Source organism: Plectropomus leopardus, chromosome 9 (assembly GCF_026936395.1).
Source record: "Plectropomus leopardus strain MGB_pleo_1.0 chromosome 9, ASM2693639v1, whole genome shotgun sequence".
Lineage (NCBI taxonomy): Eukaryota > Metazoa > Chordata > Actinopteri > Perciformes > Serranidae > Plectropomus > Plectropomus leopardus.
In genome coordinates this window covers 7,745,370-8,009,043 of record NC_142184.1, presented here as the reverse complement: position 1 = coordinate 8,009,043, position 263,674 = coordinate 7,745,370, and the positions used below count along the sequence as shown (strand labels likewise).

General features: G+C 38.8%; 15 protein-coding genes across 20 annotated transcripts; 6 read left to right on the top strand and 9 right to left on the bottom strand.

The window, feature by feature from the left end:
* Positions 1 to 5,417: 5,417 nt before the first annotated feature.
* Positions 5,418 to 12,514, bottom strand: nr4a1 (nuclear receptor subfamily 4, group A, member 1). Its single transcript, XM_042492033.2, has 7 exons — positions 12,358 to 12,514; positions 9,879 to 10,656; positions 9,646 to 9,775; positions 8,821 to 8,984; positions 8,515 to 8,717; positions 8,074 to 8,252; positions 5,418 to 6,606 (listed from the first exon to the last, which is right to left on the bottom strand). The coding sequence occupies exons 2-7, from the start codon at positions 10,644 to 10,646 to the stop codon at positions 6,350 to 6,352; spliced, it is 1,701 nt and encodes a 566-aa protein (XP_042347967.1). The 5' UTR covers positions 10,647 to 10,656; positions 12,358 to 12,514; the 3' UTR covers positions 5,418 to 6,349.
* A 23,690-nt stretch (positions 12,515 to 36,204) lies between these two features.
* tamalin (trafficking regulator and scaffold protein tamalin) lies at positions 36,205 to 51,987 on the bottom strand. The gene is made up of 8 exons (XM_042491509.2): positions 51,621 to 51,987; positions 47,606 to 47,658; positions 46,575 to 46,629; positions 44,402 to 44,504; positions 42,156 to 42,249; positions 38,952 to 39,018; positions 37,401 to 37,467; positions 36,205 to 37,112 (listed from the first exon to the last, which is right to left on the bottom strand). The coding sequence occupies exons 1-8, from the start codon at positions 51,816 to 51,818 to the stop codon at positions 36,628 to 36,630; spliced, it is 1,122 nt and encodes a 373-aa protein (XP_042347443.1). The 5' UTR covers positions 51,819 to 51,987; the 3' UTR covers positions 36,205 to 36,627.
* Positions 51,988 to 53,350: 1,363 nt separating this feature from the next.
* dgkaa (diacylglycerol kinase, alpha a) lies at positions 53,351 to 78,488 on the bottom strand. Its single transcript, XM_042491709.2, has 24 exons — positions 78,333 to 78,488; positions 70,064 to 70,163; positions 69,640 to 69,716; positions 66,757 to 66,886; positions 66,490 to 66,564; positions 66,354 to 66,403; positions 66,125 to 66,199; positions 65,736 to 65,852; positions 64,484 to 64,601; positions 64,206 to 64,294; positions 63,995 to 64,114; positions 62,222 to 62,320; positions 61,904 to 61,990; positions 61,718 to 61,791; positions 61,562 to 61,636; positions 60,423 to 60,508; positions 60,220 to 60,309; positions 59,882 to 60,042; positions 59,721 to 59,785; positions 59,236 to 59,326; positions 58,932 to 59,118; positions 56,525 to 56,642; positions 56,280 to 56,340; positions 53,351 to 54,320 (listed from the first exon to the last, which is right to left on the bottom strand). The coding sequence occupies exons 2-24, from the start codon at positions 70,137 to 70,139 to the stop codon at positions 54,246 to 54,248; spliced, it is 2,196 nt and encodes a 731-aa protein (XP_042347643.1). The 5' UTR covers positions 70,140 to 70,163; positions 78,333 to 78,488; the 3' UTR covers positions 53,351 to 54,245.
* A 2,335-nt stretch (positions 78,489 to 80,823) lies between these two features.
* Positions 80,824 to 87,315, bottom strand: rnf41 (ring finger protein 41). Of its 2 annotated transcripts, none has more exons than XM_042491744.2 (7): positions 87,159 to 87,315; positions 85,456 to 85,567; positions 84,092 to 84,207; positions 83,722 to 83,993; positions 83,290 to 83,425; positions 82,493 to 82,596; positions 80,824 to 82,382 (listed from the first exon to the last, which is right to left on the bottom strand). In XM_042491744.2, the coding sequence occupies exons 3-7, from the start codon at positions 84,179 to 84,181 to the stop codon at positions 82,028 to 82,030; spliced, it is 957 nt and encodes a 318-aa protein (XP_042347678.1). In that variant the 5' UTR covers positions 84,182 to 84,207; positions 85,456 to 85,567; positions 87,159 to 87,315; the 3' UTR covers positions 80,824 to 82,027. The 2 variants fall into 2 exon arrangements, with proteins under 2 accessions (XP_042347678.1, XP_087937985.1); XM_088081859.1 differs by having other exon boundaries at positions 85,456 to 85,536; positions 87,159 to 87,285.
* Positions 87,316 to 89,269: 1,954 nt separating this feature from the next.
* Positions 89,270 to 117,122, bottom strand: ankrd52a (ankyrin repeat domain 52a). Its single transcript, XM_042491088.2, has 28 exons — positions 116,910 to 117,122; positions 116,266 to 116,349; positions 116,087 to 116,165; positions 115,819 to 115,889; positions 115,400 to 115,600; positions 115,232 to 115,319; positions 113,722 to 113,864; positions 112,741 to 112,953; positions 110,804 to 110,882; positions 110,587 to 110,701; positions 108,515 to 108,597; positions 108,282 to 108,399; positions 108,102 to 108,170; positions 107,848 to 107,988; positions 106,067 to 106,129; positions 105,837 to 105,948; positions 105,409 to 105,480; positions 105,125 to 105,326; positions 104,909 to 104,996; positions 104,654 to 104,771; positions 103,758 to 103,977; positions 103,572 to 103,659; positions 103,392 to 103,475; positions 101,981 to 102,126; positions 101,745 to 101,827; positions 100,951 to 101,033; positions 100,590 to 100,681; positions 89,270 to 100,142 (listed from the first exon to the last, which is right to left on the bottom strand). Exons 1-28 carry the CDS (start codon positions 116,934 to 116,936, stop codon positions 99,871 to 99,873), a joined length of 3,234 nt encoding a protein of 1,077 aa, XP_042347022.2. The 5' UTR covers positions 116,937 to 117,122; the 3' UTR covers positions 89,270 to 99,870.
* Positions 117,123 to 120,119: 2,997 nt separating this feature from the next.
* coq10a (coenzyme Q10A) lies at positions 120,120 to 127,897 on the top strand. The gene is made up of 5 exons (XM_042491091.2): positions 120,120 to 120,702; positions 123,195 to 123,344; positions 123,426 to 123,618; positions 124,603 to 124,704; positions 125,158 to 127,897. The coding sequence occupies exons 1-5, from the start codon at positions 120,563 to 120,565 to the stop codon at positions 125,323 to 125,325; spliced, it is 753 nt and encodes a 250-aa protein (XP_042347025.2). The 5' UTR covers positions 120,120 to 120,562; the 3' UTR covers positions 125,326 to 127,897.
* A 1,321-nt stretch (positions 127,898 to 129,218) lies between these two features.
* On the bottom strand, positions 129,219 to 145,318 carry cs (citrate synthase). The gene is made up of 11 exons (XM_042491090.2): positions 145,153 to 145,318; positions 140,528 to 140,578; positions 140,141 to 140,248; positions 138,622 to 138,687; positions 136,604 to 136,735; positions 135,091 to 135,279; positions 134,763 to 134,962; positions 134,082 to 134,211; positions 132,940 to 133,041; positions 132,351 to 132,560; positions 129,219 to 131,241 (listed from the first exon to the last, which is right to left on the bottom strand). Exons 1-11 carry the CDS (start codon positions 145,201 to 145,203, stop codon positions 131,071 to 131,073), a joined length of 1,410 nt encoding a protein of 469 aa, XP_042347024.1. The 5' UTR covers positions 145,204 to 145,318; the 3' UTR covers positions 129,219 to 131,070.
* A 1,766-nt stretch (positions 145,319 to 147,084) lies between these two features.
* Positions 147,085 to 182,570, bottom strand: LOC121947204 (inactive dipeptidyl peptidase 10). The gene is made up of 26 exons (XM_042492141.2): positions 182,462 to 182,570; positions 181,004 to 181,317; positions 173,480 to 173,594; positions 171,720 to 171,815; positions 171,427 to 171,521; positions 168,395 to 168,466; positions 163,360 to 163,412; positions 162,667 to 162,748; positions 162,059 to 162,179; positions 161,776 to 161,930; positions 161,185 to 161,282; positions 160,900 to 161,023; positions 160,480 to 160,521; positions 159,969 to 160,073; positions 158,373 to 158,464; positions 156,884 to 156,931; positions 154,302 to 154,420; positions 154,149 to 154,196; positions 153,689 to 153,787; positions 150,839 to 150,905; positions 150,524 to 150,718; positions 150,379 to 150,433; positions 149,954 to 150,053; positions 149,794 to 149,852; positions 149,569 to 149,641; positions 147,085 to 149,483 (listed from the first exon to the last, which is right to left on the bottom strand). Exons 2-26 carry the CDS (start codon positions 181,040 to 181,042, stop codon positions 149,266 to 149,268), a joined length of 2,370 nt encoding a protein of 789 aa, XP_042348075.1. The 5' UTR covers positions 181,043 to 181,317; positions 182,462 to 182,570; the 3' UTR covers positions 147,085 to 149,265.
* Positions 182,571 to 182,899: 329 nt separating this feature from the next.
* racgap1 (Rac GTPase activating protein 1) lies at positions 182,900 to 196,331 on the top strand. The gene is made up of 17 exons (XM_088081858.1): positions 182,900 to 183,048; positions 183,664 to 183,785; positions 183,901 to 184,103; positions 184,614 to 184,759; positions 185,197 to 185,266; positions 185,365 to 185,418; positions 185,524 to 185,601; positions 185,833 to 185,950; positions 186,829 to 186,971; positions 187,700 to 187,864; positions 187,988 to 188,083; positions 190,416 to 190,614; positions 191,040 to 191,145; positions 191,554 to 191,686; positions 194,877 to 195,003; positions 195,095 to 195,194; positions 195,465 to 196,331. The coding sequence occupies exons 2-17, from the start codon at positions 183,701 to 183,703 to the stop codon at positions 195,538 to 195,540; spliced, it is 1,899 nt and encodes a 632-aa protein (XP_087937984.1). The 5' UTR covers positions 182,900 to 183,048; positions 183,664 to 183,700; the 3' UTR covers positions 195,541 to 196,331.
* Positions 196,332 to 200,255: 3,924 nt separating this feature from the next.
* On the bottom strand, positions 200,256 to 205,143 carry LOC121947578 (uncharacterized). Its single transcript, XM_042492687.2, has 5 exons — positions 204,937 to 205,143; positions 203,150 to 203,255; positions 202,817 to 202,923; positions 202,430 to 202,602; positions 200,256 to 201,734 (listed from the first exon to the last, which is right to left on the bottom strand). The coding sequence occupies exons 1-5, from the start codon at positions 205,094 to 205,096 to the stop codon at positions 201,456 to 201,458; spliced, it is 825 nt and encodes a 274-aa protein (XP_042348621.1). The 5' UTR covers positions 205,097 to 205,143; the 3' UTR covers positions 200,256 to 201,455.
* On the top strand, positions 203,262 to 211,525 carry bin2a (bridging integrator 2a). Of its 2 annotated transcripts, none has more exons than XM_042492686.2 (13): positions 203,262 to 203,457; positions 206,673 to 206,785; positions 206,873 to 206,953; positions 207,610 to 207,664; positions 207,752 to 207,846; positions 208,019 to 208,114; positions 208,259 to 208,366; positions 208,454 to 208,539; positions 208,617 to 208,692; positions 208,783 to 208,865; positions 209,983 to 210,565; positions 210,666 to 210,735; positions 210,868 to 211,525. In XM_042492686.2, exons 2-12 carry the CDS (start codon positions 206,702 to 206,704, stop codon positions 210,717 to 210,719), a joined length of 1,401 nt encoding a protein of 466 aa, XP_042348620.2. In that variant the 5' UTR covers positions 203,262 to 203,457; positions 206,673 to 206,701; the 3' UTR covers positions 210,720 to 210,735; positions 210,868 to 211,525. The 2 variants fall into 2 exon arrangements, with proteins under 2 accessions (XP_042348620.2, XP_087937982.1); XM_088081856.1 differs by having other exon boundaries at positions 203,262 to 203,506.
* Positions 211,526 to 214,576: 3,051 nt separating this feature from the next.
* On the top strand, positions 214,577 to 219,815 carry smagp (small cell adhesion glycoprotein). The gene is made up of 6 exons (XM_088081855.1): positions 214,577 to 214,817; positions 215,158 to 215,186; positions 217,130 to 217,189; positions 217,317 to 217,376; positions 217,580 to 217,627; positions 219,006 to 219,815. Exons 2-6 carry the CDS (start codon positions 215,180 to 215,182, stop codon positions 219,176 to 219,178), a joined length of 348 nt encoding a protein of 115 aa, XP_087937981.1. The 5' UTR covers positions 214,577 to 214,817; positions 215,158 to 215,179; the 3' UTR covers positions 219,179 to 219,815.
* A 2,818-nt stretch (positions 219,816 to 222,633) lies between these two features.
* Positions 222,634 to 229,607, bottom strand: dazap2 (DAZ associated protein 2). Its single transcript, XM_042491943.2, has 4 exons — positions 229,449 to 229,607; positions 227,670 to 227,788; positions 226,215 to 226,463; positions 222,634 to 225,307 (listed from the first exon to the last, which is right to left on the bottom strand). The coding sequence occupies exons 1-4, from the start codon at positions 229,459 to 229,461 to the stop codon at positions 225,179 to 225,181; spliced, it is 510 nt and encodes a 169-aa protein (XP_042347877.1). The 5' UTR covers positions 229,462 to 229,607; the 3' UTR covers positions 222,634 to 225,178.
* A 2,546-nt stretch (positions 229,608 to 232,153) lies between these two features.
* pou6f1 (POU class 6 homeobox 1) lies at positions 232,154 to 246,414 on the top strand. Of its 3 annotated transcripts, none has more exons than XM_088081854.1 (11): positions 232,154 to 232,525; positions 234,235 to 234,327; positions 236,142 to 236,331; positions 236,481 to 236,617; positions 237,332 to 237,557; positions 238,708 to 238,952; positions 239,052 to 239,180; positions 239,886 to 240,143; positions 241,907 to 242,042; positions 242,126 to 242,294; positions 243,571 to 246,414. In XM_088081854.1, exons 2-11 carry the CDS (start codon positions 234,274 to 234,276, stop codon positions 243,914 to 243,916), a joined length of 1,890 nt encoding a protein of 629 aa, XP_087937980.1. In that variant the 5' UTR covers positions 232,154 to 232,525; positions 234,235 to 234,273; the 3' UTR covers positions 243,917 to 246,414. The 3 variants fall into 3 exon arrangements, with proteins under 3 accessions (XP_087937980.1, XP_042348122.1, XP_087937979.1); XM_042492188.2 differs by lacking the exon at positions 232,154 to 232,525 and adding an exon at positions 234,819 to 234,898 and having other exon boundaries at positions 234,273 to 234,327; XM_088081853.1 differs by lacking the exons at positions 232,154 to 232,525; positions 234,235 to 234,327 and adding an exon at positions 234,345 to 234,898.
* Positions 246,415 to 247,378: 964 nt separating this feature from the next.
* Positions 247,379 to 262,517, top strand: tfcp2 (transcription factor CP2). Of its 2 annotated transcripts, none has more exons than XM_088081852.1 (16): positions 247,379 to 247,705; positions 248,073 to 248,259; positions 250,807 to 250,958; positions 251,767 to 251,843; positions 252,353 to 252,458; positions 252,720 to 252,826; positions 253,153 to 253,305; positions 253,421 to 253,531; positions 256,328 to 256,416; positions 256,601 to 256,649; positions 257,664 to 257,757; positions 259,832 to 259,922; positions 260,039 to 260,145; positions 260,766 to 260,908; positions 261,063 to 261,114; positions 261,219 to 262,517. In XM_088081852.1, the coding sequence occupies exons 2-16, from the start codon at positions 248,138 to 248,140 to the stop codon at positions 261,254 to 261,256; spliced, it is 1,491 nt and encodes a 496-aa protein (XP_087937978.1). In that variant the 5' UTR covers positions 247,379 to 247,705; positions 248,073 to 248,137; the 3' UTR covers positions 261,257 to 262,517. The 2 variants fall into 2 exon arrangements, with proteins under 2 accessions (XP_087937978.1, XP_042347927.1); XM_042491993.2 differs by having other exon boundaries at positions 247,380 to 247,727.
* Positions 262,518 to 263,674: the final 1,157 nt, after the last annotated feature.

Sequence of the window (263,674 nt, the reverse complement as noted above, 5' to 3'; positions counted from 1 at the left end):
GAGTTTCACAGTTGGTGCATGACTTTGATCAAGACTGAAACTTCGAGGCTGAATCCTGCTGACTTTGATGTTCACCTGACTTTTTCTTTGTGTTAAGATTAAGTTCATATTTGTGATTACGGCGCAGATGTCTTTATAAGTATTAGATGGATGGAACAAAATGTGTTTCAGCCATGCAAACCTCCATCAGAATTAATTTAAATCTGGGTATTCCTTCACTTTTCGTCTGACTCCATTATCAGGTCAAAACGGACTTTGGTTTATAACCAAAGGCTACCTGCAATACCGACGACATTCACATCAGCTTCAAGTCGGTGGCTTGCCGTCTTCAGTCATTTCAATGAGGGAAGGTTTCCAGCACAGTGGTAGGAGTATGAAGCAGTTGCCGCCAACATGCATGCGCAAAGATTTTTCTCTGCAGCGCAGATTTCACCATGTTGAACTTTTGGCGGTTGCTGCCTGGGTTTGGCCGATCAAATAGTGTGCATGGAGTTACAGTGCTAGCAATATATAAGGACAACCAGACGAAAAACTGGGCCTGGGATAACAATTCCATCAAACCTCAGATGACTGGTAAACTGTCAAAATATGTAGGAATCATCTGTAATGAATGTGATTTCCACTCCTCTATATGCCATACTACAGTACACAGTACATCTACATATTACATTTTACATATCCCTCTGCTCTTTACGTTCCGGGATGCTGCTACCATGATGTCAACAGATGCACATGTTGGGATGACGCTGCACGTGTTTATGTTCACACAGCACAAGCACATGGCAGCCAACACCGGGCGGTCAACAAACACACATGCTGGGCACTGATGGTTAGAATTAGGGGAAAGAGGCACATGGTAAAATACAAATTCAAACAGTAAGCGAACACCAGACTCCTGCAAGAAAGTCTGGTAAATTGTGTGCCAAACACTGCCAGCTGGGTGTTTTTTTGTCTGAACAGCAAGAGCTGAAAAATGCTCAACTTTAGGTAAAAACACTGCGCTCAATAATGTCATTTCAGCCATCCAGTCACAGCGAAGGAGGGACAGACAACATACCACATCTGAGCAACTGAACAAGAGTGCTGAACAACAACAAGACTGTTAAACTGTTAATATAAAGAATATGTCATATACATGTTTACTTCCGGGGAATATTCTGCATCATAGCAAGCAGACGCAGCGAAAGCTTCTCAGATGAAATAACGCTGTGCCTCCAAAGTGCTCTCAAACGCTCCCAGCCAGGCATTTCTTAACACGTGCCTGGCATTTTTGGCTAAAAAAAAAACTAAAAACACTTTGGCGGACAGAGGGCCTCAATTTAGTTTTTAGTTTGCAACCTCACCACTAGATGCCACTAAATCCACAAACTGGACCTTTAACCTGAAATTATATTTCAATATGAAATGCATTTCTGGCTGCTTGCCTGGATAATTTACTCTCTTTAAGATTACGGTTAATTTGTTTTTATAGCATTTCTATTCTCATTGAGATGTGACCCTCAAAAGACCCGTCACGCTCTCCAAACAAGTCTGAGGCACGCAGTGTAACCGAAGCCTCTGCGTTGATCTTCTTTTATAAATGTGACATTCTCATATTCTCACAGACACTAGAGTCCTGCACAACGTTCAGCGGGCAGTTTGGTCTCTGGAGCTGCCCTCTAATCCTGTAACTCTGTCTGAAGCTTGTGATCCTCTATTATCACTGGCATTTCATGCCGCACTCAGACAAGCTGCATTCAAGTTGCTCTCACTTTCCTGTGTTTCCACTGAGGCACTATCATAAAAGAGCTGCCCCGCCCACCTTCTCCTTAACAGTGTACCATCACCCACATACACTCTGTAATCAGAGTGATTCTGGGTTCATCCAGCTGCTCTTGTTGCACAAGTTCTACATTTGCAGCGCTATAAAGTCCTCCAACTTGTATATTGAATTACGTAACAACACCAAACAAATGTCAGAATCTGTAACTCAAGAGACGGTGACACTAGCTGGTTGCTGCTTCAGTTAATTTAGCTGTAAGTTACCTCTAAATCCGAGAGCAAAGTCTATTCTCAATGTTTGATATGACATCACAACAACCGCAATAAATCTACAGGAATTCATCTCAGTGACACTGAAGCACACTGATGGACCCACATGTGATGAAATGCAGGCCTACAGCACAGTGTACATTACAGTGTGACTACAGCTGAAGATGGATGCGCACTGAGCGACTCTTGATGGTCCGATGTGCCGGTGGACAGAATGACATGTATGAAGTTAAACACCAGCGAACTATAAACACAATGTTCTGAATGCATATCATCCATACTGGAGCCCTTTCATAATAACACACTGTGAAATCAGAGTTGGGCCAACAACATATTAGGTGTTAGACATACAAACAGACAGAAATATAAGCTATTTATAAACAGTGTGGGCGGCCAGATGGGGCCACTGAAAATCTTGGGGTTGCACACGAAAAACCAAAAGCCATAACTGAATTTGAGGAATTCCCTTATGTTGTTTTAGTATAAAGGCTAGATGAAAACTATGTCAATCTGGAGACTTAAGGAAGCACATACTGATATACTTATTTTTAATTTTACAGATAATGTTACTAATTATCTGATGTGCACAGACTACTGTTAAAATTTTGAGTTCCATAACAACTCTGTTTGGATGTCTTATGTATGTAATTTAAAGGCGTACAATGATTGTACGGAACAACATACTGTATTTACCAGGAACACGCCATCTCAAGCTCAAAGGAGACTTGTGGGTTCAGATTTCTCAGCCCGTTCTGATTTCGAACTTGTAAAATACTGCAGCTTTAACTGTGCTTTTGACGTAAGACCACTGTGATTGCACAGTGCTGCTGGACTGTGTCTGGTAAGAAGAATACAGTCAGTTATTATTTAACACTGGACAGCTGGACAACATCTGCCGCATCACTTGTGATCTGAACATGCCGCTGCCTCTAAAAGACAGTTATATCGGCCTTAAAAATGTTTTCACCAGGGGGGACAGTGGAGCGATTGCAATTGTTTTTAAGGCTTTGCAAGTTTTAACAAATGGCTTTGTTCTGTTTGGGTTTGTTTTTCAGAGCCCCAAATTTGTTCTCATTAATGCCTTCTCACTGATAAGTCAAATGTGTCAAAATGTACGTGACCCTTATGGGAACTTTCTTACTGAGCTGTATTCTGGTTCCAGTCCTCTCTGAGTTGTCTACATTTTTGTATTTTTCAGTGATTAAGTCTGGTGTTGTACTTCACCAACAATTTTGATCTCCTGATTAAGAAACTTATTGACGTATCAGAGCCCAGCAACTGGCATCAAGAAGGTCATGTCTAGATGGTAAATCCATGTTACGAAATAATTTTAACCCAAACTATGATCTTTTCTTAATGCTTACCAAGTGCTTTTTGTTCCTCAACCTTACCAGACCGTAACCACATTGCTGCCACATCACAAAACAACAAGGAAGCAGTTTGTGAGAGTTTCACAAATCTAGATCTGGCCACCACCTGTTCAGACTGTGGACGTCATCCTCCTCCATAGATAGCTAATGACATCCATGATGAAAAAATAGCAAAAGAAAAATGCTAGCAACCATGTTCTAGGATATCAACTGTAAATAACATCAATAGGACGAGCAGTTCACTCATTATTGATGGGTAAGAGTAAACCAAAACTAAAAAAATCTCCTGAAAACACACTGTAACATGTCAGGCTGCCAAGGCGTGAAATACTGCCACTTTGTCACGCCCCTCGTCATGTGATATGAGTGCCAAAGGCAGTCTTTAGCGTGTTTATGAGGTGTACAGGGCTTTTAAGTAACTCTAATGTAAACCCATCCACAGCAATGCTGAGAGCTACTGACATGGTGTGAAGAGCGAGTAAGTCCACGTAAAGCAGAAGGTGGATGCGTCAAACTCAACAAGACTTTTATCCAGAAGACAAAGTTCATGTTCCGTGTGAAACCAAAACTCAATGTTGTTTAATGTAACGTTACACAATTAACGTACAGTCATTGCACACTAACGTCAGTCAAATGATGTATTTACATCACATTACTGTGTACCGTAACAAATGCACATACTTCACCCAAAACATGATCTTTTTTTTTCTAAACCTAACCAAGTAGTTTTGTTGCTGAAACATAACCCTGATCGTTTCCAGTGGCTATCCCTGATTCTGGAGGGCCTTAGGCAAAGACGCCCATAGGGCCGTACACACCCCCCTATACAACTGCATTAAGTCTCTTCAGTCAAAAATGCATTTGGTGAATTTTGCTTGATCAAATTTCATAATCTCACTATTTAGCATCCAGCTAAAGGGGCCCCACTTAGTTTTAGGGGCAGCAGTGGTGCTATGTATAGTGCCTTAAAGGAAGGTTTAAGGAGGTTTAAAGTTGTCATTGCAAAATGTGTCCATATGGCCATCAAGGCCCCTTTTCCTGTTCCTCCAATTATGGCCAAGACATGCACTGACTGGGACATTTTACGGTTAAAATATAGACTTGTAATGGAGACACTGTTTTATGTGACCTCAAATACATCTTTAACATTTCTGTGCTGCACTGCAATATCTTGGTACTTACAGGCCACCATATACGGCGACACTTAAATATTGGCAATAACTTAATGTACTGGCCTGGCTTCTTTATCAGTCTGGCTCTATGGTCCAGACTAAAATATCTCAACAACCATTAGATGTACTATTTTGAAATTTTCTACACACACTCATGGTCTTCAGAGGGTGAAGCTTTATCAATTTGGTGATCCACCTTCCTTTCCTTCCTTTAGCACCACCTTGAGGCTGATCATTTTGTGTTTGACTGAAATGTGATGATTTCCTAAAACCTTGGTGATCTTCTAACTTTCTATTAATGATCCTGTGCCTCTGTATTCCTGCTGACTTTCACAGAAAACCGCAGAGACCCACGTTAACAGGTGCACCTGAGTAATCTATTACTTATCATCTATAAATAGTCTTTTATTGCCCTGACTTTGTCGCAACATTTTCTTCAAGCAGTACAAGGTGTGCAATCATAATGAGGCACAAACACACACACATGCATGTGAGAGTGTGACACTACACAATGATGAAGTAGTCTGAGTCACTTGAGACCGGACTGGGAATTCCACTGGTTTCTAAAAAGAGCCTAGCACATAACTGGGAGGGAGGTGGACGGGAGAACATTTTGCTGGAGTCTGTTTTGATTCGCTGCCAAAAGAAAAAGTTACACTTGACTCAGGCTTAAAGGCTGCTGGACACACAACATATACACACAATGGAAGACTAGACAAAAAATTTTGGTAATTCAGTGTTTGTAATGTGTAAAATCCAAGCACAATAGAGACTCTTTTTTGTCGCATGTTTCAACATGCTTCTCTAGATATTTTAAACAAAAATGACAAAAATGGCTGAAAAGTGAAGTTGTAAATTTTATTTCATGTTCAGCTGCAGTAAAATATAACTTCTTAGTATGTAAAAATAACCCAAAACAACATTACATTTTCCCCAAACTGCAGTTCACGTGGCAACAACACCAGCAGGTTTGAAACAGATTCAAAATAATCTACATACAGGACCAGTGTATAAGACTGTACTGGATGATACACAGTATATTAGCTGCTCAGTTTAATGTCTATTCATGATACATGAATGATACCACTGAATGATTCTGTAGGTTTAACCTACTTTCTGATCACCAAATACAAATGGTGGCATTAGATACAAAGCAAACTGGAGCTCTGAGGGACTTGTGCTTTGCGTATTGATATGTGTGGACATTAAATGTGTATTTGAGTGGTTCTGTGAAATAATTTGTATGTTTAAGGACATCCTGGAGCACCTCAAGTATTTAAACTAAACAGAAGCATAATGCCGATTTTTAACACTTGAGCTAAACATATCACAATAATGCTATGTCTGATGTTTGTGTGCAATTCATAAACAAAAGATTGTTACAAAAAAAGCAAAATTATTGTGCTCATTGCATCCTTGAAATGATGGCGCAGGTATTATTTGTGCAATCGTCTTCCCTTCATCAGAAGTGTTTCCTTTCATGGTACCGTGTTGTATGTAAACAGTCAGCTTTTGGTCCATGAGCTGGCCCATCTGCAGAGTACACAATGTCTTGTAAAAACAAACTATGAAGAGCAATTTGTGACGGCTCCACATACACGCTGCTTTGGCAAGTTTTATAACTCATTCACTTTATAATTCAGAAGTAGCACTTTTCCTCTGGAGCTGCATAATCCCTTCAGATTCTTCTTTGCTTTTTGCAATTTCACTTGTCTGTTTTCTTTGGCTCTCGCATGAACTCCAGATTTTACACATCACAGATCTTCTGTCTCAAACTCAAAATGGAAGTGTATCCATGAAAATTTTCTCCACAATTGGTGGCGGAGGAACAAGATCCTCTAATTTAAGATAAAAGATGCGCTGGAGGCCTTGAGTGCACAGAGTCCTGAGCTCAGGCAGCTTCCCGAGAAGTCTGGACAGATAATTGGGCTGCAGCGAGCCGGAGCCGCAGCCAGAGATGTGATCTTTAAGGCAGGTAATGAGCTGGTTCTGCAGGTCCTCCACACGTTTGGGCTCCTTGAGACCATGTCGGTCTGCAACAGAGATTAAGATGTATGTCAGTCATGAGTAATGCTTAATATTTTGATTTTATATAGCACACAAATAACAAACATTGTTAAAAGAGGCTGCAAACTTTGGAACCATTAGGGGACATTTAATGGTTTTATGTTTTGATCCAATAAATTCCTCTTCACTCATTTGATTTTAATCACCTTTAAAAAGTACACAACTCCAAGTTGAATTGGGAAAATCTTTCTACAAAACATTAACTATATTAAAGATCCGGTGTGTAGGATTTAGGAGAATATATTGTAAGACACTGAATATAATAAGTATTTTTTCTTTGGTATATAATCACCGAAAAGTAAGAGCTGTTTATATCTACATATGGAGCGTGTTTCTACTGTTCTACTGTTTCTACAGTAACCCAGAATGGACAAACCAAACATTGGCTCTAGAGAGGGCCACTCGCATTTGCAACCAGCATCATTGCACATGTCAACTATTGAGGTGACTGGTGTTGTCAGTCGTGTTAATGCAGCTACGCTGGAACAATTCCTTGGCTTTAAATGTAAATCTGCTCCACGGTTATGTTTAGTTTGCTGTCATATACATGTTCTCTGGGCTATACTGTACGTGAGGTCGTTTTACATTCTGTCAAACACCTGTCGTGTCAGTCTTGTGTTGTGTAACAGCTTTGTATTGTTCACACCAATCAAACCTCCTCCTGCTAACTGTCCTCCTCGCTGAATAAAAATAACTCTACCGGGCGTAGAGCGGGTTGAAGCCCATCTCATCATCTAAAGGTAGATGAGTTAAATTGTGCTAAAGAGATACTTGACACACAAAATAACAATTTGCATAGAAATAAGCAACAACAGCAAAACAACATAAAGACATACTTTTATAAAGACTCACACAACTTTTGCAGTTTCATTCAAGTTTCATTTAGCCAGCTGTATAATCAGTATTTCCCAAACACACGCTTTTTCTCTAAAACTGAACTGACAGTAAAAGAAAAGGGTTTTTTGCAAAAATGATGGGTAAATTATAAAACAAAGCCTCTTTTTTTCCTGCCTGCTGTGTTTCTGCTGTGTTTCAATTCATTTGTGTCTCTTCACGGTCATTTTTGAGTCTCTTCCTTGTCAGTATGCATAAATTTGAGTGATATTTTGCAGGTGAAGACCAGGGGGCTCCTGATATTTTGGGCCCCTTGGCTGATCATTAATCCATTCATGATGAGAGTGCATGTGTTTGGAAATAACTGAACATATGACTGGATAAATAAGACTTAGATTATACTGCACAAGTTGCATGAGAGTTTGTAAACTGAGGTTTTGATATAGTTTTGCTGTTGTTAAACGAGGTCTCCTTTTCCATGGAGGTACGCGAGAAAAAGTTTCCTTCAAAAAATTCAGGTAACACAGCATAACTATTTGATGTACAAGCCGTCACTTTGGAGGTGGTGTATTTCTGTAAAGGATGACTAAAGCTCTTACCAGTGATTATGACTAGGGCTGTGAGACAGGAGAAGGAGGAAATGTCCAACTTCATGCGATGAAGGCTTTGAGAAAACTCCAGGATTGAGTCAATCCAGTCGCCAAAGCCTCGGACACACTGCATTTTGTGCAGCACGGCCCCGTTGCAGAAGATGAGCTTGTCCATTTCCGGATTGGAACTTTAAAGAAAAAAAAAACAACATAGTTTGTTGATTTTATCCACGCTGGGTGCATATATACTGTGTAGCCAACGTCATTACTTTTTTTTAATTTTTTTTTTTTTTAAGATTTTTTTTGGGGGGGGGGTGACATGCAGCAAAGGGCCTATGTTGGAATCAAACCTGCAGCTGCTGCAGCGAGGACACAGCCTCTGTACATGGGGCGCCCACTCTACCAACTGAGTTACTGGGTGCCCAAACATCATGAAATTTTTGCACTCACCGATATGCAAGACGCAAGATGAAGAGTTCGACAAACGCAGATTCCAGCAGCAGCTCCTGGTCCTCTGAGCAGAACTCAGAGAAACCTGGGATGCTTTGTGCCCACTTCCGGATCACCTCCATGGCGGATGTTAGTAAGTCGTAAAACTGTTTGATGTCATTAGCGTCCTCTTTCTGGTTCAGATTGACATCTGTCTCATCGTACTGAAATTGCAAAGAAGAAGAATTTCAAAACAGATGCCAACACTAAGTGGGTAATCATACATTCCCAAAAGACAAAAAAGAGGGATTATTTTTGTTTTTTTACCTTTGAATAATCCAATTTCCCAACGCCGGGGTTTGAGTCAATGTGGGCCCTCACAAGTGAAGCGATCATGCTCACAGGAGACACAGTGGTCGTGACCTCCTGGGCCACTTTAGGCTTCGAAGGCAGGCGACCTCTTCGTCCTTTCAGGCTGTCCGTTCTCACAACTTGAAAAAGAATTTTAATCTACTGTTACTTTCAGTTCAGCTTCACTGCCTGATCAGAGTTCGGAAAAGTGATGAAATTTGCAAACAGAAATTTCCAGACCTGACAACGTTTTGTAAAATTAAATATGTATAAGTGTTTATGTCTAAATAAAGTTTTGTCATGAAAAGTCAATTCATGGAAATACGTTTCATAAACCTATATGTTAACATGTCCAAAGACTGTTGGAAATGTGAAAATCCAACAATTTCTGTCATTACAGTTTCTGTTTGTGAACTGGATTGCATGTTTTAAAGAACAAAAAATTGCTAAATTATTTCCTCTAAAAAAATGGCTGAAATGTTTTCTTTAAATATTGCCCAAAATGCCCCAAAAAAGGAAAAAAAGACGTTTTCTTTACAAACACCACCCAAAAAATTCAAAATGGCCAAAATATTTTCTTTAAAAAAGAAGTTTTGTCAAGAAAAAAAAAGCCACAGTGGCCATGTTTTCTTCAAATACTGGTAGTAAACTAAATATAAAATAGTCCCTCCCCAGTGCTTTTTTTTACATGCCTCCCTCTTTTTGCCTCAAAGGGAAAGAAAAGTTTCTGAAAGGTCATTGAAGTTTATTGGTAAAAGCATGTATGAACCCTGTCTAATTCTGGGTTTGTGCTGAACTCACCTTCTCTCACCATCCCCACAACTAAACACTTCTGGAAACGGCAGAACTGGCATCGATTCCGCCTCCTCTTGTCCACAGGACAGTCTTTGTTGGCAAGGCAGACATACTTGGAATTTTTTTGTACTGTACGCTGTGAAATAAAAGAAAGAATTACAAATACTGGCACAAAACAATTAGTCAGATGGCATGTTTCTCTGTTTAATTGGCTGCACAGACAAGTCAGATCCTATTACCTTGAAAAACCCTTTGCATCCCTCACAGGTGCGAACCCCGTAGTGTTGACAGGAGGCGTTGTCCCCACACACGGCGCAACAGCCCTCATTTCCACTGGGACTTTTTAACTTAGGTGATAAGCTCCCATCCACCTGCTCAGCACCATCGAGGATTCTGGCTTGCTCCATCAAGGTCAGTGCAGATGGGTGGGGGTGGGTCAGAGTGAAAGGATCCTGCTCTCGTACTTGTTGACCCAAATGAGACATATCCTCCATAGAGCCAAAAGTGAAGAAAGAGGGCTCTTGTGGCATTGAGGTGTCCTCTGCCACCCAGTATCCTGGACTGGGTGAGTACGGCCCGAAGGCTGAGTCCCAGTTGGACGCATGCTGACTCTTGAACCGGGGGGTTGAAGGGGATGAGGCTGATGCGGGGCTACCAAAATAATCTGACCCACCGGGAGACACAGCCTCGTCCGGGTAACTCAGCGTGAACGCTCCAGGGTAGCAGCCGTACACCTGGAGGTCGTCCAGCTTGAAGGGAGTCTCCTGGCCTGACGATGGCGTGACGTGGGCGGGGGCGGCAGTGAACTGGCACGAATATGCGTCAAAGTCGCCCACGTGAGTGTCCACCAGGGAACTGATGCTTGGCAGGGATGGAGCAGAGAGGTGGTCCTGTGGGCTGCTCATATCCACTGCCAGCCTGGAGATAAAGTCTGTGCTCTGAAGCTCTGCGCTGCCAAGGCTGTTCTCGTAGGGCTGAGATCCATGCTGTGGGTGGATGCAAGTCATGGCTGCAAGACTGAAAAAGACGTAATCAAAGATGTTAGAACTAAACAAACTTGATTTTAATATCTTTAACTAGCTCTGGCAAGTTATTGTGGCTGGGCCCTTTTTTGTCTCTCTCCGTACACAGTGTACTGTAGTCATATGCTGGAATATTACACATTTTAAAAATTAAATTAAAGATCCAGTGTGTAAGATTTAGGAAAATAAATTGGCAAAAATTGAATATTATAATATGCAAGTATTAGTTTTCTGTAGTGTATTATCACCTGGAAATAAGGAACATTAGGATGAGCTTCTTATAAACATAAAGAGCGGGTCCTCGTCTACAGAGATCACCATGTTGCATCGCCACTGATTTTTTTTTTATGTGAAACAGCTTTATTTAGTATTTTTGCTAGTTTAAATTGAAAGGTCTGTTTGTTTTGGAGAGGAGGAGACCTCTGCAGAAGAGGTCCAGATGTTTAGGTCCTCCTAAACATCTGGAACTTAAGTTGTCAGGAGAAGAAGGTGAGCACACATCAGCAGGTGCTGGGCTAGTGGCCCATCTGTGACAAGCTGAATGGTGTCGCAAAAACATTTACTTTTAATGTGAAGCTGCTTTATTTAGGGGGTTTATATGTTTAAATCACCTGTTGCAGCTCCCCATAGAACGTTTTTTTTTGGGGGGCAATGTGTAAATTCTTCACATTGCTCCTTTACATTTTTATTTTTACCTAAATTACCATAAACCAATTACAACACAGTGAACCAGAGATTTCCCCTTAGGGAATCAGCACACTGCTGCATCTGCCCCTTGAGCACAGAACTGCACACAAATGAATTAGCATCCTACACTTAATTAAAAAAAAAACAACTATAAAGTGATCTGCTGCTCAGCCACAGTGATAAATCTCTGTGGCATATATTACTATGTTGTTAATTCTGTCAGCTGCACATTCCTAGAAAGTAAAGTAAGTTGGGATTGACTTTCAAACAGGGCTTAATGCCAAGAAATGAGAGATATGTTACATGTATAAAGGCTACACTTACAACTTGAACTCTATTTCGGTACAGATGCAACTTATTTTGCATATCCATATCATACCATTCAACCTGTATATAACTTAATACATACCTATCTACACCTTACTGTTTATTCCATACTCCACATGGATTCTTAATATTAGTTTATCATGAATACTACTTTGCACTTAACTGTTTTTTTTTTTTGGTTTTTTTTTTTTTGCACCTCTGGTTGAATGTTACACTGCATTTTGTACTAGAGCTCTGTGCAATCGCACTAAAGTTTGATCTAATTAGAATCAGGTTTATTGCCTAGGGGGTTTGCCTTGGTGCTTTCATGCATTAGAATGAACACAGTAAGTGAAAATAATAATAACAAAGTAATCTCGAGCAAAATAAAATAAATAAATAAATCAAATACTTCCAAACATATGCCATACGTCTGCTTTACAGATAAAAAATGCACAGTTGTATGCAAGAATGTGCAAAATGTCCACCTAATCCAAAATGTTAATGCAAGTTTGCACATTTTTCTTGCATATCCCCCGAATATTGACACATACAGGAGCTGTTGAAACAACACCTGTAACTTCGCTTGCTCCCTGATCAATAAATGAGGAAGGTGCGGCAGTAAAATGATGCGTTTCCGCATTTAAATGAAACTTATTTGAAAGAAATTAAATTATATTAAAAAAACACGAATATTTCTTACCTGTTGTGCCCGTCTACACGTGTTTTTAACTGTCTGTACTCCACAAACGACCATCAGTCATCCTCAGTGTCTCCCAGATGAGGAGCGAGTCCCTCCGCGTTCAGGTCTCCGCAACACTTTTATAGGATCCGCGTTGTTGTACCCATGACGTCAGAGAAAGGTTCCATACAAGGCCGGGCAGTGGGCGGGGAGATTTCCAGCCCCCGGCCAATCACAGCGCGCGTTTGAGAGAATAGACGTTCGATGACGCACTCCGGGATTCCGTTGACGCGCGTTGCGAAGAACCGCAGCATTGTTCTCCCAACACACACACACACACACACACACACACACACACACACACACACACACACACACAGCTAAATAAAACTCAATAAAGCTGAATATAACTGAATATTTTGAGCAATAAGAAGCCCATATATCGACAGTTTGCACAAGAGTCTCTTTGTGGAATAATACAGTGGCTTTTGCTTGCAAACTGGGAGATGATTTTGATATCTATTAACAGGAAGTCACACCATCTTACACTTTTTTTTCTATATATAGGTGGAAAAACTATTTTAATGCCTGTTGTCTTATGGTAAAAGTGAAGATAAATGAGTCGTCAAAACGTCGTAAAACGTCACTTCAAAAACAAGTCTTATCTGATGTGTGATGATAGTATTACCTGTACCTGCTTCAGAGGCAGAGCTGGGTAAAGTGCTTAACTATCCCAAAGCTAGTTGTCAGAAAATATGCAAAAACCGTAATATCTTCTAAAAACGATCCCTTTCTAAACCTAAGCAAACCAGCTTGATTTCTTTGAACCCAAAAATGACCCAAATATTAGCAAAATGTTAGTCAAAAGTACAAGACAATGACATGAAAATTAGCAATAAGTAAATGAAAATAAATCATAAAGAAAGTTTTGAAATTTGAAAACTCAACAGCAATGTCTCTTTCCAGAACTCATGACCTGGTTACTCAAGATAATACACAGGCCTTGCTGTGAGCAGTATTTTTTTCTTTGGAAGTATCATATAAACCACCACCAAATATAGAAGGAAGTGTGCATTCACTGATGGACAGGAGGCTGGTGCTCGTGATGGCGTAAGATGTGAACATCAATTGTGTTCTGCTTGGCTAAGCTGTAAACATGGATTTTGGTATTGGTATTGTGGTATCAGGAGAGACAAAGAGAAAGAGACATAGATTTTGAGTTTTTCAGATGTGTGTTTTTGGCCCTTTAAGTACCATCAAGTTCCATAATATTAGCAAGAGAGCAGACATCTCTACGGCCGATACCTCAAACACTCGGCAACTCACACTAAAACAATCAAGACTGATAAATAGCAAATAACTGATTTGAAGGTGAGCTGTCCTTTTTAGATTGTTCCTGCCATGAAGGCTTGCCTTAAAAGGTCCCTTTGTCAAAATGCAATTGGTTCTTTTCAGCATTTTCCTAAATTAATTCATGTGTAATCAAATGATCGCACAACAGGTATTCTAGCATAGAAAAGCACTGTACTCATTGTGCAGAGAGTGGGAGCAAGAGCAAGGGGATTAAAAGGAGCCCAACTGGGTTATTTAATCCAGCCATGTGCAGAGGTGAAAATGCAATACCACCTGTACGACATAATGCAATCCACTTACTGTATGCCTCATAATAATGAGCTTTCTAAAGCATAACATTAGATTATTTGAGACAGTCAGACCTACTAATACATGGTCGTTTTAAGAGTAATATTTTGTGGTGTATTGTTGCAGCAATGCTCCTTTTCGGACATGTTCCTAAAGCAGTAGAAAGAAACCCACGTTTATTTGCACACATACTCTTTGTAGCTCCCAGACCCCCACTTCTTTTCATTTTGAACCCAGAGGAACTTAATGATCAATGCTCCATCAATGCCATTCATAATAGAAAGAGCTTTTCACACTCTGCTGAAACAGAGAGGCCGCACAACACACACACACACACACACACACACACACACACACACACACACACACACACACAAACACACATGTCAAGTAGAAATTGTGATGAAAAAAATGCTGAATATTTCAATAAAGAGAGCAACACTGTGATCCTCGCTCTTTGCTGTCTGTTCAAGGTCATTCTTGCGAGAAGATGAAGAGTTAGTTATGTGGCTGCCATCAGCGCACAGACAAAATTCTTGGATGGTACACATTTTTGGCTCTTGAGCCCGAGTTGCAGACTGCAGTGGAAAATAATCACCCTCCCATTGAAGTTCTCTGTGAATGACTGGCTATCTGTGATGTCATGCCAGCACTGACTGGGCCTCCCTGCTGCATAGAAACTGATTTCACCGCTTATCTGATGTGGGTTACCGGACACAGGGCACATTCTGTGACATCAACATCCTCTGGGCGCAGATTCATATGAAAAAGAACAACTTCCATCTATTTTTCCGGAAGTACAAAATTGTCAAAACCAATACAGTTATTGTTCAATTGTTATTTAGATTTTACTGTGTTTCTGTGTGTTGTTTTTTTTAGCTGATGTGCAATAAATGTGTCCTTTATGTGCAACTGTTCTCACACACATGCACACACACTGTACTTGTTATGTATTAACACGTGCATGGCACCACCGACCACCTGTTGCTCCTCCAGAGAGCTATTTTTGAGTTGAGAAGATGTTTGTCATTGTGGAGAAATCCTTTAGTACAAACTTATTGTGCCCTGAAAACAGGTCCGTGTTTGTTTCTGGTGAGATTTCACCAATCAAATATCTCATTAAAGCAACCAGGAGGACTGTGGGGAGTCCACGAGGAAGATGAGCGTTGTTATGATCATCAGATAGACTGACTTAAGCTCCAAATCCAACAGCCGGAAAAAAATTACAGCTGTTGGAGTCAGTTGTCTGTTGGCTCCCTGGTAGTTTGCATACAGATGTAAATGAGACGGAGATGATGCTATCAGTTGTGCTTTGCATTTTTCCAAACTTTAGAGGATTCCACTGCTTGGGCACGGTTATCAATTTTGGATCTTCATTCACTTGTTATATAGTTAAGGTTAGTTCTTTCATTGTTAAGCCTTTGTACACAGCAGGTTATTGTATGAACACACCTCAGGGATGTGTCGTATCTGCTATATGTGTGAGTGTCATCAAATAAACTCAGAGCATTTTTCACTAAATATGTAGACATATCCGATATAAGGCAATCTGCTAGTGCACTAGCTTGAAACAGAGAGATTTGTGAAATGGTGTGATGAAAATGATCTTTACTATTAAAAATACAAACAAAAACTTGCAGATATCCTAAGAGGTCCATTACTCTGCTTTCTTCTCACACGTACCCCGGCTTTACACTGACTGAAAACACAGTGTGTCAATGTGACATTAGTAACGCAACACCTGCCTCTTTAAGCCAGACATATACTTGCTTTAAACTACATGTTCACATGCACATGATGGTAACCTTGCATATCCTGTGACCATTTTGAGCACTGGTTGTGCATGTCCTCAGAAATGAACTCTTAGGGCCCGCTTTAATATTACACACACTCGTATCGCTCTCCACACAAAATGTGCTTTTCAAAATTAAGCTTTAAATATATTATACATTAATAATATTCTTTACTTTCACTGAGTTATTCTCAAGCAACATCTATCAAATATTCACTAATTTTCAGAAATATAACCCTTTAAATGCCATGGTTTTTTTTATAATACCACTATGTTTTTAGACAACCCCCCCCCCCCTTAAATTATTTTCAATATACCACATGCTAAGTAGATTTTTTTTGATTACCACAGCCTAGGATATGTCAGTGATAAGCAGCAACATCGATTTTTAAATCTTCTTTTGTGTAGTGTCAAAGAGTCACACTCATACCGCTCTGCACTGAGTGTTTTCATAGAATGCGCAACAAAAATAATGTATGGCAACAAATAAGTCAGCAGGTTTCCCTGCGAGGTGTTTAGCCAATTCGGTGAATGATTTGCATAAGACATTTGATTTGCTATCCATGTACTGTATTTGTTACACAGCTAGAATGCTACAATGCTTTGTTAAACATGCCATAAAACTTCTAACTTTGATAAAATACATAAAAAGAGCAGTATTATGTTCATCAGTCTATTAGCTAATTCGTTTTTGTGCTAATTTCCTGTGGCACAGTACACACAACCTGCTGTAAAAGCCCATCGATCTGGCGATGGGACCTAAACAAATCAGGTTCCCAGTACAGATTGGGTTGTGACATGCCTGACATACTATCTATGATGGCGTTGCTGTCACTATTTCTGGCCTCAGAATCAATAATGTGGTAATTTTCTACATCAGTGGTTCCCAACTGGTGGGTTCTGGTCCAAAAGTGGGTGACTGGTGAATGTGTCAAGATTGTCACAAAAATACTTTATTTTGAAGTGCAGACCTACAGACTTTGTTATGAGCCTCAGTTATCACGACAACCTTTTAATTTCCAGAACAATAATTTATTGAAATTAAATAATTACCCTGTTCTATAATATTTGACCTGCTAACATGCTGTGCCTTTACAGCGTCACTTGTCTTGAAGCAATAATATGCACTTTATTGGTTGCTGTTTTATTTAAGTCAGCAAATTATTATTACATTATTACATTATTACATTATTTATTCACCAAGTTTCACTAAGTAATTGCATTTTACTCTTGCATTATGTTTTATTTAATTGTGTTCCAAGTCCAGATGTTGTTTACATTTTGTGAAATTAAACTGAATATGGTAATTTATCTTACATGTAGACCTTGAGCTAATGACTGAGGAGAAATCTGGACCCTGAGGCCGAACAAGTTGGGAACCATTTTTCTACGTTACTGCATCTCTGATCGGTTTCACGCAGCTCATCTGCATCCAAGCTATCAACTTCTCCCAGCGGGTAGAACATCGGGAATTCCAGTGGGAGGTGATGGGGTTCAAACATGCCTTTGTGCCCACTGGCGTCTTCATGCTACACAGTCATACGGTTTATAGGGTGTGTAGGGTGTGGATTGTTAGGAGCTTTGCAACATGATATGAAGTCATGTTTGGGTGCAAGTGTGAATCTGTATGTACTTCCTTGTGTGTTTTATTTAGACCTGCACTTGATGTAATATTTAGTTGTTCTTATACGCTGAGCGTTCTGAAATATAGAGACACCTGTATGATGTAATGCAGTGCAACAGCTCTGTAATAAAAAAAGTTCATTTTAAGTGTACTGGACTTGATTCTGTGATGTATTTTGAAGCTGTACTCTGTGGTTGTGCTGGTGTATTGGACAACATTAGATTTAGGGCTATTTCTAATAATTTGCCGACTTAAATTACATGATGGTGCCTTGTTATTGGGATATGTAAACAATATGACAAACTACAGCCTTAAACATTACCAGAAAGCTGAACATATTCAACAACAGTTTAAGAATGAAAAAGTTAAAAGTGTCACAAAGGTGGCATTAACAGGACTGTTTTTTCCAAAATGACCTTAAGATCACCAATTTTCTATTCATTAAGTGTAAATTAACAAGCAGCATGGACTGATGTCAATGAGACAGCCACGTATAAAGTCAAAAAACCTGCTTTGTGAGACTGCCTGAGCACAGGGATTAACTGAATGCTAGCATGCTCAAAATGACACACATGCTGATGCTAATACGCTTTTTCCAAAAAAATAAGCGTGTGCATGCAAGTTTTTAAACACGAAAGAACCTGCTAAAAAATAGGCTCCTTTCGCATTGCCAGTACACCAGAGCCCTGTGCAAGGCTCTGCAGTAGATGAGTATGCCTTTCTGGTTTTGTTTCTTGTGTCACATGTCGACATCACAGATATCATCACACTTAATTATCTTACTGATTCAGTCTTTCTTTTAAACTCAGTGCCTAGTAAATTTGGAACGATGTGCTTAGACAGCAACAGACTGTATTATGTGGCGACCAACCATTGCATCCCAGCAAAGGGGCTAAAATTAGTTCGTCCAACCAGCTGCCGTATATACATCACTGCCGATCAGAGCTGATCTGGAGCCAATAAATACCAGTGACTTCTACAGAGTAATTTGTTCCTGGAACGCATGCCAATAGTAACCTTTCCCATCAAATACAAAAGCCAGATGTTTTCAGTGGGTAGTAGGTTAGATGTTTGTCACAATCGTAGCTAATACGGACTAAACACAAAGTAAGTTACGAAGGTAACTTCAGAGGTCACCAAAGGCATATGTCTGTATCAAAACTGATGGCAATCCACTGAACTGTTGTGAAAATATTTCACTTAGAACCACAAATATCCACCTCATCACGGCGCTAGAGGACACGTCACCAAAGTCATTAGAATACATCATCTGGGCACCATGAATATCTGTACTGAACTTCAGAGCAACTCATCCAACAGTTATTTAGGCATTTCACTAAAACCCAAAAACCCGAACCCTCCGGTGGCACTAGATGAAAGGTCGGGGTATCACCAGACAACGAATGCCTCGATAAAAAAATTTCATGCAAATCCATCAAATATATTTGGTCTAGAGACCAATTTGATGGGCTGATTCGCGTCTTCACGCCAAAATGGAGACAATTAACTTTATTATATTTGTGACTGTGGATTATTGTAGTAAAGTATCATTAACAGTCTGGTATGATCTGTTTTAAATACAAGAATAACAAAACATTTTTGTTAATGCCTCTTTCACAGGAAGCTTTTGACTGTTAAGTAAAAATACAATAAAACTAAATTCTGGCCATCTGCATTCTCATAATAATTTTGTTGTATTTTTACTACACCATAAAATTTAAAAAAATCCATCCATTGTGTTTCTTTTGTACAACAGACATGAAATTTAAGAAAATGTTTTAAGGAAATGTCTGAGATAATCCATATGCCTCCTTAAAAACCACAATATGGAAAATATTGCAAAAGATTTCAAATTAGAGACCGTGTAATTCACACATTTGGAGAAGCCGCAGCACCCATGACGAAAAACATGACTAGGCCTCCCTGTGACTCTTCCTCTTTTTTTTGACCAAACACGTGAGACAGTTTTCTGTTGCTCTCACATTCCTCCGTGTGGCTTAAGTCACCACTGTCCTTATCAGGTTCCACTTTCCAGTCTCAAGTGAAAAGATCAGACATTGCACACAGTAAAGATCTCTTATATTTATCATCACATAAAATATGACCTCCTCCACGTCTCCTCTCTAAGGCCTTCACTGTCCTTTTGTTTGACTCATTGTTGTGTTTAACATCAGAGCTACTGTTTTAATTAGCTGTGACAGACTAATGCAAGATAATTTATTATCAGACACTTAAATACAGCAGCGAGTGACATGTTATCCTTTATGTCTGTTGTCACTCCTAAGTTCTCAACTTCTGCTGAGGTTTGCACAACCAGGAGGATGTTTCATGTGCTCTTTGTGCTCCATCTGGTGGTGCAACACAGGACCATGACACTTAAGCATAAGGGGGGTTAATATAGTTTGGTTTTGGTCTTGACTTCATACTTGTTTATTTAACAAACAAAAAAACTAGACTAGGAATAAATTAAAGAATGCTAAACCAGAGAGCGTGTTTGATACTGCTGTTTGCGATGGAGGAAGAAAAATTCCTCATGCAAAACACACACCTTCACACACCTCAAGCCAAATTTCAGCCTTCTTGGGCAGAAACTGTGGCTGCCATAGGGTCAAGAAATTTTTGTGAACTAATCAACAAACTAACTGACCAACTGACAGAGCGACCTATAGAGAGGCGAAGTCCCTCCCCTTCTCGTAGACCACCATGAGCTACGTATCTTCTTGCAGCAGTTCTTACGCTTAACGGGTCAAAACACAGGAACAAAAAACAAAAAAGCAGGAAAGGCAGAGCTCAGGTTCACTGACAGCGTGGCAGGGAATGACTGTAAACGGGCTGGTCAAACAGGGCTGAAGCGGGAGAGCAGAAACAGGTGAGCATGTGGATGAGAGAGTTTGGTAAATGGGACAGGTGAGAGAGTCTGAGGACATCTAGTGGATAAATGGAAGCAGTGCAGTGGGACTGGGGACGTGGGAAAGTCTCAGAGGAGAGGCAGAATGGAAGAAACAGCACAGAGGCCGACTGTGACATCGCTTAGGAGTAGAACCAGAAAGTCAAGTAGAGTACTTATAACTCACTTAAGCAAAGTCATAAACTGTTTTCCATCAATGACTACAAAAAGTGGTTCCTGTTTATACGCCTGGAAGATTTGTACTGAACTACAAAACAAAATTATTCACATTAACATGCTTGTAAAGACTTCTTTGCCTCGAACACAGCTCTTGCAGAATAGAATAGAATAGAATAGAATTACAATAGTTAAGAGCCACTAAAATGTTTCTCTGTCTGTTTGACAGCATGCTCATTAACACGCTCAGCCTGTGTTGACTTTCAGGTTTGGTTTGAAATTCAGCAGTTGACATGTCACTGGTGTCAATGCTGCTGGCCACGGGTCTCCTCTCACAGTTCACAGATTAATATTTGTTTAAGCTAAAAAAGTTTGAGCCTGATTAGTTTTATGTCTGTATGTTAGAGACAAAAACGTCTTAACATTGAAGCTTTACTTTAATTTATTCCCTTATGACATTTATGGAAAGACATTAACAATTCTAGTTCCAGGGGAACGTTGATGTTTAATGGTTTTATAATGTTTTTATTCGTTTATGTCTTTAAATGAAAGGGATAAAATGTCAATATTAGTTGTAGATACAAGACAAGGAGAAAGATACCTGACTAATAATGACCCTTTTTTAATAAATATATTTAAATATGTCGCAGTATAGTCCTGGTTATGCATTCTGGCTCACTGTCACACTGGGACCTAGTAAGCCATTGTTAGTGTTATTAGTGACACCTGTGCTTTTCTTAACATTACAAGCCAACAATTCTCTTGAATAAAAAGCTTAAATTTTGCTTGTATCCAACAAAGCCTGTAAACATAACCCCCCAAAGAAAACAGTGGTTTTGTATTGTTTGCAGGCCTACATTTGAAAAGGGGGGCACTAACTGGCAAAGATGGACCAGTTACATAGATCAAGATGCTTAACAGTAACCTAATTATTTAGATACGGAAAATCGAGATATGGTACTTTACTTTTGGTTCTATTTTAATGTATATTCATTATTATACACCTGCCTTTTTAATGACATGATCAGCGCCGCCACTGTGCAGAGAAACCAATGGTTGTGAACTAATTTACCACTGGAGGGCAGCATCCTGACATGACTGAATGACTGCATCTCTGTAAATGTCCTGTTTACTGGATTTACAAAAAAATGCTGCTCTGTCTTGTTGTTGTTGTTGTTGCTGTTGTTGTTGTTATATATAGAAACATTGTGATTTTTTCTCGTTTAATTTTGACTGCATGATTAACAGCTGAGGAACGTCACGTCAGTAATTTTAGAAATATGTTTAGCAGTACTAGTTTTAATAAGGTAGTCAGTTAAGCTAATTGCACTGGTAAGAAGACATACAAAATTAAGTTATTTTAAAAAGGATGATCTTACACAAATGAAAAATACAATGACGACAACTAAAATGATGATGCATCAAGGAAAGGGAAAAACAATAAAATAACATGCAGTTCACATATGATGTAGGCTTATAATAAATAAAATAAACTGCCACAACAATAAACACCAGAAAATGTATGTTGCTGCTAACAGGCCTAAAATACAAGTAGAAAGCGATGACTACAATATACAAAATCAAATTAACTTTAAGCCTGAATTTAAATTTTATGTAAGAAGATGATTATGTTAAAATGTGGTATTTATTCCATAATTTAGATCTGTGGGGCTAAGAAATTTGTTTAATATCTTTTGGTATGTAAATAATAACACATCTTATGTTTTACATGTGGATATGTTATTTAAATATATTAAATGTTACAGACAGCCAACACAAACTACAGATGCTGATGTGCGAGTATCAGAACACTAAAATTAAAATAAAACTTTACAAGCTCATGATAAACTCAGCACGCTGGCTGTCAGAGTTGAACAATAACTTTCCATCCAGATTACATTAAGTGAAAGTGACGCAAGTCCCGGCTGTGCTGTCATCAGAGACATTTCATCACAGCACAGTCCGAATAATGAGCTCTGTCTTCATGCTTGTCTTTGTCACTAGAGAGGACAAAATCTTTTCTGTCGTCCAATTGTAGGTCACAAGAATGTCCCCCCTTTGAGTCTTCCCACTCTCACATTCCTCCCTCATCTGCTGCCCACATACACACTGGTCCACTGGGCCACACACTGGTGTCCAAGACTGTTTCCCTGTCGATATGTGTCTCCCTCTCTTTAAACCTGACCGATTTGTTTTTTATGAATTGATACTAACAGCACGCAACACTTAATATGTTTTAATGATTTTATTTTTACTAAACAATTACAAAATTTTATTAAAAATATTTATGTATTTTTTTTAGCTTTTTAAATCTATTTTTTAAAACATATTTGTTATATTATTTAGTCCCACTTTTACTCTTTTTAAAAAAATATTTATTTTACACATTATATATAATATACTATATTTTAAATTACCTATTTTTTGTGAAATATTTATTTTACATATAATGTATTATATACTTTATTTTATGTTATTTAAACTGTCATTACTACAACTTTGATCAATGTACCCAGACAATGGTAAACAATAGGAGCTTTACAACTGACCTTTCATCTGCCCCTCCTGAGCATGTGGACCAAAGCACGTATTATTTATTTTCTTTATTTAACTACAAAATATGGTTTCCATAAGAAAACGAGGTTTGTGTTTTTTAACTCACCTGGTCCTCGTGCCCTGCCTAAACCTAACGACCAGGGGGGACACTACGCAGAAACAACATTTGATGGGGGACACATTTGGACACTGGCTCTTAGTCGCTGGGACACAACCACTGACAGTCTCGTGGCCCCATATACTGTTTTAGTTCAGGACTGTTGACAATTGTTCACATAATAAAACAGTGGTGAAAATGTTTGTTACTCACGTGCGTCCATATGAAGCAGTCAGCAGCCGGTTAGCACAAACAAATGCCAAAAAGTTAGCTTCAGTCTGTCGCTCGGGAAACTCTAAAGCTCACAATACACTTTAAATAAACACTTTATATCTTGTTTGTTCAATTAAAAAAAAACCCGAAGAGTTAAAACGATAACTCGCGTTTTTCGGGGGGTTGTGCGCGGTGATGTATCGGACTATTTATTGGCCGGATTTTAGGTAACCTAACTTCCGCTCTGTCTTGTCTGGTTGCCTGGCAACTCCTCCGAGCCAAGAAATAGTGCCAACTAGTGCACGAGAATAAAAGGCTCTGGTCCCAACCACAGACTGTCTATAAATATTGGCTATATCTTAATATATCATAAATATATATCCCTATACATAAATATATGTCTTTATGTATAGTTTATGGTCCCAACACTTATGTTAACTCTTTTAATATGGTGAATTGTAATTTTTACATCACTGTTTTTGTAGTTTACTGATTAATAAAACATAATTTTTTGATTTGTAGAATTTAAAGTTGCATCTTGGCCAAGGGTCGCCAGACTCTGGGTTGATAATTATCACGTTGGCTGATTATAGGGGCCAGTGTTTGCTATTTTGCTGATTATCTGTATTAGCGTTTTATTTTGATGATTGCTCATAAAATTGACTGATTACAAAGTGCAGCATGGGAGGAACTTTTACTTTGTAAAGCCTCAGGAAGCTATTCCTATTTAAAAGTTTGTCCACTGATAGGCAGATTAAGAAAGTTTAGAGGTGCAGGTAGACAGATTTTGTTACTTGTTCAGGCTAGTGTTAACTGCTTCCCTGCTCCAGTCTTCGTGCTAAGCTGACCAGCTCTTGACTGTAGCCCATGGGTCTTCAACAGGGGGTCCGTGACCCCTAGGGGTCCTCAGAGTTACTGCAGGGGGCCATCAAATTATTGTTTTGAAAAAAAAATTCCTCCAAAAATTAAAATATCTGAAAATACACATTAAAGTGTATCCAACATATTATTAGTAAAAAATAATAATAACAGCTTAAGATACTGTATAAAGCCACATTTCCACCTAAAACATTTGGTATTGTACCTTTGGAACCAAAAGTAAGCCCTACAGGGATGTGTCTTGATCGTAGATCTGTGTAGCGTTTCCACCGCAGATAGTACTCTTAAATGTACACAGGGTTGTTGTCACATCCAGCATTCGTCGTATTTCGTGCTCATTGGCGATGCAGAGGGAAGTCAATGGGATTTTTAAAAATAGTGGTGAACAATATTCCGGCATGTTTTTTTGTTTGTTTTCTTTTTTATCCAAGTGAGGAGTAGAATATATGCATTTAAAAAAACAGTCAAATTAGTCATTTATTTCTTTCTTTCAATTCTGACAGTGTATCTCATCCAATACAGACAAAAACAGATGTTCAGAGTTGCAATATTTGTATTTAAGGTGCGTTGATGGATTCATGTCATCAACTTTTGCATTAGTGGTAGTAGTCCAAATAATGTCGTCGAAATAAACTGGTTTTTAATGACATATTGGATAATTTTTCCTCTTTTGGTCTTAAACTGTTATATAAATGAAACCATCTGCGAGGTTTAGAGGGGGAATGTCTTTTTGGCTTAACTAATGGACATCTGAAACCAAGTAAATGCTATAGATATGTCCAAATAGGCCATATACTGCTTGCTTGAATGGAATCACAAGTCAAATAGTTTGGAAATTACTGGTTTCTTTACCAATAATCTATATTGTGTTTGCGTTTTGGATTATTTATGTTAAATCTGAGAAGTAGTTATAGTAGTAAAATAAATGTAGTGGAATAAAAACGAGCAATATTTTCCTACAAAAGTGACATAAAGTTGAAATACAGTACAGTACTGTTACTATGATTTCTAGAGAAGACAGCGAGTTCACAGGAAGCACTAATGCTTTCATTCAGATTTTCGTGTCTCCTGGTTTTCAGGAAATGTCGTTGTGGTTGCGGTCATCTCTGCTGTCTCCGAGCAGAGGTGTGGACAAGGGTTGGGAATGTTTTCGGAAGAAAACAGTCAGGAAGTATTACATGCGGCCCAAAAACACTTGGTCCAGCCAAAATGCTGGAGACAGCACTGAACACCTCCAGGAACTCCCTATCTCCTCACAGGCCTGCACGGACGCCCCCGTGGGCCACTGGTGCTTTTGTTTTGATTCCTCTCCAGGTCTGGGACAGTCGCCATCTGTGACTCACACATATTGGCTCTTGGCTGACTTTGGCCTCTTTTCATCCGAAACTTTTTTTTTCTTCTATGAGTTTCCTCTTGTTTTTCCAGATACAGTCCATGGATGAAATAGCGGCGTTATTGTCTCAAAGTTTCCTGGACCTGTACAAGGTCAGGAGCCGGTTGTTTGAGAGTAAGCAGGGGGACTTTATGAAAGAGTTTGTGCGTGCTCTGGGGTTGATTGCACTGATGCAAGTGAAATCCCTAAACAATACAAAACCTGGCTTGTCAGTATTAGACAGGGATTGAAGAAACTTGTAGAGAGTGGAAGAAAAATGTCAGCTGTTACAACCACAGCTGCCATTCAGCTGGAAACAGATAATAGCTTTGCCCCAATGTGCTTATGTTTGGTCTCTTTTCAAATCACAGAGAATTCCCCCGTCTCATCAGCATGCAGAGTACAGTCACTGTCTATTTCTGTGCTGAATTCAGCTCCACAAGCTGCTTTCACATCACACCAAAGAGACCAAATGATGAAACAGGGAGTCATAAAAATTATAAGTCTGAGTGTTAAAGATTAACCCTTTGAAATCTTAGCAAATTGGCTTGATTTCTCTCAAAAACATGGGACGAAGGCAATGAGTAACAAAAAAGGAAATGACTTGAAATGATCAAGAAATGAGTAAACAATTTTAAAAAAAGGCAAAGAAAAAAAAGAAAAAAAAGAGGATATGGCCTATAGAAAAAGCTTAAAATGTATAACTCTGTAACATTACTTTTAAGATAATAATTATGAATATAGTCTTTCCCTCACTTTTAAAAATAATTCTCTAAATATACTAATTTCTTGCCATTTGTGGAACATTTATTACCAAGTTGCATAATGCCTTTCTCCAAGGTCTTTAAAATAAATCACACCAATTTGTTCAGAGTTCAAAGGTATAAATGCTTGTGAAAGGCATCTAAAAGCAGCACAAGACAGTGATGTCGCTCCAAGTTTCAAAAGGTTAACCGCTTGAAATGTGGCTCAACATCAACATTAACATCATCATCATCATCATCATCATCGAAAACATGAGGAAAAAGGAATGAGCAACTTGGCAAGAAATGTCCTGCCACTAAAAATTAGTAAAAGGTTACAATAAAATGACCTGAAAAATAATATAAAATTGGTAAAATTTAAAGAATTCCAGGGGAAAATGTCCAGAAAACTATATACTTAATAATTATTTTACATTTATGTTAGAAAAAAAATTAATGTATATTTTATTTTATTATTTTTTAATTTTCGGGGGGTCTTTTTTTCTTGTTTTTTCTTATTTTCAGGTAATACTCTCATTGCTTTAAAAAAAAAAAAAAAAAGCTAATTTCCGGCTTATTTTTGGACCATGTTTTGTTAAGGTGATAATTCAACAAAGAAGTCAAACTGACAAAGAAGTCAAACACAAGGGTTAAACACAAGATATTTTTTAGTAACACCGACATGACCTTAGCTCTAAAAAGAAGCATGCTGTGAGATGTATTTTGATAATCATGTGATCTAAAACCAAAAAAGGAGAACAAGCAGCCGACGAACCACGTAGTGACTAGACAGACGCACAAACTTCCTCCTCTCCCATTACGTTTCATAAAAGAAGTGTTGATCAGTTAGGGTGGTTTTAGCAAATGATATCACAACTTGTCTCTTTCGAAGTCGTCATTCGCGTGTCGCCAGCCCCCTCAAAACGTTTTCATTTCAATATGAAATGTGTGTGCGGCTCTTCGTCACCGCAGATGAGTCAGTTCCACCTTCTTGGACTGAGAGTGAAGGACTTTGAGGTGGAGTGCGTGTGGGCAAAAAGTGAGAATATTTTCTACTGCATCAAATATAAAAGCAACTGTATGTACACTCTTACAAATAAATGTTCCAAAAGGGTTCATCCTGACGTGCCGAGAACTAAAACCATGATTAGTAGGAGAGAGGTCTATGAGTAATGTAGTCAATAACTGTTTTAGACCTCCCCCGGATCATTAAAGGATTCTCGATAGAACCCCTTGGGTGGGCTCGAGATGACACCCTTGAAATGTGAAAGCAATCTCTAAAGAACCGACAGAACCCTCTGGGTGGGTTTTAGATGAAACTATTGGAATATAAAAAGGTTCTCGGTAGGAACTCCTCTTGTTGTACCCTTAGAAGGTGAAAAGGTTCTGGATAGAAAACCCAGAGAGGGTTCTGGGTACACTATAGAAGGGTTGTCTGTAGAACCTCTCATAGGGGGTTCTGGTTGGAACCTTTCACAGATGCTTCTTGGTATCACCTTTTATGTTGGTTATGAAGATCCCTCTAAAGGGGTTCCAGTTGGAACTGGAAAAAAAAGGTTCTACAAGGAACCAACGAGTTCTCCTGTGGCAGTGATACTCAACTTACGGCCCATGGGCCAAACCTGGCCCCTATAGGGTGACGGGTGGCCCCGCAACCATTTTCTAATTCACAGTAAAAATACAATGATTCTCACTGGGAATTATTTTTGTACTGTTAGAGTTAATAAGGTGCTAGAGTGCATAAAAAGCACCAAAATAGAGCTTGTTTACCAAAAAAGTGCCAGTGGAGGATCCCCTGCATCCACCAAAAGAGGTCCTGGCAAAGCCCCTAATGTCATAAAATCCCAGAAATCTCCTAAAATTGGAGAAACATGTATGGGGCTGCTGCAACTGGCCCCTGGCCTCCAATATTTTGCAAAAGTGGCCTCCAAGCAAAGCAAGTTCAGTATCTGTCACCAGTGGAAACAAGCTGAAGAACCCAATCTGGTTCTAGTTAGCACCTTTTTTTTTTATAAGAGTGTAAATGATGTACCAACATACTATATTACTAAGATCTATTATTGAGCTTTATGGATACTCAAAAAATTTTCAGACCACACTGTTTCAGGTGGTTTTCATAATGGACAATGAGCTGTTTGTGACGTTTCTAATAGTGATCGTCAACAAAAAGTATAATGTCATCTTCCTACGAACGATAGTTTCTGTTTTCTGGGAACACGGTACAGTATCTCTGGGCTCCATCCTCTCTACTTTCCTGGAGCTGGCTCTCGAAAAAACCCCGGTGAGTCAACATCCTCTCTACTCTTGACTTGGACAAACACCACAGCTCACAGCATTCCTGCAGCCCAGACGCTCTGCAGCTCTCAGCCGGGCATGCTGCTTTCATTTGCTCCGACGTGGTGGGAGATGAGGACAATATGCTGTTGTCGGCTGTACTCTTCAGTCAGTGTGGATGTGGTGGTTGTGTTTGTTCAGCATCCCCTGGAAAGAAAAAAAAAGACGTTCAGAACAGGGTGATCCCCACCACTTCCTGTCTTTGGAGACAGGAAGAGGTTATTGTCGCCGTTTTCTGTCTTTCAGCCCACGTGTGCATGTCTTCAGGTCCACACGTTGCTCTGACGTTACACACATCTATAGATTCAGGCTTTATTTAAGTGAAAAACGTGATGTCCGTCAAAAATAATTAGCTGTTAAAACTTCTGGGTAACAGATTTCAAACTGAAGCCACACTGTGTTTGAAGATATAACCCCATGACACTTCCTGCCATTGTTTCTGAGGACTTTCTCCGGCACACTCACAGCTGTCAGAGGTTTTATATAACAGCATTTCACAACTTAATCCTTACACGCAGAGAAAGGTTGAAAACAACTTAGCTGCTCTGTTTTCTGTGTTTGTTTGTTTGTTTGTTTGTTCTTTGGGCAATAGTTTTGTGACAGAATTAATTCATATTAAAGCTATTCCTCAAAATCTTTCTTTCTTTCCTTTAATTAAGAAAATATTTTTGTGGTCTATTTATGACCTCAACTTTCTATAAATGGGTTAAAAATGACCAAAGTGCATTCTGTGTTTATTTTATTAGAAGAACAATGCAAGGCATAAAAATCACAGACCACCCAAGCATTCCTCTGTTTATTTCCTGTTTTCTCCCCTAAACCTCCCACCCCCCGTAAACAGAAATAAAGGCAATAACGTAAATCACCCCGATGGCAACAATCATGATTCAAGTGCATTTCTAAGCATAACTTAGAGAGATAGACTATTTGCTAATTTAATAATTTAGGCTGAAATGAGAATTAATGATTAATTAATGAATTAGCAGTTATAAAGAAATAAACTCTTTTTTTGTTATTCTGGTGTGGAATTTAAGAAAAAATCTTTTTTTAAAAAGCCTATAGCATGGATATATCATTTACAAAAACAACTGATTCAAATAGCCTACATGTGGTATTCTGAAATCTAAACACTATAACCTAAAAGTTGAACAAAGTATTTCTAAAATTTCCAGTGATGTTTTCTGTGTGTGGATGAGTGGTTGGGGCAGAGTGGAAGCAACTGAACACTGGCAGGTGGTTCCTTATCTGACTTTTTGTTCTCAAACATCGTAAAACCATCATGAAAAAGAGGAACCCGTTCAATAACTGAGCGCTTAATCTGAGGCCTATCGTACACCATCTGTCCACCCACTGTGTACAAGTTTCACATCCTGAAGAAAACCATCTCAAATACCCCAAATCAAAGAAAAATAACCTGCAAATGATTATGCTTAATCCAAATTTAACCTTCCAGATTTGTTCCAGATTTGATGCATTACTGATGCTTTTGTAAGCAGGACAAAAAAGACAAAGATGCAGCGCTAAAGCCAAACACGGTCACATGTGTATTGTATTAAGACTAAGTCCAACACTACCTACTGATATACAAATGATTCATTCATTCATTCATTCAACCCTGAATTTACACTGAGATCGGCCGCATGCAGCTGGTGTGTTTTCTGTGTTAGAAATAAAGCGAAATTGTCATGACTGTCTGACAGGTAAATAAAATCATGTTCAGTGACACAGACATTCACACCTGTCACATACTCTTTAAAACCTGAGAAAATTATTGGTTTTTTTTTAATTGGGAGGAGGTATTGAGCATCTTGACAAGAAATTACTCAAAAATTTGTTGAAAAAAATAAATAAATAAAAATAAAAATAAATAAATAAAAAGAACTGAAAATGAGCACAAAAAATAAGAATAAAATAATGTCATGATTTTATGTAAATTGTTATTATATTTTCTGATTTTTTAAAGAAGTTTTTAAAACACTCTCTCTCTCTTTAAAACACAAACAACAGATTTTCAGGTAATTTTCTTGGTATCTTTTTCCAGTTTGCCAGGCACCTTGCTTTTTGCCTTTTTTCCCCAAATATCTTCAAAAGAAACCAGTCTCTTTTTTTCAGGTTTCAGAGGCTTACAAAAGGCAACAGTAGGCAGTACAAGAAAACTGATGACGGGTTCACAGGAAATACGTATACAAGTGTGTGCATTTGCATCTATGTGTGTGTGTGTGTGTGTGTGTGTGTGGTTGGAAAGTCATTTAAGGTCTCAGAGATCCCCACATGAAGAGATATGATGAATAGAAAGTTCTGCTACAGTAACTGAACACATTATATACAGTCAGTGTTGTCATTGCAAACAGTTTCACCTTCGTCAACTAAGATGTAAGACAGAAATCTAGCAGATCCTGCAGTGACTTTCCTTTTCCTCAAAACAATTAAAAACAGCTGTGCTTTATAATGAAAGATTTATTCAGTAAAACCCAATTTTAAGTGTCTTTCCCACATAATCCTTTACAAAAAAGCCATTTAGCACTGAACTGTCTTTAGGTTTGGCAGATTAAAACAAATGAATACAGCAAAGGCTGACATATCCCGACTTTTAATGCATATCCTACAATTGATGCTGCAACAAAATGTATAGCATCTATTATAAGACCTCCCATGTCGAGTAAACGCCCATGTCTTTCAAACTGCACCAGCAAGTTTGCAACTATTTGTTAAAAATGTGAAGCAGAGTAGGAATTTCTGGAACAAAGAACAACTTTACTGTATTAGACCTTCATCCAGTCACCATACAACAGAAGTAAGGTCATACAATGCTTAAGCCGTTTTTTCCCCAGGTTATTTACTTTAAAATCAAAGTTACAAATTTAGGGTTAGGGTTAGGGTTTTTACTTTCATTCTTGCTAGTTTCCAGGCAATTTCTTGTAACTTTTACTTATTTATGGGATCATTTCTTGTAAAGCTGCTTATAACCTTCTTCACATATTTTTGAAAGAAATTAGGTTTATTCAGGTTTCAACGTGCTAATTTTTTATTAGACCTAAAAAAAACAAAAAAAAGGCTTCTATTTTATATAACTGATGTAACTCTGCCTCTAGTTTCCAGTACAGGAGTCCAGCGTACTGCAGTTAATTTTCACGGCAGCCTTGTCCAACCTTTGTTGAATGAGCTTCTCTCAGAAATATTTGTATTTATCCTAACCTTTTCCATGGAAGACATTTTACCATGCCACAGGAGGAAAAGCACAGGTGTATTTGCATGCTCGTTTCTCTCGCTGAGAGACTTCAGCAGCAGAGAGCCCTCGTTAGTGTTATCAGTAACACCTGTGCTTTTCCTGCTATGACTAGTCAAAATGTTTGCTGTGAAAAGACCTATTGTGGTAGATTTAACAGCTGGCCTCCATGTTCCTCAAATACCCTGTGATACAAAGACATTTCATTTCCAAACAATAAAGTCCAACTGATCCAATAACTGGTTTTGTTTTGCAAATTAGTGTATGTAAATCCCTGAAAACTTATATTTCTCCATAATGTTGCATGACTGGATAAGAAACAGTTGAAGTGAAAGTTAGCAAGAAAAACATCCTTATAAATACACTCAAACACTCAGCTTATCTGCCTCATCAGGACTGTGTGGGCGTTTTGTTTGATCAGATTTCACCGATAGCGTCTGGCAATGTGCAAACAAACCACACAGCTGCTGTCAGATATATTCATTCAAATGCTGCTAAACTGTGACCTGTGCATGGAAATATATGTATATATATAAAACACCTTTTATTTCCCATTAAAGACATCCCAATTCACACAAGCAAGAAGACCACAGGAGAAAAATCACAAATGCAGAAAAAATTCATGGAAAATATCAAAATCTGGCTCATATTAAGAAAATAATTGAGAAAATGTGTTTTCAGAGCCTATTTGTAAGCTGTTATTTTATGTCCCGATGAGTCTTACTATATGCTAAAGTGTGTTTTTGGATCTTGCAGCTACTGGAAAATTTTTTATGGACTGTAGCTGAGGGGTTAATAAAACACACATCTGTCCAGTTATTAAATAAGAGGCTCTGACTGTTTGACTGAGCTGTCTATTTACAAGCTGCTGGGTGGAAATTATGAGTAATAGCTTCAGGAAATAAGCTGTTGTAGCCACAAAGACACAATATAACCTTTAAGGTATCAGCTTACTGCTGCTGCCGCAAAACCTAATAAAGAATCTTTATCTGAGATGCAAACTGTGTAGAGCTTTTCTCTATTTGCATTTATTAAAAAGATGCTGTAGCTGTTGAGGGTGACAGCAAATGTCGATTCATCCAATTCATACTGAACAGTTTTGTTTCCTCTAGTTGGTGCTGACGTTTATGGACTCTTTTAGAGGTGAAAGATAGTAACTTTTGACGCTGAACTCTTCATGAATCCACACCTGTCGTCTCCCAAAGCAGATGTCCAGTCTGGTCTTTCTTATTTTACTGCATGTCATCTTTCCTCTCTCTTTGTTAACCTTTTCAAACCTGTGCAAACTGGCTTGATTTCTTACAAAAACATAGCAGTGTGACAAGAAGCAACTTAATCATCATTTTAACAGAACATAATTTTAAATGTTTAAAAGATATATTTTTTGGATACTTAACCTATTTTTTGGATTATTTTCTGATAATCCTCCCTTCTTTTTTAATACTATTTTTTGGTAAAATTTCTTTAAATTTGTGGGACATTTCTTGCCAAGATTTTTTTGTCTTTGTTTCTTTTGTTTTTTCAAAAGAAACCAAACCAATTTGCTTCTAAGCAGCGTCTGAATGTAGCACTAGAAAACTGATGACAGTTCAGGTTTCAGAGGGTTAAGCGACAGACAAACATGGAAATAATCGCAGGCATATGATGCCTGATGTCTTTTTTTAACCGTCTTAATCTCTTATCTTTATGGTGGATTTCCGGGACATTTGTCACCCACATCCTGTGCCTTGACAGCGAGCTCAAGCTCCTATCAGACACAACAAAATGTCATCCACGCTTCATGGCACAAAACTTTCTGAGTGATATTTCTGCTTCAGGAAGGATTGCGTGAGAATAACATTTGTGGGTTTTGTCTGGTGTCTTTTATGTGCACTTGTGTGTTTAAAAAAACGCTGCAAGTGTTGAGCACAAACCGCTTCCTTATTTCTAACCAACCAAAGAACATCTGCACTGATCCATTCATTTGACCAGAGGCTCTAACGGCCCATCACAAACTGTGACGCACGCCATGCTTGAGAAAGAGCACGCTGGTCTGAGCAGTTTCACCACACAGTCTCAACCATGTCCTGCAGGCTCTTCTGCTTCCTCTTCTCTGAGCTGCTCGCTTCACATCACTGACAGGCTGTAACAGGAACGGACTGGGAGGTACAGTTTCTTGGCAACTGTGTCTCAAGACTGTAAGTTCAGTGATCAAAACTTCACATTAACCCTTTGAAACCAGTGAAAAGTGATGAGCAACATTACTTTTCTTGTGCTGCTTTCAGACGCCTTTCACTAGTAATTCAATCTCTGTGAGTAAATTGGTGTGTTTCGTTAAAAAAACAGGCATGGAGAAAAAAGGCAATGAGCAACTTGATAATAAATGTTCCTGAATTGATAGAAAATGTGTAGATTTAGAAAAGGATTTTAAAAAAGCTAGAGAGAAAGGAAAAATCTAGGGGAAATCTATACTTAAATGTATCATAAAACATATGTAAAATTCTGATTAATTCTCTGACAAATTATGATACATTTCTCAAGCACTTTTCTTCGGTCATTTCCATGTTTGTTTGTTTGTTTGTTTTTATCCTTTTTTTTCTCTTATTTTCAGAACATTTTCTTGCACTTTTGACTAATTTCTTGCAAATTTTTGGGTCATTTCTGCTTTCGTTGCTCTCTGCCTTCTTCCCATGTTTTTGAAATAAAATCAGTTCAAAATAAAGGGACACCGCAGACTGGCACCAGGTGTTTCAGCAGAAAAATGTGAGAAAAAGAGTCACAAATGCAGTTTTGATGCAGCACTGATAGACATAAAGAGAGAGGGTGTGACATGCAGCAAAGGACCGGGGCTGGAATCAAACTTGCGGCGGCTGCAGCGAGGACACAGCTTCTGTACATGGGGCGCCCACTCCATCCACTGAGCCACCAGGCACCCTCCATTTAGCTTTTTTTAAAATAAATTTTATACATCTACTAATTTCTTGCCATCTGTGGAGCATTTCTTACCAAGTTGCTCACTGCTTATTTTCCCATGTTTTCCAATGAAATTGCATCAATTTCTTCAGGTTTCAAAGGTTTAAATACTTAATAACTTTATCATCTCTGGATTTTTTTGCATTGTGCCGTATATTACTCATGTGATGCTTGTCAATTTGAACGATCATTTTAAGGTATGCACCGATTTATCAGCAGAACATCTGTATCGGCCGATATTCGCCTCGTTGACTGTCATCTGCCAATCAGAAAATAAGATGTATTTCTGTTGTCTATTGTCTGCTGTCTAAGATGCAGAGTCAGACCTTCCATCTGCAGTTTGCACTCAAACTGCTGCTGTAAAAAAATCTCCACTTAGTGTTTGAGTCAACACTGGTGTTTTAGCAGTAGGGCGACATCCCAACAGTTGCAACAGTATTATTTACTAGCCGCCCCCCTGTACTAACGGCCCAGTGGGTTAATTGCAGAGCGCCCTCCTTGTTTGGGCCCTCTGTCTCTGGTAAATGGCCCTTTCACACATTGTTTTTAGTGCACTCTCATCTTGAATAATTATCCCCTCGTTATGCATTCAGCCCGTTCGCTCTAAACCCGTGTTTGGAGCACCGGAAAGCTTGCATAACAATCCCTTCTGTCACCCCCCTCCTCCTGCTTCTCCCTAATGTGCCCACAACAGTCAGAGGGCTCGGCTCCAACACATGGCTGCATACCATCGCTCACCATCATCAACACTCCTGACGCATCTGTGAATGAGCGGCGGAGGACAAAAGGGATCAGCTCTGGAGAGAGTGACCACCATGACCTCATGGGTCAGCTGGGAGCCAGGAATGAAAAGACTCCAAACGACCCCCGCCCAACACACACACACACACACACACTCAGAGTGAGCAGTTGGTCAACTGAAGCTGCCATGGGAATATGGGAGCGTGGAAGAGTAGGAATCAGCATTCGTCTTCAAGAGCTGAAAGAAAGCGGTTGTGTTTGGAATTTTGGGTCATGCCTTTCTCCGCACATTCCTCGCTCTCCTCCCAACAATAAACTGTGTCATAGCCGACACAACAGCCTCCATTCTGGATACCTTGTACCAAAAAAAGGTCTCAAACCATCCGAAGCTAGACGCTAACCTCCAGAACCTGAGATAACACTCTGAGAGAGTTGTAGAAGAATGAAGATCTGCTATATTTAAAAACATCACATGGAGCGGGACACATCTCCAACGGGGAAATTACAAACAGACTGTGTGTGCACTCGAGGTCGGAGCGCTAACTTCAGTTTGGCAGCCACGATTCCCACAAACAGTTGTGGCTTGTGGAGCTTTTTTTTGCAAGTTCTGCACAAAATAAATAAGCGTATAATCTGAAAATGACACATATTTTATTTTTAGGAACCGTGACTTAGGCGGAAAACAAATAAAACAGGATCATTTTGAATCATCTAAAGTAGGTATCAAACTCTTACAAAATGTCGTGGAATCACAAACGGGTTATTTATTCAGCTGTCAAAATAAAAGTGGGTGCATGCAGTAAAAACTCAAAAATCCTTCATTCTGTACATAAAGCAAACATGTCAAAATAAATAAATAACTTAAAGGAAACAACAAGTATGTACAGCTGTGAAACACTGCGGCCTCCAGAACGCAGTCACGTTTCCTGGTCAAATGTGGCGACTGCAGAGCCATCACACTTTGGTCTCTTCACTCTTTGGGGACTTTTTTACTCTTTGGCAGTCTAGTTCAACAGTCAGTGGTGCTTTAAGTCTCAAGTCTGTGAAGTTTCAGTGCTCACAGTTTGCTCTCTTCCTCCTCCAGCGGTCGGTTCAAGCCCGGGATGAATTTTAAGAGACGCCTGCGGAAGCTTTTCGGTTTGGGCTTCCTCTGCAGCGAGTTGAATCCTCCCTGCTTCTCCCCCGAGGCGGACGATGTCGATGAAGATCCCCTCATGTAGCTGCGTGTGCTGGCGCTGCGGGTCAGCTGCGTCTTGGCCGACGTGAAGAGCTCGCTGGCCGGTCGGAGACGTTGCTGCTTCTTCTTCGGCTGCTCTTTGCTTTTCTCTGCGTTGTCCGAGTCCACGCTGCCGTCCACCTGGTACATGCAGGTCTGGTAGAGAGGGTCGTCCTCGGTGGCCGTGCTGAGGAAGCTGGCACTGCTGCTGGTGCTGCCGGTGCAGCGGAGGGCTCTCTGAGCAGCGGGACTGGGAGTGCCGAGGCTGCCGTACACACCGGCTGACTCCAGGGACTCGTACACTGCAGCATCACTCAGCACAATGCCTACAGGGAAGAAGAGAAAGGTTAGGATGGTGGACTACCAGATATTTAGTAGATTGTCTACTTGGTTGTTTGGTTAGTAACCAAACATACTACAGAGATGGCAAAAAGTTAGACCGGAGATTTGTGACACTCACTTTGAAAACAAAGAAAACAATGACAAAAAAATTAAACTGGATGACTGCAAGATTTTAAATGTATAAACTTTGATATGTTTTAAATGTACGAGCATGTAAATTAACACTGGCACTGAGTGACTTGAAATAAAGTGATCAAACACATTAAACGTACCATGAACAAGCCTCTGCTCCTGCACCATCAGCGACCGATACTCATCCCATTTCTCATGAAGAGTTTGCTACAAAAAGAAGACATGAGATTTGTTAAATGTGTGTAAATCTGTGCCAGAAAACCACAACAAACAGGCTGTAAAACAACTCATGAAAAAGGACTTTTCCCTCTGAAGCAATTTAAAAAAAATGATGCTACAACAATGCCAAATTTTCTGTGTCCACACTGCAGTTGCAATGACCAAAGTTTCTATTTACGTCAAGCCCACAGTATGTGCAAGCCATTGACAAATAACAGGAGTTGCAGGCTCCAGCTAACAGGAAGATGACGTAGCGGAGGGCTTTTCTGTACACCACCAACTGACATGCAACCTGATATGAACATGATTGTATCAGTTGTTGTCGTGGTGATTAAAGTAGTACTTTTTAGTCAGTCTTTTTCTGTCTAATCCAACATAAATGAGTCAACAGCTTATGTCGTATTTAGTGAGAATCAAAAAACAAACAGGACACTGGCACTCACAGCTTAATTGACTTATTTAACCCTTTGAAACCTGGAGCAACATCATTTTATTTGAGCTGCTTTTAGACGGCTTTGACAGTGAGCAAATCGGTGCAATTTCATACACATGTGACAAAAAGCAACTTGGAAGAAATGTTCCTCAAATTGCAAGAAATTACTAGATTTATTTCTAGAAAAAATGTAAAAAGCTTGGGAAAGATTGCATTTATAACTTATCATAATTACATATTTAAAATTATATTACAGAATTATTATAATTTCTATGCAATTTTCCAGGTCATTTCCCTTTTAAAAAAACAGATTTAATTATTTTATCATGATTTTTGAAAATTAATTTTTAGGTAATTTTCTTTTCTTTTTTTTTTTTTTACAAATTTCTAGCTAATTTTGGGATATTTTTTCCTTTGTTGCTCACTGACTTGCTCAGGTTTCAAAGGGTTGATATGGGCAAAATAAACAAAAACAGACTCATTTTCATCTATGAAGCCAACATCCGTTTCTTTCCGTTTTATCAAAATAAGTTTTATCTGTGACTGCTGGTGTTTGTTTTTACATCCTCCCCAAAACCGTGCATCTCTAGATATTGTTTAAGTTTCTTGGAGTTGTGCGCAGTGCTATTTTTCATCATGTTTTAATGAGAAATCAACCAACATTGCACACACAGACACACGCTGTGCTGAGAGCAGGTTAATCTTTAAAACGCTGGATTAGAATATCAGAAAGCGCCTGTGCTGCAGCGCTCACACGCTGGTGGATTAGAGCGGGACAGCTGCTGTAATCTTTGGGGGGAAAGCTGGCAGCTTTTTAACAGCCACCAGTTTGAGAATGTCTGCAGCCATCAGTGAACTGCTGATGCAACAGGTGGTGCTGCCGGGGAGACAGGTGTGGAGGGAGGGGAGGGGTGGTGTCTATATCCAGCATGTAACATAATGTGTGTGTGTGTGTGTGTGTGTGTATGTGTGAGGGTAGTGGACACACAGAAACAGGCTGAGTCACCGCTGACAAACAGTAAAAAAATGAGAAGCTCACCTTCAGATACTGCAGCCGGGCCTCCAGCTCTGCTTTTCGGATGGAGTCACTGTAAACCGTCTCCAGCCTATAAGCGTAAAAGCAGAAGGGAGCAGAGTTAATAAGCGTAACAGGAAGCACACATAAAAACTACAAGGGCAGAAAACAGCGATAAAAAAAGTTTGACCATATGAAAGGCTCTTTTCATCAGGCGTCGGTGGGAACGAGTCTGGAGTCACACGGTTTACAGGAGCGGGGGAAGGATAAGAACATATACAATTTCCACTCAAGACACTTCATCCTTTGAATTACTCGAGTGGGCGAACTGCTTATGGCGCTCATTTTCACTTTAACAGTTTATACAGACTTGTAAGTATAATTTCATGATGTCAGTCTATAAAATCTGTGCCTACTCTGCCCCTCTGATGCGGTTCACCTCACTTTTTTCAGCAGCAGCTCTCCAAGCTTTCAGACAGGGGCCTCGCTAATTGTTCTTTTAATCTTTTACAAGTAGAGGAGGTTCAGATTAAACCTCCCTCAACACTCAACTCTACTGATACTGAATCCTAACAGCGATGTTTGAGATACTAAAGCTATTATTGACTAATCTTACATAATAATCTTGATTATTTATAAAAATTTTAAGCTGCCCGAAACCGGCGATCTGAAATTAACTACATGCACACAAATATTCCACTATTATTCCAAATATCGTCGGGTGCAAACCCCCATCTCCAAAATTGCTTTTTTTTCAGGAATTAGAAGAAAACACAGTGTTTTTAAAAGGGTCCAATGAAGATAGGAGGTTTAGTCACAAGCTTTTTTAAAAATACATTTTATTGGCTGAGAAATGGTGAAAGAATAAGAAAAAAAGAATAGCAAAATGTGAAGAAACAATGTTTGCGCCCGACTACAATGATATGAAAATATTCTTTGATATGGGTCATGTACACAGCATTATTCTCATTGTCTGATTTTACTATTCCCAGTTAGCGGTCCAGCATTGCCTGTCCATTTCATTGGCGGCATTTATCTTTATTTTTGGGGTTTCTTTTTCTTTGCATTTCTTGAAATCGCCTGATTTAATTTGCCTAAATCCTGCATTGTTTTAAATCTAGGTGCAACCATGTAAAACGCTTTATAAATAAAGTTTATTACAAAGTTAATTTTTCCTTTGGATATTCCAAACCAAGCCTTTTTTCCAAATGAAGCATTTCCCAATAAAGACATGTGGGATATACTGGTATTTTTTGGGGTTTTGGGAGCATTATTTGAATGTAGACACCGCAGTTTGTGACACAGTTTTCTGGTTTACGGTCCGTGCGTTGTCATGGATACATTGTACACAAACTGAGGTGGAGATGCATCCTCAAAAGAAAAGACCACAGTTCTGGTCAAAAAGGAAAAACACAACTTTCCTTATGAAAGACATGATATCAACAGGTTTTTGGATACGCAGAAATATTGCTACACCGAACTTTTTGAGAAAGCGATCAAAGGAATGAGAGAGAGACGATTGTTCATATGGTTAAACAAGTCAATCACCGTTGGGAAACATAAAAAAAAAAAATCATATTTTGAGGCAATGAAGCAAAATGACAAGCCAGCTGTTGCAATTATCCATATTTTGACGTGATAAACTACATGTTAGGGCACATTAAATGTAAAGTATAAATGGCTGTTTGTAAATGGGATTATAAGTGGAATATAGATTTTCATAAGGGATGTAAACAGCTTAGTAGGAATATTGTCTTTTTGCAGAATATGACAAAAAGACAGAATATTTTGTGCATGTAAACATAGTCACACACACCCACTTCACATAGGACCTTAATCAGGGTTTGAACTTCTCTCTTTGGCTCTTTATCTCCACTCTTTACTGTTTCTGTGGTTCTTTCATGAGTGCAACTCTGCTGATGTCCTCCAGGAGAGATGGTGTGAGAATGTGCACCATTATTCCCATATTTTAAACGCTCTCTCTCTCTCTGTTCACCAGCTTTTCAATCCGCCTGTGGCCGTTACTATAAATACTTTTGCCATCCTTCTTTCCAAGCATAAGCCGGCTCTCGGACTATGAAATGTCAATTTTTCACAGCCTGGGGCAACATCTTCCAATTGTTACTTTTGTCCAAACAACAGCCCAAACACAACATATGCAAAATTAAGAAACATTTCAGAAGCTGGAACTAAAATGCTTATTTTTTTGGTAAGTTAATAACTGGTTCTCAAACGTTTTCTCTCACTCTGCCCTTTGGAAGTTGAACTAATTTATGCTCCCATCCATGTAAACTGGATTAAATTTTTATCGACCATTAATAAAGCTTGTAACGCAGACTTGAATTTATTGAAGTCACAATATCTACAACTACGGAAGCCTAGAACAGCCGTGTTTGCATTTTTTTAAACACAATTATCAAGATCACGAGTTAATTATTTTGTAATTTGGAGAAACCAAATTAACTCATTATCACAAGAAAACGATCCTTGTGACCTCATGATAACAGCATTACATAACGAAACATACAGCGACATTATGTTTGGTTGCTCTCAGGCTGACAGCTGTACTCAAACAATATAAAACATTAAATGAAAACTAAATTTAAAACATGAAAGCACGATAAAAGTGACGAAAAACCACAAATAATTAGATGAATCAGTGAAAAACATGAAGCATGGAGCATAAATAATAATAATAATGATATGATGATATAATGTTAATAAGAAATGAAGGATGAAATATCCATACATAAATGGGAGCAGCAGGTTTAAAGCGCATGTGTTTAAATATTTTAAAAAGTAAAAATGTAAAGCATGGCTGTTCTCTGCTCCTGTGTAGTACATTACATAGTTTTTAGATACAGTAAACACCGGGCTTTCCAGTTTGAATTTGATATGTTGTCACAATAAGCAACACCTGTTTTTAATTTCCTTCCCTTTAAGACAAGCTCTTGTTGTAATTAACATTCGGTTTTCCTCTGAAAACATATTTCTAACATACGTTTTGCTCTGACAGCCTGCTGAGCTTTAGTTTGGTTTTCATTTCCACATGAATCAGATTCTTCAGAATTTCAATAAATAATCAGCTTCCAATTTTCTGTCACATCATCTAATTGTTTCTGCACCAGAATCAGTTGATTATGTTTATTAAATAATAAAAACCAGAGAAGCATTACTGACAACAGAAATGTTTCCAGGGCTCGTGTTGTTTTCTGAGCGTCTGTGTACCTGAGTGAGTTGCCGCAGGCTCTGATGAGCTGAACGATCTCCTTGTGCCGAAATCCCTCCACGGTGGCCTCGTTCACACTTGCGATGGTGTCCCCTGCACACACACACACATACACAAACAACATGTGTGTCAACCAGCAGCCATCAGCTCGGGATGCTCTTCAATCTGCTGTGGCTTCAGTTACAACAAGCTGCATCCAACCCTGAGCCTCAATTAAACCTCGACACATGTGCAACACAAATGTGGACGGCGATGCGTGTGCAGTCGTGGCTCCTTAATTAACTGCAGAAAAAAAGTTTATTTAAAACATGATAAAGTGTGTGTGGTTATCTGCGTGCGTCGGTTCCACTTCAGTGTTATTAGATGTGGTGTGAACTCTCGTGCGTGACAGCAGCCTTTGTGAGGGTTCAGAACAAAGCCTATTTTCCTCTTTTCAAAAACCACCGCCTAATCTGCTTCATGCGATGAAGTCACCGTGTTCGCAGTGAGACGTGGGGAACAATAGGGCGAGCATGTGAGGAATGTAGGAAGTGAAACTGTGTGAGTGACATACGCAGGTCAGATGAACGAAGGAGGCGGAGAATCACCTTCCTTCATTTTTGACACACTGATGGAGACCTGAACGCTGAGAGCGGCCGGTTTGAAAACCAGAAACAATTTATACAAGTAACTGCTGCAGTGCTCTTTAGCACGACATCAAGCACTTCTTATCATCATCATCTAGGGTTGCAATTAATTATCATTTTTAGTGTCAGTTAAAGCTGAAGTAGGCAGTTTAATTTTGGCGTCTTTGGGCCGAAACCTGTTATAAACATTAGGTGCTCTGAGAGAACACGGCACCTCTTCTTTGCTCTGTTCTCAGGCTTCAATAATCTAGACCATGATGGGAGATTTTGGCCAATCACAGGTCACCTCAGAGAGAGGTGATTCCTGTTGGCTGTTCTATAAATGCAGACGCATGTGGACGTCTCCTCAGTGAAAGCGTAATTCACAGGCAGAGAAAGTTACTGCCAACACTGCAAAGCAGCCAAAAAAAAGGAAGATGGACTTATCTGGAAGAGAGTCTAAAAGATAATCTGACATTAAACAAAAAACGTGTCAATATCAACAAAGCTTTTCAGGAGGCGGGTTTCTGCTACAGATTTGCGCAAAACTAAAGTAATAATTTTGAAATGTCGATCATACACAATTGCGAGATGACTGCGTTTCCATTGAGTGATGTTATGCGACGTTTCCTCTTATGATAACATTACCAGAAGCCTGGATGATGGATGTTCAAAACATCAGCAGATTTATTTATATTGCAGCCACCGCACTAGCCGTCATTATTTCCAATCGAAGGCAACGTAGGCGTGTTATAGGAGCGATAATGGAAAGGCGAGCCACTTATACTTTGGAGCAGCCACATGTGAGGGATTTCTGGGAGGTGATAGTCCACGATTTCACAGAGGAATTGTGGATTCATAACTTCCAGATGATCCGCTCAACTTTTAAAGAGTTATGCAATACAATAACGCCTCTTGTAGCGCCTGCTGCATCGTGAGGGAGCCAGTTTCTACCAACAAGTGCATAACCATAACATCATGTGACCTATAAGAGTGAAAAAAGTGTTTCCACTGCAGTTTTGCGCCTGACAGCAGTGATATATTAGCTTCTCTGTCACAGCGAAAGAATGAAACCAGAAAATATTCACATTTAACAAGCTGAAATGTTTTTTTCTTAAAACATTACTCAAATTAATGGTTGACTAATTGAAAAATCATTGCACCTCTATTCTCATCTCACTTTGATCAAATATTTTCCTTTATATATTTCCTCTTTTAAAATCCCTGTCATGCACTGTTTCTATCTTTGAGGATTTTTTTTTAAAGGACCCAAAAGGAAACAAGACCTGTTTGCCAAATAAAAATAACACTTCCCTTCAAACTGGCATTGGAGAGGTTGTCTTTGCTCGACACTCTCTGGCACGTTGGTGAGAGGAGATGGCAAATACACGATGGCTGAAACAGCCGTTCACTAAGTTGTTTGCTGACTGGAAAATGAGAAGGCAAACAGTCACATTTGTACTTCCCTAAACAGACGAGTGCTTTTGCTGAGGTACAGTACACGAGTGTCAGCTGGCAAAAAGAGGACAAGCTGAACCTAAGAAAAAAAAACAAAACTCCTGACACACTCACTTCCCCTCAGGTCTATTACGAGTGTTTTCCAGGTTATTTTAGGCTTCAATACAAAAACACACACTCACCAACTTTAAGTCCTGCTTGCTGGGCCGGGCTGTCATCGTGCACTTTGCACACAAACGTGCACATCTCCACAGAGTTTTGGTCTTGATGGTGCAGGCCATAAGTCTGAAAGAGAAAGAACAATGACTCTGAAAAAACTGTAAATACTTCCTCCATCCTTATGTATAGGAATTGTTATACACAATGTGATGGATGTCGGCAGTTTTTAAATAATGTGCCCATACACGACAAAACACAACACAACAATGATAAAGCACTATATGGCGAGCTGAGGGAGTCGTGACAGACGGTGGAGGAACAAAGATCATATCAGTGAACGTGCAGAGTTGTGGCGCCAACATGCAAAGTCAGAGGCTTGTCTCTGTCTGATTGAACAGAAACTGCTGGTAGGGTTTTTAACATTAAAGGACAAAGATGCATTTTTTTAAAAAAAAGTACTAAAATGCCCATATGTGCATTCTGAGTGAAGCTCCATTGTAAGGACACACCAAGAAGACAGCCAAACACTGGCCAGTGGTGTTTTAAAGGTCCATTGTGTTGGATTTAGAGGTACATATTGGCAGAGATGCAATATAAGAGAATAAATATATTTTCTTTAGTGTATAATCACCTGAAAAAAATGTCATGACAAAACCTGGCATTTAAAGGCTTAAATTAATGAATATTTGATATTTTTGATTAGGAATGATTGGGGATAAAGCAGGTGCCCCATATATGAAGGCAGAGTCTTTGCTGCAGAGGCCGTGGGTTCGATTCCAGCTTGCGGCCCTTTGCTGCATGTCATCCCCTCCCTCCCTCCCCCCTTCATGCTAGCAATCTCCTGTCCTATCTAATAAAGGCAAAAATGCCAAAAAAATAATCTTTAAAATTAAAAAAGAAAGAAAAAAGGAATGATGTCGATTAAAAGCTTGATTTTGAAAAGCGTATTTTGTGCGCAGAGCGATACTAGTGTGTGTAATATTCAAGTGGGCCCTCAGGGTTAATAAAACCGGAGTATTGTTGTCAGCAAACAAGATATCACCTCCTTATTATGCATCTAATATTTTGTTGTCTTGGTAACTGTTGTTTTGTTACTTCCACATGCATTTGCATGCTCTTCCTAGTTTCAGTAACCAAAGTCTCTCTGCAGAAGGTCAGAAACTCTCCAGGCAACACTCAGACTTCCCCTTGTCACACGAGCGTCTGTCAGTCAGTCGACATGCGGTTGAAACCTTTGAGGGCCTTTCCCTCAACAAACACGTCCACAGACTCACACAACCATCAGAGTGTCATAAAATAAGTTATCAAGCTTTCCATCTGCTGCAGTCAAGTGTTCCCATTAAAACATGGATCTGACTTGGACGAGTGTCTCTTATGGAAAATTTTCAATGATTCAAACGCGCCTGGCTCGCTTCCTCCTCAGCAGAGTGAAAGATAAACACGTAACCACGCAAATGTCGTTCAAACGCAAATATCACATTTGCATTCTGGATCCTCAACTTCACATCCGCGTTGAGCTAACAGGCAGAGAGGGCAGAAAACCAGCAGGAAAACAAACTCATCCCTCTCCGCTGAGCTCCAAACTGACCCTCATGATCTCACTTCCTTCTGGTCACAGGCGGGCAGGAAGGGCGGGAACTTACAGCGAAACTGTAAATAGAACAAACTGTCTTTTCCTCCACTTACAGAAACTTGATCGCACAGATCAACATTTAAACATTTCAGAAAACTATTTAAAGAATGAGCTATGCAGCACAGAGCCGACATTGTGAGGCTGCAGCGCTGCAGGGCGACGCAGAGAGAGATCCGGGAGATATCGAGGTCAAATGTGTGAAGCGTCTGTCTGCTGAGAGGGTGAGAGCGAGGCAGGTATTACATGGCAAGCGTGTGAGCAAAACCACACGGCTTAAAATAAAAAAAAAAATGCTGGGAAAAAAAAGCAACATCTCCTCTTCTCTCTCGAGTCATGAGACCAACACTCAACTAGTTATTCGACTGATGCGTGACCTTTCACCCCCGCTGGAGCAGGCAAATGCTCGGATTAAGAGATTTACAGGATAAGAAGTGCACGCTTCAGTCACTCAAGTTTCATCATCTGTTGACAGAGATGCGGACGATCTGGGAAATCCTGTTAAATGGCACTCGAGAGGTTAAGAGATCTCCCCCTCTCTGATGTATCGCTGTTAATCCTCTTACCTGGATCTCAAAACCAAACGTCTCCTCTTCCTTCTTCTCCAGGACCACCACTTTCCTGAAAAAGAAGAATGAGATGTTGTCATTTTTTATTTCTTATTTTATTATTTTATTTATATTCTTACTTTCTTATTTTGCAAGAGATTGTCATGATACATTAACAGTCGCAGAGATATTATGATTTCACGGTTTCCATATTATCAGCTACAATGACTCTTGAAGGGATGAAAACAGACGGTATGTTTGTTTTTTAAAGGAAGTACGTGTAAAAAGTCTGGCAGGCAGTCGGGGAAATACGAATTTGAGATTGTCTGGTTGCTTTATAAATGATAATGTACACGGGATGATAACCATAAATCGAGGTATATTGCTGCAACCCTAATCACATCGACATTTTTATCATTACAGTCCCTCCGAGTCTTCTTGTAAAATGAATGTGAGCTGTGTAATTAAGTAACTTCTATCATCTATAGAAGTTACTGCCTATCATCTAACTTCTAACATCTATTTTGACAATCAATCAGTTCCTCTTTAAATCGAATAAATGTTAGATTTTTCAGTCTGTACATCATTTTTTAGTCTCATAGCAATGATGATATTCAAAGATTTATTTATCTAACAGCATTTTTACACATAAAATTCAGGAGGTCAACAAGATGTTTATGTCCAGCTCTGGATTCCTCCTTTCAGTGTGTGTCCTTATCTAAATCACATAACGTGACATCTCCGCTGGCTGCACAGGACTCCCTCTGTGTCCAGCAGCATCTGGACATTAAACGTACAGTAGATGGGTCTGTTGGACTGACAGACGTCAACACAGCGTCTCACAGAGGGACAGTGCAACACATGAAAATTCATGACAAGCCTCAAAGAATCATCATGCATAACAATGAGTGCCAGGATGACTGTCTGAATGAGGGGCTTTCACCATGAGGCTCGTCATCATTGTAGGAGGAAGACGAGAAGATGAAAGTAAAGACAGAAGAGGAGTAAAACAAAAAAAGTCCACAGTGGACGTCAGTGAGTGATTGTACCTTTGTGGTTCTGGTGTCAGAGTTAAGGGTTTCCACTTCTGGAGGCCGCCACCCTGCCAGGAGAAAACGAAACAAGTCACGAAGCGTGTCAGACACCTGGTTAACGTAAGACTGCTCATTATGAGGGTTTTCCCCTCAGTTTCCAGTATAAACCTTCTGTACACATCAACCGGTCCATCGAGTCCTGAAGCTGCACGCGTGCTCCGTGCTGCTTGTTTGTGTTTTTAAGCTGCTGAGCCATCACGCCGGTATGAAAACATCAGCGGTGAAACCAGAAATGCGTGTCTGGCTGCTCCTTGTTTACTTCACGCAGTCACAACATCACAAGAAAACCTAAATTTAGCTTTTATTTCGCACCAACTCTGCTGCCTTCAGGCACCCAAACTGTTGATCTAAGCGAACATTTAGATCATTCAGAGCACTTTGTGCAAATTCCAGCCCATTAAAGAAACAAATAAGACGCACAGGGCTGGGATAACTGCTACAATAAGTGCTTTGAGTGAAAACTGAAGTCAACAGCAGGTCAGGACTCGGCCCTACCTGACTGTGTAAATAAGGAAGCTATCTGTCCAGCAGGCTCCCCTAAATCACTTACAATCAATCCTCGTCTGTTCCAACTCAATCATTTTCAAATGCTGCTCCTGTGAAAGGCCGCTTTGTGCTACAGTCTCTCTGGGTAGTAAAATGTTGCTTTCTTTATGTCCCAACACTTACAGAATTGTCCCGCTGCCGTCTCAATGAGTGCATTTATTCCCAAAAACCCTCAGAGAGCGACGGGGGAGGCTGGAGCAGGATCTCCGAGCCTCAGGAGGGCACAATGCGCTGTTGTAGCCCGACACTGCAGCCAATGTACACTTGTATGGATGCAGGTTTTGGGATAACTGTGTCTTTCTTTACTGTACACTGTTACATACGTCTGTTTCAGATTGGGATGCCAGAAACCCCAAAAGGAAGTAAGAGCTGAGTCAAGCTTTATGAGAAACACAATAACCAGGAGAATGAGCCGATTGACCCAGGAGCAAACTTCAGCCTCAATTATGCACACCGGCTGAACTGGTGTCACTCTGGATTAAGGGTCCACAGATTATCAGCCTGGGGCCGATATTTGACATTTTGTCAAATATGTGTAGCACGTTTTATTTTAATGATCACTGATAAAATTAATTAATTTAAAAAATGCAAAAAAAAAAAGGGGCAGCATTGGAGGATCTTTTACTTTGTCAATCCTCAGGGAGCTATTTTTATGAATTTATTTTTAATTTAACGGTCGGAAATTTGTTACAGTTTTCTTGCTGTGTTCAGACACTTTGCACAAGTGTTTAAAACCTTTGAAACCTGGACCGCTGCTTTGATTTCTTTCAAAAAAGGCAATAAGCATCGTGGCAGGAAATGTCCTGCAAATTGCAAGAAATTACTGAAAGGTGACAGAAAAATTACCTGAAAATTATCTTAAAAATAGTGTGTCAGAAAATTATTAGAAAGTCTAGAAAGTATCAGCCCTGGAAAACCAATATCAGTCGACCTCTACGCTGGATCATTAGTGAAAGAGGACGTCAGTCTTGGGCTTCCTCAATGATGGTTTCACTAATCCAGGCGAACATGCTGTTATCAGCATGAAAATGTTTGATTTGTTTATCTTAGATGATGTTATCTACACAGTGCTCTTATTCTGAAATAAGTGCACACCAAAGATACTCAACTTGCTTTGCTCAGGGGCCACTTTTGCATAATAACAGGAGGCTAGGGGCCAGTTAACAAACAAACATCAATAATATTCATCAGATAAAATGAATAAACGCAGCAAATCTAGTTGGAGCGGCCTCTCACAGGTCACGTGTACACAGGGCCGTTACTGCGATTTGAGGGCGTTCGGGGCCCAGCCTGCGCCTCTGTCAGGGGGACCGGGGGGGATCCTCCCCTCAGACGTTATTTCCATTATAAACAAGCTCTAGTTCAATACTTTTTATATCTCTGGCACTCAGGCCAAAACATTTGATTTGTTTATCTCAGATGGTGTTATCTTCGGGGCATTTTTATTTTGAAAGGAGGCGTGGCTCAGGCGTGGATACTTAGGTTGTTTTACCCCGGGGCAACTTTAGCAAAACAACAAGAGGCCAGCAACCAGTTAATAAGCAAATATCAACAATATTAATCAGATAATTAATTAAACAAGGCAAATCCAGGATTTAGACACAATACTTAAGTCACAATAGCATTTCGATTTTACTTTTTTTGTGATATGCCGAGTATTACAATAACATTTTTCCATTTATTAACTTTTTTTTCGACTGCAAATTATGTCCTGAGAGGAAAAACCTTTTAAACATCTGTTTTGTCCTCATTTTGTAGCCAATTGTATTTAATAGACTAAAAAAACAGCTGATTGTATTATTCTAGTAGGCTACAAATGTTTACTTTATATTTGTAGTATTTATAATTTATCTGATAAAAAACTCAATACTGGTCATCAGTGTATCATTTCGATATTGACAGGCAAAAATATTGGGATACTATCCCTCCCCCACACTCATTTCAATCCAATTTACAGTCTGCACTCATGATGTAAGTACATTTCAATAATTTCCCATCTTATGACCAAACTTAAATGGCTTTAAATGAGAAATTTTGGTCTTTCCACAGCTAAATAACTTTTTTTTTGTCTTTTTCCTCATTCCTGTTTAATTATGTTATATATTTTAGCATGACACAGCACCACTTTAACAATTACAATAAAAGCTGCTAAATTAGCTACATGTAAATCATCTTTAAGTTCATGATCATGTCAACACTTTGAATCATTTCCCCAAAGGAAAGCATTTGAATATAAAAAATAGTTTGTCTTGGGTTCATGCTCCAGCAAACTTTGACAAAACTTGAACTTTTGCAGGTTTTCACTTTAAGGACTTGCTGCTCATTATAAATCTTCACTTTAATTTGCCCACAGATGAAGCTCGGGGCCCTGGTGTACCTGACACACCATAAATCAGACTCAGTGTTTGGGTGGTCCTCACTTGCCCCCTGGATGGGCTACTGTTGACCTCTAGTGAAGATACCCTCTGGAGATACAAACTGTAAACCAGCAAATGTTTTCACATCAAGAATCACCAGACAGACTGAACACAGCGCACCAGAGTGGACTGCATCACATACAAGTAAAGATTTTCTTACTTTTAGATAAAGAAACACAAAGTTAATGAGTTGTCTAGACATACAAGTTCCCTCCTCCTGCTGGAAGGTGAAATTATCATTAAAATCAACAAAAACTGCTCATATAGCTGAGCAGGTCCCTGTATATCATGTAGAGTCCACTTTCCAGAACCAGAATCATGACTGTAAATCAGTAAATTAACACTTTTAAACCTGGCTCTTCATCACTGTTCTTGAGCTGCGTTCACACGCCTTACAAATTATTAAATCTGTGTATAATGATCAACTTGGCAAGAAATGTCCCACATATTTCAAAAATAATTTTTAAATTTAGAAAATTATTCTGTTTTTTATAAGCTAAGGTAAAATGTCAAGACAACTATATTTAGAATTATCACAATTATTTTGAAATAATAATTATTTTTGGGCACTTTTAAAAAAAAATTTCCTTGATTGTTGATTTTTCAAGTGTTATTATTTATTTTCTTATTTTATTTTATTTATTTTTTTTAACTTCCCTGTGTTGTGTTGTTTGTTTGGTATTTTTTTATTTGTATTTTTTTGCTTATTTCTGGGTCATTTCTTCCTAAGCTGCTCATTACCTTCTGTCCATGTTTTGGAGGGAATTTAGGTTTTAAAAGGTTAAATTATTTTTGCCTCTTTAGTGGAAAACCTTGATAATAAACACGCTCAAGAGTCTTGTATTAAAATCACATCTTAAAAGTTTCTACACAATGAACAAGTTTAAGTGTGAAGTTAATACCAAATACTCACTAATAAATATGTCTAACGTTAGACTGTATGACCCAATGAATGAGGACACAAGAGAGAAACATGGTAACAGTGAGACATTAAATGCACTCCTCACCTTTTTGAAGTTCCTGGGCAGCGTCCCTCCAGAATAAGCCAAAGTCTTGTAGTTGTAAACCTCCGAGGAGTGACTGGGTAACTCCACAGTCCTGCAGCTGTCCGACTTTGACGAGGGGAAATAAATGTCGTTGTCTTGAGATGCGGGTCCAGTCTCCGGCCCGCTGGAGTTCACCTTCTTCAGCCTCCTGAACGTCATGGTGAGGGGGGGTAAAAGTTGTTGAAAATACAGATAACGAAGTGTCCTGTTGTCCTCTGAGAGACAAACCGGCGGGGAGAGATGCTGACCGAGTTGTGAGTCTCAACGTGGAGCCAACTGCAGTTTGACTTGAGTGTCTTCTTGTGAATAGGCTGGAGGCGGGGACTTTTGTTGTGAGGGACACGAATGAGTGCCAATAGAGATGTTGACGTGCATCCTTTGTGCTGCATTCAGGGGCGCCTCGGACATTCCTGTTGCACAAGTGCAGAGCTGCAAATGTTCCTTTTTTGAGGTCGTAAGTGCAGCAAAAAGTACTGGTTTTATTTCAGAAATTAGCAGTATAATCCAGAGGAGAAAAGGTTATCATTGCAGAATGATTAGTCTTCACTAAGTGGCAAAAAATCAGAACTTATTTTAAATATTACTGTTAGTTTATAAAACAATGAATGATCTACAGCTAAATATTTAAAGATTAGTGTTAATTGTCTTTTACTGTATTTTTTACATTTATTTTTTTACACACTTACATACTCAGCATATTTACATACTTTAAATATTTACTATATACAGTGCTAATTGTTTACTTTTGGTATATTTCTATTTTATATTTGAATAACTTTAGTAATTTATTGTGCCATAAACTACTGAATCTACAAACAATTTTGGACCAACAAAGCAAAGGAATTATATTTTATTATTATTTCACCATTGCTGCTCTATTACAGAGCCGCTTTGACTCCTGCCCCCCTTACTGACCGCTGTGAGGACATGCCCAGACAATACATTCATCAGGCAGAATTTTTTAAAATACACTTGTATATATTAGGCATCGATTATTCAAAACTATTTGTTAACAAATGTTCAAAGACTTTGTTGCATGCTTTTTATAGATGACCTTGAAATTTTTTGTGAGATGCCCCCAAATAAGATTTTGATTTATTCTTAAAAGTGATGGAATAATATATTGAATAATAGCATATTAATGTATAAAATATTACATTTTATTTTGTTTAAAAGACAAATTATTATTCAAAGCTGAGTAATTTTATGTCCTAAAAAATGTCCTAAAGGGCTCTTAAAGGCTTGAGTGTACATCCATCTGCTTAGACCAGTTGTTTCTTTCCAAGGAACATATGTGACATTATTCTTTAATTTGGTGGCTTATTTTATTGCAACAGTTGTGTAAATCAATCTGACCAGCAGCTGTTGGCAGAGTTTCCAAACATTCAGTATGGAAGTCATGATTTGTCCAACTGCATATGAAGGCAGCATTTGTTTTTGGCAGACCAACCTCTCATTAAAACTTAAGAGTTATATTACTCTAAAAAAATATATTTATACCAAACACAGATTCTCACTTTGACGACAAGGAGATTAAGTTGCACAATGTAGAGAAAAGTTTTAAAGAACCAGAGGAAACAATAATTTTGGGTCAGAGGAGGAGACCATGTTGCACAGATTAAAAAGAGAATGACGCCCCCTTGTGGTAGAAGGAATAATCTACCATATAACAAATAAAATATACCAAACACTGAAGTCCAGATGATTTATTAAAATCTTTACACAGTGTGTATTTCAGGCATATTACATGAACATATTCCAGATATATTGAAATGATATGATAAAAGCATTTAAATAAGAACTACATATATTTAAACTAGTCTGAACCAGTAATTTCAAATTTAACTCGTCGCAATTTATAAGTTATAATCGAACACATCCCAGCTTTCTGCCCTCACACACACACACGCACGCACGCACGCACGCACACACACACACACACACACATACACGAACAGTAGAGTAGACTGACTGCTGCAGCCCTTTTGGCAATGATTGTCCCGTTACTGTTCCCCAAAACGCTTTCAAGTATCTTCTGAAATGTTACGAAAAAAAAAAGTGAAATAATTTGAAATGTAATCTCATCTAACCTTCGCTTTTGGTTGCAAATTGACAACAACATATATCTGGCTTTAACGGCGTCTTTACAGCCACAAGGAAAACAGCAATACTACGTGGTTTAGTGCACGTCTACACAGAGCTCTGTAAGTCTTCTACCTTTAAGCCGTAACCACAGAGAGCAGCTTGTAAAGGCACACGGAGCGGAGTTTTCTTCTTTTAACGTGATATTCACTTAAGTTCCTACAGAGCAGCATTTCCACTAACTGTGAAGCACTGAGATGGAGGCAGCAGGATAGTCGAGTATTGATAAAAACACTGAATACATTTGGTCAAACTCATTTTGCCACGATGCAAACATGTTACCACAGTGCCATGCTTCAGGTTACGTGTTACAGAGATGCAGTTATCCTAACTTTGACAGTTACCATTATTCTACAACATTCAAACTGATTTTATATATATTTTATACATAAAAAAGTGTCAGTCCTCTATTTACAATAAACGAGTGGTTACTTCTGAGCAGTTTTATTTGAAAAAACCAGATGATTTGGCCTGAGGCGCCATCAACATACTGGCTTGATTCTTGTGTGTGATGTGAATCTGAAAAGGAAATAAAAGAAAGAAAAATGCCCAGTAAATTACAATATAATCTCCTTTTTTCAAGTCTAAAATTTCATTCTATTATTCTATTAATTCTATTTTTATTCTACTGATTTTATTCAGGGCTCCCACAGTTAAGATTCACTATATTCTGTTTACAGGGCTGTCAGCGTTAACGCGTTTTTAAATCCTGTTCGTGGCCGGCTGACATCCCTGTCTTTAAGAGACTGTACTGGGCAGAGTTTTAAAAACAGAGCGATGATACTGGTAGAAGATCTGAGGAATCCAGTGGTACCGACCATGTCACGCTCCAAAATTAGGCTAAGTGTTGACGATGGAAAGATTTTAGTCATTTCACAGGGGTCCCTTGATCTCTGACCTCCAGATATGCGTATGAAAATGGGTTCTGTGAGTCTCCACTTTACAAACGTGCCCACTTTATGTTTGTCCCATGCAGTTCCTAATCAAGACAATCTAGTAAGAATTACTTTATCTAGTCAATATGACCTTCAAAACTGTTATGTAAAGCAAAATAATGGAATTGTAAACGTGATTAAAAAAAGCAATTAATTGTGATTAACTATTGAAATTCAGCAATTAATCACAATGGAAAAAATAATAGTTTGCCAGCCCTAATTTTAAGATATTACTGACAACCTTAAAGGCCTATTTTGGACACACATGTAAGAGCATCTCAGATCTTTTGACTCCTCATGTGACCAGTTGTAACCTCAGCCAAGACTCTGCTGTCCATCCAACAATTTAATTTAAAAACCAAGGATCACCGAAACAACCTCATACAGGTAAATCCACTTAACATGGGCGATTGCCTTCATTCCCACTGCCAGTAAACACACCTCTGCACCACACCAGTCGGCCTTTCTGTCAGCTAAGCGTGTGTGTGTGTGTGTGTGTTGTTTTGTTGGTGTGTCCATGCGACATCACAGACAGGTAAACAGGAGACAGCAGCAGGAACAGAGGTCTTTGAAAACTTTTCGGAAGTCTCTTCTATTTCTTACTTATTCAGTCTCTCTCTCTTAAACTCGGTGCAGACTAACTTAGAATAATATTTGAGCGCTGCTTAAGAGGAGACGGACTGTAATCAGTGACGGCACATCATCGCATCTCGCTGGTTTAAGGAGCTGAAATCATCCGGGTGTTGTGTTCCCATCAACGCCGATCAATGCTAGAGGCAATAAAAACCGAGTCTACTGCAGAGTCATTTGATCCGGGTGTGAATGCCGATCAAACGCATTCCCATTGCATCAAAAAGCCAGATGTTAGCTGGTGTTAGCGTGTTTTGTGCAGTGGGAATGAGGCTTCACTGAAGAGCTCAGATGGGCGCGTTCCTTATCCTCTTTAAAATCTCATTAAAAACACATTTTAATAAATGTGCTTTGACAGGGTTTATGGCCTGAACTCACTCTCATATATGAGTCACTTTTTAAAACCTATTCATATACAAAAAAAAGCCTCTTAACTCTTATTTTATTGATTTATTTTTTATTTTGTTTTATTTTATGTATTTAACTCTGTCCCATGTTGTTTAACTTTTAAACTGTTTTTCATGTTTTTTTTTTAGTTGTTGTTTATAATTTTCTGCTATTTTATATCTTTGCAAATCACTTTGTAAATTTGCTTTTAAAAGTGCATTATAGAGAAAGTTTATTATTGTCATTAGTATTATTATGTGTCAAAACGCAGCGTGAAAGCCTCCAATCACATGATACTTATGATATTTTTGGCCATTAAGGATTTTTATGAACATACTTTAAACAATGTAAAGGTAAAACCTTTTAAAACATCTTAGTAATTACAAATTACCATTTACAGGCAAAAAAACAATTTTCCTAATTTCAAGAAATTCATGACTGTGGGAACCCTGTTGATTTACAATAAGGAAATATCCTAAAACATTTAATTTCTGTTATTTAAGCAGTGTGTTTGTGAGTTATTTACCGTGCAGGGAGGCTGCATCCACGGCTCTCCGTCTATCTGCATCGGTAATGCTTTCTTCGTCCTGGAGGAAAAGTAGAGACAGATCAGAATAAGTGACCATAATGTGTAATTAGAATACTAAAAGGAAAGCCAGCACACATAATAATTGTTATGTAAAGAACCAGAGGATCATCCTCAGAGTCAACCACAAGCCATCAAGACTTAGAGCCCAAAGAGGGACAAGTCTGAACGTGTCTGCTTCTCACCTGATGGTGATCTGTGAGGTTTTCGCCAGCCTCACAGCGCTCTTCAGACCCGTGTATATCTGTCCCATCTCCATGGCTCCCTCGAGGCCGACCACCTCTAATCGGCGGTCACTGAGATCTGACAAGAACACACACACACACACACTGAGCATCCAACACACAAAGAGGCAAAATCCCTCAGTCTGGGACAGTCATATTTATTCTGCATCAGAAATGCATGGGGATCAATAAAACTAGCAAAATCATGTTGTGCATAACTGATTCCATTACATACATTACTGGACGCTTTTATACGAATATTAACCCTTTGAAATGTGTATCGACATCAGTTTTCTTGTGCCACATGAGATGCCTTTCATAGACATTTAAACCCCTGAAGCCTGAACAAACTGGATGGATTTTTCTGAGCACATAGTAAAAAGACAAAAAGCAAGTTAGTGATAAATGCTACATAAAATAAATAAGAACAAATGATAAAATAATAAAATGTTGAGTAGAAAATATATCTTTAAAAATATGTTACAGAAAATGAATGCATTTTTTTAGCATTTCTTTCCAGGTAATTTTCTTTCAAAATGTACATATGTATTTTACTTTTCTTTTTTGCTTTTTTTTCAGTTGATTTTATTTACTTATTTTTAAATCCCTTTTTTGGCTAATTTTCAGGTAATTTATTTATTTTATTTATTTGACGGAGAAAGTTAGCAACTACATGTTTAACATAGTGGAGCATTACGCAGCTAAAGAGAGACACTTCTATTGCAGGACGAGGCTGTTCAGCTGAGAGTGAAGGCTCTGTAAATGTAGCTCATGTTCAGGTGTCCTTATGCTGTGAGACTGTTCAATAAGTTTATATCTTCAATAATAAACTAAACTATTAACGATTAACAATTTCATTTAGTCTCCTTCAGAAAAATTTACAAAATAATAACAATAATAATGTAGTGCTTTTCTAAGTACTCAAACTCAAAGACGCTTTACATGAAATGTAAAAACAAATTCAAAATACTGACAGAAAACATGAAACAGAAGAACAAATATAAATACAAGAGCAGAATGTAGAGGATATGGCAGTTCAGATTTGGGAGTGGGAGAAATTTTATATTTGAACTTTTTAACATTTTCTTACACCACCAAAACAAGAAGGCCTCACGACCCTGGTGAAGCTTTGGTGACCTCTAGTGGGGGTTGGGACCTCCAGATTGGGAACCCATGAGTGAGACCAATGCTTTCATCACATGAGAGCCGGATTCATTTACTGCATTTAATGATTTGAGCAAATGACCCTCTTAAAGCTGCATTAATTGATTCTGTGGGCACTTGGGAGCTGCAGATCAAACAGAAAATGAAACATCTGACATTTAATCTCCTTCTTAAGTCCTTCAGTGAAGCATTTCAGCAAACAAGTTGCTTAATTACACATCCGGCAGAGTAGAGTTATCATTTATTTTCCATCTTGTATTTGTGGGTCTTGTATTCACTCTCCCTTTAGCATTGTGTGTTTGTGCTGGACAGGTACAGCAGGTGTATTAGAAACTGTGGGCTATAAACAGCTGCCTGCTGCAGAGTTGAAATGAGGTTAATGAAAGTGAAGTTTATGGGCTGTAAAACCAGAATAATGAGCTGAATACAGTTAATAGGCTTCATGCAGCCGAGGAAAACTGCAGACACAAAATATTGATTTGAATTTGGCTTTAAATCGACTACAAGGGGGCTGTTTTAACCCGTTATAAAACAGTCTAACTATAAATATAACTCTAAAGAAATAGCCAGTCATCAGTGAGATGACTCGCTATTTTCTTTATAGTTATTCTTACAGAAATTATTCAGGCACGAAGACTGGAAGAGCCTGCGTATACATGTTCAGAGGCAAAGTTCAGCAGTGAGAGGTATGCTGACCAGTTAAAAGGAAGCAAGAGGAGATTTTTCTTTTCATTTTAACAAAATTTCATATTATTCCACAATTTTTATTTTTTATTTTCAGTAATCCGCTTGAATTAAAAAAAAAAAGTCTATTTTATTTCTGAAATACACTGTGAGACGTGGTTTCACATCGAAATGATGCTGGTGGATTAAATTAAGTTTACTTTGTTTCACCGTTGTCATATTACTGTTATTAATCTAACATAGCCACAAACAGATACATTACCCAAGTGTTTTGCATCCTGCAAAAAAGAAAAACTGTATTAAAATCATCCTGATCTTTCTTTCACTCACTTCCAAAACAAATGTGCACTCAAGCCAAATCTATATCTTTATGACACAAGGCAGTGGTGCTAATGGAAACAATACCTAGATGGGGCGCCATTGAAACACTAAAAAAGTTCCTTGTATTTGCTTTAAGTCTTAATTCTAATAATCTCCTCGGCACCCTTGTCTAACATCGTTTTTCTAAGAGAAAAAATACCTTGGGAGGTCACTTTTAGGATTTCTGGGTCGACGATCACCTCGGGCTCCTCCTGACTCGACTGTCCCTTCATGTCTCCTTTTTTGGTCTCACCCCACAGGTTGGACCCACCATGCATGCTGGGAATGTTTAGGACAGCAATCCCTTCTAGAGACAGGCCACTGAGGTCCAGTGGAGTACCAGCGCACTGAAAAAGAAACAGCAGCAGATCACAGAGCGATGTAAAGCAACAGTTCTCTGTCTGTGGGAACAGTTCTTTTGTTTCAAAGACAAAATACAAATGTGCAGAGCTGATAATTCTCACCTCAATTGTTAGACTTTCGCTCAGTTTCTTGCAGGAAGCAGAGATGGTTTCTGAAGTGGCGAATTCAAAATACCACAGCTTGTTCTTCATTCTGCAGTCATAAAAAAAGTGTGGGGTTTTTTTCAGGTTTAAGTGATATTTCATTTTCACAGAACATTTTCTCCTTTCATCACACACAGCTCTTCTGAGGGAGGAGGAGTCAAGCTGCAACGCTTGCTGCAACAGACATCTGCCGCGGCCACCTGCATTTAGTCTTTCTTTTTCAGCCTGAGAAAATCTGTCGCTGCAAACAGGAAAAAATAACAAGCGACAAAAAATTTAAAGTGCTCCCCAGGTCTGCTTTGTTGTCATGTGGAACATCTGTTGGAGGTATGATTTTAAAACGGTTGTGTTTCATTACAGAGCGACATACTGTTGTTTGTTTGCTGTTTCTGCAGAGCTGCCATAGAAACTGAATATGTTCCATCTGAGAGTGTAATGCGTACCTGCTGTTGAATTTCTGGGGATGTTTCTCCCTCATTGTGTGAAACCGGTGGGCAATAGAGGCATCCTGTAAACACAGCACAACACAACACAGACATGATCCAAACACAAAAACTGAAAAAATAAACACTTCTTCTCGTGTGATGTATTTTGAGAAACTCACAACTCCAATGGAGAAGTAGTTGTTGATGATTTCATAGGGCACCGGGTCGCCCTTCTCCTGATTCTCGTCTGTGATGACCTGCACACTCCAGCGGTCCATCAGCACCTCAGAGCTCCCCTCGATGTCTTTAAGAATACGACTCAGATCCTCACCATCATATCCTTCAAAAAGAAAACACACACAAAGACCAACATGACTAATCAAGACAAATAAATAATGAAGCATTTGGAGAACTTCTCCTTTTCTGAATCACAGTCAAACAGACACATAGCAACAGAGCACATGCAGCCAACTGTTTCATTATTTTCATCTTAAGCAAACACTCATTCATTTCTCACCTCCTCCCCATCGCAGACATCGCGCAAGGTCATTTCCTGTACCCAGAGGAAGCACCGCGACAGGTGGCCGTACCAGCAGATTGGCTTTGTCTGATGGCAAGAAAAGGAAAAAGGGAAGGAAACAGGAAGTGCGTTTTAACAGTTTTCACAAGAAGCTCATCATGTTGAAGCTTGCGCATGCCATTTATAGAGCTCTTCTTCACCTATTGCGTCTAGAATCCAGCCAACCGTGCCGTCTCCCCCGCAAACCAAGATCCTGTAATCCTGCAGGTTTCTGAAGAAACTCAGTCTGAAAGAAAGATAACAAGAACGGTAACAGAAGAAAAAAACTGTAGTGCACACATCTCCAAAATATAGCTGACAGCGTAAAAAAGGTGTATGGTCGAGGCGAAAATCAGAAGGAGAAATACCACTTTGCTCATTTATTTAGGGCAAACGTGGACACAAAGTCTTTTGAGCTAAAAAGTCATCTTCAGACCACGCTGGTCACGCTGAAGACGGTGTGTACAGGCTAATTATCTTATCATGAAATAAAATGTTAGAATCAACAATGTATGTCATTAGAAGTTAAAAGTTGAACTACATAAATTGCAAAGTATCAAAAGTAGAGCTTTTGGGTTGAGTTCCGTCTCTAGTGAGCGCAACCAAGTCTCCATGGTAACGGAAAATGAGCAAGAGGATCAAAGTTCAGGGTGCAATGCTATGAAGAAGTAGTATGTCCCAACTGTATGCATATTGCATGCAACAGTGCAAACTTCGGAGGGGGCAGCCGCAGGACCAACTTTACGTAAAAAGAAATAGAATGCAATTCGGAGTGCCTCCACTATGTTGAGTAACGCCCAAAAAAAGTGTTTCTGCAAAACAATACGTCACAGTCAAGTCGACCTTTTAGATCTACAATGTCATCACTTCCCCATTTTCATCCTATTAGACATTTGTATTAAATTTTGTCAGAAATAATAGATGGATTTTTGAGTTATGGCTAATTTTTTCTAGTTTTTACCATCAAATTCTAATCAGTTCATCCTTGCATCCAAGTGGACGTTTTTGCCATATTTTAGGGAGTTTCAAGGTGTCACAGTGACCTTCAACTTTGACCTTTGAGCATCAAAGTCTAATCAGATCTTTGCTGAGTCCAAGTGGACATGTGTGCCAAATTTGAAGTAATTCCCTCAAGGCCTTCTTGAGATATCGTGTTCATGAGAATGGGACAGACGGATGGACAACCAAAACACATAATTCCTCCTGCCACAGCTATTGCCGACGCAGAGGCATAATGAAATCAATTTCCATTCATCCATTTATTCCCATTTCATGTAGACCATTATCGGTTTTTACTCACCCTGGTCCAGGTCCGCCGTTGGAAAGGTTGTTTACCTGCCGTGGATTCAGCAAATACTGAAATTTATGCAGGACTCTGAAATAAATAAAACCAGGCTAAACAATGTGCATGTACAAGACATTGTATTTTTCTTGGATATAATATTTTTGGACTGACCTCTCTCCCTGTTTGCCGCCACTTTTAGGGTTGACAAACACTAGAAGAGGATGGGTGTTTGGCACAGGGCTGATCTGTTGAACGATAAATAAATGTTGTAGTTTGCCTGAGTTGTTATTGCAGCAAAATCCAATTATCCCTGTAAATATTCAGCATTGACAAAAGACTTCTTTTAGTGAATAATACCTGAAGCACTTGCCCATCAGGAGTGGTATTGAGCTCGCTGTCATCTGTTGAACCTGAGCAGCCATTCTTTACATTGTTTGGTCTCTCCTTTAGGGACAAAAACAAAAGCAGAGAGTGAATAAACCAGAGAAAATGTAATAGATTTTTTTTGCCTTGTGTGAAAAAAGAAAAATCTCTACAAGCTGTACCTGTCAAAACGCCAACACAGGTGAGAAAGGTTTACCAAAAACAAGAAACACCACTGAGCTGATGCTGAGTTCTGCGTTGGTGTGACAGACACTGTTTATACTGCACAAGTGCCTGAGGATAATTTTGTACCTTTACAACAGGATATATTGCCCACGGAGGCAGGATATGGTCTCTGAGCGGCCCACAGGTACACTCTGTTGGCTCTTGGTCAGCACATTCATCATGACGCTGTAAAACATAAACAATGACACATTCATTAAACTCCCAGCACAACAGTGACGACTACTGACAGGTTCCAAATTAATCATTTTAAAAACTTTTTTCTGCATTTCTGGAAAGTGAGTCTGGGACTCCCTAAAAACTTGGTATTTCACCTGGAGGGACATGGATTTGCAGCATGTAAAAGTGCATGCTTCATGAGCTCCCTGACCCTCTCAGCCCATGAGTGCATGTTAAAACTCCATAAAAAACCTGTGTGCATCTTTGCAAGAATGCAGATCAAAAATCCTGATTTATCTTGGTTTGATGAAAATAAGAAGTTGGACTGAGTGGCAAAGCATGGGTCGGTTTTATTTCTAAAGCTTGAAAAATTTGGCAAACTAGACTGAATAGTACTCAAGTATGAATGCATATAGGATGTACTATTCATGTTTTCCTATAATTTGTGTATTTGGTCTCACACCCATAATCATGAAAATTGATTGCCTGCCTTGTAAGTCTGATTGAGCTTGGCTCTATGGATGCTTGATACTACATTGATATCAAAATACAGAACCCCCCCCCATCTGAGTAGATTTTTGTTGTTGATACAAATTTGGTTCATTTAAATAAAGCTCAGCATGGCTCCAACTTTTTAAGCTTCATTCATTCACACTCCGCTCACTTCCTCTAATAAACTGATCATGGGCGTTTACCTCTCAGGTAATGAATCAAAATGCTGCCACAATCTCTATCATCCAATCATGTTTCTACTGTCAAACTTCAAATCTGTTGCAGTCAAGCTGTCATTTTAGGCATAATTGTAGCACACTCCTCAACACCATTCACCTCCAGTTGCCATGTCCAGAGCCCAGGACGAGCTCATCAAAAGCTCACTCTTTCTAATATCCAGATCCTTATCATCCTCTTCATCTCATCACCAGCACTAGACTCCACAGGAGATTTCCTGTTCTACTACAGCTGCACTACCCTTCTTAAAAACATTACATCACAATGGCATCTAATCGCACAAAAAACTATTTACATCCCTCATGCTTAGATGCCCACGTAATATAAATATTCTTTTCAGTCAGAATGAGTCTCTCCTGATTGAAATGCTCTCAACATCATTGAAAATGAGGGCTTGCCCTCAATGATTCCTCAAGATTTAAGTAAAGGTTGAATGAATGAAAAAAAAGTTGTTCATATTCCCCAGCGTGTTGTTATGATGGCCAATTGGGAATACATCAGCCATCAGATAAATATTTGAAAATCTGCAGGAAAATCTAGTCACTGTTGCAATCATGCCAGCAGTACAAGTAGCAAAAATCTGAGTGTATCTTTGTAAACTGATGATCTAAAAATAATAAAAAGTCATCTCTGTTTAAAGGTACAGTTAGGCATTACGTCTCCTGTAGGATTCATCGATTTATCTTGGGGTAAAGGCAAAGATAAGGGTAATAAACTACTTTTTACATCAAGGATTTGCTGGCTTGTCCAAAAAGTGCTGAGAGCACCAAACTGAGCTGACTTGAACATGCATCACACACACAATACTTTGTGTTACACATGAAGTAACTGCCCCCTGGGTGATATACCAAGTTTTTGGGGAGTCCGATTTGAGCCAGAGAGCCACATTTTCTCCTCACTGCTCATAAACGACACTTTCCTAAAAATCAGTCACACAGTGAGATGTTTCCTCACCATCGTGTGGCACCACACACAGTGTTTCCCAGTTAAGCCTTGATAGCTCTTGATCTTCTTCTGGCATTTTTCACACTTCCTAGAGTCACAGTTCCCACTCACCCAGTCGTGTGCTGGAACCTGTAATGTGGGATGAATGTTTCAATGTCCACGTAAGATATGTTTAATATAGACTTTGAGTATAAAGGTTGTCATGGAGACACTGGCATACCCCTGTTTCTTTTTTTGACATCACGTACGTCCTGGTGCAGGGGGCCGGGTTCCTGTTAGCACAGCGCCCGTGGACTGTGTATTTGCAGCCTACACAACAAGAAGCATAACCAAGCTGTCAAATGATGTTTACATTAATATTAATGACCCTGTCAAATGAAAGACTGACAGATGAGTATTATTCTAAAAAGCATCCTGCAATTCTCAGCTTTGACGCCGCACTGTCAGAGATGGATGTCACTGCAGTGTCGCCCTCTTCTGGCGAGTTCAGGTACTCACAGGTGCAGCACAGTCCTTGTTTCCTCAGACCCAGCAGCAAGCTCTGGCACACGTTGCAGTAAACGGGCTTGTTGAAATGTTTCATCCTCCAAAGGTGCTGCCCATCCTTCTGGGTCATCTGGTTGTCGATCATTGAAGTCAGCGATGCAAGAAAAAGAAGAACATCGTGGAAGATCTTTGTTACTGTGTGAGCTTATTTGCATTGGACTAGAAAAATAAGTGATGACAGAAGGAGCTCACCGGTATATTTTTTTCCTTTGATAAATTTTGGATCAAACTACACAAATCCTTTAATAAAAACACTGTGGGCAAGGCCTGCATTTCACAGTTGTTGTTCACACCCACTCACAACTAACCTTGCCTTAATGAGCTTGCTGATTATGCATTATGTAGTGGCTCTACATATTATGACATACAGTGCAGCACCATGGATATTCAAATCAACACTGACTACAATCTCAAAATCTTAACTAAAGATTATAAGGCTGCTTTCTATCTGTGTATAGAGCGACCAGCACTCTTTTATGTATTACACGCTGAACTGTTTTCCCCGACATGATGCATCAGCCTATCACTTACTGCGTGAGGCATAGCAGGCAGGCCGTGAAAAAAGCTCACAGCAACTGTGAGGGGGCTGAATTCATGCACCCCAGGCTTCAAATGTCCATTGCTGGCTAGAAATAGCCTGGGGGGGGGGAGTCCCTGGCATTGTAGTAGAGGCCAAACCCTGTGGCAGAGTCCAGCGCATGGTTTCAGACCGCAGAAGTGAGCATGCAGTCTAACAATAAGTGGCTTTTAAAATCCTGGCAACCCATTAAAACAAAAGCCTAGACACAAAATTGATCTGTCCTTGATTTAAGACAACCACTTCTTGTGAATACAACCAATATTAAAATTTCTTTAGTCAAATATGGTGCATCAGCTTAAAGATTGCTCTTTAATGCAAGTACTTAAATATGGGCACAGATTGTGCAGAGTAAATGGAAAAGACTAGAGCACTCCGATGGTGCAGAGCTTGCATGAGAGGAGATGACATTACCACACCCTGTAACACTGAGTCGGCAAAACGGCCCTTATGGACGGGGAGGAGGCAGAGGACAGAGGAGGGGCACGCAAAGCCAAGCTTTCACAAGAGCAGTAAATGTGGGTTTTACCACTTTGCCTGACATATGCTGTAAAAATGAATCATATCTGAGTTTGGCTTTGGAGGCCAACATTTAATGAAAAGAGAAACATGCTGCTTCTAAAGTACCTTCAGACCCAGCAAGACCAGCAAGGGAACGTTGTTCATGCCTCCCTCCACCCACTCCTCCAGGGACACCGTTCCGCTGCTGTCAGCATCAATTGCTGTCATCATGTCCTTCAGAACCTGATGAAATGACATTTGATTGTTATTATCCAATGAGCACACAAACCTCCGTTATTTATAAAACAGCATATGTTTTCTGGATCCAGTCATGCGTGGGAACTTGTTGATTTCATACGTGAAGGGAAGCTTATCATTGACCCTAGCAAATGAGTAACAAGCACACCCATATACAGCACTTAATGTTGTAACAGATATCCTGTGCTCACAACTGTGTCTATCTATACGTGCATTTACAATACTGTCAAGGCTGACATTAGCAGTCTAGGACTTACCGGTCTCAGCTCTGACACATCCCATCCGAGGTATTCTGCAGCATGCATCATCTGAGCAATGATCCTATCCACTTCCTGTTTGAAAAACAACAAAAGACTAATTAAAGCATCAATGCTGGTATGACACAGTACTTTTAATTAAATTGAGATTCAACCTTGAAATTAATCAAAGCCAGATTTTTTTATTTGATCTTGACAATCACACCTACAAGATTTTTGAACAACTTACAGAGCTGTCAAGGACTCCGTTGCCATCTCTGTCATAGAGCTTGAAAGCAACTAAAGAGAGAGAGGGGAAATGAAAATGCAAGTGCTGGACCAGGTCACTCAAACTATCTTAGGCTGAAAAGCAACAAAGGACTCACACTCCAGCTTGTCTCTGGGCTGCCCATCCTCCAGCAGAGAGAAGTAACATGAAACATCCTTCAGAAAGACCTCCTCTACAGGGGAGACGGAGGACAGAGAAGGATGGCTGTGAATACTCTGGTTACATATCTGCACAAACGGTAACTCACGGGCATGTGGCGATAAATGAATGTATGCCAAATAGGCCATGGCGTAAATTGATAAGCGCCTGCTGCAAAGTAGCATGGAGGCAGTGTGTTGTGTTAATACTTGGTGTATAATCTCACTGGCACTGTCTTCCTGGGTGGGTTCAGAGTTTTGGAAGGAGCGGAAGAGTCGCTGGCAGAGATCCACAGGGAAGTCCTCCACTTCTAAATATGTCTTCAGGAACAGACGAAAGCCTTCTTCATTGATGCACTGGGAAAAAAAATGAATGGTAGAGTCATGTTTACAGCATTTTGTTTAGAGCAGAGTTGTAGTCAAGAACACCTAAACCCAGACCAAGTCATGACCAAAACCAGAGTGTATCGAGACTGAGACAAGACTGTTAGAGATGGAGTCACGACTAAGACCAGTCCCACACTGCAGGAACCCACTTACGATAAAATGTGAAACATGCAAAACATTGGTGCTCCTCAAACTGATCTGAAGGATCCACATCCCCATGAAAACACCCACAGAAAACAAAAGAAGTTTCCTCTTCATGCACCTCTTTGCATGCATACTGTATATGTGTCTGTGTGTATAAGTGTATCATGAGAAATGTCTTGATAAAATAATCAAAAGCTATTGCAGAGGTGAAGTTATGTGTGGGACTTTTCCATAGACTGAAAAAATAATGGCTGTAGCTACCGTGAAGTCACCCATTGGTTTGTGGACTTCTGTTTTGAAGAATCGAGTTCAGCATTTCAGCCATCGCCATCTTGGTTTTTAGAGCCAGAAGTGACCATATTTGGGTGGGAGGCTGGGACTGTGGAGGAGCGAGGGGTGGATCTGACTGAGAAGCCAAGAATACTATTGGCAGGCAGCTTGTGGCCCGCCCTTAATTATGCATAAGTTTGAGTCTTAATAAAATGCAAAAAGGTGTGTTATATAAAAATACCAGGCTGTAAACATGTTTATTTCAGCTGAAAAGCTGGCATTTTAACATTGGGGTCTGTAGAGTGCCCCTGGAATAAGTGCTAAAACTCAAAAATCTGTTAGCATTTCAGCACATCTGGTTCCCTCATCTAGAAGTCAAAGGGTTTTTTTTAATGGGTTTTTAGTTAGAAGCCCGAAATAAGGTCTGTGGTTAACACAAGCTGAGAAGACTGTCATGTTTTGTTCTATGATGTAAAATATATGAGTACATACCCCACTTCTGAACTTTTAAGCTTGTAAGTGTTAAAAAAGGCAGTTGCTAACGAGTGGCTAAATAAGACAACAGAACATCATTAAGCAACCACGGTGTCATTCGTTTATCGCCTAACTACATCATTACATTTACGCTTCAAAAATCCTGAAAGTGGTGTTCATTTGTGTTGATTATCTGGCTGAACAAAACAATAAGTACCATAAATGTTTGTTTGCCACAGAGATTATTTTCTACAATGATCCAAAACTCAATGAAAAAAATCATAGAGGCTTCATTACCAGGGAACCAGGGCAATGCTATGTACTGTATCGGCATACAGAAAAACAGAACTGGGGAACTCTATGGGGGTAGACCTACTTCTGGAGCCAGCCTGAAATGCCCTTCCTTTTTTTTTATAAGCAAACAAATATTACCGTATCCAAGGAGCTAACATCAACTAATCCATCTCCATCCAACTCTCCTTTGTTGAACAGGCAAGTAAATGATATCCCTGCAGTTGTGATCTTTACTGGTCTTGAACAAAATCCTAAGTCCTTTTTGTCTGAGGCCACGACAAAGACAGTAAAACAGTAAAAATGTGGTCAAGTCTAAGATGAGACCTTCACCAATTTCAAGAACTAAAACATTGGTCTATCGTGCTTCTGTGAAATAAAGAATGAAATGTTTAAAAATGTTGAAATGTTTTCAGTGTGTCTCTGTGAGTGTTAACTTCTGCATTTTCACCTCTTCCAAAAATAAACGACAATGACATTCACCGTGTGAAATCTGTATCTGACATGTTATGTTTTCTCAGTCATGTTAAGCTTGAGAGTCGTACACTGTACGTGCATCCAGTGGGGGCTGAAAGCTTTCAAACGCTGAAGATGTTTCTCTCAGACACATGATTGAGTGGTTGCAGGGTTTTTCACCTCAATGACAGAAAGCAAAAAACAAGCTCCTGAATCAAGATTTCACCCCATCTGTTTGGCCTGGTATCTGTCTTTCTCACATGATAATATGCTGCAGGGGCTAACAAGCAATAGTCCCTCGATAACGGTGAACCACAAACCCAATTCTTGTTGACATTATTCCATTTCCCTGGTTGATACCCTGCAGAGCTGCCCCAGTAATAAATAATGTCCCCGCGAGGCAGCCAGATCCCAATAACAAAAGAAAAAAAAAAAGCTAACAAGAGTCAGACCACTGAAACAGAATCATTTCTCCACACACACAAATCAACATTTACAAATAACTTCATTGTTGTGTGTGTTTTAAAAGCTATCAACTAACACTTTATGGCAGTATTTATGTATTTTCCCATTAAAAAAACACTTCCTTCCAATTATCTAATTAAACTGTATGAAGCCAAATGATCCATCTGAAATTACTGCATTTGCTTCCTGCACAAATTAGTTGGCAGTGTCACCCAGTGACACTATAGTATTGGAAAGATCTTTTTCAATCACATTTGAGCTTACACTGCATGAGGGCAGCCAGCATACTGTTCAGCACGACATTGCTGCGTGGGCAAAACTAAGGAGGTAATTTACATTTGCAACCTCGCTTGAATGCGCTGAAGACATTTCTCTCGGACAGCTTAGTCAACATGACCGATGGCTTTGAATCTAATTAATCAGCTCAGGACGATTAGTAACTGCTCAATGTACATAAATCAAACGCTCATTTCTCATTAAACTGCTCTGCCGAGGGCAATAATTCAGTTCAGTTATCTATGTTGAATCTATCTATGCCTATGTTAACTGACAGCATTGTGAGTGAATGTGAGTGAGTGAGTCTTGGATTTGATGGTGAACAGCAGGACACACCGTCCCCTCACCTCTCCATGTCTGTGCCGGGCCAGGCTGCCATCTGCATCAAATTCCCTCAGCACGTCTTTCACCTTCAAACTGCAGTCTGGAAGCAAAGACATGGAGGTCACACTGGGATACACTGTACTTCTGCACATGAGGGCAGCTCTCAAATTTTGATTTTTCACATATTAGTTTACTGTTCCTGAAATGTCTTGGATACATGATTACACAATGAATATAGATCTACTGGTAAAAAAAAGAGAAAAAAAGACCTGCATGCTTTATTTGCAACAAAAAAAGAGAATGTGGCAGACTGCAATCTCTTCTAGATATGAGAAACCATGAGCGAGTGTAAATGAGTGTGCGTGTGGGTGGAAGTGGAAGTGGGGGGGGGGTGGCGTTAAGCACTGAGAAAGCTGCCTGCCCGCCCGCCCGCCTGTCTGTACTCACATTCAATGTACTGCTGAAGCTGGATAAAGTCGACAGGGTTCAGTTCCTTCACCTCTGGGTTTGTGGGGGTGGACATGGTGCCTGCTTCTGCACTAACTGCCTGCCTGTGCGTAAGCGAGAGAAACAGTGAGACATAGACGGAGAGAAAAGAGAAGGTGGGTGCACAGTAGCCTGCCTCTTTGTAAAACATAAAAGCATGGCTGCAAGCAAAAGATAGCATCTTCCATCTCGCTCTGTAAAAATCCATGATTGTAGACGGGAGGGAGAATAACACTTAACATCCAAAGTTTGAGTGAAGCAGAAGAGAGGCAGTAACTGCGCAGAACATCTGCTGTCAACACTGTACACATTTGAAAATGTCTTTACCCTTTTGGTGAACACAATGAATAATTATAAAAGGCTTTTAGCTACCATTACATACATCACTGTGGTCCCTGCTCATAAACCCACACTCTTTCCTTGACGTGTGTCTGGATAAAATTATTTCCTTGTATAATCTAAAATGCAGCTTCACTGCCAAGCATGGACAAATTTGTGTTTGCACATCTATATACTGTATTTATTTTAAATCTCATAACACCAGTAACATTTGAAAAGCCACTAAAAAACTGGGCCAAAAGTCTGGTATAAATGATGTCAGGCTAAAGGTACCCATGATACTTCCACTCGAGGGATTTTCTGCACCCAGAATCTCTTTCCATACGCTCACTGGCCCAAATATGGTTTATAAAAAACTAGATATAGAGAGTGTTTGGTTTGGACGATCAGTGGCTCAGTTGGTAGAGCAGGCGCCCTGAGTAAAGAAGCTGTGTCTTTGCTGCAGCGGCCGTGGGTTTGAGTCCGGCCTCTGCTCTTTGCTGCATGTCATCCCCTCTCTCTCTCCCCCTTTCACGCTGCGTCTCTTCTGTCTAGTAAAGGCAATAATGGCCCCCTAATATATATATATATATAAAAAAAAGAGAGTGTTTGGTTTAGTTTAGCACACTGACATGTTGAAATGAGGAAATAAATAATAAAATCTTGCAATGAGGTAAAAAAAAAAAAAAAAACTGGCTTGACAAGGGACCTCCCCTCCAAACAAAAGGAAGAGACGTAAATGTCACACAAAGCTAAAAGCGAGCATGAAATTTGAATTTGACACAGAAAAAGAGCTTATTACAATAAAAACTGGCCTTGGATGTCTTTCTGAAGGCTGAATCACGAAATGTGGATGAACATTTGGTGGGTCTGTTGAATATACTTTCATCAGAGGCAAACAAGCACAATAAACATGATAAAAGGAGATTCCCTAATGACAGGAAAACAAACAGACAAATATATCCATTAATCATTTCAGAAAGAGAAGTAACTAGTTAATGGAGAGGATATCGTTGCAAACCTGACATCCTGTGTCATGTTAATGTTAGATGCATGCTGATATAATGTTGCAAAAGGTAAACTTGGGAGAGATCGATGCAAAATGTATAGAATGACTAATGCAGCTGATAATCAATATGTAAAGCAATATGTTACCCAGGAAATTTGATCTTTCCGGACAGGTCTGCCGTAATATGCATCAAGAGATAGCACACATGCTTACCTGAGTCAATGATGCATTTTTGAATAAGAAGAGGCATTCTTGTGTTAAAGCAAGACCATGAAACACTACTATACAAAATATCTAGGGATGAGGGAAAAAACAGTACAGTGTGGTTTATGATATTTTGCGTGGCAATAGTGTATTGATACACAGCCACCGAGTATTGATTTTTTAAAAATATAGAAAGTATTAATATTGCAAATAAAAATTAACCTTTTGCTAACCTACTAGAATAATAAAATCTATTGCTTTTTCAGTATAATAACATTTTGCTTTGATAAAAATGATTGATACCATTTCTGCAAATAGATACTCCTAAACACTGCACTGTGAGGCAAAAGTTTGACTTGCTTTTAAGGACAACACTGATCATGCATGATTTAAACCATAAATACTTTACTTAAGTGCAGAATATTTTCCAATCTCTGCTTGAGACTTGTCTGACTTGTGTAATCCATCACAGCAAAATGCATTAGGTTTTGTCTAAAGTACATTCCCATTATCAGGTAATGCAGTGGAGACTTCCCAAATGAATCTGCACTTCACCTACATTACCATGCAATGATAATGGACCTTTCAAAACAATAAATTTGGTTTTTATATTACTCTGTTGGAGTGCACATGTCAAGAAAATTTTAATAGTCTGTTGATTGATTTTAATACTGTATGGAAATGGCACCAGAGGGCTGAAATGTAAGTGGGAAAGGCAGACTGAGAATGAGACACTCTGCAGCATGCTTTGGAACATGGTCAGTATTACTGAATAAACTTAAGGAAGTAAAGCTAAACGTTAACATTGGTATTATCTGTAAAAAGCAGCCTGTTGGCTTGAAACCAAGTGCCCAGTCGCACAGCTGGCAATTCTGCACTTAAAGGAATACTTCACTCACAAAATATTGTTTTATGTCAATTACTTAACACCTTACCTCGAATTGGTAAAGCAAATGTTTTTCTCGCATGCTTTCATGGTGAATGGAGAATCCAAAAAACATTCTTGATTAATTAAGGTTCACAAAGACTGTGTTTAAGAACAGCAAAGCTATATCAAACATCACTTTACAAACTGTCACACAACTTGCACAGTATAATCCAAGTCTTACTGGTATGATCAGTACTTCCCAAGCACATGCGTTTAACAACGTTATTCAAAACACGTCAGTAAAAATGGTCTCTCAGCTGAGCAGCGTGCACACACTTAAAACTCTTCTCAAGAGAAGCTCATAGGCAAGTGTGTGCTCAGTCATGCTCAGGGTGTGCTACTCCTAGGCTGAAGTGTTTTATATTAAAATGTTTTAGCAAAAATCCATGTGTTTGACAAGTATTGAGCATAAGGCTAGAAAAATGACAGTTGGATTTTACTGAACAAGTTGTGTAAGAATTTGTAAAATGAAGTTTAAATATAGTGTTCCTGTTTTTAAATGTGATTCCCAAAAGAGTGCCCCACGAATGTGTCATAATACGTGCAAATTAGTTAGCATTTATGCACTCTGGGTTCCCTTGTCTTGAAGTCAATGGGTATCTTGAATTGGTTTTTGGTTAGATTCCTGAAAGAAGGTCTGTGGTTAACCCAAGCTTAAGAGACTTTCACATTTTATCCTACAACATACATTAAATCAGTAAATACCCCACTCATGCATTTTGAAGCTTTTAGGTCTTAAAAAGGTGATTGCTAATAAGTGGCTAATGCGAATGCATTTTCACTTTAAAAACAAAGTGGAGTTCATTTGTGAAAATTATCTCATTGAACAAAACATAGTAAAATACATGTTTGTTTGCCTCAGAGCTTAATTTCTGTAGTCATCCAAAATCCAAAGGAAAAGCTGAAGTATTCTTTTACCAATGTGATTTTCACGAAAGGAAATATGAGAGGAAGGACTTTAAAACAGCATAAATATGTGAATGCTAATGAGCCTTGCATAACAGTTTTGAAGCATTAAAAACACACAGAGGCCAGTGAAAATCTGATATCATGTCTGATATCAAAGGCCATTCTGGGAACTACACAAAAGTGAAGCGTACAAAAGATTTTCTGGTGGTTTTCAGTCCAGCCTGATGAATAGGACCTCACTGTAAATGTGTTGTTCACACTGTTGTCTGCAGGTGTTATCACACATTAAAGTGCAGCCAGTGCAGGTATCAGTGACGGCTGCCTGCACTTAACAGAAAATCTGACTACTTAAAGGACAAAGACCGTACTGAGAAAAAGAAATAAAATAATCTGAAGTAACACCCACTCTTCACATGTGATTTGTATCCATTTGCTGCTTTTGGACTGTGAAAGGTTCACACTGTCCTCACTTAATTCCCTCGAAAGGTCAGTGGCGTTGCCTAGCAGTTCTGTTTATGCAGCTGATCAGGTGGGCCAGGTCTGTATCAACACCAATGTGACACATGATGGAATCACGAAAAAGACATCTGTTACTGCTCACCTGATTACAGCCTGAAACTCTTCAATCTAAAAATATGCCCTGACTCCATCTTCAAACACTGTCATACAAACAAACTAAAAATAATCATAAAACACACTTCTTGGTTTAGATAACTCCTGCGTCTTGTTTTTCCTCTCCCTGTTTTTATGCTTTCCAGAGTGTGATGTCGTGAGCAGCGTCATGTCTATTTTGTCTCCTTACCAGCTGAGCATCATCATCATTATTGTCTGGTTCAACAAGATCTCAAGCATATCTGAGTAATCTGATTCCTCACTTCCTGATTAGATAATGATTTGCATGCACGACGCAGAGTGGGAATCAGGACTAGTAAGAACAAGGAGCACAAGAAGAGGCATTCCCTGCACTTAGAGGAGGGGAGATGAACACGGTAATATACTTCACTCTCAAACATAGATGGAGTTTTGAAAAACCAAGGCACCGTCTAAATGAGCTTACTGGAACATGTATAAATATTTCAGGTGGTGTGAGGAATGTTTAAAGCTTGTTAAGACTTAATACAGACCATGTGACTAACTGCTTCTGGGCGGGCTCTCAATACACTTTGACGGCTGGGCTAAAGTTAAATGTTAGATGCTTTACGAGGGAACTGTTTATGTTACAGAAATATTTATGCAGTAGAAACTCTGTTGTATAGACACGAGAAAGATTTAAATGTGGAGTAACAGAAGTCACATAACCATCACTCAGTGTGATTTACTTTGGTTCGCTCTACTGACAGACAGTCTGAGGTATAATTCTGTTTGAACAAAATGTCACTCCATATAATCAGCAGAGAATAAATGGTGAAGCACATGTTCTGAGAAAAAAAATCACAAGCGCAACAGCCTCCTGTTTCTACATGGTGCCAGAAGTGCTTCTTGAATGAGCAGCAAAGATCGATTTTAATGTTAAACTGGTTCTCCAAGTAGCAACAGCTTGTTAAGGCAACATCTACTCCCCCACAAACCTCTGAAAAACCGTCTGTTTAAAGCCTGACACTCGCCTTTGCTTCTGACCACTCAACTGAAAAATACCAAAGAAACTGCTTTATAAAAACTCACACGGTGCAATAATCAGAGAATTAGAGTGAACAGTTCAGTTGGCATTTTCCTTCACACATGCCACATGTTTAATCATGATCCCTTGATGTCTTGATGTACAACTGTCAACAACCATAAAGCACTCTCTTCACAAGAACCATTTCAAGGTACACTTGGGGACGACCTTTTTCCATGCAGGCTAATATTTGTGCAAGCTGTCATAACGCCCACGCCTTGTGTCAAGGAAATCTGCTGTTTTGCAACACTTGCAGCCGTGCAACTCATTGACTGCGTCATTCTGTGGTTGGAAAACACTGCGTAGGTTCTCTGAATAAAAAATTGAAGTCTGCATCTAATGCCGGGCATTTGTGTATCTCCTGAAACTACAACAATTTTCTTCAATCAAGTGTGTACAAATTGCATCAGGTTAACAGAAGGGGGAGGACAGACATGCTTGGTTGCTATGGAAAGTGTTTCCCTCCATCAGCTGCTCTCTGTCAGAGCTCTACTGCGGGTGACTAACAGGTAGGAGGAGGCACAAGCAGAGAGGGAGGCAGCCAGGTCAGGGAAGGGGGGAGCCCAGTCAGTGGCTGTGAGTCTTTCCCCCTGCAGCTTCACCTCCTCCCACGCTCTGAGCCTCGTTTGGCCTTCAAAAACCAGAGGCCACACTTGAAATTGCATTCTACATGCAGATGCTACTGTGACTCATTGCATGAACACGGGAATACTCCCTTACTATAAATGGATTGTTTGCTCAGCGGGTCACCTTGCAGACCAAGTCAGAAGTTTCAAACTAGCAGTAATATTTGACTTAGTGGAACTATCAGAGAAAAAAAGGCTACTTTTAGATATCCCTATAGCTACAGCCTGTAACCACTACTTCCCCCTGGTTGTTTTACATCTTCACTTTAGTTCAGTATGGTACATAATGCTGTAGTGTGCACTGTAAAATGTGTTGTTGACTGTACTGAAAGCACCCAGGCTAGGATCAAGCTAATATATTTCTTTATTAAATGATGTTATGCATGATCCTAGATAAAAAATACAGTTCTAGCTGGTGTGAGATCTATCAATTGGACACTGTTTTGGAAATAATGCAAAACGCAGGTCAAAAGCAAAGAGCACACTCTGAAAAAGGGGCTTCCCCGTGTGTGAAACGGCATGGTAAAATTTGAAGAACTGAATGGTATGCAAATGACAGCAGGCTCCAGTTAGTAGAAACACTGGAACTTGAACACAATAAACATGGATTATAAATGAGAGAAAAGAAAGACATTCACCACAGTATGAATCACAGATTTCTTGGAAAATGTAGGCGAGGCTTTGCTCGCTCCATGGCTTCAAAGTGAGGACTGCCCATCACTCTGGGTTCAGAAATGAATGTGACTTATATAATAGCTTTTTTGTGGAGGCAGCCTTGTAGAACACCATGCTGTGTTCAGAGAAAAAAAAACCTCGAACCTGCCCAGACTTGTGAGAGTGCACACTGTCATACAGCAGCTACACTGCTTTTATGGTGTAAGTGTTAGCACGTATCAGGGAGTCTCGCCTGGTTCGCCCACAGATCTATACACAACTGAAAATTAAACGTTAAATGTCACTTTTTTTTTCAATGATTCAATCTGAAATGAAATCATGTAGTATTCTCCACTATCATGCCACTAATTCAAGAAACGGTTGTCTTCAGGGAGCACTAACGTATCCGATTTTATAATTGTGAATTATTTTGAAATATAAATGGATGAGCCTAACTTGAAGAAAATTACTGATGTAAGTTAATTATTTGAGACTTGAACTGCGCTGAGGCAAATCACTTCATGACGTGACAATAAAGTATCAACTTATGAGAATTAATTTGTGAAAGCCAGAGGGGTTAAAATCATAGTCATTAGTACAGGATTCAAGCTGACTTGAGGGAAAAATATAATAAGGGAAGTGAAAGCAAAATGGATGATACAACGACTGTATTTAGTCAAGTGAAATAGGCTGTAAACAAAAGCATGCCAACTACGCCATTTATAAACAAAACCACAGATCACAAAAGGGGTTAAACTCTACTTCATTTACAGCCTCTAGCATTTGATGTAAACATTAACAATGGGACAATTGACCTGACTACAGCATTGATTGTGTGTGCCTGAAACTCTGTTGCAGCTAGAAACTGATGAATACCACTGAGACTCAAAATGAACACACAGCACAACCAGGAAAGTGCCACCCAAAAAAAAAACCTTGGAACTGAAAGTTCAGGCAAAAGAGGGAAAATTGCAAATCTGATAACAAGTATCAAGCCTTTCCTGTATGTTTTGTTTTACCAGTTAGGATGAGGGCTGAATGTCATATTCACCATTTGCAGTCGAATGACAGTGAAAGAGGAGCTCTGCGTAAACAATGACCACACAGCAGTAACAGTGCCCACCAACGCCCACAAGCATCTACTTCACACTGATTTTATCCCACAAGTAACAAAAACACAGTGAAAACCCTCTGAGGTGTTTCATGTCTATCTTGACTGAGGTTTCACTGTCCCCGCTGGAATAACACCATATCCTGCAACAAACATAATCTCAGATGGGTGTAATTCAGATAAGAAGGATCATATCAAACATGGAGCAATAACACTATAAATCTTGCACTTGCTACATGCACTCTGGTTATATTAATCTGTAGCATGTGTTGACTAGTTTAAATAAATCATATAGTGGAGTCCTTTTCCCCAAAGTACTGTCAGACATGACAACCCAAATACTTCAGATACTCCTGAATGGTCACCAGTCTCTGACAGATGAATTGCTCAATCCTCCAAATAGACTAAGGGTTCCCCCGCAGGTAACTTAATCTGTCTGACCTTACCAGTTATGACACACGGCAAAGGGAAGTGAAATGAGGTGGCATAGTTTAAAAAGGAGGCAAAAGATCGTGCATTAAAATACAAACTGTCCCCCCTCCCGGCTGTTGTTTGGCAGAGTAAAATACTCTTGTTATTAACTCACGACTCACTCTCTCTTGAAAAAAAAAAACACATGCACAGAGCAGAGAGCAATCAATTGCCAGATGCGCATTCTAGGATTTTACATTACATTTTTGACAGCAGCACACAAACAACAAACAAAAACGACCCCCTCGCATTTGATTGTCGTTTATCTGCAGCTGAAAGCCGTCCAGGGCTGCACAGAAACTTCGATCAATAGTCATACTGACGTTTTTTAGGAGTAATTTACCTTAATGTCGCCACTCTGGTGCTCGTCTTTTAATGAGATCGTCGTGATGCGGTTCAAACCCCTGCTTTCAGAAGTGGTCGTCAACTTTGAATGGACGCAGCAGGTCCGCGGAGTCGAGACAGTGAATGCAGGGCAGAGACTGAGTGAGCGGATCCCTCCTGTCAAGCACCGCCTCAGCTGCTCTGCGCCCTCTCTGCTAACCAATACACACTCGTTACATCGGCGTGCATCCATCTGCAAAGTTGCAAAGTAATGCTCATTAAAATTTTGCAGCAGCAACTCCTATCAGTACTTCACCCTGTCAAAGAAAATCAATGCAATATACAGTGCTGTGGAAGAAGTCTAAGGGCACCATAGATGTTGTTTTAGCAATGTTCATTCATTTCTCAGTCTCATTATTAAGATACAATATTTTAGTAAAAGTGACAACTAATAAGTAAATATGCATGGTCATAATAACCATGCTAAAATAACGAAGTTTAAGGTGGCCCAAGATATTTGCACAGGACTGCACACTGTGCTGCATTTTTCTGAGTAATGCTTAATTTAGTAGCTCCATTAACATTGTAACTATGGAAAAAGGTTTTAGTGCTAGAAGCAACTTGCTGAAATGTTTGCAATATCATGCTAAAAAAATAAACCTAATCTAGTAACAAAAAATATTTTCTTCGATATGTATGTCCTTTATGCTAGGCTAGGCTAACATTAACCACTAACTTTGAATATTTTTGATAAGATGCCATAAGCTAATTTAACAAAATTAACTGTAATACTGTAGTGCTGGGAAAATAAACTTTAACATTACTACAAATAATCGCAGAAATTAGCTTACTAGGCCTCAAGTTAAGGAAAATAAACAAATAGCCTCACAAAGATGTTAGCTTACTTACTGTATATACAGTGGTTAGCTTAGCTAATGTTAGTTAGGAGGACTTCTTCCTTCTTTCCCCATTATCAAGACGCCTTGGTTTAGCTGTATTTTTGTGTTTAAAGCTAGTTGCCATTATCACTGAGCAAATTAATAAATGTTTATAATATTTGATGGTATAAACTAAATAATTCAGCTGTTCGTTTTTCCCCACCAGGTGTCATTGATCGCGCATTGATTTATAGTGTGATTAAACTCCTAAGATTAACGGTCACCTGCAGCCAATCAGAAACGAGTATTTTTACTGCGCTATCTTACAGGGAGTGGTTGGATGTAATAAAGTAGGCCAAGTTACAAAAATGCTGCACTGAAGAATAAATTAATGCCATTTTATAGGTTTTACTTTGCTAGCTGTATTTTGCAGCTACGGCTACTAGTTATTTCACAAATCAATAAGATTTTACAAACAAAACATATGATGGGATTGTAAAATGTAATGAATTTTAATGGATTTAACTATACAAGATTGTAATTATATGTTACATTATGCCAAAAATCCTCCTGCTCAAAACGCATTTTCAAAGCAGCATTTGTATGTCATCTACCACCAATGTTGGGACGGTTACTTTTAAAATCTATGGATGACAGCTTACTAGTTACCCTGTTCAAAATGTAATCAGTTATGTGACTATTTTAATTACTTCATCAAAGTAGCCAAAAAAAGCATTTATCCTGGCAAAAGATGCAAAGCAACAGAATGACCGTCACATTCTTCATATAAACTTTTTACTGAAAAGAGCATATTTAGATGTAACCCTAGTTTGATTAGTAACTGTGATTTAATTGCATATTATTGCTCAGTACCTGCAGTTACATTTATGTTATTAAGTTTAGTTACACCCCAACACTGTAAACACTGTATTTATACAGTGTGGTATTGCTAATTTTGCCTTATCTAATCTACTTCCTCCACCAGGCAGACAAGCCTAAAGTATTTCTTTTGTATATTTTATATGACTGTGTTGCTTGTAATGTTTTAAGGTCACTGAAACAAATCCTTGCACATATTCTGAAGTATATTTAACATGTGGCACAGTACAGGAACCGCTGAAGACAACGCCTTGCAGCACCCAACCACATCACGTAATAAAGTGTTGCAGACAATAACAGAGCCACAGTATTTGGTAAAGCACATGATTTCACATTCCAGTGACCACAATGGCGAGGGATTAGGCTCCACAATGAGGACGAGGCTGCGAGGGAGGATAACAGACATGGAAAACATGTGGGTGTCTGGGTTAGACAGAGAAAAAAGGAGAGTGAGTCAGGTCAGTGCAGTCACAGTTTTGTGGTTAAACTTTTCCTCCTAATTTTCTTAACCTGAATGGGCAGCATTTCACATCTCCTCCTCACTGCCCTGATTTCTTAAAAGCAGCAATCATGTTCCCTAGCTAGACACAGGTTTTTACATAATGTGTTGAGCTGATGTGCCCTGAAGAAATGTACCTCCCTGCAGATCTCTGATGACATGGTGTGGTTAAAATAAGGAACTGCATTTTTTCCTAATTAAAATGCTAAATATAAAATCTGGTTGTCCCACTGAGATGATACATTCTTTTGGGATGAAGTTTGACATTTTTTATTACTTTCTTGTCTGTACAACACGGTACATAACAGACACAAAACAAACAAAAACATTAACAGGGAAAATAAGAAAGGGCACAATCCAAACTTTTCTGTTTACTGCACTTCCGGACGTTTGAAGTAGTTTTTCTTACTACAGCAATAAGTGACGAATGGTGAAACATTTTACCTCTCAAAAGCCATAAGAGTGACTTTACAATTTTTTAATTTTTTTTTTACAATCTCAAAGCTATGGTTTGTAGTGTTATGTCAGTGAACAGATGTTTGTGCAGGATGAGATCAATGTCTATTTTTTAATAATCAGAAAAGACATTAAAGATCACCTAAATATCAAGTGATCTGTTATGATTTGTCAAATAAAACTCATTATACATAGTTAAATCCCAAATGTTAAACCTTAAATTTAACACTTCACGTGGACCCAACATACAGACTATATTTACAACCGAGGCAACAAAGAAAACACAAAATCAATTTTCTTCCTGCAATGAACTTCAAATGCACCGAAAAAGGCAGATTTCCATACATCAAATGGTAACATCTTCAAGCATGTCTGTGTGAAAGGCAACACAATAAATAAAACAAATGGCACAGGAGGTTTAGACAATCTAAACTCAGAAGCACAATGTCTTGTGAAATATTCACAGGAAAACTAAATACTAAAGCAAGCACGAGAAACAAACAAACAAAAAAAATCATCCAGGGTCGACGTCCCTGCTGACAATAACACAAGCTGACTGAACAAAACTGAGATAAACAGAACAAAAATCACAATCGAATTACAGTGAGAGGAATAAGAGAATGACATTTATAATTCAATATAGTATTTGTATTTACAAGCATTTATACAACTGAGGGCATTAAACGGGGGTTCAAGCTTTTTACTATATTAGGACACGGAGCAGAACAATCAGATCATATAATGCACCAAATATAAACCTTGTAAACATCACATCTCACCTTTTATCTCAGATATCAGTCACAATAAGTTTCTATTAGCCAGGTTCATAATATATTTGTCCTTACTTTAAGGCATTGGTATCAAGCTTGGGAGTGAGCCTCTTAAAAGATTTTAATTTAAATAAGCCAGATTTAACCAGAAGGTTTTGCTTCAACGAGGAAAACTCTCAACCCCCCCCAGGCAAAACGTCCCCACTTGTCTCTGGATCGGCTCGTCGTAAAGTTATAAGATCTCCTCCACGCCGTGCGCAAAGATCATGACCAGGCCGGGCTCCAGGATCATATCCTCCCCCATATGCTGATTCTCGCAGGCCATCACCACCACTGCCTGCTTGCCAGGGATACGCTTGGCAACGTAGTTCTCATAGTAGCGCCTGTTCATCTGCCGCGTCTCGAGCGTGGCCAGTCCCTGTGGCCAGTTACGCTCGTGGGCGTTCTCGATCAGGTCGTTCACAATTGAGAGGGGACAGCCGCTGTCGATGAGGGAGCGCTTGATGACCGCCTGGAGCACGGCGTCAGGGGTGGAGATCATGCCGCCCCAGCGTGTCACTCTGGCGGGCTGCATGGAGTTCACCCACCTGGAGGGACGATGACGTAAAAAACACAAGAAAATTACGGACTGAGCTGCAGCTCCCCGATTAAGTTAATATTAGAATAAAGGCAGGAGAGAAGATGAATCATCACTCACTCCAAGATCTCATTGTACTCGATGCTCTCCTCCAGGTTCTGCAGGTTAGGGTTAGCACTGCGGATTGCTCTCATGTAGGCTTTTAGCAGCTGAATGTCCCGTTTCTGGAAATCAAAAGGATTATCTTCAGTGACTCATTTCACAAAATCTCCTGAGGCTAAATCGAAATGTATAACTAGAGTGGTGGACACCTTGAAAAGCTGCTTATATCAGTATATAACACATTTCTATCAGTTTCTTCAGATCCACAGTTCTCCCCTTAACCCTTTCAGCTTTGTGATATCCACTCAAGCTACGAAGGAAATACAGTATTATAATAATAATAATTTATTTTATTTGTAGAGCTCTTTTCAAGTAACTCAAAGACATTTTACAGAAGTATAAATAGAATACATTATAATACATAATAAAAACACACACAACATTACAACTCATATGACATTAATAAGATGTTAAAAGCAGTTTTAACTTCTAATCAAATATAGTGTACTGTAATAGCTAAGTCATGGGTGTCCAAACTATTCTTTTAATGGATTAGATAGTGTGAAAATACCCAGGGCCAACCACTCTAATAATTTTGGCTATTTGTACAAAAAATAAAAATCCTATACTGATAAGAGCAATGGTTTCATCTTTCAGTGAAAAATAATTTGCTGTAGGACTCTTTACTGGCAAGAATCTGGCGATACAATACTCTCGGTTATTTCAAAACCTTTTCCACAGACAAAAATATTTTTCAGGATTAGGCTCAAAATGTTTTTTTGCTTATGCTTTAATGAACAGGCAAATGCTCTTACTTGTTCCCCCAACTGGTGTTTATGCTCTGCCACTGTTTTCTCCAGCTCTGAAATCTTTGTCTGCTGCTGCTGGACGACGCTCCGCAAGTGTTTGATGCAGTTATGGTTGGGCACCTCATCTTTGGGCATCTCAAGCCTGCAGGAGTGGGTGTGATAGAATAACAGGGGAGGAAATAGAGGATTTAATACTATACCATACAGAGTACACGTCGTACATTTTTGCAAATCATATATTTATGATATTTAACTGCACAAACATTAAATGGTGATTATTAATCATTAATTTTTGGTTGAGGGAATGTGGTTTTCTAATTAGCTTCACCTGTTGAGATGCTATGAACCTAGGTGCTGGTTCAAAAAGTTCATGAGAAATTAATAATCGATGCATCCACAGCACAATGTTCATTTCTGGCAGAAAAAAAAGCCACTCACCCACATCCCTCCTCGCAGTTGACAGGCCTTTTGGGATTGTGCTCACAGTCCTTGAGGTGCGACTGCAGCTGATCGAGTCGCAGTGTGGCCGTGCAACCGAAACCCGCATTGTCACAGTTGATTTGAAGCTTGGACAGCATGTTGCGCATGATGCGCGGCACGGGCCGGAGGTGAGCAAGCGTCACTACCGTGCGGTCAACAGGACATATCTGCTGCTGGGCAAACCACTGTGTTATACAGGCATTGCAGAAGGCATGCTCGCAGTGTGGGGCCTGAAATGAAAAGGAGAAATCACAGCCAAAAACATTTAAATATATTTTTAAGACGTAGATCAAATTAAGGGTGGGTAATCTTTGAGACAGCCGCTTGCCTGCACTGGTTCTTCGAGAACTCCACTACATATAGGGCACAGCAGGTCTTCATCCACCTCCCCTTGGAACCTCGTAACGTCGTACCCCATGGTACATTACTGGGATCCACAACCTCCTGAGAAACACACAACCAAGCAAATGAGATTTTCAGCTTCAACTTCACTGCGTCAAGATATGACTGCAGATGTTCCCCAGATAAATACAAACACTGATAATGAAGAAAAAATAAGGGAGTGCTGCACTTGCGTCAAGACACTAGGGGCCAGATGCATAAAGCTCTGAGTAGATTTATAACTATTAACTGTGTCTATGCACAGTGGCAGAAATATGCAAACTTTCCTTAATCAGATTTATAAATCCATGCGTACGTCTGACTGTTTTATAAATCTCAATCATTGCGGCACTAGGCGCACAGGTGTCATTTCCACACCCACACTTCACCACAAATGGACGTAGAAACTCTATTAAATATTGACACGTGTGCCCCTCCACCATTCATTGTACCTGTCAGTGCGAAATACAGAAAAGAAAGTGCAGTTTCACCAACTGTGTTGCATCGGCAGGTTCTCCAACGGTGCCAGAGCAGCTGTCATTATGCACCGCTGTGGATATTTGTAGCATCTGTACCGCTCATTACATTTCAAACCGTTTTCTCTGTGAAATCTCGATCGTCATTATTATTAAATGTCAGAATGATCAACAATTTATTCATAGCGCTCATGTGGAAACTAACTTCACAAAGTACAATCACCAACAGGAAGATGAATGTAAACAAAAATAATGCTGAAATGTATCACTAATACATTAATTAAGATGAACTTAAACGTAAATAAATAAAACAATCAGTGAAGCTGGCAAACCACCTCTCACTCTCAGCTTATATTTAATCTCCTTCTTATCAAATTACCCACAACTATCTCAGTGAAAACTGTGTGTACGCCTGTTCTCACTGCATATTCCTCCTTTTTTAACACTTGGGAAATGTGTTTGGGAAAACGTGTACGCATGTTTTTTTGTGCGTACACATAGTTTATGCATCTGGCCCTATGTTTAGGTGATAGTTTAAAAATACGGTGCTGTTCAAGGATAGAGCAAAGAGTCACATAGGGTTAAGAAGCAATGACTGTCCAAGCTTAGAGGTCCGTGACATGTGCTGGCAGTCTAAAACGGCATCTGAGGCACTCTGATTATAGTTACAAACATGATTATCCATGTGAGAGTAAAGGATTTTTAACTATAATCTGAAAGCCCCAGATGCCTTTTTTTAGACTGACAGTCCATATCACGGACCTCTACACAGAGTGAGCTGAACAGTCGTTGTTTTTTATCATCCTGTGGCTAAACACAAACACTTTGACCGTACCTCACTCACGAAAGGCCTCAATTGATTCCATTCAGCTCTTGATGTAAAGCTGATACGTCACATCTGGCACAAACAATCTGTCTGGTGAAAGAGACACAGACACAGACACTGCCTGCAGAAAAAATAAAGGTGCTTAGAGCTGCGTCATGCTATTTTACCTAAACCCACAATAATATACAATATACATGCAGACAGATATCTACAGACATATGTAAATGGCCTCCGCATCAGTGACTTTAAGCCTTTGAAACCTGCATCGATATCAGTTTTTGTGCGCTACGTTCAGACACCTTTCATAAGCTATTTAACCCTTTGAAACCTGAGCAGCTTGGTTTGATTTCTTTTGAAAACATAAGGTAAAACATCAATGACCAACCGACAAGAAATGTCCCACAAATTGCAAAAATTGTTTTTTTAAAAAAGGGAGAGGATTTACAATAATAATAATTTAAAATTTAATAATAATAAAATTTAGTAATAATTTTAAATTTAAAATTAAGTTACAGACTTTGTCAAATGTCAGGAAGCTCTTTGTATTTATTTATTTTTAAGTTAAGTTTTCACTCATCGTCAAAGTTTAGTGTAAATATTGACAGAAAGGTCTTAAAATTTCATTGTAAATGCATACTGGTTCCAAATACTGGTTATCTATTTCATTAATTACTGGTAATTGGTATAAGGCCTACAAAACTAATACTGGCCGATCCCTACTTTATGATTTATGGATGCATTGCTGCTTGTTTTTGTAACTGTGTCTTGTAAGGTTTCCTTCAGTTTCCTGAAATGTTTTTCAGGAAAATCTTTTTTTTTTTTTTTTTAATTCTTTTTACTGTTTTTTAGGCCATTGCCTTCTCCCAATGTTTTTGAAAGAAATTAGCCCGTGTTGCACATTTATCAAAGGGTTAAAGCTGTTTCATTATGATCAGGCGCAAACCATGCTCTTTACTAGGATAATAAAAGGTAGAAACGAGTGGAACATTATCTTTAAATATATATATATATATATATATATATATATATATATATATATATATATATATATATAGTATTATTAATAAATAAAAAAAAACTAACAAGGTACAATGACTCAATAAATTTGAGCACACCATATTTCAGCCATATTTCAACACATCCGAGAAACAGAAAGCGACGTCCTTGATCCGCAATAAAGTGCGATTATTTAACGTCAACATGTGAAACCGCACCAGTCGAGCTCCAACATCCGAGGGGAGCATCCTGTTGTCCCAGGTGACTGGTGGTGGCTGACCTAATTTCGGTGAAAGCAGCACACACCGGTCTGGAGGCGATTTAACGTTTCAGATCCGTTTTCTCCCATCGCACTCTGCATGCCTTGCAAACAAGCTAACCCTCCATGCTAACGTTAGCTGCGCATATAATGTAATTCCGCTGTTTCACGTCGCGCTAAATCACAATACTTTTGCGCTTACAAAGGGCTAAACTGGTGTCATCTTGAATAAAAACCACGGTGCTTGAGTTCAGACGTCAGTACAGCCTGCTCGCCATGAATTAAAGGTGGCTAACGGTTGCTAACTGGATAGCAGCTACGGGTGCCGTTGGTTTCCTCTGGATGTTAGCCACCGAGCTAACCAGACAGAGCCCAGTCTGGGCAAAGTACACCGACAAATGGCTCATTACAGTCAGCCACATTGAAAGAAAACACCATAACGGACTAATATACTTACTTTAACATGTAGTAAAACAGATCCTAATCACGATGTTTATGTATTTTCGGACGTCCTACTGTAACTTGTAGCTCGCTAGCCACGTCCTGTACTACATCCTACACCTCTGCGTCGTCGCTACGCAGGCGGGCGGAACGTCATGACGTAATGTAGGAGCTTTTGATTGGTCCGTGGAATCTCTCTATCTATCTATCTATCTATCTATCTATCTATCTATCTATCTATCTATAAATAATAAATACTACTAATAAAATACTTTTAAGTATTTAATTAATTAACGTTATCGTTAATATAATTAATTAGTGGACATTTTAATGGGCAATATAAATAGGAATTATCAATAGAATTAACAAATGAAATAATAATCCTTCAATAAATTGTTTAAATTAACAAGGGGTTTACAAAAACAACATAAAAGCATCTTAAATGCCTTAAATAAATCTGTATTCTTAATTCAATGTCTATGTCTAATCAATATGTGCTTCTTTTTAAACTGCATTTTCCAATAGATTTTTAAATTCCATTATTTATTTATTTATTTCTGAATTGTTTAATGTATGTTTTAATTATGTAGGCTTACTTGATGACTGTTTTGTGGGTTTTATTTGTAAATCCCTTTTTAATTTAAGCAGTTTGTTGACAGATTAACATTACATGTGAATATTCATTTTATAATTCCTGTTTTTATTGCACATCAAGAAATAAAGTAATGAATAGCTTTTTATTTAAAAAAAAACCAACTAATTTATTAACTCCTGTTTTTACTGTACTTGCTTTTTCACTATTTCTGTGACATTTGCAGTCCTCCATAAATACACAGATTTCCTAAAAACTGACAGATATAATCAGTTAAATATCAGTTTGTTTTGATATGTAATTATCGACTTATACTTATATTACTTAAACTTGTACTATATTTATTTATTTATTATTCAGCCTGCATGGCTGAGAAAGGGGCTTTTCTGCTGTTGCATTTCTCTGTATGTGGCAGATGGTAAACAGGAAGGAAATGAGCAGCAGCCAGCATGGAGAGAGTTGATGCTCTGCATGAGAGGATATGGCTTAACAGAAGGTGCAGCACAATAAAAACACAAGTCTTCAAATGATACGAATGTGACTGCATATTCCAACACTGATGTTGTTACAATGCACGCACCTGTTAAAAATCCAGCCCCAGGCAGTGAAACTTTTATCACAGTTAATGTACAGAATATAAACGATAAAATAGGCAATAAAATAGAAAAAAAGTTGACGTATAGGAAGAAATACAAAAGGAAATATGGTATAGTACCCATTTTTTTCAGTTGGCCTGCAGCATAGTTTATATCTATATCAGTTTTGTGGTTTTATTTAATTTTTTAAAAAGTTTGTTTTTTGTCCTTTCTTATGACAGTTATGCTTTTTTAAAATTTCTTCTTATTTATTTTTTTAAATCTATTTGTTGATGTACAGCACTTTGGTCAGCTCTTGTTTCTAAATGTGCTTTATAAATAACTTTGGATTAGACTTATTACAGAAAAATAGTTGCCAATGTCAAATAAAATTGGAAATTAACCCTTTTTTTAACATTGAATATTTTAATGATTTTGACTGCCTAACTGGAGGTGTCCCTGGCTGTCATTTTCTAAACCTGGTCACCTTAACATCAGCATTTTCACGTCCATTTGTGTATGGTTCAGTATTTTATTTACTGGAGAAACATCACACGGTTCACAGGAGACAAATGCGTGGACTGTTTTTGGTTGTGTATGCGTGAAGTTATTATCCTGTAGATTTAAACATGATTTTTTCCTCTCAAACATAAACCACCACAGCACGAATAAGTGAGGTGTAACAGCGCTGCAACAAACACTTTGGTTTTGTTAATCCAATCAAGCTCTTCCCTTTGCTTCATCATCTTTATCAGTTCCTTATTTGAGTCAAGAAATGATTTGATTCAGACTTTAACAGATAAAGATGTTGAACTTTCTTTCCTACTGTATTTGGCTTCATTTAGCTCCCAGCTATTCCTGTGAATTTAATAAAATAGCTGATTCAGTATAAATCATGTGAGACCTACGTGACCGGAAACATTGATTCACCGTCAAGAAATAACTCCAGACTCAAGAAAATATTTAGCAATAGCACTTTATTGAACACAAACAACCCTAAGCCACAATACTGAATGACAAGACCAATTGGCTGCAGCAAACATTTTATAAAATAGATTCAGGTTTAATGTCACTAAATTGTTTTTTTTTTCTTTTAACGTCAGAAAGACAGATGCAGGTTTTTCCAAAACAGTGAATGATCTTTTACATATTTAACATTTTGTAACAAATCATCATTCACATGTTCACACAAAGGAATAACAAGGCAAAGTGCTTTCAGGATTGCATTGTCGAAAAAACAAAAACAGAAAAATGAATGGCTTGAGGTTTCGGTGAGACAGTGGGGCGGGTGACGGGGGGAGTGGGGCTGGTCCTGTCCTGGATTAGGGTAGTTGGGAAGTGGGTGGGGGGCCCTGGTCAGAAAACCTCAAACCGTTCACCTTGTCCTGTACCCCTTGAAGTCAAACTGAATGTAAAGTGTCGGGGCAGTGTGGAGAAAGATGCCTATGTAGCAGAATTTGGTTCGGAGTGGACAAATGGATTCGAAGGCATACGGCTCGTAAAGAATTACAAATCCACCTTAACTATCTTCCTCGTGACAACCTGTGGTATTATCACAACTGCAGGGCAATCGATGGCTGACCCAGAATGAAGCTGTAAACGTTGAAATAATGCATACTATAGGGCTAGACAGGGAAGTATACGAACAAGAGGAAACCAAAGAAATAGATGGTGTTAAATAAAAAGCCAATGCATGATTACTTTTTTAAAAAAAAAAAGGTGAATCCTCTGACCATTCGCCACTGAATGTTAAAGGGGATAGACTATCATCATAATCTGCATCATAACATTGTCTGGCTTCACATTCCAGTGGTATTTTGTCGTATAAATGCTTCTCATAAATATTTTTTTTTCAACGTCAAATAGACATATACACATACAGCACAACCAAGCACACTTCTTATGTATAACTACCATTGCTTATGATAAATCTGTATTCCCGTACTGTGAATAGACTTATTCTTTCTTTTTCTTTTTTTTTTGTCAGAACAGGTGGAGAGACAAACAATACTCAAGGCTGCAAAACAAGGAGGTAGGAGAAATGCTACTGAAAAACAGCAAGTGATGCTAACATGATCGTTCACTTAAATAATCGTGAGATACACCAAGACTTCGGCTCGACTTCTTGAACCAGGCTAGTGCCGACAGTTGCTACTCCAGTCAGCGTTTAAGGAGCAACGTGTAACAACTGTAACGCTAGATTTTTAACCTTTTATTATTCAAAGGAAGTGTGTAAGATTTAGGGGGATTTCGTGAGATCTAATGGTGAGGTTTGCAGATTGCAAACAGCTGAATCTTCTCCTGGTTACAACTCCTTCAGTGATGAGGAGATTTTTACTGGAGCCGAATTATTCACAGAGGTGTCTTCCTCCTCAAATCAGACAGACCTGGTTATTCAAATTGGTTAAAACACCGATTAAAGCAGTTTCACGTTATAAATTACTATTTTTCCGACACCACTCGGCTTACTGCAGAGGCTGATAGCCCAGCGCCTGCTACCATTTTTCTCTGATAATTTTAAGATCCAGACGTTCTGGGTTTTTTAACCGGGAGCAGAATTATTCGCAGTAGTTTCTTCAACTTCAACACAAAGGAACAAGGTGATTTAAACCAGTAAAAACACTGAATAAAACAGTGTCATGTTATAAATGAGTGTTTCTTCGATGCTGTTTGGCATGTTGGAGGTGGGCCGCGAGCCTGGCACCGTTATTTCGTGACCTCGTGGACTGTACGAGTAGAGGGAGCTGAGTGAGCTCCAATCTCCTGTTCCAAACTAAAACTCTGCTTTCAAGTCAGCTGCAACCGCTGCTCCGCAGTGAAGCTATTTTTCAATTTTAATATTCGACAGACACTCACTCCAGACCCTGCAGCATTAAATTTCAATTTTCACCTGATGTCAGCAGTAGGAGGACGGTAAATTCACCTCCGAGCCTTCCAGTTTATTGCCGGGGGCTGACACAGACTGTCAATTGTATGATTAACAGAACCATGTCTGCAGACGTTAAATACGCAAAGTATGTCCAAACATTAAGGTCCAGAAATTTGGGAGGTTTTTACAGGGAGATGAATTAACTGCAGAGGTCTCTTTCTCTCCAAAACAAACCGACCAGGTGATTTAAACCAGCAAAAACACTGAACTAAGCAGTTTTAAGGTGCTGCTGGTCATGGAGGGACTGTTAACAACGATTGCCGGCAGAAAAACTCTAGAAATGCAAAGTAACGTAAGTAGCCCTATCTAGAGTCAGGGTTTGGTTTGGTCGTTCTGGGCCACTGTAGAAACATGGTAGAGCAACACGGTGGACTCCAAGGACGAGGACCTGCTACCATGCAGATATAAACTCCTCATTCTAAGGTAACAAAAACACGCAGATTTTTATTTCAGGTCATTAACACTCAAGAAAATATATTTAATATATTATATTCCATGTCTGTCAATATATCCCCCTAAATCCTACACACTGAAGCTTTAAGACACAAAAATCTAAAAATTGTATCTGCTGCTCTCCTGATGGCTCCAGATGCAGACTGGTGTAGCAGCTGTGGTCATTTACTAAAGAAATCTTGGAGGCCCATTCTGTCTTTAAAGAAGAAAAGAAATAAGTGTCTTAACCCTATATTTCCAGACTGGTCATATTCTAAATTGGCTAATTTCAACAGAGTAACTTCATTGGTCCTGTTGTCATCACAGGTGTAGAGACCACGCTGCTGGTGATGGCATTGACTCCTTTACACACAGTAGAATAGTATATTTGCAGATTTGTAAATGAGGTAATCAGCGTTAGGCTAAATAGGGAACCCTGTCATTGACACACATGCCCACTTCATTCACCAGCAAAAAGCAAAAAAAAATAAAAAGTTTCCCCCAATCAGCGGGACAGGACTGTGGAAAATGAAATCAACTTTGGAATGTCGGGCGGACGAGCCAACTTTGTAATGTTTTTGTGAAGGTGCACTGTGAAACTATTTGATTGTAACTCATCACATGCCCTGATTCAGAGTCCTTCCCCTCGTGATAAGGGCTCCTTTGTATTTCCCCAGATAAGCCACTCAAAGTAAAACAGGCAACCTATTATCATTTCTTTTTTTTCCTCAATTTTCAATGAATTAAGGCTGCCGATCAAGCAGCAGATCAATGCCTGCTTTAAGTCCAGTTGTGAGAGGATTGTTAATAGCTTGTGAGTTGCAATGAGGTGGCAACATCTACAGTGAAGCGGACTAAACATAAAAACATGAAAAGGGACTACCCACTACTAAAAAAATGTCACAGAACATGCAGTATTACATCCTTTCCTACAGTAGGCTATTCCTAATAGCACATTCAAGGGGGCTCCTAATGGGCAAATTCTCTGATATGGCTCTGCGTTAGAGTAATCAAGCTCGGTGTGAGACTATTTCCATCGTGGGGCTCACAGAAGGAGCTCGTCTATAAGGTGCTCCATCAGAAGATTGCTGCCTTATTTCACCTGTGTCATTCAGCTCGACAGGTTCAAAAGTAAACACTGGAAAGTGTTCCTAACATTTGTTTTCCTTTGTGTAATTACATTTTTTTCCCCCCCAAGACGCATCCTCTGCTGGTGAAAACAAACGGCACTTTCAAAGGGGAATGTTTCTCTAAAACCACAATCACAGGACCTCCAAGTAACAAATTCTGAAAACACATAGGCTATACAGTAGATATAAATCTCATGAGTTTCTTAACTGTACACGCTTTAGGCTACACGCTGAAAAGGGAGGGACACCTAAGAACCCCTAATGCTTTAACATTAAAAACAAATATAAGGCATTTCATATTTCCTTTTATCCGCATACGTCACTGACAGCAGGTCTAAATATTTTTGAGAAAACATTTCATTCAAGGAGGAAGAGGATGCATATACACATCTACACATGCAAATGAACATGTCTACCGGCTATAAACCAGAAGCCCAAACTACAATACCATCAAAGTCCATCCTTAATTTAAAAAAAAAAAGAAAAAAAAAAAAAAGCACCTACTCAAATCTATCAGTCAACTTGTGCACAGTCCATTCTGAGCAGGCAGCTTTTTAAAGTCGGATATTGATCACAGTTTTAAGAATGGAATATCAAACACTCGCACTATCAAACGCCACCTCTCTGAATACAAACAGAAGGACGACTTGAAATCCTTCATTTGCTACAGATGAGTGACTTTTGGTGTTAACAAAAAAGGGCATATTAAATAGTTTTTTTTCAACAGAGGAAGCAATGATAAACAAAAGGTTATTGCACTTTTTATCTTTTGTCTATTTCAAAACGAGGTCAGCTTGAAGAGAAGATGATTCATGCCTTAATGTCGTGGTAAGACAACAAATGTTACGTCACTTCTATAGTATGATCACACTGTTATTAACACTGCACACAGCTACTACTGCAACCCCTACTTGTAGTCAGTCTACCCTAAATAACACAAAGCAATCTCTACAATCAATTCGCAACACAGTCACAACAAACAGCCTAAACTTGATCTTGAATGCAGGTACCGCATCGCTTCGTTACTAATTGTCGATGAATACCAAAGAGCTGAGAAGAACAATCAGAGTGAAGCTCTGAAACTCCAGGTCTTTCTACAGTTGATGTGTTACTGACAGTCAAACCTCATGTTCTCTGCACTCAGAGGGATGGTCTTCCTCTCGTCTTTGCCTAAATTTGGTCTATAGGCTCCTTCGCTCCTTGGTGTTTGGAGAGCTAACCGAGCCCCGAGGTGCCTTCTTTGGATTTGTGCTTTCATACTTTTGATCCGTTCAGTGTTTGATGTGCCCTAAATCGCATCGGTAATGTGCAATTTATTCCGCCACCCAAAGGGAGCACTCAGTCACTGGAAATAAAAATCCAGACGAAGATATTTAGGCTTTTTTTTTTCTTTTTTTTCTCAGATCACATAGGGTTGAAATAATCACGCTCAGAGGGAATAAGAGCCGATCTACTGTAGTCGTGTACTTTCAGTGTAATTTCTTTTTCCCATTATAAGGCTTCTGGGAAATACAAATGGAAGACCGTACCTTTCGGTAGTAATGAATAAAAGGCACCATGCCACCACTGTGCTCGATATTACACAGGTCCTATTGGTGGTGGGGGGTGGGGGGTTAATAACCAAGTGTTCAGGCAGGGAAGGCGGTCAAACTAGCATTAGTCATACAGTCAAATTGTATTGTTTTGACTTACAGAGGTAAAGTTTTATAGCTACCTTCATTCCCCACCTTGAATTAGACTGCACCCATCACCCTTTATGACTCGATAACATGTTGGTTGTAATGAAGAGGGTTAACTATGCTTTTAAAAAAGGGCATGTTTGTGCATGTTTAGGTTCGACATGCATATATTGAAAAGTCACTCACACACGCGCTATAAGAGAGAAATCTACACGACTGGCATCAGGAGAAACGAGGAGAAATCACAGAGGGTAAATGTCAGCGTCGTCACACGAAAAGATCACTGATGAGGTAAAACTGCAGGTCCAATAAAAAGTACAAGGTGCAGTTGGCTGCCCCTCTGTAAGGTAGGAAACATGAGACATCTGCCGACACTAATCTAACACTTCTGCGTGGATACATCTCTGATTTAGGCTGGTTTAAGCAGAATTACACTACCCACGACAAGATGGACCACAAGATTTTGACTCTTTGTTAGCATAGCTGTACAAGCACAACAATTTCCTTCCTGTCCGACTATTTTTTTTATTTTTTTGAGGTACACCACTTTTATCCCCAGTGTCATTTTGGCTCTGGATGACGGAGAAGCCAAAGTTGATTGTTTACGAGTGAATTCTGAATTCATTCATTCACAGTGGCAAATATGGCGATATCCTAACCTCTCACGACAATCTCTGCACCATGGCAACCTTGAGCTATGTGCTACCTCAATTGATTTTATGTGCTTCTCGACACCCGACTATGTCTGTAAGACCAAAATTAGCCAAGAATTTCTTCTTTTTTTTTCTTTTTTTTTAGCAATCCAACCAAGTAGCATAACTCTACAGGTGATGCAACTTATCAGGTACTGCCAGGTATCATTTCCTTTTTTCAGCTTTTAAGGCAAAAGGCTCAACAGTGGATCAGAGAGTTGAATTGAAATTTGCCATTTACTTCAAGTAAGAACCGAGACATCCATTGAGGCAAATCAATTCTATACTGTATATACCATGCTTTTTTTTTTTTTTTTGGACATCAAAAATGTATTTCTTTTTCCCACACGCACACACATTATAAACCGTCTCGTTAAACAAACACACAACCAAGGGATTGCTTTGCCAATACCAAAGGGAACTAACTATAATCTTCAAAAATGTCCAATTATACAATAGACTTCTACCAACACCAAATTTCAACAGAATACTTGCATTTAAGTACTAATATCCCATGCAAATATTTATATTCTTTGACTAATATAATTGGTGAAAAGACATGCAGCTCTGAACACAAAACTGTACTAATCCTGCCTACTTTTGAATAAGTTACTGACCAAGTATGATTTATGTCTAAAGGCAAATAAAGGTTTCTATGGCACTAAATGGGTGTAGCTTAGGTGCATTTTTGTCAAATATAGGCTATTTTACGAGTATGTGTGATCGTATCTACTGTAGACCTTTTGTCCCTCTTGTTTTACTGTACTGTAAGGCAATCTCAATGGAATGGATGATGTTAATTTCATCTGAACTCTTGTCCTCTGTTTACCTTTGTAGGCTACACTCCACACAATTATATATGTATAGAGAAAGATATTCTTCAACAACAGCAGGCCTATACTCCAACAATAATGCCAAAAAAAAAACAAAACTATCCAGACCCTCGATGCAGGAAGACTACTACACATACTGTATAATATGTAGAGAATTAGGATATTACATGCTACCTGTATAATCATATCTACGCAAGACAAATGAAGAGCAACAGTTTAAAGTCGGGAGAAAGCAAATTTTCCTTCTCTAAACTGACCCTACATTCATTTCAGTCAGAAAAATTCATGGCTCAGATTTGATGGTCAGACTGTAAACTGCTTGAACATATGCATAAATCCATTGCTGCTTTTCTGAGAGGGTTCCCCCCCTCTCGACACATTTTGGCAAACAGGCCTTATTTGTGACCAAAGATTATAACATCTAACCCGCATTTTAAATCTTCCATTGGCATTTATGCTATGATTTACTGAATTGGCCTAAATGGATGGCAGTGCAATATTTGTGCTGCACACTATTACACACACTCTCTATTGCTACAATTGGACCTTTCATTGCTTTCCGACAACCAGATATATTGTATATATGCTCCGCTTGCTTTAATCGCCGCTATATCAAAATTTGTGATCTAGCTCCATGCACAATCACTCACTGGTACACACAAATAAAAAAAAAGCATGTATAAGAATACTGTGATACAACAAAAGGATTCAGTTACAACTTGTATAGTCGCAGGGGCAATGGCTCCGTTTACTGGTCAGATAAGGACATCACAAGAGAGAGAAAAATCCCTGCCCGAACAGACCGGTCTGACAGCACCTACAGATGGCAGAGAAAGTGTGTAGAGTATTTCGAGAAGCCTGCCTGAGGTGTTGAAGCACTGGACTGACTTTTAAGTGACTTCGGCTCTGTATTATTAACAGTAGGCTGGGTAATATAACCTTGTCACTTTTTTTTTTTTTTGAGCCCGGTCGCCCAGAAATAGATAATGCAAAAAAAAGTCAGTGGGCAGTGGACACTGTCCCAAAGAGACACTTTTTTTTTCAAATAATGCATTAGAGTACAATTTTGTTGCAGCCTTTACTTGCCTTTTGCAACTCTACCTTCCTGTATTCAGCAGCAACACACATGCATGTAAACATAAGTACATACATTACATCTGCTCCATTTTGCACACTTAGAACCTGAATGTACTAAAGTGCGTGCTTGACTATCTAATTAAGTGCTGTGGGATTAGGGTTAAAAAGGAATTAAATCATGGAACATCCCATCAGAAAAAAAATGTAATCATCCTGCTGAGATCTGATTGGATTAATAAATTCTGCCCGCTGCTTCAGCACAGATCCTGAGATTACAAAAAAAATATATATGTACCTAAACCTAATGTTAATACTAATATAAGTGTCCTTGTGAAAATTAAAATTGATCAAGAGAACAAAAGGCTGGGGATCACCAATTAGTTCCACTTCATTTCAGTCAGTTATGGAGGTCAATTGAAACTACGAATCTACGGCACTGACTCTGAGAAATCACCGCTCTGAAATGGACTAGTAAAATACGACAACGTGAAAGGGGATATTAAACGGCATCGACTAGTCTAGGTCCTCATCTCTCATCCAGTCAACTAATGTGTGCAATTGTGCCACTTCATTACCAGTGGATATGAAGTCATCACACCAATGAAAACAATCTGACTCAGTGTAATTTAACCACCAGCAGATGGTCTTAAAAAAACAACAAAATAGCATAGATATAACATCTAAAAGTCACAAACAGCTCTAGTGGTCCGATACAATCATCTTTAGTACCAGAAATGGGATGAGGAGACAAAAAAATGAACACCAAAAAAGCACATATTTGGATTTCTGCTATTCCTGAAATCTAAACAACAGGTATTGGCCTAAGCAAAGATCCCTCTCCTTTTCCTCTTAGCCCTATTTGCCTCAATCAGGGATATATCAACTCCCTGGTCATTGATAACGCCACAACGTATAAAGATACGCCGGGTTTCTTTTCTCCCACTAGATACTTGGGGTGCAACCGTGGTTCAATGCTGTTGCTACCAAACGGGTGGAAAGATACTCGGTCTCAGGGCTCATCTGCCATTACGCAATCCAACTGAAATGATGTGTTACGGAAGGCATGGGTCAAAAGGCATTTCATGAGATGCCATAAAGGCGATCCAGTGCATTTGTGTTGACACTGACAGTAAAATGCCCGGCACACACAGAGCCATTCGTTTAGTCTTTAGGTAAATTTTTCATGAAAAAAAAAAACCAAAAAAAAAAAAAAAACACATTCCAGGGAAACAAAAGCCCTTGTGACAGTGATTGTCTATTCAATAAACAAAAAAAAGGCCAAAAGAAAATATTGCTTGAAAACTGCCCAATAAAAAATACTTTTATCTGATCAGAGTTGACCACCGAGAAGTTGAAGCTATTAGATGTTTAAGACTAGTTCACCAGCTCCGAGAAATACTCCTATAGTGTGAGCTCTTTATAAGCTGATGGCCGGTTCAACTTCAGTAACACAAGAAAAACAAACAACAACAACAACAACAACAAAAAAAAATTATGAGTGCCTAAAAACCAAAAACTGATTGCTCTCTTTCGATAATTAGGCCATTCGAATTCTGAAATCTGCTCCAAAAAACACTGTTATAAGAGATGGGAAATAAATTGAAATGGCTTGTTCATTTATGTGCTCAGATATATGATGCTTTGATGAGGTGTTGTTGGCAGATATTACTAGTAAAGCCTTCATCTAGAAATAAACAAGGCCTCAGTCAGTCACTATCCTACAGTAGTTCTCCAGTCCTACAAAAAGAGAACATTTAGGCCTACGGACCCTGGGTGAAGATGAAGCAGCTGCTAAACGAGTTGACGAGGTATATCAAGATCTATTGTCTTTCTCTATACAGTACAGTTCATCTCAAATAAATAATTTATAGCCATAATAGTGTTGATCAACTTTGGTCATAAGTTATATGCTTAGAAACATTCTAGCTTAACAAACACTTATTTAGCATCTTTAAAACATGAAGTCAGCATTAAGAACAAATCGGTGTTAACAATGCCGACCCGAACATGGCTCTCCTTCGGAAGGAGACGTGCTAATGTATTCAGCAGCATTACCAAATTATCGTAAAATGCCAAAACGATTCTCGGCCGTACGTTTAAAGTACACTATGGAATTAACATCTTTGTGACCCTTTTCCAAAATTTCGGATTGTACTGTAGTACACAAGCATTGCACTCTTAAGCAAAGATTTTAGATTTTTTTTCCCTTGTGTGGTTCCTTCATAAAAATCTAGGCTAACGGACAATTACAAAAAAAAAAGGAAATAAAAAAAAAAAAGAAAATCAAAAAAACAAACAAAGAAACTCTTTGATCATTCTTTTGGGAAGGCTCGATGTTCCTCTACAAGGTCACTGCAACTAATTAACATGATATGACTTTTATATCGAGTGATATGACGAGAAAGATACAAAGGTTTCCATGCGCTTAGATGTCGGTTATATAATTATGTCGACATGGTTTTAAAGGGTTAAATGGTTTCGAGATGGCCAGATTGCTAGTGTTTGTTTTGGATGCCACACTTCATCCGAGTGACCTTGTAGAGCAATCTGCCTCTACGTATTAAGCACTACTAGGAGATGGAGGAATGGGATCTAATTGCATATTAGGTTTGACTGCACCTCAAGAGAAGACCAAACACTCACGCACACACAGACACACGAACACATACATACACAGAGAACAGACATGTGGGTGGGTGCTCTCCTGGTCCTCTGGGGCCATGTTAAAGGGCGTCCCCCCCTGGTGGTGATGATGGTGATAGCAGCTGACTGAGAGGGGGCGCATGACCTCACTCAGACAGACACCCGTCCAGGCCAACCGGTGCACCGTGACGGTCTTTGACGTAGCCGTTGTGGAGGCCGTTGCTGGGCAGGGGGGCGCAGGTGGCGGTGATGCCGCAGTGCTTCAGCAAGTTGAGACCCGGGGAGGGGGAGACGGTGGGGGAGGAGCAGGAGCAGGAGGAAGGGTCCCGCTGGGGGAAAGGCTTCATGGTAGAGAGGATCAGAGCCAGGCAGTCTGCCACGTCCTTATTAGGAGCACAGGCCAGCGCTGGAGTGTGGCCTGAACGGGAGACAACAAACCCACATTAGTGCACAAACACAACCTGAACTTCACATGTGAATTACATTAGACAAACTTTTTAACGGGATCACAAGTAATAAAAGATAGATAATTAGCAAAATGCCAAAATCTGCCTTATTTATTAGTCAGGAGGACAAGCTTAAATCACCAACTTTAAAAGGGCAGCCCTGATGTAAATATATCTCTGACACATTCACCATGCACATTTACAAAGGTGATATGTCAATGTAGTGTTTCACAGCTTATTATTTGCATCTGAAACTATGTTGTGTTTTGGGAAACAGCGAGCAGAGAAACGTATATGGTTTATAGCAAATGAGCTAAAACATAAGATTCTTAGAAAACTCCAAACTCCTAATTGTGATTTAACACAATATTTTATATGTATTTATACTGCATGGGTAACAAAGCATCAAAAGGCCTCACCTTCCTCATCCACAGCCAGCACAGTGGCTCCTCTACTCAGCAGTGCCTGCACCACCGTCGCCAGGCCATTGCGTGCTGCAAGATGGAGGGGCCTGGAGGAGAACGGAGGAGTGTGAGAGACAGCTGGCAGACCTGTTATCCATCAACTAGTCGGCAATTTAACATTTGAACATGTGAAGAATACCTAAAACCCTCCAGCCTCTGGGTAGTAAAACGACTAAAAATTATCATGTTCCAAGGCTACTTTCCTAAAAGAGCTTTTGTAGACATATACACTCACAATTATTTACAGAAAAAACAAATAAACTTTACATTTTTGTCTTTTTTTGTTGATAGCTTAAAAACGTCAGTAGCTTCTTACATTTGCAGAGCGCTGTTGGTGGCATTTATAAGTGTGGGACTGTGGATCTCCCCCAGAATCAGCAGGGCACACATCTCATGAGCCTGAGGGACAAAACAAAAAGACAATTAAAAAACTGCGTGGGCTTCTTTTTATCAGCACTCAAAGAAAGTGCACCAACATTACAATCAGGTGTTAATACCAGGACTCCTGCAGCTTAAGGCAAGTCAGATGTAAGACTTTTTTAATGCCACTTGGAATTAATTTGCGGATTAATTTTATAGTAACCAAAAATGGACGAATGACAATTTTATTTCACCCAAATGTTTAGTATGACATGAAACGAATGAAATGCCTATGGTTATATAATTTGCATTAAATGTTGAAAAAAACTAAACAGCCCTTTCTAGAGTGGAACACATGTAAGACAATGAATAAATTATATTACCAAGTATCTTTTACATTATCGAAGTGGGGAAATTTTCATGGTGATTTTATGTTTTTCACTGTGAATGTGAGATTTAACTGCTTGGATTCCCATCATGACGAGTTTAAGAGGAATTTATTATATTTTTTCACAAAAAAAAATAGATGTTACCACGTATTTTGAGATTTCACGATGCAATTTTTAAAAAAAACCCATAAAATCCTACTGGCCATTCCTGAGCATTTTTAAAACTTTTAAAAGGTGAATTTAAGACATTTCATACCGATTAAGGCCTTCTGTTTAGATTTATGATTTCAACACCTTTTAAGACTTTTTAAGAATCCGTGGGAACCCTGGTTAATACTCGGCACAGTGGAGCTGTGTGTACCTTGCTGCAGGCCAGGTGCAGGGCAGTGTTCTTGTTCTCGTCCAGCAGTGTCAGGTCAGCCTTGGCCCGGTGAAGGAGGATGGCTAGACGACATCAAGACACAAAGACATTTATTCCTGCGGCTACAGATGTCCTGATCTGACGATTATAATCAGGGCAGATGCACTACAGAACTGTTCAAAAGCCTCGAGTGTGACAAACCGCCGAAATATTGTCATACAAGGTCAAAGACTTACCCACGGTGCCACTGTGTCCCTTGTCAGCAGCTACCATCAGAGCAGAGCGTCCACTGTTGTCCACTGCGTTGATCTCTGTCCCATGGCGAAGCACCAGCTGAAGTCCCGCGACATCCTCAGCAAATGCAGCAGCATGCAGTGGGGTCCTACAGGCACAGACAGAGACGGTCCAAACAATTCAGCGTTTCACTTATGTAGACTGGCCTGGCGGATGGGCCGGCGAAGGGTTGGGGGTGCTGAGACAACTAAGCACTCATTCTGACACACCAAATTCTGTTCTCAAATTCAACACTCAAAAGTTGTTTTTTTCTTCTCAAATTTTCAGTTAATCCACCTTTCAACATGTTTATTACTTTTTGAAATCGACATAAACCACTCTTCACCAACATGAAATTGATCCACTGTAAGACATTTCCCCATGACAGAGAGACAGGGGAGAGGGAGGGGATGACATGCCGTAAACGGCTCTGGCCAAATCGAACTGAGCCGCTGCCGTAAGGACTCAACTTAAATGGTACACGCTTTACCTGATGAGCTACCAGGTGCCCAGCAGCACTTATTTTAAAGCTGGTTCGTCCATTAATCCCATTACTGCTTTCTTTAAAAGCAGTGATGAGGAACACCAGGACCAAATGCTAGGAGTAGAGAACAGCGACTGCAAAACAGCATCTAGGTTGTGTCATAATCAAATATTCTTGCAATTATTGGGGAAATGCATTATTTTACGATCAGTTGTGCAGCAAAGGTTCCTACTTCTTATAACAGGTGGGATTTAAGACATTTTAGACTTTTTTTTATGTAACTTGGAATCAAATTTAAGACCATTTTCACAGTAGCCAGAATTGAAGGAAAAAAAACATAAAGCAACATCAATTACTTCGGTTAGGGAGAATTCTATTTGTTTTCAAAATAAATAGTGTTTTAAAAGATTACTTTTTAGTGATTTAAGTGCAGGAGGAATTTTGAGAATCCTTCCTCTTATTTATTTTTACAGATACCAATTATGTTGAGCTTTTGAAATGCAATTTCAGAAAACAAAACATTAAATAAAAATCCTCCTTCAAATGTCTGAGCATTTTTAAGACTTTTGAAACATTGATCTAAGACATTTTAATGCCAATTGAGGCCTTATATTAAAATTAATGGATTCAATGCCTTTTCAGACTTTTTAAGGATCTGCTGAAACCCTGGCTGCAGCTTTAGGGGCTGTGGCAGGCTTTAAGTATTAGGCATTTCCAGCCAATTACTTGATAAGACAGGAGGAGGAAGAGGTTTAGGTAACAACACCAGCTCGACAATGATGGAAAATACATTTAATATCACTATAAAAGGATATTTCTTTAGGATTTACTCTCTTTCTGGATCACTTTTGTACCCAAGTGAAGTGAAGTGTTTTGTTCTGCAGTCTCACCTTCCTTTGGCATCTCTGGTGTTAATCATGTGGACCCCAGCAGACTCCAGCAGCCTCTCTGCAGCACCGCTGTGGCCATTCATCCTACAAACATGACGCCAGAGTTAATGAAATTGTGCTGTTTTTCTGAGTAATATGTTTTGACACGGTGAGACAGAAGAAGAGCATATTCATACTCACAGAGCACAGTGCAGGGGGGTGAAAGGGTTTCCCTCTTCATGGATAAATGTTTTGAATTCAAGTAAAACCTCCAAACAGTCTTCATGCCCTGAGAACAAACACACGCAGCATTATAGACAACAGATGTTAGTCGCTAATTGCAACGTTTAGGGATTAGCCGTTTCCAGTCGATCAAACTGAGCAAACCTTTGTAAGCAGCCCAGTGTAATGGGGTGTATTGTTTGTTGTCCAGCAGTTTATCGTGTGGGTCTGTTGCCATGGCGGCCTGCACCAGACTGGCCAGGATCTCCGTGTGGCCTCTGGATGCAGCGTAGTGCAGCGGTGTCCTACCCTGGATGTCCCGACACAGTGCAGAAGCTTTGTGCTCCAGCAGGGCTGTCACACAGTCGTCATGGCCCAACACCGCCTGAAAAAAAACCCGCAAGGTCTGATCAGATCATTTCCACTGATAAAAACATAATAACTGAGAAAATAACAATAATAACTTCTTTATTTTATAGACAAAAAAAATCCCTCGCTCCCTCGTTATGCGCTCCAGCACATTTATAAGATTTAAGCAATGTTCTTATATTGAAGTGAAGAATTTTATTCAATAGATACGTCATTAGATTTCTTTTTTTAACCATGACTAAGCTACATACCTGTCCAGGAAACTAGCCACCTGGCATGCCTGGACTGTGTTGCATTGGTTCTTATGACTCATTGACAGATGGTGCCATTAAGATCTTAAAAAGAGCGTTAACCATCATTCTATTCAGTTTATATTTTACTTTTTTGCTGGGAATGTGCCAACATTACAGGACTCAGCTTAACTTTATCACCAGGCAGGTGACCATTTAACCTGTGAATTTATTATGCAAACTACTGTATTTGGCAGTGAGAATTAAAGTCTGTCTGGAATCCTGTTTTGAAGCCTTGAGATCAACATTTCAGCCATCGACATCTTGGGGTTTTTTTAAGCCAGAGGTGAGCATATTTGGATGATAGACTGGAGTCGTGTCAGAGCGAGGGTTGGATCTAACTGAATCAATGACTGTATTTCAAACCAATGAATGAAGCCACATGCAGTGTTTTTGACATACCCCTCTGTGCAAAGCTGTGCTGCCCCTCTTGTCCTTGGCATCTGGCAAAGCACCCTTCTCCAACAGGAAGTGGACACAGTCAGTGTGACCTCCCAGGACAGCTAGCATCAAAGGGGTCCTGAAGGGGACAGAAATTATAATAAATACATGTTTATGTGCTGTATGCTTATTGATCAAAACAGCTTTTGGCATTAAACTGATTTAGAAGGCTTTAAGTTCAATCTAAAGTAAAGCTTTCCAAAGAAAACAACTCACTGGCCAAATTTGTCTGCAACATTGGTGAGATCCCCCTCCTCTCCATAATCAATCATCATGCGCAGGCAGTCTGAGTGACCATTGGAAGCTGGCATGAAATAAGATACAGGAGAGAGAATTAATATATGAAATGGTAACATTAAATTGAGTCTATTCATCGTGGTAACAACCAGAAATGATGCTTTGCCATGAAATCTTCAGCAGAGAGCAGTATACCTGCAACATGGATCGGAGTCCACATGAGGCGGTTGTCATTGAGGAGACAGGAGGCCCCCTGAGCCAACAGCACCTCCACACAGCGGGCAAAGCCTTTCTGAGCAGCCAAGTAGAGCACAGAACGCCCTGCAGCGTCCTGCATGTCCACATAAGCTGCAGTCTCCGTCAGCACACGCAGAGCCTGCCAGTGACCCTTATCAGCCTGAGAGAGCAGAGGGGAGCCGTCACAACATTGCACATCTGTGATTTCAACTGGTGTCCCAGAGAGTAAATGTGACACTTACAGCAAGATGCAGTGGACTGACTGGAATACTGCTCTCTATGTCTCCTAGTGCATTGAAGGACATCTCCAGGAGCTGAGCAATTAAAGACAACAGTTGATTTAATTTCATTTACTGAGGATACACATCTTAATATCAACGAGAAGCTTTATCTGAACAATTTTTATCATCCACAACCTGCAAAAATGATTCTATTAACTAATTATTTTGACCAAACAGCACTTCTGGAAACATAATTCAGTCAGCTGGAGCTCAGAATAAGTAAATGTGTTGACCTAAAAAAATGTCTTACATCGCTCATGAACCAGATTTGTCACATCTGCTTGAGTGTAAAATGTGCATGAGTGCATGCAATATGTAACACATGACTGATTAAATTATGTGCCACGTTAAACTGTGAAGTGATTTCAGATTAAAACAGAAAATCTCACCAGCTCCAGGTTCTGTTTGTTGCCGTGGTAAGCTGCATAGTGAACAGCACTGTAACCCTTTGAGTTGACCATCGAGGGATCAGCACCATTGTCCAAAAGATGCTCCAAGCAGCTGTGTTTAAAAAATGACATGACATGTAAACAAACGTGGTGTCAGTTTATTGAATCTGAAAGCCCTGATTACATTACTCATGGTCTGATGCACGAGTGGAAAATTAACAACAACTCACAAGTACGACTCCTTCGCCTCATCCTCATCATTCTGATGGTTCCCAGAAAAATGACGATCAACTCTGAAAAGAACCAGAAACACTTTAATTTAATAGACTTTGACGTCAGAATAGCACAAACATCATTGCAAAACCACAAATTCCTTGGTGTGCTGTTTAGATAGTTACATTGCTATATAAGAAAGCCAGCTGTTGCTCAGTAGGTGTGTCATGAAACCAGAAATTTAGTACCATAACAATACCAGAAAAATCCCATGATTCTCAACGCCCAATTTAATACCACTGTACAAAAACAAAAAACCAGGACACCACCATCACATTATCATCTACCACAACATATAGATTTTCTAGTTTTGGAGCTGTGTCTTGCTCTCTCTGCAGAACATACTATGGGTGCAGACAAAACTGCAGAGTGCCAAGCACAGTGAAAAGGAAATGCAACCATTCATTAACTGATATAATTTTTTGTCTGTACGGTTGCGCAATTATGACAGTCGAACCAAATTTAGCAGTTCAATACGAATATTCTACAACTTGTTTTGTTTTTCAAATGAAGTTTTAAAATTTAACATGCTCCGCAGGATGTTTAGTATGACAGCGGCATTCATGTAATATATAAACCAAGCTACAGCCCTGACAATGGGTCGTAAGTGCGAAACACCATGTTTTGCCGATGCTAGGTATCAATCACAAGCCACAGTGTATCTCATTTAGTTGCAGTGAGCTGCAAATTCAGCGCTTTCAAGCAGAAGGTCTCTCCTCTCTCCTCCGTGCTGATGTCTATACACTGTTAGACATCAGCACTACAAATCAGCTACAAATCAAGAGCCCTCACTCTGCAGCAAAATCTAAGGATGAAAATGTCCCAGAAGTACACTGCACAGCATTGAGTAACAAAAAAAACCAAAAAAAAACGCTCAACTTGAAGGAATCTCAGTGGACTGAGGAGTCTTTGACTGATGATCTGAATCCCCGACTTTCGAGGAGCGGCCCTAGTTGTCTAAAGGTTTTCCAACCTACTTTAGATGTGACAGGCTGCATTCAACAGGAAACTGCACACACTGACGTAAAAGCAGAAAAAGAGAGGCAAACGTGCAATGCTTAGCACAAAATAGACGCTCAGAACATCGTAACACTGCTGGTGTTTGTAGCATAAATACGCTTTGCTCCTATTGCAAAGATTACAAATATTTAACGCTGGGTCAAGAAAAAACTTTTTTTGATGAGTCAAGGTGGAGCTGTTGCTGCAGCATCAGCTACACTTGTTGCTGTTGTTGCCCGTGTTGTTTTTCCATGCTAGCAGGCGTTCTCCTTCCTTTGGCATTTAACAGCAGACAACAACACCTGTGGGCGTATATGCTATCCTGTCAGGTCCAGGAGAAGTGCACCCCTGGTACCTACGATACTGGAGAAAACGTGTATCGACACGTTTTCAACAACTTGGTACTAAATTGCTGGCACTTGTGACATCCCTGTTGCTCAGAAGTGAATTCAATCAGACTATGAAACCAAATATTCAGTAAACAGCTTTAACTGAATAAGTATGAGTAATGGAAGAAAACACAAAAAGCTGAGAAAGACAAGGTCAACAAACAAAGTATTTTTTTGTTCACCAACTGTTTGAATTTCATAATCCACCTGCCGATTTGACAGTTTCATCAGTCAATCAGTGTTCTGGAACAAGAGCTGACTTTCTGCCAGACTTGAACAGAATTTGGTGGCTTGTGTTACTGCTGGTGATTTTAGTAAGAACACAGAAGGAGAGAGAAACGTTTTCCAACCTGCTGAAGGCTTGGGAGGCGGCAGAGTAGTGCAGGGGAGTACAGCCTGTCTGGTCAGGCTCGTTGACCTCAGCGCCAGCGCTCACCAGGGTCACAGTGCACTGGTACCTCCCATTAGCAGCCGCATAGTGCAACGGTGTCCTGCAGGGGGGATGCAAAAAAACATACAAGTCACACAAAATAGTTACATGTATCAGGTGGCACTTTTATTACAGTCACATAAGCAGCAAATTAAAAAATGTGGGAAAACTCACCTTCCCATTATGTCCCTCTTATTCAAGTCGGTACCACTACTTAAGAGCAAGTTCAGACATTCAACATTTCTGTAATGAAAGATGATCATTGTAAGGGAATAAATTTTAACATGACATGTGAGAGCAGAACATTTTGCGAGATCTTATTATTCCAGTGACAAAGCAGATTCTGCATCTTACCCTCCAGAGGCAGCAGCGTGTAGACAGGTCCTCCCAAAGTTGTCAGGGGTGTTTATGTCAAACCCAGCCGAAAGTACATGCTCCTTACTCATGGATGAAACTATACTATACAGCTGACCTGTGGGGTGATGAACAAACAGCTGGCGGTAACAGCTACGTCCAAGTGTATCGATATAAACAACACAGATAGTGAAGATTAAGTTAATCAGCATAATCATTTTTATGGAACAAACCTGAGGAGAGTAACTTGCGACAACAGTCTGAAAACCCGTACAGCACAGCTAAGTGCAAGGGGAACATTCCATGGATCCCACGTCTGCAAAAAAACATACAAACAGAATGTTAGAAACAGTCGAAGTTAAGAATAGGGATGCACAATATTTGTTTTTTGCCAATATCCAATATGACGATATTTTCTAATTCATTTTGGCTGATTGTCAACGCAAACACTGACATGTGCACAAATGTTTTGTTTGCTCTCCTGTCGTGGAATAACTCCTGTGGGGATGGCCCATAAGTGGCACATGTAGACATAAAATTCAATGCTTTTCAGAATATGCACATTCACTGGACAAAAGAAAAAACTAATTTAACTTTAAGGTTACATGTAAAAAAAAAATGCCATTGTTATTAGCCACTAAAAGAGGCTTGGATGATGCTCTCCCTAACACAATCCTGACAATAGATTAAACCAGTGCAAATTTGACCAATTTTAACTAATTAAAATTGCATAATTAAAGCCGTTATCTTGTCAGTCTGTAACATCATTAGAAATTTTCATTTCAGATTGATGCCATTATTTCATTTTAAAGCCATTATCTGCAGAAACTAATAACAGCGATATTATCGTGCATCCCGAGACAAAATGTTATCCCATTTAAACCCAACTGCCTTTTTGCAAAAGACATAAACATTAGGGTTGGGCCTGTGTAAAACTGTCAAAGCTACTTATTATTAAGACAAACCTGGGACCAAAATGAATCAGCAACAAAATTTTCCAGTTCCACATGATGCAGCAGCTGCTCTGGAGTGCAACATAATGACACTGTGTCCTAACTGCAAAGAAGCGTCTCATTGTGGTGTCGCAATGCGTAACATAAATGTTCTCTGTCTACATTAACCCATTACATATGTACATGTGCTGTCATGTAAACAAATCATGTATTTATCAGCTATGCACTCATGATCAGACTGGAAAAGTAATCTCTTAAAAGCTGGGTAACTTGCCATCTTCCCATGTTTGTGACAATAATAATGAACTTTATTTATATAGCATCTTTCATACAAGAGATGCAGAGATCATGCTTCACATAAAAACAAAAACAATGAACATTAAATAAGGCATCAAGGCAATTCAGCATAAAAGGATATTTAAAAACCGTGAACAAAACCTTGGTGCTTAAAATCATAACATCATAAGATAAAACCATTAATCATATCAAATAAGACAGAAAATTTTAAAATAATTGCTGTAGTCTGAAGTGTAAAAATAAGAGTTTGACCTTTTAAACTGAAAACACATATTTATATTGTGATATTAACTGGAAATGACATACAATACAGTCTGCAGCTGGTGTTATTAGCAATGGTCAAAACTCTCACATGACACCTACTTATAAATAACAAGGTGTCATACAGATAAGTCCTCATTTTAACTTCATGAATCAGCCATTTCTATTCCATTGCTGCACTTTAAAAGCAAGCGACCAGAATAAATAGAAACTGGGTGTTTGACAAAAGCTCAGCTCAAAACTGCAGCGCTGTGTTGCTAGTGGCCAGTTATGACACTACCTTCCGTCAAATCTAAAATGTTGGCATATTGGTGCTGTTGTATTTTTCTGGGAGACTAATTCAAACAACACTATCTCTCTAGTAAAGCAAACACATCTCAACTCTGGCCTTGGCAAAAAAAAATGTGCATTGTCTGTCAGTCACTAGTGGCTCTGTTTGGTCTATTTACAAATGAAAATATCATTATGTTAATCACGTTGTCTTATGAGTTATTACCAATGCAATACAACTAATTGGATTTACTGCTGTTAACACCGTCAACACTTGCTGCTGACATGTACTGCTTTTTAATTTGCAAAAACGTGTCATAAAGACAGATGCTGGTTCAGCCAGTTCGCATAAAATTAAAGTGGTTTAAGCTCGTACACAAGACCTTACCGGCAAAATCCGATATCGACCCAACTGTAATATACATTAATGGTTCTTTGTATTAAGGGCTATGCTCCACTGTGTTTTTCCAACCTCAAAGCACAACTATACACATCAGCAATACCACTTAAAGTGTTTTCAATACCTGGCCGTGTCTGCTCCGTTGGTCATCAGAGTGCTGATCAGCAGTTCATGGCCGTACTTAGCAGCAACGTGGAGAGGAGTATTGCCATACTTATCCACACAATCAATTTCCCCACCTGATGGGAAGCAGGGAAGAGGGAGTCAATCAAAGAACCATTAGGAGGAGAGAAAAGCCAACATTTTCTCATGGATCAGTCAGACAGAACGGTCACAGTTACCATTTTGGATGAGGATCTGAGAGCGTGTGAAGCGTCCATGAATGGCTGCCATGTGCAGGGGGCTCTTCCCTTCTTTGCTCTGAAAAACAGAAGATAAAATCGTTTAATCTTGACTGTTGTTAAGAGATAGTTACAATTAACTGATTAGTGACATTTTATGCTTTGAGAGAGCCTCAGAAAGCTGCTGCAACTACAGTGAACCAGATCGGTTTGACAACTGAACATCTCCAAGTTAAAATTAAGGCTAAAATGCATGTTTTTACGTGTTTGAGTCAGTATTTCTGAAAGCACTGGCAGCTAACAAGTAGTTATCACTCCAACTGTCTGCCTTTAACTCAAATTAATAAAAAATTGGAAGTGTCAGGTCTCACTTTCCACTCAATCCATTTTCACTAAAAAGGCAGACTACTAAGGCATCATTTTTAAGGTCTTTGTAAGATATGAAAAAGTCATCGATAACATAAATCTGTAGATTTATCAGGACATTTTCTCTCACACACACACTCCCGTTTCACCCATCATATGGAAATGTTATTTCTAAGAGCTATATGCATGTGTGACCCCTGCACATTTACAGAAAAAAGAGTTTATATAGGCAGAAATAGAATGTGTTTCCCCATTTATTCTCCATATACGCCATGAGTTAATTAATTAAATAAATTTTTTGTTAATTTAATTACTTGGGACCACACCTACAATATGAGCACACATGCTTTTCTTCAAATCTTTAATTTGAAATCTGGTGTCCTAAAAAACTAAACTACATCCAAATGACCTTCATCTTAAATAACAACCTTACCAAACAAAATTTACTACTCTTCAGCTCTAGGGATGTCATAAAAAAAATGTATCACGTCACTGCCAAAATTCTTAAAAAATGACATTATTCATTTCTCTCCAGAAATGTAGATACTGAGGATGTCATTCTTTCGGACTTGACAGGGCAGCAAAAATGCTTACAAGTGTTCTAGTCTGCCGTTAAAACACCGAAGGAAGGAGGAAGAACATGTGGAAAGCAATGACCATGCAAGTGTCCCCTTTGATTCATCGAATGCTTAAGTGTTTTTTCTTGAAGACACTGTATTTTTTAAATTCTTTGTAGTGGGAGTGCTGCATTTTTACACTGTCCTAGAAACACGAGCTGCTAGACGAGGCACTGAGCGTCTATTCTGCTCTGAGCGGTGCACGTTTGGCATTTTTTCTGGTTGCAGAGAGGTAAAAAACATTCAACTACAGGGAAAACGCTGTACTCATAACTGTCGCTTTTTCCTACGTTGAGAAATCACAGTGGAGAAGGTGTTAGGACAAAAGCCTGCCAAAAAAAAGACCAACAAAGTCACCTCTTACATGTACAAGTGCTGAACAGCAACAACAATGGAGAGATATGTTGATATACTGTCGGCTGAATCTTAATGTTTCCTCTGCCATGAAATGTCATCAACCCACACAGACTTTTGAGGCGGATGATCAGAGATTAACAATAAAGTTTGAATCAAATGTAATTTAAATGCCTTTGTTAATAAAGAAGTGTATGTTTCAGTACACTGGACTTATTGTTTAGTTTTTGATTTTTAGCCTAGTACTGAATCAAAAATCATGGAATTTTCACTAGTACTGGTATTAATTACTACATTTCTGGTGTTGTGGCATGCCTAAACACATCTGTACTTTCAGGCAGGGTTGTAAATAAACTTTTTTCAGCCACTCAGTACATTACCACTGTTTTTTCGGCTTTTGAGTGAAGCAAATCTACAAACCACTTGCACATTTTACCAGCATTTGGCTGGTGCTTATTTCCAACCCTGCTTTTAGGGGAACAGCAAATGTAATAAACACTTAATCTTCAGCAAATCACGATTACTAATAACAGGAACAAATAAGAAGTAGTGTCAAGTGTACAGTCATTCCCCATCTAGACTCTTCAGTGCATTTCATACCTGCTGGTTGACATCTGCCCCATTGTTGACCAGCAACTCCAGACAGAGGGCACCGTTGGTGGAGACGGCGGCCAGGTGCAGAGGGGTGTAGCCGCACTTGTTGGGCTGGTTCACGTTAGCTCCATGGTTCACAAGCTCGGTAGCCACAGCCTCCTGACCCATGTAGCAAGCCACATGGAGCGCGGTGTTTCCAAAGCCATTGGGCTCATCAATCTGAAAGTGAAAGAAAACAAGCACAAAATCAGACTGAGCCTCGTGCCTGAGAGGAGGGAGTCCTGGACGTCTTAAATAAGTGTAAGTGATTTCAGCAGAAGATGAATGCAGGGTTTCTGCAGCTTATGGCAAGTTAGATTTAAGACTTTTAAGAATTTTTTAATGCCACTTGGAATAAAATTCAAGACCTTTTTTTAACAACCAAAATTGCAGAAAAAACATGAACCCTAACATCAGTTACTTAGAGTTAGGAACACTTTTGCTCAGTTATTAACTTCACTATAAAACTAGTTCAAATTAAAAAGTTAGATGGTCTACGTCAAATGCTAAAAAATAAATGAATAAATACTTTCTGGAGTGAAACACATGAAAAACAACAAAACTATGTTATCTGTTAGTATCCATTCCTTGAAAATAGTTTGGTTATTTTTCATTTAATTGGATTTTGCAAATGTTTATGAGGGTTATTGGTTCCTCTATCTTATATGATTGACATTAAATTCTGTACATTATTTAAAACACGTATACTCACAATTTTTTTGCTTTTTTTATGACTCACGTCAAAAAAAGAAGAATCATACCTTTGAGAAATTAATTTGAGACATTTTGATAACCAATTGAGGCCTTATCGATTCATGAATTTAATGCATTTTAAGACTTTTTAAGGATCCGCGGGAAGCCTGGATGAACGACATTAAATGAAACACACAGAAGCGGAGCTTAATTTGGCAAGCTTAAAAATCAATATTTATAATTAAAATCACTCACCTCTGTCCCCATCCTCAGTAGGTACTTTACAATTTCGATGTGACCACTTGCAGCAGCAGCATGGAGAGGTGTGTAGCCCTGCTTATCCTTGCAACTCTTGTCTGCACTGCGGGACACCAGCAACTTCACAACCTCTGAATGCCCTATAAAATATAAGGAGGAGATGTTTTCAGTATCTCGAAAACATTTTTTTTTAAACAATATTTTTATTTGAGTTTTTCAATTACAACAAATATTACTTATAAATAAAATAGTCAATCTTGGCAGCAAATATGGTAAACCATCAAATGAAAATTCAAACAAAAAAATTAAAACAGGTGAATAAATAGATATTACAGTAGTTACAATGTACAGGATCTTGAAGATCATTTGGGCCATGAAGCTCCCCCAGATGTTTTAAGAAACTGCCAGCTTTCCTTTAGCAATTTATGTCAGTTTTTTAGCAACACATGTCGATAAATGCTTAATATATTGCTTTATACTTGGTTTGTTCACATCTTTCCATCCTATAGCTATTGCTCTTTTTACAGGAGACACGAGTCTATTAGCACAAAGGCATTCTTCTTGGTAATAAAATTGCCTGGATAAATACCCAACATGCACAACTTTGGCCTGAAAAAGGGATTTTCAGTTTTGTTATCTGGCTAACTATGTCAAGTCACCCCCTCCAAAAACTTTTCACAACATTACATTCTCGCAAGCAGTGAAAGAGACTGCCTTTAGTGAGGAAGCCCCTTGAAAGTCGGAGATTCGAATTATCACCTCAGTTGACTTTTCTATGTGAAGTGTACTTCTGGGAACATTTTGGTCCCCAAATTTTGCTGCAGAACAAGTGCTCTTGGCTTTCGCACGCTACTCTTTGATACGGAGGAGCTGCAGACACGAAGGCAGCACAGAGGAAGAGAGGAGAGACCTTCTGCTTAGAAGTGGTGAAATTTCAGCTCACAGTGACTTAATAAGAAACAGTCTCTAGCTTTTGTTTGATATCTAAAGTCTGCAAAAAATGTTGTTGACCATTTATGATCTGTACTTAGCACTGTTAGCTTGTTTACTATATTATGTGAATTCCACTGTCACGCTGAATGTCCCGCGGAGCCCGTTCAAACTTTAAAACTTTGAATGGAAAACAAAACATTGTATTGAACGTCTGAATCGATTCGACTTGTATAATTGTGCAATGGGTACAGCCCTAGCCTTTAGCATTGTAACACTTCAAGCATGTGTCTGGCGTATTGGGATTAAAGTTGTGTTGATTCTAAAACATATCCAAGTTTTGCAGAATCAAAGCAACAATGCCCATAAATAGAGAACTTTAAATGTATTAGACATAACAATTGGACCATTCAGTGATAGTAGTGTCTTTTACCCCCCAGAGAATGACGTGAGGACTTGGCAGTGTAATTGCTCCTCATCTGAGTGAAACTCGTCATGAACAATAGGAGCATTTATTGCTATTTGACAATGAAAATTTGTGCTGCGCAGCATTGGCAAGAAAGTGATACTTGCTTACCCAAGTAAGCAGCACAATGGATAGGCTGTCTTTCCTTCTTATCGATGGCACTCAGGTTGGCCCCTTTGTTCAGCAGCAGCTTCACCATCTGTGAGACAAACAAATAAAATTGTAGTAAAAAACATTATTTAAGAAAAGCGCAAGATTCAAAAGGAGCCGATAACTCACCTCCTGGAACCCACTCTGAGCTGCGTGGTGCAGGGCAGTTCTGCCGGTGCGATCTGCCATGTTCAGGTTGCTCAGCTGGGTCAGCAGGGCCTCTGCGCAGCGCGTGGCACGGTTGGCAGCAGCCATATGCAGTGGTGTCTGCCAGAACTTGTCTCGTGCATTTGCCTCTGCTCCGCGCCTCAGCAGCAGACCCACTGCCCTCTGGGGAGAAGGAGGCAATCACAAGGAGCTTAAAGCATATATCATATCTGCAGTTTGCTGCGTTTCCTTCAGTCAGCACAATATTTTTGGTGCATAAATCTTAATGAGTTCTGTAATCGCTGTGGGTGAATACATAATGGAATTAGAGGATGAAGTCATCTGACTGAGAGATAATTGGACTCCTCCAAATGGCAAAAGGATATGAGTCTATTGCTTACTTCATTCCTGGAAGCAGCCGCCCTGTGCAACGGGGTCAACCATACATGGTCTTTAGCATTTACAGTGGCACCTGGCAGACAAAAACAAAAACATTTTAAAGGGTAACAAGGATACTACAACTGAAAAGAGCAAAACAACTGCACTGCAAACTGACAATGAGGGGAGACGGTTTATTTTGGGTGGTGACAAAGCATAAAGCATGCACCACGTTTCACTAACAAATCGGACCCCAAATTCATATGTGATGCACTACAATAGCTCACTCACCTGATTCAATGAGGAGGTCCATTATATGGACGTCACCCACACAGGCAGCAGCATGAAGTGGCGTACGGCGCTCTTGGTCCTGCAAAATGCACGTGATCAATTACATGACGTTTAATCTTATTTTTTCCCCAAATCCTTCATGGTGTGAACCCGTATGCATTGCAGCAAATCAAACATACCAGTGCATTGACATCCTCCTTTTTGTGCAATAATAGTTGAACTTCTTCAGCATTACGATTGAAGATGGCCTGGACCAGAGGAGGCTGCAACACAGAAATACCTGCTGAGTTACGTTTCACACAATTACGTTGATCCGGAGCGACGAGTCCTGTATGTCCGTCACCCTAACACTTCTGTCACATTCTAGTAGAAACAAAACATACTCAGTAATATGGTTTAAATGTGCTATCATGGTGTCAAATTTTGCATTTAGTGTGTTTACTGTAGCGTTAAGTAGCCGAGTGCGATTCTTGTTTCTTCCAGCAAATACACAGAGCCCTGGCTGAGGCCTACAGGCCCTTGTCTCTACATACGTCAGCTAGCCAAACGGCTGTCGTTAGCTAGCTCCAGAGCTGGCCCCGACCCAGAGCAGGGCCCAGACAAGAGCAGCCACAACGTATCTATTAACCTACAAACACCGAGCATCACTAACCACAAAGAATAATATCATTTTAATTCCGATATCCATAAACATGCACCGCAAATAGGCTATAAATTAAACAAGTTGCTCCGCGATGTAGACGTAGTATGCTGCGCACAAGAGCATTCCCAGCAAATAGACTGCGCCAAAGCACAAACACGGAGCGCTTTCTTTCAGCGTTACCTGGTCTGCAATGTTGAGTACTCCCATCTCCCAAACTCAGCCAGGACGGAGCTCCTTCATGAGGATAAAACTTCGAGGTATATTGCGGTGCGCTACTGTATCCACTTTTCAGACTACACCCATAGCTGGTTGCAAACAGAAATGCGGTCTTGATCTGTCACTGTTGTTGTCTGTATCCAGTGTCTGGTCTGACGGTGCGGGCTACGACGGTGCTGGTCCGCCTACAGGCGTGGCGGTCTGTTTTCGGCCCTGTTCGGGGGGAAATGGCGCCACCGTGTGGAAGAAGACGGTTAATGCATATTATATATATATATATAAAACTTATATAAAAACTTACTTATATAAAACTTCATCTAAAAGCTATTATTTTCTTAAATCACTGAACTCAGCAGGTTTATATTTGGGACAGGAGTCTAATTGGGACGGACTTTTGATTTCCATTTGCACAAAACTGTTGCTCAACAAAGATGTGATTTTTTTTTTATATTTATTTAAGGTCAAATTGTCTATTTCACCCAAAACATGGGAAGAAGGTAATGAGAAATAAAATAAGAAATTACCCAGAAGTCAGCAAGAAATCTACGAAAAGTACAAAAATTGTCTGAATTCCTGGAAAAAAATAAAAAATAAAAAAGAGAGAGGTAGTAAAGTAGACAAAAACAAAAAATAGCAGAAAAAGCAAGAAATTACCTGGAAAGAGCTTAAAAAATATACTAATTCAGCAAAATTATTTTAAATATATAATTATGAATACTGTTCACTGTACATTTTTCCCTTTTCTTAAAAGAAAGTCTTCTACATTTACTAATCTCACTCTCTTTTTTTCTGCATCTCTCCTTTTTACTATGCTGCTGATGCTGTCTGCTTTGGTGGTCATGGTTTCAGTAAAATTAACTGAATGATTAAATTATGGCGAATTTTACCACACTAACATTGTGAGTCGTATGTCCATACTGACAAAAGTTTAAACACATATGATCTAAACAGCTAACTAACATTATATTCAGCAGTTAGCCAACAACCTGGTTTTATACATCCAAAGAACTGCTATAAAAATGAACTGCATGGCAACCAGACCGGGCCTCTAATTGAGACAGGCCTTTATTTGTCAAAATGTGTTGACACACTGAGGTAGTAAAAGGGACTGGGCATTTAACTGGGACTAAGCTTATATTTTAGATTTTTTGGCACATATATTGTTTTATCATATCCACCTGAGACCGAACAATTTTTAGGTGTCCTCTCTGGGAGATAAGTGATCAAATTTACAAAGATATATTGTTTCTGTTCTTCATATGGATGTTTTTTTTTTGTTTTTTTTCATTTAAGAGAGTCTTAACAATATCATATTAAGATTTTAGACATGTACATTAATTTTAAGCCTTTCAAAAAATATGTTTTAAACAATGTCTTTTTGGGGGACACTGGGACTTTATCTAATTTTCAAACATTTTTCATACTCCAGAAAAGAGGAAAAACTTTAGAGCCAGGGAGAAGGGCAGAATTTTTATGCTCAGGAGGAGGGCATATCAGCTGAAGAGGAGAAACTAAAACTGATATTATTTTTCATTTGCACACACACATAAGCTCGCGCACACACACAATAGCATGCACAGTAACTTTAATGTAACATTTCTTTAAGGTGAATTTAATTTTATAATGTATATGCTATTGGTTACTGTTTTTAAATGTACAATTATTTTTAGAATAGATTTACCTAATGTCCACTATGGACGTTATAAAACATTAATAAATAACATTTTTGAAAAAATCTTTGTCATTTGATTCTTACACCTCAATTACCTAAATTATAGGTCTCAGGAGGATATTTCAAATATAACCCTTTGAAACTTAGATTGACATCACTTTTCTTGAGCTGTTTTCAGATCCCTTTTATGATTTTATTGTTTGCTTGTTTTTCACAGCTGAGTTTAACCATATAAACCATGTCCTTATAGTGTCAGCTTATTACATCTTGATTAACTGAATATTTGCAATAAACACATAAATAGTACTTTCATTTGTTTATATGTTTCAAAATAAAATGAATGCAAAAATACAAAAATTGTATTTTCTACAGCCAGGTTTAACCATATAAACCATGTCCTAAAGGCCCAAGTCAACTTTGTAAACTGAGTATTTTAAAATAAACAAATACAAAACTTATTTTCTTCAGCTGAGTTTAACCTTGTGAACTGTGTCCTTTCTTAGGCCTATAAGTCATCTTAGTTAAATGACTATTTTGCAGTAAACAAATGAATAAAAAATAGTGTTTTTGTTTGCTTATATTTTTTTCGAAATGAAATTATAAAACAGAAATTAATTTTTATTTTTTACACCTGACTTTGACCATATGAACCATGTCCTTTCTAGTGTCTGTCTATGTCATATTTTTAATTGAATATTTTGCAGTAAATAAATAATATAACTGTTTTGCTTGTTTATTTGTTTCAAAATGAAATTACGAAACTTATTTTTCACAGTCAAATTTAACCATGTGAACCATGTCCTTTAACTGTGGGCCTGTGTCATATTTGTTAACTGGTTAGTTTGAAATAATCACATACATAAAATAGTACTTTTGTTTACTTATAATAATAATAGTCGCAGGTTCAATTCTGGCCTGGGCCCTTTGCTGCACGTCATCCCTTCTCTCTCTCTCCCTCTTTCACACTTGTGCTGTCCTATCAATTAAAGGCAAAAACGCCCAAAAAATATCTAAAAAAAAATAAATACCCAAAACAAAGTTTACAAAGCGTTTTGACAAACAAAACAAAGCAGAAATGGTATTCACAGATGCCAATACAACAACAAAAAGCCAAATAGTCCTATTCAACACAAGCAAGAAAAAACTAGGGTAGAGTTAGGATAAAATTAAAACCATAAGACAAATAATGTAAGGACGTAAAATGTCAGTATAAATACAAAGAAATGGACCAAAAACAACAGAAACAACAAAAGAAATCAAACCACAAACAAAACGGGAAAAAAAGACAAAGCATAAATTAAAAACATAAAATAAAAATAAAAGATAAAAATATAATAAAAATTATGATAATTAAAAAAGTCTCAAAATGAAATTACATAAATAAACAAAAACTGTGTTCAGTTAACCTCCAGCACGGTGGGGGGCAGCATTTCACCGCAGAGTGAACCGGAGACCAACCGAAAGCAGAAAGAACAGTTTGTCCCACCGGCGTTTTATCTCGCCGCGGAAGGTCGTTCACAACCGGGCAGTATTTCACTAATCCCAATACCAAAACCAGCACAAATAATCCTAATTTTGTTGTAAATTTTGGAGCTCGAGACGCGGAGTGATGTGAGTATTGCTGGATAAGAAAACAGAGGAACGCGGCTCGTTATGAAACCTATGCTAGCTAACGTTAGCTAACGTTAGCAGCGGTGTACCGTAACTAACGGGAGTTACGCTGACAGCTGTCGCAGCGGTTGTTACGGTGACAGCGGACAACCAGCCGGTGAATGCTCGTTATTCTGGATGGTCCGAGTGAGTTACTAACTGTACGTGTGATTTAATATACCCGGCACGGAAGCAGGGTGGACCGGAGCTTTGAATTTGTCTACCCGGTGTTGGAGCAGACCCCCCGGGGTCAGTGTCTCAGGATCCCCCTCCGCTGAAGTGAGTGGCCGGTTTGATGGCAGCCACGGCCGGAGCCCGGCGGCTGCCCATGGGTGTGCGGACATTTAGTGACTTTCTCCACATCGCCACCGTCGGTTCCCCTCGCTCTTCCTGTCGTACAGCGGTGACAAGAGGATGCATGCGGCAAAACATCAGGTGAGCCCGTCACGGAAACGGCGTATTATCGTGCTTAACGGCACGAAATGGCTTATTGTTTTGGTTGTTTTTCTAAATAAATACACAACAGTTTTATCTTTTAATCAAATCAATCAATCTGTAGGACATTTCTTGCCAAGTTTCTCGTTGCCTCGTCCCTCATGTTTGGAAAAAAATCCAATTTGCTTAGGTTTTAAGCGTTAAATAGCATCTGAGGGTAGCAAAAGAAACCGATGTCAGTCCAGGTTTCAAAGGGTTAAAATGCATCTTGACTTGGACATTAATTTGTTTGAACACGTCACAGTTACAAGCCTATTTAGCCTCTTATTTAACAGCTTTTTTTTAATCGATAATCGCTACATTGATGCATTTTTGTGATCACATGCTTCAGCCAGATTCTTGTTATTATTATTATTATTATAAAGTCATAGAGAAACACTGACACTGTGTCTCCTTATGATCGGAGGGTAAACAGTGAGAAACCTTCCCACATAAGTCATATTTATGTTTTTCGTATCTCCAAAGTGTGACGATTGTCCATTAAAGACATAACTTTGATACCTGATAGCCAGTATGACAATCTTAAGTTAATTTATAATCAATACATGTTCAAATAGCAGACACATATGTTACTAAATCCCATCACCATTATCATGTACTGTGTCACCAATATTGGACGATATTGATAATGTGTTTGAAAGATTCCAAGTACAAATGCTTTTCGGGCATTGCTACTACAAGATGGCTTATTGTTTTGTTTTTTTCTAGATAAATACACAACAGTTTTATCTTTTAATCTGCCAGATGAAATGTTGACTCGTTTCTACTAAAAACATATGTTCAGAATTAGTCAATCACAAGAAATTACTGTAGTGTGGATTGTTAAAGCTGTTATCAGCAGATATAGACAGTATATTGATGTTATGGGTGCAGCCAAAATTGGAGGTATATCATATTATATCACACCACATCATATATACTGTATATCATATCATACTTGATCATATTGATAGAGTTTTTATTTGATCGCAGTGCACAAAGTCTATGTTCAGTAGAGCTACAACGATGAATCGATTACTTGTCATTTATTAAATTAATCTTCTGCTAATTTGATAATTGAATAATTTTATGAGAAAAAAGGCAAAATTCTCAGATTCCAGCTTCTTCAGTGTGATTATTTTCAGGTTTCTTTACTCCTGTTTAACAGTAGACAGAATATATTTGGGTTGTGGACAAAACAAGACATTTTGGGATGCCATTTGGGGCTTTGGGGAAACACTGATAGATATTTTTCACCAACTGACATTTTATAGACCAAAACAACCAATCGATTAATTTAAAAAAGTATCAACAGTAAAAAATAATCTTAAATTGCAGTCCTAATATTCAAAAAATGGACATAGAAAACAAAGGGACCACGGTAATATGTAAGCTTTGTAAGAAGACTGATGGTGGCAAAAAAGGGGCAACAAAATAAACCATATTTTACCAATGACAAATGACTATTTATTGTAGCAATTAATAAAGAAACATTTGTCATGGTTCTATTACATCATCATAACTATCTTGCAATATATTATTTTAGGGCAATAAGAGCCAAAATGTAGATTTTAGCGCGAGCCACCCACGTTTTCACGGGTACTTTCACTTCCGGTGTTGTAATTAACGGGGGTGTGGCTTCACGTTATTTTACCTGTTCACGCGCCGGTGTGCGGCGGCGCTCGGCGGAAGCGGGTGAGTTTCGCTCCGGTATTTTCCGTATTATCACGCATTATTAAGTCGTTTCGTTTTTCTTTTGTTTAATTTATATTTCCTTAACCCCTTGAAACCTGAGAAAATGTGTGTAATTCCTTCCGAAAACGTTGTTAGAAAGCAGTAATCAGTGTAAGACGTGGCCAAAGAAACCGCAGAAAATTAGTTAATATATATTTCAATCAATCAATCAATCAATTTGTAGGACATTTCTTGCCAAGTTTCTCGTTGCCTCGTCCCTCATGTTTGAAAAATTAAATCTAATTTGCTCAGGTTTTAAGCGTTAAATAGCATCTGAGGGTAGCAAAAGAAACTGATGTCAGTCCAGGTTTCAAAGGGTTAAAATGCATTTTGACTTGGACATTAATTTGTTTGAACACGTCACAGTTACAAGCCTACTTAGCCTCTTATTTAACAGCTTTTCTTTATCGATAGTCGCTACATTGATGCATTTTTGTGATCACACGCTTCAGCCAGATTCTCCAGGTTACCTGCAGGTAAACAAATGTTGTGGCACAACAATCCTGAGTGTGTGTCACATTACTTTGTGTTTTGTTACACACATAAAAGGTCCCACACAGAAACTACCAGCACAGTCACAACAACACAGAGACCTCCTGTTACAGCCTGTGTGTGACTTCAGTATCTGGAAACTGGACCGTAGTGGTCCTTTTTTGTTGCAGACATGTTGCACTGTTTCCAGAATGTGTCTAACAGGACATTTTCCTCTCACCTTTCAGACACTTGTCTTCATGCGGCATTTTGATGACAAGATCTCCCAGAGTGCTTTGCCTTCAAGAGTGGGACACAATGTCAACTGTTCCCCAAAGCAGAAACTTCATCAGTCTCACCAACAAAAGGAAGGAGTACTCCGAGCGTAGGATACTTGGGTAAATATCCAGAAAGAGCTCGCCATAACCCCTTTTCTTATTTTTTTATTTTTTTCCTAACCTGTCGATGCTTCCTGTCAGCTTTTCTATGCAGGAGATGTATGATGTTGTGGCCAACGTGGATGAGTACAAGCACTTCGTGCCGTGGTGTAAGAAGTCCCAGACCATCATGAAACGAGCCGGCCACTCTAAAGCCCAGCTTGAAGTGGGTTTCCCTCCAGTGGTGGAGAGATACACGTCTATGATCACTTGTGTCCGGCCTCATCTAGTCAAAGTAAGTGTCAGTAGCCGTCCTGTGAATGGTGATTTATCTGGTGTTGTCAAAAATATCGGTACTACTTTTTCTGTGTCTTCTCTGTGATAATGGATTGACCCACACACCGGTGCAGTGTCCCCGTAGCTCCACCTCCTCTGTCAAAGGCTTTTGCAACTTTTTTCTTTTTTTTTTTGCTTTTTGAATATATTACAATCTCAGAGGCTTTTGAGCACATGCACTCCCACAAGAATATTGTTTTTAGATAATTATATACAGGATGTCAGGGGAAAAGGATGTGTTTTTGAAAGTTTGAGGACCTTTCTTGGTTAAACTCCCATAATATTTTTGAACATTTCTCAGATACAATGATAGTTGTATCAAGAATCACTTGGCTACTTTTTTTTGTTATTATAATTTTATTATTAATCCTTTTTTTTTAATCTGGTGTATTTTGATGACTTGTGCTCTTAAGATTTGGTATTCTGGATGACAAGGTCAGGTTTCCTTTTTGAGTTTGTGTAAAACTACAAAGTGACATTATATGGATATTATGATATTGTAAAAATACCTCTTTTGTAAGTAAAAGTGAATTAAAAATATTATTTTCATGTATGTATTTTTTTTAAATGAATGTTAATGTTTAATATTTTTATATTTTGTCATTTTGCTGTTTTTTTCTGCTTGTCAAGAAAATTCATGGTCATGTTATGGCCTTTTTTTTCACTTCAAAAATCTCATTTTTCAATTTCGTTTTTTTTTTCACCATGGTATTGAAAAAGTTATCGTTAAGTTAAAATTCCAGTATTGTGACCACACTTTATATATCTAATGTTTGATGAAACTTTGGATGACAAGTGCAAATGACAGACTAATCGAAATCAAAGCTTTCTGAGACACCGGCACACTTTTTTTTTATTTTTTAGGTGAAGCAAATGTTTGTGTTGTCAACAAGCACTCATTGCTCAAAATTCCTAATCAGAGTTTATCTTTCGGTGATTTCAGGCTGTGTGTACAGATGGAAAGCTGTTCAATCACCTGGAGACGATATGGCGCTTTAGTCCTGGCATTCCTGGTTACCCTCGCACCTGCACGGTAGACTTTTCTGTAAGTATCTTGCACCTTTCTGCTGGTTAAAGTGGGAATAGTTAAAAACATGAACTTTACCTTTTGACGGAGCCAGTAACTTGTCCCGTATCACTAGTCCTGTTCAGATCTCTCCCTCCTCCAGCACAGCTGATTCAGACGATCAGCTCGTTCTGAACTCCCGAAGCTGCTCCGTGACGAGCTGCTGATTTAACTCAGCTGTGACTGGTGGTGCTGGAGGAGAGGATTGGTGAAACGCCACATTATGCTGAGCTAACTGTCTGCTAGTTGTAGCTTCATATTTATTGTACAGACATGAGAATGATGGTAACTTTCTCATCCTGAAACAAGAAAGCAAATAACAGACGTTTACATCAACTATCCCTTTTAAAACGAATGTATGTGACAGTCTGTTATGAGTCGTCTACTCCCTCTGTTACACTGAAGACATCATTATCTTTGTATTTTTAACAGATATCCTTTGAGTTCCGCTCTTTGCTGCACTCCCAGTTAGCCACCATGTTCTTCGACGAGGTTGTAAAGCAGAACGTCGCGGCGTTCGAGCGGCGAGCCAGTAAGCTCTACGGCCCAGAGACTCGAATCCCACGAGAGCTGATGTTTCACGAGGTGCATCAGACGTGATCTCAGCAGCCGTATGTTCTCATCTGGCCTTAAACCATACCAACCTTTTATTCCCTTTATCCACATCGACCTGCATGATGCTGCTTAGTCGCCCGAGTCTCCACCGCCGCGTTAGACATCATGCCTCCCGAAGACCTTAGACATCCAACGCTTGTAACCATTAAGTTGGAATTCCTGCCTCAACAAATTTTTGTCCATCTCCTCCTCCTTGTGTCCACTTTCTGTCTACCTCCACTCACAGGTTCCTTGTTTGAAAAGGAACCCCACATCGCTCTCGCTCCACGGCGGTTACAAGCTGTATTTATGTAAACAAAACAGTAAATCATTGCAACATCAAGTTACCAGTGGTAGAGAGTCGACTATTTTTTTAACACCGCAGTGACACTCAGCAAAACACTGATAGAAAAAGGCACAGACGAGTCCGAGTCGGCCCAGTTCAAAAGTAATCTGATCAGATATCGAACATCAGTTTGGATCAAATTTTGAAAACAGTTTGTTCAGAACAATAAAGGTGATTCTGAAGTTAGATGAGATTATGTAATCTAGGTTTTGATGTGGATTAAACCTTCAGTTTAATTGGGATACTTTTTCCATCAAAAAAAAAAAAAAAAAAAATCTGAATGATCCTAAACCCAGCAGAAAGCTGGATTCAGGATGAATTTTAGGCACAAAATGTTAAAAAAAATTCAGTTAAATGTTTTGAACACCTGGGCCCAGGTCATCTGTCACGCAGACACGGTATCAAGTCAAAGTGTCCAGTTTTTAATGTTGACCACCTTCAGCTGCTTACTGTATACTGTATTAGAAAAACCTATTATTTGCCTTTAAATACTTTTATCATTTAAATTTATTAAAACGTATTATTTTCAATGAATAGTGAACTTGGTGCAAAACAATAAATTTCATCCTTTTTTAATTAATTCATCAATAGTTTAATGTGGACTTTTGCTGTTTTATTTGGGTAAAAATAAATGTGCCATGTTGTGGACATTAAGAGTGTCACTTTGTTGTGACAATATCATTAAAGTGCAACCATTGAAATGGAATGAGTGCAACATTTTGCAAAGGGAAAATGTCTTTAGTTATTATTTAATTATAGTCATTGCCCTCAATTGAGTTTGAGGTTTGGGGAAATTTAGCTTTAACTTGGCTTTTTATCTTGTGCTGTGAGAATTGTGTTTTCGGACATTGAGACTTGGCCTGCCAATTTAACAATGCCTTATTTTACAGCCCAGCATGAGTCACTGTTTGAGGTGAGGGAATCTTAACTTTTGCACAAACGAGCACCTGAATGAAGCCGTGGACAGGCTGGAGAGTACTGTGAAATACTGTAAACCCATCATATAGAATAACTACAGCTTTATATTTAAAAAAAAAAATAGTTTTCAGATGGTCACTGGATGATCCGCTTTAAATCATGGACATTTAATTGATCTGATAAGTTCCAGCTATAAGGATCCATTTGATCTGAAGCAGTGTTAAGAAGCACATTTCTGTACTGTTTTTATTTTACAGTCCATCTTCTGAAGGTAGTCGGCTGAATTTACTTCGTCAAAAATACACTGGTGGGCTGTACAATAAAACAACCATTGTCTGTGGGTTTCATGCTTATTTTTTGGGATGTGTTAGTTTTTATTCATATACATTATGATGCATGGATGTAACTAAAAAAAAATAGTCTACTACATTTCCTAGTGTTTATGTGTTGTATTGTTTGGGCATGACTGCATTGAGTTTATGTTGCCTGTGGCTTTATTCCATGATAAAGGGCTCATAAAGTTCATTGATTGTATTTGCTATTTTCAGAGGTGACATATTCAAGTTGAAAAAGGTCAACGGATACAGTCAGAGTGTGTAACCTTCCTCGTAACAGGCAGTTCATGAAGTCCACATGCTCCAAGTCTCATACTCCAAATAAATTGATTTTTAAAGGTAGATTTTGGCTTCCTAGCTGATGAGGTTGTTCGTTATTGGTGAGGTGATACAAGGATAATTGATAAATGCATAGAGTGTTTGTTTATTGAATTAAATCAGTCTATAATTCATTATTACCTAAAAAGAAAAAAGTTATTAAAAGATTGTCAAGTTCCATTTTTGAGTGTTATTTCTTTGAGGAATAATAGATTAAGTTAAGTAATGTTGCATCATGTAAGAATCCATCTTCAACTTTTTTTTTGCGTTAGTTTTATTTTCAGTATGTTGCCACAGATTGAATTTCCCGCCAAGTTGAATTATTTGAGGTGCCAATATTCTATAAAAAAAAACATTAAAAAAAAGGAGACGATATAAACAAAACAATTAGAGCGTATTATATGACTGCCTCAGCCCTCCGTCCCACCGTATATTTCCACATTAATTGTCAAACTGCAGGTATATAAATAACCTTTGTTAGCGGCAGCTGAGTATGTATATAGGATGGAGACACATTATATCACTGGCTGAATAGTTATACTGTATTGCCATCATTTTGCAGTCCAACCACTTTTTTGTTGCGAGCTAAAATGTATCTTTGTAAATACTGAGTGTGTATTTCAGAGCTCTGTTATTTAAATAAAGCAGCAGGTGGAATTTGTTTCCTTGTGTGAAGCGTTGTTATTTTTTTTCTTTCTGTGTGTTTTTGGTTATTTGATTGCAAACAATCATTTTTTTTTGTTTCAGATCCCCCAAAGTACTGAAATCTGAGATATTTGTGTGTACAAGTTAATTATCACTTGGGAACAAGATATTATCTGCATGTGGGAACAAGTAAATTATGAGCACAACATAATAAAAAAAAAGGTTGCGCGCAAATAATTAGTTCCCACAGGACAATTAACTTGAGTTCTCAAGACTCTTAACTTGTGCACACAGAATAACTCGTTCCCACAAGACAATTAACTTGCTCAACCTTCGACAGTGTGAGTACATGAGGTCGGACACCGCTCTCCAAAAGGCAGCTGACTGTCACAAGAAACCAGAGCGGGGCGACGGTATGTGGGCCAGTTATTAATAACAGCACATAGAAGAGGTGGATACTTGGACCTATCTTATTTCTTGATTATGTTTATTGTATTTGTTACATAAAACTTCAGCCTCAGCTAACCTATCTCATCACAGAGGAAGACAGGGCTGAATGAGTGAGACGGCTAATGGTTATTACCAGAAAGAATTACGTTGTGTCTGTGTCGCATTAAAAGTGTCCCACGTCTGACGCTGCGTGTCTCAACAAGTGTGTTTTTAGGTTGCAAGGTCGTCCTCATATTACAGACACGACAGGAACTCTCATAAAAACCAGAGTGGAAGAAATCATCCATCAATCTGGTGGACACTGACCTCGCTCTTCAGTGGTTCTGGATTTGTCTTTTTATTAAATGAGAACTGAAAATTAGTTGAATGATAATAATAAAAAATAAATAAATAAAAATATTTTCTCAAATATTATATTTAAAACAGTGGTAAACATTTTGCACGGGCTGCATGCTCCAAATGCCACAGAAGCATTCTGCTTATATAGTTGGTTTATTTTAAGAAAGTCTAAATAATATTTTCATTTTGTTGGAAAACACATTTTCTATATTCTATATTTTGAGTATCCCCAAATAAGAAAATCTAAAGCCAGCTTATTATTTTTTTGTTTTACTTAAGTTTGTTAGTGTCTGGTTTCCCTACTTGTCTTGTTCTGTATTGTATTTGTTGTATTTTTGGTTTTCACTTTGATTTGGACATGTATTCCACTATTTGTCATTTGTATTGCGGTGTTGAATTTCATGTTGCACACTTGTATAAATAAAAAGGAAAAGAAAAAAAATTGGGAGCAATACTGTGGAAATTTTTTCCATATTTATCCAAACCTGGAAATTACTAAAATAACATTCAATACTGCATAGGAACCCCATTAATAAAATGAGACCAAACAAGTTAATAAAAACTTTTATTTTTCTTTTTTTTGTTAGGTTTTCCCATATTTGCTCTTCAAGCTTTTCTTGCCCTTTTGACCCATCCAGCCCCGTCCCCCAAGTGTTTCTCTGACGAACCCATCTGCAATGAATTCTCCCAGTTACCACGTACAACCTCTATGCTCCTCTACGATCAAAATAACCGCGTCTCCTCAGCAACCCGCCACGAGGAAGAACACTACAATAAAACATAAACACGTCTGATAAAGCCAGAAGGATGATGGAAAAAAGCAGAGCGGGGAGAATAAAACATCTGAGACTAACACGGCAAGAAAAAAAGAAGAAAAAAAAAAGATGCGTACACGAAAATGGAGTGCTGACAAACCCAGATCTTAAGAGCAAGCTTGAAACGTTCAAGTGAAACACCTGAAAAACAGCACCGGCTAAGCCCACAGAGCTAGGCAAGAAATCATGTATATACAACATAGCTGCGGTTTTTGTTCGTTGTCAGAATTTCACAGTGACCAGTGAGACTGAACGTTACAGTGAGACTGGACACCACTACACTGTTGGTAAACTATGGTAATCATTGTGGTTATTACAAGCAAGTGATCGCACAGAGCTCATACATTCAAGCTATACATATATATACCTATGTACACAAAGTATAAATAAAAACCACATCATGAGAACCCGAAGATTATAGTTTTTTTTTTTTACATATTCAACACCAACAAAAAAATTCTGTAAAAGGGACACAATCAACCTGTGGGGGTTTTCTACTGCTACAAATTAGGAAATCCAATCAAGCAAGTGCTCATTTTGGAGTAGATGATGTTTAAAGCGCTCTCCTGTGGGGATTCATTAACAAACATACACTCAAATACGACAGGGCTTTCACGTGACAAAGCCCCCTTATCCCACTTTTGAATTCAAGCTTGCTCTTAAGGATTCACTGCAGGCCGCCGATTACAACACCCTTTGCTTAAATCTTACTGTAAACTGTACATTATTATTGATTCTCTACTATTCAGAAGACCCGTTGAGTTTAAAAATAGGACGTTAACGAAGAATAATTTCTACATAGACAAGTTATTTTGATCATAGAGGTAACGCAGGTCATTATTAAGAAAAAAAACTACAAGTTGGAGAAAAAAGAGGGACCCAAAGATTTAAAGCGGCAGTATCTTTTAACCGATTTTCATGGTTTGTTTTAATGTACATTTGGTTGATTTTATTTGTAATGAGGACCTTTACTCTTAACTGGAGTGTTCATTAATGGGAGTGAAACGCATGGATAGACCGGGTGGGATGACGTCTGGGAACATTGCATAGAAGAAACTAATTGAGTCTTAATTTGGGGAAAGAAGGTCTTTTCTTTGGGGATATCCTCTAAAATAAATCACCGCATTAGCCAAAAGCAGCAAAGGTTGAGTCAGGTATTTAACTATAGATCTTTAAATGAACACAGAGGAAGGGTAGTTCACTCCCACAATTCCCTTTGAATGCCACTGCCTATTCATAGTTCAGAGCCAGTGCCCAAAGACAAACACGCAGGCACTGCACAGGGGAAAATCTTAGCGATGCTAGCAGACGTATAATGGTACATAGTTTGAGCCTACTATTGGTTACATGTATGTGTCTGAAGTTTTCACGGGAAAACTTAAAAACACACTCAAACACTAATGGTGTGACGATTTAAAAAGGCCCTTCTTTCGTGAAATGACATTAAAAGCGTACTGTCTCTTTGAATCCCATTGAATCCCTGGGGTTGGAAAATGACAGGGGGTCAAACTCACGTCTGCTCTTTTTGATGTTTCCACCTCCTCCCACCCTTCACACTAACCCCCAGATCTTCTCAGGTGGTCCTTCAGCCCGACTTGGCTCCCACCAGTGTCATCAGTCCATCCGTGCTCATGGACTTGGGGCGCTCCAAGGGGAAGCCCAGGGCTCGACTCCACACCAGCTGAGCCAGCACGCCGAGGGCTCGGGACACGCCGAACAGCACGGTGTAGTAATTCATCTCAGTCATTCCATAGTACTGCACAGACAGAGGAAACAAGAGTCAGGCATGTCGAGATCTGTGTATGCCAGCACAGGATGACAAATCCATGATTAAAAGCAGAAATGCACCGACTGCAAGTTTCTTAGCCGATTCCAATTTCTCAAAAAAGTCTATTCTGCTGATTCTAAATTTGGCTGATACAAAATGTATCTCTTTCCATTAACTGTAACTGGCAGCATACTCAATAACTTTTGGCTATGAGTTTCGGCTGAAGATACACCCCCGTGAAAAAAAGTCTAAAGCCTAAAAAAAAGTATCAACATGGGCACGGCGTGGAGGCGGGGCTGAGATACGAGTTGGGTTGACTGGTGACAAGAGCTGCCACTATATTCGTCTCCTGCCGCAAGATCAACCAATAGGAATATTCATTTGCAATGGTGTTGATTTAAACCAGTAGAGGGCAGTCACTGTGCATTTGATAATTATGCAGAAGTCATTTATTTTGCATTAAAATGTCAAGATTTAGACCTGAGTCCGTAAACAACAATACTACACACCCACATAGATTGGCTTTCAGCTGAAAAAAGTGCATTGTGGGCTTGGTTAATCTTAGAAGACAGAACTTGTCTGTACCAATGATGCCTAAACTAGAGAGAGTCTGTAGAGAGTAAACTATTATCTACTGTACTATTTATGAAGCAGTATCCATTTACAAGAATGTAAAGGTGTATGTAGAGTATGTCATAACTCCCTCCGGCCTGCCTCACTGTGTCTGCACAGCGCTAGAGGAGAGACGCTGTGCTGATGGCAGAAGAACGCGTAAGAATTAATTACACCTTTTTCCCCGTAGTCCAAAACGTTTGTCTCTAGTCACTTTTTAGAATTAAAGTCGCTCATGAGGGTTGTGACAAAGCGTCAGTATTTGAAACCTGGGAATGAGAACGGGTTGCAGAAGCTGTGATAATAGTCAGACAATAGTGTTACTGTCTGTGCCGCAGCACGCCAATGTGAACCGTCGTGCAACGCGTGCATGTTAATATAACCCGCACAGAATCTGCCATATCGGAGACTGAGTGGTTGGTCACTGTGGAAGCTGAAAACGAGCTGACTGCGGTCACTGGCCAACCGTTTGGCGAGTCTCTTACCTGCAGCAGCACTCCGCTGTGGGCGTCCACGTTGGGCCAGGGGTTCTTGGCCTTGCCCTGCTCCAGGAGCACGTTGGGCACAATCTTGTAGAGCTGGGCAACCATCTTGAACATGGGGTCGTTGGGCAGGTGCTTCAGGGCAAACTCACGCTGGCAGGTGTAACGTGGGTCAGTCTTCCTCAGGACAGCATGGCCATAGCCTGGCACGACCTACGAAGAGAGACGGGAACGTCTTCCTCAACTTACTGATCTGTGCTAATCCCTCTACTAACTGTAATCTTTGTATTTTAGCATTTTTTGAACAGTTATTAAGTGCTAACGAAAAAAGAAAAGAGCTCTGTTAAGTCAGAATTGACCTATAGAAGTCTATAAAATTTGTCTCGAGTTTTAAACAGTGCAATCTTCGGCTGACAAAAGGGAAAAGGCCCAATCACTTTTGGTTTTGGAAAAAGCTTCCTGAATTGAGAAGGAGGGCCACCCTTAAAAAAACATAATGGCAGATAAAACTTGCAACATCCTGACTGGGTTTATGCCGACATAACTAAATGTGAGTGCAACACTTTGCTCGTAATAACAAGTGTGCGTTTACCCTTCCAGACTTGAGCGTGTTCCAGATGTAATCCCTCATCCTCTCATCTGACACCTCTCCGCCCAACTCCTTCTGCAGGGCGGTCAGCCACACCAGCACCTCCTGTGAGAGGCAGAAAAAAACGACATACATCGACGAGTTATAGCTATTAATTTCAGTCATCACACACAATCAATATAAACACTAAGTACATCATTATGACATTATTTCATGACACTATCTCAGCTGCTTTTCAGTAAAAATATCTGAGCAGGGGCATGTAGCAGAAAGTAGAAAACTGTTCCACACACAAACTCTCCTCTGTGTGAGCTCTGTGAATTTTAAATGTCAGCATCAAGTTGTTTTATTGTAGAACTCTGGCAATATGTCAAAATCATCAGTACGTGAAAAATTTAAATGAGAGCCAAAACTGTCATCTTGAACGCTTATTAACAGAAGTGGCTTGAGCGCTGTCAGACTGTGTGAAACACGCAGCTGAACCGTACAATTGCATCTAATCAGCTAATAATCAAACTGATGGGAAAATTTATTGAAGGTGATACAGAGAACATGACAATTTCTTAGCCTAATGAGGCAGAGACGAGACCCCATCCCCGTCCACACACACAAGGCAAGCAGAGGGGATTAACAGTCATTCAACTCAAAAATAAGCTTTACAATTCATAACTGTGTGAAAACTGAAAGCTGTTCTTCCGCTGTGTCATTATTTTTGTCGGCAGTGCCGTTCAGCTGCCGTGCAGACATGTCACACCGCAGAGGCAGGGCAAAAAACCTCAATCTTGAACTGTCATATCATGCGTAAAAAGCACCAATAGGAAATTGTTCCAAAAAGTTTTTTTTCACAGCAGACATTTAGAGAAAAGCCCAGGCGTCACTAATAACATCTAAGCTCCAGTTTCCCAGTGAGACGTGAAACTGTGACTGTGAGCCAGCATGTACAACACCAGGACACTGAGGCCAACGCAATAACATGGATTCCCATTCTTTCCCATTTCATCATGCTTTTCCTACTGTGACATGTCAAAATGTCCTTTGTTGGGAGACAACCTGAGGGATATCGACCCCTGAAAGCAGCAAAATTACATCTCCCATATCTGAAAACGGAGTGTAATTCAAAATAACAACTGTTTTGTGGAACGAACCTGATTGGCCAGACCGTGCAGAGGACCAGCCAGACCATTCATGGCAGCGCTGAAGGACAGGTAGGGGTCAGACAAAGCGCTTCCCACCAAGTGGCTGGTGTGGGCACTGACGTTGCCTCCTTCGTGGTCACTGTAACACCACAGAAAAGGAAAAGAAAATGGACACAAGTTAATGCAGCGATTTTCAAAACAAAAGCAACGCTTATAAAGCAGTATGAAATCTGTAACCTGTAAATACGAAAATAATTAATTTTAAAGTTAATAATTCACTGATTAATTGTTGGAGCTCTTTAGTAGCTATTTACAAACACTTGCGTCTGAACAGCATATTTCTGCGTTCTTCCACGTGCCTTTCACATGTGAGATATATTCACCAGTAAGGACTTGCAACACTGCCTTTACTTTGATCGTGTCAAATTGATTTCACAGGCTCTGCTTTTTGTGCAGGTTTGATGCCTAAACAACATACAGGTTGTGTAAAATAACATAATCTGCTATTTATTAACTGTACCCCTTACAACTCATGTGGCAGGACTGTTGTCAGTTTAGAGACCGTGTCCACTAAAGCGTTTTGTTTTTTCCCCCCAAGGCCAGGGTATTTTTTAAAATTCTTTGCAATGGGAGCACCACCTCAAAAATCAAAGCTTGTTTAAAATCTGACAGGTCTGTTTGAAGCTGCACCTGTGGATGGTGAGGTAGAGCCTCATGAGCTCAGTGAACTGGGTGTCGCTGTAGCCCAGCATGTTGGTGAAGTTGTGGGACCAGTCCAGGTTTGGGTCGATAGCTCCGATGCTGCTGCCCTCGCGGTACAGGTTGCGGTAGATCTTGGCGGCAATGCAGGGCAGCTTGGCAATCAAGTCCATGGAGTCTTCATAGACAAACTAAGGAAAGCAACATAAAAGGATAAATCTACTTAAACTGCAATGCATCCAATAGTCAAGATATCTCACTTTGGGTACACATTTTCATCCCAGTGAAAAGGTAACAGAGTGTGTAGATGTGAACTCACCTCCCAGTACTTGGTCTTGTGGACACCCTCGGAGTATGCCCGTGCGAAGCTGCTCTCGCTGTTCAGAGCTGTGATGGCAGCACTGAACTGAGACATGGGGTGAAGGTTTGTGGGGAAATTATCCAACATGGTGACAACGTGAGAGGGAAGTGCTGCTCTCTTTGCCCACTCTTTGGACACCCAGTTCACCTGGAGGAACAGGAGTGAACATTGTCAGTTTAGTGGTGCTTTTTGCTACGTCATAATTAGATATGCCTTAAACAAATCTTTAAGATTGTGATTTGCTAAATTGAGCAATACAGAGCCTGATTCCAATCCTTTGTTTGACGCTGGCTGTCAAGTAGGTGTTTTTTTTCACACAAATCTTTCATGCACAGCCTATCGTAAAAAACCACAAACAATAAACGGCAGCAAAATGAGATCATTTATTTCTTTTATTTATCTGATTTGAGCTCAGTGTGAGAGAGTATCTAGTATTTTTCTTGTTTTTTCACTAATGCTGTAAAAACAAAAGCACCATGAGCAAAATGCAGATAATAGTAATAAATATAAGTAATTCATTGTAATAACTTAATTGTACTTTAAGTGGACTTGGTATCAGCAGATACTCGATACTGAATGACTGAGATCAGGTGCAAAAAGACAGACATCCCTATTGACAATATGTGCAACCACAGTGTAAAGGAAGGGCAAAAAATATGAAAATAGTTTTTTTGGGAGAAGATATTCCAATATACTTGTTAATAAAGGTAAAGTAGTCTCTGCTTTTTAAATGTTTTTTAATGTACACGTTTTTATTGATCTATGGAACCGATGTGTGATTTTATGTGAGTCTCATGGGTGTGAATGCTTTTTTTTCATGTTGTTTGAGCCCCTAACTGAAGGCAATTTTCTGCCACTATATGATAGACGATTAAGTTTTTTGAATCTTAAATCTTGAACTAAACATCTTTGGCTGATTGAATATTGAAGAACAAAGGGTTAAAAGGTAGAAACTAGTCTTGGGTGAAAACTAGTAGTCAGCTAAAAGGAGAAAGCTTATCAGTCAGGTTATCCTCATATCAGTCTTTAAAGGCCGCTGGCAGCAATAAAATGTCTACTGAAGGTACAGGCCGCGTCTGGTTCCCCAGTTATAAAACAACTTCTGGTTTATGTAACACAGTTTTCTGGAGTCATACATAATTGAAAAAGTCATAACCAACGCTTCTGCTGCCAAACATCTTGTGATTCACTTTCCCATGTTCATAACAAAGCAACAGTTATCATGTTGAGTTCCTCTTTAAACTGATCAGAAGAAAATATGCCACTTTTATCAACATTTTTTATTCTGCAGGAATATTAATTTTGAAAATGATGAAACACTGCTGGGAGATTCTGTCAAAACCTGACGAGCAGTGTCGGAGTTACCGGCACTGACAGATGGATGAAGAGGATGAACATCTGCACAGCGCTCCCTCATTACGACTCTACTGCACAACTATCTTTGAAGCTTCAGCGATTCTCTCCCACTCACCTGCTCCTCAGTGGGCACCTGTCCTGTGACCAGCAGCCAGAAGAGACCCTCGGGCAGCGGCTCCTCGCCTCCTGGAGCTTTGGGCAGCAGTTTCTGACACTCTGGGATGCTGTAACCCCGGAAACGGATTCCCTGTGTGTCAACGGAGAGAGAGAGGGAGGAAAATACATATTCAAATTATCCTTAAATGAACCATCAACTGAACGTTGGCAAGCGGCCAACATGAGCTCTGTCTCTGACAAAGAATTCGGATGATTCATTGAGCAAGCTTTCCACAAAGATAAGATGTTGCTATTCTGGCAGTAAAAGTTCAAATTTGGAGGCTTCTGGCACATCCTGCCACTATTTGATCATATACAGCGATCTTTATTATTGCACACTTTAATGAGTTTGCCACCCTGACTGTAAACAAGCAGTGATTATAAAGGTTAATTAGGCTTCTTGCATTTTGCATTTTAGCCACACTATGGTAAAAAAAACTGGAATATTTATACCACTGCTTTTTCTGTCCACATTTGAAGTGGTAGTGGTTCTGGTGCCTGAAATTAAGTACCAGTACGCAGCACTACTTTTGTCAGTACTTACTTTCTCTGTAATAACAAAGATTTAGTTTTTGAACAAACTTCAGGGGTGGCTTAGTAGACTAACGTCTTAAATTAGTCTTAATGTTACCCACATTTTGAGCTTTTTCAATGCAATGTCATAAAAAAACTGAATAGAAATCCCACCACCAATGTCTGAGCATTTTTTCAGACTTTAAAAAAAAATGTATTTAAGACATTTTAATTCCAACTAAGGCCTTATTTTTAGATTAATGTATTCAATACCTTTAAAGGCGTTTTATAAATTGTGGGAGCCCTGTGTAAGTGTGTCTGCTCGTCTAGCAGTAATACAAAGCTGTGATTAAAATAAAATTTAAAGTACATCAGACGTCGAAACTACTGCTGGGGATCGACCTTAGGGCAAAAGTTTTGGCTTGCTGGAAATCAGACGGAGAGAAACAGCAGAGCTCTGTGGCTGGCATCTGACTTCATGACGCTTTGTGGCACTTCCACCTCTTGTCTAAACCTGGCCTTCTCACCCAGGGGCGCTCCCAGATACTGAAATTTGGCACCAATGGATTTAAAGTGAATCAGTACTTAGTAGTATCAATGAATCATTTAATTGGTACACTTAATAGTACTGACAGATCCAAACTTGTGTTAATAAGATCATTAGACCTTAACATTTATCTTTTATTTAATGACGCTTTCACTGTTACTTTGACAATATTGCCTGTTTTAGCAAGTGTTTGTAATGCGCCCAAGAGATGGCTCTGCTGTCAAAAAGCACAATGTTAATGAAGACAGTTAATTTGTTCATTCATTTGGCTCATAAATGTCTGTATTGTATATTTGGAAAATGCGGCACTCCCAGTGGACTTTTAATGCGTGCTGAGCAATAATAAAGTTGCTGCTTGATACTGAAGCAGCCTGGCCAATGAGGATATCCCCTAACTGGGCAATCATCGAATTCTTAATGTGTTTTGTCATTAATTATATTTCTAATATTTGTCAAACACTGCAGCTGACTCTCTGCTCTCAGACTCTCAGCTGAACAAACATACAGGAGCATTTTGTGGTGGGATTGTTTCAGACAGAGGCATGTCTTTCTATCAACATGCTCACTACGTTTTGAAGCGGATGCTCAAGGTTGTAAAATGTACATGCATGGCAAACCACAACTTGCTAATTAAACAAAACAGTTTTATTAGAATCGAAAACAGATAAAATAAAATAGCCATTAAGCTGACAGCCAGTGCTTGTTGAAAGCTCTGAATATCTTGTTTTGTGTTGTGGCCTTTTCACAAGATTTACGACAGCAATGCTGATCAGTCACTGGAAGCTCTCAGCTTCAGTTAGAAAGCAATCAAGGTAAGTGCCCATGAGGCAGGCTAACCTCCAAAATCCTGAAGGTGTTTAATTTAAAAATCACTGTAAGATTCATAACGCTTAGTGCCACTTTAGAGGCCTACTGACCTCATCAGGATCCAACACAGAGGTCTCGTACACCAGACCCTTCATGCCCCTCATACCTCCATAGACCTGCGGATGAAAACACAAACATAGAGACATTATATACTGAAAACACTATTTACACTAAATGTGCACAGCTGTGTGTTTAGAGTTACAACAGTCATATGACACTGGTCGTTGGATCTTCAAAGGTAAAAAGACCCTCTGGCTGAACTCAGCAATTCCTAATTTAGGTCATTAATGGCTGCCAAGTCTTTCACAAGAACAGGAAGAAAATCCATAAAACTAAATTTAATAGCCCTGGCTTCTATTTGCCTCAGCCTCTGAACTCAAGCAGAGTGTATCTGAGGCAGCCCTTTAATTTAATTATCTTTGCACAAAACTCTCACCAAAGATCGGAAATAAAATCAAATTGTTCATTTAAACCAGTATAAATATTACTTAAGAGAGGAGACAAAGAGACAGAAAACGTTTATGGTAGCATGAGGAAAGGAGGGGGGGGGGGTAAAACATAGAAAAGTCACGTCATCAAAGACACTTCACATGAAAATATACACAAATTGGATTTTTTTTAATAAAAATGTTTTGAATTTTTTATTGACGGAAACTTACAGACTAAAAGAATATAAATTATCGTGGGATGGACAGATACTCTGACTTTAACACTGCTTCAGTGGTAGGGAGTCACCTATTGTTTCATCCGACGTTTACCATGCTGGTAAATTTGAAATAATTATATTTTGGTACTGGTGATTTCAGGAAAATGAACTCAAAAATTGAATCATGAATAATCTAACCAAACTAACAATGTGTTGCATGTTCGTGTTGCATGTCCGTATTGACAAAGGTTCAAGCATTTATATTAGTATGTGCAATTTGAGCAGCTTAAAAGTAGCAGGTAATTGACAGCCGACATCTAAGTGAGATCTGCGTTGATTTGTCAAAACTTGTAGCCACACCCCAGCTGCACGTAGCCTATTTAACGTTAAGTGTGTTACCATGAACTGGAGTAAGAAAATAGACTTTAACACTAATCATAAACATATTTACATAACAAGGATGGGCCACAGTTGAACACTTACTTGTTGAGAGTGAAACAGACCAGAGTCAGGATCCAAGAGCTCTTCTAAAAGCATAATGGCAACTAGCCAGAGGTGTAGTGAGCGATAAGCCAGAGAGGATGACGCAGTGGTTGCATTGATGTGTGTGTTTATATGGGGGCTGTGCGACTTGGCAGTGTATGGCAGAGGTTTGAGTGACTCAGCTGAAATGTTTCTGTGCAGCTTCATATTGTGACCTCATGGGGAGATGACCCAAGAGTGATACCTGACACAGTAAATACGTCTGGGCAGGCTGAGACGGATTAGGTGAAGCCAATATGCCACGTCTAATTCACATCACTGTCAATGGCTCACTCCTCCCTAAATTAATACAGTGGATCAGAAGATTCTGTCTTTGTGGTTCTCAATTTATTTTGATCTCTTGACACGTTTAACCATCCAGCTTCTGGAGGGTGACTCACCATGTCAACAGAAATCTGTCCTATGTTGGTTTTGCCATACTGTTGTTTAAAGTTCTTGATCCTGGTCTGTTCTTTAGGGATGAGGTCGGTGAGAACATCCTTCAGATTCTGTGAAGACACAACATGTAATCAGTCACTTCCATCAGATCTTAAAAATAAAAGAAAATCTTCCAATGTAAACTTGGGTTAATTAAACACACTTCATGTAAACATTTTAGGAAAATAAATTGATCTATCGCTCCACAAAAGGTCAGCGTGTTCTATTTATAATCACGAGAACGCAGAGTGAAAGCCAGTGCACTTTAAAAGTGCCACTAACACTACAGAATAATAACCAGGTTAAAATTTGCAGCACGCAGACGACCTTGGAGTGAAGAGCGTACTCACTGTTGTTGATGCGCTGGCATTTCTGGCAGCCACAAGGAAGTAGGTGGCATTCTGTGGAGCAGACAAAGAAATAATAGGATTTTGAGTTTCAGTAGCACAACCGCAAATCCTAATAAAATATTTAAAAGGCCTAGGAAGCATTTTTAGGCTGCTGAAGCTTCTTGTATATGAACTGAAACAACCTTGTAGCAGATCAAAATATTCTGGATAACAACTGAAAGTCTATTAGCTTGCAAGCCCTAATAAGACCAAAATATGGTTTCAGATGACATCATGCACAGAGAGCTTCAGATCTTTTGGTTGATGGTCCTACAGCTAAAAACATCTATGGACTAAATAAACCACTTTAAATAAATAATCCATAAGTTGTCAGAAACATCTACAAACCAATTATAGTTCTTCAAATCATAATTACAGGCGCTTTCTGATCATGTTACATCTCTCTCTGACCATTCACCCCACAGTAAATGCTTGGCATAAACGCTTAGCACTTAATTAGGAGTCTAAATTATTCATCTGTCCTTCCTACTATTGACAAGCACTTCATTTCTACCCGCTGCATGGCCTCAATTTCTCTGGGCATGCTGTCTAAAAACGCATCAAGTAATCAACATGTCTCAATTTTTTAAACCTTTTCTATCGTGTTGGCTGGTGGTTACTTTCTCCTCCAGTTCATACAAATAAACTGGTGTCTGGGCAGAGAGCTACAATCAGCTGCAACAAGTAACAACTGGTGAGGACGACGCCTTGACATTGCTCTCATGACGCATGGAGGACAACCATGCTGGAGTAATCTTTATTTGATTGCAAAATTATTTGAAAATGTTTTCAGTCATACAAATATTGCACCACATCAAACAGCACAGCGTTTCACTTAAAAAATTTTTTTTTTTAAAAAAACAACGAAAAAAAAAACATGCCACAACCTGTCAACAGTGTCAACATGTGTATTGATTCATGCGCTCATGTGGTTTCCATCTTTACATAATTCCACCGCTGGTGTCAAAAAAAGACAGTTTGATAACATTTTCTTGTTTAATTTTGTGTGGCTGCATTTCTATCTATGGATTTGTGGATTATTTTCTGTGGTTGTACTTTGGATGTTTTTTTTTTCTATTTTAACTTTTAAAAAGTTAAAATAAAAACCTGTAGACAGATGTTTCATTAAAAACAATAATCGTAGTGCATGTGGTTGTTTTGCATAAATGTACAATTAAAGTACTACTGTCCATATCAAATAAAACATAAAACATAACTGAAACAACTCTTTACTCAAAGTGAGCGCAGATTCTTTTTGCTACAATATAAACGTATGCCACTGCAGCACACAGTAACAAACACACCTTTAAGTCTTAGTCTTTTATTATTTTAGATTGAACTCTTGGTAAAGCCATTCCATAAGCCATATTCCAGGCATCCCAGTTTAAAATCCAGAGTGATTTAAACCGTCACAAATATTAATATAAATCTAATGCTAGTTTATTAAACATGATTCTGAAATGTCTGCTCAGCAGGGCTGCATGATTAATCAAAATATAATTGAAATTGCTAAGAGTAATATCCAAATTGTAGGAGCTGCAATTTTTTGTTCCAGACAAAGGGAAAATGTTCGTGTGATGCAGACCCCAGCAAAAATAACATTATCTTTTTTTTCCAGTGAAAATGAAATGCAATTATCTGTTATCTGTTGTTTTATGACTGTTAAGCACTTTGGTCAAAGGCAGTGGATTAAATGTGCTCTACAAATATTGTTTGTCTTGACTTGATTACAATGAGAAACAAAATATTTCTGTATAATTAAAGGTGCATGGTTTTGTAAGTCTTAGACTGTTGCTGAAACTTGGACAAGAATAGGGGATGTACGAGAGATTAAAAAACTATTGGCCCTGACTATGAAAGTGTTTGGAGGCTGGTAATCTTGTTGGAAGCTCAGTAATGGGAAGCTGAACCTGCTGCTGCTCACCAGTGAAACAGGACTCCTAAATCAGCTTATCAAAATATATCAATGGGAGGGAGGAGTCTGGGGGACAGCTGGCTCTGCTCCCAATGGAATACCCTCCTCGTAACCAGACAGATATGGCCGTACACACAAGGCCCACCGAAAAACAAAAGGTAGGATCTTGCGTCACCACACACGCTCCACACAGCTGAGAGAGAGATTATGTAACAGCCCAGGGTCTTAAATATAGAGCGGCAGGTTCACTCAGTCACTCCCAGCAGCGTCCTGCCTGGGAGAAAGGTTATAGCAGCTACACTGCCCAGAAGGGTAAAGGAGTCAACGCAGAAGTATGTGAAAAAACGTGTTTATCAGTGACGAAAAAAATATGTTAAGTAAACAAAACTAAACCTACAACCTGGAGAAGGAAACTCTGTTGAAAGTAAACATACATTATATTAGTGTGCTGTCTGTTAGTGACAACTTATCCTAAAACAAAAACAAAAAAACACTGTTATAACCTTAGATAAATACTGTATTTAGCATTTGTTGAATAATTTCCACTCCTTGCTTTTTTTTTTTGCAATTTTCAAGTTCTGGCATTTAAATTTTTGGCCACACACACACAAAAAAGAAGAATAAAAAAAATTACACTCAGATAGTCATCTCTGTCTTATGAAAAACTGGAATCATCTGAAGCAAAAAATTATTATTAGACAATACTGTCCTTGTTCTCAATCTGCGAATCATGTGATTTTTTCAGTAACAGTTGAGAGACAAAACATTTTATGGTGACAAAAAATATGCAACTACAAAACAGCTGGTCAATAAAACTTCTGAGCAGCTAACAACTGATAAGAAAGTAAGGGTGAGTGCGACCCAGGTTATATCTACATATTTCTAATTACAAGTCTGATAACAGGGACACGATACCCACCTTTGTGTACAGAGTTCAAGGAAAGCATTTAGTCACTGATTATCATTGCTTGCTTGAGGAGAAGAACATCTAGTAAGTTATTATTCATGTTTCAGTAGTTTATACGAGGGTTATTTGGTGTCAGCACCAGTCTGGGGCTGAGAGGTCAGTGGAGTAGGACACTAGATTACAGTCAGTGGAAAGGTTACAGTCAGCATGCTTTGTCATTGATTATAAGTGTTTTAGCGGGCTGGCCAAAGCATACAACAGAGTTCCTTTAATTAAAAAAAAGTGGGATATAAGACTTTTTTAATGCCACTCAGAATTAAATTTAAGACCAATTTTACAAAAGCTAAAAATGAAGGAAAAACACACGAGGTGACATCAATTACTTAATGTTAGAGAGAATTTTACCAAAATACTTATTGTAACATTAAACATTACTTTTTGGTGATGTTCATGCAAGAGGCATTCTGTAAATTATTGTGGTGTTTTTTCACCCATCAGTTGAGATTTTACAACACAACATAGAGAAACGTTTCATAACGTTTCACTTTCCATGTCTTAGTATTAAAGACATTAAAAAGCTCAATTTAAAACATTTTATTATCAAGTTCTTCATTTTCAATTAACAAATTCAATTCCAAGTAAAAGTTTTAAGGGCTCCGCGGCAAACCTGTATATATAAAACATACTCAGTACAATATTTAAGGAAATTTTCAATCACTTGCTCAACTCTGTCAACTGGGATTACATAATCTTATAGGACACTAGATGTCTGAATCCAAACTAAAATCAATTGTTTCTATAGTGATAATTAACACTTTGAAGAGCACATTTTGAAGGTATTTTTATTTTGAAGACTTAATTGAATTATCTGAGGTTAGATATTTGGCTGAAATCTTAACTTGAAGGTCAGTGGGGGTGGTGAAGACACTCAGTGGAGTAGGACAATAGATTGGAGTCAATGGAAAAGTTGCAGTAAGCATGTTTTATCACTGATTTTACGTTTTTCAGCAGGCTAGCCAAGCACACATCAGGTGGTACAATCATGACAAACTCAGTTAAATATTAAAGAAAATTTTCAAGCACATGCTCAAATCTGACAACTTGGATTACATAATTTAATTTGGTGCTAGGTGTCTGAATCCACATTAAAAACACTTGATGACATTTTGGGGACCATGCAACATATTTAGGGGGCGACATCAAATGATGTGATGTTAGATTTTTGGCTAAAATTTTAACCTGAAGGTCAATGGGGGTGGTGAAGAAACACAAAGTTTAAACTCAGTTAATAGAGAAAAGGGCATTCACGCCGTCTGTAGCCGATCGATATTAGTAAATAATCTCTATTTATAACACCGAAAAGAGACAGGACAAGTCGTGCCGTCAAACCGAGTTAACGCGATCTGGTCACTACTGGTTAAAGAAACATGTTCAGGCGGTGACAATACCAGGCCAACACCGGGAGCAACGGTTCCTGTGCTAACGTTAGCTCACAAGTCACAAGTTCGCAAATAGCACAGTTTCAACATTATAGCATCCCTACATAAAATAAGAACAAATTAAGGCTGCTGTTATAAAGCCGTTATACCGGTTTAGCGATTATTAGCTTCGCTCTTGGTTAACGGGGCTACAATGTGGTTGACTGGGCTAAGCCAGCTATTAGCCTACACCGTTAGCCGGCTAACCGAACGTTAGCTTCCGTTAGTAACGTCCAACAACTTTGACTTCTAAAGTGGCCTCGAGGCCGTTTTAAAGCCCTCTTACCTTTGAATTGAGGAGTTTAGGCGCTAACCTGCTGACCGTCAGGAAGGACATTGTGTCTGTGTGAAAGTGTTATCTCCACTTATTCTTTACAACTAGGGAAGCCGCTGCCAGTGCACCGCGGAGCTGGTTGAAGGTGCCCCTCCAGAAAGCAGAAGGTTGAAGAGGGATTCAGGCCCGCAAGTAGCGGCGCTGTTGATTGGACGATGGGCTGGATAGGCACGACAGCGTGAAGGGATTTGATTGGCTGGAGGGCTGCTGGGTGAACGCTGATTGGACAGAAGACCTCCTCTATGTGTGACGACAGCTGGAGATCAGGGTCTGTTCAAGAGCAAATGTTTGGTCTAATTTAAGTTCTTATGTTTTAAATAACTGTAACATCTATAATGATTTTATCCTTAAATATATAATTTGTAATTATGATGATACAAGTAAAAAATATTTGAACTATTGTTTTTTTCATTGTATCCTTGTAATCCTTTATTCATAAACAAACATTTTATATAAATCACTTATTTTTATACTTGCTTTTGTTGTTGTCCATTATATTTTTAATTTTATTGGTAAATGCATTGATATTCGAATTATTTATTATTAATATTTATAATGTCCTTTGTAGAATGTCAGTTACCTGTGCTCTCATGTATGTTAGTGTTCTTGTTTGCCTGACAAATTTTGTACATATTTTTGTTAAATAAAGCTGTGAAAAAAAGAACAAGCTTTATAAACCTCTCCCTTTCTCTATTTGGCTGAAACAACACTACTGTGATGCATTTAATGAAGCACCTGTTGTAGCGACCCTTACCCTAGATAATGCAACAGGGATTCTCCTCTGCAAAGATCTTTATTAATCAGGAATAATTAATATAATTAATATTAATAGTGCAACCACTGTACAAACCCTAAGCATGTTTCGAGAATTTTATGACATTTCTAGGATTTCAGGACGTTTCTTAGATTTTAGGGCATTTCTATGATTTTATGACATTTCAAGGATTTTAGGACTTTTCTAGGATTTGGGGACATTATAGGATTTTAGGATGTTTCAAAGATTTAAGAGTGTTTCTAAGATTTAAGGAGATTTCTAGGACTTTGGGACAATCAAGGATTTCAGGACAATTCTAGGATTTAATAAGGTTTCTAAAAAATTAGGGAAATTCTAGGATTTTAGGACATTTAAGATTTTATGAGATTTCTCTGATTTTGGGAAGTTTCTTGTATTTCAGGACAATTCGAGGATTTAAGGACATTTTTAGGATTCATCATACACACTGCTCCTTTAAAGGCAATCTTGCATTCAATGGACTCTGAGCTTTAACCCTCAAAATATGGTATCAAGATAAATGAGCAACATTAAAATGAAGATATGGTTACCTGAATTTAATGAAAGTTTAATCTCTGATGGGAAAGCAATAATAAGCCTATATTTTTTTGCCAATTATCCTAAGATGCATCTATATATTATTCATATCTGAAATATGATATGTTTGGCATTCTCACAAACAACTGATTCATAGATTTGGCAAGTGGTGATTGAACTTAATATTACTGGCCATGATCTTTGTAGCCTTTTACAGCAGTAATAGCAGATAATATTTGCTGTAAATACCTCAGCGGTACTTTTACACAGATCAAAGTCAGTTATTTCCAAGTGTCTATGCATGATAGATCATTTTTTTCCCATAATTATAAATTTCTTAGACTACGGCCATGATGATTAGTGAAGGAACCAAGGTAGATTATTGCTGTAAAACAAGAAGTTCAAACTTTATTGTCAAGGATTGTTTGAAAAAAAGGAGTAGCCGGTCGTCTAGACTCAAGGGCATTTGTTTTCAAACCAACTGCATGCAGTTTACCAGTATGGTTTGGTTGACAGTTTGATGTCCAAGCCCACTGTCCAACACCTCTGTGGACTGGAATGCAATGGCTCAACAGTTTGTTCGAAGAAATAATTTAATTCTGCAATACACAAGAAATGCCAAGATGTACCAAAACAGAAACGTTCAGTACTTCCAGATACAGTAAACAGACAGACCTACGTACACGTTCTTGCGATCGTCCTTGAATCAGAGCTTGTGGTGTAAATAGTCACAGTTGCATACTCATTCTTAATCACATAATGCAAGTAATGCTAATAAAACCAGTGGTCCACAAAGTCCACAAAATGTATTTGGCACATTTAGAATGATCCTTATGCTTCATTTAACTTTATTCGAGCCGGGAACACACTGTGCAGAAGACCTAAAATAACTCTGATTTTACAACATCTTATAGATAACGAGGCAGCTCAGGAGAGCGAGCTGGAGGGCCAGTTTACACGCTATCTTAGTGTGACAAGCCCTTTTAACATTTAATCAGTAGTGGTAATAGCAGTTGTAAATCAACAATTGCTTTTTGACTATTTAGATTTCCAAAACACATCCACAATGTGATTTTGACAAGTCAGAGTTGATTTTTAGATATCTTTAACTCCATTTATGACATCTGTAATGTAAGAATAATTGTAAAAATCTACAATGAACATTGCAATGGTATACTGCTATGATAAGAAGAATTAACATTGTGACAAGTGAGTATTGAGTTGTGGATATAATTAATTAGAAAAGGAAAGAAAAAGTCAAAATTACACTATGGATAGGTCAGCTTGGAAGTGTAACATGTCAAAACTGAATTATAGATATCTGTTATTGAGTGTCAATATATGTCAATGGGTAAAAGTGATTAAGTATTAATTAAGTTAAAGATATTCACAATGGAAATTTCCACAGGTAAGAAATTAATTGTTGATGTCAAGAATTAACATTTTGACTAGCGAGAAATCAATAGTAGATATCTTTATAGAATTGCGGCTAGTCAAAATTAAATAATTAATATGTCAGCTTGAAACTGTAACCAGTACAAATCTAATTTCAGATCATAATCATAAATACAACTGTCACTGTCAAAAATTACATTCGTTCAAATATCAATTATATTTGAGATACCTACAGTTCCTTTAATAACAAGTCAAAATTGAGCTTTAGATACTAAAAAAGGGATTTCCACCAGTCAAAAATGTCTTCTGGATATCTTTAATAATGCTCGTATATATCCGAAATGAATATGCTAATTTAAAGAGGACCAGTGGGTTTTGGGTTGCTAATGACACGATGCCTACATTTCCAAAATGGTTTGTTAATATGCCGAACATATCAGAAATGCATCTGTTGATATCTGAAATGGGTGATTACATTTCCATTAGTCATGGTCGTTTTTCAACATGTTGAAATTGAATTGTAGATATCTGTAATTGTTCTTACATGTGAAAATGGAATTCACAATGATATCTATATTGAAAAATATCTGTGAATCAGATTTGACTGGTTGAAATGCAATTTCTACCAGTGAAAATATACAAATGAAAATATATTGACATGTCAAAATTGTTTAATAGATATCTTAAATTAACATTTCAATGCGTCAAAATGACATTGTGACATGTTGAGGTATCATCATGGTATCGCTACAAGCCAGCTCTGTGGATAAGATGTTAAAAGGGCTTGCCATAATCTCAGTTAGTTTTGGATTAAAATCTCCTTTGTCAGTTTTTTAATCCCAATTGTTACACTTTATATGACTGGAATCTGCATAAATCTAACTGTGAGCCTGTAGTCTGTGCTGGTTTATTCAGAAATCTGTATGGAAAATCTTGAAAGCTTTTGAGTCTTACGATGTGTTCCCGGCTGTTGGCAGATTTTGCACTTTTAACCCTGAAGGGCCAGTTTTCAATCTGCAAAACACAGAAAATGCAATGTAAACTAATCCACATCATGCAGCCGTTACGACATGCATGTTTTTAAAACCTTTGTAAACCTTTGGCAGAATCAGTAGCCTTCAAGTCCACGTCATCTTAGTGGATTCTGTAAACAAACAGGGCCTTAAACATACAGTATAACAGCAGAAATAATTGTGTGCAACAAGGTATACAGTACATCAATTTTTCCAGAAGTTGCAGGAGGTGATCTGATGTGTTTGGTCCCCACTCCTGTGCTCTTGTGCCTGGTAATCCGACCCAAAGTAATGCATAAGATGGCATACAGTCCAAAGATAGTCCGTCCAGACGGAGGGGCTCTGGGCTCAGTCGTCTTCCTCCTCATCGTCCTCTACAGGATCTAGGAGGATGCTGTGCTTCAAGCAGGTTTGGAGGTAGTTCACCACAGTCCGCTGGAAGTGCTGGATGCTGCGCGGCTCTCTCAGGATGTGGCCCTCGTCTGGGTACAGCTGCAGCGAGTAGTTGGCCTCCACCTTCACCAGTCGGCTCAGGAGCTCGGCGCTGTGCTGGAAGTGTACCCTCGCTTTGGACAAACACACAAACATTGAGATTAGATGTGAAAAAATAACCAAAAGAATTAAATGAAAAAAAGATGAACAACGTCTCACCATCTGCAGTTCCATGTAAAATAAGGAAGTTCTCATCTTTCAGCTTGTTAACCTCCTCAAGCAAAGAGGCAGTCTGAAAAGATATAACATCCCAATATTATGGGCACATCTAGCTCTAACATAAGCAATAAATCCAACCTTCATAAAAGTTTAAATGTTTTTGATGAAACTGTTAGACTGCACTGGTTTTGGGTGATAAACCTGAGAGTATATTCACAGCCTCACCGAGTACGCGTGCTCCTCCTTTGCTGGAAGGCCTAGATACCTCTCTGAGAATGCAGCACCTGAGAAAAGTGGAATAACTTTTACTCAGATACCTGAACTGTGCCTCTGTTCCATCCATGGACTCAGTGTTTGAATAGTTAATGACATGATTTCAACTCACTGTAAAGCCTGAAGTCAGTTATCGGTGCCACAGCAGCTGTGCACTGAAAGAGCTTATCTGTTGCAGCCAACATCTTGAGAGATAAATAACCTCCAAATGCCTGTAAGGAGAAACAGAAACAGCTTGGTGGTTGTAGCTTGGTCAAAAGCAAATAGTTCCTACATAAAACTGCTCACAACAAGGTTTGTGGATTATCTTGAGTCATGATTTCTAGAAAGAGACATTGCCGTTGAGTTTTTCAAATGAATTTTTTTGGCCCTTTGAGCACCACAGGCCGAATGCCATCTACTTTCATTATATTACAGAGAAGGCAGACATCGCTACAATCGATATTTCCAGCACTCTACTATTTTTGATTTTGTCAAATGTCTCCTTAATGGCTTCAATAAGAATATTGAGTTTCTAGGGCTAAAAAATGTTGTAACCTTGCCATAGAGGACCATCCGACGGTCGTCAATGTAAGGCAGTTGCATCAACAACCTGTGGAAATGTCAAAAAATCCTGTTAGCTAACCACACCATTCTCACGTGTTAATCATACAGCTGTATGTTGTTGCATAACTGCACTGACTCGACAACTCCCAGATAATCTTTGACTCTAACTGAGCCAAGCTTGCGTGGATCCACAGCGGTGGTCTTCTGTCCACGGCCGACCCCGCTCCTGCCGTCCACCCAGGCCAAGGCCACATTGTGTGTGCCGGAGAGGACCTGAGGCCAGTCGAGGGCAAATTCCTCTGTCACCGACTGACTGCCGGGTACGCCATCTCTGAGCAACAGGACAAACAGGATCAGCAAGTGCGATGACAGATGTTGGGCGTGGCAGAGCAACAAACAGGTTAAAGATCAGGGGTTGCAGAACAGGTGACATTAAATAAGTGACGCTTACACGATGATGAGGAGAGGGTGCAGGTTGGCCTCGTAACCCTGAGGTAGAGATAGTTTCAGGTGTAGATCTAAAATGAAAGCAAACAGAGATTAAAGGTCAGTTGTTGCAGCTACATTTAGAGCCTCTGCCTGAAAAACATCTGAACCTTTGAAGCACAAAAGTGTTATCTTTAAAAAAGAGGAATGTTCCAGTACACATACTACCACACTACTCAGTGCGCCAGAAAAAGATTTTGTATGTCTGTATGACAAATAAAATAAGACAACAAAAATAAAATATAACCAAGAAAAACGAAAACATCAGAACGCCCAGCAGGCATATTCAATAAACGAACACAAGTATTTTATGTCCGAAAAGGAGTAGGAGGAAGTGAATACTTATCCAGTCCTACACCTACATACACATATACATATTTGCCATACACACCTTGATCTAATCAAACAGGAATTAAGACAAAAAAAGTCAAATTTGCTAAAAATACCAAAATGTTGTACCGCATCTGATTGTGGAAGCCAGCATGTTTTTCTAGCTATTCTGACCCACAATCCTCTGACTGAGGTGCTGACGGACGACAGCTCAGTCAATCAATCGATCAATCAATAAATCAATCACATAGAATCTGCAATGTATTAGTGTTGTCAAAAATACTGATTTCAAAGCTGAACAGTTGAAACATTTTCAATACTCATTTTCCACACTATCGATTCTTGCCACCTTTCTCGCTCTCTTATTGAATATTTACCACACTCCTTCTGTTTTTCTCTAACCAAAAAAAGAAAAGTCACAATTGTCATGTTATGCCCTTATCATAATTATCATTTCATCAATATGTTAAATAGTATGCCCTCCATGCTAATTTTCCCTGTGCTATCAATGGTATAGAGTACTTTTCAAGATATTGCATCAAAGTTAGAAATCCCAGTATCCTGACAACACTGCAATGTGTGCAGTTAAAACTTAAAAGTTAAAACTACAAACACTGCAAAGAGACAACAGCAAAGATCTCCCAGTTGATCTCTGTCTCTGGCGAGCTCTATCATTTTTTTTTTTGAGGTAACTTAAGATCTGCTGCATTCAAAACCACATACTTTTTGTTTTTACTTTAAAATGTTTTCTACAGGCTGCGGTGGATATATGAGCAAAATCACACAAGGTACAACTTGAGTGAAATGTGATCCTGTCAGCTACTTCAATCTGTGCATCTGTGCAGTCTTTTTTTTGTCTCCTCTCATATTGTGGACTGCTGATTTATAAAGCTTCTGTATGCCTGTTTATGGCACCCCGATGGTCCTTGTACTCCGCATTCATGTGGTGTGGAATAATCTGAAGTTAATCTTGAGTTCCTGACTGGGGCAGTTTATATGCACACCGCCTCAAGTCAGACCAACAATTCACAAAGTCGACTGTCACGTCTGCTCCTCTGCAGCCTCTCCTCACACACCTCTCCTAATCAGCCTGATTTCGACGAAAATGTTGGTGTATGAGTTGCTGGTTGGATGTCATACATGCCGAAACATGGCATATAAAAGTATATGATTGGTTAATGGTAATGAATTTCTTATTAATTAACACATTGCGTTTTTTGCTCACATATAATTTCTAAGATGATTATCGGTTGCAACTGTTAGCTGCTGTCCGCATAAAGCATCCTGGATTATTATTACTCAGGTAAAGCAATATTTAAATAGTTTTAGAGGATGTAGGTGCAGCAACATGTCTGAGATAAAATCACTTTGTAATATAAAGCTTTAAATCGACTTAAAGTTCAGAAACACACACCAAAGTCAACTCAGGATATGGGACCATCAGAGGAGCTCGTGAATGCAGCAGTAATCTATAGTTGCTGATTTTGGAATGATTTAACCGAACTAGTGTGTCACAATTACTCCATGCAACAGTAAATACTCTGTAAGGGCAACTGCAGTACTGAAAGTGAAAAGAAAAAGTGTGTGATTTTGAGCTTTAATCCTCAATCTGAACATGAACAAACATGCACAATCACTCTCTGAAAGAATACTTGGCGCAGGTCCTATACCGAATGTTCTTTTTTTTTTTCCTCAGGACAGAAATGACTAATCACCTAACGACCAAATAAAGAAAACAGTTGGTACTTGACAACATTTGTCCCTTCCAGGCTGAGATACTTGCAGCCAGTGCTTTTTTACTTCTGCTGCTTTTCACAAGCATTTAAACCTCTGAAAACTGAAAAAAAATGTTTTTTTGTTGTTGTTTTTTAAATGTGGGTATAGGCAATGAGCAATTTGGCAAGAAATGTCTCTAAAATTGTGGAAAATGTAAAAGGTGACAAGAAAATTACATGAAAATTATCTGTGGGGGATTATTAGATGTTATTAAAAAACTAAGGGAAAATGTCCAGGAAATATAACTGAATGCATAACAGAATTTCTTTCCCCCTGTGCATAATTACAGAGGTGCTTTGTTATATGTGGTTGTGTGTGGTTAGCTGTGAATGAACAGCTGTAACAAATGCAATATCCTGTTAAGGATTAATAAAGTATCTTTCTATTGAAAAAAAACCAAACAAACATATTTTTCAAAATTATTATTAGTATTTCTTTCAAATCCTTTTTTTCCTTAAGGTCGTTTGTTTTTCTTTTTTTCTCTTGTTTTAGTTGCTTATTTTAAGTAATTTTCTTGTATTTTTTTTCTCGCACATTTTTTGGCCATTTCTTGTTAAATTGCTCATCGCCTTTTCATGCTTTTGAAAGAAATTGAGCCAATTTTAAGGTTTCAAAGGGCTAAAGTCATTTGACTGCCAGAGAATGTCACTCAAGGTGTATACTCAGTACCAAATCACATGAAATAGAGCCAATGTTTTCTTAGTTGTACCGTGGTTTTCTGCTGGGAGCGTCCTGAACAGGGTCTCAGGGAGCCTCTTGTCCTCCAGAGCTTTAGATAGAGGGCTGTTATCCTCCAAGACGACATATCCTACAGGAGATTAAACACCAGTGTGTCAGATTATGAATTATAAACATCAAAACAGACACATGAGGCCATCACATTGTGGGCTAAATCCTGATTATTGCCATTTAGACAGCTCTAACAGAGAGTCACGTACAGAGGGCAGTGTGTACAAGCCTGGAATCAATGAATCTACAATGTGGTGTGTTTTAAAATATCGCCCTCTGCAGGCTGTAGCAGGAAACTACAGTCTGTGTGTGTGTGTGTGTGTGTGTGTGTGTGTGTGTGTGTGTGTGTGTGTGTGTGTGTGTGTGTGTGTGTGTGTGTGTGTGCGTGTGTGTGCGTGCGCGTGTGATTATGTTATTAGACAAGCAGTTGTAACACTCACTGGAGGGGTCCTTTGTACTGTGAACTGTCACTTTAGGGATTCCTGGGCCTGGGGAGTTTTTCAAAAGAAAACATCATAAAGCCAACTGTCTGAGCAGTGTGACGCTTCAAAGCACATTCCTCGCCCATGTGTGTACGTCTGTGTCTCATTTACCTAGACAGTAGAGGTTGAAGTGGGTTTGATTGGGACTGAATTCGGCTTTAAAGAAGCGACATCCATCTATGAGGTTACAGGAGACACACCGGCGCTGAAACACTCCGTCAAGGTCAACACTGGGAAATAAAGAGTAAAGGGTTATTGACCACACGTTAAAAGAATGAGACAGCCTAAAGCGGTTTTGATTTGGTCCAGGAGTGGGTCAATTAATTGCCCGAATATTAAGGAATTGTGTCAGTGTCTAGAGACAAACTATTCCAGCAGTTGACTTTTAAGAAACAAATGGGGTTCAATAAGGCTCGACACAAAAGCCGTTATACAGATTGCTCTGTTAGGCGGTGTCGAGTCTCTAAATGACCCTCTCCACTCCGCTGCTTACAAATTTCATACAGGATTAATCACAGACCGAGTTTAAACAAGCCATCGTCCCTCCTCCATAATATTGTGCTATCTCCTGAAGCCTTAAAGCTATGTGAGCTAATAAAAAGATATGAAAGCTTGGAGGTTGATGAGGGAAGAGACAAGTGTGTTCATCACAGAGGGGACCATAAGTCTCAGAGGTCCTTGTCAACTGAGAAGGTTTTTTTTTTAAAAAAAGTGTCAATTCAGCCCTGGGTCTCAAAGTATCTACTGCAGACACGATAAAGATTCACATCAACACATCAGTGTGCAGTTGTTCTTCTGAATGCGTTGTTGTCATGCTAGAGGCGTGGCTCCAGGGCCATGGTAATACTGGAGAGTCGGTCCGCTCAATGTTTCAACATCTATCGGATACGCGGCAGTACAGATATTCAGAGTGTCCTGAGGATGAACCCTGGAGACTTTGAAGATCCTCAGTCTTTTTATCTAGAGCTACAAGCAGGTCAAAGTTTGCACTTATTACATTGACACACATTTTAAACAGATATTCATGGTTCCCAGACTATAGGTGGGTTTCCATTAACTCTCAAATTGCACAAATTGAAATTACAAATATAAAATATGCCAAATGGAATTTAAAAAGATCCTCCCATTTATTGCAAAAACATTGTAAAGCTCGTATGAGGTGGTATTTTAGGTGATTCAAAAAAGCCATTATTTGCAAAACAGCAATGGAAATACTTTCTTTTGGCTTTAATAGGTCACATGATGCTATGGCTATGCACTTGTCAGGGCATGATGCAGCTATACGACATGTTATTGTATCTCTGAACTCTTCAAAAATTGTGGTAGAAGCAGAAGTTTTGAATCCACAATTCCTCTGTCAAATCGTGGTCTATCACCTCCCAAAACTCCCTCATATGTGGCCGCTCCCATGTATAAGGGGCTTGCCTTTCCATTTCCAGCTCGTATAACACATCTACGTCGCCTTCGACTGGAAATAATGACAGGTAGCGCGCTGGCTGCAATAGAAATAAACTTGCTAATGTTTTTAACATCCATCGCCATGCTTCAGTCATCACGCGATTATGTTTTATTGACATTTCAAAAGTATCACGAATTTTATGCCCAAATCTGTGATGGAAATCTGCCTTATGACTCCTAATGACTTTGGTGGTCCCTTGATTTTTCCTGTGACACGACAATGAGGTTAACATTTGAGATTTTGAGTAAAATTAATTGTTCTTTAAGTCAGTGGTTCCTGACTGGTTCAGTCATGGGGGTCCACATATCTCTTTATTCATTAGTTCAAGGTTCACAAATTGTAAATACCACATTTTATTTCACAAAATGTGAACAACACATTGGCTTAGAGCACAATAAAAGAAATAAAACATACTGCGAAAATAACAGAAATTGGACTTTAACATAAAAGCTCTCTGCCAGAAATTCACTGTACTTAAAAAATAAAGTGTTTTTTACAAACTCAACACATTTGCCAGTCACTTTTGGACCCACTAGTTGGGAACCACTGCTCTAAGTCAACTTTGGAAGAAAAATTACTCACAGTACTTTGTAGGAGTACAGAGATCTGCTCTGAAAAGTGACAAATTAAGATCGCTTTCTTCGTGAAATCAAGGAACTGCTGGGTTACTGGCTGTCAACTGGCAAGTTTAAATACTTAACTTGAGCTCATACTTTAATCAATTTTTAAGCTGGCGTGAAGGTAGTGGTATCATAAGACAATCTATGGCATGATTCAAGGCTAATCAGTGCAAGTTTCCTCTCATATCGTGCCTTAGAATCACCTGAGAGGGCTTCAAGATAATTGAATGCCATGTTGGCCTCAATATTCTTCAATCAAAATGTAATTACAGGTTGTGACATTCACCAGAAAAAGATTTTGCAGAGTACAGACCATAGAATACACACCACTTTCCTCCAGAACAAAGGTAGTGTCAATCTTTTGACGTCACAATGACTTAAGAAATTGAATGAATTGACATGAAATTTTTTTAAAGACATTATTGTTCCTAAACTTTTCATGTACACAGGCCAAACTAAAAGATCAAAAAAAAATTCTTCCAAACGTGGTTTCTGTCATTTAAATTAGTTCTTATCACCCTGTTTGTTTATCTTTAATTAGTATTTGATTAATTAATTATTAATCAAATAATTAATTAATATTAATTAATATTTACACAGGAAAGCATGCTTACCTGTAAAGGTGTCTGCTTTGTCTGGACTCCTCTGTGCTCAGGAAATAGCTGATGATGAGAAAAATGCAACACAAACAGCAAGTTACTCAACACTATGGAATAACTGCAGATCACCTTTGGGTTTCTTAACCTCATCATACTTATTCTGGTTATCAATTATTCAAGAAGATAACATACATCAGCATGCTTAAAAAATCAGTGCATCACATTTAATTTGTAAAATACGACAGAGGATTAGGGCCATGTTAAGAATATGTAATATTACGTGAATAAAGTAGTAATTTTACAAGAAGAAAACATGTAATTTTACCAGAAAGAAATTGTAATTTTATGAGAATAAAGTGGTAATTTTGCAAGAAAAAACTCATATTTTTACAAGAAAAAAGTGGTAATTTAATGACGGTAACCTGACTGTGTGAGGAGGGCACAACACACAGACTGACAGTGGTTGCCAAGGAGGCTGTCTGTGCTCTCGCCTGTTTTATATTTTGCTGGCAATATGTTTATTTCCATAATATAATATCCCCTTTATCCTAAAAATACAACTTTATTCTCGTAAAATTACGACATTATTCTCATTATACTACAACATTATTCTCCACAAATTCTGACTTTTTTCTCATAAGATTACAAATTTTTCACATAAAATTGAAACTTTGTTTTCGTAATATTACCACTTTATTCTCATAATATTCAGATTTTTCTAGTAAAACTATGACTTTATTCCTGTTAAGTTAGTTTTTTCTCATAATATTATGACTTCATTCTCGAAGACTATAATAAGTTTTTGCTCCTAAAACTCAGCTGTAGTTAAGCACCATTATTGGAGGTGAATTGAATCAATTGTAAAGTGGTTGTGAATCAAAGCATCATACGTTGATTTCTATATGAATTCTATATCTATTTCTATATGAATATAAATACTGTGAGACAGACTGACTTGTGCGGAGGCAGGGAGTGGTATCAACCTGAAGGCTTTGGGACTGCAAACGTTTGACTAGATCAACAATTGACTTTTCTTGACTCTCTGTGATGCTCACATCTCAGTCAGTTGGTTCATGAGGGGTTTCTGCCCCCAGCAGGATAAAGACAGATTTAAGTGATAATCTGTGGTGTTCAAGTGTAAGTAATCCTTCAGCCTCCTCAGTGGTAAACACTGCCACAAGCACAGTCAGGGTTAAAGCTGTTTCCTGTGGCTTTTTCACTGAGATCAATGCTACATGTGAAAATGTCCCTTTTAGTTATTTTTTAATGGGCAATCTTGTGTGTACTATAAACCACAAGTCTGGGATAACAAAGGAATTTGCTCCTCAGTAGCTGACACGTTTGAAATTTGCTCTCGGCTTACAACAAGAGATGATCATTTTAATGATGGCCACTATTCAACCCCACCCCCCGCCCTCCTCCCGCCTGTCACTTGTACATTCATAGTAAGGCACTGCAAGCTGCTAAAGGCGCTGAGAGGTGATTCACTTTGGCTCTCACATACATTTTTCCAGCCTTCTCATCAAGCGCGCAGAGCACGGTGACGTCCCAGCTCCCCGATGTCAGGAAGCGAGGGGGGACGGAGGGGATGGCAGGCTGTGTTACACAGAGAAAGAGATGAAGAGTGGTGTAGAAGCAGGCAGATATACAGAATAAAAATAGGTGCAGCAATACGGCAAGTTCGTGTCAGGGAGTCGGGGGGGAAAACTGAAGATAGGTTCATAAAGTTAAAGCACATGAAGGCACTGTTGGCTACAGAGAGAGCTCAGAAACAGTGCTTTTTAATTGTTGTTCATTTTGACAGTGAAGTTATAGAAACACAGGAGGGAACTTTGGATTGATTCTAGATATGATGGATAACAGAATGGGCCAACTGGGCACCAGTCCAGGCCCAGGCGGCCAAATTGCCAGGGCCCCTCAACCCTTCACTTGCAAAATCTCACTCAAATTTACATATAATGACCAAGAAGAGACAGAAAATTACCACAAAGAGATGCAAACCAACAGCAAAGAGACATAAAATGACTATAAGGCAATTCCAAAATTACATCAGAGAGATACAAAAAACTACAAAAAGATGCAAAATTACAGAAATTATTTGAATAAAATGACCTCAATGAGGCACAAAATGACCAAAAAGACACAAAATGACCTCAGTAACATAATAAATGACTTCAGAGACATAATACAACCACAAGGACACAAAATGACTATAAAGCGACACAAAATGACAAAAAAAGACAACAATGACCTCAAAGAGACACAAAATGACTTCAAAGTGACACGTAATGACTACAAGGAGACAGAAAAAAAACCATCAGAGAAACAAAATAAACCCTAAAAAGACAAAAAAACCCTCAAAGACATAAAATAACCTTAAAAAACACCTACAGAATGGGCAAAACAACCACAGAGACCACTACAATTCAATCCCCAAATTACCAATAAGGACACAAAGTGACCTTAAAGAGACACAAAACGCCCTTAAAGAGATAGAGGCATAAAAACACAAAAAGATGCATGTCGACTAAAGACACCACAAAGTCTGTGTGTCTTGTTGGTGGGGCCATTTACATATCAAAGCCCAGGGGCCCATCGTCTCACAATTCACCCGTGTTCCTAAACCACTAATGGTTTGCATTGACCTAAACATGCAATACTTTACTACCAAACAGTGGTAAAACACGCCTCTTTTTAATACCAAATTTATTTAAAAAAATAAAAAAATAATGTATAGACTATGTTTCTAGAAAAAAAAAGAAAAAGCATCATTAAATGTTTTAATTGCCCCGCTGGGGATGGATAAATTGCTAAATTGAAAAGAACTGAACTGTATTACTTCCATAATATGAAGTGCAAACGAGCATTAAAGTAATAATGAGTGAAATGACTCTGACGATAAAGGTGGTGTTTTAGGAATTAGGGAGAAACACAAATGCAAACAAACTGCTTCAATAACAAAAGGGGAGGAGGAGATGCTGCTGAGATCTGTAATCAAAGTGTTTTATGTACCCCCTGTTAAAATTTTATCGGCCAGTTTTATCAGAAATTATTCAGGGATGACTTGGGGAAGTAAAAGTTAACTGCCCTCAAAACTGACCTGAGCTGAGAGGCCGGCGATGTGGTGAAACTCTCCACGAGCGCCCTGTTTGGCCGGCAGGATTGTATAAAACACGGAGCCGTCGGTTGAAAACAACGGCACATCCTGTTGGAGAAAAAAAAAATCCCCATTTCAGCTAAAAAAAACTTTTAAACAAACCAGATTCATTCTGTTGTTCATCAACAAGTTCTCACATCCCACCATCCCAATTCACCCGTTCATCACTCGTATCTCTTCCCTCACTCCCATCCCTCGACCTTCACCCTTCTGCCCTCTTCCCTCCACCCCTTATCTCTTCATCCCTTTATCCTCATCCTTTCGTCCATCTTCAATCACCTTTATCCATTGACCCTCATCCTTTCACCTTTTACCCCATCCCTCCCCTCACCCTTTCATCCCCTCATCCCACGGTCCTTCAGTATTTAAATCCATCATATGTAATAAACTAATCTAAATCTTTATCTTACGGTCTTTGTTAGTAAAAATGTTATGAAAGAGGAAAAACACAAACCTGCCGTTGGTTCTGCATGATGTCCATCGCCATTTTGTGTTTCTATTGATATCACAATACAGAGAAATATATTACAAAACACCATTCACAAAGCTAAAGCTAACTCAAGCAGCACTGTCTTAAGAAAGCTTATTAATTATTAAATACAGAAATAATAAGACATTGGCAGTAGCTAAGTGAAATCTGTGAGGATTTACAGAAAGGGAACAAGCAATAAAAGACTGCAGTACATCACTGAGAATTCTTCTCATGCAGCAAATGACCTTAAATATTAATCCAGCCAGAAGACGTCTGAGGGCTTAAGGAAATCAATCCCAACTCCCAACACAGCGTAAAAGAAGCACAAATTCTATTAAAGCCGTGTATTGCAGCGGAGGCCGTTTGTGGATTACTAATGTGGAACGACTGATGACCGCTCACCTCCGAGCAGGCCCCCGTGGTGGCCTCGCACACGCACAGCACTGATTGGTTCTGGGCGCGATTCAGCCAACGAACCGCGAGGCGGGTGCTGCTGATCCAGGTCACCATGGAGATGTAGCTGTCTCTGAAGAGGCGATGCAGAAAATGATACATGGGGAAAGTGATTGGAAAATGGTGCACAGGAATGGGGGAAAAAAAGACGATATGAGTTATAAAATCTGACAGGTTGTGTCTAACGTCTTTAAGTTTTTTTCTGTTTTTATATTCCACTCAAAGACGTAGTACCTGGCCCTGAGGGAGTCTGGAGGCATCATCTCCAGAGTGTGAGCTGGACCGTACAGATTCACCACAAACAGACTGACTGATGGGATGCTTGAGCCAGCCTGTGAGCACAACAAAATTAAAAAAAATCCTAAAAACTTTATGTTGTTTTTTAAAAAAATCTCCTTAGCCACAAAATGCTAGTCTGTCAGTCCAACACTTTGGTCCTGATTGCAATGTTTGAAAACGTTTTGATAAATTGTCATGAAAATTGGTGCAGATTTGTTTCATTATACCCAGAGAATAAATCCTAATGACTTAATGAAGATTGAAGTTTTAATTTTTCCATTACTGTAGTTTATAGCTAAATACCTGCAAAACTAATGGCATTCTCATTAGGCTTAGGCAGTATCACAGCATTACAGTATACCAGAGTATTTAGAAATCCCCAAGGTGTGTTTTTTAGTACTGTCATGAAAACAGGCATTCCTCTTTCTATTAATCTCACTGTATGTAGAGCACAGCACGCATCCCCACCAGAGCTCAATCTCTGGTCCCTACTTCTGAAACAGGAAGCTGAGCTGAAAGACACAACAGCACCTAGTTACATGTTACCTTAGGGTAGGGGAAAACCACATTGGAGGGGTAGAGACCACCTAAGAAGTGAGGTATTTCCATCACAGGCGTGTTAGAGTTGTTGATGGTGAGGTACGCCAGCCGTGCCCCGTCCACGGACCACCAGTGGGCAACATATGTCAAGAGCACCTCCTCTGTTTTAAAAGACACGTGTAAGAAGTTGTTATCTCAAACTCAAAGCATTCATCAGCTGTTCATGATTATTGTTTTCAGTTTTTTTTGGCAGACGTTTCTTTCCTCTAAGTGCTGGCAAACATCCTACCTTCGTAAGTCCAGTCAGAGAGCCCGTTCACCACATTCTGCTCCAGGTCAGTGGTCGTGAGACGCAGGGCTTTGCCGGTCACACTCGGCTTGTAGTAGATATCGCCGTCAAACACATAGGCCTGGCATGGTTGACACAGACAGACAGTGCCAATCCATTATATCAAAGACAGTGCAATTGAAGGCTTTATCGCTGGCCGCCTGAATCGAGCACCGGACGCCGTCCAAGAGTAAATGAATCATGGGCAAGCACATGCACGCAAGTGAGAGCCAATACATCTTTACTTGCCAGTTAATATGCTGCAGATGAACACCGACATAGCAGCAAAAGCCAATTACATTAGTGGGAAGTTAGATGAATTATTTTATGAGTGTAAAACAGCCCCATTATAACCACACGCTCTCTGCAACCTCTACGCTGGAGTTCATCTCATAAAGACAGTGACATGATATCATTGATGTTATCGTTATGAAAAGGATGTCTATCGACTTTGCTATAATGGATTGTAAAGGCTGAGAAAAATCAACCTATCATATTGACAGGTAGCTGATTCAGGTGACACAGACAGACAGACATTGATCAGGTGACTGAGTGAGCGTCTGGCTTACCAGCTGGCTCCCCTGAGGCCCCCAGGAAGCGTACTGTAGCGCTGTCTTCTCCCTCTCTGGAGGGTTAAGATCCAGCAGCTCCCTGGAACACACACAAACACTCAGACATAAGCCCTCCGTCAGGGAACAGTCTACTGCTTAAAGCCCTCTGAGGTCCATCCATGCCCTGGCCTTGAGCCTTGCTCGAGAGAGACACTTTTTACTGTGAGGACAAAAGAGCAAGATGCAGAGAGGGAAAACAAAACAGAGAATGGAGTTGGTTCATGCAAGAGTGCAGCATTTCTTATTCACATATTCCTAGCTGCACTTGTTTTCTTTCTCAGGACAGGCAAACATTTTCCTCCAAGGCATACTCAGGCAACGATCGATACTGCAGGTCCTCCTGAAAATCCAGAACCATTCCTCAAAAGCTCCAGGGATCATCCACAGTTTTTCCCACTGATATAATGCTGAATATGAATCTCAGGCAGTGAAATCTGAATTACAGTACAAACCTCACGTCAGGGACATGGAGCCTGGAAAGAACACTGACGAATGAATGCATGTCTGACGGAAACATGAGGCTCTGAATCGATGGGACACACTCTGGAGGGGGGACGTTTTTTGGTTTTTTTTTCAATCCGCAGGTCTGCTTGCATTGGTGACGCTCATGCCCAGTGCAGCCCATGCATTAGCATTCATGATTCCACCTACCCATTAGCCACATTGTAGATAGCATAGGAGGCTGTGAAGGACTGAGAGAACACCTGAAAGAGGTAGAGGATATCATGCACACAGGTGTGCTGCACTTAGATGACAACACACACATATTTCAGTGCTCAGACATGCTCATACATGTGTATAAAAAAAGTTAAACGCAAATGAAGGTTATGAAGGACACTGCTGAGACCAGGGCTGGGTAATATATTGATATCATAATATTAGATTAGATATTACCTTAAATGTTGGACATCATAAGTGTTGTCTTTTGCAGGTTTTAAAGGTCCAGTGTGTGGGATTTAGGGGATTATATTGGCAGGAATGCAATATAATGTAATAACATAAACAAACAAACATAAACAACAAAATATCTGTTTTCTTTAGTGGCCAACACAGGTTGTCTAATCTTTAGCAAACACTACTGATGAGATTTTAACTGGGAGTTTTAATATTTGGGAACAGTAGTATCCTAGCTAACATTAGCCTCAAATTGTTTGGCATCACTGCAGCTAATGTATCACAACTCTAATCATCAATATTTTGAATCCTGAACATCAAATATAGTTGAAATTACTGAGGTGGCCCTGAAAAGCCTGGGACCAGTGTGGGAGGATTTAGTCTGGATCTGTAAACCTTTAACATTTCCAGATAATCTGGGCCAAACGTTGGTACCAACCAGGTTCTCAGATCGGATTTGTCATCAGATTATTGAGAGGGATTAATAGGGGATAAATCAGCTATAACCTCCTGTAGTCTGAGCCTGGTTTATTCATTTTATCCACAAAACTGATGATTATTTATAAAATTGTGTTTAATTTTTTTGAATTTATACTTCCAATAATGTAGCAATATCAATATCCAGGTATATTTGGCTAAAAATACTGTGATATTTGATTTTCTTCATATCACCCAGCCCTCGCAGAGACCAACCTTACAAATAAGCAATAAGCAACAGGAAGCTGTGTTTGCACTCTCTAATGTCTACAAAGCACCGTATCAAGTGGCTTATTGCTTTTTTAAGAGGGCAGCAACATTATGCTACAAAATTACAAAGGGAAATGTTCTATGGACCCTTTATCAGTAATTCTTTCATAACAATTTAATGTTATTCTTCCACCTAAAAAAAGCATAGGAAGCAAAGTATCTTTGTGTTCATTTTCAAAAGACAGTATTTTAGCTTTGGTTGTTACTGAGCCAATCACAACTACTTTACACTTAATTTATTCGAGTCATATAACCACTGGCAGCCATTTCATCCACATTACATCATTATTGTGATCGCATCTGAATAACAGCAATTCAGATCACAGGGCGCCCTTAAGACTGAGCAAAAGCCACAACATTAAAGATGTGACATGTGAAAGGAAGGCACAGCAACTGAGACAGACATGCTTATTAAATAGCATCATTACGGCTAATATCCTTCCCACTGAGATCTACTGTGGCTGGCAACTCTGTCACAACCCTGACACAGGCATCAGCAGCTCGATGAATAATTAAATTAACACGCTGAAGAAGACCAGAATCAATGAATGTGCCGTGTGTGTGTGTGTGTGCCTTAACCACAATTGATCATGGCATTACCTGATGAATTCTCACTAATATATTGATTTTTACTTTTCTTTTTTTCCCTCATGCAAAGGGTTGGAAGCAGGCTATTTGCCCACTGGCCCCTGAAAGCATGACCCTGCTGGAAAACCAAACCTAAAGAAATTAAATGTCACATCCTCTACACAGCACACTTAGTGGTGAAATTGGATTTTTCCTCAGTCTGTTGTTAGAAAATGCATGGATGGAGTAAAGCTGCAAGGATAAAGGAGGGGGATATAAATTCTATGGGTATCTAAATGAAACCGAATTCTGATTGCAAAGTCTAAGCATGACGGGGTGTTCAGGAAAACAGCTGTTACAGTTGTGGCAGAAAATAACGGCGAGGACAAATGCTACACAGTATCTGGGATCAAATACACTTGTCTCTAGTTTCTATAAAACAGCAGTCGTGTTTTCTTTTTTGTAAAGTGTTGTATATTTACAGGAACTACTACAAAAACCAAGCAACTTATAAACATCAGAGTGAAAATGGGAAGGTGGTTGCAAAAGAAATGTCATCAGTAAATCTAAGGAATAAGTTTTATTTCGTTTTATTTGTTTGTTTATTTACTTTATATTTACCTATATATTTATTATTTATTTTAATGGCAAAGAGGATAATTTAGGCTCCCCAAATTCCAGTAGACAGCAGCTTGGATCAAATTAATACAAATACTTCTGAAGAACACAAGTGGCTTAGTTCTCCTATTTGTCTTGTGTTGTGTTTGTTTTCATGTTGGTGATGTTTGACTTAATTTGTATTGCACTATTGCAGTACTTTATTTTTGACAACAGCTCCTTTTTTTGTAGCAGAAAGGGAAGTTTGTCCCAAAGCTTGCTGCTGTACAGTTACACCCTACACCATGATGAAGTGAGCTTCATTCAGCTGTGAAGGTGACTGCAAACCGAGTGACACTCCGAGACGGAGTTGGAGTGAGTAGGGTCCAGTTTTGGAAAGGCCCCCCACAGCTGACAGGTCGACACATAATGAAGATCTTGAATTAGCGGACCAGCGGGTGCAGCATCACCATGAGCGCCGGGTTCGATCAGCGGTCTATGATTTGTTAAGGAACCCTGAGATTCTGCTCATGATTTAACATCATGGAGCTGGCGGCAGGGGCTGTACATTATTGTGTGTTTGTGTGTGTCAGTGTGATAAACAGACGGAGAGAGTGAGAGCATCTGTCTTGGAGAGGCAGAGTGAATTCTAATGTCGCTGCCAGTAACATATCATAAATCCTCCAGATTGCTCCGCTCCCTTACCCTCCTTTACAACCCGCCCCCTCCCCAACCCATGTCGCCAAAACAAGGGAGGGGGCATAAAACACAGATTAAACACTCAGAGGATAGTGCGGGATAATGTGACAAAGGAAATTTACAGAGATTACAACACCCTATGCATGTGCACAGATATTGGGATATATTGTGTGCTGCAGGATAGACAGTAGAGAGATGATAGCATCAACATTGTTCCTGCCTCACAAGCATTTCTTAGCAGCCCCACTACGCGCTGCCTTTGATACCAGCACCCATCGGCGTTTGCTGCAGAGTGCAGACACGACTCCGCTGGCATCTTTTTTGTCCCTAAACTGCACTCTCTTGGCAGGTGCTGGTCCGCTTGCCTCCACTCATCAATCCCAAAAACCTCCTCTAAAGTCGTCTAAAATGTAGGTCCTTTCTTCCTCCTCTTGCACACTAACCCGTTTAATACAAACAGGCTTTGAGGAAAGGCATTTTCCTGTCAGAAATCTGCTTTCTCTTGTTCCTATGTGGCCAAATCCCCAACTCACTTCTATGTACACGCTCTTATCAAAATCCATTTATTTTCACCCACCAGGCTCAAAACCTTCCCCAAAGCCTCCAGAGCTAATACAAAATCCGGAGAAGCCTTTTAACTTTACCCACAGCCTGCTCATCCATTTCTCTCCGCTGCAGCTTTCTGCTTTTAGCATCCCTGTCATTTCTTTGATAACCATTCTGATTGATTTCAAATGGGCAGTGTATTGGAGGGCAAATGGTGCATATCCCATTTTTTCTCCCCACCTCCCTCCATCACAAGTGGCTTCCCCCACTGCTCTCTCCTCTCTCTCGTTCTCTGCCACTCTCAGCAGCGCGCCGCTCCTCTTTCGAACAGCAAAAGCTGGCGCCTGCCGCAAACTGCTTCAGTCAGCACAAATCCCCCCAGAGATAGATGGAAAAAAATGAGTGAGAGTGAGGAGAGAGAAGGAGGGAGCTGGGAAGACAGGGAGGATGGAGGAACAGCTCCCTGTGCACACAAGATGCCAAGCATACAAACATTTCTAAATATACTAATGATTCCAGGTGGCGTGCCCACTGCCTCTGACTTCCTTAAGTGTGAGTACACACACACAGCATACAGATGAGAGAGACAATTCTTGCTGACATCAAAGCAAGAATGCTAATGGCATAAATCAACCCACAGATTGGACAAAGATCTAAGACCTTTCTCTGCGGAGATACGTGAAAACTGATTGAACGTATGTTAACCGCTCAATAATTCAGTTAGAATGGTTGCGCTGACGAACGCCGTAACACAGCAACAGGCTCATTCATTCCCCCCACACACACAGAAAATATGATATGCAGTGATTATAGCACATCTCTGAAGGAAACCCAGAGATTGAGGAACGAACGCAAGAGAGAGAGCAGCAAAATCTGCTTTCAGGTTTTTAATAAAAATGTGGGGGAAAATGTGCTGAGGGCTTTCATTTCCTCCTAATTCTGTTTTCTTCTGTCGCTGATTACTTGCACATTACACGACTTGCCTGCCCTTTGAGGAGCGGCTGAACTATTTATTAATGGCACGGGTATTTACAAAGTGAGACGGCTGGAGCTATGTGGTGTTAAAGCAAAGGAAGCAAAAAAAGATCTGTGTTTAGTCTCTACCCTGACGCTTATCTGAAAACCACCTGCGATTGTGATTCTCGTCAGCTCCTCATTAAAATTCTCCACCGAACTAGCAGGGGCGATTTCATTACTGCAGCTCCAACTTTAGCTCTCCATCTCCTTGATCTCCCCTTCCCCCCTCCCCGCTATCACACTGATCACTCACTCTAAGCTTTCCTCAACCCCCTGCACCTTCCGCCATCAGCCAGTTTAAATATTCAACTCCCCATATGTTATCCCAGTCATTTGGTGGGCGGTGTTACGGAGCTAAAGACTGCTGCAGTAGCAGAATCAACACACACACACACACACACACACACCACACACACAGAGCACTTCTCTCCAACCTCCTCCGTCATGTTCTTGCTCCGTCTCTGATTAAGATGCATGTCACCGATGGTTTGCAGCCAGACATGTCGAAGGGTGTGTGCCTTAAGAGCGTGTCTTTGATATTAGATGATAATTTATGACTTTGAATGTCTACTGAAGTCATTTCTGGAACAAATCAACCTGGCATTCAGAGAAAACTTACCGGTCGAATGTTATACGCCAAGAGGACAAACCTCTTGTCTGCGGACACTTGGAATTTAGTAGTGGTCAGGTCCTGCAGACAAAAAGAAGAACCATTAGACGAGAAATGATCCATTTGTTTTCCTGTGAATAAGGTCGTAGTGCTGTAGTACTCGACATTGGTCTTGGTCTTGAGACCGGTCTCATAACATCATAACGGCTGCCAGCCTTCATAGAAATCAGAGGAAAATTGTTCATACACACACATAAAAAATATCACTGTGAGGCATGAAGGAGGTCTGCGCACTGTTTAGCTCCACATAAAAAGTTTATATTATTTCTTCTTGAAGGCAATGTTTTGATCTGCAAGATCTTCCGGCCAAATTATGACTCAATATTGACTCAGTATTCAAAATATGAAAGACCATAGATCTGTTCTACAGCCCTGTTATTTTCAATCAAGAAAACACACCTCGTCTTATTTTTCCTCCAGCTTGATACATGATCAATTCTTTAGTCTCAACACATCTTGAATATTGTATTGCTTTGCATCATTGTTCAAATGCACAAATTTTACTGGATGTTTAAAAACAAAAACTCATTCCCTTCTTCAAAAATCAAATCCTTCTAATTACTTAAAAGACATTTCACAATTTTGCTCCACCAGATATCAGTGAGCTGATCACTGGTCCACTAACACTCTCAAATCAGCCTGGTCTCAATCCCAGGGTGTGAAAAAAACATCGCTGAGGCAGCAAAAGCTCTGTGTCAGATACAGATGCACAATGCACCCTTTAGCGTCTGATTGAGACACACCGGGCTTTCAACCAACTACATGTAAACCCATCACATAATTATTAGACAGTCAGAGATGGATGAGACAAAGGACCGGTATTCATGTCCTGTGTGACACTATAAGTCAGCACATTTTGTCACATCAGTTGTTGGTCAAACGAGTCATTAGTATGGCTGGGTATCACTTAAAGTATTATAATGCTGGGGCGCCCAATAACTCAGTTGGCAGAGCTGGCGTCACATGTACAGAGGCTACATCATCGCAGCAGTGGTCACGGGTTCTGGCCTCGGCCCTTTGCTGCTTGTCGTCCCCTCTCTCTCTCCACCTTTAATGCTCGATTTGTCCTATCAATAAAGGCAAAAAACCAATAAAAATATTCTTAAAACAAAAATTTATAATGCTTGTATCAGTACCTGTATGCTTTAAGTGATACCAATCCCAGATTCCCGGTGCGAAAAGAACTGAAAGCAAATATTGCTTGACTAGAGACTTTTCAGGTCTAGTTGGTACTGGGTTATTTTAGTCAACACCTTAAACATATCATAAACTGAAACCAAGCCTTAGTTTTTAGTGAAATGAGTCACTAACGGCTGACATGACTAACATTAATCACCATGTTTTCCTAACAGTAAGGCCGTAACACACCAAACTGTCCGTCAGCCGTCGGCTTTAGTTGGGCTGACGGCGTGCGCCCCTGGCCCTCACCAAATCTTGTCTGCTTTTTTTCAGCCAATTCAGCATGTTCAATTGCCGGCAACAGTCGTTGAGCCTGTCAGTGACGAAATCACTCTGATTGGCCGTCCAGTGCACGATAAGATCGCTTTTCTTCTGCCACTGAGCTCTTGACAGACACGTTACCTGATGGACTGCGTCGTTGTTCACTGGCACACAGTGAATATGTTTTGTTCTCTCAATATTGGGCTACATTGTTGATGTGCTAACTGGCCAACGACCGCTGTCTGCTTGTATGGAGGGGTATCTCCTCTCAAGCAGTTGCACAACGCACGTGCAGGTTTGCTGTCAGTTTAGTGTGTTTCTGTGCAACTTTTTGGCTGAGACACGGCGATGTGAGGTGACGCAGCAGGGGGCTTTCGTAGCTGCTAGTTCTCGGATGTCGGCTTGGTGAGTCACGGCCTTACACCTAACTGTTGACCCATCCCCCTCAAGATACAACGCAAAAGGCTGCCAAGGCGTTAAAATATGACGAGCAGGGATGAGATCTCAGTGCTCAAGTGATCAGAACAAAGGTTTAAGTTTAAGACTCGTGCTGAACGCACTTTTGCTCTCCTGTCCTCCAGGTCATGAAACAGTCCCCCTACTGGGTGTCACATTAGTAATATCTGACAATATTAGCTCTATGTCTTCCTCTCCCATGAGTGTGCAAAACTTGCCTACCAAATAATGCATCAAAATGACAGTTGTCCTGGTATCCAAAGCGGTAGAATCTTACAAGTTTTTAACAAGTTGAGGTTTTGGGAAATTCCAGGTTACACTTTGGTAAAATCCTGTGGTGGAAAAAAGCTAAAACTCTGTTGAATGTTTTAAATCTCATTTCAAAACCTGTTTGTTCTCAGTGGTATGTTATTAAAGTTTCCTTGTCCTCATTTGTTCTTATTCTTTAACTTTTTTTGGTAGTTTTTTCTATAGATGCTTTTCTTTTTTTGTAACTGTGAAGCACAGGTTTTAAAAAGCGCTCCCTAAAAAAAAAGTTTTACTCAATACTGTGAATTTCCATCTCAAAGTTTGACTCTATGTGTAGCTAAAACTGCCTCAGCCGTTCACTTATTTAGGGAAACCCCATGTGTTCTTGGTATTCATACAGGAATATATCTTTTTCTGGAATTAGCAACAGCGGCGGAGAAAACAAACCCTATCAAAACGCAGAGGAGAGGCTTGTTCTCAACCTGACAGCACAACCCTGCTTTAAGCTCCTCTGCGATGACCCATATAAGTCTGTCAGTGTCGCGCAGAGGCGGTGTTCCAAATGATGCCCTTGCTTAGAAAATTCTCTTTGAAGGCACATGTTGAGGGCTCACAGAGCAGCCAGATTTTGGGGGGAAAGGAGCCGATACTGTCATGCCGCCAAATCTTTTTTGTCTCTCTTGAGTGTGGGATGTGGAACAGCGGGACTCCACAGCTTCTCACTCTCAATCTGGAAGCACTTTTGGTCGGTCAATTTGTCCAGCTGTCTGTGGACAAGAGCCAATCAATACTGAAATGTGTCCTCTGTCCTCAAAAGATGTGTTGCTGTAACTCACCAGGGAGCTGTTGTCCACCAGAGTCGAGGTGAGGTTGCTGTTGAGGCTGAACGACAGGACGTGTCCCTCTCTGGTGCGGAGAGCCACTTCGTTTTCTGACAAGGTTAAGACAGTTAAGGGAAGAGAGTCCTGTGTTATTACAGTGATGACATAAATCCACAGAGGCAGTGATGTGCTGTAGGTCTAAAAACCAATGGCTCAGTTTCAGCCCTGGGGGAGATCATCAGATTTTAAACTGCCGTGAGCACTTTGTAAGTCAGGACTAATTTGTGAGACAGAGCAGGGGTCCTTACCGTTCAACCATGCCACACAGGGGTCATGAACTTTGAACTCGTCACTCTCCAGATCCTCCATGGTGAGATGGGAGCGGAGTAACAAGTGAGACTCATCTTCAGACGCAGAGAGACAGGAATTAATTAGTTCATCAGGAAGTGTGTCATGTTTACAGTAAAGCAGAGTCTGAGCCTGCTGGAGTCTGGCCTATATTTCTGCTTTGAACTTTTTTTTTTTTTTTGCATTTTAATGTCACCGTTAATATGTTTGCAACATTTGTAAAGGGCTTGCCCACATAAAGTCTCCCTTTGAAGCAAAAGTCAACATTTTGGGAAAAATGCTTATTTGCTTTCTGGCAGAGAATATAATGACACTCTCATATTTGTAAAGTAAATATGTGGCTACTGCCAGCAGCTGCTTTGCTTAGCATAAAGACAGGAAACAGATAGAAACAGCTAGCCTGGCTCCGTCCAACGATAAGAAAATACGCCTACCAGCACCTCTAAGGCTCACTAATTGACACATTACATAAACTGTGTAAAAAAATGGACATAACCACTGTGACGTCACCAATTGTTTTGTGGACTCCCATTTTGTATCAATCAATCGTGGATTTTTGGAGCGAGAGGTGACCATATTTGGACGAGAAAGTGGAGCTGTGGAGGAGCTATGGATGGACCTGACCCATAACCTGCACATAGCCTGTTCACAGCAGGAATGTCGCTCTATGGGTTAGGATTAGGGGTCCGCCCTGTGTGAAAGGTACAGCTGTGACATGGGGGAACAGATTTGTTTCATCTTTAACAGCAGCAGAGGTACTAACAGCACAGAATTGACGTCTGTGTAAAAGTAGGGCGGGATGAGTGTGTTGATTTGACGATGTGTTGTGTGTGTGACCCTCCACAGGGAGATTTAAAATACATCTGGCAGTAGTTAGCAGCTAACTAAAAGAAGAACAACAACAACCGGAAATCTTAACAAAATTCAGAGATAATGAGGCCTCGGGTCTCCTTACCCTCTGAGCAGATGACGGGATCAACCGTCATATAACATGGACAACACATATTGTTATTGACCTGTGTTGCAACCCTTTTGCAAAATCTGTGTCAAAAAAGGCTCAAATCTGGAATAAAAAACTTGCAGATAGCCTTTTACTCAATGCAGTCACACCCTTATTTATGTAACTTAAGCCTTAATTGCATTGGAACAGGTGCATATTATAACAATTTGACCTCTGTGCAATTGTAATGAACAGAGAAATTAGTTATGAAGACCAAAACAGTTTTTTGCACCAGGTTGTAAACGTGTTTATTTCTGCTGTAAAATCAGTCATTTTAACATCGGAATCTGTGACTATCTTTTGGAGTCAGCCCCAAGTGGCCAATAGAGGAACTGCGTTTTTTTGGCACTTAAAGCTTTGGCTTCATTTTTTAAGCCTGAGAGGTTGTTGTTGGGTTACGTCTCATTTGTTTAATAACAAATTTGTATAAAACAAATGAAATGGTAAATTGCCATTTTTTTACGCAGTGGTTTTAGCACAAATAAAACAAACAAGATATAACATGTTAATCTAAAAGCTTTGGAGATGTTGGTATGAGGATTTTGTAAGACAAAGCCAGGCTAGCTGTTGCTGTCCTACAGATATAAGAGCGGTATCAAACTCTTTAAAAAAAAAAGAAAGCGCTCCTGTTTTCTAAAATGTCTAAGTATTTCTTAAACTCCCCACATTACAGCTCCTCCATGCTTTGTTGCTTTTACTCCTCAGATCAGCCATCCTTACCAGGCGTGAGCAGGATGACAGAGAGGATGACCAGAGACATAACAGCCAGGATCACCACCATGGCAATCCCTATGCCTTTCCAGTTCCGCGGGGGACCGTCTGAACTCCCCAGGTCCTGATATGAAAAGAAAACACAAACATGGTGATGAATATGAGCACAGCCGAGGACGAGGAGGGCATTAGTGCTGCCTCATTTCTACGCTCTCACAGAAATTTCTCCCCGACAGGCACATCAGTGCACTGAGCCTCGGGGGGGATTGAGACCGGTCGTCAGCATCACGCAGACCTCGCTGAATTACTCTAATTTTCCATGTGAGAACTGCGTAAAATTGTTGCGAGATCAGACTTTAATTGCGGCGGCAATTTTGGTCGCACCATAATTTTTCTTTATCATCGCCTCATTTCACCTGTTACATGACTGATGGCCCAATTACTAAAAAAAAGAGGTGGGATGGGTGAAGTTATGATGAAATGTGCCCGAAATGACTGCTTTTTTTTTTTTATAGGAAAAGCTGTTACCTTTTGCTTTGGTGGATCAGGATTTATTCAACAGCACTGGATGAAGTTGTTAACGAGGCAATAAAAATAAGAAGTAGATGGGACCGTATAACTACACAATAAATTATAGACAAAGCCACAGTTACTCAGAGAGCAAAACTTTCTTCAAGTCCTTGTGCATCCTCTGTATGCGATCAGGGGGAACTGATAGAATGAGTCGGCATCAGTATCAGTAACAATTAAACACAATTGCATGCAGTTTCCAAGCTGCGCTCCACTCCCTCATAATGAGCGGCTGGCACTGCTGGAGCCACGTGGCCGCTGGAGTGTGGGAGAGTTCAATCACAGAGCAGCTATAAAACTCAGCCTTCATTATGGCTGCCCACCCCTTTGGCTTAACCCTCGCACAGCCTCGTCTGTCCTAATCACCTTCGTCTAAGCCTTTAGGGAGGTGGGCAGCGGAAGGAGGGCATCTTGGCTCACCGGTCAACAGATTGCTGCTCCTCCGCGCTCCCTGGCTGACACCAGCTGTCCCAGAGTCTGTTCTGTTGGTCACACCGAGCATTTCCTCTCCAAAGACATGCTCTTCTTTGCAGGGTTTCCACACATTTTCAAGGACAAAATTTCCAAGCTTTCCAAGGACCCATTTTTTTTCTTGCCCCATTTTTTTCACAAATATAAGATTCAACATTTCAGCATCCCACATGAGGTGTTCAAGAACCGCCAGAAATGTGAAAATCCAACAAGATTTTCTGTTTTTACAGTTTCTGGCTGTGATAAATTGTGTCATTTTGGTGAGTTTTAAAGAAAACATGGCTTTTGAAAAATTTAAGAATAAAATGCCCCATTTTCTTTTTAGGATTTTTGCTATTACAAATGGCCAAGGCATTTTAAAGGGAAAAAATGCCCAAAAAAAGAGAGGGAATTTTTTTTTGTTAATGCCATAATGTTTAAGTTTTCTATAAAAATTGTGTGGTTGGTGAGGAAATAATTATAAGACAGCAGTTTAAAGCTGGTTGCCCATCCCCTAAAGATAAAAGGGTTTAAAAAATGATTTGACATGCCTAGTGTGCATGACCCCAGCTACAGAAAATAAATACACTGTTATGAACATTAATGCAATTTAATTTATCACACATTTCTATGTTTTTTCCAAAACTTAAAATGAGTTTAACTAGTTTTATGACTTTTCCAGGCCTTGAAAATGGGATTGTGAAATTCCATGACTTTTCCATTTTTTTCCATCACCGTGGGGGTCTCTATTTCCCTTGACCATCTGACTTAAAGCTGCCAGCACGTATTGAAGTGCTAAAAACTGCACTTACATAACTGGAGTCAAAATGTCTTAAAAACCCATTTCAGAAAAATGAAATATTCTGCAGAAACTGAAGAGTAAAGGTCAATGCAGTTGAACCAGAAGCAGAGAGGTTTCTCAATTTTCTTTACGCCTCCGTGCACAGTTTATTTCGTTAAGATAAAAAATCCTCCATGCACACTCTTTTTTTATGACTTTCAAGAATCCGTTTCAGAGGTTTTCACCCCTTATTATAAGAAAGCAGGTTCACTTTATACCCAAGATGAATGGAAGACACACGCTCTATTTCGACTGGTTGCCAGCGCAGAACTCCTGCCAAGGTCTCATCTTTAATAGATCTCCCTGGCTCGCTGTATCATAGCATGTTCAAATTAAAACCACTACCAGTTGCACCTGCAGGGAAAACCTTTGAGTAATGCTTGAACTCTCAGTGCAGGCCAGAGCTGGGTGATTGATGTCCACCGCTGTGTATCTACTGGCCTCTGTAACGCTCTGTTTTGTCTCCTTCTCCTGCCCTCTCGGCACACAATCTCTCACTGAACCACCATTATCCTTCCATCAGATAAACAAACCTACAGCAGTCTATGAAGGCGTTGGGAGAATACAGTCGATACTGAATCATACTGCATGTTCAGCACTTTCTGTTTGACTGAACTGTTATACATTTGAAAAATCCCAAAATGAATCTCTCCTCTCATTTTCAGCGGCAGTTTTCCAACATTTTAGTCACTCATGCGTTTCACTACAGTAAGTTCAGCGTACAGAAAATGACTTCCACTGTACTAAATTATTTATAACCCTACTTTGAATATTTGGATGTTATTCCCAATATTACTACAGCCTCTTATTCTGTTCGACCTGTGTGATTTTTTTATATTTCACTTTGCTTTGAATAACATCTTGCTGCTGAAGTAAGCAAATTTCTCCACCAATGCTACAAATTAATCTCATGTAAAATTAAGTACATCATGCGTAGTTCTGTTGATGTTGTGTTGTGTTGTGATATGTATTTAAAGAAGTATTTCACAGCTGGAAAATGGCCTTTTCATGAAGCTGGGTTGTCTGTGCAGTAGAGATGCAAATACTTTTGAAATCATGCTGCATGACCAGAGAAAACAGAAAAAAACGGCTGTGGCATTTACTTTTACTCAAGGTATAGAAAACCTACAACTACCAAAATGCATTGTGCCAAACCAGACCAATAAACAGTACAGCTGGTGGGTGACGTAATGCGAGTTTGTCCATTTGGACACGCTAAAACAATATGGCGACCTGACAGGAACAAACTATGCTTCACCACTTGATCACAGTATTTTCATCCTGCATTTTTACAATCCAGAAAACAGTATGACATCCACTTCCTATTCAAAAACTCTTATGCAGCAGCCAAAAAGTGCACTAAAATGTGTTTCTGAAGACATTTTAGCTGAAAATTCTACACTACAGTAACATAATCTTTTATTCATATTTGATCAGCACTGCCTAGTTTTACAGTTTGAAAGAGAGAGCGACAGAGAGAGAGAGCGCTCTCATGATCCATTTCTATACTTTTAGTGTCCACGGTGGCTGAAATACAAAAATGCAGAAGTACATTCTGTAGTTTGGGCCCTAAATCTAGTGAAAATCCGCCTTGTGACGCAATCTGAACTGAGAGATAAGCAGGGAGATCTCTGAACTAGTAAGATGGAGATACGTTTACCAGAGAAAGAGGCAGCTGTCTCTCTCTCTCGCTTTGCTTCTATACTTTTTATGTCCGTGGTGGCGGAAATACAAAAATGCAATATCTGTATTTTAAGCAAGAGCCCTAAAGCCGGCGATAATCTGCTGGATGACGTGATTTGAGCTGAGAGATCTAGGCGCTGGTAAAATGGAGGGATGTTTACCACAGTTCATTTACACGATACTACCCATGTTTTTATGACACAAAGCTGGTGGAAAATTAGTGAAGTATCTATTTAACAAACTGGGTATATGTTACATCCAACTGCAATCCATGAATAATAAGTATCATGGCTGCATATCATAAAAAAATATAATGAATTACATGGTGATTCCAGGATCTCATAGTAAAAAGGGACATTTTAAATTAAATTCCTCCACTTGACTGATTCCATCACACAGTGTTTTCATTTCCAAGTCCTCCGTCTAATTACTGTGTGCAACGTGAGAGCTGAAACATCCTTCTAATGGGATGCACTGCTCCTATCCTTCCCCTGAGCCCAGACATTAGACCATGCTTCCAATTAAGGTCGCATCGCCGTTGCGAAGGACCGGGAGAATCCCATATTCGGGCCAGTGAGGAGTTTTGTCATACTTGCAAATGAGGTACAGATGTGCTGGGAAGAATCCCCAGAGAGTTTCTAAGCTGCTAGTGTCGACCGGTTGCTGATCACAATGCATGAGGGAATCAAAATGCAGCACAAACTGCAGGCGCAGGTGATGAGCTGGGCTGTGTGACAGACAGGGCTAATGTCAGTCAGCACTGGGATGGACAAGCAAATATTTCAGTTTTCTGCTGAGCCAGATCAAAAACAAATCACAAATAAACACTGGCCATGAGTTGGAGTAAAAGCCTTTATGAAGCGTCAGTCAAACACCAAAGGGTGCGAGTATGCAAATCAGAGGTTGTTACGTTTTTTGATAACTCTCCTGATGGAATCCCCTTGAGAGGATTTTTTTTTGGCGAACCGTGCAGAACTGCAACAGAGAAGAGAGAGCTCTTCTGTTTGCCAGCGGAGCTCGGGGATTTTCACTCAACCAAATGAGAGAATCGATAAGGTGTACAGTTGTACAAGGTCCAGAGGGAAACAATTAATAGAGGGAATACAGCCATAAAGGAGACTTTTACGAAGACATCCTCAGTATGAGACCTCTGTGTGGATCATCATGACATGTTCTGACCCTTCTTTCATCATTTAAACCTAAAAATCACACTTATTAAAGTGCACACAAACAGATCCCGAGTTAACTGGCTTCTTTTCCTCACAGCACTGCACACAAAATCAAACAATTCCAACTGTATTGATTGAGTTTGCACACTAAAAAAGCAAGCCACACTTACACACAATTACTCAATCTACACAGTGTGCAACACAACTAGGTTGTGCAGAATCCGGGCGGTGCTAAGAATTCATAAATTAGGCTCCGGAGACCTCCTTAACTCCATCTTCTGTGTCTTTGAGGCAAGGAGAATCCGACAATAAATCACATGCAGAGAAATGAAGGAACCAGTGTAGGCTGTTTGGGGATGCTGGTTCTCAATTTGCATACCTCTAAAGCCCCCTTTAACATCAGGCAAAGATGTTTATTACTTACATGACATTGGCAGACGCATCAATGAAATAAGTGCCACCATAAAAAGGGGGAGATCTATTGGCAGACATATGCAGCCCTCAATATAACCTATATGATGCTTGTTTTAATGATGCATTATAATTGCTCATATGGGAAAGCTGTAGATTAGTAAGTAACCCATGTATTACCTTGTCAATATATCTCACTGCCTCATTTAAAATGAAGGTCATCATTAGAGGAGGCTATAACTTTAGCATGGTTGGAATAAATGGTAACCAGTCTGCTGTAGTAAAGAGATACCACAGCTCAATATTGATTCATATCTAGGGTATCTTTCATGGCATCCAGAGGAATCTCTGTGCTCCATACTCACTGCACCACCATTTCTCCCTTTGTGTTTGTTTAAAAAAAAAAAAAAAAAAAAAGAAACAGTAGGAGGTATAGACACCATATGGGACTAACTGGGTAGATTTTTTGCCCTCGAGGCTCCCGCCAGACAATGCAGCACACAGCCTTTGTGAAATGAAAGACCCGCCGCTTTAGCCTCTAGTGCTGCAAGGCTGCCCCACTGTCTTATTCTTTTCATGCTCCCCCGTCACGCATAAGAAAACGACTGTACAAAAAGGGTCCTGTATGAGGGTGCTTTTCCTCGGCATGTCCAGCCACTCACGGCACTGAGTTCCTGCCTTTAGGAAACAAGCAGCATCAGTGAAACACATGTGGGAGAGCTGCGGGTGACATGATAAAGTGTTACAGTGAAAAATGAGAAACAGTATGTCATTTTTTACCGGGCTGGGACTCTACAGGAATACTCTATCACCAAATAAAAGGCTTATAATAGGTTCACTATATCGAAATTCACTGTGTCACATCATCAGTGTTGAGGATGAATGTTAAATGGCCTTTAAAAAAATAATTAAATCTGTTATTTTCTTCCTTAATTCCAGGGATTAACTGAACCAGAACCAAAGCATTAAGTATCCTACCATGAAATTGTGATGTGAATTTCTCATTTGACGGCACCACAAGTCATTCATGTCGATTCTGCAATGCTCTTTGCTCCTGCTGAATCTAATATTACGACACACAAACGCATGACACAACCCACGTTATCCCATAAATCACCGCATCTTCACACCAAAATGACAATCTATCACCCAGCTTTGCCTCATCAATTGCTTCGTACTGTATAGTACATTGATTTGAGACTGTGGCATGAGGTGTTGCAACATTTCCAGGTAATGGATTGCCTTTAAGCCCCGCAGCCTTTTGTGGCCCTCTCCAGGAGACAATAATAATACTGCAGGATTACCACACAAGATGCTTCATAACTAAGATTTGATCACATGTGAGTCAAGGAGCTAAAGGTGAATGTGTTGCTTAATGTCGCCGTGCTCATACCAATTAGACATCATTAAAGTGCTCCTCTCGTCCCTCAAACACTTTCTCCAGCAGAGCAGCTGCGTGCTAATCATCTCATGATTGAAACTGCCTCCCAAGAAGAACGACAGTTTGATTAGATCTGATAATTAGTTGACTTGGCAAGGTTAAGTTGTAGCACGGAGGAGAAACAGAAGCACCCGTGGGAACATTTCTGGACAGTGACTGATGCGTGACAAAGTTTTACTGGAAGAAGGAAACACCGTATATTAGTTATGCATTAATATTAGTCATGTATTTAACAAGCAAGATGTTTAATCTGAGCATTTATTACCACTAGTTTTTTAACATTAAACCATTCATGACCGGACTTGAAGTTGCACAAGCTGCTCCTGACATGTCTTTTAAATAAGGCACAAAAAGTCACATTAGAGAGGACATGCACGCTGTAATTGAATGGAAAAGCTGCATTAAATAATAATTCACATTGAGTATATTTCACTAAATGCATTATCTATCATCATTAGGGATGATAGTTAATTGTGTGAGCAAAAAAACAGAAGATATTATTCAATGATAATACACAGCAGAGGGATAATCAATCATACAGTGCAGGCTGGAGGTTTTAGCCTCTTTATCACTGTGCACGTCCAGGCTGTGTGCTGGGACAAATTTTTATATCTGAATATTAGAATACAAAAAAAGCATATTGTTAGTGCAGATATGATGCTATAAAAGTCTGCATGGGACAGAAGGATAATAAGAATGAGAGGCACCGGACGTCGAGTTACCACACCATCCTGCACCGCAGTGCACAGAGTCAAAGCAGCCCAGGAGATGGATACTGACGGGAAAGTATGAATGGGCGAATTGCTTTAAGCACTAATCGATAATCATCGTATTGTGGGCACACATGAGGAATTCCCCAACTGCACGTCAGGGGACTCGCAGATTACACACACACACATGCACGCACACACACTCTGAATCTGAAGGAAAACTAAGTAGGGATAAAAGAATTAAAAAACAACACATACCAGCTCAGTGGTCATGTTTTGTTGAGTTGTGGCAATCATTGTTAATCCGCAACAAGCTCTGCTGCCTCTGTAGCTTCAAAACCCGCCGAGCAGCTGCACTGTTGTCTTGCGGAGCTTTTTCTGCATGCTCTGCTTCTTGCAAGTTTGTCCTCGCTGGTCTCTCTCTCTCTCTCTCTCTCTCTCTCTCTCTCTCTGCACGGATGACTCTCGCTCACTCATTCGCCTATTTCCAATCTTCTTAGGCTATTGATTGGCTCAGAAATTAATCATGACAGGAGGTTGGGTGAATTGCGACTTCAGCTGTTTCAGCATTCCTAGAGACAATCAAAATGGAGTAATTAGAAATAAACAAAATTCGCGAGATTGACAGCAAATTTTATCCATAACTACATATATTTCTGTGTTATTACTGAATTCCATTAATATAATAACTATAAATCCATCATTTAGTAGTGTATGCAATAATATAATAATACACTTCATTGTATTATGCAGTAGAAATGCTGCAGTGACTTAATATTTTGCAGTATACATTTCAAAACAATAGACATCCACGGACGTATTTTGAGACAATGGGCCCCTGCCCTGGGCAGAGATACACTAAAGGCCCCACCACCTCTGCTCCGTAGGACAAAAAAAACATTTTTTATTGGTATTTAACATCACATACCATCTCTTACATTGTTTTCAAAAGCTTTGTACTGCATTTATATGTCTAAAATGCCACACTTTAAAAAGAAAATTATGATAGAAACATAAAAGGAACAATGAAAAGTGTAAAACACGTGGGGAGTAATCTTGTCTTTACAATGTCATTATAGGTGTGTAAAAATAAAGTCTGGCCTGTGGGGTGTTATGTGGTCAACCCATCTTCCCCAGCATGGCATTAATAATTCCAAATTTAAATTAACATGCTTTGTGATCTTCTCCATTTTATAAATCTCCATTGTAATGTCCATCCATGTATTTAAGGTTGGGCTCTCCTACGATAGCCATTTCCTTGTAAAGGCCTTTTTACCTCCTACAAGGAATATATTCAATAAGTGTGTGTCTCTTTTCGCCCATTCTTGAAGTATGAGACCAAAAGAAGAGTTTTACCCTCCAGGGGCTGTTGACATCTGAAAATATCTTGTATAGCATTATGTATCTCTTCCCATTTTTTATTTATTTTTTTGATAACAGGGCAATCCCACAGAACATGATAGCGATCTGCATTTAGGTTTCTAAATTTTCTCCAGCAGGCCGGTGAGTTATTGTTACAGTGGGATTTCTTGGATGGTTTAATGAAGAACCCTATCAGACATTTCCAGGTTTGTTAACTGGTACATTTCCATTGATCCAAAACACTTTTTTGACAAGTCACTTAGCTGTAGAGCTGGACTAACAAAATATGGATATATTGGAATAATCAAACAACAGTTCTGATGCTCCTTTAGTGCTATAGATTCAGAAAATTACCTTGTAGCAGCAGAATACTGAAAGCATGAGCTAAACTTCATGAATTGAGCTCACAGCTCCTCTGAAGTCGTTATTTTTCCACTTGCTCACTCCAAGAAATGACGGTTTCTTAGCTAGTTTGTTTTGAAACTTGTAACCGGAAGTCTAATGTTCTCCGAGGCTCTCTTTTTTTCTTGATTCCTGCTTTTTCGTTCTTTATTTGTTCGTTTCATTGATTTTTAGCTAATGAATAGCATTGTATTTTAAAAAATGACATTCAGCATTCGTTATTTATAATACTTATTCCAGTCTGTTCGAGGCTTTTTGTGGTGATACTCTCGTGACGAGCGACCGTTACAATCGTTTATTTTGAAAATGCGTCCTCGGAAGTCATTTTCTCAGCTCTGTCGTGACGTCAGCGCGGTGCTCTTCGCTCATTGGCTAGCGGCGAAATTTGAAATGCAACGCGCTCACCGTGGCTAAGGCTGCGGAAGGATGTAGACAGACACACAACAAGGTGGTCGCTAAAAAAAAAAAGAAAAAGGAAAAAGCAGTCCGTTAAACCACACCGAAAGGGAATTTCTCTCCATTTCTCCAGTGCTGAGAAGGTAAGTAACCGTTGCTAGTTTATATTTTGTAACGTGTGAGACGGAACAGAAGTTAACGTCAGCAGCTGAAGTAACCGTCGTTTTCTTATCAGTTGTGTTAGCTTAATTATAGTGTTAAACGGAATTCCCTGGAGATGCTAAGCCTGCTAGGACAAAAACAAAAAAGCAGATAAATAAACGCGTTAGAAAAAGAATAATAACGTTAAATACTGAAGTGAACGGCGCTAATATTTTTTATGTCTGTTTTTGTTTTTAATCAGCTACGTTACACTGAAAGCAGCCTTATATCATTCCTATCTAACGTTATATTTTAGTTTAGTTTAGATTATTTGCACTTAACATTACAGGGGTATAAAAAAGACAGTAAGAATTTAAAACGTTTGATCATTGTGCAAGAGAGGTCAAAAGTCCAAAATATTCCTTATTATATAGCAATGATCATACACAACAATGAAAAAAATATAACAAAGATGGCATAATTGAACATAATTTCAGGTCGAAGCAGTAATGCAAAATTGATAGAAATGTACAATTGAAGTTTATATCCAAAAGTTGAGATGTATTACTAATGAATCAAAAAACCATAATCCTTGTTATGCTATGAATTTTATATAGTTGGTCTCTTTCAAAGGTCTTCAGGTTATAAACCACCATGGAGACTGCTGTGCTGAGCCTCCAGAGCTTATATGATAAGCTGAGGACACAGGTTGACCTTCTCAACGAGAACATTGAACCGAGTGAGTATTTTATGGTTCTTACTTTTATCTTTACCATCTATCATTTAAGACATGTGCCTTAGGTCCCTGTAAAGATGCCGGGCTGCCACAGTACCATGTCAATCCTCTTTCCCAGATTTCATCCAGATGGCACAAAACTTTGAAGACTGCCGGCGGAAGTGGCTGAGGGCAGAGCAGGAGCTAGGCTCTTGCAAAGAGGTGCTCACAAAAGCAGAGACAGAGAAGGGAGCCTTGGAGGTCAAACTGAAACATGCCCGCAACCAAGTAGATGTGGAGATCCGGCGCAGACAAAAGGCAGAGGCTGACTTCGAGAAGTTGGTATGTTTGATCCTTTTTGTTGATATATGTTAAGTTAGTCTCCTTTGTTTTTCCAACTAATCCCAGCAGATCCTTTAAAAAGTCTTAATCACTCTAAAAATAAGGCCTCAATTAGTCTTCAAATGTCTTGTCTTAATGTCTTAAAATAATTTTGTCATAAGTCTTAAAAGTGCAAAGACATAAAATATATGCTTGTATGAATCTTTTTTTCTGACAAAGCATTGTTAAATCTCAAAATAATAGGTAACTTTAAAAAAAAATGAAAAAATCACAGAATACCACTTGCATTGCTGTCACCCAAGTCATGTTTTATATTAAAGCAATTATTTAGGCAGAAATTCTCCCTAACCTTAAGTTATTGGTGTCAGGTCTTTTCTTTCCCCCCAGTATTGGTTGTAGCGAAATCAGTATTAAGTTTCACCCTGAGTGGCAGTGAAAAAGTCTTAGAAAGTCTTGAATTCCACTTGCTGTAAGCTGTAGGAACCCTGTGCTTGCATTTCTACAATACAGGAGCGTCAAATTCAGTTGATCCGGGACCTCCTGACCAGTGAGGGATCCTCTAACAGCATCCAGCTGAGTGCAGAGCAGCGTTCAGCCCTCGCCTTCCTGAACGCAAACTGCCAGGCAGCAGCAGCCAGCCTGAACACCAGCCGAAGGTAATAAATCTGTTACCTGTTGTGGGCGCAGAATGGTATAATGCAGATTACAGTGCTCCTGGTGATTTACAAGGAACATATAAAATATGTTTGTTGTTCAGGTTGTTTACCTTGTGGGTGGTTTAATTTGCATGTAGGAACATCTGACACTTGAGGCTTAGGTGCAATACAGAATTATATTCAAAAGCTACGTTTAAACTGAGAAACTAATTTTCTCCCAGGCTATACCCGTCTTCATCTATTTATTTCTACATGAATGCACTGTTCAGACACTTTCAATCCACTCTGAACTTGCAAGTGCATTTCCATTTTTAAAGGATAAAATGGCAGCTAAAACACCCTGCTAAAATGTTTTGGGTGGACACAAGTGTACATAAATGGGAAAATGGGAAATACTGCCGACTGGCCTAACACATGTTTTCTGTTGCTCCTGGTAGACTCACGACAATCGACGAGTCTGCCTCCATCTTGTCTGATATCAGCTATGATAAAACTGATGACTCTCTTGTAAGTACCTCCTTTTTCACTCTCATGTTGAGTTCAATTAACATTTTATATAGTAACAAAAGATATCATTTTAATTTAAATCTTATGATCTGTGATAGGACTGGGACTCCTCCACTGTGAGGACAGTGCGACTCAAGAAAAGAGAAAAAAGGGTATGATAAACGCACCAACATTTTTCTCCTAAATTATTTGTTTATGGAAGAATGGCTTCATGTTTTCTGGAGCAACAGAAGTCATGTCTTCTGTTTTGATTTCAGCGCTCCTCAAGAAATCATATTGATGGTCCTCCAGTTGCCTCCAAACGATCTCGATCAACAGGCAGAACTTCAGAAAGGGTAGGGTTTTTATCTCTTTGTTTTAATCACTGGATTATGTGGGGGGGTTTTGCACAACATATATAAAAAAATGAAGTATGGCAACTAAAAATAAATATTGACAGTTTTGGCAAGCAAAAGCAGGCGTTTTGTTGCAAGCCTGTAACCTGTAACTCGAAAAAAAAACATACCTTTGTGCCCTGACGTAGTTTGCTTCTATAGGGTTATTCTAAATTTTTAAATTTGTGACAGGGAAATGAGACCCTTGTGACAAAGACTACAGTGACTGTCCCTGTGAATGGAGGACCTGTGGAGGCAGTTTCTACCATTGAGACTGTGCCTTACTGGACTCGCAGCAGGAGAAAGACCGGTAAGACTTCTTGTTATGATGCAGTGTGTAATGGGTAGTGCTGTTACAATACTTGAATTTCTGTCTTTGATACAAAAACTTGTAAAGATCTTTTTTAATGCCACAGGGAAAATTTGACATTGAGGAAATAAAACCTAATATTTTTTATTAAAAGATAAAAAATAACCAGACCAGATCATGACAAAGACAACTTTTCTTTTCTTGGTTAGTAACAGAGAACAGCAGAATGACTGTAATAGGCATTAACAATAAGAGAACTGCTACCAGTATATCGATACTCTGGAATATTAGTGTTGAGACAGTTTCAAATATTAAGAATCAATATGTATTGATAAAAATATATTTTTGACAGCACTAGCACTAGGCCCCTCTAACTAGATTCCTCAAACACAAGTTTAAAGTGGATTTAGAGTCAAGTGATTAGCTTCTTTCAGCTGACTGTGGTCAAATGTATTGTCATTTTTTGCTGTCTAAGTCATAATGTAAGAATGCTGTTATCACTTCCTGAAATAATTTTGTTTATCCTAAGTGAAATCCTTCTTAAAGCAAGGTTTTATTTTGAAAAGAATGCAAGACTATAAATTTTAAGCCATTTAAAAATAATTGAGAATTCTAGCCTCATCATCCACCATTTCGATCTATTGTAATTCTGTTATAAAGATATGAAGAGGGCCCCCTTGTGATGCAGCCAAAATAAAATCAAAACATAATTTGATTTGAGACTGTGCTCATCAGCCCATTATTTGTAATGTTCTCATTATTTTTTTATGGATATCTTGAGTCTGAATATGCAGCAGCAGTGATTTGACAGTATAACTTTTCAGAAGCTCAGTTCTCATGGCATGTAACTCTTAGGTATTTATTTATCTCCTATTCAGCTGCCATGGAGTGGGACTCTGAATCTGTCAAGTCTGAGGATGTCTTCAAGCAGCCCGGCATCCCCGAGGGAGAGAGAAAAGCAGCGCCTAGCACTCCGCAGAGCCAGGGGGGTGTCCGTCATCACGAGTTTGTCTCCAAAACTGTAAGAGTGGCATTTAATCTGACTAAAAATGCACATTCTAGCACTATTTGGAATTAGGGTGAAGCTACTTTTGCCATGAGTTTGATCAAACGTGGCACTGAAGCTACCTTACTTGTTATCATGTTAGACTTTGGTGCCTGTACATATGTCAGGGTTCCCGCGGATCTATAAAAAGTCTTATAAGGCATTGAATTATCAATAAGGCCTTAACTGGTATTAAAATGTCTTAAATTGATCTGTCATAAGTCTTAATGCTAAAAGAAAAAACATTTCCTTATTCCTTATTATACCTTAACCAACAACACATGTACCACAAATTACAAATTAATCTTTTTTTTTTCCAAGGACAAATGCATACTTTTATAATGATATGGTTTACATTTGTTTCACTTTAGAGGGTTTGTAATTTTTTGGCATTTTAAGTAGCTCTTTTTAACTTGACTAAAAAAAAGCTGTGTTTATGTACTATAAACATTTTGACAAAATTGTTCCTAACCCTAAGTAACTGATGTGGGTTCATAATTTTTTTTCTTAAATGTTCATTATCGTAAAATTAGTTTTAAATTTCAATAACAGGTGCATTAAAAAATCTTAAATGTAACTTGTCTTGAGCTGTAGGAACCCTGATATGTAATGCACTAGTTCATTTTTCAAAACAAAGTTTCGACTGTAGCTGTGGAGCCCTAATCTTTCCTATCCACCCGAATGTTGTTGAATGTCTTTCAAAGGTCATCAAGCCTGAGTCCTGTGTCCCCTGTGGAAAGAGGATCAAGTTTGGCAAGATTTCATTGAAATGCCGTGACTGCAGGGTGGTCTCACACCCCGAGTGCCGCGAGCGTTGCCCTCTGCCGTGCATCCCCAACTTGGGCGCCACACCGGTCAAAATCGGGGAGGTCTGTGAGAAAACTTTTCAGAATGAATTTCTCTGTCGATGTGCAGACACATACACACATTTATTACATTCTGAACTTGTCTCAAAGAGCTGACAGCTTACTGAATTTCTCATTTGTTTCCAGGGTGTGCTTGCAGACTACGTTCCAGACACGTCTCCTATGATTCCTCCCCTGGTAGTCCACTGTGTCAGTGAGATTGAGCAAAGGGGTCTGCATGAGGTGAGCTGTGTTTTCTGTCCTAATAATCTGCAGAAATGTGAAAGATAGTAAAGCCTTACACCCCAGTATTATCTTTGATGTCTTTCCCTAAAGCTGCGACTGAGAGCTGTAACTAAGATTTGACCGTCTGTTCCTGGGAGATTAAATTCGTAATTGGGCTGTGGAAGGGATCCAAATCTGCTGATTGCATTATGGTCATGCTGCTGTTTCTTCTTTCTGTTGTTCATTGTTTTGCTCCTTCCTCACTGTTTGTGTCTTTGGACCAATTTATTTTGTTTATTTTCGACACAACTTGCAGGTATACGTCAACCAAAACCTGCTGTCAATATTGCAAGACATAAATATCAGGGCAGTGAAAGACAGGTTACATTTTTAAAAAAGGAAAACGACAACAACATTGAAGATAGTAACAAAAGAAATACATTCTTTGAACAAATAAAATAAATAAATAATACATCTCTAATGATGTACAGGGGCAAAAGAATCAGCATATATCCAGACTTAAGCGTACATACCAGGAAACAGACGAGTTCAAGAAGCTAATTATGAACCTGCGAAAAATTAGGGTAAGGAGTCAATTTTTCTACCCGACCCCAAGTTGATCGTGACGTTTCAGGACACTACACACATCCTTTCCACAATAGAAGACTTATATGAGAAATATATCAAATTTACTAATGATGAAGAAGCAGATGCCATGTAAAATGAGTAACGGAGATGATGACGGTATAGTTTCATGATGAACTCCTGCCTCACTTTCTAAAGATGGATATACTTTCATTTCTGTGCACCAAGTATGAAGGTAGAGCCAGGAGACAATTAGCTTAACATAAAGACTGGAAACACGGGGAGCCCCTATGCCCAAAATTAAGCCAACCAGCACCACTGAAGCCTGTTTATTAAAACATATCTTTTTGTTTAATTTGTGGACAAACGAAAATTCAAAAACTTGTTGTGGTTTTAAGAAGTAATTCTTGCTGGAAGTAATTCTTGGAGGCCAGTGGCTTGGGCACAGTTACTTTACTTAAAGGGCAGGTCAGATGAAAACTCCCACTCAGTCGCTAGCAAAAAGCGGTGATGTGGGTTACAGCGCTGATGCTGTCCCTCTACCCCCACACACACCATTAGCTGACAGCATGAGCACTGAGAGTGAGGAAAGTGTTAGCTTAGAGGTGGAAGTGGGTGCTATTTTATTATTATTAAACCCTCATTTAACCAGGTGAAGACACATTAAGATTCAGTGTAATATAATACTGCATTTTTACTGTATAAACACATTTATAGCTCCATAGTCAGCATATGACCCACAGTTGATGGTGGTCACTTTGCTCCAAGATGGGAGAAGCAAGGAGAGGTAAAATTGCTGTTTCTTACAATTGAGTGTGGTGGCTGTAGACAGGGGCAGCATCAAAATGCATTTTAACCTCCACAAAAAAGGACCACTTAAAAGATGAGTCTTATCAGTTTAAATGTATGTATTTGTCATATGGACATCATTTTTACTGCTTTACTTGGTCTTCAGAAAGTGCTTTTTGAAGAGAAACTGAAGGCGTTATATCGCCCTCTTCACAGACACCATTGACCAAAACTGTTATTTTTTTAACTCGCAGCACATGGGAGTTGCTGATCAACCTGCTGCCTTGATTGTTTAGTTTGCTTGTTATTTCGTTACTTTAAAACCCAACTAATGAGGCGTCCACAGTAGGGGTGCAAATCTTAAGTTTCATCTCTGATGTTACAGACAGATTGAGATTCTTTGGACAAAGACATGATATTTGTTGCCATCACAGTCTGCTACGAAACAATTTTGTTTTGATTCAATTCAGAGACTTGTGATCGATATATAATATCATTAAATATCCTACATTGTCTTTTTTTGGCTTCTTACTACTGTCTGCTTGGTATAGGCCACTAGCATTGTTTAAATGTTCAGGAAGGAGGTGCACTTGGATGGAAATGGTGACAGACTTGCCATGGAAATTTGACGATCAGGGCATATTTTACAGAAGATTATAAATATCCAGGTTTTCTCTTTGTGTCTTTAATATTGGAGTGGGAATCACTGAATCAATATATCGATCCAGTCTGATGTGATGTTACACCCTAGTCCACAGCAGTACATATGTTCATATGATACTCATAGGTACTCGTCTCATAGGTACTTGAGAAAATTACAGTTTAACACTAAAACGTATATACTTAATTTAATTTTTTTGGATTAGATCACATAAGCAACACTACAGGGAAAATACAGAATGACATAAAAACTCAGTTAGTTCACTGAAAAAATTAAATAGTGTATGGTGAATAATTGTATTTTCTTCACTCTTAGGCTGGACTGTACCGTCTGTCTGGTTCTGATCGCACAGTGAAGGACCTGAAGGAGAAGTTTCTACGCAGCAAAACTGTTCCTGTGCTCAGCAAGGTGGACGATATTAATGCCATCACCGGCCTCCTCAAGGACTTCCTGAGGAACCTGAAGGAGCCTCTTCTCACCTTCCGCCTCAACCGTGCTTTCATGGACGCAGCCGGTACGTGAAAGAGACTGATTCAAAACATGTTAGTGTTGTTGTTAGCTGTTTATGATGTGGAGAGCTCTATAGGTAAAAAAATAATGGTACAGTAAATAAAAACAATTTATAACATGAAATAACTTCAATTTTGTGTTAACTTCTCAATGGATGGTAGAAATTTACCCAACAGACCCATTAAGTTCAGGTTTCATAAGTGCCTCGGTTTTGTTTTTGCAATTTGTTTTTAACAGTGATGGAAACCTCAGGCGTGAAGTTGCCTGGAACAAATAAAGAGATTGATCTCTCCGTTTGTTGGCCTCTTTAGAATTTGTTTGTAACTGGAGTCGGATACATTTGCTTTCAAGTTGTTAATAAATCAACACAACCCCCTCCCCCTTTTCTTAGTCTCTGCTGACTAAATTGTTCTCTCTGTTCCCCCTCAGAGGTTTCAGACGACGACAACAGCATCGCTCTGATGTACCAGACCATCACTGACCTGCCGCAGCCCAACAGAGACACACTGGCTTTCTTAGTCCTTCACCTTCAGAGGTTTGCATCTCTGCTCTAAGTCTAATACTTATTTACCTATTAGAGCTATTCATGTCCCAGTGCAGCTGATTAAAAGGCGTTCACTCTGCTTTGATGCTGTGCATATTCCTGCTACAAACTTAGTGTTGGGATTTGCTGATATTCGCAGAAATCTGTAGTCTCTCTGTAACTGACCTTTTTTGAATTTTGCTGTATCTTCTAAATTTAATTGGGTTGAACTGCTTTAGGCGAAGATGTGCAAAGAATGTAATCAACACCTCCACTATATCTATCTCATTATCTGATCTTAGACACAGCAATTATTCTGTTTATTTGAAGTGAAACACATTTTAAATGGTGTATATTGTATTTCATGAAACATCAAAGAGATTATTGTTATATTATTATTGTGTCTAATGAATCTTACAGAGTTGCTGACAGTTTGGACACTAAGATGGACATCAGGAACTTGGCTCGGGTATTCGGTCCAACTATCGTGGGTCATGCAGTTCCAAACCCTGACCCAATGACAATTCTGCAGGATACCAAACGACAACCCAAGGTAGGCCTAAACAGTTTATCACTTTTATTTTAAGACTGCACAGTATGTCTTTTTTATTATTCTATCTATCTATACTTTTTTATTGGTGTTTCTTGTGTTTAGTTCAAAGCTGAATTTGTTCATTAGGAATGTTTGAAATGATTTTCTTTACATGCTTTTTAATTCAATTTCTTGTATTACAGTATACTAAAAGCAGTAGAAAGGCAGAACTGAGTACACTTTAGTATATGTTTAATAAGCCTGGTCTCACTCCCAGGGTTTTAAAAAAAATGTAGTTTGGGCAGAACAGTTTTCAATTGCAATAATTTTGCTTGATGTTACAATGGGGATATGTTTTGCAAGAACAGAGGGAATTATTTTAATTGGAAAACATATTAAAAACATGGTGTGATTTTTGAGGGGTTCTGCACCAAACAAAGATGTTTTCTTAAGTCTGTAAAATAGGATCCGTAGGCCAGGACGTCTCTGCAGCTCAGTATTTAATCTACAGTAGTATTTTGAGTCACATTTCCTCTTTAACAAATATTGTGCCTTCTGCGAATTTAAAATTTGCAGCAAGCCATATTGGGATATTGATAAAATTTAGATTGTCAAGTGTCTGAGCATTGTTTGTGTCATTATGTATTTATATGTAGAGTGACATATGTAATGTTTTGAATCCTGGACTATTTATGACCTCCCTGATAAAAATGAAATAAAAAAAAATAGATTAATTGTGCAACCCTAGCAGGGGCCGTTGGCAGCAGATATAGACACACAATGCATCCTTTAGCATCTTCATGAGATGCACCAGGCTTTTGACCAACTCCAATGTAAACCCATTCGCATTATTATTAGACCTTCAGAGCAATGGGCAAAGTATAAAGAGTGCAAAGGTCCGTTGAGGGTGGCTGAGACAGGGAGTGATTGGGTCCAACAAGCACAAGACTTTGACCCAGTAGACTAGTGTTTATGTCGTGAGTGAAACTACAAGTCGGAACTGATTTATTTTCTAAAGCCAGTCGTTAGTCGCCTGAGTTGACTGACGTGACTAATCAGTCTTTTACCAACACCGTACCAAGTTGTTTTGTTGCCTAAACTTAACTGCTGACACCTTGTGTCAACGTAAAAGGCTTCCAAAATGTCAAAAGCTGACAAGTAAGGATAAGATCACATTGGTTTATTTATTGCAGGCAGTATCGTCATTGCAATATTCAGCAACATTTTTACATATTTTCCTCATATCACGCAGCTCTTGTATATTGTGTATCATGTTTCTTTAGTGGTTTGTCGCAATAATTCCCCTACACAGAAAACCACAGAAAAACTACAAGTCCCAGGTTTCTGAGGTTAGATTAACCCTTGTTAAGCAGCTGTATTATCAGAGTTACATCAGAAGAGCAGCTGGTGTATCTGTTCACAGTGTAGCCAAACAACCTTGTGTTGTTGTGATAAAGAAGCCAATCAATAACTGGCCCCTTATCCATCAAGGTGTCATGCTGAGCACAGTAAAAGCAGTACGTGACCTTGCTGAGAAGTTTTAGTTTTTGGTGCAGCCTGTCACCAATACTGTGGCTGCTCCTTCTTATTCTTTTAGACTTTGCAATATTTAAAAGTGTCAGAAAAATGCAAAATGACCACGTCTCACACTTGCTTTTGATCTGTCAGCGTTAACCTTGGTGATGAAGACACTGCGTCTCCTGTGACTGCAACAACAAAAGCCACCCTATGTTTTGCCGGTTTAATGCTTTTATTGTGAACTAACTAACTCAATGTAAATAGCGAGGCAGATATTAATGAGATAAAATTAAAAACAATAACGGTGGAATACACACACGCATCATTTCCTGAGAGTCTCTTGTGCGTGTGAAGGCAATTTGAATGCAGTGCAGGAATAAAAGACTCTGCCTCTAACAATAAAAGCTACCATATGGAGGTAATTACAGAATGTAAGTGTACTGAATAGCTTCTGCTGGAAATTGGCAACATTAAATTAAAAAAACTGGGCTTGACTTTGTGAAAATCTTTAGGATTCTAACTTAAACTTTGTCAGTGAATGTTTACCATTAGACAGAGCTCAAGTCTCAACGTCTAGATGAGATGTTAATATTTTTTAAAGGTTTTAAAGCATTGTTCAGCAAAAAGCTAAACAGTGTTCCCACAGTCATGGAAAACCTGGAAAAGTCATGGAAGTTTGCAATCACATTTGCAGCCCTGAAAAAAAATCATGGGGTTAGTTAAAATCATTGAAAGTTTTGAAAAGTCATGGAATTTTGTTGCATGTAATGAAACTGTTACGGTGATCTTGTAACATCATGTTACATAACGGCAAACTAATTCTCTGAAGCTGTCGACGTATCGTAGCATCAATGTGTATCAAAGTTTTGTTTATAAGCACCTACGTTTTTTTATTTTCTCCACTCATTTCGTCACCTCTCTTCATCTCTGCCAGCTAGATGAAATTTTGTTTGTTTGATTTGTTTTTATTTCACACTGTCTGGATTTTATACAATTTTATGTGTGCAAATAAGATTAAGTCACGCTTAAGAAGGCTAACCAGGGTTGACTTGTTGCAGGAAAAAAAATGGATGAAACGTTAGTGACAGTTGGAGAGAGGAATGCTGGGATTTTCAATGGTATGGCTGAATATTTAGCCGATTTCAACAATGTGGAAAATAAAGATAGATAGAAGGAGACTTCTCCTTGAGCAAGACGCACAGTAACTAAAGGATCAGGGAAAGGTGAGATAAAACATTTTATTTCTCTGCAGGGTCTTTTCCATAATGCTGTCAGACTTATAATAACATTCTGATACTGTCAATGTCAAAACAAGCCCTTTGAGTGGTCGTACGCTGGCTGTTTTGCTGCTGTGGCTGCAGCGATCACTTTCAGTACTGGACCAATTTCAGACCAATTACTCACTTAGACACAAAAACATTTTTAAAAAAATAGGTTTTTAGGTTCAAAAATACCAAACTTGTCCTACCTGGCTGATGTAATACAACATACAGAAACCACCAAAGAGCTATTTACTATATAATACAACAATTCAGAACATCATCACAATACCGCTGACTTTTTAGTAATTCCCCTCTGTCTTGCCTGGGGCGTCTACATAATCAGCTCAGCACTGCTGGCTGAGGATGAGGCAACACACTGAAATAACCCTGATCTTTTGCATTCTTGCTAATCTCCCTCTCTCTCTGCTCAGGTTGTGGAGCGCCTGTTGGCTCTGCCCGTGGATTACTGGGGCCAGTTTGTGATGGCGGAAAGTGAGCAGCCGAACTTGAACCATCTTATCATCGAGAACGCAAACTGCTACGCCACCCCCGAGAGAAGTATGAGTTCACTCTGCTTTTTGTGTGTTGTCCAGCAGTGCAGAGTTTGTTTGCTGGTTGATCTTTCATTTTAATGTTTGTACTGTTGCAGTGAGCATACTGGGACCTCTGACGACTCCAGAGCACCAGCTCAATAAAACGCCCTCATCCAGCTCCTTGTCTCAGCGTATGAAGTCCACTCTGACTCCCAGGTGAACACACAAGCACAAGCCCCTCCTGCCCTGTTTTAAAACTGTTTTCTTTTGTGTTCTGCTGAGTCGAATGTTTAAGATACTGCTGATTTAAATTTTAAGAAAGCCATAAAGAACTTCTTTTAAGATTTAAAGAAAAGCTGACTCATTCAAACATCTTTCATAGAAGTTAATCTCCTGTAAAATATCTCATTATCCTCCATTGACTGTTTTATTGACTTAAGACTCCTAATTCCATTAAATGCCATTATGTGCGCTCTTTTGTTGCAGATTTGGAAGCAAGAGCAAATCGGCAGTTGGATTTTCCGGCCAAGGAAAATTCTTTGCATCTCCTCTCCTTAAATAATCCAAAGCAGCTACACTTAACCCTTCATTGACACCACAATAACAACCAAGAAATCTTTTTTTGTATTTATGCATAACATGGTACACCTTTGATAATAGATGTAAACACCGCCATCTTAATCGTTTTAATATTTCACAATAGAAAGAGTTGTATTTTGATGATTTTACATGTTTGTGAAAGGATCCTTTTTTTTAACCAAATAGTAGGTTTTCCTATCTATGCACACTTGTGTGTCTTTAGAGCTGATGCTTTTTCTAAATGTTCTCATTTCACCTCTCAGAGGATACATCACCCAAAAAGTGGCCATTTATTTATCATGTAGTCATGCCGTGTTACCTTGAAATTGTGAAGAAAACCTTTTTTTTTCTTGCATGCCTCCACAGAAATTGGCCACATATTGATTATCTGATTGATTTGGGGACGAGGGTTGGAAATTATCTTATTTGTGGCTGGCAAATTCCAAAATCTACTAGCCACTCAATAAATTACAGATGTTTTTTTTGGCTAGTAAGTGCCGCAAATCTAGCTGCTGCTTGCAGATTTTACCAGCATTTTGCTGATGCTAATTTCCAATCCTGTTGGTGACCATTTTTAACAACAGCAAAACTACATCAAAACATCTGTTAAACTCTCACAACTCGTGCAGTATTATCCAACAGTCATTTATCCAGTCATATGCTCAGTACTTTCCAAGTGTTGCCTGATACCAGACAGAAATGTCAACGTGTTACTCTACATTTCTGTCTTCAATCTAACTGATTTTTCTTAACCAATCACTAGAGACACACATATCCGCTCCAATCTAATGCCAACACATGAAGAGTAATAACAACACCCACATACTTCTTTTGCCCGGATTTAAGAGTGGAGCTGTGTGAATTTAAAAAATCTGCGATGTCAGGCAATATTAAGTAGACATGTAGATTTACAACAGCTTGAAATAACGGAGTCTATCTTGTCTGTAGTAGTTGCCGTCATTATTACTCCTCATTGATTTGAGCGCGTCACTGGCTAATCCAGTCCCATTGTGGTGCTTATTGGTTGTTTTTATTTTAACTGACTGTTTCATGTCACAATGCCAGACGAATACGTCAACTCAAACTCTGTGGACTCGGTAGATTCAAAGGTCTGCACTCAAACATGCATTTTCACCGAAACTTGAAACTGAACTTATCTTCAAGACAGACTCCACTACTGAGGTTTGTTTTTCTTTTTTGTGCCCAAATGCATGTGTTTGGGAAGCACTGAGAGTACGACTGGATAAATGAGACTTGGATTATACTGCACTAGTTGTTTGAGAGTTTGTAGGAGGTTGTTTTGACAAAGTTTGGCTGTTGTTGAATGTGCACCCCAATCAATAAATCAATATGTTCCCCTTTTTTACATGGAAAACCAAAGTTTTATTCTTGAATTCAAGGTAACACGGCCATGACTAACTGATTTACACATGTTCATTTTGTGGATGAAATATTCACTTAACACGCAAGACTGTACTGTATATTTCTGCCTTTTTGAAAATTGTGTGCATAGGTGAAAATGTGCGGTTTTATTGTGACCTGCTTCTAAATTCAGTAATTTGACAGTTTTTCAACTCATGTGTCACTCAGAAGTTGAAGAACTGATTCTTAGGCATTTCATTGTAGGATGTAATTGAATGTGTGACTGCTCGTAACATTAGCTTTTGAGGGGTTTTTTTTTATGTTTTCATTTCTATCAAGTTTTGATTGTCATCCTCCATCCTCCATGTTTACAATCGTGCACGCCCTTTCCTTTTCTTACTGTTGCTATAAACAGTCGTGAAGTCCTTGAGGCAGATCTTCTCTGTCAACATCTGCCAGCTCGATTGGGTGTGATGTTTGTAATTGGCATTAGTCTCTTAAAAATGGGGACACATTTTGAATATCTTTACTGCCAGTGTTTTGCTCTGCCAGTGTTGATCAGGAGCACTGTTCACTGGTTTATGTCACAGGCTGTGAGCTCAGTCCAATCAGATTGCTCCTCCAAATGTTTATTGCTCTGTGTAATGTTTGTACTGTGGGAGGCTGCTTGTAAGCAATCCCATGCAAAAGGCAATTACTTTGTAGGATTAGCCAGTTGAGTTGCCATGGCATTATTTGATTAAGTCTAAGCACAAATTTTGTACACAAGTACACACTCTAAAATCCATGTAACTTATAAAATACATTTCTAACCTTTACCCAAAAAAATGTCACGTGTCCTTTCTGTTGAATGCTTAATCTGTTTCCTAGCCTGAGTATTTTTCACTGTTTCACTGTTTTTTCATACTTTATGTCTGAATGGATAAAAGTTTTGCTAATTGTTTCAGTATTCAGATTGCAAAGTAGATTTAGACAAAAAAGATTTAGTTTTTTTATGCTTTGATGGCTGTGGGACCAAAAATTAAGTTTGAATGGATTTCAGTGGCATATTTTTTTGCACTAACAGTATGAATGTAGCAATTCTGTTTGCACAGTGTATTTTAGATTTATTGTAGGAGCTTTGCTGGGAATGCCAAAAAAATAAACAATCTTGCCTAAATTTGCGCCATATGGTTGAACACAAGCAGCCAAAATGATCAAAGAATGAAAATGCGTGTAAAAATGAGACAAACAGTCCCTCAGGGTTAAAAAGAAAAAAAAAAAACTGCATTTCCCACATCTCTATTTGAGCTCCACTTACTCCTGCACATTCAGTTCCTCCCTGCGCCAGCACAGCTGATTCAAATTATCAACTCGTCATGAACTCCTGAAGCTGCTCCATGAGAAAAATGCAGCTGTGCTGCAGCAGAAAGAGGTCTAAAACATGCAGGACAAGCAGTGCTCAATGAGAGGTTTGCGAAAATGCTGAAATAAACCAATAACCAAAATCGTGAAATATATAAAGCCTGCGGGCATTAGGAGATTATTTGGCAAGCAAAACTCTTGGTGACCTTTTGTGAAGGTGTTCTTTAATATTCCCAGCACTTAGTTTTTAGAATAAACAAAACCACCCGAAAACAGCACAGCAAAAGCATTGAAGTCTCAAAAGGGGTCTAGAGACCAGAGTTCCTGGCTGACTGTAAAGTCTGCTAACATGAGGTCTGCGTTTGATTGAGGAAGGATCAGATCGTTGGGGTGTGCATCTCCGCAGCTCCCTGAAGCCATTAGAAAGAGCCTCGTTACACCTTGATTAGCCCAGAGGGAAAATTCACCAGGCTGCTCTCAATTCTGTGCAAAGGTGATCTGATTAACTCTAATCAATTCAGGAAAATTGTGACATCCAGCTCAAATGAATTGAAAAAAGAGAAATGGCAAATAATCAGAGAGACGATGCACAAACGGAGGAATAAAAGGGTCCAGGCTCAAACAAACTGAAATGCTCTGAGTTGGAGGTTGGCAGGAAGATTCTGCAATCCAGCTTGTGGTAGGCTCTGCTTTGACATTTGCTCCGCATCCATTTGTAAAATATAATCCAAATTTGTGAACGTATTTACCTGATATCAGACAGAATAGTCAACATATTACACGGACCCTCTGATTTTCTGTTTCTCAATTTTTGTTTTTTTACAAATACAAAATTAGAAAAATGACTTCAAAGTCTTAATTCTACATTTATAGAAATTTAAATTAGATTTTCTATTCTTCATCTTTGATACGGAAAATTGAACCGATAAGTGTTGCACGGACCGTACTATTTCCATCTTTAGAATCTTGAACTCAGTTGAGTGGGCGGATTTAAAGGTCTGGACCCAGGCATTAAATTTATAGATCTAGAAGTATCAAGTCAAAGGCAATCACTCTTGCTTTTTTTGCTTTTAATAGGCACGCAGGGAGTGCTCGACATTAACCTCTGTAGGTCACACACACCTTGGAAATGGCTGAGGTCAAATGTGGGTCACCAGTTCATCTGGCTGTTGTGAGATTTCTCGCTCGTCAAGGCGTGAATGGGCCTTAACCCTTTGAAACCTGAGCAAATAGATTTGATTTTTTTCAATGATGAGGGGAGAAGGCAGCAAGCAATTTAGCAAGTCATGGCCCAATAACTTTAAAAACTTACAAGAAAATTACATGAAAATAAGGCAATAAAAAAAGAAAGGCAATGCCCTAAAAAAAGTGCTGAAAACGAAACAAAATAAATAGCTGGTGAAATGTGTCTGAATGCAGCACAAGAAAACTGATATTGATCCAGGTCTGTGGTCGATGTGAGGGTCTAAGGACAGAGGGATGTCGTATGCTGTAACACCCTCTGAGGAAAACTGATTTGTGATTAAGGGCTTTATTAATAAAATTGACTTTACTTGACTTAAACGTTGTTATGCTTATACTTGACCACGTAGGAAAGCAACTGCTAATAGCTGTGAACAATTCCACATTGGAGAGGACAGAAAGGACAGGCTCTATTGTCTAAGTATGAGGATAATGTGCACATTTCCAGAAGGAAATGGAAATGGAAATGTTGTGGAAAACATTCAACACCTTGCACTAAGTTGTATACAGAAAAAGTAATAAAAAATAGTGGTAACAAATTGGAAAAACAATCTTGAGAAACCTTGGTTTCTTTCTGGACAATCACCGAGTGAAGTGGAAGAGAGTTTCTGTGTCTCTTCCGCTGTTCTGATGAAGCATATGGGCAGTTTTAGTGGTGTTTTTCGAGTGAGTGACGACTGCTCTGGTTTGACATTGATGGCCTCCTTCACTCCTCAAACACCTTTGCTTGTGATTTTAAACTCACATGACTCAATCTTCACAGACTTTATTGCAGAGATGCTCTTTTCTGACACACCACAAAACGCTCTTCAACAGCATCATGTAAAGAATTGTGATAAACTGGAGTTTATTTTACAGAGTAATTACAAAGTGACAGAAAAAAGTACATTGCAACTTATTTCACAATATCTGCATTTTGCTTAGGAGAGCACCTAAAGGTATACTATGCAGACTTCTAAAAATGGATTCATACAAAGGTAATCCCTCTCAATCATCACTTGTTGATTTTCTTAGGCCTAGTCTATACAAACACAGGTATTTTGTTTTGTAAAAAAGATTTTTCTCTCCTTTGTTTTCAAAAGATTTCAGAGCAGTGCTATAAAACTAAAAGATAGTTTTATAGCACTGCACAAAAAACCACAAAAAAACTGAGGTGCTATTAAAAGCATGACAAACCAGCAGGTGGTGATATAACCGTAACCATTAAGCCATGCAAAAAGGAGAAGACGTCTGAAGCCTGAAAACAGCTGTTACTGTGAGGCTACCTGAAGCAGTCACCTCTGTAGAACAGTCTGATGTGTTTATTGCTCAATACAGTAAAAAAGCAACTGTATCTTTCTGTATAAACATGTAAAAAGTCCTGTTAAAACAGGCAGAGCCGGCACTAATTTGGTCACGTCTGCTATTGCATGAAATATTGCCTCATTTGTGACGTCTCACAAAGAAGATAACGTTGCACAAGCTGATGTCTGAAGCTAAAAACTTCAGTTCAACACTGAAAAAGGACTTTCTGAAAATATTTACCATGAGGAGTTTTGCTTTTAGTGTCCCACAAAGCAGTCTACATGTGGACAAAAGACCAGAACACATTAAATAAAAGCTATATTTTAAAATACACCTGAATACGTGGGACAAGGCATTGTTTTCTTGTTATTTTAATGTGTTCGTGTGTTCCCGGGCTCAGTGTGCAAGTGAGATCTGGACTTAATAAAGAGGTAGCGATTAGGTGCCAGACCATAACAGCAAGAGGACAAAATCGAGGACACAGCCCAAGAAATGCAATATGATGAATGAGAGGGAATCATGTCTTTCATGTCTGCTAACGATACTGTTCACAGACAAGTGAGTGAAAATTGCTGCATAGTATACCTTTAATGTGAGTACCTTCTTTGTTTGAGGCAATTATTGGTTCAGCGGTTGAGAAAATGTTCGTCACTGTTCACTGAAACATCAAAATTTCGGCCATGGCCACAGAAGAGGGGTGTTCTTGATGTAGTCCTGGAAGCCCGGGTCAGATCCCCATTTCTTCATGGCCTGCTTTTCCAGGATCGGCACGCCGCTGACGTAACGTAGCAGGAACCAGACGAAGAGAGGCGACGCCACACTAAGATACTGGGGGCCCTCCATCACCGATGAGGCTGAGAGCCACAGACCCGACCACTGCAGGATCTCTCCGAAATAGTTTGGGTGTCTGCTGTAAGCCCACAGTCCACTCTGGATGAACTTCCCCTGAAGGCACGAGAGCAAATTGGACATTAAAGTTACACTCAGTGAATGATGCATGAAGGCAGATACTCAACCTGCCTTGCTTGAGGGCCACTTTTCAAAATAACAGGAGGTCAAGGGGCCAGTCACAGCAGTTCCATACATGTTTCTAGGATTTTAGGACATTTCTATGATTTTGGGGATGTTTCTCATCTTTTTGGGCGTTTCTTAGAGTTAAGGATGTTCCTAGGATTTTTGACATTTCTCAGATTTCAGGACATTTCTAGGAATTAAGGACATTTATAGGATTTTAGGATGTTTCTGAGATTTTTGGACATTTCTAGGATTGTAGCATATTCCAAGGATTTTAAGACATTTCTGCTATTTTACAACATTTTTAAGATTTCAGGACGTTTTGGGGATTTTAATACATTTCTATGATTTCAGGACATTTCCAAGGTTGAGGACATTAGGGGCATTAGGGGGGTCCTCTACTGGATAAACAAGCTCGATTTTGGTGCTGTTTTAAATACTCTGGCCCCGTATTTATACTAAAAATACAAAAATAATTCCCATTGTGAATCACTTTGTTTTTATTGTGAATTAGATATTGGTTGGGGGACCACCTGGCACCCTATTGGGGGCAAGATTAGGCCCGCGGGCCACAAGTTGAGTATTCCTGCATTAAGGGCTGCACAGTATGAGGTCTGTTAACTTACAGCATTATCTGGGTCACGCTTGAAAAGCCATTTCTGCTGGTCAGCGATCGCCTCAGCGGCAAAGCCAAGGCCCCATATTGTCCAGCCAATGTAGTCCCTCGTTCCCAGAGGCACATCTCGCTTCTCGCTGTTCAGCATAAGGGTGGGCAGGAGGGTCATAAATACCCATACGGCTGTGAGAAACGAGAAAATGCATCATCTTAAACCGACCTTAATACCACCATCAGCTAAATGCATTAAACTCACAGTAACCAACAACATCTGGAATAAATGCATACTAAGAGAGAAACTAGACAGTGATTTATCCAACTCAACCCTCCCTTCACTTGTGCACCGAGTTGGTCAAGGACTGCGACAATGAAGAGGAAGGCGTTAACATCACTGCACCTTGAATACTCCAATATACGAAGAACGTCCCTGGGCTGTCTCTGACATTGTTGAACCTGCGATCATGACCGTCCTTCAAGATCCGCATGAAGAGGAATGTCCCCAGCCTGCAGAGAGAACATGGTTAACGTCCGCTCACATTAACCAAAGGCATTATTCATTAACCCGACTTTAAGGTTTCACATTCATGAGTGCCTCCTCTGACCTCCACACCAACCCTCCAAAGCTTAAACTGCAGGTTTCAATGAGATATAATCAGTATTCTTCTGTTGCACTTTTATTCAGCTGTGCAGGGGGGGTGTCAATGTTGAACAATGGGGGTCGACCACTCACCTGAGCCCCCACGCCGTCACCAACCCAGTCTGCACCTTCTGACGGACGTGATTGGCTCCTCCCCAGATACGACTCAGGTGGGCAAGCAGTATAAAAGTGCCAGATCCTGGAAGGAAAAGGAGAGTGAGTGTGAGTGTTGGGACGTGGGCATGGCGGATGGCTCTACTTGTTGCACAGTAAGGCGTGTTCAATAAATCTTTTACCCAGGATACTGCAGACAATTGGTTCCAAAGTTCAAGGGTAAACTATCCAGGAGCGCAGAGCACGGCGGAGAACCAGGAGCAGACGAGTCAGAGAGAAGTGTCAAGGTGATTCATTTGTCAAATTGTGAAAGAAATCAGTCATTTGTGTCGACAGGTAAGCTCCACTGTTCTACATGATTTGATAATTGTCTGCATTTGAGCCTAAAGGCACGCTTCACTTCGACTTTTCAACTTTTTAAGATCAAAACTTGTCACGAGAGTCAATCATCTTATTAAAACTCACAGTACAACTGGTTAAATGTGAGGAGACTATGGCTGCGATTTGAGATTATTTAAGTCATTGATTTCATTATCTGGTCAATCGTTTGATTGAAAAAGTGTAAAAAAAAAAAAAAAAATCACATATTTAACAACTTTTTAAAGCTCCAAGTGACCCCTTCCCGTCAATCGTTTTATCCAACCCACAGTTCAAAGAAACCCCAAAGAGATTCAGTTTGCTTTAACATAAGACATGACCACGAAATATGTCATGGGTTAGGGTTAGGGGACTACTGTGGACTACTAAAATACTGAACTACTAATTAAACTACTGTTAGAATTAAGTTAAATAAAGTGGCAACTGTTATAGTCTACACTTAAATTAAAGTATTGTTACAGTTAAGTTAAATTAATTACCCACTGTTTTATGATAAAATAAAGTGCTGTTATACATTAAACTACTGTTACAAAAAAGGTAAAGTAGTCACAATAAGGTTAAACAAAGTAGTGACTGTTGTATAATTAAGTTAAATAAAGTGCTGTTTTGAAGTTAAAGTACTTTTCACATTAAATAAAGTAGCAACTGGTATGCCATAAACTTAAATAAAGTACTTTTATGATAAAGTTAAATATAATACTATTTTTGTGAATTTAAATTAAGAATTGTTATAATATAGTTCTTTACAAGACTGCTTTAATTAAATTAAAGCATTTTCGTAACTATATATACTCTACTTTTGCAATATAGTCATTTTAGACACCCGCGTGGAATAAGCAGGGATACACTGTATAACAGATATATCGACCACCCCTTTTAATAGCCAGCTACTACTGTTTTAAATTATGTTCAGGCATTTTAAACTCAGAGTGATTTTTTTTTTTTACAAATGTAAATGTAAGATCAGGTAGCAGAAATGTTAAATGTTAGAGGAGACAGGCTGAATGGGCCCCCGAGTCTTTCTCTACGGCCCTGCTGACAGAGGACCATGACGTTAAGCTGATTGGGTCTGTACGCTGCTTCTTAAGATGAAGGAGGAGCTCTCTGCTGTTTCACAACAAACCTTTAGATAACAGCTTGTATAATCATGAAAGTTCGATATGTAAATGCACAAAAAAAAGTTTGTTGTTTTTTGTAAATCAAATACCAATCCAACCTGAATTGGGGTTAATTCGAGGCTTTTTGCGCTCAAACATGATTCGCTTTTCTTTGGAGTCGAGTTTGGGTTAAATTGGCTCCACATAACAAGTAAGGTTGCAAAACCAGTCAGCACATGGCCTTAAGACAACACTCACAAAGGCGAATTTTTGCCAGTTTTTGTTCGTTACCTGCCAAATCATAAAACTTCTCGGTCCTGAAGGCTGCAGCCAGAGCCCAGCCGGCCCACTGGATGCCCAGGTCGGTGACGGCGCATTTGACCAGCGTGCTGCCCATGATCATGTCCTGCAGCTCGGCCAGCAGCGCAGGAAACTGATCCGAGTTTATCATAGAGCCACTCCTCCGACAAAAACACGAATATAAACACTCTGGTTAAAGTTCACCGCTGCCATACTACAATTGGGAGTGGCTTAACCGCAGGGGACTCTGGGTGTTGTAGTTATTAGAGGATTACTGCGGTTTCTTAAGATGCAGCTCCACATTTCACCGAGAGGCACTGGGTTTAATTTTCTGCCACTTTATACTTAATCAGTAGTTGATGAAATATTAACAGACTTTTACGGAATAACAGTAATGGTAACACACTGAAAAAGTGCATTACAGGTAAAAATTCTGCACTTGAAAATAATCTTTATTTGTATAGCACCTTTCTACAAGAAATGCAGCCTAACGTGCTTTACAACTAAGAAATTACATGCAGCAAATGCTTCACATCAAAAGACATAGAAGACATAAAGATAATAAACACTGCAAGTGAAAAGAGAAGAGGGACAGGCCTACCACACATAGGTCCAGGGGCCATCTGGGCTTTCACCAGAAATATTTCCCTTGAAGACACATGTACAGACCAGGCAGAAATGCAAAATGACCACAAAAGATGCAAAGGGACAGCAAAGACATACAAAATAACTACAAAAATGGGCTAAACACCCACAAAGAGAGAGTAAATTACTACAAGGGGACCCCAAACAACAATAAAAAAAGACACAAAATGACCTTGTGGAAAATTACTAAATAAGATACCAAATGACCTCACAAAGATAAAAAACTACTATAAGATACAAAACAAAGGCCAAACTGACACAAAGTGCAATATTTCAAGTTTCTTTTTAGTTCCCAGAATGTTCTACTTAAAGTTAGGGTAACATTTCTATAAACATCAAAAAATGTTCAAAATGTTTTTTAATCTTTTAATTTGTTAACACCTCACATTACATTACATTTTCAATTAAAAAAAAACATCTGTAATCTCAGTCCTCAATAATATGATCTGAATGTTGCTTTGAAAAGGTTCTTCATTTGTTCTCATGTAACATTATGGGAATGTTTTATAAAAAGAACATTCTCTGATCTGTCACCTCTCAACATCACCAAAACATCGTCAGACTGTCGCAGTTAAAACGTTATGTCTTAGTCAGCATTTAACCTAAAGGAACATTATCTGAAAAAATAAACATCTTAAAAGGTTCTTTGAACATTAGATTAAATGTTTTCTTTAAAACATTATTGCAACTTGTAGGTAACGTTAGTGGGAACGTTGCCTGTTAGCTGGGGTAGTTATCGTATGTAAAATGAGAAATTAAAGTACAAAGATGACATGAAAAATAAATCTTGTAGTAGTAATATAATATATAGTGTATGCACAATACAATACACAATAATAATAAATAATAGCACAAGACTATGAAATATATATAACAGAAATAGAAAAAATGCCACGATACAAACATTATAAAGTCATTCATCATTTATTATCATGATGTGATATGATTAATATAATGTAATTTATTTACTACTACTTGTAGTCTTACTCCCAACACAATGGTAATATTTTATATATATTTGACATGGTGCAGGTGTGTTGTTAATCAAAAAACATTTCTTCTCTGTTTGTCTTCATTATCAGGCATAAACACAGACAAGACAAGACAAGACATGGCCGACAGCACGAGTCCAAAAGGCAGCTCTGGTGACTTTGCTAAAAAAGTGCAAAGACAGCTGAGCAGAGGCAAAGAAAAGGTCTGCAGTTTTTTTGTTTCCCAGAAAACAATAGAAAGAATTCATATTTAAGTAGTTGTTGCACTGAGGCATGTTGTTTTTCTGCAGGTGCTGCAAAAGCTGGGGAAGACAGTGGAGACCAGAGATGACCAGTTTGAACATTGTCTCCAACAGTTTAATGACCAGCAGGTATCAAACTCCTGACTGATCAGAAAATAAGAATGTACCTTTTTGTGAGCAGTGAAATGTTTGAACAATTGAATAAAAAAATGGGTTAAAGGGACAGTTCACCCCAAAATACAAAACACGTATTTTTTTCCTCTCACGTGTAGTGTAATTATCAAAATATTTTGCATTTCTTCCCGGTCATGTCACACTTCATTCTGTGCAGTGATACTCTTGGCGGGTTTAGTTCAGTAGCAAGAAAATAGTTCCTACATTAAACTGGTCACAACAAGGTCTGTGGATTATTTTAAGTTATTTAAGTCATGATTTCTGAAAGAGCAATCGCTGTTGAGTTTGTCAAATTTATATTTTTGGCGCTTTGAGCACCACAATCCATGTGCCATCTAGTTCCATTATATCAGAGAGAAGGTAGACATCTCTACGTCTGATATCTCCAACACTGTGCAACTCACACCAAAGCAATCTAGACTGATAAAAAGCACTACAGGTAAGAATACAAATATGTGTTTTGGATTTTGGAGTGAACTGTCCCTTTAAAAACAAACATTTCCACTGCTGTCTCTGTGTGGATGATTTACTTATCTACTCCGAAAATCAAACATCATAAAAGTCATAAATCTGTAGACTGACAATCATGCAAACCTTTTGTCTATTTGCAGACTGATGGGAACCGGATATACAAGGACCTGAGAAACTACATCAGTGCTGTCAGAGGTGAAACATTTTTTTGCTTGTAGATGCTGCAGAGCTGCAGATTTGTGTCCTCTGCAGCTCTCACACAGACAATTCTGCTTGTTACAGACATGCGTGAAGCTTCGAGACGCCTCTCCCAGTCCCTGTTTGATGCTTATGAGACTGACTGGGCTGGAGAGGAAGATTTAGGAGCCATTGTAGAGGTAAATATCGAGTGATAAACACAAAAGCCACAGCAGCGCCACATCTACCACTGCACATTTGTGTTTTACAAGTGCAAAAGCAAGCAGGAGCGCCGGGGGGAACCAGAACGCCTTCTCTCCCACTCTCTTCATACATAATTAATGCAATATTTATGCTGTGCCTTTTAATAAGGGAGAGGACCTCCTGTGGAATGACTTCGAGGTGAAGCTATTAGACCAGGCCGTACGCACCATGGAGTCCTACGTGAGCCAATTCCCAGATGTCAAGGTAAGACAAGAGGAAGCATGCAAGTAAACAGAAGTCAGACAGGAAATAAAGGCCTCAGAGCAAACACACAAAACCCTACAAAGACAAACAAGTCGTTCACACATGCTCACACACGTAATATATCTGGGTCTTTTTAATCTGCAGGAGAAAGTAGCCAAAAGGGGAAGAAAACTGGTTGACTACGACTCCTCCCGTCACCACCTGGAGGCACTGCAGACTGCTAAGAAGAGGGATGATGTCAAGATAAACAAGGTTACTAATGATGACATCTCATTCTTTCTGGTGTATATCAACCTTTATTTGCTCAAAAATACATTTTGGAATTAATTTACTCTTCAGGCAGAAGAGGAGATGAATGCTGCCAAAAGTGTCTATGAAGGCATCAACACTGAGCTAAAAGAGGAGCTGCCTGCGCTCTATGAAAGGTCTGAATATTTTCTATTATCGTATGAGATGTGAGGGTGTACACGTTTTTAATGTTTTGATATTTCTTCCTTCTCAGCCGTGTCGGATGCTTTGTGACAGTCTTCTCAGCTGTGTCAAATTTACGAGACATCTTCTACAGGGAAATGAGCACGGTATGTTTTTTCAAAAGTCAGTTGGCACATAACAGTAATTCTCACAGTTTTTTATTTTTATTTTTTATAATAAGTCGTCTCCTCTTTCAGCTCAACCTTGATCTACAGAATGTGATAAAGGAGCTGCAGGCTCAGCATCCAGACAAAGTGTTTGCCCTGAAGGGAATGCAACGGTGCGTTTTTCTTCTTGGTTTAAGAATATTTTGTTTAAATGGTCAGCAGTTCAGATGAATAGTTTACCACAAAATTATGTCATTGACAGTGGAAGCTCTGCTTAACTTTACATCTTACAAAACACTTTAAATTATGTCTCTTTACAGCCTTATTCCAAAACACAGATACTAGCAGGGTTGTCTATTTGCAGCTCCAAAATACATTTAATGCCAATATTTCAATTTTTATTGCCAAACAGTTGAACTTTATGTCCAAAGCTGCAATGACCACTATAGTATTTGTTATATTTTCCTCACTGATGGTGCCTTAGTCACCGTACATCCCACAAAATGTTTTCCAATAAACTTTTATTTTAGGATCAGGACTTCTAAAGGAGTTGCGTGTAACATTTAGGGGAATTTAGAGAGAGATAGAGATAGAGATTGAGAGACTTTATTGTCCACCTCAGAGGAAGTTTGTCTGTAGCTTCACTCAGACATAACCAAGATACATACAAACACATAAAACAATTCAACAGTAAAAATGCACAAATGTACAAATTTAAGATGTTGCAAACAGGCAAGTAGGAGCAATATATATATAAATAATAAAGGAGAGCACATTTTACAAAAGTGTAGTGGCATCTAGTGGTGAGGACTGCAGATTGCTACCAGCTGAAACTTTTCCCAGTTAGATTTTTTTTGTGTGTTTATAGTTCAGGAGGTTTTTACCAGGAGCCGAGCTATCTGCAGAGGTCTCTTTTACTCCAGAATCAAACTGACCAGGTGATTGAAGCAGTAAAAACACTGAAGAAAAGCACATTAGTGGTTAAAAAAAACCCCAATTTCTTTAACTCTGCTTGTCGCAAAGGGGCTGCGAATACTCAGAAATGCGAATGGCCCTTTCTAGAGCCAGTTTTTGGTTTGTCCGTTCTAGGAAAACACGATGATTCTTATGTTCAAATTATTTTAACTAAAGAAAACATACTTATTATAATATATTGCATTTCTGCCGATAAAACCCCTCTATTCCTACACTTTCGACCTCTGATAACTTGATGTCTTTATCAGGGGATAGATGCAAAACATTCAGTTTTCTTGCTTTTTATTTGATATTACTCTTGCAAAAATATTTCAGGTATGGGTCCCTGAAAAGACGAACTCTGATATCCCCCAAGGCCTGGAAAGCCAGCTTCTCTGAGTTTCACAGGAGCTATAGTCCCAGGCCGAGCCAGAGGTTCAGTTTGAGGTCCCCGGACAAACCTCGCCACGGCACTCTTTCCAGAGAGAGCAGCACCCTCGCAGTCACCCCACAACCACCTCTGACAGAGAGCTCTGAGTCCAGGGACCTGGACGCAGCATCCAGCCACAGTGACGTCCCCGGCTCTCCTGCACAAGAAGCCAGAAATGAGCTGAACTCTGGAGAAGGAAGCAGTCAGGTGGAAGAGGAGAAGGGAAAGAAAGAAGAGGAGTCTGAGCTGACGCCTCCTGCAGAATCTGATAATAAGGGAGAAAGTGAGAAAGCTCCACCGAGTGACAGCAGCTCTGAACTAAACAACTCCTGTGACTCAGAGAGTTTGGAGCTCCAGCTGTCTGCAGCAGACGACAGCCCACTGCACATTGAAGAGGAGGACCTCGACGCTCCTAAACCAAACGGATTGGAGAATGGGGATGTTTCTGGGTTAAACTCTGACACTAAGGAGCTGAGCACTCCTCACAAGGTTTGTCATTTGATAAGATGAGGAATGTGTTGTGCACATCTCCTATAAGTGTTGTTTTCTGTTGTGACCCTCCTACATGAGTTTTTTGTGTCCCATTCAGGATGCTGCAGCAGAAAAACAAGTGTCTCTGGACTCAAAAACCACAGATGTTTAAAATATTGCAACCTTAGGTTTGTATGTTTTTCATGCACATAATACATATTGTCATTCTCCTTAATCTCTTCCCTCTTGTTTCTCTTTTTATCTGGTATTTGACTGAGCTTTTTATAAATCCGTGTCTGCCCTGTGTTGATTTTAAACAGAGGCACAGAAGAGATTGACGTCAACAGCTGCAGGAGAGAAAAAATGTGGGACAGCCGCTCTGAAGTGTCCAACTGTGATGTCGTAAATGATAAACCGTGCTTTGATTTGTTGGTGTTAGTTTATTTTATTTATCTTTTATTGAAATCGGGTGTACATACAGTGCAGAATATGGGTTAAGTCATATTTTTATAAGTTTCATCCTCAGTATCCTTTTAAAAGTATAGATAAATGACTGCAGGACTGGACTTTATCTCACAGATTCCGTTAAATTCTGCAACAAACATTTTAAAATCAGAGTTTTATATGTGTGTGCACATAATGCAATGCACAAATAGGTTTACATTGTAATAAAACTTTCTTACTGACTACAGCACAGTCACAGTATGCAGATTTACAGTGCTGCTTCAATTCCCATTTTAGTTTAAATGAAATGTAAACATGTTTGATATTTTTCACTCACTAAACTGGAATCTGTCAATTATTGTAGCACTGATAATAAACCATTATATAATTCTAAACAACGATCCTTTTTTTGTATCACATTTATGCTAATATGTTGTATATGCATATACAGACATAAAGAAATTGTCATGAAATGTGTACACAACAAATCCCTCAATCTTGTTTCATTTAATTTAAAATAAAGTGTCAACAGCTGTGGTCTCTTCTCTGCCAATGGAGGTTTTAAAATGATAAGTGAAAAGAACGAGCTCTCACTCAGCTCAGATTTCTCAGCTGACTTCACTGTGAACCCAACATGACTTAAATTATAGGAGAAGTTAAGAGGTATGGCTTCCTCCTTTGAGAGTTATCTACAACAAAAGCTGTTTGGACTAAATGTCTAAAGAGAAGAAACATAGTTGAATTCCAGAGCTAAAATGTTTGAATTGTCTGGCCATGAGGTCAGTCTTTATTGGATTACTTTGATAAAAGAAAATATGTTTTTGCTTTATTCATTATGAGAAAAAAACATACTTCCTGAAATGTATTTTGGTCCGTTGACCCCAATGTCTCCCCAGTGTCTCTCACTTCCTAAATTTTAACAATGGTAACAGTAAGGGTTTTTTATTATGGTAATCAGATTTAGGACACAGAAACCACTTACTGAATGTCCTGATTTTATAAGAGCTTCTCTGTGAAAAATGAACTCAAATGTGGCCGTTGGTGGATCTTCCTACAGGCAACGTGGCAGCACGCCATCAGGAGGGACGGACACTTAAAACTTTTTCTTTTTTCTTCCATTCATATAAATCAAACAAAAGGGAAAGGGTGGTGTGGAGTGTATGTGGAGAGCATTAGAGAAAGATAAAATGAAAAGGCAAAAAACATCTCAGGTGCAGTACAAACAGAAGCAGACGAAATCTGCAAATATGCACTTAGTGTACTTACTCGTTTGTTATTTAGTATTGATTTTTTTTCATTTGTGTGTTTATGTGTGTGCTCCCCATTCAGCCTCTAATCTGGGTGAAACAAACATAAAAACTGATGAAAAAGAGATAGATGAACAACCTCATCCTAAACCACCACTAAAGTGTTATTATTGTTATAATAATAATAATAATAATTATAATTATAATAATAAAACTGCATTTTTGGGTGTGGGTGCCAGAGGAAATTTTCCTCAGGTACTGAAAGTGCTGGGTCACTGAATGTGTGACCAAGAGGAACCACAGACATTTTGACTGACAGCATTCAAGCTACTGTTTCACAGGTTTAAGCAGATTTGAACTCTTTCCATTCCTTTTTTTTAAAAAAAAAAACAAAAACGTGTAGTCATCTGGATGATTATTCCCCCAGTGACGTGAACTCTGGAGCTGTCACTCTGTCAGCTTGAGAGAAAGCCGACTTGTGTAACAGAGTGTGGGCAGACTTAGAAGATTTTTGTTGTTGTTTACAAAAACAGGGAGGAAGGAGAGCTGTGTTTTGACTGGACAATATCATTATATATATATATTATATATATATATATCCATACATCAGTCCAACTGAATACGAATGGCTTTGTGACTTCTTTTAATTAGAGCACTCCACTAATTTCACACTCAATGATCCGTTTACTCGTCTTTAAAGAGCATCAATCAGCCTGTGAAAACACCTTTAGTGTCATCGGTGTCTCCTGTGGCTTTGTGTTAACTCTGAGAAAAATAATCACAGTGACGTCATGTCAACTTTGGCTCATGGTTTGAGAAATGTGGTTGCTTCCCATGAGAGGAAGGATGTCGGGTGCGCCCCAAAATCTGACTGGCACATTGCTGGTTTGAGCCAGTCTGCCGTGGAAAACAAAACACCACATGCCCACACAGCAATGTTAACAATAAACACACATTTCATGCAGCTTGTTAAGGCTTAATCAAAAAGAAAAAAACTAGCACACTGTCTCTGCTAACACTTTAAAGCTGTGACAATATGAAATCTGCCACTGCCAAATGGAGTGCAGCAAATAAAAGATGCTATCATGCTGCCTTAAATGGAAGTTGTGTGCTTGAAAAAGGCACTAAAAGTCTGTATATTGCGGCCTCTACTGCCACATACATTATACTTATTTACCAGGCAACCACAGTATTATAATAAACCTTGTATTTTATTTTACGTTGTATTTGTATTGCATTCTTACATTTTAGCTTCTGCACTATTTTATGTTTTAGATTCTTATCAGATTTTCTTACATTTACAAGTTTTGTTTAATAGTGATTTTTTCAAACATTTGTAAGAGAAAGTTGAATTGAGCCTGAAATCTAAGAATTTCATTGCAAACAACTTCTACAGTATAATTGTTTTGTAGACGGAAATAAAAAACCTTGAAATTTGAAATTAGTTGGGACATTTTTTATTATGCTTTACCATTACACTTCATTTTACAGACTCCACCATCAATTTAAAAATCAAAACATTTATATTGAAAATAATTCATTTCAATCCTTACTGTGGACTGGGCAGTTAAAATAAGACCATTGTCAAATTTATACATACTGTATCTGCATCATTTTCTTGTTTGTTTCTATTTTTCTAAATGTATTCATATATTTGTTTTTATTTTTTTCACATTTTAATTTCATATGAATTTGAAATATATGTTTTATTTATTCAGTTAATTATTTATATTGTTGTGTTTTATTTTATTTTGACAACAACAACAACAATTCTTGCTTGTGTTGTACGTCGCTTTGGATAAAAGCGTCTGCTAAATGAAATTGTAGAATTGTAGAATTGTAGAACAATACTAATAAATACTGTCTATATTTGTTATTGTTTTATAAGTATATTAAAAAACAACAAATAATCTAAAATTATCTAAAAAATAAATACCAATAAATAATACAAGTTAATATACTTTAAAACAATCAAAAATGCAGTATAGTAATAAAAATAAAAATAAAGATAAAAAATAAAATAAAATACTTTTCATGTTTTCATTGCTTAATAACTATCTTAAAAAAACAAATAATCTAAAATTATATATAAAAAAAATACCAATAAATATTACAAGTTAATATACTTTAAAACTATGGAAAATGCACTATAGTAATAAAAATAAAAAAATAATAATAATAAAATACTTTTCATATTTTAACTGCTTAATAACTATCTTAAAAATAACAAATAATCTAAAATGATCAAAAATCAAATCTACTACTGTGCTCCACATTTTTAACCTCAGCGGTGACACATCCTGTATGCAGACGATCTTTGACAGGGCGCGAGGGGGAGGAAAGGGAGGGGCGGAAATCGAGAGCGCGAGCTGCGTGACTCACGAGTGCAGGAGAAAAAGTATCGCTGGTTACTGTATTTCACAGACGCAGAGTTTCGGACGCCCCAACAGACTCACACACAGATTACATTTCAAACCCGGCGAGTGTGAGTTAGTTTTCTGCGCTTTGGATTCAGTTTGAGGAGTAAAAGTCGTGTTTCAGGGGCGGTTTTGTTGCGTGAGCCGCTCCGCTGCGTCCAGGTAAGATCTCACAGCAGCTGTGATGAACAATGTCTGATTGTGTCTGAGAGTCATGAAGGCTTCACCTGGAAATGTCGTTTTTTGGGCCTCGAGGTGACTTTACCTTTTTGTGTGAAGTCAGCTTTCTTCACGAGGACGAAGAAAAAGGTTTTTTTTTTTTTTAATTTTTAAAAAGGTTAAACTGAGACAAACAATGTCAGTGTGTCGGTAACAATGGTGGAAAAGGTGTTGACCTTTTTATTTCCACGTGAGTTAAATAAATAATGTCCAATATAAACAACGCGAGGCGGATGTCAGTGAGATATGTGGCTGTTGATGGATTTTTGTGTGTTTCTTACAGGTAACAAGCGACTTAACTCACAATGGACAGTAAGTATTTATCACCTTTAATCAAGTGTTTATTTGTTGCTTTGCAAAAGTCATCCTTAATATTTTTGGCACTGCTGTGACCTGTTTGATTCCTGTAGGTATTTTGTATTCTTATTCATTTTACACTATCTTATCTTATTTTTTTATTATTATTATTATATTAAATATTGTATTAAATGAACTAAGGTATTTGTACCTTTGTTGTACTTTTGTTTTTTTATTTTATGATGCTTTATACTTTCGTTTGACTACATTAAAGTAGCAATGATATTTCAATTAATTGATCAGTGTATTGAAATTAAAATGAATCTGCAGCTCTTTTTCACAGAAGTCTCACATAATTTTCAAGCAAAAATGTCAAATATGCGATGCTTCCAGGTTTTCAGATGGAAAAACATTAGCGTTTTTTTTCTGGTCACAGTCACACAGCCACAGTGAACTGAATATTTTGGGTGGATTAATATTTTGGGGATTTGTTGGTTGCTTTAGGATATTAAAGTATTATTTTTTTTCAGTTTTAAATCATTGATTGATTGAGAAAATTACCTGCAGCCTTCATTTGTTTGAAATATTAGATATAGTCACTGGGTACATCTAGAACAGTTCATTGGTTCCATAAAATATCAGAAAATATGACCTATTGTCACAGATTAATCTATCAAACAGTTTGCGTTGTTATTCAAACCAAGCGGCAACCTTAATTAAGCCACTGCGCAAGTGCCAAAAAACTGTAGTTTCTTTGACTGGCCTCTTGAGGCTGGCTCCATGACTCAAGTTGACTCTGCACTTGAGTTTTTCCTAGTGAATCTTTTGGTCTTTAAAACATTAGAAAACAGTAAAAAAAAAAAAAGAGCTCAAAGTGATTTCATTAAAAGTTTAGTGTTATTCAACCAGCAGTCCAAATCTCCAAATATTCAATTTAAAGCAATTTACGACCAATAAAAGCAGGGAATTCTCATATTAAAGAGCCCTGAATCAAATAATTTTGCCATGATTGCAGATCACTTTGGCTTTCCAATAACATTACTTTTTATTGCAACTATTTATTTGCTTGCTTTATGTTGTTGGTTTTTTTTTCTTCTCAAATATATTTATTGAATTTTTTTTAACATACAAGAACACAAACACAAAGGTAACACACAGCGCAGTACAACATTGGTCTGCACAGTTTATATATATATATATATATATATATATATATATATATATATATATTTTTTTTTTTTTGTAGTAACATACATAAGTAACCAATATGTATGGTGGAGCAAAAAGAAAAATCCATAGCTTTAGGAATAGCTTATTCTTTTCACCTCTCAAGTAAAAATAAAAGCAGGATTTACAGTAAACTGACAGTAAGTGACAAATAAAGCCCAGACCGCTGCTTTGTTTCTTTTAATGTAGTTGTAATGTTTTTGTAATGCACTATATTTAATGTATGTCTTTCCCTCTTAAATGACTTTGAATGCCTTGTGTCGTAATGTTGCTATATAAGAAAACCTGCCTTGCTCTAAAAAATGACCTAATTGGTTGCTATGGAGATAGCAATGAAAATAATGATATGAAAATAGACCGATTGGTTATCTGCTGAATGATTAATCGACTTGTATTGCTGATCACGCTTTTCTACTTCTGCTGTAGCAACATTTTTAATGCAGGTCTTGTAATTGAGTGTTTTATTGTGTGTTGTTGCTACATTTACTAAATAAAAGGCTCTCAGAAGTTCTCCCACTGGTTCAGCCGTTGCATCACAGTGGATTCGAGACTAAATAAGTGGTTGACAGGTTTTGTTTCGGTCCCGGCCCTTAATAATCAGATTACTGTGTCACAACACTTAATATTCCCTCCTCAGCCAGCAGCTCTGCAGTTACACAACTCACTCTGAGCAGACTGTGTGCTGAAGATAGAGCCCTGTGACATTTTTAACACGCTTTTTTATCTCCCAGATTTCGATATGGTGCCTTTGACAACACTCCCAACATATACAAGCATGAATGTGACAGAGGGTGAGTACGCTGTGTGTATGTCCTCACTCGGCTTCAAATCTCTGAGCCGCAGCCAACAAGTATCCTGATATCACAACCTGTGAGTTTGTGCTGTTTTATCAACACATGTCATTCTTGTGTTGTTCAGCATCAGATACGGGGCCTTTAACATCGCTTCCCACACAGGCGGACACCACCATGATTCAGGGTAACTCCTACTCCTCTTTTTTTGTTGTTTTTTTTATGTTTTCTATTACTGGCACACAATCCAGTCTCCTGCTGGAGCCACACAGCTGTGAGACATGGCACAGTTTACTTCCTCTCCCGCACATGAGAACAATCCATGACCTTTCTACCTCGTCTTTTACCAGTCACCAGTGGTTATTTTTTAATTTTTTTTCCCCCTCACAGTGGTAACAACAGCAGCCCCCGCTGGCACAGACTCCGCAGTCGTAGCAGGTAACACTTTTTTGATTATTTTTAAAAAATGTATTCCAAAGAGGTAAAAAAGGGGAAAAAAAGAAATGATCCTACCAAAAAGTAATATTCACAGACAATGAAAAAAATAAAGAAAAAGAAATTGTCAAACACTTGATGAAAAAGAAGTACAAATATTATTTAATCCCACCTCATCTCCAGAAGTCACTGATTTATAATTTTCCAGCTTCTTTATTTATTTTATTTTTTTAGATTTTTTATTTTAAACTTTTTGCAGTACTCTTAAAAAAAAAAAAAAAAAGAAAGAGAAACTCTGACACATCTCGCTTACTGCTGACATATTTATTAAGTGAAGAAAACAACGTTTCGGTCTAACAGACCTTCGTCACTTAGACTGAAACGTCAGATTTTTTTCACTCAGACAAGTGAAGAAGAAAAATGACCAAACAAACGAGCGGACAGATGGAAAATAATATTTACAGACAATGTAAAACAGAAAAAGAAGTAATTGTCAAACACTCGATGACTTGGTTTACATATTCAAAAAAGAGTGAGAAGTACAAACTTAATTAATCCTGCCTTTTCTCCAGAAGTCATTGATTTATAATAATATATAATATAATTAACAGCTTCCTTATTTATTTATTTATTTGTTTGTTTGTTTTTAAATTTTATTATTTATTTATTTTTTTTAGGTATTTTATTTCAAACTTTTCAGTAAGAAAACAATGGATATAAAGTTAAAAGAAAATCTCCTGAAAATTAAGTAAAGAGTAAAAAAAAAAAAAAGCAATCAACAAGGAAATAACCTGAAGAAAAGTGCTAAAATAAAGAAAATCATACATAAATATATATATATATATATATATATATATATATATATATATATATATATATATATATATATATTCTGTAACATGATTTTAAATAATTATAATAATCATAAATAAAGATGTCACATTTTCCCCTATTTAAAAAATAGTTTTCTCATAATGTTTTGTCTTTCTTGTTTCAATTTATTGCTTTTTGTCTTTTTTTTAAATGTTTTTTTTAAAGATGGATTCACTCACATTTCAAAGTTGTAAATGCTTGTGAAAGGGTCTGAATGCAGCACAAGAAAACTGATGTGGATCCAGGTTTAAAAGGGTTAAACACATATACATATACCCACATACCCAAGATGAAATATCTACAAATTTACATTAGTATTTGCAGATAAAAAATAGGAAAAAATAAATCTAAACTAACCAAATAAATAAACGGTAACTCCTGTAAACACCTGGTGATAGTCAAACCTCCTCTTCCTCCCTGTTCTCAGTTAAAATCATCTTGTTATACGTTATTTTCTCCTCATGATGTAATAAAACTTAAAAAGGGTATTTTTGCCTCATTTTTCCAGTGGTTATTGTTCTCATCCTGCTGACGGTAGCAGCTTTGGTCTTCCTGCTGTACCGGTATCTCTGCCACAACAAAGGGGACTACAGGACGACAGGGGAGCCGGCTCCGGGCGAGGACCCCGACGAGGAGTACAACAACCAGACTGCCAGCGAAAAGAAGGAATACTTCATATGAAGGAGGGAGTGAGTGGAGAAAGAAAAGAAGAAATAAGACTGTTTTTTTGTTTTTAATGCGCCCTTGTTTTGAAAAAAGGTTGTTATTTTCTACAAATGAAGATATTTGTTGAGAAAAATGCAAGAGGCGCACAAGCAAATACCAAAGATAAGGTTGAATTTTGATGGATGAGGAGCAGGTGACAGACGACAGGTGTGTGTTCAGATTAGCAGAGCAAGGCTTGAAACAGGTGGTGGGATTTTAGTATTTCACAGTTACACGATCAGTAAATACTCAGCAACAATCAGAATGTAAGACGAGCTCGTCTGCTGCGCTATTTATCAGCCGTGGTTCAGTTTTTCTCTCTAGTATACTGTATTTCTCCCAAACAAACCTCATACAAGACATGTTATAGAGCTATTCGGTGTAGTTACTTTTATATCGCTTTTAAGGTTTTTCTATGCAATATTCTTTTATAAGCTAGTTAAAAACAGTGTCCTTTTTTTTAAAATACAGGACGGCCTTAACTTTATTTGTTGTATTTGTGTTGTAACTGGTTTTGTTTTGTACGATTCCTCGCCAGACGTGGTTACTGATGACTTCCCTATTTGAGATAAATATGGAAGCAATAAAACTTGATTTTGGAATAGTGCCATCATACAGTGTGACAGCGTACAGTGATGTTTAATGTGTTTCGAAATAGGCAATGTCGTAAGCCCTTAATCTGCCTTTGAATCATGATCAGCGCACAAAGAATTCAAACGTTTGAGAGCAAACAGCACATTAGAGTCTGTTTAGCTACGTCCAATATCATCTCCTATGATCCAACATGAATCTCACTATTATGAGGTTAATGTTCAGTTTTTGTTGACGGTGTCAGTATAATGCATTCACAGGCTTCCTACAGCGTAAAGCAAGTTGCATTTAAGACTTTAAAGTAGCCGTGTGTAGAATTTAGTGGTGTCTCGAGGTGAGGATTGCAGATTATAACCATCTGAAATAGGGGTTGACCGATGTTTTTCAGGGCTGATACAGATTTTTAGTAGTTAATGAGACTGATGACCGATATTCAGAACCTATATGAATTTACAAAAAAAATGAAAATCTTTCCGTCAATATTTAGAATTTGATACATAACAAACTCCAACACAAAACTTTGTGTAAATGCCTTTAACAAATGTTTAATCAGAACTGAAACTTTCAACATCAAATACAGCAAAGTTCCCCACAGCTTCTTTTTAAAAAGTCAAGTAAAAAAAAAAAAAAAAAATAACAGGTTAAAAGTTACTTCCATGCTGACCCTTACTTTGTCACTTATTAATTATTTTTATCAAAGGTCATTAAAATAAAACGCTGACACAGATAAAAGGCAAAATGCCAAATATTGCCCCAATAATCGGCCAATAATCTGTCTCCCCCTAATCTGAAACTTCTCCTGTGTGCCAAACTTGAACTCCCAGTTATAATTTCTTCAGTATTTCTTTTTCAGGAGATTTTTACTGGGAGCTGAATTATCCGCAGAGATCTTTATTTCTCCAAAACAAACAGACCAATTAATTGATTTTTTTTTTTTTTGTTTTTGCTAAGTATCATGAAAAGTGCTCTAAATAAAATACTACAGCGGCTGATGTGAAAATGTGATTGGCTTTATTTAGAGCCAGGTTTGGGTTTTTTTGGGTTTTTTTTTGATACTCTGGGCTAAAGCAGAAACATGGCAAACTCAGTGGGAGAGGATATGTAGATATAAACAGTTCCTTCTAAGCTCACAATAACAATATTTCCTGTTCTCACTGCACTAATAAACAGAGTTACAAATATTATACACAATTTCTGCTGATAAATGCCCCTAAATCCTACACACTAGACCTTTAAGGAATGATGCCTTTCAAGACTTTTTTTTTTAGGATCTGTGGGAACCCTGATTCAAATACAAGACAAACCACAGCTTCAAAGGATTATTATAGATCCTAAATATAAATTAAACCCTCTGATGCAATGTCAACAAAATTTGATAAACCTTATAAAAGGTGTGAATTATTGTGGGCTGTTAAATCAAACTTACACCTCAGTAAAAGGGGCGCAATAAAACCAGAAAACAATTTGCTATCTGAATCCCATTTCTTACATTTCTACATAAATTTAGGGACCATAGCAACTAAAACAAGGTGCAGGAAGTAATTACAGTGACAGCTGAGATTTTTAAAGTTATATTGCACCGATCTGTTGTCCTTGGGTAGTTATCTGCAGTCTGTGTATCACATGCAGGAGATGGTGGTCGGTGAAGAAGCACACAGGAGTAGCACCACTGCAGCTAAGGTATGTCCCGCTGTACACAACATATTTTAGACTTTTTAACCCTTCGTGCCTGCTGTGACATTACACACACGTGTATAGCTTGGCGCACAAAAAACGTTTTTCAGAATAAAACTTTAAAAAAAGTTAAACACCAAAATTATTTCCTACTTTCATTGAGTTAATTTTTTTTAACCAACATCAGTTTTAGTCGTAAATATCAAATATTAATTAATTTTCAGAATTTTAAGCATTTAAATGCCAGGTTTTTGTCATGACACCCAAAAATAATACAATGCATGTTTTATGCTTTGATGGCTGTGGGATCAACAGTTGCAGTTTGAACAGGTTTTTAATGGCGCTTTTTTTTTTACCTTAACAGTATGAATGTAACCATTCTGTTTACACGGTGTATTTTAGATTTATTGTAGGAGCCGAGCTGGAAAATCCAAGATTAAACTAAATACACTATCTCACCAAAATGTATGCCGTATGCAGCAACACAGGCAAAATGATCAAAAAATGAAGAATGAAAACCCCCTAAAATGAGCCAAACTAAAGGTATAAAAAAGCTAACCTTAAAAAACCCAAAACAAAACAAAAACCTATCTGGCTACGTGGATGCTATATTGACATTTTTACTGCTTTACCTTGCCTGCTGACAGCCCCTAAATGATGCTAAATTTTCTCAGCATATATACATATATATTACGATTGTATTTTTAAGCATAAGCTCGTACCAGCACTGGCAAATGGTCATCATTAATGTGGCACTTCAGTCCACATATTCATCCAGAATGTGACAGCAGGCCAAAGAGAGGCGTATTAAATATATTTTCTGAAGATGAAAATTCCCCTCCGACTCTGCGTAATGGTAGGATGATTTTGACAGAAATAAAAATCTGTACGTCTCAATAGCATTTATGTCAAACAGACAATAATTTGGTTATTGATTCCTTTACACAGTTTGTATACTAAACTAAGGTGGGTGATTATTATTTATGACAAAAAAATTATTTAGTGATACTCGTGTAAAGGCCATAAAAGGATCAATTACCTGCCATGCAGTCTGGGCGGGAAAGACAACATTATTGCATCAAAATAACAACAACAAAAAAACCTAAAGTTATCTCAGGGCACCGTCTAAATACAATGTATGTGTAAATAAAATCAAACATGCAGCATTTCAAATTTCCAAAATAACCTTTATTCTAAACTTACATTTTAAATTTTAAGTTTAGTATAAAAAAGTTAAGTGCACCTAAGATCTTTTTTTTTCAAAGTATTCCATCTTTGACACTCATCTCCTTTAGTAATCTTAAAAGATAGAACGTGTACCAAAGTCTATCACATCACTTTAGTACATACATCTATTTTTACAAAATATTGTAAAGAGAATCCCTGAACTATAAATGTCCATAATCCTTCAACAAAGAGAAATCCATTTGCTGGCTGTGGTTGGCATAGCATCTACTGGTCAGCTGTGGTTTACAGTACTTCATATTGCTGGGACGAAGCCACCATTATGCTGCTTTACAAACGATCAGAGCAGAGATGGAAAAAAAGGAAAAAGAATATGATTGAATCAATTTTTTTTAAAAGTTTTAATAGCTGTGGCCTCTGAAACGGCGGCGTGAAGGAGAATAATGAGCCATTTTGAAAAAACACGCCAGTGACACGTCTGGTGTCGTCGCTTTACGTGTGAGCTGCTGACATCACATGAATGAAGCACGTTTCCAGACAGCTGGTCGCTCGGACTTAACACTGAAAATCACTAAATGTTGGCTCGACAGCGACAGCTTTTGTCTTCTGGTGGCCGCAGCTGTTAAAACTAGATATGGCGTGTCGGATACCCAGTGACACATTGACGCTACCAGACACCAAAATGAAGAATATCTACAAATAAACGGTATCCACACTGACTTAGTTTTAGATACCGTGTTAAAGTTTGAAAGATAACACATTATGTTGAGTCTAAAGTTTAATTAGCAGCACAAAAATGTCTCGGAGATGAACAATTATGCTGACAGTGACATAGCCTCATTACAAAGGTTTGCATACACTTTCAGGCTACTTAACACGACACATCTCGACTTTCAAATGGACTATGAATCTAAAAATGTTCACACTTTCATTAAAAAGAAACAGAATTTAAACAAAGAAAAAGAGAGTAGCCCCTTAACTGCAACCTCTCAGATTTGCTTTGCAGTGCATCTCAGATAAAAAGTATTTAATCACATTTTTAATTTTTTTTTTTTTTTTTACATAGCAAAGGTGCAAAAAGCATGCAACGACTTAAAGATGCGATTAACCCACATAAAGTGACACGTTAACTAAGAAATTGCAGTCAGACTGAAGGTCAGGTACCAACAAACCTGCTCATTCAATGATATGTTTGCTTTTAAATAGTGACGTTTCAAATTTCAAGTCACAACCAAACATAAGTGCATTGTCGACCAAATCTTTGGTACAACCAGCTCATTGGTTATACTAACAGAACGTATTATAAGCCTAACTACTCATGTAAATGGTAAAGTAATGAAGGAAGAAAAAGAGACACTGAAATATTAAAGTCTCCTCAACCTTTAAAACATTGACTAATGCTATCACAAAGGTGACGCTTTTCTACGATGTATAAATACTCGACGATACCAAATTATACTGTGAAAAGAGAAACAGTGGAGGGTACTTCTTGAAATCTGTACAATTAAACATTTAGTGTAGAAACTCTGGGTATCCGACTGTGAAATAGAAACAGGAGACAAAAAAAGCTAAAATGTTACACCAACCACCCCTTCCCGTTCATCGTACTATTTGGATTTGTTTTTAATTTCTTTCCTTTAAGTTTACTGAAGTTAAGTTGCTTTAAATTAGGGCTATCCCCAGTGCTCTTTGGCACTTGACTATGTTCATCTACAAATTGCCCAACAAGGTACAGTAAACCACTTTGGATATTGCATGAAATCTTTTAATTATTTGCTTCAGTTTAATTTATTTTAATTTACATGTGATTTAAATGTCAAACTGTGCAACAAATTTGCCGTGATATTTTGGATACTGTGCAAAAGACAAGACGATTCTAGCTAAACGCATCCGAGATGCTTGTTCTTTTTTTTTTTTATTGTATACTTCAGATGTTATTTCTCATGATCGTTCTATTTACATGGAACTATTACACATATATTAATTTAACTACACTATAAGTTTTCAAAAAAAGACAAATGGATTTTTTTTTTTTTCACGCATTAACTGCAACTTTAACTGCATTTCACTTTCACCATAAAGCAGCTAAACTATATAATGCAGGTCTGATAATTCAATAATTCATTTACATAGCTTTTACAGGTATAGAGGAACATCTCAATGTAATTTGTGAACCTTCGGATCAAAGGAGACCGGGTCTCTCGAGCAAATACAGATGCCTGAAAGAGGTCCAACTGGAATGACCAAAGAGGTTAGACCCAATGACGAATTATGGAATGAATTCTACCACGTTAAAAATTTGTCCTCTCCAGGCAGGAGGCATTCATCGTTTGATCTCTAGGTCAGAAGTGGAGTACTGTACCTTTTCTCGAGGGCTCTAAAATATTACATTCCGTTAGGTGATATCAGTATTGTGGCATGGCCAAGCAGCCTGAAGAGGGAGGCGTATGGGATGGGGGAAGAACTGGGGCATCGTTTGGGACGGGGACACGGTTTAGGCATGAAGGAGGAGTTGAAGAGTTGCTGTTACCAGATGGTATAACCTCCACCTGATCCACCCATGAAGAAGTTACTCTTGCGCTGGGCCATTACAACGTTGGCACCCTGCATGGCAGCCAGCTGAGCTGCATTGGGGGGATGTCCAGGAGGTGGGGGCTAGAGAAGAAGAGAAACAAGCACAAACATTAGCGGAGAGATGATCCACTTTGGATTTAATATATTCTGTCCTTCAATAGCATCCTAACTGCAATACTTGTGGCTCCTTAAATCCTTCGAAACCTGAGCCAACTGGCTTGATTTCTTTCAAGAACATGAGAAAAAGGCAACTTGAGAACTTGAGATTACCCAAATTACTTAAAAATTAGCACAAAAAGTGCTTAAAATAATAATTTTATAAAATAATTTAATATATAATTATGATAACTGAGCAACTTAAGAACAAATGACCCCCCCCCAAAAAAAAACAACAAAAACAAAAACAAACAAGGAAATGACCAGTTAAAAAAAAATGCTTAAAAAATGATTCTATAAAATAATTTTATAATATATAGAATTATATAATTATAAATACAGTTATTTGGACATTTTCCCATAGCTTTAAAAAAATAATTATAAATAAATGTGTTTTCTTTAGTGTATAATCACCTAAAATAAGAATTGTTGTGTTACCTTAGAATGACTCATTTTTATCTACACAGGGTGTGTGTCCTCATTTATGGAGATTGCTATGTTGCACTGCTGTGTGTCTACGGTAGCCCAGAACGGACAACAGCCACCGTAGTCAGAAGCCCAACATCACAGTTACACTGATGTGTTACGCAGAACTGCTTTATTCGGTGTTTTTAGCAGTTTTAATTGCCCGGTGAATTTATTTTGGAGAGAACGAGACCTCTGTTAATCATTCGGCTTGCGAAAAAACCTCCTTAACAATGAACACTGAAGGAATTCTAACTGGGAGAAGGTCTGGCTGGTTGCAATGTGCAATTTACCGCTAGAAACCACCAAATGCCCCTAAAACGTACACTCTTCATCTTCAAAAACAAAGAACCAGGTGCATACTCACTGGGATTGAAACACTGCTGCCTGCTGTGAAACGAGCACCAGCATCAAAGCCGCTGTCCACCATCACTGTTGAACCAGGGGGGTACACGGCTCCCATGGGGTAATAGGCCATGGGGACATTCTGGCCCATTTGCCCAACAGGCATGTGTGCCTGCATGGGCATAAACATCTGAGCACCAGGGTAGTGAGAGGACATCTGTGCCACCTGACTGGGCACCTGATGTGGAAGCACATATCTGGGCTGGTATATCTGCAGAGACAGAAGAGAAAGAAAACCCAAAAACGTTTAGAAGTGTTCAGAGATATCCCATTTTCACCAAAATGGAACTGGTTCTGTTCCTACGCCTAATTTTCAACAGTTTAGGATTTAATAAAAAGGCTCACAACCCGAAAAGTTGGTTCTCCTGTGAAACCAAATTAGCCGTTTTTTCTTAACCTTAAGTGCGAACTGTGATGACGTGAGAGGGCGTGTCATATTCTACAGGTAGGAAAGAGAGGATGGAGAGGGCAACAGTGGATAACTCCAGTGAGAAATTGTCAAAAAAATAGCAAGCAATGATGTCATTATCTCCCTTTACACTGCCTGCTCCAGCAGGAATGTTGTGCTGTTATGCAGCTGCGTGGTTCTGTTAAAAAGATGCAATCACAAAATGTGGCGACAGTGTTGTGTTGCCTTTAAGACACCACGTTATGTAGTAACAGCGCCGAAATGTTGTCTGTATAAACTGAACATGACAGGTATGATGTTTTGAAGGGGTGTTATGTGTGTAACCCACCGGGGGACATTTTAAAAGCAGCTAATAGCAGTTAGTGGCTAACTAAAAGAAGAACAGCGGCTGTAAATGTCCACAAATTGGGAGAACAATGAGATTCGGAAGCTCCTTATCTTCCTCAGAGGACACGATCAGTTGCCATATAACAGAGAGAGTAAATGATTGTTATTGCCACGTTGTGCCATAGTTATTGTTTATAAAGAGTTACCAACGTGTATATTATATTTCACACTAGAGGCTGATGCCGTTGTGTTAACCCTCATGTCCATCACGCCTCTGGTGGTTCCGCAATGCCGGCATGCTGTCTAAAATCACACGCTGGAGCGTCATGATGCCATATTTGTTTGGTTCTGTGTAAAAATGCAAAGGCGGCATAAAGAAGGGATTTCGAAGCGTCCTATAGCCTAATTCCTGTGTATAAAGGACTTTTAATAGTTGGTCTATGCTCGTTTTTTGGGTCAAAAAAAACATTTGTCATAACAGAAATCCACAATTTTGCTTCGACTGTTTACTTCTGTTGTGCATTATTCAACACCTTCTGTGGATTACACATCCTTGATTACAATGGTCCACTCAAAACTGATAGAAACACAGGCTGTTTTCTCAATAGCACCAGAGTCCCAAGAATCCTGGAAAAAGGGGTATCAGAATATTGTGTTACGACACATGAATGTAATAGTTACCTCAGAATATGCAGGTGGTGTGTCTGTGTAAGGAGGTGCCTGAGGAGACATTTGCATAGCAGGAGGGTATACAGGTGCAGAGCTCTGCTGAGGGTACACAGCCTGCTGTGGGTATGAACCTGCAAAACAACATTTTCACTTAAAGCATCAGTTAGTCTTCGCAGTGACTGACACAGAAATTCCAGGTTGAGTGAGTAACTCTGTTTTCACTGAGCTGAGAAATTATGACTACGCTTAACAAGAATTTCAAAATGTTTCTCGGAAACAAAATATTCTGTCACAAAATACCTGGCACAGGACAAATGAACATGCAACGTTTTTTTGTTGGTGTAAAAAAAAGAATGCCACTATTTAAGCAGTATTCAAAAACATCTTCATATGCAAATATGAACAGCAGAGAGAAGAAGGAAGTGCCACTTCCAGCGTCCCGTAAAGACAAAAACACATCAGTAAAACTTATTTTGTACACAAAAATAAAAAGAGACCTGTGAAATTTTCTTTTTAGGGTTTCCATAATTTCTACAACATAACAAAACTTTGAAAATAGTATGTAAAAAAAATACAGTCGAAACTGGGGTTTAAAATGAAAAAATAAATAAATAAATAAACATAAATGCATAAAGACAAAGGAATAACACATCTAATCAGAGTTTAGTTTGTGGTGCATCATCTGCTATTTAGATGTCATCAGCTCAGGTTGTTAAATTGTGTAGTTTGTTTAATTTATAATTTATATTTAACTGTATTGTATGTCATTTTACCACCATATTGTATATTTTTAATCATTGTACATATTGTATTCTATATTTTGCATTATTTTTTATTATCCTGTGGTGCCTATTAACATACAGCAAAGGGACTACTGATGAAAACTAGCGCTTCAGCTATCTGGGGTACATTTTCATTTGTTTGAGTGTAGATTAATAGAAATAGTCCCTTTTTAATTACATATATAGATATAAATAGATATCATTTGATTAACGTTAATCAGCTGACAAACAATTAAGCTTGATAATTTATCATTTAAGTAATTTTCTAAAGCAATAAAAGTAACATTCTCTTGTTCTACTTTCCCAAAAGTGAATATTTTCTTATTTCCTTTGTATTCATGTCCAACTAAATAAGACTTCGAAGGCATTCCGATGGAGTGTATTTGCTGACATTAGCTAGACAAAGCAATTATTCGAGAAAATGATCGGTAGATTAATCAAAAATGACAATAACAGGTTAATCACAGGCCTACATCTAAGGTGTGTGCGCGCTTCAAAAACCTGGTAGCAACAAAAGAACTGAGTATGTCCAAATAAGGTGCATGTAGCCGAGGAAAACGATAAACTATGCATATTTAAACATACATAAACACATACTATATGAGCAAAGTGACAATCTAACCGAAAAGTATAGGTAAAGGCTTAGTTCCCATGCATGTAAACCAAAACAAGGAAACCTTTGCCTTTAAACTCTGCCTGTGTTGAGTGATGCTAGCTAACTGAAAATATGTGACCTGGTCATTAATGGCGTGGTGATATAAGGTGACAGTAAATACAAGCGTTCATTATCGACGACTATAATATTTTTAAGATCAACTAGAAGCCCGAGATCGACGTGTGTACTCCACATTTAACCAGAAAGCGTCAGTTTATTGTCATGTAACGTTACGTAGCTAAACGTGAAGTCCGCTTCAGATGGCCATAACGACAGCTCTTCATCTCTATTTAAACCGTCAGCGTCTGAAAACGGACAGCTAACTAATGACCCGCACCGGCTCCGGAGAAATACCTTTGTTGTTCATTGTTGTGGTCTGATCCGGAGGCTGAGGAATATCAGATTAAAACGGAGCTCTGCGTATCTTGTCACGGCCTTATAACGGGTTACGGCTTCACAATCATTCACTTCCTTGTTTTTCAGCTTCTTGTTGTTGTGGAAGTGGTGACGTCAGCCGTGGACAGACGCACTCGCGTTCTACCAGCGCGCGCCCCCTACAGGTAGAAATGAGGCTTTCAAGAGTGAATGAAGGTGAACTGTTGACTTCTTAAGAAGTACACGCACACATGCACACGCACACGCGCACACACGCGCACACACGCACACACACACACACACGCACACACGCACAAACACGCTCCACGCGCGTACACGCACACACACAGGAGACGAGATTAAAATGTTTACTGTCAGAATACAAGCTAAATAATAATAATAATAATAATCCAAATTTTATTAATTAATTTAATTTATGTTCGTTGCTTTATCATGTAAGCATTCTTATTGTACCTTATTAATCCTATGCCTGCTTGATCTTATTTTCTTTATCATTATTATTATTATTATTATTATTATTTTATTGTAGGATACTTTATTATCTTTTGTAATTTATTTTGAGGTGAGATTCTCTCATAAGCCTCTAGGGGTTTTCTGTATTTCACCTGCACAATCTCTTTCTATTATGTTGATATTTTGCTGTTTTTTTTGTTTTTTTTTTTTACTGTGGAAGTAAATAAATATATACAATTTATTCATGAAGCACATTTAAAAACAGATTTAACTAAAGCGCTGTGCATCAATGGTAAAAACAAAGAACAATGTAAAATTGACTTGTTATTTTGTTTTTGTTTTCTTGTTTATTTGATTTTTCCTTTCAAGCAAACAATGAGAAAACAATATTTCAATATTTGGTTTCTACAGAAAACAAACAAACAAACAAGAAATTCTCACTCATTTTTTAGTTTGCCATTCAGAATTGAATAATTGAATGAATGGATGATACACAAACCAAAATAGGTTTAAAAATAAATAAATAATAATAATGATAATAATTGCATAGGCCTGTCTATAGGTCACTAGAACATCGAACAGAGCATTTTATTAATCTCAATGAAAATTTGCAGCATTTCAAGGGCCAGACAGAACACACAAAAAGATATACTAAATTAGAGAAAATAATTTAGGGACTGTTCATTATTTATGGGGGGGGGGGCAAAAAATTAATGCCAAGGGTTAAGAGTGATTATGAAAGAAAACATGCCTTCCAGGCATGTCACTCTGTGCTGTTTTGTACTGATATTAATGGGATAGGCTCCATTTTGTTATCTGTCAATGACTATTGCACAAGAGGCCTTTGTCACAACAGGCGTTTTGATTTACCATAGTAGGAAAAGCACAGGTGTTACCAATAACGTTACCGATGGTTCTCACCTGCCTCACTAAGCCCTGACAGTGAGACAGTGAGCAAACATGCACAATACCAGGACCCCGAAACTGAAGCAGCTGAACAGAATTCAGATGTCATTCATTTTTTTTTATTTACACCTGTGCTTTTCCTATTCTGTGTTTGTAGTAGGCTCAGTAAAAATAAATAAATAAATAAATAACATACTCATCAAAATAATATGAACTGCCTGAGACATCAGGCTATCAAGTTTCTTGGCTTTGGTTTATCTTGGGACTTAAAATATAATACGCCTTTTTGTGAAGACATTTTGAAATGTCACAGGAGGAAAAGCACAGGTGTAAAGGATTAAATTAATAGGGAATGATGTTGCGCACGCTGTGAATGTTATTAGTTATTATATTTTATTAGTAACACCTGTGCTTTTTCTGCTATGACAAGTAAAACACGTCTGCTGTGAAAAAGACCTATTTAATCTCATTTATACATTTTTAAAGTCTGAAACACTTCTCACTCTATTAGCAGTTCCATTTCCATCTCATGTATTTTCCCAATATCATCATAAATGTGTATAGTTTTGGAAAATAACAATTACTACTTACATGTGATTGAATTACAAAATAAATGTAATTAAATGATTGAATTAGTTATTAATCAAAATGTTGGTAATTGCAAAGCGGTTACGTCCTTTTTTATTAGGTAAAAAGTATATAACATATTCTGTTACTTTGCATGTTTTCAATATGCAGGACGATATAGGAATAGGAATACATGCATACATACATTCATACACATACATACATATATATTTATTGTTTTTTCTCAGAAACTGTAACTCAATGAATAGTCAATGAATAATCAGTTAATTTAGATAGTATTAATTTGTTATTTATTTATTTATTTATATGTTTTCTTTTTTCTTTTTTTGTGAAGATTCTGGATGGATAACGTTTTAAATCAAGTCAGAAAGACAGCATTATTGTGACATTACTACATAGCCATAGTGAAATTGATAAGAAAGATGGATGTCCTTGAATAGGCCTGTGTAAATTCAGTTTTCAACAAACAAAAACAAAAAATTGCAAATCATATGGGAGTAAATGATGCCCCCTCTATTGAACACAAAAATCCGATCCCGCAAACACAATAATAGCAGTTTTTCACTAATTCATAAAGACAAGCAGCTTGTTTTTCTGTTTTATAACACTGTAAATTTAACAAAGAGCAGTGAAAGGCAGCACAGTTTCCCTCTGTGCCAATGCTTTATCCTCGTCGGCTTTTATTTGCGGTACTTCCCCTTTAAGAGCACCATGGCACCTCGCAAGTCGAGGCAGACATTTTTCAATGCAAGATTTTTCCTTGCATAAATTATGTTCATGACGTAGTGCAAAAAGGCCAATTTTGTGGCAATTTTGTCCGACTTTACAGCTCAAATAGGATCTTGTGAGACACCTCAAGGATTTTTGACTATCTGAACTGTTGCAGAAAGGGCATCGTCATTAAATATTAAGAGAGAGGAGATCCTAACATTGCAACCCTCCTTATCAATGCAAATACCTCTTTTGTGTGCAGTCACAGCGCCTGTCTGGGAGCTGAGATGAATTTTTAATTATGTGTGACTGAAACAAACTGTGACACGGACCTTTATAAAAGCGGGGGATTACAGAAAATAAGCTGCATTTACGCGGTAAGTTGAATATAATGACCGGAGTCTGTTCTAGCCTGCTCCTCGCGCATAGCAGCGAAATGGCGAGAGGAAATGAGTTTTGGTTAATATGCAATGTTCGTAATTAGCATAATTTATATATTTATGATAAAGAGAGGGAAATACATAATATTCGGTCTCTAGGCACGGGTCGAGATGATTTCTGTCGCCTGCGCTTGGTGGATAGTGCTTGTCTTCAAAAGTGGCCGACGCGGCGAGACTTTTATTGGGCAGGATGGGGGTGGGGAGCTCATCAACACCCGCTGAAGTTTTGACAGATCCTCATTTCTAACTGGGCATTGCAGCAGGAAATGCACCATCTTTAATCTTGTTTTTGATCTGGGATGAAAATGTAACTACTTCACGTCCACGATCAGCGGGTTTCATCACGTTTTCTGCAGCTTTAGTTGCAACACAGCATGGCCTGTTTATAGGCCCCTCCAAATAGTCTGGTCCTGCAATGACAGAAATAGCCATGAATAAAAAAACAGTCTACTGCATGTGGGTCTGGTTTAACCAGCCTTAAAGTGCGGATACTGTGGTCGTTCAAGGGTCAGCATCGTGAAACTTAAAGGGTAACTCTAGTATTTTTCAACCCGGACCCTTTTTTTTCTTCATGATTTTCTACATAAGTGACTATTTGGAACAGCAGTTTCTAAAACTGGTCCAGTATGGTGCAAGAGCTCTGCAGCTTAACAGTTACAAATGAGGCTACAATGTAACCACTTGGGGCATTTGTGCATCTTCACTTTATGTTCATTAAAGTGCTTGTTTTTGGCACTGACGGGCTCAGGGTGCTGGATTAAGTGTCTGACAGCATTATGGAAAGGATCCCTACAGAGATAGATCTTTTTGTTTAACCAGAACGCCCCGAAAATGCTATCTCCAAACCCACCAGACTCCATTTAAATAAAGAGTAATTTTAGCATGTATAGCTCCAACATATTTTCAGATCTGACTGGGTAGATTAAGGGTTTATTTCCGTGATGTTGTCAGACAAGAAGAACAACAATCTGATCCTGTCAGTGACACAAACAGTGGATCTAAACTGGCGATGCTTAAATGCCCTAAGTGGTAACACTGAAGCCTTTTTCATGCAACTAAATCTTTTATTTGCTAGCTGCAACTAAAAGGATTCTTACAGAGACAGACCTAATCATTGTAAAACATAATTCATGCAAAGTCGACAGAAACAAAATAAAACTCACAAAGGCCGTCTTGGTTGACTGTTTATTTAAATAGAGTTTGGGGTGTTTGACAATAGGGTTTTTGGAGCTGTCTCTTAGTAAACAAAAAGGGTATTCTTTAACAAAAAAAAAGGTCTATCTCTGTTGGGTCCTTTCTATAATGTTGACAGACACGTTAAAACAGTCTGTGCCTTTCAGTGGCAAAAACAAGCACTTTAAGTGGACGTAAATTTATGGTGCAAAAGCCATGAGTGGTTACACTGCAGCTTGTTTTGCGGCTGCCAGCTGCAACAGTCTATCTCAATATTGGACCATTTTTAAAAATTGTTTCTCTCATCAGTCACTTAGACACAAAAAATGTCAGAAAATGGGCCTCAGGTTGAAAAAAAAGCAAAGTTACTGTTTGATATTTATTTTTATTTCTGGAATGGCTGCAAAACATTAGGAGTAGTCTGTCATTTAATCCATAGAATTCATCTTTTTAATGAATGTTTGTTTATCCAGAATGTCGGCAAGACAGTGACTGAGGTGGTGCAGCGAGCCATGAACTCCCAGGATCTCCCCGCCAAAGATGCCCCACTTACTGTCAATGAGCAGGTAACACTCACCTGACCCTGTAAAGTAGGGTAAACAGCCCTCTCTTCCCACTATAACCAGTCTCAGCTTAGCCAGAAAACTTCAGGTTGTTTGCTGCTGTTTGCTCCCTCCATGTGCCAAACATACCATATCATAATGAAATGATTAACTTCCACAGAGGTTCATGGAAAGCAGGACCCATGTTTGTGTTTTATCACCCAATAATACCTGCTGCTTTATGCTTGTGAGGGTTAACAGCCATGCTTAATAATTACTTGTTTTTTCTCTACCTTGTAACATTCTGTGTAGTCTGCAAACAAAAGCAATGCTCTTCACGGATGCACAGAAGGGAGCTTGAAGAAAGCATTGCTTGAGCTGCTTGTTGGCTGAAGCCCTTATCATTGTTTTTGTGTACTCATGCTCTTTTCATTTGTGTCTCTTTTTTTTTGTCTGTGTGTGTTGTTTTGGGTCATTGAGTCCTAACATGTGCTCGGCTTCTCTGTTCTCCTTAGCCATTCACTGTCTGACTGCAGAAGTCTTTTTTCAGCCATTTAAATCCTGCACTTTGAAATTCCCTGCCAAAGACAACCAGGTATGCATCCTCCTCTCTCTTCCTGCATTGTCTCTCTGCACCTTGTCCTCCAGCCCAGGCTGTCACGCTGCCTCTCCTGTAGGGCTTTCATTATTGCATACCATAAATCACTGTTTACGGCAATTCAGATTTCCTACATGTAGTTAAAGAAGCAGTGTGTAGGATTTAGTGACACCTAGAGGTGAGGACTGCAGATTACAACCAGCTGAAACTGTGTGCCAAGTGTGAATTCCCAGTTAGATTTCCTGCAGTGTTCATTGTTCAGGAGGTTTTTACTGTGGGCCGAAATATCTGCAGAGGTCTCTTCCTCTCAAAAACAAACAGACATGACAATTTAAACTGGTAAAACATTGAATAAAACAGTTTCACGTTATAAAATAGTGATCATGCTATGAGGCAGCTACAAAATCCCTTCTTTATGCCACCTTTGCATTTTAAAATAGACCCAAACAACGGTGACATCATGCCGCTCCAGTGTGTGATTTTTAGATAGTATGCCGGCATTGTGAAAGCAGCAGAGGTGTGACAGTGTGACACAACAGCATCTGCTGTTATAGTGTGATAACAAAGACATCGGCAGTGCTTTCTGAACATAGACAATAGAATAACATGACAGTAACAGTCATTTACCATCTTTGTTATATGGCAGCTGACTCCATTCCTACCAGCTGTCTCTTTTACTCGATTTGGCATTGTTACCATCTCTGTTGTGGGGTCAAAGACGTGACAGCTCTGTTGCTCCATTAGGTGATCGTACCTTTAATACAGAATGATGAGGTGGCATAAAGCTGCACTATTCCCACCTTGAACAGGCAGCGTAAAAGGGGCAAGTGTTCTCCCTATGTAGATATAAACAGCTCATTCTAAATGAACGAAAACACAACAATTTAGTTTCAGGTGATGATACACTAAAGAAAACATTCTTATTTTATTATATTCCATTTCTGCCAATATATGTCTCTAAATCCTACACACTGAACCTTTAAAGGGGGAACTGATAAAGTAGAGAAATACTAAATGTAGTTATAGGCTATTTTTGTGACTGATGAGATACTAGATCAAGTGAGACTTTTACCATTTTAAAATGTTTTTAAAAGTCTCTCACAACTAATAACGCAGATATGACTATGCTTAATTTATCTACAATAATATTATTTTAGAACTCAGAACAAAAGGTAGAATAGAGCAGGCAGTTTCTTTTGCATATGAGTCATCTCAGCTTTTACTGCTTATTGCTGTGCAGGTCATTGTGATGTCTGGCCATGAAACTATTCGTGTGCTAGAGGTAGAGGTTGATGCATCTCTGCCATCATCAACGCCTGATGGGAAGAGTGAAGTCAAAGCTGATGAGGGAGCAGCTCTGCGTGCAGAGCAACCTGAGGCTGGCAGCACACAGGACGGCCCTGCTGCGCCACAGAGCACTGGGGGAGCAGGTAAATCACGGGCATACTACATGATGATGGATAGCTGATGGCTTATTATTCATACATGCATGACACAGGTTATACTGAAATGTTAATAACAGTTCTGAAAACCACTTCAAATGTCAAAGTGAGAGTGAACCCTGGATGTGCTCCTGCAGTGCTGGGCGAGCAGCAGGTGGTGTCTGTTGAGGCTCCTGCCCCTGCTGTCCAAACACTGACTCCTGCTGTGCCTGTCAGTTTGTCCCTGTCGCAGCCACAGGCCGCCATGCCCATCACTGTACAAGGCTGTCCACAGGTAGGTAGTCCACATACTAAATACATTATTAATAGTCATATTAAAGAATTATTTCACTACTTGGAAGATGATTTGCTCATAAAACTCGGCTGAGTTTTCATTAGGAAGACATAAAGACTTTCAGAACAAATACTTCATTACTTTAAGTCATCAGAGAAAGAATTTTAAAGTTAGTAGTTCGGTTGTCTTATTAGTTTTTCTTGAGCTAAAACCAGGGACAGAAAACAACAAGAGCTCAGGGTACATCCATTGGCCTCGGCAGTGCAGGAAAAGCCTGTGAAATTTAAATGAGGGAGTCATAAAAAGACCCTGAACTTTAGCAGGACCCTTTTTGCAATTCACTCTGCTCACATATTATTTCTTGTCCAATATTCATGGCTCAAAGGGATTAATGTCACCATCGTCACCCACATCAGGTGAACTACCAAAGTCCCTGGCTGAGGCAATTTGTCTCTTTTGCATTGTAAACGTGAAAAAAAAGAAACAAATTGAACACATACAGCTTGAGGCTGAAGAAACATTTCCAGCAATTGGAGAAAATTCAGACAATACCGCTGCATCGACAAAAAAAATCTCATACCCAATATGGAAAAGAAACTCAATAGTTGAGTGGAGTAAAAAAGGCGTATATGAGTACCAGTGCAATGAAAAAATGTGTTACTGTTCACATCAGTAAAATTGCTTCTGTAAACACATTTTATTTTGTTACATTAGGTGCTGACACAGGAAAGTTTGGCCACTTTGATGACTGGTATGATGGCTCAGACGGGATCTCTGGGGCAGCCGCTGCTCATCCCCCTCAGTATGGCGGGCTCCATCGGTGGGCAGGGGGGTCTGGCCGTTCTCACTTTACCTACAACCAACGTAGCTACTCTCCCTGGGCTCACAGCAGCTAACACGGCCGGAAACCTCCTAAAACTGCCCTTTGCTGGCCTCCAAGGTAAAACACAAACTGTGAGTGTGTGTGTGTGTGTGTGTGTGTGTGTGTGTGTGTGTGTGTGTGTGTGTGTGTGTGTGTGTGCACTCCCCCATTTAGCCTCTCATCCTATATGTAATATAAGAAGATGACATAACATCAGTGGGGATAAAACAAAGATAAAAAGAGATGAAAAAGAGATAGATGAACAAGTAAATACATTTAAGACATAAAAAGATAGAAGAACAGGACAGAGGAGGGATAAAGAACTGATAGAGTAAGAGCAGCAAAGTAAATGAATAGAGGAAGAGAGATAAATAAATAAATATAAAGCTATATTGCCATTTGCAGAAAGATACTCTTTGGTTAATAACACCACTGTGCCTGAAGTCTCTTTCATCGCACAAAAAACACGCTAACACCCTCTAAAATCTGTCTTTTTAATGTAATGGGAAAATGTACAATTTGCTTTTATTTCCCAGTCTATTGACTCTGCAGAAGTCGCCGGTAGGGCTGCACCTGACTCAGAATTCAGTCAGGCGAATTTTTCTGCTGTTCAATATGAATATTTTGACTTTTTTTTCCTCCGCATTAATTTTTAAAGTTTGAGTGGGGACCAGTGGGATGTTCATTGTGACAGCATTAATGTAATATAACATAACAATCTAATGGCGGACAACAACTGGATGAACGCGCTAATTTTAGTCCCCAAACCGTTGAGATGCAGTGACACAGCAACAGTAAATGCAGTCCGTCTCCACATAAGCAGCACTAAAACATCGATCCAAATTAGTCTGCACCAAGTTTGAAAGAGCAGCTGAATAACTAAGAGTTCGACAAAGAGAAGTAACTACTGTAAAGCTTTAACAGCCCTCCATCCATGCTGCTTTCTACTGTTTACAGAGAGGCATACTAGTGCGCTGTAGAACGGTGTACACACCTCTGCTCTACTTGCAATGGGAAAGCAGTCTATAGCCTATATTTAACATGTTTATCTGTGTTTAAAAAACCTGCGTGCTTGTGCTAATTTTGGTGGAAAAGGGGTTTTAAGTAATCTCACAGAGATGCTAGCCTGACTGAAGACTCTGAGTCTTGTTACAATGTTTTTGGTTTTATAATAAATTACTCTATTACAGAACAGTAACGGATTGCAAACTATTCAATTTTCACTCAGCTGCAACGGTCCTGAACTCCGTACAGCCCCAACTGCAGACAAACACACAGACGATGTTCCAGCCCCAAACAGCCTCCATACAGCCGGTGCAGGTGACGTCTCAGCCAACACAGGTGACCAACGCACAGGTTACCACCGCTCAGGTGGCAGCAGCTCAGGCGACCACGGCCGCCACCACTGCCTCCCAGTCCAACATATCTTTAGCAGCACTTCAGACTGCAGGACTCTCCATCAATCCTGCAATCGTAAGAACGCAGCTTCAAGGATTTACACTTTCTGTACTGTTTATATCATGTAAAAATTGATCACTGTGCTTCTTATACATGTGCTCATTTTCTGCTCAGATAAATGCTGCTTCCTTGGGAGCTCAGCCCCAGTTCCTCAGCTCCCTCACCTCCACTCCCATTATCACCAGTGCCATGTCCAACATGGCCGGCATCACCAGCCAGATCATCACAAATGCCCAGGGACAGGTGGGAGCCATAAAATACTGCTACTAAGTTTGTTTTATGTTGTGTTGTTTTTGGGAGTTCATTTTGACTCACAATGACCTTCTTGTGCACCTCCCCTCAAATGTCCTCATCCTCTCTATTTTGCACTTCAAGAAGGAAAGATGCCTTAAATAGGAGGATCTGTTTGAAAGAAAACATCATCAACTCTGATTTTGTAATATATCAGTAGCCTGAAAAACACTGCTCGAATTTGATTTACACAAAACAGACTTCATCACAAAATGAGAAATCTTTCAGAACAAGAAGTGTGTGCTCTCCTTATGTATTGCCTTTCACATTTTTTTGTACTTGTTGATATTGATTGAAAGTCACACCCTCTGAAAGTACAATCAAAATGCTTTTGTGATGTTTTTCTGTTGTTGGGAAGTTAACATCTATCAGCAGTGCTATTTAAAGTCAGTGGAGTATAAGACAATTTCTGTGAAAATGGATTTGTCCTCTCAAACGGCTCCATTACTCACTCTCACCAGTATTGCAGCTCATTGGAGTTAGTGGTGCAGTGCTTAATCTTGAGAGATTTTATTCAGAGTGAATTGCTAATTCTGTAAGATGCAGTTGACAGGTTGTTGAATGTTCTGGAAGTCAGTTTTGTACAAAAAAACTATCACTGAGAGTTGCATTCAATTATTCGTATTTATTTTGCCTAAATTGAAACATTATTTACAGGTCATTGGGACCCTCCCGCTGTTGTTGAACCCAGCCTCTCTGGCTGGAGGAGCTGCGACACCCACCCTCCCCCTCCAGGGTCTCCAGGGTCTCCAAGGTCTCCAGGGTCTCCAGGTCCAGACCGTCACTCCGCAGCTGCTTCTCAACACACAGGGCCAGATCATCGCCACGGTCGGGAACGGATCTGCAGTTGCAACTTCTGCTGCAGTTCTGCCCAAAGCTGCGGCTCCTCCAACACTTACCAAACCTATCACACAGGTAAACAACAAACATCTGTCGGAATTTTAAGAACAGAAAAGACTAATACCCCTTGTGCACCAAAATTAGCGTGTATACGCTTTTTTTTAAATGTGGAAAGACCCACTAAAAATAGGCGATAGACTCCTTTTCCTTTACCGGTAGAAGAGTATGACATTCTGTTTTTTTTGTTTTGTTTTGGGTTTTTTTTTACTGGTGTGACATGTTTGATGTCACAAACGAACTGGAAAACAGAAATATTAAACAGTGGAAAGCAACATGGAGGCCAGTGAAAATGTTACGTTGGTTACTTCTTTTTTATATCTCTTACTTTTACAGTCTCTTAGACTGATGAAATGCTGATTGAGTGCTGCTTGGACGAAGACAGATGAGATTTTTGGTGGTGCAAATCGCTGAAAAAAGGGCTGAAAATTGTGGGTCATGGGGCGTTTTTGGACCATACTTGTGAACCCTCCTGTTTTTCATTACCCTTTCTTGGTTTTCTAACAGTGGCACAGTTCTCATGCATTTCGTTTGACAAATGTTTACGCCTTTTTCCTTTTCGTTATTACTACTTGTTTCGAGTTAAGGACTCTGCTGCGTGTAAGAGACAGACTCTAAAAGTGGACTGCTTCCTACCCGCTGGTGCTTCCCTCTCTCTCCCTCTTTTTCTGACCCTCTGGCCCAGTATGAATCCGGCATGACTGCCAATGGACACGTCATCTCTGTGGTCACCACTTTACGTGGGACTACTTTATGGGATGTTCCAGCTGGGGTTTGAAGTTTTTTTATTTGGTGGTCGTGGTCCTGTATGGCCTCCTCCACTGTGGCAGGGTACCTAGCTGTCCGGAGACCATGCGCCCTCTGTCCTGTCTGGCTTAGGCATCTAGGACCGAGTGGTATGTGGGCCAGGGAGGACAGCTGGCTGTGGTTTCCCAGTGCAGGCCAAACCTGCAGCCTGGCCTCCCTCCATCCAAGTACTATGCTGGAGTACCAGTCATGAACCAAAAACTAACCCAGATTAAAAGTATTTCACATAAAAATGCTGATTTCCTTCATTATATGTTGTTTTTCATTCTCAGAAACTCACTTTATTACAGGAAATAAAGTCTCAGAAACTTAATTTTTTTAAAAAGCCACGCAGTTACTAAATCTGACATCATTTTATATTGACAACAGTTAGTTTGAAAGGCTTTTGGGTAGTTTCCAGAAATTGCAAGTCACACAGTACACTTCTTATTTGCATTAAGTAGCCTAGATTCAGCTTTATGCTACTAAGGAACAGATTCCCCATCTCTTGAAATGCAATGCAGCCCTTCCATAATGTGAATACTGCAGAGTCATTTGTTTTGAAAGTGAATGTCTTTTCTAACTTTTCCCACTAAAGACAAAGGGCAGATATTGTTGTTGTTGTTTTCAGTGGGTAAGTGGTTTAACTAATTTCTGTATTTACACTTGAAAGCTGAAACAGACTAAAAAGAGTTGCATAATCTTGTAGGAGATATATTTAACTACTCCTGAAAGTATTTCAGTATGTATAACTTTGCCATTTGCATCATTCAGGTTACATGCTAAAGTATATAATTTATAGGTCACCTTGGAAGCTCACTGGGTCATGTGAATCATTAAGGCTGAGTCCTTACAAGTGGCCAGGGACCTTCGATGCATGTCATCCCCCTCTTCCTTTCCTGTCTCTCTCTCTCTCTCTCTCACTATTGCAATAAAGCAGAAATTCCCCCAAAAATCCTTAAAAAAGGAATTTCATTTATTTGTCCTTCCCACAGGCTTCGGTAACAACTGTCAGTCAGTCACCAATTGTCATCGCCCCGCAGCCGTCTGTGCTGAAGACTGCCACCACGCTGTCCTCCACCGTGCCCATCACCTGTGGAGACATAGCAAAAGTGGGCCAGCTTGTCAGCAGTACGTACACCTGCTTCTCACATCCAAACATAGATCCATTTTAAGTAGGTAGTTATTTTTAACCCGATTCTTCACATTTGTAGAACCGCAGCAGGTAGTCAGCAGCGAGGAAGGCATTAATCTGGAGGAGATCCGAGAGTTCGCCAAGAATTTCAAGATCCGTCGGCTGTCCTTGGGGCTTACTCAGACACAAGTAGGCCAGGCTCTGACGGCAACCGAGGGTCCGGCCTACAGCCAGTCTGCCATTTGCAGGTAAGTTCCTCCCCTTCATGCTGCCTTGCGTATGTAAGCTTTCTTCGTCAATTGCATTGTAAAAAAATATTATTCCACATTATTTTCTTGTTGTAAAGCGTGTATTTCACTGCATTTGATTTGTGCATACGCTGACCTAATTTGCAGGCGTACAAATTACAAATTTCCAGACTGTGAGAGCATGAATGTGTTTAAGGTGCCCTTACAAACATCTAGTGTCATTATGTTTGTGCAGTCATGCTTAGCCGAGTAAGTGTATCATATTGTGTTCGTACATTATATCTTTAAATTAATGCACTAATTTGAATGTGTTGAGGTAATTTACAATAAAATTCAAAAACATTTTCATTGCTTTGGCTGCACTCTGCATAAAAATAAGGACATCTGTGAGTATGAATTGTATTGTGAATTATAGTTCATATTGTTAATTTCCCACTGTTGTACAAAAGGCAGTTGCTAACAAATGTCTAAATGAGACTACAGAACATCATCGTGCCAAACAAGACGTTAAATCATGCGACCGTAGTGCAGTTTGCTTGTAGCCGCTTTAAAAATGATAAAAGTGGTGCTCATTTGTGATGATTATCTTTCTGAATAAAACCTTTATGAATCATGAACGTTTCTTAGCCACAGAGTTTATTCTCTGCAAAAATCCAAAATCCAATGGAAAAATCCCATAGGCTTTTCTACGAGGACACCAGGGTGTCATCCAAGGTTAACTTGTTACTAAGATGCAGTTTGGGTCCATATAAATGAAAGTGTCACCACGGACTGATATTGACAATAACTGGGATATTTAAAAACAAAATATTGATATTATGTCGGTTGTATGTATATGATAATATAGTGTAAATAATCCAGTGCTTCTTATTTTTTTCACCATTTCTTTTCTCTCATTGTGTCGCTCCCCCAGAATCATCTGGTTTCACTATCCACTCAGTGTAAATGTTCTTTTTGTGTGATTTTGTGCAGTCTCACTTCTCTTCTCTACACTCTTATTTTTAATATAATTCATTTGCCAAAAAAGAGACAAATACACAATAAACAAAGTTAAAGATAAATATGACTGATTGCATTATTATTTAAATATTGTTTTTTTTTTCAAATATTCTATATACAGTGTGAGAAAACCGTTATTGTGAACTGGTTTGGTTGTGATAAAGTAGAAAATCTACTGTTGTACCAATGTGAATTCATAGGTAAGAAACTGAGATACAGTTCATACAGTGTGGGTTCTCATGAAATAGTTCATCTTTAATTTTCTTTTGTACCGCAGGTTTGAAAAGCTGGACATCACGCCCAAGAGCGCTCAGAAGCTGAAGCCGGTGTTGGAGAAGTGGCTGGCTGAAGCCGAGCACTGGAACCAGAAGGGCCAGCAGAATCTGATGGAGTTTGTCGGCGGTGAACCGTCCAAAAAACGCAAACGGCGCACTAGTTTTACACCGCAGGCCATAGAAGTTCTTAACTCCTACTTTGAGAAGAACGCGTTGCCAACCGGCCAAGAGATTACAGAGATTGCCAGAGAGCTGAACTATGACCGCGAGGTCGTGCGGGTGTGGTTCTGCAACCGGCGACAGACGCTGAAAAACACGAGCAAGATCAACGTCTTCCAGGTTCAGTAGCGACCTCATTCTGGGAGGATTTGCCACTGATTTTTTGTTGTTTCTGGAAGTTGAACATTTAATACAGCAGCACAGTTGTGGATTGTGTTGTAAATACAAGCCAAACTCAATTCCAGAGAGGAAGTTACACACCACAGAGAACTGCAAAATGAGTTGTTAGTGTATTTTAAGGCTGTATATGTTTACACAACTCCTGTGCTGCGGTAAAAATCAAACTGCATGGTCCTTTTATCATATACAGTGATGATAATACAGTGATACAAACATGCCATATTTAAAAACATTTGAACTTTTATACAAGTGATTTTATAGGCTATCCCTCTGAATTCTATTAAAGGAACAGTGTGTAAATAATAGAGGGATTCAGCTGCGTATGGCAGTGGGGATTGTAGATTGTAATCACATGAAACTTAAATTTAGGATTCATTATTCAGGATGGGTTTTTTTTTTTGTTTTTTTTTTTTGCTGAGTTATCCCCAGAGGTCTAAAATGAGTCATTTATATCTACATAAGGAGCAGCTTCTCGTCTACTGAAATCGCCATGTTGCACCGTCATGTTTATACAGTAGCCCAGAATAAACAAACCAAACACTGGCTTTAGATGGGGACATTTTTGCATCGTTACTGTAGTCAGAAGCGTTTTTACTGGTTTTGATCTCCTGGTTTGTTTGTTTTTGAGGGGAAAAAGACCTCTGTGGATAATTCAGCTCCTGCTAAAAACTGAACACTGAGGGAATTCTGACAGGGAGAAGTTTCAGCTGGTTGCAATCTGTAATCCTCACCTCAAGATGCCACTAAATCTCCCTGAATCTTGCACGCTGCTCCTTTAAGCAGTAATGCGTTGAGTCACATTGATTTTAGTCACCGTTGTTGTCACTTTGGTACATTGGCTGACATAAAGCTGATATTTGGATAACATGCTTTAGCTATCATGGACGTTTTCAGAAACTCTAGCCAGTCATCATTTCACATAGTATTTGTACTACATAAGCAGCTTTGCAGACAAATAGATTTTGAAAGACACAAGAGTCTGTAGAGTAAATGAAGGCAGAATTCTATAATTATATATTTCATCACATTTAGTTCTCAAACGAACACCAAAATTTACTATCTATGGACTCCTGACTGCAACATTTTTGGGACAATCATCGTTCTGATGTTATCGATAATCACAAAAATGAAAATATCAGTATTAATTTCTTCTTATTTGGCTTTTTTAAGTTTATGTGGCAGCATGAAATGTGTCACACTGTCGGGTGTCCATAGAGAGGCTCATTTCTGATGTTCCATGATTAACAGGTTCTTCATAAAATAATGTAGCTTCAGCTATTGCATATAATGACATAACTTCTTTTTTAAAATAAGATTTCTTCATTTGTGAGGTACTGATGGCGCTGTATGTGTGGGTGACATACAGCTTGTGTGTGAATTCAACACAGTCTGCTCTGTTTTTACACTTTCTGTTTAATGTGCTTCTAATACTCTGAGAGTATTTTGTGTGTCTTCTTTATTCACTGTTGTGACTGTTTCCTTCATGGCTTGACAGCGCTCCAGCTGCATTCTTATATGGAGTTAGATAAAGTTTATTCTCAGAATAGGAGCTCAATTGGCCTATTATGAAGTCGTCTTAAAATAGTCTCACGTTGCCTAGAAACATTCGCGCCAGACTACTTTTACTAAGCCTTATATCAATCAAATTACAGAATGAAAAAATGGAATTAACTGTTCAGCCGAGGAAGGGGTTTGCGGTTTAATGTGTTACGACTTTAAATCTGAATGAGTTAAAAGAGTGTTTGCATGTGCAGTATGAATTTATTTTCTGTAGTAACAATACTTTTTCTTTTTCTTTATCTTTGCCAATTCTTCGAGAATTCTTTGCACTTTAGTGACAGCAGGGAAAGTGAAAGGGATATGAATGGTTTATGTACAGTGCAAAGTTTCACTTATGTATGTGGGAGAATTTAATTTCTGCATTTTAATGTTCTTGAACAGCAAGAATCTTTGCAAAATGTAGCAGTGCTCGCAAACCTTGCAATCATCAAGATGACAAGCAACATCTATCAGTAATATTAATGTACTTTTTTATTCAGATGAAATGTAAAATACTGCAGATTAAATATAAAAGCTAATATGCATTAATCTTTGAGTTTGTGAATTATATGGTGCATTTTATGGTCCACCTCATATTTTCATTTTGAATAAGTAGGCCTATATTGCAGTGGACATACAGTATACTATAAACCATAAAAATAATAAATATTGAAAAGGTCTTGCTTTAACAGGTTCAGTGTGGGAAGACAATATATAATATTGTTTAATATACTAAGTTATCAATAGAGAAAACAAGAGCTAAATTATTAACATAAAAATAAGATAACAACTAGTCATCTGATTCTGCAAAGCACATACAAAGTTCAGAGAAAAGGGAAAACAGAAGTTGGATGTTTTTTTGTCATTTTCTGTCAGATAAAACAAATAAACCCTGTTTTTATTAATCATTCATGTTGTGTATTGATGCATTTTCAACCTTTGCATTGGCTGTAGTTGATAGTGACCACTGACTTCCAAAAAAATAGGAGAATGAAAAAAATATATGTTATTTTCTTGTCTGTAATCTGTACTGAGGTATGAAAGAACAAAAAACATTTGGATAAATGGTTTTCTTAGTAAAATATTGCAAAGCTGTGAATTTAGTGGTGTTTACATTTTGAATTGGCTATAAAGTGGCTGTTAAATTTCCCATATTTAGGGACTGTTATTTATTTCTCAGGGGAGGGGGTGGCTGGGATGTGGCTCCCTGAAGCTACAAATATTTGTCCTTAAACCTCTGTGAGTGACTCTGAAAAAATGCATGACCCTCCCTCCACCGTAAATTAGCTTTTGGATTTGCTGTTTGAAAATGAAAAGCTAGAGAAAAAATCCTGGGACTGGGAAAAAAGGCGTGGTTTATCAACCATTGTCATGCATGCTGGTTTGTGCAAACAGTTTACTTTTGGCCAATTTTTAAATGCGATATAGAATAAAGTGATTTTAAGGAAATATCAGTATTTTGAACTCAGATTTGGTTGTTTTTTTCTGAAGGAAGCATTCATTACACATGATGTGTCCAAGGATCCCTGGAAATGTGAAAATCCCACTAGAATTTCTGTTTTTACTATATCTGGCTATAATAAATAGAGGAATTTAGTCAATTTCTTTAAAGATGAGTGTTAAAATAAATATAAAATACAGCCATTTTAAGTTGTAAACCTCTTCTCTAAGCTAAAATATAAATGCATAACTCCATTGCCAGTGCTTAAAAAACATCTGACATGTCTCTCCCTTTTCGCACCACCTCCTCCCCTCCCATAAATAACGAACAGTCCCTTAATTTTCTTTTCATGGTCTTCCTTATGTTTTACCAGCTGTAAGCGTTGGGTGGCGGTAAGGAGCCCCGGAGTTCTTTGCTAGTACTCTAAAACAAAACCACGAAGAAGACGTTAAAACGGAAATTACGGAAGCTCCTTTTCCTGACGAAGCTAGATAAACAAACAAAAGCGAGGGATTATATTACATATATTTGTCATAATTTATTATCCTCAGCTAAATTTGACGTGCTTTTATTTATTGATATGTCTACCAGGAACAATTTGTTCTCGTGAATCTCCTTAACCGAGTCAAAATAACAGCTAGCATTATCCGTGCTAGGTTAGCTGGCAGGCTAACGTAGCTGTTAGCTCGTCATGTTTATTTTAGTGCTGAGGCGAAGGAGCGCGACATGATGGCATGAAACTGTCGCAGTGTTAGCAGGTAGCTACACTCTCACTTAAAGGTATGCCATTTCCTTTAGTTTCATCACGTTATCTAGTTAAATAAAAAGAGAGCAGGGTGAAAAATACAGCTTTGGGCAAGTTATTTTCATGTGAGCAGTGTATCAGTTACGGTAGCATAAAACGTGCGTACCGTTAACGTATCCGTTAACCCCAGCTGCTCTGCATTGTTCAGCATGTCAACCTGTTAGTTACTCCCAAATACATAATCTAATTGCATCCCTTTGTTTTGTTTTTGTGGATAAATCCTTATACTTAAACTTCCCATGTTTTCTTATTTTCTCCATTCAAAAGTTGGATCCCAGATTGATGATAATAAACTTTTTTCCCCAATTTCTTCATTAAAGATTGGAAAGTTGTGGTCAACTTGGCAAGTTTTAACCGGGACAGAGCAGATCTCAACACTGTCACCATGGCCTGGGCTCTGAAGTTGCCTCTCACGGATGAAGTGATAGAGTCCGGACTGGTCCAGGACTTTGATGCCAGTCTCTCGGGCATTGGGCAGGAGCTCGGAGCGGGGGCATACAGCATGAGGTTCTGTATCAGTTTTGGACAGATTCAGCCCTGTGATTTAAGTGTGATTTTATTTAGATGTCACTTTATTGTCAGAAAAAACAATCAATCTTTTGTCGTATATCCCGACTATTGGACAAAAATGTCTTGCATTAGAAAAACTGACTTACACAGTAAGAGGTGAAAAAAAATTTGTTTGATGTGGACTAGGGGTGACCGATATTGTTTTTTTCAAGGATGATACGGATTATTAGTGCATTATGAGACTTATGATTAACTGATACTTGGAACTGATTGCATTCTCAAAAAAATTGAAAATCTTAATGTTAAAATTTAGAATTTGGAAAATAACAAACTCCAACACAAAACCCTGTTTAAATGCCTTTATCAAATGTTGAATCAAAACTGAAACTTCATATACAGCAAGTCCCCATAAACTTTTTTTAAATTAAGTTTTACAAAGTATAAGTTCTTCCCATATTGATACTCTCTTTGCATGTATTGCAGACTGCCTTCCTCGGTGTTGGTTTGGTTGAGTGTAAACACACACTTTTTCATTAATTTTTGTATCCGCTATCATAAAGATAAATTGCTGATACAGATAATCGTCAAAATGTCAAATATCAGTCCCAATAATTGGCCAGGCTAATAATCTGTCGACCTCTAATGTGGACACCTTTTTAGATTTTATGAATGACTTAACTGTGTAAATGGCAGTGATTAGATAAAATAGGTTCTATTGACATTATGCCGAGATAGATTTAAACTTATAGTACAGCTAGAGCACATCGTTAGTAATGGGAAGAGAAATAAGATGATGACTATTTTGTACATTCCTGATTAATCTTTTTAGTGAAGTAATTATATTTGAAAAGCCAAAAAACAGGAGAGTTTCCTGAAAGCAGTAATAGTTCAAAAAAGATGCTGCTCCTTGGTGATGGCCATTAACAAATTTAGAAAAAACAGGAAGGAACCAAGGTACTCCTCTTTAGGAAAAAAGTGAAAATGCCTGAACTTGAACTCACTTTGTAGTTTGTTTCTCATATTTTTTTCAAATAGTTGTTTTCAATATCATACATTTCAACATATTTTTGAGCAATGAAATGTCGATTGGAGATTCTATATAAACATGTTTGATATCTTTTTAAGAATGGGATCAAATCCCAAATCCCATGATGTGTCTCATCAAATGTCACGTTTTCCGTCGCATAGGCTTTGTGTCTTCACACTTTGTAGTAACGTAAATACAGCGCAATCAGAAAGTATTGTGCAGTTTATTTTGTGATGTTGCTGTCTTATGCTAAAATAATTTAAATTAATTTTAAATCATCAATCTACACTCCATACCCCATAATGTTAAAGCCATCTAGATTTTTTTTTGCAAATTTATTAAAAGGGAAAGTGATTTATCACATTGACAGATGTCTTTGTGCAGCTTGATTGGAGTCCATCTGTGGTCAATTCAATTGATTGGACTTGATTTGGAAAGGCAAACATCTGTCTATCGTATGTCTCACAGCTGGCAGTGCATATCAGAGCAAAAACCAAGCCATTAGGGTTGAAGTAGTTGCCTGCAGAGCTTAGGGATAAGATTGTGTTGAAAATCAGCTGCTTTGAAGGTTCCCAAGAGCACAGAAGCCTTCATGATTTTTGGATTCAATTCAAAGCCCGACCAAACCTACATTAAATGAAAAAAATATTTATTTAAATATATGTATTTGCTTTGTCATTATAGAGTGTAGATTGATGAGGGGGGAAATTATTTGAAATGGTTTTGCACAAGGCTCCAACAATACGTGAAAAAATGAAGGGGTGTGAATACTTTGTGATTGCACTGCGGGAGAAGTCCTGCACTGAGTGATAGCAGAAGGGCAAATTAATCACGACATGCAGATGAAGTGCAAAGCAGTACATTGCTCTGTGACTGATGAATACTCCATAATGAAATCTGATTGAGGCATTGGACTTACCTCATCACTTTGCAGCATATCCCTGATAAATTAGTGTAAATATACAGTATTTGCACACTGTTGTGTGTTTTTTTTTTGTGAGGGATTATTCCAAAGTTGAAAGTCCAAATAGATATTTATATAGCTTTTGCTCAGTTTTTTGTGATTGGAAATATGTGAAATCCATTTCGGCTGTTCTGACTCTGGCACTTTGCTTTGCTGGAGAAAGAGCTCTCTCTTTTGTGCCTTTTTCTGGCTGGTTAAGTGCCCTGTTAAATGATATTGTACAAGCTGCAGAGTGCACACTTGTTCCTGAAATTCTTTTGTTGAGAGGAGCAAAGAGATACTGACTGGATACCTTGGTATTTTGTAGCGTTGCCCCATAATGATAATCAACAGCTGACGAACACAATTACCAAACATTCAGCCTCAAGTGTTGTGTAACACTCTCCATCTGATTCAACATTTTTATCATGACGTTGAAAATGATCAGTTCTAACAATTAAATATCAAGATTATTTTTCTGCAGATTAGTTTTATGAAAAGGAAATAATGAATGTGGGCCGATCAGGCTTTGGCAGCTCACTAACAGCGCTGTTCTTTTGTGTCTGTTCTCCAGTGATGTGCTCGCCCTCCCCATCTTCAAGCAGGAGGAATCCAACCTGCCTCCAGACAGCGACAACAAGATCCTTCCCTTTCAGTATGTTCTGTGTGCAGCTACCTCGCCAGCCGTTAAACTACATGATGAAACACTCACCTACCTCAACCAAGGTCAGCACCAGGATCCCAGCCACAGTGTGCTTTTCAGCTTTGTGTAAATCTGTTGATGTCAAGAACCGCTGAATTAAGTTCCCTTTGGCTCGGTTATTCCAGATATTTTATCACCATGATATGAGGTGGAAATTAGCAGAGGGGGGAAATCAAAATGGAAATATTTTACAGTATTAGAGCTGCGCCCTGATTTGAATCATTAGTTGGAGACCGCTCAGTCGACTAAGATTCTTAAAGTTGAGCAGTTTGGGGTTTTTTTTAAATTTTTTTTCTCTGTCATTGTATTTCTTTGTTTGGTCTCCAGTTAGCTGCAGAGTGAGCCCTCCTCACTCTCATGGGTACAGGAGGCTGCACACTCAAACTCAAGCTTCATTCCCACTGCACAAAAAATCTGCTAAAACCTGCTAACATCTGGATTTTTAATGCAATGACAAAGATGTGTACGATCGGCATTCACGCCCGTGTTAGCTCACTCTGCAGTGGACATGGGGTTTTATTGCCAACGGCTCCAATTAGCATTGATGGGAACACAACATCCAGGTGAATGGGCTAATTTCAGCTCCTTAACGAGCGAGATGCAATGATGTGCCGTCAGTAATTACCATCCATCTCCTCCTAAGCAGCACTAAAACACTGATCCAAATAAATCTGCACCGAGACGGCATAAGTAAGAGATATCTAAGGAGGAGAAACCACTGGAAAGTTTTTAAAGGACTCTGTTTCTGCTGCTGTCTATTGTTTACCTGTAATGATCAACCGTGAATGTTTGAGATTTTTGTAATCACCATATTCGGACTTGTCATTGCAGGGCAGTCCTATGAAATTAGAATGCTTGACAATCGGAAGATTGGGGAACTTCCGGAAATCACTGGCAAAATGGTGAAGGTAAGATTCTGAAATGCCAGTTCACACATACTGTACATTACAGTATATATTTGCACAGATCTGGATGAAAAAATCAATACTGTATAGTATCACAGTTTTTGAAGGGCAACATTGTGTTTATACACTGACACCAAATCTGGATTTTTATCTATTATATAAATTATTATTATTACAAGTACAAAATAAACTTTTGGTAGCCTATTTGAATACTAAATGAATTGCTTTTTCAGTCCAACAGATAGATTTTGCTACAAAAAACTATTGAAGAAGGATGAGAGGACTGGAAACTTTGTAGATAAAGCAGATGTTGACAAAGTTTTCCTTTGGGGACATAATATGCAGCTATATATATGTTTTTGTAATAAGCAGCATATTGTAAAACATTTAAAATCACAATTATTGTATTGTGCTAATATTGTATCCTGGGACCAGTAACATTTACATCTATCTGCCTTGAATTATTTAAAAAAATATCTTTAATATCTATCTTCTTATTATTGTGTTTTCAGAGCATCATCCGTGTGGTGTTTCATGACCGACGACTTCAGTACACAGAGCACCAGCAGCTGGAGGGCTGGCGCTGGAACCGGCCCGGGGATCGCATCCTCGACCTGGGTGAGCACTGAGTGAAAAACACCTGGTTTACGACGCAGTCACCAGAAGGTTCTGGTTGTTATGGATTTGTGTGTGAAGAGAATGTTGCTGTGGAGAGTTTGTGTTTATTAATCATCCAATATTTTGGAATACATTCAGGATATTGTCTGTTGGCCTGAGCTATAAGTACAAAGTTTCGATGAAGGTGATGTTATCATGGAGTAGATGTTGTGCATTAAGAGCTCTTTTGATAACAGCCTGTTTAACGTTGATCCATTGCAGATATCCCCATGTCCGTCGGCATAATCGACCCCAGGGCTAACCCTACTCAGCTTAACACTGTGGAGTTCCTTTGGGACCCATCGAAAAGAACCTCAGTTTTTATCCAGGTAGCATGACGGATACACTCCTGTTTTCCTTTCATTCATTAAAAGCAACGTCAGTAATCAGAGAAAGTCTCGATCACTTTGGCATCATCTAACTTAGCCTTTTAACATTTAGTCTACTCATCCATTCGGATTGTGAAAATGTGAAATGAACAGAAGGCGGGTTTCCACTGAGCCTTAAATTGCTCAAATTCAAATTGTCATTGAATGTCATTCTGCTGGCAGTAATCACTAATACAACAGTTTTGCCAAGATCTGTTTGACCCAGGTTGTATCTCAAGTTTTCGTTTCCGTATAGATAATACATTTTATATTCCTTTCATTTTTAGGTACACTGCATCAGCACAGAATTCACCATGCGGAAACATGGAGGCGAAAAAGGTGTGCCTTTCCGAATCCAGATCGACACGTTTAAAGAGAATGAGAATGAAGAGTACACAGAACACCTCCACTCTGCGTCCTGCCAGGTCAAAGTCTTCAAGGTGAGGGGAGCCAGAGGAAAAATTCAGAAAAATGAAAGAAAAAACACTGATCTACTGCAGCGCAAACGTGTTATTATTGACTACAATTAAATGATACACATATGACCTTTTTCAGCCTAAAGGTGCAGACAGAAAACAGAAGACTGACAGGGAGAAGATGGAGAAGAGGGCGCCACAGGAAAAGGAAAAGTACCAGCCCTCCTACGAAACCACAATCCTGACAGAGGTTAGCATTGTGCTTAAGTGTTGATGGGATGAATGATTAAACAAAGAGGTTATCAAAATGGATCACAACCCCATTTAACCAAAATGTCAGTGAAGTGAAGAATGTGCTCCTATTTCCAAAAATGGGGGGAGAAAAACATTTATGTAATGGCTGCAGGTCAACTTTAAAAATGTTTTTTTTGGGGGGGGGGTGGAGCTGAATATTCGGCTATTTAAATATTTCTTAATTGAGTAGGTAACTGGCATTATTTCCTTAAAAAAACATGGGAAGGAAATGAGCAATAAAAGAAGACTTGACCCAAAAATTTGCTAAAAAAATAATGGAAAGTACAAGAAATTTACCTGAAAATTTTATTTTAAAAAAAGTGCTTAAAATTGTAATAATTTTGAAACATTATTTATTAAATACTATTATTTTATCATTATTATTTATTAAAGATGAAATTATGATTATAATAAATGCTTGCTTTGTTACTTTTTCCTCAACATTTTTCCTAGCTTTTTAAAAGTAATTTTCTGAATCTAGTAATTTTTATAATTTGTGGAACATTTTTTACCATTTTGCTCCCTGCATTTTTCCTGTGTTTCGCACCAATTTGCTCAGGGTTCAAAGGTTTACATACTTGTGAAAGGTATCTGAAAGCAGCACCAGGAAAGTGATTTCACTCCAGGTTTCAAATGGTTAACATTACTTTACTTTTTACTTTATTCTGCCCACAACAATTTGTTGTACTACTCTTCTATTACTTTTCCTTTACACTCTGCAAAATTGATAATTGTGTCCTTTCTCCATAAAATTCAGACTTTGCATGTGAGTCTCTGTTTGAATGACGGGATAATCTCCTGTAAGTGAAGCTAATGCTTGATAACTATCAAATGATTTTTTTTACCTGGGGGTCTTCAGTTGCCTGCAACAAGTATTTTCCCAAAGATCTGTCTGAAAGACAGTGAGTCAATCATGCAGCATTTAATCCACCACATATCCAGCCATGAGCTTCATTAGGTCTTTGTCCCCTGTAGCCTGCAGCTCTCCAAGATTAAAATCCAGTTTTGGTTGTTTATCTAGTGTTGGGCTACAATTTTTAATTATTAGTGTTTAACTTTTCATGTTGTGCTGTCAATTACAGTAAATGTTTCATGAGTTTGAAGGTTGTATTTTGCAGTAGAAATAGTCTTAATACCACCAGTGTTACCTGGAACAGCAATGTTCTTGTCAAAGGATTCCCAAAGGCATGGAAAACCTGGAAAAGTCACAAAAAAATTACAATGACATTTTCCAGGCCTGGAAAAGTCATGAAATCAGTAAAAATCATTTAAAAAAGAAAGTATTGGAAAAGGCTTGTCATATAATTGTGTGAAATTTGTTTTTGCTATAATCTTCCGTGGACAGCCGTCCAAGTAATGTAACAAAATGACAAATTATTATCTGAAGCTGTTGACATAATTTAATATGTTACGATGTGTGACAACCTTTTGTTTACCATCACATACTTGTGTTTATTCTCCCGTTACGTGGCTCTCTTCGCGTCTGCCAGTTAGATCAAATCATATTTGAATAGAGTCTGAATCTGATATGTTTGAATGAATGCCTTCAAAAGTGGGACAAGAAAAAAAAACGTTTTTAAGAGTCCTTGAAAAGTCATGGAAAAATTTTAAAGTTTGTGTGTGGGAACCCAGTTATTTGTTTTTGGACTTAACTGTAATATTGTTACTGAAATTTCATCAGTAATTCTTTATACTGCTCGTTACTGAGAAACGTAATATTTAGGGCTGTCAGCATTAATGAGTTAATGGTGATGTGATTAAGGTCCGCAATATTTTTTTAAATTGCGTTAATCACCGGCTGACATTTCTGTTTCTAAGACGCTGTACTGAGTTTTATAGCTACAGTGATGATACTGGTATCATATGAAACTAGAAGAACTAACCATGCCATGCTCCAGAATTAGGCAAAATTTTGGTGATGGAAAAATGACAGTCATTTCACAGGGGTCCTTGACCTCTGAGCTCAGGATATCTGAATGAAAATGGGTTCTGTGAGTCTCCACTTTACAAACAAGCCCACTTTATGCTCATTCATGCAGTGTTTTGCTTTCATTTGATTCCTAACCAAGACAATCTACTAGAAATTGCTTTACCTCGTCAATATGGACTTCGTAACAGTTTTACAGTGCAAAATAATGGAACTGAAAGTGAGATTAAAAATGTAGTTTATCGTAATTAACTATTAAATTTCTTCATTTAAACGCAATTATAAGAAATTAATCGTTGACAGCCCTAGTAGTGTTATTACTGCCTGAAGCTAGCGACTATGTTTGTTTTATTGTTGATTATTCTGTCACTTACTCTCTCGATTTATCGTTCACTCTGTCAAACGTCAAAAAAAAAAAAAAAATAGAGAATGCTCATTACAGTTTCCCATAGCCTTAGGTGACTGATGTTTCTAAATTTAGTACGAAACCAAAAATAATATTCACTTAAGACTGGCATAAAAGAGAGAAAAGCAGCAAATCCTCACATTCAGAAGCTTTGATAACAGCCTGATTTGCAGGTTTGCTTGCAACAGATGATTGATTATCAAAATAGCTCATTAGAGATTGAATAGAAATGTATTTTCCGTGTTCGATTTTTGTCTTCGCTTAAATTCTAGAAAACTACTTAAAATAGGAGATAAAATTTGTGGATGAAACACAAACAGGAATTGAATACTTAAAAGGTAAAGCTGCAGCTTGTAACTGATGGTAGCATTGGGAGATTATTCAGATGCCACAGTGACACACGTGTTGTTGTTTTGCAGTGCTGTCCCTGGCCGGAGGTCACATATGTCAACAACTCCCCTTCTCCTGGCTTCAGCAGCACGCACAACAGCTTCCCGGTTGCAGAAGGGTACGAGTGTTTCACGACTTTGCCAGTGCTTCATAATAAATGTTGCTTGAATTAAATTTTTAGAGTAAAATCCAGAGTAGCTGTGTGATTGTGGTTGGTGAGGAACACACAATGTTTAGATTCTTAACGTGGATTTCTGTATTTTTCCTGCGTTTGATCATTGTGCATTTTTAAATCTTTTCAGAAATGGATCTCCAAACCACCAGCCTGAGCCTGTCGTTCAGGTAGCAGATGTAAGTACAAGTACATTTACGCTTTGTGGATTCACTGCCTGACTCCCTCCTGCCTCCCTGAATCCCTCCGTATTAATATTGACAAATGCAAAGCTGACATCTGCGTGTTAAACCTCTGCCTCCCGGTAGATTCTCTATGAAAACATGAAATAAACAAAAATAAGCCGAACCTGCCTCAAGGTGTGAAGGAAAGCTTCTGATAAATCAAAAATAAACTCACACTCAAGACTTGATATCTGAACTCGCCACGGTTTCAGTGCTTCTATTATTTCACCTTGAGAAATGTTAGAATGTTTCATGCCGTGCACACAATGCATATGTGGATATCGGATGAAAATCTGTGCTTGATGTGAAGCTTATGGAGCCTGGATCGACATCAGTTTTGTTGATGCCTTTCACGAACATTTAAACCTCTGAGACCTGAGAACATTGGTTTGATTTCTTTTGAAAACATTGGAAAAAGGCAATGAGCAACATGGCAAGAAATTAAAAATAAATACATAAAAGAAATAGTAAAATGTAACAAAAAATTGTCTTAAAAATGATCTTTGAGGAGATTGTTAGATTTGATCAAAAAATGGTGAAAAATGTCCAAAAAACTATATTTATAATTCCTATTCAAAATTATGCACTGAAAAATATTTTTATTTTCTTAAATGTTTAGCACTTTCTTAAGGTTTCTCGTGTTTTTCTTTTCTTTTTTTCTTTTACTTATGTTCAGCTAATTTTCTTGTAATGTTTTACTAATTACTGTTTATTTTTGGAACAGTTCCTGTTGAGTTGCTCAGTACCTTATTTTTCTCTAGAAGCCAAGTCAATTTGTTCAGGTTTTTAAGGGTTAAATCTGCTAGTTTTCTTTGTGTCTTGTCGATTTTATAGAAATATAGTGTTCTGTAAAACATGAGGTAGTTTCGGAGAATGCCGGTAATTTGTTACTTCTATGAGCTAACTCTGAGATACTCTTGGAGAATATTCTGGGTTTATTCGGGGTTTTCTCCTTTTCTTTCGTCTCAGAATTTGTTACCCACGGCAACACCGCAGGATGCACAACAGTGGCTTTTAAGAAACCGCTTCTCACCCTTCTGTCGACTCTTCACCAACTTTTCAGGTAAAATTCAGTTAAATTCTGCTTAATTTTCATTTTGCTATCGACAGTTTCGTGCAGAAAGAAAGAGGGTTTCTCAGAAATCTCAGGTGCAAAATATAAAAACAGATGATAGCATCAAACAGTAAATACATCCTCACTATGAATAAAAACAAACACAGTCCCTAAAAACAGTATGAAATAAAATAGTAAAAAGCGCTCAGTGCAGGTATAACAAAATAGCTCTCAAATGCAGAATTGTTTCAGATTTAACACCCATCCGTTTTTGTATCACTTGTGACTGAAACCCCTGTTCATGCCTTTGGACATTTGTAACATTTTATAGAGTTAAAAAAACAGGTCTGAATGGAAATTGGCCCCCTTGTTATGTAAGTGTTGAACATGTGGGTCTCATGTCTGAGTCACTCTTAATTAACGTCACTACAGCAGTTAGACTGAGTAATATTTCTGTATCTCTTTCAGCATGGCACTGAATTCAGTGCAGTCTGATTATTGTAAAGGCCAAAGCAGCGTGAGATAATACATGCACAAAGAGAAGTGAAGTGCTCTTTGTGTTTGCTTTTACAAAGTACTGCAACAGTGATCACTTCATTAGCATCTCTTGAGCACTCAGAAAAAATCTCCTTAATAAACCACAAACACTGTGAATGAGCCAGTGTTAAGCATTGAATGTTCTTTTTAAAAATATTTTTCTTTCATGGTGTAGGTGAAAGAAAATATCTGTACAGTTACATTAATTATCAACACTGCACTTTATCCCTAGATTAGATACAACTGCATGAATGAATGAATAAATAAGCGGCATATCTGCTTTACAGTTACCAAGTCATTGAAGCCAACGATATTCTATGTTTGAAAAAGGCAGAACACAAGAAATCTGGTGTTATTTAGAGTATGCAAGGTCACAACTTGAAGAAAAAGATGAAAAGAGGTTATTATTCCACTATAGACCTCAATCTTGCATAGCACAAAGCATTCACATTCAGTGATGTACTGCTGTGGACAGGGGCAGCAACAAAATGTAATTTAGCCTCCTAAAAAAAATACATATCAGTTTAAGTGTACACTATATTAAGAATATTTTCACTGCTTCCTTTTTTTCTCAGAGGTCAAATTACTGTTGTTATCAAAGGAGTCTGGTGACTTTAAATAGAGCATAGATGAAATATAGCTGCTTCAGTTTATAAAATATTCTAAATATAGAGTGAAATTAGGTGGCTAAAATACATTTGCTGACGAGGGATGTAAGTCACCAGTTTAATCACGATATGACATTATATAGATTCTTTACAATACAATATTTGCCAATACCACAAAGTCTGCCATGATACCATTTTCATTCGATTTGGGGGCTAGTCGGTTACAAGAGAAGCTGCCGCCCCTTTTTTTGCTTTTGGTAAGAAAAGATAAAAACAAGATATAAATAACTGTAAATAATGAAAACTTGTTCGTTCTGTCAAAAAATTCTTCCTATTAAAAATGTTTTTATTTTATCTCAGACCAGGATATTTTCCCTAAAACTTAAGGGACTTAAAGCCCCGAAGGCAAACTCCTCCTAGCAGCCATCAAACATGGATTAAAAACAAGATCACTTAACAAAAGTATTAAACTTGGCTCAATAATAACCGTCAAGGATCACAGACAAAAACAACTGTCCTGTAAGTCAAGTTTCCCCCACATATACAACATGCTAATGTTATTAGCATAAGCCTGTGGCATTTCACATTGCATAAATTAGCTTAGCTGCTAGCAGACTTTTCCTCATAACAGTTTACATTTATTTATACTCCTGCCTGCTTCTCCAGCCTGGGAGCATGCTGAATGAAATCTACTGTTTGCAATACACTGATTATGGAAAAAAGCCTCATACAGCCCCACTAAAAATCCAAACTATCTTTTAGGGTCCTATAACAAGAGGCTTAATCCTTGCTAGGCCCTAGGACTGTGGTCTGTAGCTGATCCTGTATTGTTTACATGCAAACTGCTGAATACCCCAAAACAAACGTGTGTAATAAAGGCTCTCGTGTAGAGGGGAGGGTTTTTCCGTTCTTAAGAAAGCCCTTGTTTTGTGAACCAGGTGCAGACCTGTTGAAGCTGACAAGGGAGGATGTCATTCAGATCTGTGGGCCAGCTGATGGTATAAGACTCTTTAATGCACTGAAAGGACGGTGAGTCGTCTTTAATCACGTCCCACTTACAATATGTCACTCACCTAATATATTGAGAAAAGCTTTACACATTAATGTACATTTTGTCATTTTCTCTCTGTGCATGCCGTTCACAGGGTGGTGCGTCCGAGGCTGACCATTTATGTTTGCCAGGAGTCTCAGCAGGCGCGGGAGCAGCAACCCAAACACGAAAATGGTGACGCTGCCGCCAACACGTTCTTTGGTTAGTGCATGTTCAAGGTTAATGCATGTTTGCCATAGTAAAATGTTTAAACTAAACTTTAAATCTGTCTTTCAAAACTCTTAAAAATGCCAAAAAAGTAGGATGTTTAGGAATGTTTTTTTCTGAAGGTGCATTGTTAAAGTCATGTTTTATGTCACAATAAGTATTTGGCAAAATTCTCCCATGTTTTAAGTGGTTGATGTCAGTTCATTTTCTCTCTTCAATTTTGGCTTCTTTAAAATTGGTCATAAATTTCATTACAAGTGGCATAAAAATGTCTTAAAAGTCTTAAATCTCACTTTCTCTAAGCTGTAGGAACCCTGTACACCGCTGCTGCTCGTGCTTGTTACCTCGTTCTTGAATTTATGTCAAACAAGGTGCTGTTGGTAGAGCTTTTAAAGTAAAATGCATCACTTGCTGTGCACAGGAGGACTCTTGAGTGGTGTTTTATTTTTGTACTAAATAAATTTCACTACACAAAATGTTGACATTCAGTATTTACAATATTTAAAATCTCCCTTAAAATGACTTTGTCATTGCAATGCATACTTTTAACATTTAAGTATATGGCAGTTGAACATTTTATGTTTGTGTTTTTATGCCTGCTTTTTTCTCTGCAGTGTATCACGCGATTTACCTGGAGGAGCTCACAGCTGCTGAGCTGACAGAGAAGATCGCTCAGCTCTTCAACATCTCGCCCAGACAGATAAACCAGATCTTCAAACAGGGTCCCACTGGCATCCATGTGCTGGTCAGCGATGAGGTAAGAAATCCCCGCCCCCCGATCACTGCCTCTAACCAACGCTACACTTTAAAAACACAAATCACAGATGATGCAAAACCGAGACTAGTTTTTGAAACACGTGTTAGTAAACAGCTTTCCCTCCTACATTTAACATTTTCTCTCTTTTTAACAGATGATTCAGAACTTCCAGGACGAAGTATGTTTTGTTTTGGACACAATGAAAGGTATCTGAGTGTCTCATTGCTTTATCTGTTTCTATATTTAACGTAGAGCTTTGATGAAGTTTATTTATAACGCCATCCCCTCCTACTTTTCCTTTTCTCCGCAGACGACACGAATGACGGCTACCACATCATCTTGAAGTGAACAACCGGGCAGGAGAATAGCGTTGCTCTCTTCTTTAGACCTGATCCAGTCAGCCCCTCTAGAGCTTCATGTTCCTCGCTGTTCCTGGAAAACGTGAGGACGCCTCGAGAAACGCCTCGAGGCTGCTAGGAGGAACATGCGACTGAAGCACCCGGCCCTCTCCTCACTATACCTTATTGTCTTACTTTTGAGGTAGTGACTGTAACCACAGTGAAGTGAACAGTCTCCTTCTCGCCCCGCCATTGTCTCCCTTAAATGGTTGCATCTCCCTCTTGTCGCTTATGTCTCATGAAAGAGGTTAGTGGCGCTGCAGCTGCTATCACTGTTTATTTGTTAGCTGAGCATCTGGTGTGCCAAAGCTCCGCGCTTCAGGAACAGTTTGTCATCTCTTTGAAAACCAACAACCACACAAGCAAAAGAAAAATCAAAGCGACAAAACAGAGAGAGACGGTTACTCGACTTTCAGCCTGCAGTGCGGCATGATTTCCTCCTTTTCATGCTAGGTTGCCTTAACGGGATCCACTTAAGCCAAGAAACATGGTACAGCAAACACAATCACAGTCGCATCAGAGAATCACAAGACGCATCAAATCAGCAATTAAGGGAAACCAGCTGTCATCAATAATGTCTAGCTAACAATGTCAGTCTGTCACTGGTTTGAAGTGTTACTTTTGAGGAAGATAAAATCATGTCCCGGGCTCCCAAACACTGTTAGATCCTTGTAGTTAGTGTAGAGTTCGTACTGACACTCGTGGTTGTTACTTATGAACGTTGAATGACGATGAAACACTGTCTGTGTTTGTGATCACAGTGGCAACACCAGCAAACCGTCTCTGGTCCATGTGCTTCCTCTCCCTCTCCGCTTATTTACATCGTCACCTTCTCATTCTTTTTATTTTTGGCCATCCTCCAGCGTTATTTGTAAATAGATCATTATTTTTTTCATAAGGAATCGTGTTTATTTGGCAGTTTTTAAAGAAAACATTTTTTAACACACTTACATCTCTTCATTGTTTTTGGATGTTACCACTTCCAAATACTAATACATATAATGGAGCTGTTGGGCATGCGAGAAGATGTGGTTAGTTTATGTTCAGTCCATTGTGCTGCTTTCATGAAAATGATAGCTTGACATTTTTAGATATCCGTCTTTGCCCCCATCTCATCAGCGTTATTAAAGTGCTTATCTATGTACTGCTCGCCATCTGTTGTCTGTCTCCTTATAATGTGTGCGAAAATAAAAATGTGATTTTTAACAATATCCTAAATGCTCTTTTAGAGCCTAAGAAAAATTGTGACAAATTATTTAATTCATATTAAGAATTGTGTGTAAGATTTTGGGGGATTGAGTGGAATCTAGCGGTGAGGTCTGCAGATTGCGAACAGATGAAACTTCTCGTGGTTACACTTCCTTCAGTGTTCATTGTCCAGGAAGTTTTTACCAGGAGTCGAATTATTCGCAGAGGTCTCTTTCTCTCCCAAAACAAACAGACCCGCTGATTTTAACTGGTTAAAACACAGAATAAAGCATTTTCATGTTATAAATCAGGGTTTTGCTGACACTCAGTGGCATATCAAAGACGAGCTGCTAGCGTAGCACCTGCTAATGTGTTTGCACTTTTTTTTTTCTCTGAATTCAGGAGGTTTTTATTGGGACACAGATTATCTACAGAGGTCTCTTTCTCTTCAAAACCATCGGCCCCACTGATTTAAAATGGTAAAAACGGAATAAAACAGGTAAGCGCTTAAAATCTGTTTTTCGGACACGTTGCAGCTCGTCAGAGATGGGCTGCAAGCCTAGCACCTGCTAATTTTCTCTCACTGTTTTAACCGGGAGCTGAATTACCTGTAGAGGTCGCCTCCTCTCCAAAACAAAGAGACCAGGTGATTTAAGATTAAAAAAAAAATTGTTTCGAGTCACATATCAATGTATGCTGTTCAGCACTTTGCAGATGGGCTGCTAGTTTAGCACCTGCTGATGTGTACTCTTTTTTCTTTGATAGCTTAAGATCCAGAAATTTGGGAGGTTTTAACCCTGATCTACACGCATTATTTTTACAGTCTATGATTTTTACCGGGAGCTGAATCATCCGTGAAGGGGAAGGGTCTCCTGATCTCCAAAACAAACAGAAGTAGTGAGTTAAACAGATAAAAACATTGAATAAAACATGTTAAAGTGAATGTTTATCGAACGCTGCTTGTTGCAGAGGGGCTGCTGACTCCAGCGGCTGCTACAGTAACACAAATGATCCTGTCTATAGCCTGTGTTTGATTTGTCTGTTCTTGGCTACTGTAGAAACATGGACGAGAACTCGATCCATCTGTAGACAAACACAGCTCATACAAGGTAATAAAAACGCAAGGCCTCTTATTTAGGCCAATTCTTTTCTGTTCTGCTTCTGTTAATATAGCCCCTTA

Bases quoted from the DNA above. Each gene is read 5' to 3' on its own strand.
- cs (XM_042491090.2), bottom strand. From the start codon at position 145,203: ATGTCCTTCCTGACGGTCAGCAGGTTAGCGCCTAAACTCCTCAATTCA. The intron at 138,688-140,140 runs GTGAGTCACCCT...TTTCATCCGCAG, and splicing joins GACAGATTTCTGTTGACATG to GTCTATGGAGGTATGAGGGG. The intron at 134,963-135,090 runs GTGAGTTCACAT...TGCTTTCCTTAG, and splicing joins ACAAGACCAAGTACTGGGAG to TTTGTCTATGAAGACTCCAT.
- bin2a (XM_042492686.2), top strand. From the start codon at position 206,702: ATGGCCGACAGCACGAGTCCAAAAGGCAGCTCTGGTGACTTTGCTAAA. The intron at 208,367-208,453 runs GTTACTAATGAT...TTTACTCTTCAG, and splicing joins ATGATGTCAAGATAAACAAG to GCAGAAGAGGAGATGAATGC. The intron at 208,540-208,616 runs GTCTGAATATTT...CTTCCTTCTCAG, and splicing joins CTGCCTGCGCTCTATGAAAG to CCGTGTCGGATGCTTTGTGA.
- tamalin (XM_042491509.2), bottom strand. From the start codon at position 51,818: ATGACGTTCAGGAGGCTGAAGAAGGTGAACTCCAGCGGGCCGGAGACT. The intron at 42,250-44,401 runs GTGAGTGTGTGT...GTGTGTGTGCAG, and splicing joins GCAAGCAGGACTTAAAGTTG to GGGACACCATCGCAAGTGTG. The intron at 39,019-42,155 runs GTACACAGACGC...TTACGCTTATAG, and splicing joins GCCTGCGGCAACTCACTCAG to GCTGGAGACGGTTTACAGTG.
- ankrd52a (XM_042491088.2), bottom strand. From the start codon at position 116,936: ATGGGAGTACTCAACATTGCAGACCAG. The intron at 107,989-108,101 runs GTGAGTTTTCCC...TCCCCCCTGCAG, and splicing joins AAGAGGGACATAATGGGAAG to GACACCGTTGCACTATGCGG. The intron at 100,143-100,589 runs GTGAGGCCTTTT...TCTCCCGTTCAG, and splicing joins GCTGGCTGTGGATGAGGAAG to GCCACACTCCAGCGCTGGCC.
- pou6f1 (XM_088081853.1), top strand. From the start codon at position 234,791: ATGTGCTCGGCTTCTCTGTTCTCCTTAGCCATTCACTGTCTGACTGCA. The intron at 237,558-238,707 runs GTAAAACACAAA...ATTTTCACTCAG, and splicing joins GCCCTTTGCTGGCCTCCAAG to CTGCAACGGTCCTGAACTCC. The intron at 239,181-239,885 runs GTGGGAGCCATA...CATTATTTACAG, and splicing joins TCACAAATGCCCAGGGACAG to GTCATTGGGACCCTCCCGCT.
- dazap2 (XM_042491943.2), bottom strand. The intron at 226,464-227,669 runs GTAACTATTACA...CTGTCTCTGCAG, and splicing joins CACCACCTGCATATTCTGAG to ATATACCAGCCCAGATATGT. The intron at 225,308-226,214 runs GTGAGTATGCAC...CTTCTTCTCTAG, and splicing joins GCAGCAGTGTTTCAATCCCA to CCCCCACCTCCTGGACATCC.
- rnf41 (XM_042491744.2), bottom strand. From the start codon at position 84,181: ATGGGGTACGACGTTACGAGGTTCCAAGGGGAGGTGGATGAAGACCTG. The intron at 83,426-83,721 runs GTGAGTGGCTTT...CCACTCCTGCAG, and splicing joins AACTGCGAGGAGGGATGTGG to GCTTGAGATGCCCAAAGATG. The intron at 82,597-83,289 runs GTAAGAGCATTT...TTTGATTTCCAG, and splicing joins AACACCAGTTGGGGGAACAA to AAACGGGACATTCAGCTGCT.
- racgap1 (XM_088081858.1), top strand. From the start codon at position 183,701: ATGGAGACTGCTGTGCTGAGCCTCCAGAGCTTATATGATAAGCTGAGG. The intron at 184,104-184,613 runs GTATGTTTGATC...TCTACAATACAG, and splicing joins AGGCTGACTTCGAGAAGTTG to GAGCGTCAAATTCAGTTGAT. The intron at 185,267-185,364 runs GTAAGTACCTCC...GATCTGTGATAG, and splicing joins ATAAAACTGATGACTCTCTT to GACTGGGACTCCTCCACTGT.
- dgkaa (XM_042491709.2), bottom strand. From the start codon at position 70,139: ATGTCCACCCCCACAAACCCAGAGGTGAAGGAACTGAACCCTGTCGAC. The intron at 62,321-63,994 runs GTGAGGAAACAT...TATGTTTTACAG, and splicing joins GTGTGTGGTGCCACACGATG to CGTCATGATGAATGTGCTGA. The intron at 59,786-59,881 runs GTGAGTTTCTCA...CTGTGTTTACAG, and splicing joins ACTACTTCTCCATTGGAGTT to GATGCCTCTATTGCCCACCG.
- nr4a1 (XM_042492033.2), bottom strand. From the start codon at position 10,646: ATGACTTGCATCCACCCACAGCATGGATCTCAGCCCTACGAGAACAGC. The intron at 8,985-9,645 runs GTGAGTTCAGCA...TTCTTTTTCAAG, and splicing joins TGTGGGGATGGTGAGAGAAG to TTGTGAGAACGGACAGCCTG. The intron at 8,718-8,820 runs GTAAAAAAACAA...TTGCAATTTCAG, and splicing joins GGAAATTGGATTATTCAAAG to TACGATGAGACAGATGTCAA.
- tfcp2 (XM_088081852.1), top strand. From the start codon at position 248,138: ATGGCCTGGGCTCTGAAGTTGCCTCTCACGGATGAAGTGATAGAGTCC. The intron at 252,459-252,719 runs GTGAGCACTGAG...GATCCATTGCAG, and splicing joins GGATCGCATCCTCGACCTGG to ATATCCCCATGTCCGTCGGC. The intron at 256,650-257,663 runs GTAAGTACAAGT...CTTTCGTCTCAG, and splicing joins CTGTCGTTCAGGTAGCAGAT to AATTTGTTACCCACGGCAAC.
- LOC121947204 (XM_042492141.2), bottom strand. From the start codon at position 181,042: ATGATTGCCACAACTCAACAAAACATGACCACTGAGCTG. The intron at 150,906-153,688 runs GTACAACTAAGA...CTTTCATTTTAG, and splicing joins GCTCCCAGCAGAAAACCACG to ATCTACACCTGAAACTATCT. The intron at 150,054-150,378 runs GTTACAACATTT...TTCTCCTTACAG, and splicing joins GGATGGTCCTCTATGGCAAG to GCATTTGGAGGTTATTTATC.
- coq10a (XM_042491091.2), top strand. From the start codon at position 120,563: ATGGCAGCCACGGCCGGAGCCCGGCGGCTGCCCATGGGTGTGCGGACA. The intron at 120,703-123,194 runs GTGAGCCCGTCA...CTCACCTTTCAG, and splicing joins TGCATGCGGCAAAACATCAG to ACACTTGTCTTCATGCGGCA. The intron at 123,345-123,425 runs GTAAATATCCAG...GCTTCCTGTCAG, and splicing joins TCCGAGCGTAGGATACTTGG to CTTTTCTATGCAGGAGATGT.
- smagp (XM_088081855.1), top strand. The intron at 217,190-217,316 runs GTGAGTACGCTG...TGTGTTGTTCAG, and splicing joins AAGCATGAATGTGACAGAGG to CATCAGATACGGGGCCTTTA. The intron at 217,377-217,579 runs GTAACTCCTACT...TCCCCCTCACAG, and splicing joins GGACACCACCATGATTCAGG to TGGTAACAACAGCAGCCCCC.
- LOC121947578 (XM_042492687.2), bottom strand. From the start codon at position 205,096: ATGATAAACTCGGATCAGTTTCCTGCGCTGCTGGCCGAGCTGCAGGAC. The intron at 202,924-203,149 runs GTGAGTGGTCGA...TTCTCTCTGCAG, and splicing joins GTGACGGCGTGGGGGCTCAG to GCTGGGGACATTCCTCTTCA. The intron at 201,735-202,429 runs GTAAGTTAACAG...TCGTGCCTTCAG, and splicing joins AGCGTGACCCAGATAATGCT to GGGAAGTTCATCCAGAGTGG.